The sequence below is a fragment of the Monodon monoceros genome, unplaced genomic scaffold, assembly GCF_005190385.1.
Source record: "Monodon monoceros isolate NGI ecotype Baffin Bay Population unplaced genomic scaffold, NGI_Narwhal_1 Super_Scaffold_10, whole genome shotgun sequence".
Classification (NCBI taxonomy): Eukaryota; Metazoa; Chordata; class Mammalia; order Artiodactyla; family Monodontidae; genus Monodon; species Monodon monoceros.
Window position 1 is genome coordinate 43,783,038 of NW_021703766.1, and position 268,414 is coordinate 44,051,451.

At 40.2% G+C, this 268,414-nt stretch overlaps 6 protein-coding genes and 2 pseudogenes across 21 annotated transcripts in view; 5 read left to right on the forward strand and 3 right to left on the reverse strand.

Annotated features, from left to right (window-relative positions):
* ZNF568 (zinc finger protein 568) overlaps nucleotides 1–21,997 on the reverse strand; it is a 167,151-nt gene extending 145,154 nt beyond the window's left edge. Inside the window, exons 1-5 of one of the 3 annotated variants that reach the window (XM_029212269.1) lie at nucleotides 21,926–21,997; nucleotides 20,450–20,591; nucleotides 11,430–11,551; nucleotides 6,718–6,763; nucleotides 1–59 (exon numbers count right to left, since the gene is read on the reverse strand). The exon at nucleotides 1–59 is cut by the window's left edge and continues 71 nt beyond it. In XM_029212269.1, coding sequence (XP_029068102.1) covers nucleotides 1–59; nucleotides 6,718–6,732 — 74 coding nt within the window. In that variant the 5' untranslated portion in view covers nucleotides 6,733–6,763; nucleotides 11,430–11,551; nucleotides 20,450–20,591; nucleotides 21,926–21,997. Of the gene's footprint in view, nucleotides 60–6,717; nucleotides 6,764–11,429; nucleotides 11,552–18,423; nucleotides 18,878–20,449; nucleotides 20,592–21,852 lie in introns of those variants that run through there. The other 2 variants (XM_029212260.1, XM_029212280.1) reach the window with 2 other exon arrangements.
* Nucleotides 21,998–46,402: 24,405 nt separating this feature from the next.
* Nucleotides 46,403–64,031, reverse strand: ZNF585A (zinc finger protein 585A). 7 transcript variants are annotated; one of them, XM_029211907.1, is made up of 5 exons: nucleotides 63,295–64,031; nucleotides 62,265–62,462; nucleotides 54,595–54,721; nucleotides 50,529–50,621; nucleotides 46,403–49,271 (listed from the first exon to the last, which is right to left on the reverse strand). In XM_029211907.1, exons 2-5 carry the CDS (start codon nucleotides 62,340–62,342, stop codon nucleotides 46,939–46,941), a joined length of 2,631 nt encoding a protein of 876 aa, XP_029067740.1. In that variant the 5' UTR covers nucleotides 62,343–62,462; nucleotides 63,295–64,031; the 3' UTR covers nucleotides 46,403–46,938. The 7 variants fall into 7 exon arrangements, with proteins under 7 accessions (XP_029067740.1, XP_029067728.1, XP_029067750.1 ...); XM_029211895.1 differs by having other exon boundaries at nucleotides 62,743–64,031; XM_029211917.1 differs by having other exon boundaries at nucleotides 54,595–54,737; nucleotides 62,743–64,031.
* A 23,833-nt stretch (nucleotides 64,032–87,864) lies between these two features.
* LOC114889413 (zinc finger protein 383) lies at nucleotides 87,865–136,989 on the forward strand. Of its 2 annotated transcripts, XM_029212692.1 has the most exons (6): nucleotides 87,865–87,897; nucleotides 89,093–89,181; nucleotides 91,368–91,494; nucleotides 91,803–91,898; nucleotides 96,717–97,901; nucleotides 135,712–136,989. In XM_029212692.1, exons 2-6 carry the CDS (start codon nucleotides 89,173–89,175, stop codon nucleotides 136,572–136,574), a joined length of 2,280 nt encoding a protein of 759 aa, XP_029068525.1. In that variant the 5' UTR covers nucleotides 87,865–87,897; nucleotides 89,093–89,172; the 3' UTR covers nucleotides 136,575–136,989. The 2 variants fall into 2 exon arrangements, with proteins under 2 accessions (XP_029068525.1, XP_029068518.1); XM_029212685.1 differs by lacking the exons at nucleotides 87,865–87,897; nucleotides 89,093–89,181; nucleotides 135,712–136,989 and having other exon boundaries at nucleotides 91,425–91,494; nucleotides 91,847–91,898; nucleotides 96,717–98,258.
* On the forward strand, nucleotides 99,925–100,479 carry LOC114889451 (annotated as a pseudogene).
* Nucleotides 113,074–127,325, forward strand: LOC114889465 (zinc finger protein 568-like). The gene is made up of 6 exons (XM_029212773.1): nucleotides 113,074–113,219; nucleotides 115,075–115,237; nucleotides 123,046–123,285; nucleotides 123,562–123,620; nucleotides 126,041–126,167; nucleotides 127,121–127,325. The coding sequence occupies exons 3-6, from the start codon at nucleotides 123,237–123,239 to the stop codon at nucleotides 127,261–127,263; spliced, it is 378 nt and encodes a 125-aa protein (XP_029068606.1). The 5' UTR covers nucleotides 113,074–113,219; nucleotides 115,075–115,237; nucleotides 123,046–123,236; the 3' UTR covers nucleotides 127,264–127,325.
* Nucleotides 136,990–147,168: 10,179 nt separating the features above from the next.
* LOC114889507 lies at nucleotides 147,169–147,424 on the reverse strand (annotated as a pseudogene).
* A 21,572-nt stretch (nucleotides 147,425–168,996) lies between these two features.
* ZNF875 (zinc finger protein 875) lies at nucleotides 168,997–191,387 on the forward strand. Of its 4 annotated transcripts, none has more exons than XM_029212129.1 (5): nucleotides 168,997–169,104; nucleotides 169,457–169,545; nucleotides 177,580–177,785; nucleotides 178,225–178,320; nucleotides 185,487–191,387. In XM_029212129.1, exons 3-5 carry the CDS (start codon nucleotides 177,665–177,667, stop codon nucleotides 187,169–187,171), a joined length of 1,902 nt encoding a protein of 633 aa, XP_029067962.1. In that variant the 5' UTR covers nucleotides 168,997–169,104; nucleotides 169,457–169,545; nucleotides 177,580–177,664; the 3' UTR covers nucleotides 187,172–191,387. The 4 variants fall into 4 exon arrangements, with proteins under 4 accessions (XP_029067962.1, XP_029067944.1, XP_029067953.1 ...); XM_029212111.1 differs by having other exon boundaries at nucleotides 177,659–177,785; XM_029212120.1 differs by having other exon boundaries at nucleotides 177,659–177,785; nucleotides 185,490–191,387.
* Nucleotides 191,388–220,288: 28,901 nt separating this feature from the next.
* Nucleotides 220,289–235,016, forward strand: ZNF527 (zinc finger protein 527). Of its 4 annotated transcripts, none has more exons than XM_029212327.1 (6): nucleotides 220,289–220,357; nucleotides 222,028–222,149; nucleotides 223,169–223,243; nucleotides 224,586–224,702; nucleotides 225,346–225,441; nucleotides 232,648–235,016. In XM_029212327.1, the coding sequence occupies exons 4-6, from the start codon at nucleotides 224,639–224,641 to the stop codon at nucleotides 234,219–234,221; spliced, it is 1,734 nt and encodes a 577-aa protein (XP_029068160.1). In that variant the 5' UTR covers nucleotides 220,289–220,357; nucleotides 222,028–222,149; nucleotides 223,169–223,243; nucleotides 224,586–224,638; the 3' UTR covers nucleotides 234,222–235,016. The 4 variants fall into 4 exon arrangements, with proteins under 4 accessions (XP_029068160.1, XP_029068145.1, XP_029068135.1 ...); XM_029212312.1 differs by having other exon boundaries at nucleotides 220,310–220,357; nucleotides 224,586–224,712; nucleotides 232,648–234,853; XM_029212302.1 differs by lacking the exon at nucleotides 220,289–220,357 and having other exon boundaries at nucleotides 221,958–222,149; nucleotides 224,586–224,712; nucleotides 232,648–234,853.
* The last annotated feature ends 33,398 nt before the right edge of the window (nucleotides 235,017–268,414 follow it).

Here is a 268,414-nt window from a genome sequence, read left to right on the forward strand (position 1 = left end):
CTATGCCACTCCTCTTGAGTGAAGCCCACGACCACATCCTTGAATGACACAGGTCTCTGCTGAAGATGAAATGACACTGAGTCATGTGGGGAAAGTGTAGGCAGAGGTGGATGGTTCTGACTTTTTATAATGTTCATAGGTCAGAGCTTATTATGATCATTTATCTAGGACACCTTTTATATTCCTGGCTTTGGACTATATATGATGGGATTGGAAGCCACTGTCATTTATATTTGGGTCAACACATATTGACTGAAGACTGTGCCTGACCCAGTCCTGGTTGCTGGGGACACAGTCATGGGTGGCACCTGACCTCAAGGAGCTCACAGCCTGGCAGGGAGAGCAATATGTAAGGCCCTCAGGGTGAAAGGGTAAGAGCTGTGACAGCAGGACATCTGGGCTATGGCATGCAGAGAAGTGAATGGTCCACTAAAATTATCAGGGTCTAGTTAGGCTTCAGAGCTAAGGGATATGTGCAGCTGAATCTTCTCTGCAGAGATGGAAAAACTGTCTTCCTTGCAGAGGGAGCAGCATGAACAAAGGCACGGGGGCCAAACAGTGACTTTAAGGATGGCAAGTCACTCAGTTTCAGGAGAGAGTACAGAGGCCTGTGAGTGATGAAATGATGGACTTTAAGACAATGAGAAATCTATCAAGGGAGTGGGGTGTGTAGAAAGCACACTCTAGAAGGCATGTGGTGAGCTTCTTACATTCCGTGTCAAGCTGTACAATGGTAACTCTAAGCAGACTGTGAAAAGTTAAGGAGGGACATTGTTCCCTAGAGTAATCACTAAACTCAGTGCAAAGAGGTGTATTGAAGTAAATAAAATTCTAAAAACTATTCAGTTAATCCGCACAAAAACACACACACAAGAGAAAAGAAACAAAGCAAAAGCAGATGGGACAAATAGAAAACTAAATGCTAAAAAGATATAGAGCCAATCCTACCAATAATTACATTAAACTATATTAAATTATAAGGTTATTTAAGACATGATTAAACACTCCAAAAAGGCAGAGATTGTTAGACTGGATAAAAAAGTAATACTGCCAGGCTTCCCTGGTGGCGCAGTGGTTGAGAGTCCGCCTGCCGGTGCAGGGGACACGGGTTCGTGCTCCGGTCCGGGAAGATCCCACATGCTGCGGAGCGGCTGGGCCCGTGAGCCGTGGCCGCTGAGCCTGCGCGTCCGGAGCCTGTGCTCCGCAACGGGAGAGGCTACGGCAGTGAGAGGCCCACGTACTGCAAAACAAAAAAAGTAATACTGCCTACAAGAGATACAGAACTCACAGATAGTTTGAAAGTGAATGGATGGAAAGAGAAATGTGGTGGGTGACCTGGAGCGAGAAGAAAGGAAAGACTCTGTACTAACCTAGGTGGAAGATGATGCTCACAAGTAAGACGGAAACAGTGAGATAGAGAAGGACCAATGTAAAGAAGAGCAGAACCTGTACCTTAACTGGTTGTGGGGTGTGAAGAAGGTGTAAGGGTAAAACCCTTACCTTTGTGGTATCTCAAAGGCAACTGGGTGACACTGGTCACCAATCTCAACTGCAGCTGAGAAAAACTGCAAAAGCAAAGAGGACGTGGTGTGTTGGGGACACAAAGGGGGAGACACTCGGCAGGCAGCAGGATGGACATGAGTCATGTCAGGAACAAGAACAGGAACGGAGCTAAAGCTGTGTGAGCCATCAGCACAGAAGTGGTAGCTAAAGTTGTCACACAGTGTGGTCTCTCTCAGCAAGGAGACAGGATGAGCAGATACCCAGGCCAGAGCCCCAAGGGACACTAAAACACAAGAGGCCAATGGCAGAAGAGTCCAGCTGGAGACCCAGAGGAGGAAGTTTGGAAAGGAGACTCCAAAGCCTGGCAAGCCTCAGATTACACTGTCCGGGCAGTCAGTCCTCTGGTTTAGGGCACAGAGAACAAATTCTCCAAAGAGCCCAGTGCCCCGGAACCAGATAGCTGCTGAAAGACCCACAGGTACTAACCTAAGAAGGCATCTGTGATATTGTGATATATTAAGAAATATAGGGCTTCCCTGGTGGCGCAGTAGTTAAGAATCCGCCTGCCAACAATGCAGGGGACACAGGTTTGAGCCCTGGTCCGGGAAGATCCCACATGTCGCGGAGCAGCTAAGCCTATGCACCACAACTACTGCGCCTGTGCTCTAGAGCCCATGAGCCACAACTACTGAGCCTACGTGGCGCAACTACTGAAGCCCCCGTGCTCTGCAAGAGAAGCCACCACAATGAGAAGCCTGTGCACCGCAACGAAGAGTAGCCCCCGCTGGCCGCAACTAGAGAAAAGCCCGTGCGCAGCAATGAAGACCCAACTCAGCCAAAAATAATAAATAAATAAATAAATAAAGATATATATATATATATATATATATATATATATATATTTGATCTTCTTGCCTGATTCCTGGTGCAGAGCTTCTTAAACCTTTGTAACTTCCAGAGCGACAGAAGTAATAACAGGAGTGTCTTTTATTAGTAGTAATAAGCCCGTGTCAATCATCTCAGGGTTTATACTAATGATATAACTCTTTGAGGATGGGGGCTGGTTGCCAGAGGAACCACCCTGGTATTAGATGGTTGGAACGTGTAGCCATACACTGCCCAATCTCTGGGGAGGGGAGAGGGATTTGAGATTGAGCTAATCACCAAAGGCCAATAATTTAATCAATTATGCCTAAATAATGGAATCTCCATTAAAAACCCTGGAGAGCTTCCAGGTTTGTGAACACAGCCAGGAGGGTGTGCACCCCAAACTCCATGGGGACAGAAGCTCCTGTGTTCAGGACCCTTCTGTACCTTACCCTACGTACCTCTTTATCTGGTTGTTCATTTGTATCCTCTATAATATCCTTTATAATAAACCTGTAATAGTAAGTAAAGTGTTTCCATGAGTTCTGTGAGTTATAGCAAATTATCAAAACTGAAGAGGGGGTCATGGGAACCCCCAATTTATAGCTGGCTACTCAGAAGTTCAGGTGACCACCTGGGATATCAAATAGGCATCTGAAGTGGGAGGCAGTCTTGTAAGACTGACCCCCTAACTTGTAGGGTCTGCATAGAATTGGAGAATTGTTTGGTGTGGGGAAAAAAACTTCTTCTACTCCTGTGAGTAAACAGTTTTTTCTTTAGTACCTAAGATATTATCTTCAAGTGACTGTATAGTAGAGAATTTAACCTTGCCCAAGGAGAGGTCTGACCTTTGCCCTCAGTTCCTAGAAGTTAATCTCTGAGCCCCTGTAACATCCTCCTAGGTAAGAGTGTCTCTGTTTACCTGGGGGCCTTGGGCCACGCCAGATAGTCTAACAACATGATTTTGAGGGGAAGCTTTGGCTCACAGACATCAATCAGCTCAACCTCCAGAGGGGCTGGAAACTGAAGTCAGCAGTCAGTCATGTCTAGTTTACCAACCCCCAAAGAAAACTCTGGACACCAAGGCTTAGGTGAGCTTCCCTGGTTGGCAATACTCTGTATTGTCACACATGGTTGCTGGAGAATTTTGCACTGTCCACACTCACTGGGAGAGGACACATGGAAGTCCTGTGTGTGGAATTCTCCTGGACTCTGCCCCAAGTGTCTCTTTTCTCGGCTGATTCTAATCCATATACGTCTGCTGTAATGAACCCTAACTGTGAATATAATATTCTGTGAGTCTTCCTAGCGAATTATCAAACCCGAGGGTCTTGGGAACCTCTAAACTCACAGTTGCTGTCAGAAGTGAGGGTGGTTTTGTGGACTGCTGTCCACTGCTTTACAGTCACTGACAGACGCAAGAGGCAATGGAGCAGATCAGTTAAAAGTATGAACTTTGGGGCAGGACTGCTTGAGTTCAAATACAGGCTCAGCCACTAAATGAGCGACCCTAGGAAAGCTCTTTAACCTCTCTGTGCCTCAGTTTTCTCATCTGTTAAATGGAGATAATAATAGTGTGTGTCTCTTAGTTATTATATTATGAGGTTTAAATGAGTTAACATGTGTAAAGCCTTTATAAACTGTGCCTGGCATATGACAGCACAATATAAAAGCACCTATTTTAAGTAGAAAAAGATTGTAAATCATTATTTAAAAATCTGTTAAGAATGGGAAAACAATTCTAAAGGACAGAGAAAAAGGTGGGGGGGGCACCCAGGACCTGTGCCTGGGTGTCAGTGGGGTGGAGAGCCCTAGTGCACCACACAGTGCCAGTGGCACTGGCCCACTATCTCTGGGAGTGGCCGGAGGGAAAAAGCACTGATAGGGCCCCACAGAGGTGAAAGGGCTGAGAGCAGCCACTCTCCACTCTCAGGAGGCTGTAGGTTTCCTTGAAGAATGCTGGGTCCTAAGGTGGTGAGACAGGAAGGGGGCAGGGCACAACCTTTAAAAGAATGACAGCCACTGGGGACACGACATAAACTGGTTAGAACCAACTAGGTCCAAGATGGTGGATGACTGACTTCTACTAGACCTTGAGCCTCAGTATACCTCAGTATATGCTTATTGTAATACAACAGCAAGCTAAATGACACACCCATAGGTGCCATTAACAGTTCCAAGGTGGACCATAAAAGGCCAAAAAGTGGGTGGTGGCCCAATTCCTGGTAATCTCTGCCCCTTCCCTAAAATAGTTGGAATAATCCTCCCACTTACTAGCCTATGAGATTACCCACCCCTATAAAAACTGACAGTCCCCGTACATACCCTGGTGCTTCTCGCCTCCTGAGATGGCCCACACTCTGTCTGTGGAGTGTGTATCTCCCTGAATAAACCTCCTTTCACTTTACTGTGGCTTGCTCTTGAATTCTTTCCTGCGCGAAGCCAAGAACCCACACTTGACAGCCGTCCCAGGGACTCACCTGAGACCTGGGATGTGACCACCCTCTCGTACCCCGCTCTTTTTTCCTGCAACAGTAGCACTTGAGTAGTGGCCCAGGCAGATGGATCTGAAGGCAGGGCCAAAACCAGGGTGGAGGCCATGGAAGCTGGCACGTGAGACCCTAAGACCCATGCAAAGGAGGTACCAACTAGACTCCCTCTCTGATGCCAGAACAACGTACTGTGGTAGTGCGTGAGCAGCAGTCAGCCTTCATCACAGAGCACAGGACCTGGCTCGGCGACAGGTTCTGGGCAATATTTCCCAAAAAGAGCTAACTGGAATGGGATGGGATGGGGTGGAGTGGGATAGGATAGGATGAAACAGAATGGGAGGGAATAGAACAGAGCAAAGCAGAAAAGACGTAATCCTGCACCTAAAAGGCCATGTCTTTTTCACCAAACACAGGGATGAAGAGGAGAGAGATGGAAGAAACACTGAGGCTGTAAAATCAGCAAGACTTGGTGACTGAGTGTGAGAGGTGGAAGGTGGGGAGAAGTCAAGGGAAAATCTCAGGGTCTTGGCTTGCCTGGTGGGATGGTATCATCTCCTGAGATGAGAAACAGGGAAGAGGAGACAGAAATCAAGAGTTCAACTTTGTACACATTAAATCTGAAGTGCTCTGGGGCAGCCAGGTGCAGATGTTGGGCAAAGGGGTCTGAAGCTCTCAGAGGAGGCCTCAGCTTAGGTATAGATGTGGGAGTCACTTGCAGACGCACCAGCATCAACCTAAGAGTGGACGAAACCACCCCCAGAGGCCCCAGAGAAGGTTCAAACCCACAGGAACATCAATGTCTAAGACACTTCTTAAAAAAGAAGTGCCCTGGAAAGCTAGTTTTCTCTTGGAAATAACAATACACTTCTTCCTTATAGCCAATGCAAGTCATGGGCTGTGTTTGCCTTTTTGCTGGGCTACCAGGAAGTCAACAGTTGACTCTCACTGGACTCTCCCCTTGTACATCTGTATTCCAACAAAGAACGTTCCTTGCATCATTGCTTAAAATATCAAATTTGGAAACTACCGAAATGTCCATAATATGGGGGATGGGTTAAGTATTCCATGCATATGATGGAGCATTATGTACATTATTTTTTAAAAAAAGGCATGGTTCTTAGTACTAACATGGTACAATCTCTAGGATATTTTAATTGGGAAAAAAGGGTAGAGTAGTATGTGTAATAAGTATCTGGCCATTGTGTCTATGTGTATAGAGAGGCTGTGGTATTCCACCCAAATCTCCCTGCAGTACCGAGGTTCTTCTCCCAGCTGCTAGGAGATGGCTGGCTGTTGCCGGCGTGAAACCTTTAGAGAATTTCCCTTGGCCAAAGGGAGCGACCCCACCCAAGTTTATGTCCCCTCCCTGGGGCAGCCTACAACCAATGACTACAACCAATGACTGGTTGATTTCAGAATACAAAGGCCTCCTTGCCTCCATTCAGGACAACACTGAGGACCATCCCAGCTCCAAAGCATCTTATAAGATCAGCTGATGTCTCTGTTCAACAACTCCCTCTGCCCACCTTGCTTCCTTCACTGACTTACAGGTGTTCCAAGAGCCTCCCTAGTAAACCTTCTGTGTGCAAATTTCCATCCCCAAGTTTGTTTTCCTGAGAATCCAGCCTATGACAAGGCATATGTGGTTGAAATGCATATATTTTTTTCTAGAACAGTTTCCCCAAGAAGGGAAAGTAGGCTCATTTTTTTGTTTTTTGGCCACACCGTGCGGCATGTGGGATCTTAGTTCCCCGACCAGGGATCGAACCCGCACCCCCTGCATTGGAAGCATGGAGTCTTAACCACTGGACCACCAAGGAAGTCCCGAAAGTTGGCTCGTTAATGTCACACTTACCTGGTACTCGATCATTTTCTGTTGTTCTTGGAAAAAGATCTGCGGCCTGTGAAGACAGAGATGGAGGGTTGGGGAGGAGGATGGAGAAAGAGAACAGAGCTGTGAGGGACCAAGCTTGTTTTAGAACTTGCAAATTCCCTGTAAATCTTGGACAAAAACCCATGCTTTAGATCACTGGGGTAGAAGAAAAAAATGTTGCCATTCAATTCAGAATGTGGATGCACAGAAGAGACTTACCAGGAAACGAAAGTTGCTACCAAGTAAGAACTGAAAGTTATTAAAAAACAAAATCCTTAAAACTTAAATAACTGGCCTCAAGTATATTCTGGAAAAGGGGCTTCTATATCTGTAATGAAAATATTACATAAAAAACTCAAAGCAAAGTAAAATAACTGTGTAACATTAATAAAACTAATAGTTACTTAAAGTATGGTACAAATAATTACTGAAAGGCTAAACCTTGTTATTCACCCAGCAGTTTATTAAGTATTGTCATTAAAAAATATTTTTTTTTTCGGCCGCATTGTGCAGCTTGCCAGACCTTAGTTCTCTGACCAGGGATTGAACCTGGGCCACTGCAGTGAAAGCGCTGAGTCCTAACCACTGGACCCCAGGGAATTCTCTAAAAAATAATTTTTAACAGATGAGAACAAACATCCACCGTATTAGGAAATATGGAACTAAATTTGTACCAAACATTGATTAAGAATGTTCTAAGTTTTTCACTCACAGTAGTGAGAAACCTTATAAATAGGCCTGAATATACTTTGCCAATAATCTACAGCCTGGAATTGAAAATCCACATCCAGAAGCAACAAGAGCTCTCACACATGACTGAGGGGACTGTAATTTGGTTCAACCATTTTGGAAAACCATTTGGCCATATCTACTGAAGCTGAACACAGTTCCATTCCTGGATATATACTAGAGAAATACTAGAGAAATACATGAATATTGTTCAACTAAGACTTGTATTAATGTAAGAATGTTCATAGCAGCTTTGATCATAGTGAGTCAAAACTAGAAACTGCCCAGGAGAATGAGATAAATTGTGATGCATCCATACAATGAAATACTATTCAATAATAAAAAGGAATGAACTGCTGACATCCATGCAACAACATGCATAAATCTCACAGGCATTATGCCAAATGAAAGATGTCAAACATAGGAGGGAATATACTGTATAATTCCATTTCTAGAAAGTTCCAGAATGGGTAAAACGAATAATATGGTGACAGAGTCAGAATGCGGGAAGGGAATGAGTCACTGAGATGGGGCAGAAAGCAGCCTTCTAAGGTAGGTCAGCAAACTTTTCATTTAAAGGACCAGACAGTAAATATTTTAGGCTTTGGGGGTCATATGGAGTTTTCCACAACTACTCAATTCTGCTGTTGTAGCACAAAAGCAGCCATAGACAATAATATGTAAATGAATGAGTGTGGCTGTATTCCAATAAAACTAATTACAAACACAGATGGCAGGCCATATTTGGCTAGTGGGCTAGAGTTTGCCAACCCCAGCTCTAAGGTGATGGAAATGTTGATCTAAGTGGTGGTTAAATGAGTGTGTATATGTATTTTAAAAATTCATCAAGTTGTATATTTATGATTTGTACATTTTGCTCTATGTATTTTATACCTCAGTAAAAGAGAAAAGGAAAAGAAAGGCAAAAAGCAAAAGGCAAGGCTCAGACGGAATAAGTCTTACATCCACCAGAACTGATTCACGCCTTTGAGGGCAGGAAAACCATCCCACCATTGTGGGGCTACAAGAGTTTGTCTCCTGATTGGCATTCTTGAGTTGTGGCCCTGATGGCTGACAACTCCAACTTTGTCAACCCCACAGCTGATTCCCCCCAGATCCAGGCTTTGCCCACTGAGAAACAGTCTAGGAGGACAACCTTTAAAACAGAGCAACTAGTATCTCTCCTTTGCAAAAAGAAGAGACTAATTTTTCTACAGGACAGAGAAGAGCTTTTCCTGAGTATAGTGACATTCACACCATTTGACTATCCTGATGTTCTCTCCTGTAAAAGCACGTCTAGCAAATTACCGTCCTGAGGTTTCTTTACATAATCATGAATAATCCCTCCGACACTAATCAGTGACTTCCCTATTCTTACAGTTGGTCAATTCTGAGATAAAGAAAATTAACCAGAGGAGACTGAGAAGAACTGGCCACGGCTGGAAGAACAGACTTTACTTAATTTTATACTTTTATGTGTCAAGTAAGCCTGAGAATTTAAAAATGATTTATTCCAAATGTCACATAAGTATAAAAGGACTTCAGTGTCCCTAAATATTAAGCTTGCCCACGTGGTGAGCTTAGCACTGAAGGTGAAATTCCTATAATATTATCATCCTCGAACTGAGATAATACTCGTCCTAATTGGACAAGTGGAGGTAAACTTTCTTGGTAAAATAGACTAGGCATGCCAAATGTTAATAATACAGAGGGTTCATTGGGTCAAACTACCTCAGGATGAAGACTGAGGCCTCAAGGTCACCTAAGGTCCAGACCTACTAAATTATTCAAAAGCTAGGAAGAATTTTATACAATATCTTAATAATGTTGGTAAAAATTGTTGTTTGCATTACTTATATATTCCAATAGTGTTGATGAGGAATTGTTCAAGTTGTTACTAAGAAAAAATAAAGATTCTCTGAGAGGAGGAAATTCTAGAAGCCCTTCTGAACCTCTGAAAGAATGTGAATAAAATTATGAGTTTCTCCTTTTAAGGAAAGTGAACAGCTTCCAATGAGTTTAGTGATTGGCAGAAGACACTAGTTTTAAGGGAAAAAATTGTTTCCAAATGAATACATTTTCCTTGCTTTGTTTTACAGAAGTTCTTTCTCATGAACTACTGACATATCATCTTTTGAAAAAGAGAATAATTCTAAAGTGCAGGAAATATTCTCTGTCATGATCTGGGTGGTGGGTACATGAGGGTACATATATGGAAAAATTCCTAACACTACAGTGCTAAGTGAGTTAATGTTTTACTTTTCTCTTAATGGACAATAAATATCCATTAAATGCACTGAAATACTGTACAGGTCATAAAGCATAAGTCATAAAGCATGGTTAGTGTGAAAGTGTCATTTAACTATCGTATCAGCAGTGGAAGAGACTGAGCAATGAGCTTACTGTGTCTTAAAAAATGTTTTTTCTTTACTGAGGTATAATTTACACATAATAAATGAACCCATTCTAACTGTACAGTTCGATAAGTTTTGACAAATTATTCACTCATGTAATCACCACACAATCAGGATATGGAACATTGCCATCACCCAGAAAGCTCCCTTATGTGTCTTTTGTTAAGGAACACCCTGTTCACAAGATATAACAAATTTGTCTCAATGGTATTAAGATGAACTATTTAGATTCCTGTCTCTCCTACAGAAGAAATAAAAAGTGATTTTCTTGAATGTTAAATACAGATACTTCTTTGCTTAAATAATATATTAATCAAGTTATACCTGTAAGTCAAAAAAGCAGTTAAAAAACAAGGTATGATCAACTTGTTTCAATTTCATTTATATGAAGTTCAGAAACAGGCAACCCTGACCTAAGTGATGGCTTTGGGCAGGTGCTGCTTGGGAGAAGTGGGGAAGCCTTTGAGGAGCTGGAAATATCCTCTATCATGATCTGGGCTGTGAGTACATGAGGGTGCATATATGGAAAAATTCATAAAGCTACACGTTATTCTCTATGTAAGTTACATCTCAAGTTTTAAAAAACAAAAAAACCCCACAATCCCGTTATTTAAGAAATATATATGTAGAAAAACTTTTGGTATGAAATACAATAAAATATTATTAGTGGCTCGATTTGGGTGGCAGATGTTTCTTACTCTAATCTGTAACTGTAACACATATGCATTTCATTGTTTACATATTTCATTCATTTTCCCACTGCCTTTTTTCATTATGAGGGAAGTCACAGGAGGGTTCGAAAAGGGGACGGGGTTCTCTGAGAGAACTGAACTCTCCATTAGGAATTGAGCTGTCAGGAAAGGCTTGGGGCAGTTAATCCAGCTTTGGGCCACTACACTCCCTCCCTCACCTGCCTGGACTTGGCTACTCAGCCTCAGCCTGGTCTCCATGGCTATGCAGCTAAGAGTCCAGACAGGGCCAGAAAAAAATAAGGGAGTGGGCTGGCCACATGCCACACTACAAGATGGCAGAATGCACTGGGCTGGACAAATGTCCCCTTCCCCTGAGAGAACATACCTATCACATGAGAGAACATGGCCTTCCCTGCCTCCCCTTTCACTTCTGCCTGTCTCTCTGAATCTTGGGGCCAACCCTTCTCCCACCATGTAGCCATGGAGGGTCCCTGGAAGGAGAGACAACAGTTTGAGTCTTGCTAAACTTCTGGCTCAGGGATGATGATATTTCCTGTTACGTAGGAATCTTTGCTCTGGCAAGAGGTCTGGATCCTAGGTGACTCCTTCAGAAGGGGATTTTTGTCCCAAATTCCCATCTCCTGGACCAGAGAGTCTTTTACCTGGTCTGCTAGGCTCTCACGGCTCTATTTCTCAACAGTAAACTCATCCTCTGGGACTTCCCTGGGGTTCCAGTGGTTAAGACTCCATACTTCCAATGCAGGGGGCGAGGGTTCAATCCCTGGCCAGGGAACTAAGATCCTGCATGTCTGTGGTGTGGCAAATAATAAATAAACATTTTTAAAACACAGGAACTCACCCTCAGCTGCAGCTGCTGACAGGGCTTCCTGTAGACGTGTCCAAGGTCCTGTGGGCCCCACGGAGAGCCCTGCTGTCCAGCGAGGTGGTGGGACCCAAAGGTGTACAGGGCACTCAGGAAGCCTGAAGATAAGCAGAGCCCATGGTGAGAGTCATCAAACAGACCCTCCCCAAATACTCTCTGAGGCCTAAGAGGAAGAAGCCTGCAGAAGACTGGGCAGTAGACATATCTGAATGATGGCTGTGCTCCGGGTTTGGGGCAGGGGAAACTTTTGGAAAGACCTTGAGCCTGACAGTTACTCAGACAGAAGTCTGAAGCCAGTGATTCCTTTAACTGACTGAAGGGATCTAGTCTAGACAATTCACTTCACTGGGCCTCATTTTCCTCATCTGTGAAAACAGGAATGATAAATGATAATTTTAAAAAGCCCATCCTTAGGGGCTTTCCAAAAGTTACCTCCTTTAACAAAACCCATGGGAGTTCCCTGGTGGCCTAGTGGTTAGGATTCCGGGCTTTCACAGCTGAGGGCCCGGATTCAATCCCCGGTCAGGGAACTGAGAAAAAAAACAAAACCAAACCCAGGAGTTTCTAGATTTTTTGATGATGGCCATTCTGATCAGTGTGAGATGATATCTCATTGTAATTTTGACTTGCATTTCTCTAATGATTAATGAAGTTGAGCATTCTTTCATGTGTTTGTTGGCAATCTGTATATCTTCTTTGGAGAAATGTCTATTTAGGTCTTCTGCCCATTTTTGGATTGGGTTGTTTGTTTTTTTGTTATTGAGCTGCATGAGCTGCTTGTAAATCTTGGAGATTAATCCTTTGTCAGTTGCTTCATTTGCAAATATTTTCTCCCATTCTGAGGGCTGTCTTTTGGTCTTGTTTATGGTTTCCTTTGCTGTGCAGAAGCTGTTACGTTTCATTAGGTCCCATTTGTTTATTTTTGTTTTAATTTCCATTTCTCTAGGAGGTGGGTCAAAAAGGACCTTGCTGGGCTTCCCTGGTGGTGCAGTGGTTGAGAGTCCGCCTGCCGATGCAGGGGACATGGGTTCGTGCCCCAGTCAGGGAGGATCCCCACATGCCGTGGAGCGGCTGGGCCCGTGAGCCATGGCCGCTGAGCCTGCGCGTCCGGAGCCTGTGTTCCGCAACGGGAGAGGCTGCAACAGTGAGAGGCCCGCGTACCGCAAAAAAAAAAAAAAAGGAACTTGCTGTGATTTATGTCATAGAGTGTTCTGCCTATGTTTTCCTCTAAGAGTTTGACAGTGTCTGGCTTAACATTTAGGTCTTCAATCCATTTTGAGTTTATTTTTGTGTATGGTGTTAGGGAATGTTCTAATTTCATACTTTTACATGTACCTGTCCAGTTTTCCCAGCACCACTTATTGAAGAGGCTGTCTTTTCTCCACTGTATATTCTTGCCTCCTTTATAAAAAAATCTAGAAACAATAAATGCTGGAGAGGGTGTGAAGAAAAGGGAACGCTCTTGCGCTGTTGGTGGGAATGTAAATTGATACAGCTACTATGGAGAACAGTATGGAGGTTCCTTAAAAAACTAAAAATAGAACTACCATACGACCCAGCAATCCCACTACTGGGCACATACCCTGAGAAAGCCATAATTCAAAAAGAGTCATGTACCATAATGTTCACTGCAGCTCTATTTACAATAGCCAGGACATGGAAGCAACCTAAGTGTCCATCATCAGATGAATGGATAAAGAAGATGTGGCATATATATACAATGGAATATTACTCAGCCATAAAAAGAAATGAAATTGAGTTATTTGTAGTGAGGTGGATGGACCCAGAGTCTGTCATACAGAGTGAAGTAAGTCAGAAACAGAAAGACAAATACCGTACGCTAACACATATATATGGAATCTAAGAAAAAAAAATGTCATGAAGAACCTGGGGGTAAGACGGGAATAAAGACACAGACCTACTAGAGAATGGACTAGAGGATATGGGGAGGGGGAGGGGCAAGCTGTGACAAAGTGAGAGAGTGGCACGGACATATATACACTACCAAAAGTAAAATAGATAGCTAGTGGGAAGCAGCCGCATAGCACAGGGAGATCAGCTTGGTGCTTTGTGACCACCTAGAGGGATGGGATAGGGAGGGTGGTAGGGAGGGAGATGCAAGAGGGAAGAGATATGGGAACATATGTATAACTGATTCACTTTGTTATAAAGCAGAAATTAACACACCATTGTAAAGCAATTACACTCCAATAAAGATGTTAAAAAAAAAAAAGATTTGGTACATGTATACAATGGAATATTACTCAGCCATAAAAAGGAATGAAATTGGGCCATTTGTGGTACATATGTACAGTGGAATATTAGTCAGCCATAAAAAGGAACGAAATTGGGTCATCTGTAGAGACGTGGATGGATCTAGAGACTGTTATACAGAGTGAAGTAAGTCAGAAAGAGAAAAACAAATATCGTATATTAACGCATATATGTGGAGCCTAGAAAAATGGTACAGATGAACTGGTTTTCAGGGCAGAAATAGAGACACAGATATAGAGAACAAATGTATGGACACCAAGGGGGGAAAGTGGCGGGGGTGGGGGCGTGGTGGTGGTGGGATGAATTGGCAGATTGGGATTGACATGTATACACTAATATGTATAAAATAGATAACTAATAAGAACCTGCTGTATAAAAAATAAAATAAAATTTTAAAAAAAACATTGAACTTTCCTTAAATCTTTAGAATGAATTTCCTCTCAGTCAGAATGCATTATCATTTGAATATACTGTTAATTTTTTTAAAAAGATTTTGCATATATATTCACAAAGTTGGTCTATAGTATTCTTATGCAATACCACCTCTTCTAGTCTTACAATCAGTGCAATAAAATCCATATTTTCTGTCAAGGAAAAATTCAAACATAAAAATTTTTCTCTGACCTTTGGCTTCATCTCTCTGCTGTTGTGCATTGTGTATCTGCGTTACGCATCAACCAAACCTCCGCCATGGGCAGAAACACCTGCTCAACCATAAAGAGCAACATTCTCCTAGCATCAACCAGACAACTCCTTAAAAGATAACATTCCTTCTTGATCTTGTAAGGGGCCACGATGATGCTTAGATCTAGATTGTGTAAACTGTCAATAATATATCATTTGCTGTACGCCCTCTGTCTCAAAACATTTATATAACTGTGCCTTGACTTCTAACAGGCAGAACAGTTCTCAGAGCTTTCTGAGATGCTCCTCCCAGGTTATAGTCCTCAAATTTGGCTTGAATAAATTTTTCCATTTCTTTCTTAGATCAACTGATTAATTTTTTGTTGACAGCAACAATGATGACTTTATAAAAACATGTGGTAGCATTCTCCTCCTTTATAAATTCCCTTGGAGAATTTAACTACTTGAAGAATTGTAAGTTACTTGGAAGCTACTTCAAATCTCAAACGCCAACTGAACTATCTAAGCCTTGTCTTTCTTTCTTGAGAAGAGAAATAGGGAATGGCAGGAGGTGGTGTACAGGTACCTTTCTGAGTATTTCAAATTTGCACAGCTTTTAGTTCTCCTTCTCTTTGTATGGAATTTTCGTATATCCATATATTCCTAGAAAATCATTCTTTGCATGCCAGCCTTGAAAATATATTAATGTAAAGTTTTACAAAAATATTTCTTAATGATATGGTTGTTCTCCTTTTTTGCACTATTTGTATATCTGTTAATTTCCTCTTGACTTGATAAGGTTTGCTAGTGGCTTAATCTATATTTTTGATTTCTAAAAAATCAGATTTATCAGTTTTCCCTTTCTTCTTTTCTAACTCATTAATTTCTCCATTTGTACCTATTGATTCCTTCCACTTTTCATATATATCTTCTCACTTCTTTGATTAAACATTTAATCAAGACAGAAAATAAAACCACAAAAAACTACCCACAGTTTGGTATAACTCAATTGAAGAAACTATCCCACATAATCTCATCTGACCTTTTCCACCATGAGTTTTTAAAAATACAATATGATATACTGTCACAGAATCAACAAAACCATGACTTGGGTTTTACAATATGTATGGATCATTTCATCAGGTTTCGACATTTCTGCTACATTTCTGACAGTCCGTTTCTTTTCCTTCTCTAGCTCCCAAATCCCTCATTGTGACAGCACTTTAGAAATCTATCTGGCCAGAGTGGAACCCTAAAGGTTTCCTGTCTATGTGGGTTATTTGTCACATGATCTGACAACTCTTTCTCTGTAAACTAGTCAATCTCCCAAGATGCTTTCTTTGAGATTTAGAAGGTTTGAGCTCTGGCTCATGATCTAACTCAACAGTGTAAACAGCTTGTAAGTTTCTAATGTGTAGCTCCTGTTTTATATGTAACTAGGATGCACTATTATATTTATACTGATAAATACATGGGGGATAAGGGAAAGCTCCAACTAATCAATATAAGGGAATGATACAATTAGAAAATCATCGTTTGGCAACCATAACAGTAGTGATTGACTCAGGCAACAATCATTAAAGGATAATATTAACGCTAGTGAATGAAAGTTTGAGGTTATTTACATGGTCTCAAAAAATGCCCCCATAAGATACTTATTAACATAATTTTATGGTAGACAACCCACTATTAAGGTTACAGTGGATAACCTTAACCAAATGATCAAAGTTAACATTACCAGCAATATGACAAACCAACATCATGCATCTCCTGATATGGGACATTGAGGACACACCATAACTCCAACTAGCAATCAGAAATGTACATATTTCATAAGGAAAATCAGAAAAACTCGATTGAAGGACATCCTATAAAAATAACTAGCTTGTACTCCTCAAAACATCAAGGTCAAAAGAGGCAAAAAGTGACTGAGAAAATATTCCCAATTAAAGGACTCTAAAGAGACATGACAACTAAATGCAACATGTAATCCTGGATTAGATTCCTGGACCAGAAAAACATAATTGTTATAAAGGACATTATTGGGACAGTTAAAGAAATCTAAATAAGGTCTGTGGATGAGACAGCTGTAAACAAAAAATGTTGCTCACCATTCCAGTTCTACAAGTATCAAGTCATCAGCCACTGTGGGTGCCTACTGACAGTGTGCCCTGAGGGAAATTGAGAATGGAAAAGACAGGAGGCACTCTGTGCTTTGGATAGAAGGGCACCTAGATAGTTAAGGTGCATATCTAAGGAAGAATTTCAATGACCCCAAATTCTTCCATACACAGAAAAGCACTAAAATCATTAACTTGAGATGTCTATTCTTTGTGACTAGCAATAATCTTTTTATGCTTGACTACATGTATTTCCCAGTCAAAAAAAATCATATACATACTGGCTTCTCCCCTGCCTCTTCGTAGCAATTCCTCAGAGCTGAGAGGTTGTCTCCTGGGCTATAGTTCTCAGTAAGACACTGAATAAAACTCAACTCACAGCTCTTATGTTGTGTGTTTTGTTTTTGATTTTTCTTCACTTGATGCTACTATGATAACAATAATAATACTGTTTCAAATGGGACCTAATGAAACTTAAAAGCTTTTGCACAGCAAGGGAAACCATAGACAAGAAGAAAAGACAGGGGGCTTCCCTGGTGGCACAGTGGTTGGGAGTCCGCCTGCTGATGCAGGGGACACGGGTTCATGTCCCAGTCCGGGAAGATCCCACATGCCACAGAGCAGCTAGGCCTGTGAGCCATGGCCGCTGAGCCTGCGCATCTGGCGCCTGTGCTCCGCAACGGGAGAGGCTACGGCAGTGAGAGGTCTGCGTACCGCAAAAAAATAAAAAAATTAAAAAAAAAGAAGAAAAGACAACCCTCAGAAAAGGAGAAAATATTTGCAAATGAAGGAGCTGACAAAGGATTAATCTCCAAAATGTACAAGCAGCTCATGCAGCTCAATATCACAAAAACAAACAACCCAATCCAAAAATGGGCAGAAGACCTAAATAGACATTTCTCCAAAGACGACATACAGATGGCCAACAAATGCATGAAAAGATGTTCAATATCACTAATCATTAGAGAAATGCAAATCAAAACCACAACAAGGTCTCAGAATGGCCATCAGCAAAAAATCTACAAACGATAAATGCTGGAGAGGGTGTGGAGAAAAGGGGATCCTCCTGTACTGTTGGTGGGAATGTAAACTGGTACAGTCACTATGGAGAACAGCATGGAGGTTCCTTAAAAAACTAAAAACAGAATGACCATATGACCCAGCAATCCCACTACTGGGCATATACCCTGAGAAAACCATAATTCAAAAAGAGACATGTACCACAATGTTCACTGCAGCACTATTTATAATAGCCAGGACATGGAAGCAACCTAAATGTCCGTCAACAGATGACTGGATAAAGACAATGTGGTACATATATACAATGGAATATTACTCAGCCATAAAAAGGAACGAAATCAAGTTATTTGGAGTGAGGTGGATGGACCTAGAATCTGTCCTACAGAGTGAAGTAAGTCAGAAACAAATACCGTATGCTAACGCACATATATGGAATTTAAAAAAGCAGGACTGATGAACCTAGTGGCAGAGCAGGAATAAAGACGCAGACGTAGAGAACAGACTTGAGGGCACAGAGGGGGAAGGGGAAGTTGGGATGAAGTAAGAGAGTAGCATTGATGTATATACACAATCAAATGTAAAATAGATAGCTAGTGGGAAGCTGCTGCATAGCACAGGGAGATCAGCTGGGTGCTTTGTGACCACCTAGAGGGGTGGGATAGGGAGGGTGGGAGGGAGGCTTGAGAGGGAGGGGATATGGGGATATTTGTATACATATACCTGGTTCACTTTGTTGTACAGCAGAAACTAACACAACATTGTAAAGCTCCAATACTCCAATAAAGATGTGAAAAAATTTTTTTAAATAATAATAGTGTTGCAATGTTAACGTCCCTGCTTTTGATAATTATATTGTGGTCACATAAGAAAATGTTCTTGTACTCAGGAAATTCACATTAGGGGTAAAAAGGGCTATCACGTCTACAACTTACTGTCAAATGGAGGCAGGCAACCACATGGAGGCTTTTTTTTTTTTTGGCCATGCCCCGCTGCTTGCAGTATCTTAGTTCCCTGACCAGGGATCAAACCCGGGCCACGGCAGTGAAAGTGCCGAGTCCTGTCCACTGAACCGCCAGGGATTCCCTGCAGGCTCTTTTTCAAGCTGCATTATTCAGTCTCTGCAGCCAACGGTCAGTCTCCAAAGGCTAAGAGATTTTGACCAGGGGGCTCTGAGGTCCCGTTCCAAATTACCTACAAAGAAGAATCAGCCTTAACTTGTTAACTTCATTAACAGGATCCTGACTCCAAATTCACCCCAAACTGCAGGGTTCACTTAAATGTTTATGTTTTTGGATTCCAGAGGGAATAACAGAAAACAGGCAATCTCAAATGGCCAAGCCAGGGCTATAGAACAGAATTTTGTCCTGGTGTGTGTCTGGTTTCAGAATTTCAGACAAAACTTCCACATTGTATGAATGTTTTGGCTTCAGATTATTTCTATGATTCCATTTAAGTCAAGTTCAAAAACAGGCAAAATTAATCCATTGAATTAGACACAGGGGCAGCAGTGGGTATTGACTGATAAGGAAGGCTTCGGCATGCCAGAAATGATGTATATCGTGATCTACGTTGTGTTTACACAGTTCTCTGCAATGTAAAAATTCACTGAGCTGTAGCCTTAACATAAGAACATTTGACTGTCTGTGTATCTGTGTCCAGATCTGGAAACGATCTGGAAAAATGTTTCTTGCATAAATAAAATGAAACAATCTGTATTCAAACTTAAAAAAATGTTTCACATAGAGTCACATACTGCCACCCCATCAGGTATAGATATTCCATTTAATTAGAGTTCAAGAACAGACAAAATTAATCTGTAATGTTAGAATTAGGAGAATGGTTCCCCGTGGCAGGGTAGTAACTGGGAGGGGGTATCATGAGAATTTCAGGGTGCTAGAACATTGTTTTGTGATCTGAACACCCAGGGGTGTTCTCTTTGTGACAATTCATTGAGCTGTATGTATATTTTTCTATGCATTTTATATCTCAATAAAAGATTTATGTTAAAAACTTAAAAAAGAAAAAGTATTTGCTCCCACACCTGGCATTGAGCACAGTGTAGGTGATGAAGGAAAAGAGCTACAAGAAAAAGAAAATGCCCTAACTCCTTACCCTTGCATATGTGGTCTGTATCTTTGATTCTGTGGAAGGAAAAATCAGAGACTGTCTGCTCTAAAAATGAAAGCTTGACATGTATGGCTTCTGAAAGATGTTACCTGCCTTACTCTCAAATTCCTTTGCTCCTTAAGGTGATATACTCATTGTGTTTTGTCTAAAGACTACATAAGGATTGAATGTAATATTTATAAAAACAATTAAAATACTGTTTAAGCATTTCACCCTTTTATTAAGCTAATGGTCAAAATCATATTTGCATTTCATTTGTAATTTTGTCTCAGTCCATCTTAATCACCATTAGTTTGACTTTAATTTCAGTGAAGAACAGTTTCTAAAAGTAGCTTTAACTTTTGTTTTTGCGCTTGTTATTGTGGTTTTACGGTTATTGAATTGTTCTACCAGGATTTTATATGGCACAGATTCACGGAGGTCAAACATACCATGCCTAAAAAACACAGAATGAAGCAAAAAAATTCTTAGAACACAGTAACTTCTAGATCCAGTTTCTTTTCCTTCCATAATTCATCTTTTTTTCCCCAGCCTTACAGAGATATAATTGACATATAACACTGTGTAAGTTTAAGGTGTACAATGCCCTGATATGATACATGTATACATTGCAAAATGATTACCACAACAGGGTTAGTTAACATCTCCATCATCTCACATAATAACTTTTTTTTTCTTTATTTGTGTGTGTGTGTGTCTGTGTGTGTGTATGTGTGTGTGTGTGTGTGGTAGGAACATTATTTTTAAGTTAAGCCTAGATAAAAGTATTTTCCGAATGCTCTCAAGGTTTGCTCCTTCACCAAAATCTTTTACATCAGTTTAGATACTTACTCAGTAAACTCTTTGTTTTCTAACCACAGGCAAAGTTACATCCATCCTAGCTGCCATGGAGTCAGAATAGATTTCCAGAAACCAGGCTGACTCTTGGGATGCTGTCACAGATGGACGTGTCATTACATTTTCCAGAAAGAACCTTAAAGGAAATATTAGGAGAAATATGCATTTTTAACAAGATGTTACTTTAGAGAATTCTAACACTTGATCCTTTCAAAGCACTTTCATTCATGTGGGGAACAGTAAAAAAGGGAGACGAAGTTTTTTTTTTTTTTTTGGTTGCTCCCCGTGGCTTGCAGGATCTTAGTTCTCCGACCAGGGATTGAACCTGGACCCTCAGTAGTGAAAGCACACAGTCCTAACCACTGGACCGCCAGGGAATTCCCAGAGAGGAAGGTTTCAAAAAGAGTTTTGAAGTGGGCTTTCACCCTAACGAACTGAATGGAACTGGTTGCTCATCAGCTGGGGCATGTCACATGGGTGAAGTGTGTTCCCACTGTGCAAGGTTGCAGCCTCAAATCCTTGACTCTCCCATCCCCAACGGCTGCATTTTGCAAGCCTCAACACCAACCCCCATTAAGCCACCTAATCACAGACACACGCGGTGTCTCCAATCTATTAACTCCCAGAGGTCCTTGTAGTCACAGATATCCCGGAATGCCAAACTTGACCATCAAAGGCCACTTAGTCAGTGACTACAAAACTCACTGATCCATTCTGATTGCCGAACAGTGAAACAATGAATTACACAGATCCGTGATGGCGAACCCACACTGATCTCCAATGCTATCCCAAAGACTGGGGATCAATCGCGGACTCCCACTGTCCTACCTCCCCCCACAATTACTAACAGTCCCAGTCACTGACACCTCCCCCCCATTGATCCCTCTATTCCCCATTCCCTGATATACAAAAGTCCAGTCACTGATGCCCTCAGACACCCCCATCGATGATCTAAAGGAAGTCTTCGTCACTGATGACCTAAAGATTTCTCCAAACCCTGATCCTCACTGACCACCCTCAGAACTGAACCTCGAAGTTTCCACAATCACCAGTTCCAGGTACCCAAACAGAACTTAAAACCTCCAATCACTGATTCCTCAGGCTTCTGATCACTGAGCCCTAACGCCGTTCAAATCAGTGTCTTCGAAGAAACCCACTTGGCCTCAGACCCTTGAAGACCACCATAAACTGACCCCCACGCACTCTCTCAATCAAGAACCCTCGTTTATTGACTCCCATATCTCCCATATACTCCCAATCCATCTTCTTCACAGACACTGACACTGACTCACACAAACCCGCCACCACAGACTCCCTCCCCCAAGAGGCTCGGACGCCCAATCACTTAACCCTTCAGTACCCTCAGTCTCTGAGCCTTACGGGTTCCCATGACTGACCCAGTTGGGCCACCGTAGCCGTCTGGTCGCTCTCCTACACAGGTCCTGAATTTGGACTGTTTCTCACACTGACCTTTCCCATTTTCCCCGCATCCGCGCCCATAACCTGAAACTGCCGCACCACGCCGCCTCTCCGCGGTATGAGCATTTCCCATCCGGAGTGGCCGTGCGCAGACTCAGTCGCAACTTTGAGGCTGTCGGCCGCCACCTGGCAATCTTCCAGAGAACAGGATTCTGGGTTTCTGAATTTTAACGGCAGGTATGATGGCCGCGCCTGCTTGACAACCTCTTTCTGGGGGCGGCCATGTTTGAATCTGTGCCGTACGGCGAATGACTAGGCCATTTGTTAGACGATTAGGCTATTTTAGGGCGGGGAGAAGCAAGTGTTCCGGGGTCCCTAAACATAGACGTCACTGCTGCTTTTAGCGTCTCAGAAGCCCAAACCTCCTGAGACCAATATAGAGGCTCTCTGACCTGGAAATTGAGTTTTCTTTGTCTCCAGCTGCGCAGGCAGTGAGGTAAGATGGCCGCGTCCTTTATACCGCTTTTACGTGCAATGGGCGCGGCCATCTCTCAGGAGGAACGTCTGTAAAGCAAGGTGACACTTTTTCTGGGCCAGCTCTAGGATTTGGAGAACAGCGAAGAAGAGAGGCTCTTCTGTTGGGGAGGCTGAGGCCCGCGCGATACTTTACGGAGGGGGCGGAGCTGCAAGAGAGGGCAAGTAGGAGGTTCTTAGCCGGCTATTGAAAGAATACGTTGAAAGCCGAGTCTTTATCTTAGGTGGCTTGACGCTTTTTGACATTAAAAATGAAATACCAGAAAATGGGTTTATCTCTGCTGGAATAGCAGAGAATTGCAATTCCGGACGAGCAAGCTACAGCAAAAATCATAGTTAAGTCCACCAAACAAAGGAGAGGAACAGTTATTTTATAGAGAAAAAGGAGGTAGTTGGGAGGGGTTGTTTTGAAGAAAAGTCCTTTGGAGAAAAGTGAAAGTTCAGAGTGATGAGAGTTTCTCATTGGCTGAGTTGCTGGGGTAGTAGATTTCTTGTAGGAGATGCAATGCACATCTCTTCTTGTTGAGGCCTGTGATTGATGATTCTTTCCTGTTGATTCTTCTGTTGGGGTCAGTTTTTCCTGTAATTGACATGGAGTGGTACTGCCTGAGAGCTCCCCTTTCAGGCCGCCCTACTCCATTTGAGTGAGGTTTTCCTTTATTTTCACGCTCCAGAAGACGACCTGAAATATTGGTGTGAGTGCCAGCAGTTTATTTGACAGGTAGAGGATGGGTAAGTGAGACAGGGGAGGGATGGAAACCAACACAGAGTGCATCCATGAGCCAGAGTACCCCTGTGAGCAATGGTGGCTCAGTCCTGTGGGGAACTCTGGGAGATTGTGTAGAAATCACCTCCAAACTGTCCCACTCAAGGGCTGATGAAGCTGAGATAGTTATATGTCATCTCTGTTTCCTCATTGTTGAGGGCTATTGTAAGGGCCTTAAAGCTGTAGCATTTTCAGCCTGCCTCATGGGCAGATCTGAGGCAGAGTCTGTAGTTGGGAAGAAGCCAGCCATCAGCATATGAGCATGGTGAGTGCCCAGGCAAAGTGGTGGGGTAGAGACAGCATTCACCAGAGTCCTGTTTTTAATGCATCCAAAGCAGTGCTCTGCACATCACAGGCATTGTTTTGGAACATCTCTGGAAATGATTGCCTTGTCCTATGAAAATAGCTTTAAAAAAAGAAATTCTATTTGGTGGTCTTACCAAGTGGTATAATAGCTGACCTGTAAAATAGCTCTCAACAATTCCTACCTCCTGGTAGTCACACCCTTGTGTAGTCCCCTTCCACGTTGTACCAAGGCAGATTTGTGAGACTAATAGTATACAGTAGAAGTGATGTAACTGCTGAGATTAAGTTGTAAATGACACCTCAGCTTCTGTCTTGGAGGTGCTCATGCTCTTTCTCTCAAATAACTTACTCTGGAGAAGTTAGTTGCCATGTCATTGAGGACACTGAGATAGCCTATGAAGAGGCCCATGTAGCAAGGAACTGAGATCTCCTGCCAACAGCCAGGGAGGAACTGATGCATTCTTGTATCAAGGGGTCATCTTGAAAGCAGATCCTGTACCCTAGTTAAACCTTGAGATGACTGCAACCACATGAGGGACTCAGAACCACCCAGCTAGCAGATCCTTGACCTTCATATAATGTGTAAGCTATTAAATATTTGTTTTTAGCTGCTGAGTTTGGGAGTAACTTGTTATGCAGCAATCGGTAACTTAGATGCTGTGGTAAAAATGCTATAATTGACATCTCTGGATTCCTTAAACAAGTTCCTAAACTTGTGAGATTGTTCTATCAAATCAGAGGGGATTATTAGCAATTTCCTCTTCTCCTGCATGATAGAGAAATTAAAGGCCTATGGCTCTGCTACATACTTAAAATTTAGCGAAGAGTTTAAGAGTCTTGCTTCACTTGAATTAATACAAGTGGTTTATGTGACAGTGCTTTGAAGTGATTATAGTAATTAACAAAAATGACCATTTAGAGAGTGCCCATTACATGCCTGGCCTGTTGCTGGCCTTCTCACTTCAAGGGCTACCCTCATTCTAGCACCAGTCATAAAGGCAGAAGGAAAGAGAGCCTTGGAATGTCTTATGCTGGGAATTAAATGCTCTGCTTCAGAAATGACACATATCATTTCCTCTCACTGCTCACTGAGTAGTCACCCAACCACATGATAGAAATACAATCTTACCATAAGCTTGGAATGGGGAGAGCTAGAAATATTTAAGGAACAACCTTAAACACGTCCACAAACACTATGAGAACAATGTTATCATCACCATCCTAAAGAAAATGCACTATAGAGGTGAGGTGACCAATCCATAATCACTCAGCTAGAAAGTAAAAAATAAGGACTCTGAGCCAGGTATGTCTATTTTATACGAAGGTAAAGGATCATTACCATTATTGTTAAATTTTTTACTTCAGTATATTTAAGGCACTGAATTAGGGAACAAAGAGAAGACTGAGGTCTCCAATAAAAATAAAGGATACTCAAGATGTTGAGGTCTGGTGGGGGGCGGAGTACACAAGGAAAGAGAAAATGGGTAAAAGGAGAGTGTTTACAAAAGAGTATACACTGTAGGATTCAATTTATGTGAAGCTCAAGAACAGGCAAAACAAATCTGTTGAGTTATAAATCAGAACGCAGTTGACTCTAGTGACTGTTGAATTCTCTGAAGAGAATTTCCTGGGGTGATGAAAATGTTCTATATATTGTTTTGGGTGGTGGTTTCAAGAGTTGTCAAGACTCATCAAAGTAAACACTTATGATTTGTGCATTTATCATATGTAAATTTTACCTTAAATTTTTGAAGAAAAAGAGTGTTCAGGGTATTGAGTGATCGAGTGGTCTAGGGAAAAGAGAGAGGCATGGAAGAAGAACTGACAGCACTTTACTGTAGTCTGTGGAAAGATGAGACCCTGGCAAGACCATCATGAACACTTATGGCTTATGGCAGTGCCCCCTCTAAACAGAGGAATTAGAGGAAGGAGCCTCCAAGGATTTGTGGTTTGGCAAATTAAAGGCTCTGGGCTAACCCAGCCTGCACTGACCATCAGCTCTTATTTATTCCCTCAGCTAATAGATCTCAGCCTGTTGAACCAGATGTGGTGGCCCTCTACACTGTCATCATTTAAAGGGATACCGGGCCCCAAATGTGGCCTAAAAGGAGGCATAGCTCTTCCCTGTTCTGTAGCAGAAAGGACTGTGCCCTGACCTGAGTAGAAATAGGGCTTTGCCCTTGCATGAGTGAAGACTGTTCCAGATCTAGATAGGATGTGATGGATGTGACTGTCCCCTGGATCAAGATAGATCTTGAGAGTAGCCTGGCGTGAGCTGAGGCTGCACCCCATCCTGTTCTGTCTGGAGCCAGGGGTGGTGGTGCTGGTGGTAACTGGCGATACAAGTCTCAAAGTATAATTTTCAAAAAGTTGAAAATTAGAGTTCTTACAGATATTCAGAGATATACTTAACTTACTAATGAGGGAACTAGCAGGACTGGAAATTTGGTTCAAAGTAAATAGGTATTTAGTCAGTGGAGTAAAGAATCTTGGAATAAGATTGCAATGTTAGATACAAAACTAATGTCCTACATGGCAGTAAAACCATAACCTTTAAGGTTATCTTCTCTTCACAGAATCAGTTTGCATCTATAACAGACAAATATATGAAATGTACCAGTTGTCTCCAAGTTAACATTTATCTATATAGTCTGCATCCTAATTAGTAGTAAAAAGCCCATCAAACTAAGTTACATTCTGCTAGAGCAGTGGGGTCTCAAACTGGTGCAGTTTTAATCCCCAGGGCACATTAGGCAATCTCTGGAGATGACTTAGGGGGAGGGGAAGTGCTACTGTCACGTGGTGGATAGAGGCCAGGGATGCTTTCCACCATACAGAGGACAACCTTGCACAACAAAGAGTTACCTGGCCCAAAATGTGAACAGTGCTGAGTTTAGGGAACTTTTCTCTAAAATGATTTGTTAGACTTTGGGTGGGTTTGTTAGACCATGCTCTAGCATGACTTTGAAAAGGCACACAGGAGAGTTTCCTTTGATAATTTTTAACACAAAATTGGGGAAATGCTGATAATTGTTGGATCTGGGTAATGAATACATGGTGATTAATCTTTTCTCTCTATTTTTGTGTATGTTTGCTTTTTTTTTTCTTTTCTATATTAAAAGGTAAAAAGAAAAAAACAGTAGATTCTGGTCTTTTGCTTATGGTCAGTGCCATGTACCAGTGGCCACAGCTAAAGCTCATGTTTAGACATAATATTTAAGTTTAAATATGTTTCTCTTTTATGACTTGGTTCCTTTACCCTGCGCATCTCCCAAGTCCAGGGGCTGTCAATTCTAGCTACATCTTAAATTCACCCAGATTTTAAAAATTCTAATGATTGGGATCCACTCCCAGCAATTCTGGCTTGCTTTTCCTGGGGTAAGTTTCTTTTTTTCTTTTTTTATCCTTTGTGAAGTTTATCAGATATGGGACATTATGGACTCACAACCTGAATCAGTCAATTCAGGAACTTCACACTATGAACTTGATTTGAGGTGGGCTTGTACCTTGATGGGTAGTATTTTGCAGGGCAAATGAGAATACACTCTGAAGGAGGGCATACCTATATTACGCCTATGCCTCCACACATAATGTTTTCAGGGACAGTGACCAGCAAGCTGTCACAGATAATCAGTCATGCAAGGGAACAGAACCACATGAGTGAGAGCCTGCAGAAACAATAGTCAGTATAAGCAGTTCCATCTACTCTAGGCTGTGTGCCCGGCCTGCCCCTATTACAATGCTAAATGAAGTAAGTCAGATAGAGAAAGACAAATATCATATGATATCACTTATATGTGAAATCTAAAAAAATGATACAAATAAACGTATTTATAAAACAGAAACAACTCACAGACATAGAAAACAATCTTATGGTTACCAAAGGGGAAGAGGGGGAGGGATAAATTAGAAGTTTGGGGTTAACAGATATACACTACTATATATAAAATAAACAAGGATCTACTGTATAGCACAGGGAAATATATTCAATATCTTGTAATAACCTATATGGGAAAGAAATCTGAAAAAGAACATCTATCTATCTATATGTATGAGTGTATATGTATGTATGTGTGTGTGTATACATATATATATATATATATATGAAAAACTGAATTACTGTGATGTACACCTGAAACGAATACATTGTAAATCAACTATACTTAAATAAAAAAATAAAAATTTTAAAAATGAAATTACATGATTCTGAAACAAAATTATCTTAGGGAACAATTAGATGATAACTGATTGGACCAAACCAATGAAAAATGGCATCTCTTTGATCAAATGGGAGCCAAGGCATAATTAATTAACTGGAAGGCAAGCCACCACCAAAAGCTGTATTTGTTTTTTATTGCTGCATAACCGACCACAAACTTAACAGCTCAAGAGCATATCCATATATTAGCTCGCAATTCTGTAGGTCAGAAGTCTGGCATGGCATGCTTGGTTCTCTGCTCTGGGTATCAAAAGGCTGAAATCAGGGGCTTCCCTGGTGGCACAGTGGTTGAGAGTCCGCCTGCCGATGCAGGGGACACGGGTTTGTGTCCCGGTCCGGGAAGATCCCACATGCCGCGGAGCGGCTGGGCCCGTGAGCCATGGCCGCTGAGCCTGCGCGTCCGGAGCCTGTGCTCCGCAACAGGAGAGACCGCAACAGTGAGAGGCCCGCGTACGGACTGCAAAAAAAAAAAAGGCTGAAATCAAGGTGGTGGCCAGGCTGAGTTCCCATTTTGAAGGGTCTGAGAGAAAACCCACTTCCAAACTCATTCTTGTTGTAGACAGAATTTAGTCCTTATGGTTGCAGGACAGAGATCTCTGTTTCCTTGCTGGCTGTCAGCCAGCAGCCACTCTCAGCAACTAGAGGCCACTCTCAGGTTCCATCCATATGGCCAAGGGCCCAGGAAACAGTAAATAAGAAACTATCTGAGGGACTTCCCTCGTGTTCCAGTGGGTAAGACTCCGCGCTCCCAATGCAGCGGGCGTGGGTTCGATCCCTGGTTAGGGAACTAGATCCCGTGTGCATGCCAAGAAGTCTGCGTGCTGCAAATAAAGATCCCACATGCCGCTTGAAGACCCCGTGTGCTGCAACTAAAATCCTGTGCAGCCAAAATAAATAAATAAATATTTTTTAAAAAACAAACTATTTGAGCACATGGGAATCATCTTAAATTTTCTGTGCCACAGTTTCTGCATCTTTAAAATGGTTATAATAATTAAATTGACATAGTTATTAAGTATGTTAAAAAAATGAAAAAGAAAGATCCTTAAAGGCTGCCCACTCCCACATTTTAAGTTTTTATTATGGCCATACCCCACTTCCAGTTATGTTTATCCCAAATCATCACACTTCATACGTAAAATGAGTGTATTAATTTTTTTTATTTTATGTAAGTCATACCACAATAAAGCTAATTTAAAGCATACAGCCTGGATACAAAAGTAACTACACCTAGTATATAAAAAGATATAAACGATTTGAGTTTTGGCAAAGGAATCTGTTATAGAAGAAAAATTATCCAAATGAGGATTTTCATGACATTCAAATAACTGAAAGAAAGGACTCAACAGATAGGTTGAACAGAGATTAGACATGGGGGAGGAAAATGTTAGCCAAGTGGAAGAGATGACATGAATTCCAGAATAGAGTATGAGGAGAAAATGATAGAGAATTAAGACCTAATACAAGCACAAGGTATACAGTACCTTGTAAAAGTCTCACATTTTTCAAATTGGGATACTAGAAGGTAACAAGACAGAGAAAGTTCAGACTTTTGGAGATTCCAAAATTGACAGATGACACCAAGGCACAATTTTAAGATGCACTTAGAACCCCAAGAGGACTAACAACAACAAAAATCCTAACTAGGATCGTAAAAAGGAAATTTGCTGAAGGCAAAAAACAAGATCTTAGAAGCTTCCAGAAAAATAAGAATGGCCTTCAAAGGAGCAAACATTGCACCAAATCCATTGCATTGGACTTTTTTTTTTTTTTTGCCTTGCCACGTCTTAGTTCCCCTACCAGGTATTGAACCTGTCAGTGAAAGCACCGAGTCTTAACCACTGGACTGCCAGGGAATTCCCCAAGATGGGCTTAATGAAAAATAGTAGGAGCCATGAGATAAAGTGCTAATAAGAAAAAGCAAAGAGTTAAACACAATTGGATATATCTAAGAATGAAAAATGGTCGTATTGAAAATGAAATCACTGGACAACAGGAATAAAAAGGCCAAGAAGAACCATGAATTCATGGCTTCATCCCATCGTATTGATATGTGAAGCAAGCTGAAATGGGATTTTGCATCGAAACAAAAATTAATTCTGTACAAAGACAGCATGTCAACAGAGACGTATATGACAATAGCATGTCCCAGAAGAAACAAATATATGTTGGTGAGAAAAAATGATTTAAATGACAATAAAGAATTCTATTATAATTTCATTTTATTTTTTCTACAACTTACACAAAATAAACATGCATAAAGGTCATGAAAGATAAGGAGAGACTGAGGAAATGTGGAAGATGGCAAAAGGCTAAGGAGAAATAACAGCTGAATGCAAAGTGGATCCTGGATCAGAAATTTAAAAAGACATTAGTGCAAAAGTGATGGTCTTGTAAGGCGAAAATCCATCGACCTCAAAGGCAGCACGTCCCCATGGGCAGAGGAAGCCCATGTCCTGCCTTTCGCAGTGCCTTCTAGGAATCTGTTAAAAGCCCCTTCTCCCCGCCATTCTTCCTCCCCAGCCCCTCCCCCAACCTCTCTCTCCCACCCCCTTTAATCCTGCTTGGTAAGCCTAGCCTGGCCAGGCTTTCCTCCGCTCTCCGGGGCCCCAACAATCCATAAAATCTATTCATCCATCCAACTATCCATTTATCCATCCATTTTTCTATCCATCCATATCCTTCCATCTATCCGCTGGACCACTAGAAGACACAGGCCACAGGCCCTTGAGAAAGCACAGGCCACAGCCTTCACCTGGCCCTGTCAACAGCCTAACGGCGCGCCGGCTTCCCGACAGCCTAGCTTACCCTTCCAATGACCACTGTGCCTGTCCTTCCGAAGCTAGCTGTCATCGTGTCCCGCGCATGCGCAGTGGGAGGGCGGGCTTCAACCCTGGCAAGCCGGGTTGTCAGAGAGTAAGAGGGAGAGGACATAAGGGAGATGATAGGAGGTAGGGAGGGTGTGCCAGCCTTTCTCTCCTTGGGTTACCAATATCCCGGATCTCTGAGTATGCGCTGCCATCTTTGACGCCGCCGCCACCGCGGTAGCTGCTGGACCTGGTGGCGAGACGCAAAGTCTACCTAATTCCGGATCTAGATGAATGATAATGGAGTCAATTGGGGTTGGGGAGAGGGAGGATGAAATCTGGTGTGGCGGGCGGCGATAAAGATCCCCAAGTCCCTGCTCAAAATTATGGTCGTGTAGCCTGAAAATCCGTTGACCTCGAGAGTGGTTCCCTCCACTAGACGTGGGCAGAGGATGCCCATGCCCTAGCACCAAATGGGGCGCGGGACTCTGCCTCTCCCAGTGCCTTCTAGGAATCTGTTGAAAGCCCCTTCTCCCCGCCATTCTTCCTCCCCAGCCCCCTAACTTCATTCCCCCACTCTTTTAATCCTGCTTGATAAGCCAGACCTGGCTTTCCTCCACTCTCAGGAGGTCCAACAATCCATCCATCTATTCATCCATCCGTCGATCCATCCACCTTTCCATTTATCCATCCATCCGTGCCCTGGACCACTGGAAGACATAGGCCACAGGCCCTTCATAGAGCACCAGACACAGCCTTCGCCTAAGCCTGCCAATTGCCGAGATCTCTGAGTCTGTTCCACGAAGCCACGGTGGCGCTCTCCCAGAGCCTAGCCAACCCGTCGCATAGCAACTGGCCTTGTTGTGTTTCTGTCCCCGGCACCAGCGGTTGGAAGGCGGTCTTCAACTCTAGCAATCTGGGTAGTCTGAGGCGAGAGGAGACAGGAGAAATGAGGGGAGTTAGTGGGAGGTAGGGAATGTATGCCAGCCTTCCTCTTCCCACGTTACCGACATCCCAGATCTCTGTATCTATGTCGCCTCTTTGACGCTGCTTGCGCTGGCACCGCCAACGCCACAATGGCAGCTGCACCTGGTGGCGAGATGCTGTGTAGACCCAAATCCAGATCCAGGTTGGTGGGAATGCTGTCAGATGAACGGAAGTGTGTGTGTGGGGAGTTGTCATGAAATCTAGTACTGAGCACGGCAAAAAAAGATCCCCATGTCCCCGCTCGAAGTGATGACCCCTGTCGCCCAAAAATCTATTGACCCTGAGAGCGGTACCTCCCCTAGACATACGCAGAGGAGGCCTATGCCCTTGTGCCACACGGGGCAGGAGTCCCTGCCTTTCCCAGTACCTTCCAGGAATCTGTTGAAAGCCCCTCCTCCCAGCCGTTCTTCCTCCCCCACCCCTCAACATCTCTCCCCCACCCCCTTTCACCCTGCTTGGTAAGCCTGGCCTGGCCGGGAGCCTCAACAATCCATCCATCTATTCATCCATCCATCTTTCCATTTATCCATCCATCCATTTATCCTTCCATCTATCTGCTGGACCACTAGAAGACATAGGCCACAGGCTCTTAACAGAGCACGGACACAACCTTCCCCTGCACCTGCCAACAGCCAAAAGGCGCTCACGCTCCCCCAGAGCCTAGCGGACCAGTTCAATAGCAACTGCTTGTCATTGTGAAGCCAGCCACGCTCATGTCCCGCGCATGCGCAGTGGGAGAACGGGCTTCACCACTTGCAAGCTGGTTTGTCAGAGGGTAAGGGTGAGGGGACAGAGGGGACGTGGTGGGAAGTAGGGAGGGTGTGCCAGTCTTCCTCTCCTTAGGTTACCGACATCTCAGATCTCTGAGTCTCTGCCGTCATCTTCCACGACGCCGATGCCACGGTGGCGGCTCGACCTTGTGATGAGAGGCTCTGTGGACCCAAATCTGAATCTAAGTGGGTGGTAATGGAGTCAAATGAAAAAAGAAGGGGAGATGCAATCTCATCGGCAGACAGAGATGAAGACCCTTGAGTTTCAACAACTCATTTGCAGAGGGTAGCAGGGAGAGGACAGAGGGGAGGTGGTGGGAGGTAGGGTGGTGGCTGGACTTGGTGGTGAGACGCTCTGTGGACCCAGATCCGGACTGGAGTGGGCGATTATGGTGTCAAACGGAAGGAACGGGGCGGGGGGTGGGGGGCATGAAATCTGTTGCGGCAGAAAGCGATGAGGATCCCTAGTCCCCGCTTGAAGTGTTGGTCCTTGTCACCCGAAAATTCATTGACCCTCAAGAGCTGCATCTCTCCTAGACATGGATAGAAAAGGCCCACGGCTTAGCGCCACACGGGACAAGGGTCCCTGCCTCTCGCAGTGCCTTCCAGGCATCTGTTGAAAGCCCCTCCTCCCTGCCATTCTTCCTCTCCAGCCCCAACCTCTTCCACCCCCTTTAATCCTACTTGGTAAGCCTGGAAAAACTTGGAAAGCAGGGCTTTCCTCCACTCTCGGGAGCCCAACGATCCATCTTTCTATTCATCGATCCATCCATTTATCCCTCCGTCTATGCACTGGACAACTGGCAGACGCAGGCCACGGGCCCTTTAAAAGAGCACGGGAAAAAAAAAAAAAAAAAAAGAGCACGGAACACTAACCCTGCCAGCCGTCAAACGGCGCTCTCGCTCCATCGGAGCTTATCGGAGCTTCGCATTGCAGTGGTGATTGTCATTGTGAAGCCAGCGGCGCTTGGTCCCTTTTGCGCAGTTGGAGGGCGGGTTCAACTGTGGCAAGGCGGGTTGTCAGTAGGGAGGAGAGAGAGGACAGAAGGAAGATATGGTGGGAAGTAGGGAAGGTGTGCTGGCCTTCTCCTCAGGTTACTGACATCCCAGGACATCCATCGATTCATCTATCTTTCCATTTATCCATCATTTATCCTTCCATCTATCCGCTGGACCATTGGAAGACACAGGTCATAGGCCCTTAATAGAGCACAGGACACAGCCTTTGTCTGGACCTAGCACACGCCCAGAGCATAGGGGACTGGGTGCATAGCAACAATAGTGCTTATCATTGTGAAGCCAGCTGCAATCTGGCTTACATCCCACATATGGGCTGTTGGAGGGTGAGCTTCAATTCTGACAAGCTGGGTTGTCAGAGGGGAGGAGAGAGAGGACGTAAGGGAGATGGTGGGAGGTAGGGAGGGTGTGCCAGTCTTCCTCTCCTCAGGTTACCCAGATGTCTACCGCAGCAGTGACTAGACATGGTGGCCAGACGCAGTCACACCAGGTACCTCTGTGGACCTAAATCTGGATCATGGTGAGTGGGAATAGTGTCAAGTGGGAGGAAAGGCAGGGATTATACAACATTTAAAAAGTCATTTTATTAGATGTATTAAGGTTTCTTAGTTAAGTATTTTTAAGTTTTTACATATTAGATAGATACATGGAAGAATTTATCTTAAAAATGTTATCTGGGATTTGCTTTAAACTATTCCAGGAAAAATGTTGGTGGGGGAATAGATGAAACAAGATTGATAATTGCTAAAGCTGAGGTACATGGGCAGGCTTATTATATACTATTCTCAATTTTTTTGTTTGTTTTTTGTCTGTGCCCTGCGGCATGCGAGATCTTAGTTCCCTGACTGGGGATTGAACCCGTGCCCCCTGAATTGGGAGCCCAGACTCTTAACCACTGGACCGCCAGAGAAGTCCCTGGGCAAGCCTTTCTTGGCCTTCTGTCCTGGCAAGGATATTCCTTCTCCTGGAGGGAAAACTCCAAGCTGTGATGTGAGGCTGTGTTTTGCCGAGGAAGAAGGGTGGCCTGGCTTGAACCAGCCAGCAGAGAGATACCCTTGGTCCTCCTCCCCAGAGCAGAGTTGGCAAACAGGGCCTTGTTGCAGCCACTTATTTCTGTCAGGAAGTGACCTGGGCATCATTTGGAGAGGTGGGCACACATGGTAACTGGCTGTGTCTGGGGGCCCAGTGTTAAGGGAGACAGGCAGGGGTATCTGGAGGGAAGATATGCGTCCAACACTGTAGTAAGAACTAAGTGTGTTTGGAGGTTGACCTGCTGTGTTTATTTCAGGGCAAGGCATCTTAGTCTTAGGTGTGCCTTAAGATGGACAGAAGAGCTTGGTGGTGATGTGCCAGGACTCCAGACTTTGAAGACAGCTGTTTCTGAATCCTGGCTCAGACATGTACACTGGTGGGTACTTGGGTCACTGACTGAAATTCTGTGTCAGGCCATCGTCACCTCCACAATGGTGATCATAAGAAAAGGTCGCTAACGGTTCCTGAAGGAACCACAGTGAGGAATAAGCAGTTTCTTCCAGGCCCCAGTGATTTTCACCATCAGCTCTTTCAAAGGCTTTCTGGGCTCTATCCCCTCCCATGTTCAAAGTTCTGGTGGTGGCAGCACACCACCCCCCGGTACATCTGCTAAAATTCATCACACACCAAAGGGAAAAGCAGTGCCTTTCATTTGATGTGGATCATGATGAAAGACAGTTCATTGATAGGAGCAGGGAGGTAAGAACATACATTCATCATAGGTAAGACACAGAAGGAAAATGCTCAGTCTGGACAGGGAATGGAGTCTCTTTGATGAGGTTAAAGACAAAATGGAACAAACCAAAGAAATGGAAATAGGGTATGGCCAAATCCAGATTGGGGTGGGTGGGAATGGAGTCTAATGGGGGAGGGGGTGATGAAATCTGGTGAGGTGGGGGAAACGAAGATCCCTGATTCCCCACTAATGTGATGGTAGTGTCAACCCCAAATCCATTGACTGTGAGAGCGGTACCTCTCTAAGACAGTCCCAGGTGCACCCTCAACACCATCATGAGGAAACGCTACCATTGCTAGGCCTCTGATCCCCTTGGTCAACCTGGCTTTGCCTTCTTCCACTCTCAAGAGTCCTAAATATCCATCCATCCTTCTATACCTCCATCCATATATCTGTCCTTCCCTCCATTCATTTACTGGACCCACAGGAGGACATAGGCCACTGGCACCCACTGGAGAAACTTTCACAGCCTGCACCCGCACCTGGCCTCTGCCAGAGGGCAATCCTGCTCCCACACAGCCTGGAGGACTCTAGCTTAGTAACCTTGGTGGTCATTGCGATGCTCACAGCACTCCCTGCTCGCACATGCGCAGTTCAAGGGTCAAGTGCAACTCTGGGAGGCTGGGTGGAGTGGTGCGGGGGAGGGGCGGCGGATGGCAGGTAGATAGGGAGGGTGTGCTCACCTTCCTCTACTCAGGTTACCGAGATCTCACATATCTGAATCGCTGCTGCCACCACCACCAGCACCACAGCCACCGTGGTGGCGGCTGGCCTCAGTGGCTAGACAAGGACACACCAGGCACCTCTGTGGATGCACTTTCGGGTCGGGGTGGGTGGGAATGCTGTCAGATAGTGGAATGGGGAGGGCTGGAATATGGTGAGATGGGGGCAATTAAGTTCCCTGAGTCCCCAACTGAAAGTGATGGTATCCACCGAAAATCCGTTTTCCCTGATACCAGTACCTCCCTTAGTTGTGGGCCGAGGAGGCCCCTGACTTGGCGCCATACCCCAGGGGACGGTTCCCTGCCTCTCTCAATGCCTTCCAAGAGAATGTTCAAAGTTCCCTCTCCTCGTCTGTCCCCAACCCACCCCACCCCCCACCACTACCACCACCTGGGCATGATTGTGGGGGATCTGGCCATGGAGGGCATTACTTCCTGCCGGTCAGGCACACCAGTTTTCTAGCACCTTCTTCCTTGGACCGGGGCAATGGGAACACAGTGAAGAGCAATACATGCAGGAGGTACAGAAATGTAAGTCTGACATGCCCAACTGGGATCCTAGAAGGAATGGACAATGGAGAGGAAAAAGTGTGCTTCAGACACAGCTTTGAGGATCCTTGGACCAACCATGACCCCAAGCCATGCTTTGAATCCCCCTAAGACCCCAACAATTGTCATGAATGAAAACCATAACCAGGACCACAGAGGAAATGCTCTGAAGGCCAACCCAAGATGTGAGAGGCTTGGGGAGGGGATTGTGTGAGGAGAAAAAGCAATAAAAGAGTGATTTCAAAGGAGCAAACCTCATCTCAAGGATCTCTGAAATTTTAACTTCTCAGTGAGATCAGCTGAAGCCAGAAGATTAAGTGTTCATGAACAAGAACACACAGGTAAAGTGGAATTGTAACTCTACCACTAAGGAATGGAAAGGAAATTGCAAATGAAATACTCAGGGGACTTCCCTGGTGGTCCAGTGGTAAAGAATCCACCTTACAATGCAGGGGACACGGGTTCGATCCCCGGTCAAGGAACTAAGATCCCACATGCTGCGGGGCAACTAAGCCCGCGCGCCACAACTACAGAGCCCATGCACCCTGGAGCCTGTGCGCCACAACTAGAGAGAGAAAACTCGCACGCCACAACTAGAGAGAAGCCTGTGCGCTTCAATGAAAGATCCCGCATGCCTCAATGAAGATCCCGTGTGCCGCAACTAAGACCTGATGCAGCCAAAAAAAAAAAAAGAAAGAATGATGAAGTAGAAGGTGAAGGACAGTCTAGTATATACATCTCATGATTTATATATAGACCTTTGATTTGGTATGGAAGCCGGGTTCCTTTATATGAGGTAAGAATATCAACCGAGACACCTGGCTAGTCATTCAGAAATATATGTTGATAAGGAAAACTGATGTAACTGATACCATAGAATTTTGGCATTCTTTCATTAGGAAGCCTTTCTTCTTAACACCAAATCAACACAATTTGAGGTCATGAAGGACAAGGAAATACTGAGGAAATTTTAGAGGCTGGAGGCAGTGAGGAGATATTACTTCCTACTTGTATCCAATCCAGGAGCAGAGAACAGGACATTAGTGAAAAATGGTGAATTTGCCATAAGGTCTATAGTTTAGTTAAGAAGGTTGTCTCAGTTACTTTCCTGTACATGATGTTTGCACTATGGTTTGGTAAGTTTTTTCTTTCTGACAATAGATTAAAAGAAATCAATAACAGAAGGAAAATGGAAAATTCACTATGTAGAAATTTTAAAACACACTTTTGAAAAGCCAGAGATTCAAAGAAGAAATCAAAATGGAAATTAGAAGCGATCTCAAGACAAACACAAAACAAAAATACCAAATACCGAAAGCAGTACTAAGAGGGAGGTTTATAGCAATAAATGCCTAAAAAAGAGGAAATATCTCAAAAAAAACCCCCCACAAAACCCAAACTAGATTTACACTTCAAGGAACTAGACAATGAAGAACAAAACCCAAAGCTAGAAGAAGGATGGATATAATAAAGATTAGAGCAGAGATATTTTTTTACTAGAAATAGAAATAGAAAAATCAAAGAAATTAAAAGTTGGCTTTTTCAAAAGATAAAGTTGACAAACCTTTTGGCAGACTAATAATGAAACTAAATAAAATTGGAAAGAGGAGACATAACTGATGCCATAGAAATAAAAGGGATCATAAGATATTACTATAAACAATTATATACCAACAAACTGGATAAACTACAAGAAATGAATTCCTAAAAATATACAACCTACCAAGACAGAATCAAGAAATAGAAAGTTTGAATGGAGTTATAAGTACTAAGGAGTTTGAATTAATAATCCGAATCCTCCCAAGAAGGAAAATCCCAAGTAACAGATGGCTCCACTGGTGAATTCTATCAAACATTTACAGAAGAATTAATGCCAATAATTCTCAAATTATTCCAAAATTTGAAGAGGAGGGTAAACTTCCAAACTCATTTTATGTGGCCAGCATTACCCTGATACCAAAGTCAGACAAAGACATCACAGGAAAAGATAACTAGAGTAGTAGGGTTCAAGATGGCCACTTAGGAGGATCATGAACCCACCTCCTCCCATGGACACATCAAACCTACAGCTACATACAGAACAATTTCCACTGAAAGAATCCCCATAACTAGCTGAGTGGCTCCTACACATTGGGTGAATGAGTAAAAACCCACGTTGAAACAGGTAGGAGAGGCTGAGACACAGTCTTGCCATAAAGACCACCTCTGCCACAGTGACCCACAATGAGGAGGGAACTCACAAAGCTGAGCTTCTCCCTGAGGTGCAAAGGGTTTGAATCCCACATCTAGCACCCCAACTTTTAAGACCTGTACATGAAAGATGAGGTCCCAAAACCTCTAGCTCTGAAAGCCAGTAGGGCTTGCACCCATGAGAACCATGGGGCTCTCTGAACCAAGGAAAACTCCAAACTCTCTGATGCTGAAGCTGTACAGTCAGAGACACTGCCCATCCCTTGATGACTGTAGTTAACACCACAGATTTCAAAGAACAATGTCCTTTGGAGGGTGCTATGGACTGAACTGTGTCATCCCAAAATTCACAAGTTGAAGCCCTGATGCTTCAATGTGACTATATTTAGACATAAGGATTTTTTAGGAGCTAATTATGGTTAAATGAGGTCATAAGGGTGGGGTCCTAATCCAATAGGATTAGTAGCCTTATAAGAAGAGGATAGAGGAAGATCGCGCTCTCTCCAGGCATGTACACCTAGGAAAGGCCATGTGAAAACACAGTAAGAAGTGGCCAGGTAGGAAGCAAGTCCTCGTCAGAACCCACCCAGGCTGGCACCTTGATCTTGAACTTGCCAGGCCCCAGACTGTAAGAAAATTAATTTCTGTTGTGTATGCCACCCAGTCTATGGTATTCATCTAGGCAGCCCAAGCTAAGACAGGGGGGACTTGGATTAGATAGGACTCCATGGAGCTACTCTTTATTGGCTTCATGCACCACTAAATGCTGATATAAAGCTCAGGTAGGAAAAGACTCCCAGGTAAAAATAAATTTTAAAATGAAGCCAAATCATACAAAGATTGAAATGTTAATCATTCTTATAATAGGCATAGTTATAATAATGATGTTAGTAATATACTGTTTCTGTAGGGCGAGTGAGGGACAGGGGTAGAGGAATAACCAGGCTTTTCAGATAGAAGTATTACAACCACACTATAACTACTCCATTATAACTAGAGTATAATTGTATACACCACTATGAGTGACCATACTAACAATGACCTTTCAGAGTCACATTGCATGGGGGTTAATACAATGGACCTTGTAGCCAGCTGGCCTGGGTTTGAATTCCCCCTGTGCTATTTACTAGCTTTGTGACCTTGAGCAAGCTCCTCAACTCTTAAGGACTCGGATACCTCATCTGTGAAATAGGAATAATAATTGAGCCTATCTTAAGCACTGTTGTGTGGACTGGATTGAGCTTATAGGTTTAAATTGCCTGGAACAGGGACAAGTGCACTCAAATAGTAAAACTTGCTGCCATCATCATCATCATTAGCACTGTGTACTGAGCTCCATGTCATTTAAACCTCACAGAGACCTTGTAGCGTGGACCATCTCCCTTGGGTTTACAAGATTGTCATCATTCTTAATAGTGGTATCAATTATTATGATAGTATTAACATAAATGCAAATAATCACACTGCCAGCATGGTAGCCAGCCTGCAAGATTTCCCTTAATGAATCTTGCCTCCTGGTATTCAAACTTCTGTGTAGTCCTCTTCTACAATGAATAAGGTTGACCAAGGTAACCAATCCAACCACCATATTGTGAATACATTCAAGAAGACTTGTGGGGTCCACGTGGTGAGGTATTAAAGCCTTCTGCCAATAGTCATGTAAGCTAGCTTGGAATCAGAGCCCACAAACCCCAGTAAGCCTTCAGATTACTGCAACATCTGGCCAACATCTTGACTACAACCTCAGGACAGTTCCTGAGCCAGAACCACCAAAAGCTAAGCTGTTCCCAGATTCCTGGCTCTCAGAAACTGTAAGAGAATAAATGTTTACTGTTGTTTTAAGCCATTAAGTTTTGGGTACTTTGTTACATAGCAATAAATAGTTAGCTAACCTACTCAGCAATGCATTATAAATGTGCCACTTTCCAGAGTGCAATGGAACCCACCATGGGTTCTCAGAATTGGCATTAATAATAATCATAACCTTAATATAATTCAAATGATTGTATTAATGTTGTGCTTACATTGTCCTGTTTCTTAGATGGGAACAGAGAACACCAGTTTTTGTTTTAGTAGCAGTGTCCAATATTATAATATTAAAATAGCACAATAATATCAATAAAGGAGTAAACTAATTGTGCCTATTTCACAAAGGAGAAAAAACATTGCCCCTAGGGGTGGGGCTATTGTTGTGTTAATATAATGCAGACAACAACCAGAAGGTAGCAGAAAGCAGAAGGGCCATGGGATTTCTTAGTATCAGAGTTGATGTTATTCATGGTATCTTAATAATTTGAGGCATACAATAAATAATGACAAGGATTCTGATATTAGTTATAAATTATAACTATTAATTATACTTCAATAAGAATATAATTGTAGAATTAAGTAAAATAGTTAATAAGTGGTATGGTATGGTGTATGGTATGGTACAGCATATGGCATGGAAAGTGGGGTGAGCTCAGGTGGGGTAGGATATAATATAGATAACAGTCACTCCAGCACAAGTAGCCCTATTGAATGCTGAGGATGCAGGTCTCAGCTTACCCTGACATTAGGGCAAGTGCCCATGACAACATTGGCTTTAACCAGACCTTAGCCACAGGGTCCACACCTGCCACACTAGGCCTGGAATCCTCCACCCTGCCACCTTCCCCTTGTCCCCTGGGTTTCATATCCACTGGTGGCTCCTCTGATAGAACAGGCAGGGCAGACTGGACTGAATGATGGGTTACGAGATTGAAAGTGCTGGGGTGGATGCTGCCAGGATGGCCCCCTGCCTGTGTGTCCCCCACTATTGTCCTCCCTGCTCTACATAGCCTACCCACCACAACCTGGAGGAGGCTTAGTAAGGAGACACAGTGCTAACTTGTGGATGCTGGGGGAGGATGCAGGTCAGATACGCTGGGGAGGGGAAGGATGGGATGGCCAGGGGAGAAAGGGCGTGGTTGTGCCGGGGCATGAGGAGGGGAATTAAATCTCAAATTAGAGGACCTATAACCAACCCACCCTCCTACCTCCTCCTTCCTCCCCACAAATTTAGCTCACCGTGTGGAGCACTTGGTCAACCTCACTGCTATTGCTATCATTCATTCATCCGTTTAACAAATTTGTACTGAGTTTCTACTTTGTGCTGGAACCATGCTGGCTGCCTTGGACACAGCAGGAGAAAGACAAAGTCCTGACATCATGAGGGTGATGGTCCAGTGGGGAGGAAGGAATGATAAATCAAAAAAAGAAACATTTAATATTAGGTCAGACGGTGGTACTTGCAGCACAAATATAGTACAAAATAGGAAGTGACTCCAAGAAGTGTGTTACTTCATATACAATGGTGTGTGTATGTGTGAACTCTCCAAACAGAAGAGGACAGCAAACTGCATGAACACTGGGAAAGCAGAGTACTCTCAGAGAACACAGCCAGGCAAAGGCCCAAAGAGAAACAAGCTTCAGCCATGTTAAGAACAGCCAGAATGGGCGTGTTGACAGATAGTAAAAACGTTGACCAGCTACAACTGCAGGTTCTTCAGACCCTATGGCCTCTTTTATTATAGCTTTAACTTTACACTATAAACATTAAATGTAAACATGTAAAAATACAAATAACTGAAACTTTATGTGAAAAATTGATATACAAAATAGAAAAAAATTACATACTCCAATATATAATCATACAGTACATATTACATTCATATAAAATAAACATTTTTATTGTAATAAGGAATATACAATAAATGGTATTACAGTGTACTATATTACAAATATACATTATTATAGTATATAATGATATGCAGTATAAAATTATAACTAATGTACAAATCTAATTATGTATAGATATTTATAATCTAATTTCTAATAAGAAGTCTTTTATCAAACATAATTTAAATTATCACACGGTAAAACATAATACTTTTGAGATTCATCCACGTTGTAACTTGTGTCAATGAATCATTCCTTTCTCTGGTGTCATAAATCAGCCTTTTTATGGCTGAGTAGTATTCCATTGTACAGATGTACTACATTGTGTTTATTCACCCACTGATGGACATTTGGGTTGTTTCTAATCTTTTGGTGATTATGAATGCGGTTTCTGTGAACATTCGAGTATATAATTTCTCATTTCTCTAGGATAAATACCTAGGAGTGGGATTGCTGGGTCATAGGATAAGTATATAGTTAACTTTATAAGAACTTGTGAAACTTTTGTCCAGAGTGGAGATACCATTGTATATCATTCCCATCAGCAATGCATGCAAGTGTCTATTGCTTTACATCCTTGCCAACTTTTGTACTGTTATTTATTGCCATTCTGATAAGTGTGTAGTGGTATGTCATTATGGTTTTAATTTGCATTTTCCTGATGACTAATGATGTTGAATGTCTTTTCATCAGCATATTTCCATTTGTATCTCATACAACCATATGGATGAATCTCAAATACACTAAATGAAAGAAGTCAGACTCCAAAGGAGACACATTTTTACATATATATGGATACACACACATTTATATGACATGTGAAAAAGAAAAAACTATAGAAACAGGAAACGGATCAATGATTTCGACGGGTTGGGAGTGGATAGAGAGATTGATTAAAAAGGGATAGGAGGGAATTTAGGGGAGTGAAGGAACTGTTCTCTTGGTTGTGATGTTGATCACATGATTGTACACATTTGTCAGAACTGTACACTTTTAAGGGTGACTATTACTGTGTGTAAATTATACCTCAATAAAGCTGACTTTAAAAATATCTCAGTACTATAATATTATGTTACAGTAAATATAAAGGAGAAATAATTGAAAGTAATTTACAATAAAATAACATACATTTCCCTCTGTGAGGTTTTGGTACAGCCATACAGAGGTTGATCTTGTGTCAACTTATAACTAGTAATATCATTAACAACAGGGACCCTCTCATTGGTCTCCACTAGCCCTACTCCCCTCAAGTGACCCATATTAAGTCACTTCATCCTCCATAACTCTATTTTACAGGTGAGGCAACTGAGGCTCGGGGGAGGTTACTGGGCATCAGGGTTGGCACCTGGATATTAATCCACGTTGACAGCTTTCACTATTCTGCTTGTTTCATTCCTCATGTAGTAAATGGGAAGCTGTTTGTGATCTCCTGGGTCTCCCAGATCCTCCCCAGCCTACTCCAGAACAACAATTCCCTGGAGGGTGTCTATGAGGCTAGGACCTGATCCTCATCCCTTCTCCATCCCCCAGGGTTCCTGTCCAGGCAAACAGTGGGGACTTGGAGAAGCAATACTGGGGGACTTGCAGTAGCCACACTAAGTGGCTTCATGAAGCAATGTGGGCAACGGGGAATCAGTAGACACTGTGTTACTGAGGGCCAATAGGGAAATAGCAGATATTACCAGGATTTAATGGAAGAGTCACAGATACTGTATTAGTGGGTAATGGGCACCAACAGACTTTGTGCCAGTTGTTAATGGGGGTCCTACAGAGATGGCTAATGTGACGTTTATGGTGCCTTATCAGTCATTGCCCTCATCTGGGGAGAGGGAAGCAGGTTAATGGCACACACCAGTGTTCAGAGAGTATAGGGGGCATCACCACATACTGTGTTGGGGATGGTTACAAACACTGTTAGGTGGAGTAATGGAAGATAACTGGTCACCATCATTGTGATGGACAACAAATGGAAGGAAACACAAGCCATCCTGATAGAGGTGTAATGAAAGAATCAGGAGATAATGTTAAAAGTTGGATTAGGTGGGGTATATCATGGTTTCCTACTCTGAGGATTGTAATAAGCGGTCATCAGTTACTTTTTGGTGAAAGTGGGAATAAATGGGGAGTATGGAGGTTACCAGACTGTTTCACAAATGTGGTGAAGTAATACACATTATGCTGGAGGTAACTGGAAGAAGTAATGAGAAGATCTCCAGACACTATTTCCTGTAATAAGAGGTGACAAACACAGTGATGGAGTAAAGTCAAAGGGGGATAATGGAGGGTGTCCAGACATTGTGCTGGGGTAGGTTAAGAAGGGGGTAATGGAGAGATCTCCAGACACTCTCCTGCGGGATCAGCAAACACTGTCCTAAGTTGGGGGAAAATGGTGGGTCGTAAAACATTGAGTGAAGCCCCAGAAATAGTGCTGAATGAGTTAAAAGGGAGTAGTGGGTCACCAGATACTGTTCTAACATAGAGAAGGATGTACAGTGGCTCATCAGATACTGTGAAGGGGTGAGATGAAGGGGAGCTAATGATGGATTAGACATGGATCTAACATGTGGTAATGGGGTATCTAATCACTGCCCAATTTGGGTGAGGGGATTACAGGAAAATCCTTAGACCTGTCCCCTTAACCAGGTTCTGTCCCCATTCTCAACCCTCATGCTGCTATTCACAAAGGTGAGAACATTTCTATACAACCCAACTGTTTCCCACTCTCAGCGTTGCCAATGGACTGACTTGAAGGAACCATTTTGCTGGTTCATTTGGCCACCCAGCAGCTGAGCTTTCAATCAGACCCTCTGCATGCATCTGTGAGACCACTGCTGCCCCAGTCTTAGGTTGCACACCTAACTTCTAAGGAAGGTCAACCCTTCTCTGCTCTTGGCCTCTCCATATTATTAGCTTTGGGCATACCTGTCAGGGCATGATAAGCAGGTCTGTAGGTCAGGTTATGGGGTAGACAAGGCCCCATCAAGGTGCAATTGGGGTAAGGCAGGACTGTGCATGCTCGGGCAGTGTGAGTGGGCTCTTTTGTGATCACTTTGGAGCTGACTGTGGTATTTCAGAATCATTGAAGGGAATCCTGAAACATCAAGCATCAAGTCCCATCTATGTGGGAGTGATTTCCTGTGCCTCAGTCCCTTCTTTAAATGGGCTGGCATCAGAGCAAAAGGTTTACAATGATGTTACAACTTTTAGAACAGGAAGGAGGCACAGCCCAGGTAAAGACTGGGGGTGAAAAAGCCTTGTGTGTTTTAGACAAGTTGGTTCTCCCCATCGGAGCATCTTATGCTGCAATACAGAAAGGATCAAAGGGAAGTCATGGGATGAGCATGGTCAACACTCCACAACGTGCACTCATAGAAGGACTGTTGTATGTCAGGCATGGGTCTAGGCTCACAACGGTGAACAAAATGGGGAAAAACATTCTAGAGTGGGAACCATAGACAAATAAGTGAAATATACAGGGTATCATGGTAATAAGTGCTATGGAGAGGATAAAGGAGGAAGGGGAGGATGATGGAATTTTAAGCCAGGCAGGCAGGGGAGGGCAGGGCAGGCCTCTGTGAAGATATGCCATTGGAAGAAAGACACAACGGAGTAAACCACACAGATATAATGAGGAACTGTGCTCTTTGAAGAGGGCACTGCAAATGCAAAGGCCCTGAGGCAGGACCTAACCTGATGTGTTTGAGGCACATGGGGGAGAAGGTCCTTGAAGAGTGCATGGAATGAAGATGGATAGAGAGAAGACAGTGAAGGTATGTTGGGGTTTGTTTTAATGAGTTATTGATTCATTATTGTCATTATAAAGGTCAAGTCATTAAGGAAGGCAAATGAGCTGGAAGCACTATAAAACTGTAACAGCAAAAGGGAGACCAAGGTGAAGAGTTGACTGAGGTGACCTGAACATTCTTACTTCAGAAGCTTTCCTGAAGGTAATGGGAGCTCACAGGACACTATACTGGGGGCTAATTAAGGGTCAGTAAGTCTGGGAGATAATGGTAGTCAACACGAATAGGCAGTCATAATGCAATTATAGGGGTCAGAAGACAATGTGCTGTATGAAAGATGAAAACACTCTACTGGTGGCTAATAAGGCGGGGGTACCATTCATGGTGCTAGAGGATAATGGGGGAGTCAACATACACTCTGAGGTTTATATCTGTATACATAATTTTTTTATTGTGGCATCCCTTTCTTGATAAAAATATGCAATGGGGGATTAGATACGCAGACCACGTTTGATTCAACAGAAGAATGACACACAAAATTCTGTTAGGCAATGTGTTCTGCAACAAACATCTCACAGAACTTAGGGTTTATCGTTATCGTATATATTATGCTGTTCTACCATTCAACTTGTTGGCATATTACCTATTCCACAGTAAACAGGATTATCATTAACATGACTTCACATAATGTTTCCAGTGCAGGATTTGCTAACAGTGTTCCATTACAGTTTTCATGAGAAGGCTTCTTCTAATGTACCAAACTGACAAAGTTCCTTCTCAGTATGAATGCCTCAAGGTTTACTGAGGCTGGTGACAATATGGGAAGGGGTCCTCCCATTCAGGGTCCTTTCAGAGGTCCTCTTCTGTAATGTATGACATTCTAATGGAGCATTTCTAGTTACGATAATATGCATATTTTTCTGTTGCATGAATTCCATAATGTAAAATAAAATCTGATCTCACTGAGGTTTTCTCAGAATGTTTCTCTCAAGTGTGAATACTCTGATGCACGCTGAGAACCGATTTCTGAACGAAGCCTTTCCCACAGACTACACACTTATAGGGTTTGTCTCCAGTGTGCGTTGTCTGGTGTTTGTTCAAATTTGATCTGTCAGTGAAGGCCTTCCCACACTCAGCACACACATAAGGCTTCTCTCCTGTGTGAATTCGTTGATGCACTTGGAGCTGTGATTTCTTAGTGAACGATTTACCACAGTCACTGCATTCATAAGGTTTCTCTCCAGTATGAATCCTATGATGTATAATCAGTTCTGACTTTTGTCTGAAGGTCTTCCCACATTCAGAACAGATGTAGGGCTTTTCTCCGGTATGAGTTTTCTGATGTTTACTGAGATTTGACCTGCCACTAAAGGCTTTCCCACATATAGCACACACATATGGTTTTTCTCCTGTGTGAATTGGTCGATGCACCAGGAGCTGAGACTTGGAGGTGAACGATTTCCCACAATCATTGCATTCATAAGGTTTCTCCCCAGTATGAATTCTCTGATGAGTAATAAAGTTTGACTTCCGGATGAAGGCTCTTCCACACTCAGTGCACACATAGGGTTTCTCTCCTGTATGAATTTTCTGATGCACAATGAGTATTGATTTCTGGTTGAAGGCTTTCCCACATTCATGGCATTCATATTGTCTCTCTCCAGTGTGAATTTTCTGGTGTATATTGAGGTGTGACTTCTGGGTGAAGGCTTTTCCGCAGGTATTGCATTCATAAGGTTTCTCCCCAGTATGAATTCTCTGATGTGTAATCAAGTCTGACCTTTGTGTGAAGGCCTTGCCACATTTAGGACATATATAGGATTTCTCTCCTGTATGAGTTTTCTGATGTGTAATGAGATTTGACCTGTTGGTAAATGCCTTCCCACATTTAGTGCACATATAAGGTTTCTCTCCTGTGTGAATTCGTTTATGCACGTGAAGTTGTGACTTGGAAGTAAAGGATTTCCCACAATTACCACATTTATAAGGTTTCTCTCCTGTATGAATTATTTGATGGGCAATCAAGTGTGCCTTCTGGATGAAGGCTAGCCCACATTTCATGCATATATATGATTTTTCTCCTGTATGAATTCTCTGATGCACTGTGAGTGCTGACTTCTGAGTGAAGGCTTTTCCACAATCACTGCATTCATAAGGTTTCTCTCCAGTGTGAATTCTCTGATGTATAATCAACTCTGACCTGTACGTAAAGGCCTTACCACATTCAGTACATATGGAAGATTTCTCTCTCATTTGTACTTTCTTATGTGTATTGAGGTTGGAACTATTGTTGAAAACCTTCCCATATTCGTTGCATATAGACGGTTTCATTCTTGTGTGAGTTCGTTGATGTACCTGCAGTTGTGACTTGGAAATGAAGGACTTCCCACAGTTACTGCATTCATATGGTTTTTCTCCAGTATGAATTCTTCGGTGCGCAATCAAGTGTGTCTTCTGGATGAAGGCCTGTCCACATTCAATACATATATAGGATCTCTCGCCTGTATGAATTTTCTGATGCATCTTGAGTGTGGACTTCTGCGTGAATGCTTTGCCACAATCACTGCACTCATGGTGTCTCTCTCCAGTATGAATTTTCTGATGTATACTAAGATCTGAGTTATAAGAGAAGCCTTTCCCACATTCACTGCATTCATAGAGTTTTTCTCCAGTATGAATTCTCTGATGCCTGAAAAGAGAAGATACTTGGAAAAAGGCTTTCCCACATTCACTGCACTTATAGGGCTTCTCTCTAGTATGAGTTCTCTGATGTGTAATGAATTCTGGCTTCTGTACAAAAGCCTTCCCACAGTCAATACATACATACAGTTTTTCTCCTGTATGCACTTTCAGATGTACCTTGAGTTGTGACTTCTGGGTGAAGATATTTCCAAATTCAGCACATTCATAAGATTTTGCCCCAGTATGACTTTTCTGATGTTGACAGGGTACTTGTTTATAGCTGAGGATTTTTCCACACTGATTATGGCCCCATAATTTCTCTCCTGTTGGAGTACACTCATGTTTAGTACAGGAAGAAATTTTACCATATTCAGTAATCTTATTAATGTTCTTTGATCCACTGTTTCTATTATGACCGTGTAAATCTAAATTATGGCTTAAAGCACTTCCATATAAGTCACACTGATGAGGTCTCTTTGGGGAAGGAATGTTTTGGCTCACATGAATTATTTTTCTGTCTTTATATTCATAATCCCTCTTTATAGTCAATATTTTCTTGATGAAAGCAACATCTCTTAAAGATTTGTTTTCTCTTTGTTGATAGCTCTCTATCTGGTCATCAATCTGCCACAATCCTTCTAGAATAAAATACAATAAAACGTCACTTGTAGCATCACCTTTCCTCTCAATGTAGAAAGAAGTTTTTCAGAAATTCTCTGTGAGGTTTGAAACCGAAACTCTCCTTCTCAAAGGAGAATAAGATGATTTTAACTCAAATAGCAGCTAGCAGAGGCAAGAGAAGAGGGTCATGTGGTTCATCCAGGTTGAACACAGTGAAAAGGGTGAGGGTGAATCATTGGCTGAGAAGACTTGGTGATAGTGGTGATAGGAAACATTCTGGGATACAATTCAGTTTATTTAGAATATGAACTCAATGCACTGTGCCAGGAAGTGAAAAAAGGCAAAGAACAAGATATATAGCACAATAATATTTATATAAACTAATAATACATACCCCAAGTCACTTTAAATATGAACTTAAAAATATGTTTCTATCATATAAAACAATTGCCTATGATGGGAAGTGAGATGAGTATGGGGAAAAGAAGGAATAATGAATAAATTGAAAAAATAAAATAATAGAGAATCCTTACCCATACTGATGATGATAGTGTGTCCTGAATGAAGACATGATTAAACTCAAACCTCACCATATGAAGTATAGAAATAAAGCAATTTCAAAAATCAGCCAACCAGGCAGACAGCCCCCAGTCAGTGTGAAGTCTCAAGCAACCTTGGAAGGAAGTCAGAAAGGTACTCCTAAAGGTTAAGCAACAGTGACCTCTAAGTCATCAGTTGGATGAAAGACATGGGGAATGGGAAAGTGAGAAATCTTAAGTCAGTGACTATGGAGAAAAAAGGAAGAGAGCATGATTGGAGATAAAGTTCCAAAGCATCTCACAATGAGAAAGAAAGAAATGAAAGAGGACTAGCAGGAGTGGGAGTGTGTGACATATAGTAACTTTTAAAGAAAGAAAATCCATGAATAGCTGAATACATAAAGAATGAATCTTGGACAATGCGAAAGGCAGAAAGAAAAAAAGAATGTTAGAGAAAAGGAGCATAACCAAGAAAAAAAGAAAATATTTATTGAGGCAGATTGGCATGTGATCCAGACGCCAAAAAGCCAAGGAAGAAGACAGAAATGACAAAGGCATTTTTATAGAAGGCATTTAGTTATTTGAGAGGCTGATATCAAGGGTCCTCAAATAATACAAAAAAATCAGAACCTTCCAGAAGAGTCAGCTTAATAGCATTTCAAAGATGCCAGTCTTTCTCAAGATGGCTGAGATTTACTTCCCTGTCTCCCATCAGTCTGGGTCACACTCACTCACCTGGACAGCTCTGATGTGGGCTCTCACCCTGCAGTGCCCATGGCTCCTTTCCTTGCTCCAACATGAAAACCTCTGTTTCAGGAACTTGATACCCTGTTCATGAGAAATGATAAAAGGTCTGGGTCCAGCTAATTGTGTTACAGAGCCCAACCAATAGTCTTGTTCCATGAGGCTTTGTTCTACAGGAAAGTAACAGTGTATCTCTGAGAACAGAGTACAGTTAACCCTTGAACAACAGGGCTTTGAACCACATGGGTCCAACTTATAAATGGATTTTACGGAAAATATTGGAAAATCTTTTGGAGATCTGTGACAATTTGAAAAAACTCAAACTTCATAGCCTAGAAATATCAAAAAATGTTTTTAAAAAGTTAGGTATGTCATGAATTTTGTAGCCACCTCCTATTGCTATTGCAGTGAGCTCAGTACTGTAAATATCCACTTAAAATGCCCTAATCATTGCCTCATGAGCAGTCCCTCTCTCCAGTAAATTGTGTATAGCAGTAAAAAGTAATCTCTCTGGGTTCTCACATATGTTTCATGTTTATTGCAATACCATAAACCTTGAATAATATCACAGGGCCCATACTACCATACTAAGTGCCACTAGTGATGCTGGAAATGCTCCCAAGAACAGAGAAAATTCATGACATTACAAGAAAAAGCTGAATTGCTTGATTGAGGTCTGCAGCTGTTGTTGCCAGCCATTTCAAGATAAATGAATTAAGTGTAAAAACCATTGTAAAAAAAAAAAAAAGAAAGAACTACATGAAGCATATACCAGCAGACAAAAAAAACCCTGCATCTTTTTTTTTTTTTTTTTGGCTGCACCTCATGGCTTGTGGGATCCTATTTCCCCAACTAGGGAGGACTGAATCCAGGCCCTGAGCAGTGAGAGAGTAGAGTCCTAACCATTGGACTGCCAGGGAATTCCCACCATGCACTTTTTGAGAAACACTTTTTTTTATCTTGTATTAAAAATGTAGTTTTTATGTGGGTACAGGATTGTTATAAGAAAAGCATTCCAGGACTTTGCTGGTGATCCAGTGGCTAAGACTCCATACTCCCAATGCAGGGGGCCTGGGTTCGATCCCTGGGCGGGGAACTAGATTCCACACGCCACAACTAAGAGTTCACATGTGCAACTAAAGACCCCGCATGCCACAATGAAGATCCTGCATGCTGCGACTAAGACCTGGCACAGCCAAATAAATAAATAAATATTTTTTTAAAAAGCATATCTATAGATTCTAATATGATTTGAGAAAAAGCAAAGTCCTTATATGGTAACTTAAAGCAAAAGGAAGGTGAAGGGCTTAAAGCTAGAGAATTTAATGCCAGTAAAGGATGGTTTGATAATTTTAGAAAGAGGTTTGACTTTAAAAAGAGATAAGAGAAGCAGCTTCTGATGACCAAAAGGCAGCAGATAAGTTCCTAGATGCCATAAAGAAAATCATTCAGGAGAAAAAAGATATCTGCCTGAACTGGTTTTTAATGCAGATGAAAGTGCCATATTCTGGAAAAAATGCCACAAAGGACTAAGGAAGAGAAGTGAGCACCAGGACAGGAACCTAAATCCTAACTAACTCCCCTGTTTCGTGCAAGTGCAGTCAAGTTTATGATTAGGACAACCCTTATCTATAAAGCTGCTAACCCCTAAGCCTTGAAAGGAAAAGATAAACACCAGCTGCCAGCCTTTTGGTTGTAAGACAAGAAGGCCTGAACAACAAGAACTTTCTTTCTGAATTGGTTCCATTGATGCTTTGTCCCTGGAGTCAGTAAGTACCCAGCCAGTAAGGGACTGCCTTTTGATATTGGACAATGTCGCTGGTCACCCAGAACCCCATGAGTTCAACACCAAAGGCAACGAAATGGTCTACCTGCCCCCAAGCACAACATCTCTAATTCAGCCCCTAGATCAGGGGGTCACAAGGACCATTAAGGCTTATTACACATGGTGGTCTATGGAAAGGACTGTCAACACTGTGAAAGAGAAACTTGATAGAGAGAACATCATAAAAGGCTGGAAGGATTACACCACTGACGATGCCATCGTTGTTATAGAAAAAGCCATGAAAGCCATCAAGCCTGAAACAATAAATTCCTGCCAGAAAAACTGTGTCCAGACGTTGTGTATGACTGCATAGGATTTACAACAGAGTAAATAAGGGAAATCAAGAAAGACATTGTGAATAAGGCAAAAAAGGTGGGGGTGAGGGTGTGGAGGATTATCTTGGAGAAATTTAAGAGCTAATAGACATCACAGCAGAGGCTTGATGAATCTGAGGGCTTTCGAACCAATGCCAGATGATTAGAAAGAAAACATGAAGAAGCAGTGCCAGAAAACAAGTTGACATTAGACAGTCTGGCAGAAGGGTTCAGATTTACTTAAGACTGCTTTTGACTTCTTTTACCACATGGACCTTTCTATGATATGGGCACTGAAACTAAAGCAAATGGTGGAAGAAGAGTTGGTATGGTATAGAAATATTTTTAGAGAAATGAAAAAGCAAAAATGTTAGAAATTATGATGTATTTCCATAATGTTACATCGAGTGTGCCTGTATCTCCTGCTTCCCCTCTTCCACCTCCCCCACTTCCTCCACCTCTGCCATCCCCGAGACAGCAAAACCAACTCCTCCTCTTCCTTCTCCTCCTCAGCCCATTCAATGTGAAGACAACGAGGATGAAGACCTTTATGATGATTCACTTCCACTTAAAAAGCAGTAAAGAATCATCATGCTGTACAGTTAATAAACTTATCTGTTGTGTATACATGTGTCTTCCTGTAAAAATCTAATAACTGTACGGCAAGAACTGTATGAAGAGTTTGTGTGTCATCATCATCATCATTGACTAAGTAGTCATCATGTACAAGACTTGTATTGAGGTGGACAGCCTATCCTTACATAGGCATAAGGTGAGTGTCATTTAATATAAAATTAATAATGTGTTAGTTTTCTTACTGTTTTATAACTCTGCTTTCCAAGAAGTGCATTATTGTACAGTATGCCTCTCTTGTAATTGGAGAAACTGGGTATCAGCCTATCATCACAAGTAAGTGGTTTTTTCTTAATGTAACAATGTTTCCAATACTGCATTATGAATATGACTATAATACTGTATGCCATAAAAATTTTATAACACTTTATTCATTACTGTATAGGCTAGGCTACCATGAAACCATCATATCAATTACACTAGGCTACCATAAAGCAATCATATTGCTACTTCTTCATTATCAATACATGAATCATTCATTACACCTATAAATAAATATGAATTTCATTTTCACATTACCTTTTCATTTTTGATGTCTAGTGTTGTAATACATATAACATCTATAGTGCTTTGTATCATTTAAGACAATATTGATGTAGGCATTGACAGCCGATTCACCTTATAAATAGATGACATAAACTTACGGTATTGATAAATACAGTACAGTAAATGTATTTTCTCTTCCTTATGATCTTCTTAATAACCTTTTCTCTAGCTTACTTTATTGTAAGAATACAGTATATAATACGTATAACACACAAAATATACGTTAATTGACTATTTATGTTATTGGTAAGCCTTTCAGTCAACAGTAGACTATTAGGAGTTAAGTGTTTGGCAAGTCAAAAGTTGTATGTGGGGCTTCCCTGGTGGCGCAGTGGTTGAGAGCCTGCCTGCCAATGCAGGGGACACGGGTTCATGCCCCGGTCCGGGAAGATCCCACATGCTGTGGAGCGGCTGGGCCCGTGAGCCATGGCCGCTGAGCCTGCGCGCCCGGAGCCTGTGCTCCGCAACGGGAGAGGCCACAACAGTGAGAGGCCCACGTACCTCAAAAAAAAAAAAAAGTTGTATGTGAATTTTCAACTGTGCCAGATCTGCACCACTAACCCTTGTGTTGTTCAAGGGTCAACTGTAAAATTCAGAGTGCCCAAAAGGGATAAAGAATCCTGGACAAATCAAGGACAAAACCATCATATAAGTCAGGTGTCTCACAGCATTCAGCAACTGAGAATAAAAACACTCTCAGTGGGGCCCTTCTTTCAGACACTCAGGTAACTGTGCTTACCTACTGAGAGCAGGTGGCTATAGGTCTCCAGCATCACATCCCGGTACAGGTTTTTCTGATCAAGGTCTAGCTGCTGCCACTCCTCTCTGCTGAAATCTACAGCCACATCCCTGAAGGACACTGATCCCTGTAAGGGCACATTCCTGTTCAGCATGAATAGTTTTGGGGGATGGAGAGACTATATTTAGGAATATGGAACTTAGGTTTTGTTGTTAATTTACCTCCTCTTTTTAAAAACTCACCCCCCATTTCCCTAACATTTTATTATGAAATTTTACAAACATACAGAAAATTTAAAATAATTGTGTAGTGAAAACCTATATAACCACCACTTAGAATCTATCCCCAACAATTTACTCTACTTGTCTTACCACATATTTACCCATCCTTTTACCCATCCATCAATCCATATTACTTTTTTGTTCATTTCAAAGTAAACTACAGATGCCAGTACACTTCCTCCTAAATACTTCAGAATGCAAATCATTAAGTGGAGTATAACATTTTTTAACCTTTTTTAGGTAAGCTTTACATACAATGAAATGCACAAGTCCTCAGAGTACCATTTGAAGTTTTGACAAGTGCATACACCTGTGTAATCCAGGAACTTTTTTAAAAAATGGTATTGCATATACGGTGTATATTAAATATCTAGTTTTACGTAATATTTTATGGAAGAAAGAAAGCCAGTAAAGAATTTCTGCTATTGTTCTATACTATGGTCAGTCAATTACTCGTTTTTCAAAACTAAAGATTGAAATAGGCTCTCTTGTAGTTTTCTAGCAACTGGATGAATGACCTGTGATACAATTTCTGAGCAATTTAGGACCAGCCATTATGCTAGCCCTGGGAACACAAATATGAATTATTTATGTTTCTAATCTTCTAGCAACTTAAAAGACTTGGAAAATAAACAAGACCTATGTTTTAAAAGTAAAGTAAAAGAAGACACAAGTTCACTAAAGTGTCAAAAAGTAAATCTCTATGTGGAACACACTGAGGTCCCCAAAAAGGAAAAATACATTCCACATGGGTGTGTAAGTTTATTATTAGTTGAGGAATTTAAGTTGGAAGATGAGAAGTATAACACAGAATGGGGAAGTGAGGAAGGTCATTTCCCAGAAAAGACAAGCAAAGGTGTGGATATAGGAAAATACATGATGAGTTTGGAGAATAGCAAATAGCTCTATGTAAATGAAGAGAAGTCTGCATGACAAGCCAGGAAGGTGGTTATGGGAAAAACAGTTTGCTCATAGAACAAGTATGAATTTTCCATTTTAAGTAAAGGTAATTAAGGTAGTCAGATTTATAGTAAACATTTTTTTTGTATAAGACCTGTATTGCAGAATAACCAAATAAATGATGAGGAACAGTTCCTTACAAAATGATTTCTGGCTAATAAATGAAGAAGTTAGGATAGAATTAGAATACCATCATCTCATAACTCCTAATGAAATAATGAGTTTAGACAATAATCATTAAGGGTTGCTCAACTGTTTCAGGTGAAAGGCTGAAGAGAAGTTTAAAATGCATGAGTCAGCTAGTAACAATGGCATCCACTCATCAATTTTAACATCACAAAAAGAGAGATAACCATGTATTATGTGCCTCCTGACATGATATAGTAATTAACTTCATACCACCCATTTTTAAGTACTTTTACAAAACATAAAGAAAAATACAACCTGAATCTCATTAAGCCTCCAGATCCAACAAATCATTCATAGGTAATATGAAGTATAGAGGAATATGTTGAACAATATCAAGACCAAAACATGAGCTAAATCCAGAAGGCAGAAAATGGCCTGTTTCTTCAAAAAATAAATTACACCAGAAAAAATATGAAGGAGAATCTTTTCTTTATTAAAAGAGACTTCAGAGTCATACTAACCAAATGCAACTTGTGGACCATGTCTGGCTCTTAATTAAAGCAAACCAACATTAAAAAGATATTTATGGCATGTTTCAAATTCAAATAATAACTGGGTATCAGATGATACCTACGAATTATTGATATTATGTTTTAGGTGTGATAATGGCTTAATGGTTATGTCAAACAAAAAGGAAGAAAAAAAGAATTCTCATCTTTTAGAGATATACATCAAAGTAGTCACAGATAAAATGGTTTTGGGGATTTACTTTAAAATAATCTAGCAGCTGGGAAGGAGGGTAGTTTTAGACAATATAAGAATGACAGAATGTTGATCACTAATAAAGCTGAGTGATAGGTACAATAGATACATGGGCTCCTTATACTATTCTCTTTACTCTTGAATACATTTACATTTTTTTCATAGCAAAATGTATTTTAAAAAACATGATCTTCCATATTAAAAAAATCTAATCTGGAAATGCATAATTGAAGGAATGGCTATTTCCACCTGGAGTCAAACACTTAAAAAAGGGATCTATAGGGACCTGAACAGCCCACACTCAGTAAATTATAGAAATAATAGACAGGGTATTATCAATGATATAGAAAAACAAACAACAGGATCTAATCAATATTTATAGAATACTCTAACCAACAACAGCAGAATACACATTCTTTTCAGGCATCCATAGAACAATGACCAAGACAGACCATATCCTAGGCTGTGAAATAAATCTCAACTGGAAAGAAATGAAATAATATGAAGTATATTCTCTGAAAATAATGGAATCAAACTAAAACTCAATAACAGAAAGACAACAGAAAAATCTCCAAAGGAATTATATTAGAAAACAGTAACAAAAGCTATCTGGAAAGTCTGGAAATATCTGGAAGTTAATCAACACACTTCTAAATAACCTATAAGTCAAAGAGGAATCCTCAAAAGAAATTTAGAAAATACATAGAACTGAAAAAAAGTGAAAATACAATGTATCAAAATCTGTGGGATGCTGAAAGGGAAATTTATAGAAAAGGGGAAACAAATGATCCAAGTAAAAAATGGGCAGAGAATCTGAATAAGACATTTTTCCAAAGAAAATATACAGATTGCCAACAGATAATGAAAACGTGCTCAACGTCACTAATGATCAGGGTAATACAAGTCAAATTCACAATGAGATATCACCTTACACCTGTCAGAATGTAACAACAACAAAAAAACCCCACAAACCCAAGAAATAATAAGTGCTGGCAAAGATGTAGAGAAAAGGGAATCCTTGTGCACTACTGGAAGAATGTCAATTGGTGCAACCACTATGGAAAATACTATGGAAGCTCTTCAAAAAATTAAAAATAGAACTGCCATATGATCCAGCAATTCCATATCTAAGTATTTATCCAAAAGAAATGAAAATGTTAACTTGAATAAATATACACACCCCCACGTTCACTGCAGCATTATCCACAATGGCCAAGACATGAAAGCAACCTAAGTGTCCAATGATGGGTGAATGGATAAAGAAAATGTGGTATTTATATATGCATTGGAACATTATTCAGCCATAAAAAAGAAGGAAATCTTGCCATTCTCAACAGCATGGATGGACCTCGAGGGCATTATGCTAAGTGAAATAAGTCAGACAAAGAAGGACAAATACCGCATGATCTCACTTTACGTGGAATGTAAAAAAACCAGCAACTGAAGTCATAGATACAGAGAATACACTGGTGGTTGCCAGAAGCAGGGGGTGGGTGATGGGTAAAATGGGTGAAGGTGGTCAAAAGTATAAACTTCCAGGTATAAAATAAGTCACAGGGACATAATGCACAGCATGGTAACTATAACTATAGTTAATACTGGATTGTATATTTGAAACTTGCTAAGAGAGATCTTGAAGGTTCTCAACACAAGAGAAAATATTTGTAACTATGTGTAGTGATGAATGAGAACTAGATTTATCGTGGTGATAATTTCACAATATATACAAATATTGAATAATGTTGTATACCTGAAAATAATGTTATACGTCAAGTACACATCAATTTTTTAAAAAAGGAAAGGGGAAAGGTCTCAAGTCAATAATCTAAATTCCTACCTCAAGAAACTAGAAAAAGAAAAGCAAAATAAACAAAGCAAGCAGAAAGAAGAAAATAATAGAAAACAGGTATCAAGGAAATTGAAAAAAAAACACAAAAAACTAGAGAAAAATCAATAAAACACAATGTAGTTATTTTGAAAAAAATCAATAAAATTGATAAATCTTGCTGACTGACCTAGTAGTCAACCAGACTGACAAAGATAAAAAGATACAAATTACCAATGTCAGGAATGAATATCGTTACAGATATGGCAGCCATTAAAAGAAAAATAAGGGAATACAAAAATTCTATGCTAATAGAGTCAGCAGCTTAGAAGAAATGGACTGATTCCTCAAAAACCACAACTACCAAAACTCAACAATATGAAATACATAAGTTGATAATCCCATAAACCATTAAATTAAAATAATAATTTAAAAGCTCCTGGAAAAAAAAGTCTCCAGGCCCAGATAGTTTGTTGTTTTTTTTTTTGCTGCGCCGTGTAGCATGCAGGATCTTAGCTCCCCAACTAGGGATCGAACCCGTGCCCCTTGCAGTGGAAGCAGAGTCTTAACCACTGGATCACCAGGGAAGCCCCGAGATAGTTTTACTAGAGAATTCTACTAAACTTCTAAAGAAGAGTTAGTCTCATTTTTACACAATCCCATCCAGAAATTAAAAGAAGAGGAAACACTTCCCAACTAATTTTTTGGGGCCAGTATTATTACCCTGATACCAAAGCACTACAAAGACAGTACCAAAAAGAAAACTACAGACCAATATCTCTTGAGAACTTAGATGCAAACATCCTAAATGAAATACTGCCAAATTGGATGCAGCAATGAATAAAAAGAATCATGCATCACAATAAATTGGAATTTATGGGAGAATTCTCTGTACTATATTCTGCATGCCCTTTGAATCTATAATTATTTCAAAATAAATAAAACATTGAAAAAATATATTGAAGAAAGTTTATTCTCATAACAGAGCATTTTGAAATGGGCAAGACCAGAAAATAAGTCACGAGAACCACTGCACAATTCAGGTGAGAGAATACAAATTTCTTACTTATCTAAAGTAAGGCTGCAGTAAGGCTATAGAAGAGACTGATACTAGTTATTAAGGAGGTAAAAGTGATACCGAGTGTGAAGGTGAGAAAAAATGACTCAGATAACTCTCAGTCATCAGTTTTGTGTTGCTGTAGATTCTGAGGTCACAGATGAATTTAAGGACTAGAGGAGGGGGCTGGGGGAAAAAGATAAATAATATATTTTGTACATACTAAGATTTAAGTGATAAGACATATACAAGGATGAACTCTAGGCAGGTGGATAGAGAGCTAGTAGGGAGATGATGATTCAGGAGTTAAATATACAGAGCAGGTCACTGAATTCAGGGTAGGGAATGAGCATGCAGGAAGGACAGGACAGAGAAAGTATTAAGGATAAGTATTAAAGATACTTGTGGTTTTTAATGTCTAAAATTATGATGCTTGAAAGCTATCTTTTTTTTTTTCTGCGGTAGGCGGGCCTCTCACTGTTGTGGCCTCTCCTGTTGCAGAGCACAGGCTCCGGACGCGTAGGCTCAGCGGCCGTGGCTCATGGGCCCAGCCGCTCTGTGGCATGTGGGATCTTCCCCGACCAGGACACGAACCCGTGTCCCCTGCATCAGCAGGCGGACTCTCAACCACTGCACCACCAGGGAAGCCCGAAAGCTATCTTTTTTATTTCTTCATTTAACTATGTTCAGAGATTACAGTTTGCTTCTTTGTGATGTGTTGATTCTGTTTATGGGGCTTAGAACATTGTCATTTCTTTGAAAATGTTCCTTATATACTTGAAAAGAATACATATACCCTGATTTTTCTCTTTCATACACTTGCATATTCACAACCTACTCACATCAAAACCCTGGCCCCTAAACCCTATGTCATCAAGAATTAAATGGGGAATCAAGAAGATGTCATATTCGTAGCTTTGACTCCGCACCAATTGAGGTTCTTATAAACAATCTGTCCAGGAAAAATCTCCTTACTCAAAGATAACAATAAAAATCTCCTAATGTACAAAGATACTATAAGCAAAAAGAATGAAAAGAGAGAGATTAAAAGGAACATGCTAGAAATAAATTGCCACACAATAAAACACATTCACCATGAATTCAAGGAATTCACTAAAACAATCAACTACTTAATGAAATAAATAGGGATATAAGAGTCCAAAGAAGAAATAATGAAAAAACAGGTTAAGAAAATGGTTATTTAAATTTTTGAAAAAAAAAAAAAGGCAGAACTCAGTAAAGAAGTAAAAAAGAAAGAAAAAGTAGCACAGAAATGAAGTTCTCTCTGAAAGCAATAAAAACATTCAATGAAAACACAAAAAGTGGCAAGAGCAGATTAAGACAAGTAAGCAACATGAAATGGAAATAAGGACGTTTAAAGTAAAATAGAAAAAAAAACAAAAATAGAGTTTAATAAAAATATCCAACAAACAAAAGGATCCTTGAAGTAGTAGTATAGAACTCTTATCATTATTCACAGTACAAATTTAATAGATATTGTCTAAAAGAGTAAAAGATTTAGTTCAAAAAGTTAATGCGATAAGGGTGACACTAAGAGAACTAACCAAACAAAAAAGAATCTAAACCCTTCTAATTACCAGAATGACAAAAACAAAAGCAAAAAATACAGAGTATACAGTGAAAGATACATAAAAGAAACAAAAGCAAAAAATACAGAGTATACAGTGAAAGATACATAAAAGAAACATCCACATCAGAAGTGTAACATAAAAAGCATCTTTCCACTGCTGTACAGAGAAATGCACAAGGACTCCAAAGGCTGACCGTAAAAGGATAAGCAAAAGGCATATTTGGATATGCCAACAGAAAGGAAATAACAGCCTCCATCTTAATATCAGACAGAGCTGAATTCTAAGAAAAGATATTAAACAGGACAAGGACACAATCCAAAATGAACTTGAGATGTCATTACTATCACTGCAACAAATTACATAGCATCAAAATTTATAAACAGAAACTATAGGCAATACAGATGGAAATATACTCATGGTGGGAAACTTTAAATAATATCTCTCAGCTCCAGGAGATAAAGAGGAAAAAACAAGCCACATTGTAAAAACCTCCTAACTACATATTTTATTGATAACAAAGTCTATATCTGGAAATATTCTTTTCAAGTGACTCTGTAACATTTAGAAATATTAAACATAAAATTTGCACACATACACAAAGTTAACATTCCAAAAGCAGAATAAAATCAATGCAAACAAATCTCTCCAAAGGTGCAATCCTAATTTTATTAAAAGGAGAATTTTTTAAGTAAAAGTCTTAACACCTACAAGTGAAAACGTGGTAAATGGTAATTAAAGATTTGATGGGAAATTTAGTACATTCCTAGAAATCCACCCTTTCATCTAGATTTTAAATTGAGATAAGTTATTTTTCTAGATTATTTTTGAACATTGTTTTGCTGTGAGTAGTTAATACATTTGATTTCTGAATCTATGCTCATAATTTTCAGTTCTTTTACTGTCATTGATGGGTTTAGACATCAAGGTTAATATGGTAAACAAAATAAAACAAACACCAAAAACAACGTTGGGAATAATTTTAGATATCTTTACATAAAACTTTGTTGTAAAGATCAAACTACTCCCAGAATGAATTTCCACCCCCTGGAATTCCTCCTCCTCACCTCACATGAGCTGCCATGTTCCTCTGGAGCCAGGCCCAGGGATTTCTGGTGAGAGGTCCAATTAGCTGGCATGGTCATGCTGGGTCTCAGCCTTTATTCTCTCAGGAGCCTAAAGTTTGGTGGACATCTGTAAACTCAAGCAGAGATGCTAAGAAGAGGTGAGGTGGAATCTGGAGGAAGATCTGACCCAGGGGCTCCCTGGAAAGATAATGTCCACATGGTCAGTCATCACATAAACATCTCCAGTGAACTCCAAGGTGTAGTTCCCTGAGCTAGACACCACAGGACCGTGGTTCTCAAGCTTGAGCGTGCATTCGAATCACCTGGAGGGTTTGTTTAAATACAGTTAAAAATCCCCACACTCCCACCGTTTCTGATTCAGTAGGTCTAGGGTAGGGCCTGTCTCAGACTATTCGGGTTGCTCTAACAAAATACCACAGACTGGGTAGCTTATAAACAACAGAAATTTATTGCTCACAGCTCTGGAAGCTAGGAAGTCCAAGATCAAGTCCATGATCACGTTTCGATGAAGGCTCTCTTCCTGGTTCATAGCCAGCACCTTCTAGCTGTGTCTTCACATGGTGGAAGGGGCTATGAAGCTTTGTGGGGTATCTTTTATAAGAGCGCTAATCCCATTCATCAGGGTTCTACTTTCATGACCTAATCATCCCCCAAAGGCCCCATCTTCTAATACCATACTTTTGGGTATTAGAATTTCAACATATGAATTTGGGGGGAACAAACATTAAGATCATAGCAGGGCCCAAGAATCTGCATTTCTAACTAGTACCCAGGTGATGCTAATGCTACTGTTCCAGGAACCATACTTTGAGAACCAGTGCTGTGGAGAACATGAAGTTTAACAAAACCTGTGATAGGTTATTAGTCATGGTAAACTATGGGAAAAAAACATGAGATATGGAGTGACATTACTGAAGATTTGAATTGCAGCTCTGCTACTTTTTGGCTATGAGAAAATGAATAAGTTATTTTTAGCTTTAGTTTCAAAAATGAGAATGAAAGTGCGTACCTCATAGAGTTACGAAAATGAAATGAGATGATGCTTACAAAATACTCAACACTTCCCTGGAATACAAAAAGCATCCAATAAATATCAGCAATTACTATGCACTATTAGATATTAAAAGTTAATATAAAAAACAATATAATCAAAGCAAGTAAAACAACAGACAATACTGATTTAGGTATGTGACAAAAGTGACATTCAGGGCTTCCCTGGTGGCGCAGTGGTTGACAGTCTGCCTGCCAATGCAGGGGACGCGGGATCGTGCCCCGGTCTGGGAGGATCCCACATGCCGCGGAGCGGCTGGGCCTGTGAGCCGTGGCCGCTGAGCCTGCGCGTCCGGAGCCTGTGCTCCGCAACGGGAGAGGCCACAGCAGTAAGAGGCCCGCGTACCGGAAAAAAAAAAAAAGAAAAAAATGACATTCAATTGAGTGTACACAAGACATTCATTGCATAAATGGTGCTGACATAACTGGCCTTCCACCTGGAACAAAACAAACTAGATCTCCATTGCACACTATACATTAGACTGAATTCCAACATGAGTAAATATTTTAAGTATATGTATTTTAAAAATCTCAAAGAATATTAAAATAAATTTTAGGAGTATACGATTGTATAACATTCTGGTGGAGTCAGAGGGATCTTATTGTACATGAGAGAAAACCCAGAAACTATAAAAGAAAAACCAAATATTTCTGATTCGATATTTCCTAATTATATGTTAAAATGCACCTTGAAAATAAAAATGAAGATATATATACATAAAAGTTTCAATATGTGATGACAGGTTATCCTTATTGTTAAAAAAAAAAAATCTAGCAATCAAGTGGAAAAATAATAAAAGCCCAGGGGAAAAAAAAGACAAAGGACATGAAAATTCACAGAAAAGTAAATTTAGATGGCAATTAACCCAAAAGGTGCCAACATTACTGAAGGGAAAGTGCATTAGACGAATCAGACATAATTTTCCCTCAGAACTGTAAAAACTTTCTTTTAAATGCTGGAAAGCATTTTGGAAAATGAGCTCTTTTATAAATTGCTGGTGGGTGCTTAAATTGCTATAATATCTTTTGAGTTATTTAGTTATATCTATTATTGAAAATACACATAACTGCTCCTAATAATATTTCCAAATATATAAAGCAGAAACTGGTTGAAGGAAGGGCAAGAGGATAAATAACTTTTCCAGTGTGAGTTTACCTTTCTCGGTAATTAATTAAGCAGACAAAATAATATATATAATGCAATCTATATGAAACAATACAATTAATAAAGAATACAATTGTTTTTATGTAATAGATGTGACATTTATGAAAACTGACCCTGAACTGGGCCATAAGCAATTTTTACACTCGAGCGTCACCCAGAGGCATTATTTGAAATAGAGAATGCCCTTCTAAATAATTCATGGATCAAAGAAAACATTAACTGAAATTCAAAAAACAAAAACCCAAACACTGAAATGGGAGCAATAAAGAAAATGCTTGTGAGTATTTAAAAAGCGAGCTCATCACAGACCCCATAGATTCCTCATGCTGACGCCCCAGGCCCTATCACTGACCACACACTCCCATCACTGGGCCCCCAAATCCCAATCACTCATCTCAAAGATATTCACCATTGCCCAGGACCCCATCACTGACCTCTCTCTGACACCCAATAACGGACGCCACAGACCCCACCCCCCACCACTGAATCCCCAAACCACCATCACTAACTCCACTTACAAGCCTTCCATCATTGACCCCACAGAATTCCTAATTAAAAGCAACCAAAATCACCTCAGAGACCTCTCGGCATTAACGTATGAAGATGCTCCTGACACAACCAGCAAATACGCCTCCGAGAGCCACTTCCGCTTCCAGTCGGGCCTCTAGCACCTGACGGACTGTTGGTATTGCGCATGCTCTGAATTACCCTGGAAGCCGCATTCCGCCAACAGTCAACACGGCGAAGAGACTTTGTTAGGGACCTTGCGCAGTTTCCCTGAGAGGCGCTGTTGGACAGAGAACATGGCTGCACCCAGTGTGCTTCTGCGCGCGGGCCGCCATCTTGGAAGCGTATCCGTTCCGTACAGCGAAGGAAGAGGCCTCCTGCGGGTTTTTAGAGCGAGGCAGGGGTTGCCACAGAGCATGTGGGAGTGTGGCCCTGGACTAGGTGGGCTTCCGGGAGGAGGAAGGTTGGAGATGGGGTCCCGAACTCCATGTTATGTTTAGAAAAACCTAAATTGCCCCTCAGGAATCAGCACCACGCAGAGAGCAATTACCTGCTTGGAGAAACCACCAGGAATGTGGAGGGCCAGAAAGAAAAATGTCACCAAGGGAGAAGGACAAACGTCTTATGTACCAAGGCTGGATCCTGGGAGAAACCACCAGGAGATGAGGGGGGGAAAGTCAGGGTGCTACAATCCACTTTTCGGAGAATGGAGAGGTCCGCCCCTGGACAAAAACACTTGGCAACAGAGAAATGTCACAACGGGCAATCCGCTGCAGGAAAGGTGGTACAGCCCTTAACGTGAGAAAGAACTGGGGGAAATAGGGTAGAACTCAGAGTAGTCCTATCCTTTCCAGAGAGATACAGCCCTTCTAAAGGGCTGGTGGGGCGAATGGAGACTTGATAAATCCCCATTAATCTTCGTTAGCCTTCACCTTAACTACTGCAAGTAAAACAATAGTAGGCAGCAATAATAAAAAATAATAACAGTTTTTAAGATGGTCAACATGTGACTAAAAGCACTTAAGGAAAACTGCTATTTTTATTTATTTGTAAATTAAAATCTAAGTAATAACAATGTCCTTACTATATAAATGAAGCGTTAAGTCCAGTCTGACTGCTCCCTTAGCTTCTCCTATATGGAAATTCTGGAGCAGCTAACACTCTCCCTGTTACCATAACACAAGTCCGTGTGCTGACGCACAGTGAGGCCACACAATACCAAAACGTCAGAGTTTGGAACAGAGAAAAGGTTACTGCAGGGCCGTGCAAGGAGATAGGTGGCTCATGCCTTTAAAAACACCCCAAACTCTCTAAAAGCTTTCAGCAAAGCCCTTTTATAGGATAGGTGAAGGAGGGGCATGCTTAGTTGTTGGAAGATTCTTGGTGTCAGATCCTCTGTTCTTGAGATGAGGTCAAAGTCAGGTAACGATGTTCCTGTAAATCTCCACCAAACAAATGTTACTCTCTGTTCTGACAAGAAAGGGAAAGGTCCCAAGGCACAACTTTCAGCCTTCGGGGTCCAGGCCTGGCTAAGAGAAGGGGGTCCCTGTGTGTGTGGTGGGGGGAAGTTACCCTGCCCTGGAGTGTTCGTCCAGCACCCAGTCTGAGTCCTCCCGCCAGTGCCCAGGCCTGGCTGAAGAGGCAGTTCTCAGTTGGTGGCTCCCTCAGGGCGAGCTCCTCAGACCCTGTCTAGCTGCTGTCATCGCTGAGGGAGCCAGGCCCCCAGGACCCAGCTGGCCCTCAGGCTCCTCAGGCCGCCCTAACAGTGGGGGCCAGGTCCCACAGACCGTCTCCCATGCAGACTGCCTGTGCCATTAGGTCGCAGAGGCAGGGACGCAGGAGAGGTTCGCCACCACCTCAGGGTCTGGGCCCGGCCAGTGGGTGGTCTTGGCAAGGGCTCTGGAGCCCTGTAGGACACAGCCCCGGCCTGTTCCCTGGGCCCCCCAACTCACCCGCCAGCTCGAGGCCAGATGAGCTGGAAGGCGCCCGGCAGAGGACCTGGATTTCCCTCTTACCTCACTCTCCACCTGACGACCCCGACTCCCCCAACGTTTGGCTCAGTGCCCCTCTAATGGTCACCTGTGGACAGTTCCTTGCTTGGGGGAGGGGCCCACTGCGGCGCCGACCAGTGGCTGAGCAGGACCTCTAATGCTGCTCTAACCTTCTGCATTATTGGCCTCGGGGTAACTGTTGCCTGGTAACGGGGTGCGGGGGGGGGGGTAACAGAGGGCTGCACACTTCAGCACTGTATTACATCCCCACCCCCATCCCCTGCTTTTGGGGGACTATGAGTGGGAGTTGTAAAGACAGTAGTTAACAATACTGTATCGTATACTTTTAATTTGCTAAGAGAGTAGATCTTAAATATTCTTACCACACACACATTTAAAAAAAGGTAATTATGTGAGGTGATGGATGTGTTAACTAACCTTATCATGGAAATCATTTCTCAATATATCCATGTATCAAATCATCACGTTGTACATCTTAAATTTGCACAATGTTATATGTCAATTATATCTCAATAAGGCTGGAAAAAATACATAAATTATCTCTTATCTGAATTATAATAACCCCTATATGGTTTACTTAATTTCAATCCCACCACCTGTGGCAGAGACAGCTACATGCTACCCAATATACTACCTTTTTTATCTTAAATAACAGAATTCAGATTTTAATTGAAGCAGCAATGTGCTCAGCTGAAGGATTATCCTGCCACTCTTGAAGCTGGGTGTGTCCGTGTGATTAAGTTTGGGTCCCTGAGATGGAAGCAAAAGTGTTGTGTACTACTTTCTGTGATATCTCCTGAGAGGGCTGCTTGAAGAGAGGGGACCCAAGTGAGAAGTCAACACTTTTTATCCTCTACAACCTTTTTCTTACTTCCTCCTTCCCAGAATGCGTATGTGTTTGCTGTAGTGGCAGTAGACATTTCAGATCATGAGGTGACCTTGAGGATGGAAGGGTCAAAGAAAAATTGCACTGAACAATTTAAACAGGCAAGGAAGACTTTACCCAGACTATTGCAATAGGGGTCGAGTCTATTCTAGTAGGAGAGAGAATGAACTCAACTCCAAATACAATAGGGACAGCTTGGGATTTATAGCTAATAGGCAGGTCGAGGGAGTCAGTGGATGGAAAATTACTAAGAGGAACTTGGTTAGGTATCAAGAGTTGGGGAGATTCTTGTTAAACTGGTTTGGCAGTCGGCCAAGGACAGAAGGCCAAGGATAAGGTCTATTCCAGAAAAGGGCTCAGGGTTTCCCTGGTGGCGCAGTTGTTGAGAGACCGCCTGCTGATGCAGGGGACACGGGTTCGTGCCTCGGTCCGCGAAGATCCCACATGCCGCGGAGCGGCTGGGCCGGTGAACCATGGCCGCTGAGCCTGCGCGTCCGGAGCCTGTGCTCCGCAACGGAAGAGGCCACAACAGTGAGAGGCCCGCGTACCGCAAAAAAAAAAAACAACAACGAAAAACAAAAACAGAAGAGGGCTCAGAGAAGCCTCGTTAAAGTGTGACAAGGAAGAGTTGGACTACACGTTGGTTCTGTTTCTTTTACTTTAATCTTTGCTTTCTGCTGCTTTTGTTCACTAAAAGGATACTGTCAGTGCATAATGGCCTGCCCTGGGGAACACTGCCTTTGTTCAGGGAAACATCTGGAACCTGTTCCACCTGTGGATGGCTACAAGAAAGAAGAAATTAACACATCCCCTCCCCGAGGCTGGCCATTCTGGATGATATTTGCAAAACGTATGGCCTTTTTACTTTACTTCCTCATCTCCCCCTCCTCTCTGTGCTATAAAAGAAACTGGCACCCAAACCCCAATAAGATGGTTATTTAGAGACTTTAGTCTGCCATCTTCTCAGTCTGCCGGCTTTCCGAATAAAGTCGTATTCCTTGCCTCAACACCTCATCTCCGATTTATTGGCCTGTCGTGCAGCGAGCAGAGCGACCTTGGACTCAGTAACAAAAGTTTTTGGTCAAGGAGGGAGTCCTTGTCAGAGCTACATGTTAAGATAATGGAGCAGTAAGAAAGGAGCCTGGGTACTTAAGACAAGAAAAGGAAATAAGACGTATCAAAAATTGCAAACCCCAGGAAAACAAATGACAAAGCAATATAACTAATAAACTGATTTGGCAAGAATGGAAGTATTAAAAAAAATCAACTGTAAAAAATTAATTGTATGTCAGCAATAATCAGAAAATATAACAAAAAAACATTTCATTTATAATAACTAAAAAAGTTCTAAGTTCTGAGAAATAACTCTTAAAGGAGATTTCAAATACTTTCATGTGTAAAACTGTTAAATCCTAATGAAGGACAAAACCAATCTCAATATAGGGATGGATATCCCACATTTATGGAAGGGAAGCATAATATAGGAAAAATGTCAACTCTTGCCAAATTAAATATAAATTCAAGGTAATTCCAATGAAAATCTCATAAGGAATTTTTATAATATTTGACAAGCTGATTAAAACTGGATGTATGAGGATATTTATGTAAGAAGCATAGCTAAGAATATTGTGATGAAAGGAAAAGAGGGGGACTTTATTAGATATTGAATTGTAAAACTAAACTTTAAAAACAGCGTATTTTATATAAAAATTCAAATAGAAACAGAATATAAAAACCTGAAACAGAATCATGTGTACCTGAGAATTCAGTAATGTTTATCCTCTTTTATAGTCAATTATTTTTTCATCTTAAGAAATCCCTTCCCACCTCAAGGTCTTTAAGATATTTACCTATATTTTCTACTAAAGGTAGAAAATGTGATGCAATATAAAATACCGAACATAACCTTTGAAGTATTCTTACCAAAAATATTTAACCTGAATCTAAACTAGGTACTAGATCTAACTTCCACGTAATATAGATCACAGAGGAACAAGTTAAATAATACTTTAAGTAAAGAATCAGAAAAATTCAGAATGTGGAATATTCTGTTAAAACTACTGGCACAGACTCTTAAAAATTAGTATCATGGAAAAAAAATGGTTTTAGATCAAGAGGGATAAAGTAAAAGAACAACTAAATGCAATGCATGCATCTTGACTGACTTCTGGTTCCCTACCCTGCCTTAAAAAAAAAAAGCTTTTTAAAGAAAAACTCTGAAAGTAATTTTGGGCACAAATGGAAAAATATTAGCATGGACTGAATACTAGATGATATTACAAAATTATTCTGATTTTTCTTAGATGTGATAATATTATTGTGGTTAGATAGGAGAATGTCCTTATTCTTAGCAAATACATGATGAAATATTTAAGGGTGAACAGTGATCATGTTTGCAACTATTCAAATCAGTCAGCACACCTTACAGAAAATCTGCCATTTAAAGTTTTCTAGGATTCTAATTCCTTTTGATTTTCATTTTTTAATACCTAAACTTCATAGAACATATTTATTTTCCAATACAACATTTTCCAGCCAATGATTAGGAAAGTAACAAAATGATGTATGGGGAAAGCCTTTATGTACACTGTAAATACAAATGGTACACTATCAATGATGTGTAGATGATATAAAATGTGTGCCAAGGGTCAACAAAGCAGACGCATAGCCATATCAATTGCTTGGTGATGAAGAAGTAAGGGGTTAAACACTTTAAATCCTAATGACAGCTTGTTACTTAAGGCATTGTATTCTGTTTCACTTGCATTTTAGGAAATTGCTTGGGGATTTGGAGCTATTGTTAATATTTAAATTTTATCCAGTTAAAAAAATGGGAGGACTTCCCTGGTGGTCCAGTGGTTAAGACTCCATGTTTCCACTGTGGAGGGAGGGCATGGGTTAGACCCCTAGCTGGGGAAGTTCTGCATGCCACGTCATGTCGTCAAAAAATAAAATAAAATAAAATAGTAAAATAAAATAATGGGAAATGACTTCTCGCTTGGTGTTTACACACACAAGCATAAACACACAGAGGAAATAATTATACCAAATGTTAATAATTGTTGCATATAGGTAGTGGATATATGTCAGAAGACTTTTCTTGCAAGTTTTCTATGTTTGAATTTTTTGAAAATAAATAGAACAAAGATTAAAAAGTACTGTAAAATTGTATGACTTTATGAAGAAGAAAAGGCCATTTTAAACAAGGTAAGTCAGAATACATCAAAATATTACATACAAGAGACATCTAAGCAGCTAAGCAATTAAGGTAGAAAAAATTATTTTCAACATATATAAGAAAAAACATATTTAGAACGTAAAAGAAATATAAATTCAATAAGAAAAAGCAAAAAGCCCAGCCCCCCAAATATATACATATATACACACGTATATATATATATATATATATATATATGTAAAGGCATGAACACAAAATGTTTAGAAAAAAGAAATAAAATAGCTGGTAAAGTTCAGCTCTAGCATTAAAAGAGCTTGGAAGTCAACACTCCCAACTTTACAAGATAAAGCTGAATAAATCAAAAATCAATAATTTTCCAGGACCCATGAGAGAACTGAGACTACAGGGCAAACCATCACCCTGAGATCTAGAGAGTTATACACAAATCCAGAGTGTTGTAGCCAGATCTGCTTACCTGGAGCAGAAGCCACTGGAGCCATAAACTGGTAGGAACACGTACATAGTAATTTTGACAAATTGTTGGATGCCGATGTAGACTAGTATGAGAGCAAGAAACTTCTGAGAACTACAGTCTTAGTGGTGTCCCACATTTTCTTTGGTCTTACCTCTGAAACCCCAATAGGTTCTCACTGTAAGGATCTGAGGAAGATCTTGTCATGACTCTAGGAGAGGGAATGCACACAGAGAGCTCTCCATAACAAATGATAACAAACATAAATTTATCAGAGCCTTATCCCAGCTGGAGTTCTTACTTTAGCCCCCTCTAACCTTCCTGTCTCCCCAAAGGGGAACGAAGGTTTAAACCATGAAGAAACACTTGTGAAGTCACAGGCTGGAGACCTAGGCCCACTAAAAAGATTGAGATTTAACTGGAAAATTATAGAACATTCCCCACCCCCCACCTTACCACCACACCAGTAGGGCTCTATATAATAATGGTAGATTATTGTGGTAGAGCCTCAAGATACACACTCTTTCTGAGGAGGAGTACAGATCTAGATATGACATAGATGTTGAGATCATCTGCTATTTTAATATAACTAATATGTTAAGATTCTAATGGAAAATGTAGACAATGTACAATAATGGGTGGGTGATGTAAGTAGAGAAATGGGCACTCTAGGAAAATAGTCAAAGGAAATGCTAGAAATAAAAAGCACTGTGACAGAAATGACTCTCCGTGCCTTTGATAGTCTTGTCTGTTGACTGCACACAGCCAAGGATAGAATCAGTGAGCTTGAAGATAGGTCAATAGAAACGTCCCAAAATAAATGCAAAGAGAAAAATGAATTTAAAAACAAAACAAGAGGACTTCCCTGGTGGCACAGTGGTTAAAAATCTGCCTGCCAATGCAGGGGACACGGGTTCGAGCCCTGGTCTGGGAAGATTCCACATGCCACGGAGCAACTAAGCCCGTGTGCCACAACTACTGAGCCTGCTCTCTAGAGCCCGCAAGCTACAGCTACTGAGCCCACGTGCCACAACTACTGAAGCCCACGCGCCTAGAGCCCATGCTCCGCAACAAGAGAAACTACAGCAATGAGAAGCCCATGCACTGCAACAAAGAGTAGCCCCCGCTTGATGCAACTAGAGAAAAGCCAGTGTGCAGCAATGAAGACCCAATATAGCCAAAAATAAAAAACAAACAAAAAACAGAACAGAACTTCCAAGAACTATGGGACAATTTCAAAGGTAGAACATGCATGTAAGTGGCATACCAGAAGGAGAAGAGAGAGCTGAGTAGAATTATTTGAAGTAATTATGGCCAAAACCTTTCCAAAATTAATGACATACACCAAACTACCACAGATCCAGGATGCTCAGAGAATACCAAGCAGAATAAATACAAAAAATTTAAAAACCCACAAAACCCACACACCAAAAAACTGAAGAGCTACACTTAGGCATATCAAATAGCTGGTAGACATATGAAAAGATGGCCAACTTCATGAAAAGATACAAAAGAAAATGAGATTGATTAGCCAAAATTAAGAAAAGTGTATATCATGTATCAGGGAGGCTGTGGATTAGAGGATACTTTTATATCCTGCTGACACAAATGAAAATTAGTTTGGCAACTCCATGGAAAATTTGGCAATCAGTTAAAACTTTAAAAATACGTAATCCAAAAAAAAACAAAAAACGTAATCCAACTACCCCACTAGCCAGCTTCTCCTTATCTACTGAGAGAAGCAGCCACAGAAGCACAAGTAGGCAAGCATTCAGAAACTGATGACAGCAAAACACTGAAACGATACTCATGTACATCAGAGAGATGAGGGCTAAATAAATCACAGTATTCTATGTAGAAGTTAAAAATAATGATGTATATATACTTGCACACATTTAAGAATGACATTTTCCAAGAAACTGTTGAAAGAAAAAGGCAAACCTCACAGACACACACAGAGAAATCACAAATCAAGGATTTTCCTTAGACATATGTCTATGTACCAAAGCATGTAGAAAAATGTTTGTGGAAGGATACATACCCAAACGTCAAGTGTGACGACTTTTTTTTAAAAAAATAAATTTATTTATTTATTTTTGGCTGCGTTGGGTCTTTGCTGCTGCTCACGGGCTTTCTCTAGTTGCCGCGAGCAGGGGCTACTTTTCGTTGCGGTGTGCGGGCTTCTCTTGTTGCGGAGCATGGACTCTAGGCACGCGGGCTTCAGTAGTTGTGGCATGTGGGCTCAGTAGATGTGGCTAGTGGGCTCTAGAGCACAGGCTCAGTAGTTGTGGCACACAGGCTTAGTTGCTCCACGGCATGTGGGATCTTCCCAGACCAGAGCTTGAACCCATGTCCCCTGCATTGGCAGGCAGATTTTCAACCACTGAGCCACCAGGTAAGTCCCAACAACTTCTAAAGAAGTGATTGGGATTGTTATGGTGAATCAAAGTACTTTTGTTTTAAATGTAATATCTCCGTTTTTACAAATAAGAATGTATGTATTCCTTTTGTAATTAAGAATAAATTTTTTTAATTTTAAAAAATCATAAAAGGATGCAAATATTTATCCAAGAGAGTAATGGAGATCATGTTTTGTTTTGTTTTGTTTTGTTTTTTGCGGTACGCGGGCCTCTCACTGTGTTGTGGCCTCTCCCGTTGCGGAGCACAGGCTCCGGACGCACAGGCTCAGCGGCCAAGGCTCACGGGCCCAGCCACTCCGCGGCATGTGGGATATTCCCAGACTGGGGCACAAACCCGTGTCGCCTACATCGGCAGGCGAACTCTCAACCACTGCGCCACCAGGGAAGCCCAGATCATGTGTTTTTTTTAAACAGCTTTACTGAGATATAATTCACATACCATATGAGTCACTCACTTAACATGAATAATTCAATAGTTTTTAGTATATTTACACAGTTATTTATTTATTTATTATTTATTTATTTTTTTGGCCACACTGCACAGCATGTAGAACTTCCCTGACCAGGGATCAAACCCACGGGCCCTGTAGTGGAAGGGCAGAATCTTAACCACTGGACCACCAAGGAAATCCTATTTACACAGTTATACAACCATCACCACAATCAATTTTAGAACATTTTCATCATCCCCAAAATAAACTTGTACCCTTCAGCAGTAACTTCCTGTTGTCCCCAAACCCACTAACCCTAGGCATCCACTAATCTACTTTGTGTCTCTGGACACAAAAATCTACTCTGTGTGCTTGCTCTGGACATTTTATATGAATGGAATTGTACAGTATGGTCTTCTCTAGCTAGCTTCTTTTAATTAACATGTTTTCAAGGGTCATCCACATTGTGGCATGTATCAGTACTTCATTTTAGTGACAAATAATATTACATTGTATGGTTACACCACATTTTATTTATCCACTCATTAGTTGATGGACATTTGGGTTGGTTCTACTTTTTGGCTATTGTGAATAATGCTGCAATGAACAGTTGTGTACAAGTTTTTCTGTGCACATTCAATTTTCTTGTGTAAATACCTAGGAGTATAATTGCTGGGTAAAATAGTAATTCTATGTTTAACATTTTGAGTTCTGTCAAACAGATTTCTAAAAAACTGCCCCACTTGACATACCCACCAGCAGTGTATAAGGTTTCCAACTTTTCCACGTCCTTGTCAACACTTGCTATTATCTTCTTTATTAGAGCCATCCTAGTGGGTGTGAAGTGGTGAGGTTTTATTCTTAATAGCAAAAATTTTTTGAGACAATCTTGATGTTTATCATTGGGATTTTGGTTAAATAAATGATAGCAAATCCATACAACAGAATACTATGAAACTAAAAATTTGTGATCCAGACTTATATTTACAAACAAGAAAAGTTGTCCATGATACAGTAAAGTATGCACATTGCAAACCTGCAATTTTCTCTAGTTGGTACAAGTTTTCATTTTCTTATATTTTACTAAGTATTTATTAATTTTAAAAGTAAAAAAGAATAATGCTATAGTATTTCCGTAAAGAACAGGGATTTACTTCTACCAAACTAACTGATGGTAAAAGAGAACAGAATGTTTTTTTGCAGGCAGAGAGGAAAGAGGTAAAAGCTAACAGACAGACCAGAAGAACAGGAAACTTGACTCTGAAAAGTTAATCTGTTTAAGAATAAATGCTTAATATGCTTAGTCCATAATAATGGTAAAGGAAGAATTAGTCTATAAATGTTGCTTGATAAGAAGGCAATTTGTTTTATTTTGCTTTTTTTTTTTTGGCTGCGCTGGGTCTTCGTTGCGGCACCCTGAGGCAGTGGGATCTTAGTTCCCCGACCAGGGATCGAACCCGTGTCCCCTGCATTGGAAGACGGATTCTTAACCACTGGACCACCAGGGAAGTCCCAAGAAGGCAATTTGGACTAGACTCATACCATATGCTATTTCAAGAAAATAATTTATTAAAATTTACTTTTAAAAAAATGTGACCATGTTCTAATAAAAATAGAGAATGGCTGGTGAGAGTATCTGAGCACATATGCTAAAAACTTCGTTTTTTTCCAACATATTTTTTCAAGTTGATAATAAAAGTAAATCCATGGATAAATGCTTAAAGATTATGAAAAACCCATGACCCTCCTCTGCTGCAGCTGTAGAGAACATCAATAGCCTTTTAAGCCATAAAACAGTCTTGGCCATTGTTAGTTTTCACAAGTGAGTCCTAAAGGACATTGGGTCTTACCTTCTGAGATCATTGCTATATCCTGTGGATGTTACCTATAACCGCTACACTGTTGCAAACAGAAAAGCCTAAATTAAATGGAACATGCTTACCACTCATTTGCCTTATCACCAGAAAAGTTATTACATGCACTAATATTGAGGATTACATAAGTATAGATATGCATAAGTGTGGGTATATAACTAGACTGAGTTGTAGTTGAAATAACTCATCTTTATAAATTGATTCTTGTAAACCTCAGACAATAGTGCAAATTATATGTATCTATAGAGTTATATTACACTCTCTATGTATCTAAGTTTTAAAGTGCTATTTTCTTTGATATATTCTTATATCAACAATGACTGTGTTCTTTACTATGATATCCTAAATATATTTTCAAAAATTCCTAATTATCTTTGGGATGTTAGACTAATACAATATTGAGTTCTAGAGAAATTAAAATTCAGAGAGAGGAGATAGTTACCACAAAAACCTCAGCTGCCAGGCTTCCCTGGTGGTGCAGTGGTTGAGAGTACACCTGCCGATGCAGGGGACATGGGTTCGTGCCCCGGTCCAGGAGGATCCCACATGCCGCAGAGTGGCTGGGTCCATGAGCCATGGCCGCAGAGCCTGCGTGCCTGGAGCCTGTGCTCCGCAACGGGAGAGGCCACAACAGTGAGAGGCCCGCGTACCGGAAAAAAAAAAAAACCTCAGCTGTGTCAGTACTTATTTATTTCTATCTATGTATAACTCTACAACCGTGATGATAAAATAAATATTTACAAATACAAAAATTCAATAACATTAATTTATTATTAAAAACTAGAGTTTTAAAGCTTTAATTACATTGTCATTGAAACATTGTTTGTACTTAAAAACTTATTTGTAGTGTCTGGAATATGCTTTAAAAATACTACAGAAAAAAAAATTCAGACAGGACTAGTTGAAACAAGGTGGGCAAAAGTTTGATAACTGTTAAAGCTGAATGGTACATGGGTTAGGTGGGTGAGGGGGGATGTTCATACTATTCAGTCTACTTTTGTGTATGTCTAAAAATGTGTAAGATAAAAAGTAAAATAATAAATGTTTTGTTTGGCTAGATTATATATGGACATGTGTGGAAGACATGGCTGTCTCACCAGAGTGTGAATTTCTATGTCTCAAAAGCCTGCTATTATTAACATGGTCTCTTTTTAGGTCTTGGGGCCCTTCATGTCTATAAGCAACTGAAAAACCAAGATTAGGCTCCAACAAGTACAGAAATTCTGTACTCTTGTCAGTTTCCTCACTTCTGTAGGAGCTAAAAAAATTGAATGGTCCCTGGGTTGCCTTCAACACAGCTAAGGCTGCAGCCATTTGTCATTCTCAGTTATTTTTCCTTGTATTCTTGTCAATTGATCAGTATTCTCTGGGATTTTATTTATTGACTTTTTAAAAAATGTTTCTTTTCTCCAAGGCTAGATTCCAAATCCATAAACTTTGGGGTCTGACAGGGCATCTTTCCACCAGACCATCTTTATTGCTTCCCAGGTGACTACTTGATAACCCCAAAGTCTTGCTCCCTCACCTTCTTGGTATAACTCAGGAGGTAAGAAAAAAAAGAAAGGAATGCTGAGAATTTATCAGGCATGATTGATGAGTTCCAAAAAGTTCAAGGTGGTTAAGGGCTGTCCTAATTGTCAGGTCGACAATGTGGGGAAAAGCTGTTGAAAATGAGAAAAGTTTATCCTTTCTATGTGGGAGCCCTTTTAAAAAATTACATTGTTAATTCATTTGACTCTTCAGATATTCTGTAAACCTTTTCAGGATGGTGGAGGGGTTAAAATGACGATTGGCAACAAAAGGGCTTCCAAATACTAGGTTTGATGCTGATGAATCTCTAGAGTTTTACAAACTTTTTATTTTTAGTCATCTGAGTGTGGGTGAGATACTGTCTCATTTTGGTTTTGATTTGCATTTTCCTAATACAAATAATACCTAACGGTGTTGAGCATCTTTTAATGTGGTGATTGGTCATTTGCATGTTTGACTATTCAAATACTTTGACCATTTAAAAATTGGGGTTATTTGTTTTTTTATTGAGTTGTAACTATTCTTCATATATCATGAATAAAAATTACTTATCAGATATATGATTTGAAAATATTTTCTGTGGGTTGTCTTTTCACTTTCTTACTGGTGTCCTTTGAAGTACAATATTGTTTGAGTTTGATGAAATCAATTTATCTGTTTTTGTTTGTCATGTGTGCTTTTGGTTGCATATAAAAGAAGCCATGTACAACCCAAAGGTTACAAAGATTTAGTCCTATGTTTTCTTCTGAGAGTTTTATAGATTTAGCTCTGACATTTCGATCTATGATCCATGATCCGTTTGAGTCCATTTTTATACATGGTGTGAGGTAAAAGTCTTCATTCTTTTGTGTGTGCTTATCCAGTTGTCCCAGCATCATTTGTTGAAAAGACTATTCTTTCCCCCATGAAATTGTTTTGGCACTCTTGTTGAAAAATCAGTTGACTGTAAATATAAGGGCTTGTTTCTGCATTCTCAATGCTAGATGTCTATATTTTGTGCCAAGAATATGCTGTCTTGATTACTGTAGCTTTGCAGTAAGTTTTGAAATCAGAAAATGTGAGTCCTTCAACTTTGTTTTGCTTTTCTGGGTCCCTTTCAATCCATATGAACGTTAGGGTCAGCTTATCAATTCTTACCAAAATCAGGCTGGGATTTTGATAATGTGCTGAATTTGTATGTCAGTTTGGGGAGTATTGCTTTCTTAACAATATTCAATCTTCCAATATATGAATATGGGAAAGCTTTCTCATTTTAAGGTCTTCTTTAATTTCCTTCAACTAAGTTTTACAGTTTCTAGTAAACACCATCTTGCACTTCTTCTACTAAGTTTATCCCTAACTAGTTTTTGAATAAAATGAAATTGTATTCTTAATTTCATTTTTGGATTGTTCATTGTTTGCATATAGAAACACAATTGATTTTTGAATATTGATCGTGTAACCTGAAACCTTGGTGCATTCACTTGTGTGGATCCCTTAAGATTCTCTATGAATAAGACCATGGCATCTGTGAACAGAGTTTTACTTCTTCCTTCCCAATCTGGATTCGTTTTATTTCTTTTTCTTGCCTAATTGCCCTGTCTAAAATCTCCAGTACAACGTTGAGTAGAAATGGGGAGAATGGGGGCTTCCCTGGTGGAGCAGTGGTTGAGAGTCCGCCTGCCGATGCAGGTGACACGGGTTCGTGCCCCTGTCCGGGAAGATCCCACATGCCGCAGAGTGGCTGGGCCTGTGAGCCATGGCCGCTGAACCTGCGCGTCCGGGGCCTGTGCTCTGCAACAGGAGAGGCCACATCAGTGAGAGGCTGCATACTGCAAAAAAAAAAAAAAGAAAGAAAGAAATGGGGAGAATGGACATTCTTGAACAGGCTTGTTCCTGATTGTCTTAGTCCTTTTGGACTGCTATAACAAAAATACCATAGGCTGGGTGACCCAAACAGCAAACATTTATTTCTCACAGTTCTGGAAGCTGGGAAGTCCAAGATTAAGGTGCTGTCAAATTCCACATCTGGTGAGAGCCCACTTCCTGGTTCACAGACAGCTATCTTCTTGCTGTGTCCTCACATGGTAGGGGGGCAAGGGAGATCCCTGAAGTCTCTTTCTTAAGGGCACCAATCCCATTCATGATGGTTCTATTCTCATAATCTAATTAACCCTAAAGGACCCACCTCCACATACCACCACATGAGGATTAGGTTTCAACATATGAATTCTGGGGGGACACATTCAATGTATCGCACTTAGCACAAGAGAAAAATTTCTGCCCTTTACCATCAACTATGATGTTAGCTCTGCATTTTTCACAGGTGTCATTATTAGTTTGAAGAAGTTCTCTTCTTTTCCCAGTTTGTTGAGTTGTTTTGTTTTTTATCATGAAATGTTATTGGGTTTATCAAATGCTTTTCTGGATCTACTGAGATGATCATATGACTTTTGTTTTTATTCTGTTAATATGATGTATTATTTTGATTGGCCTTCATATATTGGACCATCGTTGTATTCCTGGAACAAATCCTAGTTGGTTATTTATGGCATATAATCTTTTAAAAATTAATTTATTTTATTTTTAAAATTTTATTTTTGGCTGTGTTGGGTCTTTGTTGCTGCACGCAGGCTTTTCTCTAGTTGCAGCGAGTGGGGACTACTCTTCGTTGTGGTGCGCAGGCTTCTCATTGCGTTGGCTTCTCTTGTTGTAGAGCACAGGCTCTAGGTGAGTGGGCTTCAGTAGTTGTGGCATGAGGGCTCTAGAGCACAGGCTCTGTAGTTGTGGCACACGGGCTTAGTTGCTCCGTGGCATGTGGGATCTTCCCAGACCAGGGCTCGAACCTGTGTCCCCTGCATTGGCAGGCAGATTCTTAGCCACTGTGCAACTAGGGAAGCCCTATGGCATATAATCTTTCTTATATGTTGCTAGATTCCATTTACTAGTAATTTTAGAGAATTTTTGTGTCTGTCTTCATAAAGTATATTTGCCTCTAGTTTTCTTTTCTCCTAATTTCTTTGTCTGATTTTGGCATCAGGGTGATACTGGCTTCAAAGAATGAGTTGAGAAGTGTTCAATAGCTTTTGAGCATTTATTTTGTATAAACTAATCCACACGTTTTCCCTGATCCATATGGTGTTCATGAGAAAAAGATACTTTTATCAAGATTTTTGATGATGTTGTGCATAGAGCACAAGACATTTGCTCAAGGTCACAAATAGTTAATTTTCAGAAATCGGATTTGAATCTCAGGCCTGTCATAATCTGAAGCATACAATCTTCCTAACAAGCCATTTTATTTCACATTTTACTCTGTTCCCCACAGTTCTTTTCTTCCCTCACCTCTGTAATTGCTGCATCCATACTCTTCTTTCTTGTCTAAGAATTTCTCCTGCAAACTTCGCTCCATCAGGTCCTACTCATTCTATCTACTTCCTCCATCTTCTTCCACTCATAACATTTTAGTGCCTTTTTTATTCATTTGTTTTGTTTTTAGCTATTTTTACATGTTAATCATCATCCTGTTTATTCTACTAAAATAAACCACCCTATCCTTTATATTACTGTCCCTGGCTCTCAAGTCACCCTAATTCACATCCTCATTTTAGGGTGACCCTAAATAAATTATATCTATACCTGAATTGCAGCTTGATTGTGAACAAAAATAATTGACATTCACTCTCTTGATTATCCTTTTGGCTTTGTTCCACTGATTTCTGGTGCTAAATTTTATTGAGTAGAAACTTGACACTAATCTAAGTTTCTCTCCTTTAAGCAACTGTAGGTTTTCTCTGATACTGGAGTCTTCTTCTAGCTTACAGACCAATAACTTCAGTCAAAACTGAGACATATTTTAGTTTTCTGGATCAATTTCCCTTAAACTTGACTCCTGATCTTGGCACGTGGCTTCCATCTGTTACTCTGTTTGCCCTCTACTCTCTTCATGGCAGTTCCCTCTCCAAAGTTTATCTTTCAAGATAAGCACCTAGTATTCCTGAAATGATTTTCCCCCCTATGTCTGGAGTCTTCTCTAATAGGATTTACTAGCTCCTAAGCATCACTCTCACTTCTGTTCACCAGTCCTCATTCTATAGCGTGCTTTTACCTAATATCAACTGTATTGGGAAGTGCTCATGCGTATTTTGGAGTTCATGGGCTTTTCCTTTCTCCGAACTTCACAGAAACTGGGGTTTTCTGTTTTGGTCCCTTTTTGTGACTTTTAATTGTTTCCAAGAGGTGAAAGGGATAACATTCATATCTAAGGGTTTCCTTGGTGGCGCAGTGGTTGAGAGTCTGCCTGCCGATGCAGGGGACGCGGGTTCATGCCCCGGTCCGGGAAGATCCCACATGCCGCGGAGTGGCTGGGCCCGTGAGCCATGGCCACTGAGCCTGCGCGTCCGGAGCCTGTGCTCCGCAACGGAAGAGGCCACAACAGTGAGAGGCCCGCATACCGCAAAAAAAAAAAAAAAAAAAGATTCATATCTAAGCTGTTGTACTACTGTAGTGAACCTTTCCTCCTCCTCCCTCCCCGCCCCCCCGAGTTTGGGGGGTCAGGGATCAAACCATGGAAGACTGGAGAGGAATAAAATATAACTGTAAACTCTGCAAAGGGAGTAGAAATTTGTGAAAGGAAAATCAAAATGGAGTCGGTATTATGAAGAAAGCTCTCTAAAATGTAGCTGGGAGGCCATGGAGGAAGGATGACATGCATGCCTCAGCCTAGATGGAATCTCAACTTCCAGAAACTCAAGATGCTTGGAAGACACTTCCCCTAAAATAACTCAGTGACAGCCTATCCCTTAAGGACAAATATTTCCTTTCCTGCGGTTAGAGTTAATCATAATTCCTTCCAGAGAACTTTAATAACTTTGTAGGGTTTGCCTTCATAAGCCCCTGACTCTCTTCTGGAACACTCTTTCGGTTTTACCCAAATCTGTCTCCAGAAGTGCAATTCCTAACACCCCACCAAATAAACTTTTTTCTTATTTGCAGCCTTCTGCGTTTTCTTGGAAGACAAACTGTACCCATGAAAACAAGATCCCTAAGGCATGGAAGGGTGTGGGATCCACAGCCATACAAGGAACAGAGATATGATTTATAAAACACAAGTTTGAAACTGTGTCAGACGAATTGGTTTGCTTCTCCAAAAGGCAAATAAAACTTATGGTACCATAACATGCACCCTGAAGTACCACTGTTTTCCAGATGAAGAAAATGAGGTAACTCATCCAATTTCAGCTATGGACTTAACACAGTGGGGCCATCACCAGAGTCAAGACTACCATCCCCAGCAAACACACTGCTGGACGCTCCTGATAACCCGTCCCCATCAGCCCCATTCCAGGCTGTCTGATTACTCTCCTTCAGTTTCCCTGGTGCGGTTCGGGTCTGAGACCCCTAGGTTACCGCTGCCCGATCAGCATAGGTCCCACACCACGGTAATCCACGGAGGAAGGCAAAAATGACGCCTTCCTCAGTCCGGAATATTCTCAGAGTGAGCTACAACTCTTAGAATAGTCCTGGCCGCCACTCTGTCCTTCACTGCGGCAAGCTCTGTGCAAGCAGCCAACCAAGACAACCTTCTACGTGGGCGGGCGCCTCACCATTCCAGCTCTAGACTACATTTCCCAGAAGCTCTTGCGGCTCCAAATCAACTTCCGGCGCGAATCCAGCGACATTATTCTATTTCTCAGGGAATTTATGGCTCCCTGAGATTGGCCGGGCCCTAGGAGGAAGCTTGTCTCTGGGGTGTGGGGACTGTATCTGGATCTCCAGCCTCCTGGCAGCAATTCCGAGAGGCGAGAAGAAGTGTGGCTCGGCCCAGGCTGTGCAGAAAATCCGAGGGTCGACTGACATCTTGTTCGAGCGGATCTGGCTCCGGACTACATTTCCCAGACACCCTGGCGGGTATAGGGCTGACCCTTCACTCGCCTGCGGGACCCTAGGCCTCCGGGGAAGGGGAAGTGCAAGGTGAGCAGCCTAGGTCCCGGGGGCTCGTCTAGGTTCCGGAGGTGCACCCCTGGTAGTCTGAAGGGACGGTCCAGGCGGGTCCGGAGCCTCGGGCCTGTATGATTTGATAAGACTGGGGGAGGGTGAAGTGTGGGATTCCATGTGTGCGATTGTGACCTTATGTGACTGTGCGCGCTGTGTGCGCGTGTGATTGTATATCCCTGTGGTGGGTGTGTCACTGTGACTGACCATGCGCGCAGAGCTCTGTGTGCAGGTGTGACTGTGGATATCCTCGTTGTGGTGTGTGACTGTGAAAGTGTGCGGCTCTGTGTGTGTAGGTGTGACTGTGCCTCCGTAGTGGGACTGAGATTGTGTGTGTCCATACAACTTTGTATCATTGTGTGTGTTGGGGCGGTGGGGAGTGCTGAGAATCTGTGATTATGTTGCTATGGCGGTGTTATCAGAGGGCTGCGTGTGATTGTGGTTTTATGACTGTTAGCAGTACTGAGTGTTCTGATGTCTGACTGTGTGAGGATGTGTGAGTGTGATTATGTAACTTTTTGTGGCACTGAGTGTGCGGTTGGAGGGTGCCTGTAATTGTGCCAGGCTAACAGTGTGTATGTCCCAGTGGTTGATGTGTTAGGTCAGGACAGATTTTGGTCGTGGGCCGCAGACTTTTCCCCTTCTGAAACCAGGAATGCTCAGGACAGCCTAGACTCCTCTGACCTTTCTCCATCCTTCCTCTCCATGGGTGGCAGGTGTGGGTCCAGGGTAACCTCTGATCTGATCAGTCTGAGCCATGAGAAGGGCCTGGCATTTCATGATTCCTTTCTCCTTCCTCAGCTCTGCTTTTCTCAGAGAGGTCCCCAGAGGAGAAGGAGGAATGGCTGTTGACCAAGCCAAATACAAGGTGTGCTGGGGTTTCCTTGTTGCTTTATAAGTACCCTGGTGCACCTATGCATGCTTTCCTAGGGTATAAACATACCAATGGAATTGCTGGGCCATAAGATACGTGTGTATTTTCAAATTTCCTAGATAATGCCGGACTGATTTTCAATATGGTTGTACCAGTTAAATTCTTACCAGCAGATTATAAGCATAGTCATCCTGTATTCTAATACTTGGTCACTTGGTATTTTAATTTTTGATGACTCTTCTCATATATCACATGGTTTTAAAAGTATAACATACTTTCCAAAAAGTACAGAAATGAAAGTATGTGACTTGATGAATTTTAGAAAATGAGCATATTTGCTTAATCAGAGCTCAAATCAGATCAGGAAGTAGAACATTACCAGCATTCTAGAAGCCCTATTCTTGTTCCATCCACTCACTATCCACCTCTCCCGAAGATAACAATTATTCTGTTTTCTATAGCCATAGATTAATTTTACCTGTTCTTGAATGTTACATAAGTAGAATCACACAATATCCACTCTTCTGTGCTTGACTTCTTTTTATTCATCATTACATTTTACATGTAATATGAATGTACTACTTAATAATATTATGTAGTATGAATATGTGAGACTCATCCATGTTGCTTCATGTAGTATAGGTCAGTTATTATTGTTGTTGCTTAAAATTCCATTGTATGAACATACCACAATTTATTTATCCTTTCCATTATCTATTGGTATTTAAGCTGTTTTCAGATCGGACCTATTATGAGCAAGGCTGCTATGAACATTCTTGCACATGTCTTTTGGTGCACATATGAATGCATTTCTGTTGGGTATATCCCTAGGAGTGAAATTTCTGTGGCATAGGTTATGCAAATATTCAACTTTAATATATACTGACAGTTTTTCTAAATAGTATCAATTTACACTCCTGACTCACTCTCATTGTATGGGAATTAGACTGTGGGACAAGAAGCTTTACTAGAGATAAAGAACAATAGTTCATAATAAAAAGGTTAGACTACTAGTAAGATATTACAGTTCTAAATACATAGACCTTCATAAAATGACTTCAAGTATATTTGACGGAAGTAAAAGAAGTAGTAGACAAATCACAATCATAGTGGGGGATTTTTAGCACTTGTTTCAATAGCTGATAGAACAATCAATAGAAACTGAGTAAAGCTATATAATATTTGGGCAGTGTGATTGACAAACTTGACTGAAATGATATATGTAGAACAGTGTACCTTACAACTACAGTATATATCCTTTTCAGATGCATATGAGACATTTATCCAAATTGATCATGTGCTGGACCATAAAAGAAATCTCAGTAACTTTCAAAGGATTGAAATAATACTGTATGTTTTCTGTCCACAGTGGAATTCAGCAGAAGTCAATAACAGAATGATATTTAGAAATATCCCAATGTTTAGGATTTAAGCAATTGTATTTATAAATAACTGGTGAATCAAAGAAGAAATTGCAATGGAAATTAAAAATATTTTGAACTGAAAGATAATGAAAATATAACATCAAAATGTGGGGTGTTGCTAAAGCTAAACCTAAAGAAAATATATAGCTGTAAATGCATACTCTAGTAAAGAAGAATGTTGAAAAATTAATGATCTATGTTTTCATCTCAAGAAGTTAAGGAAATAAAACTGAATACTAAATTAAACCCAAAGAAAACAAAAAATAGGAAATAATAAGAATAAGAGCTCAATATAAATTTATGTATATTGAAATATAAAGTAAATATATAATTGAGAAAATTAATAACTCCAAAAGTTAATTTTGGGGAATAAATAAAAATTGATAAACCTCTATAAAAACTTAAAGAAAAAAGGGGAGATAAGACACAAATTACCAAATTAGATATGAGGAAAGAAAAAACACTACAGGATAGATTTAAAGCTGAGCTCCCAGTTTTTGGTCAGTACCTGGGACTAGGTTGTACAGTATAAGAGCATTAGAACCCGAGCTGGTGATCATTAAGCTGAGTACCTTTTCAACTTCATCAGACATGTTGATTTCTGTTTTTAGTATAGATTTTTAATTTTGTAACTCAGTTTCTTTTTTTAAAATTATTTATTTATTTATTTATTTTTGGCTGCATTGGCTCTTCATTGCTGCACACAGGCTTTTCTCTAGTTGTGGCAAGCGGGGCTACTCTGTTGTGGTGTGCGGGCTTCTCATTGCAGTGGCTTCTCTTGTTGTAGATCATGGGCTCTAGGTGCACGGGCTTCAGTAATTGTGACACGTGGGCTCAGTAGTTGTGGCTTGCGGGCTCAGTTGCTCCGTGGCATGTGGGATCTTCCTGGACCAGGGATCGAACCCATGTCCTCTGCATTGGCAGGTGAATGCTTAACTACTGTGCCACTAGGGAAGTCCTGGGATTGACTCTTAATGGGGTTTCCTTTAGGGGAGATGAAAATGTTCTAAAATTGGATTGTGATGATATACTAAAAAACATTGAATTATATACTTTAAGTGAGTAACTTACATGGTGTGCGAGGTATATCTCAATAAAAATTAGTGGATTAGAATCTAGATAAAACAATATTGTCTGTGACTTTATAATTGTTGAAGCCAGTTAGTGGGTACATGGAAGGTTTTTTATACTATTTAAATTCTACTTTTATGTATGTTTGGAAATTTCTGTATTAAAAAGTTAAAAAAAACTAACCTAATGCCTAATAGTGAAATACTAGAAGCCTTCATAGTAAAATCAGGGAGAAGGCACTATCAACAGTATTATTTAACATTTTTTTCCCCTAAATCTATTAGAAAAGCAGTACTCCATAGGAAACAACTAGAAAACAATTGCTTTGTTCTTTCCCATAACTTCTACTATCAAGCTTCTCTGTGGGCCATTTGATTTCTTGCCCATGGATAAGCTTTTCAGTCAGTGTTAGATAATAAACAGTGTCCATTTCACTGAACTAATCAATACCATAAACTTTAAAGAAAAAGTTTAACCTTCTGACTCCTTGAGCTAGGAGTTTGCAGTGAGATAGCTTTGATGATTGCTTCTCTTTCCTTTTCCTGAACTTTTTCTCCATCCCACTAGGTATTCTCAACTCCATATGGTAAGAGTATGTTTGATTTTGTACGAAGCTGCCAAGCTGTCTTCCAAAGTGGCTGTACCATTTTGCATTCTCACCAGCAATGAATGAGAGTTCCTGTTGCTCCACATCCTGGCCAGCATTTGGTGTTATCAGTGTTCTGGATTTTGGCCATTCTAATTGGTATGTAGTGGAGGGGGCTTTTATTAAGACATTAAAACATATTTTTAAATTATATAGAGAATGTGGTACTGGCAAAATAATAAAGAGATCACTGAATCAAAATAGAATCACAAATAAATCCAAACATGTATCATCTATGATAAGGGTAGCATTTAAATCAGTAGACAAAATACATTCCATAGTCATCTATTCTAAGGCTCACTTTTTTTCCTCATTTCAACATACCTGAAATCAGGTTATATCTTAAATAGTTTCTTTCTTTCTTAGTGGCATATAAAATAATGGTGCATTTTATGTCTTATGAAATATTATTCGCATGTGTTTTAAGTACACCAGGGTAGCCCTCTCTGGGGGGAAGTAAAGTAGGATTCTTAACTCATTTCTTATACTAAAATAAAATAATAATTGCTAATCTTATTCCATTGTCTTTTACCAAATAATTATACCAAAATAAAATAATAATTGATTAAAGATTTAAATGTAACAAATGAAAGCATTAAAATTAAAAAAGAGAAATTTATATAAATATGTATAGGTAAGAAAGATCTTACCCCAGAGCTAGAAAAGTTGACATTTTGACAGTTTTGTGTGGGTAAAACACATAAGCAGAGTTTTTTGTTTGTTTGTTTTGTTTTTTAACAAATGAGAGCTAGAACATAAGGATGAGGAGTGCCTCAGTGTGGGTATGGGTGCAGGGGTGTGGTAGGGGGAATTTGACTTTCTCAGGCTTGGGAAATGAGACTTGATTAGGGAAGTCTTTAGTCCTTCTAATTAGATTGAACTGTGTTCCTGGCCAAAAGCGCCATTTAGATGAGTCTGGCTTGGGGACCTGAGGGCTGCAGAGGAGGGATCTGCTCAGGGCAAGTCATAGCAGCGCTGTCTTGGGTTCAGAGCAACAACAGCACTGAGATGGGGCAAGGTCTTGCTTGAATCACTGGCTGAGACAGGAACCTGGGTTGTTTGGGTGAAGGAGAGGCAATAGGAGTCTGTGTTTCTTTGGATCGACTAGCCAGGATCCATCTTACTGCAGCTAAAGCCTGGGGTTTCTGGAGCTGAGATAGGAGGGGGATTTATTCCATATTCCCACTCACTAGAGTTATATCCTAAGACCAAGGGAAGTAGAGGTAGTTTTTCCTGGAGAGTCTGAAAGCTGTAAAGCCAGTGTTGTTTCTAGAGCATTTCTTTGCTTCCCCAGGCCTGCCTTCTCAGAACACTATCCTTTTCCAGGAGAACAGCCCCAAGGAGGAGTGATCATCTCCTGTAATACTGAAAGCCATGGCCCAGGTGAGTTTGTTGATGCTCTTTCTTACCTTCCTGACATTCAGTTCTTTCTAAGAAAAAAAAAAAATTTTTTTAAAGGGCATGTGAGCATTTGCTTTCTTTCTCCTGACATTTCTGGCTATGAGGGTTCCTTCAGGCCCTGGTCCCTATTTCCTCTCATTCTAGTCAGATAATCCTATTATCATTCCTAAGTGCTCCTCTTCTTTTGACTCAGTTTTAATATTTTCATTCAGTAAATAATTGAGCATCTCTTTTCTCAGCCCTTTCCCAGGGACTATGATGGAGAAGAAATGCATTTTCTTAAAGGAAACAAGAGTAGATTTGTAGAATAAACTTGTCCTGTCTGGGCAGTGATTTGACAAGGTGGAGGTATGAGTTGCTTAGCTGAGACAAACATGGAAAAGCCAAGATTATCTCTACAGATCAGTATTCTCCAGTAAAATAGGGCAGGAGGTGGTATTGGTAGCTCCAAATATTAGAGTGTTGCAAGGTCTCCTGGTTTATGGGGCTTGGAGGATTGTTGGGTTGGTAGCTGATACAGGCAGATCTCTATGACTCTTTTAGGGTATCCATGAAGAAGTCCAATTTAAGTTTGAACAGGAAGTGTGAGTCATGAGGAATTTCCAAATGAATCACCAATTTTCTTTATCTCAGAAATAAGGATAAGGATGATGGATGATTATAGTGAGTTCAGCCACTTCATAACTTGTTGAGATCAGAGGTCTCAGAAGAACCTTCTTTAGAAAGCTTTGTTATAATAAATTCCAGACACAGAAAAGTAGTCTTGTGAACTACCATAAGCTCACCATTAAGTTTCAATTATTATCAACTCACAGTCAATCTTGTTTCATCCATACCTCTACTTGTTTCTTCCATGCACACTCCCTTAACCTCACTCCCACACACAGGATTTTTTTGAAGCAAATTCAAATTGGTATGTATCTCTCAAGGATAAGGTTTATTTTTAAAAAAAAAACAATCATTATGCCATTATTGCATCTGAAAAAGTTAAAAATCATTTGTTAATATCAATATCCAGTCAGTGTTCAAATTTTCATAACTGTCTACTTTTTTAATCATTTATTTGAATTAGAATCCAGAGAAGGACTGTGCACTGCAATTGGTTAATATGTCTCTCCAGTCTCTTACTTTGTAGGTACCCCTTGCATCTCTTTTCTTTCTGTGCAGTTTTTGTTGGGAAAGAAAAACAGATTCATTTGTCCACTGTTTGGATTTTGCTGATTTCTTCTCTCTGGTATCATTTAAGTGTTTCCTGAGAGTCAGTAGTTAGGTCTAGAAACGTGGTCAGGTTCAGTTGGGATTTTTTTGTCAGGAATATTTCCTAGGTGGTGATGTGTGGTTCCATTAGGGGGCGTATTATTTCTGGTTCTCTTTCCTTTTGTAATGTTAGCCACCAGTGATTATTATCGTTTAGATTTATTAATTCATTAGAGGTTGCAAAATGATATCTAAATTCTGTCATTCCTTCTTCATAGATTAGGTAGAGTACTATCTGTAAAGTAAAATGTCTCATCAACTGTTTGGTTACCCTAAAGGACAGTTTGTATGGAAAAGAATGTTTGATTCTTACCCCTTATTTACCAGTTTTTAAAATAATGAGTTGGTTTCTTAGAATCCTACAAAGATGGCTAGTAATTTTTTGTTCAATATTGTTATGAGCTCATGGATTTAAACATTTTTGATCTCATCAGTCCATTACATTTGATCCTCAAATTATGCTGTCTTTGGCCAATGGGAGGCTTTTCAAGTAGGATCCTGCATCCTTTTAACATGATTCTAGTAGTTTTTGATAGCTCTCTTGTTTTCTGATACAACAGAATGTTCAGACTCATCCTGTGTATTTGACTCAATTCTGAAATTGTTTCCTTCCCAACTTTGGTTACTTTTATTTGAATACGATACTTAGAGACCACAGTCTAGACACTAGGGATGCTCATCACTACTGGGTTAATTATTGTTTCTAGGCCTTTTCTATGGACTGAGTGAGGAATTTTTTTTTTTAATACAAAATAAACTGACAACTCTTGCACCTGTTTCTAGGATCTAAAGATTCTGGTTCTTAGTGACACCAATATAATTGCTCTTTGCTTTACTCCCAAATATAAACACAGTAGTCTCTGAAATATTTCTTTTTGTTACACAAATAATACACATGTCTGTTGTTTCAGGGATCAGTGATGTTCAGTGATGTGTCTGTAGACTTCTCTCAAGAGGAGTGGGAATTCCTGGACCCTGCTCAGAGGGACTTGTACAGAGATGTGATGTTGGAGAACTATAGCAATCTGGTGTCAGTGGGTAAGGGCATCTATCCCAGTAATTTTGAGTTCTCTGGAATGTCTGTTTCTTCCACAGTGAATTTCTCAGCTGCTTTTCAAGCTACCAGCTGAATTTCTGCTCCCTGTTCCCAAGTAAATGGTTTGAACTGAAATGAAAAGGAAGAGTGGGAAATGGGCAGCTCCAATTGGCTGTGGCTGAGCTTCATCTTCTTTGTTTGACTGTTCCTGTAGTGGCATCTCTTCCTTGATCATCAAGGGACTGGATCTTACTTCTGGATCAGATTTACCCACAGCATAACCATGTTCCATATCTTTTCTTGTGAGCAGGACTTTACATTCCTAAGCCTCAAGTTATCTCCTTATTGGAACAGGGGAAAGAGCCCTGGATGATTGGCAGAGAGCTGACAAGAGGCCTATGTTCAGGTGAGTGAGAAATGATTGGACAGAAGCAGGGCACTACAGGCAATAACTCAGTTGATCAGTGAAGAAACAGCACCTTTGAGATGTTATCTTGGAAGCTCCCATCAAAACCATAGGCCTGTGGGAAAAACTAAGTCTTTTTAGCACGAGTTTACAAATGACCTGTTTCATTCCTTTCCTCACTTACTGCTTTCTACTACTCTTCTCCACTCCCCCTCTTAATTTCAAGTAGAAGGTGCCCTTCACATCCCCCACAAAGAAAACTCTTTTACCCATATTTTAGATTCAGTTCCTTGCTAGCTTTTCTTCCTCTTCGACTCATCTAAATGTTTTCTGTTACAACTCCCAAAATAGTATATGTGTGTGTGTGCATGTGGGCGCATGTCTGCATGTATCTGCACTGCCCCTCCCTTCCAAGTACTAGTCTTCCTTATAGCTGCTGACCAATGATTTGGGTTCCTTTGGATAGAATTGAGGGAGTTCATGAACTTGGTTGAAAAGAAAAAAATGCATCTTTATATTCAGTATCCTCTAATTGAAATTTAGCATTTCTTCCTGTTATGGTATATGCAACAAACCGTAGTAGTGTTAGTAGTTCCTGTGACTTTGACATGAATGGAAATCACAGATATTTTCATATCATTTTATTGTTGCTGTAGACATATTGAAATACCATTTATGCTCATCACTATTTCAGAATTACTATAGTATTAGGCTCACTGCTAGGTCTTACTCTTTAATGTGTTTATAAAGAAGAAAACTCCAGGGAGAGGGAAGAACCCCTGTGAAGGCCCTTCTAGGAGGGGAAAACTTGGTGTGTTTGAAGAACTGAAAGAAAGCTAGCGTTGTTGGGGCCCAAGAGCAAGCATGTGTGGAGTGTGAGTCGAGATTGGAGAGACAAGTAGGAACCACATTATTCAGCCTTTGCCAGTGGTTATGAGGAGTTTGGATTTTGAGCAGTGGAAGGCCAGGCCAAATGTCATTTTTGTGCCTGAAGAGATTAAAGACTGTGAAAACTTGGTGGGGATCTGGGTTAGGAGGCTACTTGAGTGGTCTGAGTAACAGCTGATTCTGGTTTGGAATAGGGTATAGTGGAGATAGAAAAGCTACTGAAGAGCTTAACTAGATGAAACTTGCTGAAAGATCCTATGGAGGTAGGAGGAAGAAGAATACGCTGAAATGAATTCCCCGTTTCTGGCTTGAGATGTTCTAATAGGCTCCATTTTGACATCTTCACACTGTTTAATTTGCCTAAAATCTCCATTTTGGGTAAGAAATTGCTTTATAATAATAGTTATCAAATACTGAACACTTTACTCAAAGACATTCACTTACACTTTTCCTCACACTCTTAGTAATCATGAATTAAGGATTATCTCCCTTTTACAGGTGAAATGGGGACTAGAAAGGTTCAATAATTGCCTAGGAACCTATAGTAAGTAACTCTCAGTGATGGGACTCAGCTTTCATCAATCTGCTTCTGACTCCTGTCATCTTTCCATGGTAGTATCTTGCACTGTGTCTTATTATTATTATTTTTTACAATCCTTGTATGAAACTCCTGAGAATTATTTTTCCCTTATATTGTTCTTTTTTTAAATTGAAGTATAGTTGATTTACAATATTGTGTTAGTTTCTGGTATACAGCAAAGTGATTCAGTTATACATATATATATATTTTTTCAGATTCTTTTTATTATAGTTTACTGTAAGATATTGAATATAGTTCCCTGTGCTATACAGTAGGACCTAGTTGTTTATTTTATGTATAGTAGTTTGTATCTGCTAATCCCAAACTTCTCATTTATTCCCTCCCCCCATATTTCCTCTTTGGTAACCATAAGTTTGTTTTCTAGGTCTGTGAGTCTGTTTCTGTTTTGTAAATAAGTTCATTTGTATCATTTTTTTAAATTCCACATATAAGTGATATCATACAGTATTTGTCTAACTTACTTCACTTAGTATGATCATCTCTAGGTCCATCCATGTTGCTGCAAATGGCATTGTTTCATTCTTTTTTGTGGCTGAGTAATATTCCATTGTGTGTATATATGTATGTATGTGTGTGTGTATATATATATACCACATCTTCTTTATCCATTCATCTGTCAGTGGACATTTAGCTTGCTTCTGTGTCTTGGCTATTATAAATAGTGCTGTTATGAACATTGGGGGGCACGTATCTTTTCAAATTATAGTTTTCATCTTTTCTGGATATATGCCTGGAGTGGGATTGCTGGATCATATGGTAACTCTATTTTTAGTTTTTTAAGGAACCACCATACTATTCTCCATAGTGGCTGCACCAATTTACATTTCCCACCAATAGTGTATAAGGGTTCCCTTTCTCCACACCCTCTCTAGTATTTATTATTTGTAGACTTTTGGATGATGGCCATTCTGACAGTTGTGAGGTAATATCTTATTGTGGTTTTGATTTGTATTTCCCTGATGATTAGCAATGTTGAGCATCTTTTCATGTGCCTGTTGGCCATCTGAATGTCTTCTTTGTTTTTTTTGGCTGTGTTGGGTCTTCATTGCTGTGTATGGGCTTTCTCTCTAGTTATGGCGAGTGGGGGCTACTCTTCATTGAGGTGCACAGGCTTCTCATTGCAGTGGCTTCTCTTGTTGCAGAGGAAGAGCTCTAGGTGCACGGCTTCAGTAGTTGTAGCATGCGGGCTCAGTTTGTTGCATCACATGGGCTCTGGGGCGTGTGGGCTTCAGTAGTCGCAGCTAATGGGCTCAGTAGTTGTGGCATGCGGACTCTAGGGTGTGCGGGCTTCAGTAGTTGTGGTGCACAGGCTTAGTAGTTGTGGCTTGCAAGCTCTAGAGCACAGGCTCAGTAGTTGTGGAGCACAGGCTTAGTTGCTCCACGGCATGTGGGATCTTCCTGGACCAGGAATCGAACCCGTGTCCCCTGCATTGGCAGGCGGATTCTTAACCACTGCGCCACCAGGGAAGTCCCCTGAATGTCTTCTTTGGAGAAATGTCTATTTAGATCTTCTGCCCATTTTTTGATTGGGTTGATTTTTTAAAACAATATTTATCTATTTATTTGGTTGCACAGGGTCTTAGTTGCAGCATGTGGGATCTTCATTGCTGCATGAGAACTCTTAGTTGCAGCATGTGGGATCTAGTTCCCTGACCAGGGATTGAACTCGGGCCCCCTGCATTGGGAGCACAGAGTCTTATCCACTGGACAACCAGGGAAGTCCCGATTGGGTTGATTTTTTGATATTGAGCTGTATGAGCTATTTGTATATTTTGGAAACTAAGCTCTTGTTGGTGGCATTGTTTGCAAATATTTTCACCCATTCCATAGGTTGTCTTTTCATTTTGTTTATTGTTTCCTTTGCTGTTGCACTGTGTCTTTTTTCTCTCTGTCTGCCTTAAACTTCAGGAGTCTCCCCTCTCAGTCACTGCAGTGGCACATGAGCAAGTCTCTCCCTTGTCCCAAGATCAGCATCACAGAATTCCAAGGCAAACAGTATTTTCACTGAATCCCCAGCACACAGCATGCTCTGAGTCTTCCCTATCTGCCACTCACATCAAAACAGTTCATTGACTTATCTTAGGCTGTTCCCCCATCTGGCTGACCCTCTGTAATCGCTTTTAAATTGCATCTAGTATGCCCTTTATTATGGACCCTATTCTGTTTTATCCCCAACTGGGTGTACTGCAGTTTAATTCTGACACTAACTACCCAGAGTTAGCTTAGACCCCACAGGTTAACAGCCAGTCTTACACAAGACTGCCCTCACTTCTGACACCAGCTGCAAGTCTCAGGGGTTCCTCAGACCACCCACACTTCTGACCAACTGGCTATAAATTTGGGATTTCCATGGCCCCTGCAGGCTTTGCTAGAATGACTCACAGAACTTAGGAAAGCTCTGTACTTACAATTGCAGTTTTACTGTAAAGGATACGTATCAGATGAGTTAGGGTAGGCTTCTGGAGGCAGAGGTTCCATAACCTCTCCCTGTGAAGTCAAAGTGTGTCACCCTCCTGGTGAAGCGCCTCAGTGTGTTCACCAACCAAAAATCTCCATTAAGCTTCGGTGTCCAGAGTTTTTATTAGGGCTTAATTACATTGGCATGATTGATTAAGGCATTGGCCACTCAATCTCTAGCCTCTCTCTCCACCCCAGAGGTCAAGCAGCTGAAAGTCCCAATCCTCTAATCATACGCTGGGTCTTTCTAGTGACCATTCCCCATCCTAAAACTATCTAGGGGTCCACCATGAGTCACCTCATTAGCATAATGAAAACACTGCTATCACTCAGGAAATTCAAAGGGTTTTTCAAGCTCTGTGTTAGGAACTGGGGACAAAGATCAAATTTATACTTTATTATACTACAGAGCCCAAGAATCTCCCCCTATATGCGTTTATTCCTCTCAGTAGACCTTTAATGGAGGTAACAAATTGTCCACTTTTTGTAATATACATAGTACGATGATGTACTCTGTTTCTTACATACACATACATACAAGCTTATAGAGATGTATATATAACTAGTCATCTTTTAATATGCCCAAGCATTGTATATTTATCAACTTTTCAGATGATTCTGATCCACATCAGTATTTGAGAATCATTGTGGTTTCCTATTTCCATAGTCTCCTCTTGCTGCTTCCTGCATTATATCTCCTTAATTTTGTGCATTTCTTGTCCATTTTTCAGATTAAACAGGTATACTTGAGAACTCTATGTCATTCACTACCAGATATTATTTTCACTTTAGTTTTTCCATTTCTATTATAAATGTTTAACTTTTCACAAATGAGGTGGGGGAAGAATATTTACCATTTTATTTTCTTTCAGATCTGGAATCAATGTGTGAAACCAAGTTGTTATCACTAAAGAAGGAAGTTTATGAAATAGAATCATGCCAGAGGGAGATGATGGGACTTACAAAGCATGGCCTTGAATACTCCAGTTTTAGAGATGTTTTGGAATATAGAAACCACTTTGAAAGACAAGTGGGATATCAAAATGGGCATTTCAGCCAAGAAATATTCACTCATGAATACATGCCCACATCTATTCAACAGACATTCTTTACTCTACATCAAATAATTAACAGTGAAGAGAAACCATATGAATGTAAGAAATGTGGAAAGATCTTTAGTCAGAATTCACAATTTCTTCAACATCAGAGAACTCATATTGGCGAAAAATCTTATGAATGTAAGGAGTGTGGGAAATTCTTTAGTTGTGGCTCACATGTTACTCGACATCTGAAAATTCATACCGGTGAAAAACCCTTTGAATGTAAAGAATGTGGAAAGGCCTTCAGCTGTAGCTCATACCTTTCTCAACATCAGAGAATTCATACCGGTAAGAAACCCTATGAATGTAAGGAATGTGGGAAGGCCTTTAGTTATTGCTCAAATCTTATCGACCATCAGAGAATTCACACTGGTGAAAAACCGTATGAATGTAAAGTATGTGGGAAAGCCTTTACTAAGAGCTCACAACTTTTTCAACATGTGAGAATTCATACAGGTGAGAAACCCTATGAATGTAAGGAATGTGGCAAAGCTTTTACTCAGAGCTCAAAGCTTGTACAGCATCAGAGAATTCATACAGGTGAGAAACCCTATGAGTGCAAAGAATGTGGCAAAGCCTTTAGTAGTGGCTCAGCACTTACTAATCATCAGAGAATTCACACTGGGGAGAAACCCTATGATTGTAAGGAATGTGGGAAGGCTTTTACTCAGAGCTCACAACTTCGTCAGCATCAGAGAATTCATGCTGGTGAGAAACCTTTTGAATGTCTTGAATGTGGGAAGGCCTTTACTCAGAACTCACAGCTTTTTCAACACCAGAGAATTCATACAGATGAAAAACCATATGAATGTAATGAATGTGGAAAGGCCTTTAATAAATGCTCAAACCTTACTCGACACCTCAGAATTCATACTGGTGAAAAGCCCTATAACTGTAAGGAATGTGGAAAGGCATTTAGTAGTGGCTCAGATCTCATACGTCATCAGGGAATTCATACTGATGAATAATAAAAACTAAAGCTCTTGTCACCTTCCTGATATTTTAAACAACAACAACAACAATTCATGTGTGATAGTTACCCTCTTTCACTATTTTTTGTTTTTTAATTTTATTTTATATTTCTTTTCAATCCAGATATATTTTACTCTAAGTTATGAATTTGGATTCTAAATTGACATTTGCCTGTCTCTCCCCCTTACTTCCCCAACCCCATCTTGTACTAATAGCAGTTCAACAATTTTTTCCTTTCCTATTATTTTGTTCTACCTTCTTGGAGATAGATTATATTCCTGTTTATATTTGCTTGAGTCTTAAGGCTATGCTTTCTTCTCTGATATATATATTTGTGCTTATACCAACATCACACTGTTTAAATTGTGTGACCTTGTATTTTGTAATTCCTTGTAGAATTAATTACAATATAACCTTTTTTTGAAGTCACTGTTAGTCTTTTTGTTTCATTTCACAAATTTATATTTTTTATTATAAAACAGAATATCAGAAAACTAGAAATTAAAAAAGCCAAGATTAATTGTAATTATATGAACTATAGATGATGACTCTCAAGTTGGTAGAGCAAATCCTACCAGACTTTGTTTTTAAAGAAAATGTAGTCATGGTACACATGTTGCATCTTCACCTGATACACATGTGTTGGCTTTTATAATGCTATAAAATATGATTGCCATTTCAGTAAATATAGATTTTTATCTTTATCGATGTACTTAATGACTTTTTTAAATGACCTTATTTATTATTCATATTATGGTTGCATCTAATTGTTTTCAGTTATAAAATCTTCCCTGACTAATATGACCCAAAATTTATCTTTGGATGCTTGTTTTTTTCCTTTTAAAACATCTATTTTAGTTGCTGAAATTATCCATATTTTCTCCTTTATAAACTGTTTTGTTCCTTTTCATCAACCCTAACCCTAAGCTCATACTAGAAAGCTAATTAACTACTGTTACCAGTATTATTTATGCTTCCAGGTTTTTAAAACTTTTTACTTATATATGTTAGTGACATTTTATTTTTTATGTATTAGTAAATATAATCACGTTCTATGTATTGGTTTGTTGTGAGGATTCAATGAGTTAATAAAGTGTTTAGAACTTTTCCTATCATGTAGTAAATGTTTAGTAAAAGTCCACTATTATCATTGATACACCCATTTTCATAATTATCGTCATTATTATTTGTGGAAAGGATTTTAACCATGTTGTTTACTTTTGTCTAAATCCAAGAATTAATAATGAAAAAAGAGAAATAAGTGTAATGAACATAGGAAAGCTTTCCCCATCACTTATTATTCTGCATGAAATTTCAAAAGGGGAAAAAAAAGTTTGCGTGGGTAATCTACATTCAGACTTTATTTTCTATGCTGCACAAAGACTAATACCCTGTGCATACAATCATGGGTAGTTGAAAGCACAGTCAAATAAGCAGGAAGAGATAAGAATATTTTTCCTAATAATTAGTTTCCAAAAAAGAAAATATACAGGGCACATTATTTGACCAGAATGGGGGAGACAGTAACAAAAGGATGGCCAGCAAATATCTGAATATTAATTTAGTGTCCCCTCTTGGTTAACATGGGTTAAGGAACTAAAACCTTAATATACACATTATTTAAACGTGAATGAATATGAGAACACAATTGAAAAACCTGTGGGACTTCCTTGGTGTCCAGTGGATAAGACTCCGTGCTCCCAACGCAGGGGCCCAGGGTTCAATTCCTGGTCAGGGAACTAGATCCCACATGCATGCTGCAACTAAGAGTCCACATGCCACAACTAAGAGTCTGTGTGCCGCAACTAAAGATCTCGCATGCCGCAATGAAGATCCTGTGTGCCACAGCTAAGACCTGGCCCAGCCAAAATAAATAAATATTAAAAAAAAAACAAACCTGTGAGTGGCAGCCAAAGTTGTATTGGAAGTTTTATAACCCAGTGTGCATGCATACATTAAAATACTAGACTTTTCCGGGAAGCGGCCTGAGATGACCTGACCTCTAAAAATGGTTCACTATTCACTTGGCCCAGAAAACGCCACAAAATCATGCAAGTCGAGAGGTTCAAATCTTGTGTTCACTTTAAGAACCCTCGTGAAACTGCCCAGGCCATTAAGGGTATGCATATCTGAAAAGCCACCAAGTATCTGAAGGATGTCACTTTAAAGAAGCAATGTGTGCTATTCCATCGTTACAAAGGTGGAGGTGGTAGGTGTGCCCAGGCCCAACACTGGGGCTGAATGCAGGGTCGGTGGCCCAAAAAGAGTGCTGAATTTTTACTGCACATGCTCAAAAATGCAGAGAGCAATGCTGAACTTAAGGGCTTAGATGTAGATTCCCTGGTCATTGAGCACATCCAGGTGAACAAAGCCCCCCAAGATGTGGTGCAGTACTTACAGAGCTCATGGTCAGATCAACCCATACATGAGCTCTCCCTGCCACATTGAGGTGATCCTTACTGAAAAAGAACAGATTGTTCCTAAACCAGAAGAGGAGGTTGCCCAGAAGAAAAAGATATGCCAGAAGAAACTGAAGAAACAAAAGCTTATGGCCTGAGAATAAATGCCGCAAAAAATAAATGCAAATAAAAGTTAAAAAGAATACTAGAAATCATTAATAAATAAAATCAATATAGAACCCAGGGAGATAAAACAAGCAAAAATATATCTAAATTGGATAGAGAAAGGCATTATTAATTATAAAATAAATGGCAGAAACAAGTAAACAATCTAAAACAGAAAAAAACAGAAAATTATTTGACAAAAAAAGTAGACAAACTAGTGATTCAGGTGGGGGAGTACAGATGACGAATGAACAGCACTGTGAATGAGACATTAAAATGACTACATATTTGAATTTAAAAGGACACTATCTTTCTGGGTGATTAAAATGTTCTGGGATTAGTGGTGTACAACTTTGTGAATATAATAAAAACCACTGAACAGTATACTTTAAAAGGGGGTGAATATTATGGTATATGAATTTTATCTCAAAAAACTTAAAAGTTAGTACTATAGACATTTTTATAATATATCTGAAAATCTGGACAAAGTGTCTGACTTTTATAAAGAAATTAGATTGACTTGATATCAGAATTGACTAGAGAAGAAGTGTAAAATCCTAATAGACTCCTTTCCAAAAGGAACATTTTAAAATTAAACCAAAAAAATAAATGTCATGGGAATTCCCTGGTGGTCCACTGGTTAGGACTCTGTGCTTCCACTGCTGGGGGCCAGGGTTCAATCCCTGGTTGGGGAACTAAGATCCCACAAGCCTCAAGGCGCAGCCAAAAATAAAAATAAAGTAAATTAAAAAAACAATGTCACACAGCTACACTAGAGACACCAAATTAGATATATTTATAGATGAAACTATGAAATGTTTTAGGAACTCTTCCAGGACATAGACTGAGGTAGCAAGTTACCTGTTTTTATGAATCTGTCGTAATCCTAAAGATAAAAGTTACTAGGAGAATACAAAAAGATAATATGCCCAAAATCAGTTATGAAAATATGCAATGTTAAAAATTAGCAAATCAAATCTAGTAATCTATTGAAAGGAGATAAATGTTTGTCACAATCTGAATTTTGGAAAAAACATTTCTAATAAATCCTTATTCAAACGTGCTACTCACTTTCTGAAACTTGGAAATCAAATTGATTTAGTTAGCATAGTATTCCTTAGTATTTTAACTCGGAAACCAAATAGATTTGGATTGCAAGGCATTCTTGAAATACAACACAAGATAATTCACATGGAATTTCTAGAGTTTAAATAACTAAAGCACTGTAAATGAAAATGTGTTATCAAGCCTCAATATATTCTAGCTGCACCCTTCTTTTCTTATCAGTATTTGACAGAACGGGATATATTTTACAAATAAACTTGAGTTATCCTACCTGCTGCAATATCATTCATTTATACCCTGCATTCATTCATTCATTTATTTATACCCTGTCTACTTGTCACTTGAAGAGTCTTTAAAACAGCTAATGAATCCAATCATTGCCATGCATTTAGTATGAGGATGTAGCGGGAGGTGGGAAGGAGGTTGTTAAAACAATCAAAGAATTTCAACTCTCATGGCAATTTGAATCTAGAATATGAAAGGTGTTAATTCCCATGATAACAAGAAAACCTGGACAAGGTAAAAATCATACTTTCCTATGGGACTATCTAGGAGTGGTAGTAGGGAGTTCCCTGGCAGTCCAGTGGTTAGTACTCCACGCTTCCACTGCAGGGGGCACAGGTCTGATCCCTGGTCAGGGAACTAAGATCCCACATGCCATGTGGCAAAAAAAAAAAAAAAAAGTGGTGGAAGCAGGGAACTGAATTCCTGATAAAAATAAGCCCTTGATAGGTAAACAGATTGCGGCATGACTTTGCATTCTTGGATGCGGTGCATGGTGTGGGTATGGATATGGATGGATGAAGGTGTACGCCTGACAGATGAAGAGACTTTGCAGAGATAAAAAGAAATTAGTAGAGCCTAAAGATACTTAGGACTTTTTGGTTGGATAAGAATCTGGAGAAAACCCAAATGCAAAAGATATAAAAAATACTATCAACCAACTTTACCTAACTGACATTATTTAATGGTACTCTCAATCAGCACAATACACTTGCTTTTCAACGACATAGAAAACACTAAGATAGACTACATGTTGGGCTATAAAATAAGATTCAGGTATTGTCAAAGGAATAACATACAGATTATATTCTTTAACACCGAGCTAAATAGAGTTCAATGGTTTTAACTTCAGGTGTATGATTCACCTAGAATTAATACTTGTGTATGATATGAAGCATAGATTAAGGTTCATTTTTTTCCTCACATAAATAGTCAGTTGTTCCACAACTTCTTGTTAAAAAAGACTTTCATCTCTTCCATTGAGTTGCTTTGGTATTTTTATCAAAAATCAGTTGACCATATATGTACACCTTTATATTAGCAATGTACAATTGTAAGATGAAACAAAAATCAGTTTATAATAGTATCAAAAAGTATAAAATACTTAGGAATAAATTTGATAAAAGATATGAAAGATCTTTCTATGGAAAACTACAAAACATTGCCAAGGAAAAAGACAAAATCTCTTTTTTTTTTTTTTTTTGTGGCCACACCTCGCAGCTTGTGGGATCTTAGTTCCTGGCCAGATATTGAACCCAGCCCTGGCAGTGAAAGTGCTGAGTCCTAGTCACTGGGCGGCCAGGGAATTCCCTCGATAAGATCTAAATAGATGGAGATATCATGGCTGTGGATTGGAAAACTCAATGTCTTTAATAAAATTTCCCCAAATTTATCTATAGATTCCAATGCCATTCTAGTCAAAATACCAGCTTGCTTTTTATTTTAAATTGATAGAAGTTTTCTAAAATTTGTATAGGAATCCAAAGACCTAGAACAGCCAACATCGGTATTGAAAAAGAACAAATTGGAGGACTTGTATCTGATTTCAAGACTTGCTATAGAGCTATGATAAACCAATAAAGACTGTGGTGTTTGCAAAGGATAGATAAATAAGTCAGTAGAGTAGAAGAAAAAGTTCAGAAATGGACCACAACAAACCCCAGAGTTCAACTTTTTCCTCCTAATTTTCATTAACGTTTGTGAGAAACACACTTGGGAAATGTTTACTTAACTAAAATACATGAGTAAAAAGTAGAGTTTAGGAGATTGTTGTAGGTATTATTTGGGGTTAGGAGATTTCCATGTCTGTAATATTAGATCCTATAGAAAGTCTCTAGTTAGTCCTGCTCTGCAGAAGGAAATGCCTCTCACCAAAGATGTCATAAATCTTTCCTTCCTCTGTAACTTCTCCTCCAGTCATATCTTATGAGAGACTGAATTATGGTAATGTTTACAAGAATAAGTGATATACATTAAATTGCATCATTAAAAACGTTTGAGAAAACCAGTTATTTTTAGTCTAAGGAAGAAAAATCTCCAAGAATTGAAGACTTTAAAAAGACAGAAAATGTATCTGGAATTTCAGTTCAGCACTGGCTTTGTTTCTAGTTCTGTTTTAATATTTGAATAGGTGCTGTCAGAAATAGAAATTTTCTTTTTTCTTACATGTATACACTTTTAATATATCTTTTATTATATTCCTCTACCAAAATTACAAGAATAATATATTTAGCCACAACTAGTAAAAAATGAAAAAACATATAAATAATATCTGCACCCACACCAATTCTTTCAGACCTATGTACAATTTCAACAAAGCTTATTTACCTTTTCACACCTTTCTCCTTGCTCCTACCAACATTACACACATATCTGATTTGTCTTTGTTCAAAATTTTTTTTAATTTTTTAAAAATTTATTTATTTTTGGCTGTGCTGGGTCTTCGTGGCTGCACGCAGCCTTCCTCTAGTTGTGGCGAGCAGGGGCTACTCTTCGCTGCGGTGCACGGGCTTCTCATTGCGGTGGCTTCTCTTGCTGCGGAGCACGGGCTCTAGAGCGCAGACTCAGTAGTTGTGGCGCACGGGCTTAGTTGCTCCGTGGCATGTGGGATCTTCCTGGACCAGGGATGGAACCTATGTCCCCTGCATTGGCAGGCAGGTTCTTATCCACTGCACCACCAGGGAAGCCCTCAAATTTTTTAATGGCATCAGGCTATGCACTATTTTCTCTAACTTGCTTTGCTCAAACAAGTCTAACTTGTACATTCCCCCAGATCAATAAGTATAATCTTACTCTTTCTAAGATTACGTTGCACATTGTATTCCTGATGTTGGTTATTTGTGCCTTTTCTTTTTCACTTGATTAGTCTTTGTGGTTTATTACTCTTTTGAAAGAACGACTTTGTGCTTTCTTGATACTCTCTATTGTGTGGACGTTTCCAATTTTATGTATTTTTCTATTTTTGGGTTTAATTTGCTGTAAAATTCTCATATCATTGATTTTCACCATTTCTTCTTTTCTAATATGTGTATTTACGACTACAAATTTCCCTATAAACTTTACCTCATCCCATTAAGTTTTTTACATTTTACTTTTATTATAATTTAAATAATTTTATAAATTCAACCATAAAATTTTCTTTGATCTGTGTTTTTAAAAAACTCTTTATTTTGAAATACTTTTAGATTCACATTACGTTACAAATACACATATAGGGAGATACCATGTACTCTTCACTCATTTTCCCTCAAAGGTTATATTTTGCATAACTATAGTACAATATCAAAACCATGAAATTGACATGGGTACAATCCACGAAATTTAACCAGTTTTCACCAGTTTTATATGCACTCATTTCTATTTGTGTGGTAATAGTTCTATATAATTTTATCAAGGGTATAAGTTTCATGTAGCCACAATATACAAAACTGTTTAATCCCCACAAGGCTACCTTATGCTACCACTTCATAGCCACATCCACCCCTTCCCACATCCTTAAGCCCTGGTAACCATTAATCTGTTTGCCATTTCAATAATTTTCTAAATTTCAATAATGTTATATAAATGGAATCATATAGCATGTAATCTTTTTGTGATTGGCTTTTTTTCCCTCAGCATAATTGCCTTGAGAGCCATCCAAGTTGTTGCATGTACCAGTTTGTTCCTTTTTATTGCTGAGTATTTTTCCATGGTATGAATGTACCGCAATTTTTAAACTATTCTTCCATTTGAGGACATTTGGATTATACCATGTGTTTGTCATTACTATTTTCCTCTTTCTTGAATTATCCTAGATAAAGAACTTTTTTTTTCTACTTCCTGTCTCTTTTAGCTTGTTAGTTATGAAATTTTGATTCTTTTTCAATGGTTACCATAGAAAACACAGCATGCATCCTTAGCTTAATGAAATCTATTATACATTAGTGCTTTTATGTCTCCTCACAGCATAGAACATTTCTTTTTATTTACTCACACATGCTTTTTTGTGATATTGGTATTCTTTAATTTTCTACAAATTAAAAACCCTATGAGATACTATTATTATTTTATACATTTCAATGTTCAATTAGATTTACTGATGTATTTGCCATTTTCATTGCTCATTTATTCCTGCATCTCTGTGCTTCTCTCTGGTCTCTCTCTCTTTTTTTTTTTTCACCTTTTGGCCATGCCACGCAGCACGTGGGTTCTTAGTTCCCTGACCAGGGATCAAACTGGTGTCCCCTGTCATGGAAGCGCGAGTCTTAACCACTGGACTGCCAGGGAAGTCCTCTCTCTCTGGTTTCATGTTCCTTCTGCTGAAGAACTCGTTTAGTATATTGTTTTATTGTATTTCTGCTAATGATGAATTCTTTGGAGGGGTTTTGGGGGGTTGGGGGAGTCTTTTTATTTTGCCTCCATTTAACATACTTTTTTGTCATGCAAAACTTTAAAAACACATATAAGTAGAGAGACTAATATATTTGTTGTGTAGCCATCACCCAGATTCAACCATTATCAACTCATTGCCAATCTTGTTTTATCTATTCCTCTACCCATTCAACCCCTTCCCCAATTATTTGAAGCAAATTTCAGACAGATTTAATTTTTCTTATAAATATTTTTAAACATAAGAACTATTTTTTGAATGACATATTCATAATATCATTATCATACCTAAATATTAACAGTAATTCCTTTATATAATCACGTGTCCAGTGAGGGTCCAAATTTTCCTGATTGGTTCTTATTTTTTTTTTTTTAGCAGTATGTTCAAATCAGGAAATCAGGATCCAGAGAAATTCCATACATTGCCACTGGTTGGTTTGTTTTCTAATCTTTTAAAAAAGGTTTCCCCCTCCCTTTCTTTCTTCTTGCAACTCTTTATTCATGAAAACCAGGTAATTTGTTCAGGAGTTTCCCAAAGTATGAAATTTGCTGACTCTATTCCCTTGGTTTCCTCTGTCCCTGGTATTTCTTAAAAACTGATAGAGCTAAAGCCTTAATCAGATTTTGGTTTAATGTGTTGTTGTTGTTGTTGTTTTGTTTTGGCTGTGCTGCGTGGCTTGTGGGATCTTAGTTCCCCAACCAGGAATTGAACCCAGGCCCTCGGCAGTGAAAGCGTGGAGTCCTAACCACTGGACCACTGGGAAATTCCCTAGAATGCATTATTGACTCCCAAATTCTTCACACTTCCCTGAATCCACCCGTGTTTCCATTATCTCTTACTGCATAATGAATCACCCCCAAATTTGGTGGTTTAAAACAATCATCAGTTATTCTCTCATGGTTTTGCGGTTGACTAGAGCTTAGCTAGGCAGTCCGCTCTCAGGTCTTTTCATACATTTGCAGTCAGATAGTGGCTCATATTTGCTTTCACTTTAAAGTATTTTATTTATTTATTTGGTTGCGTTGGGTCTTCGTTGCTGCGAGGGCTTTCTCTAGTTGCAGTGAGTGGGGGCTCTTCTTCTTTGCAGTGTATGTGCTTCTCAGTGCAGTGGCTTCTCTTGTTGTGGAGCACGGGCTCTAGGCGCGCTCGGGCTTCAGTAGTTGTGGCACGCGGGCTCAGTATCTGTGGCTCGCGGGCTCTAGAGCGCAGGCTCAGTAGCTGTGGTGCACGGGCTTAGTTGTTCCGCGGCATGTGGGATCTTCCTGGACCGTACTTCGGCAGGCGGATTCTTAACTACTGCGCCACCAGGGAAGCCCTTGCTTTCACTTTAGATATTTCTTGTTTTTGTTTTTTGTTTTTTTTTCTTGTGGTACGCGGGCCTCTCACTGCTGTGGCCTCTCCCGTTGCGGAGCACAGGCTCCGGACGCGCAGGCTCAGCGGCCATGGCTCATGGGCCCAGCCGCTCCGCGGCATGTGGGATCTTCCCGGACTGGGGCATGAACCCGTGTCCCCTGCATCGGCAGGCGGACTCTCAACCACTGCGCCACCAGGGAAGCCCTAGATATTTCTTGTTTTAATGCAACATGAAGTGGTCATCTGTAGAGTCAGTTCATTCTTGGTACTTTGTGATTCTCAATTTGTAGAACTATTTCTACTCTATCCTTCATTTTACCTTCCCAAGCATTTTCAATAACTGTTCACTTCTTGCCTTTACTTCTTTATACTTTGCTTCCCATTGGGTGATCATATTTTTCATCACCTAGATTTCAACACCTTTCTTTTCAAGTTTCAACTTTAGTCTTTTAATTCTTCCATGTTTCAGAACCACTTATTGATTGTGTTCATGAGCTGTAACAATAATCTGTTTCATTATAACCTACAAATTGTTCTCTTTCATCCTCTGTTAACCAAATTTTCAGAAAAGGAGATCTGATTAAAATGAAGAGGTGTTTATTTGGGGTTTGTTAGGACTGCAGCCAAGGAGATACAGATTTAAGAAGCACCTAAACTGTGTTCTGCTGGACTACAGAATGGAGGAAGCTTATAAAGGCAAAAAACCACAAGTTTACATAAATTGCTTTTCAAGAGTTAGGATTGGAGCTGGCACGAAAAGAGTGCTTGTTAAGCAAGGCTTGGTTGGGGCTCGAAATGATTACACAGTTTCAAAGTTACATAGCCACACAAATATAAGGTTATAGCTAGCAGCTGCTAGCAGATATTGTTTTGAAAACTTGGCTGGTGGTGTCCTTGAGTTTGATATAGTTCAAAAAATTCAAGCTCTCAGTGATGCAGGAATATGTCTGAAACCACGTCCACAATGGCCACATAGCTCCATTTTTTCCCCCACTTTATTTATTTTTTATTTTTATACAATTTTTAAAGGTTACTTTCCATTTACACTTATTACAAAACATTGGCTATATTCCCCATGTTGTACAATACATCCTTGAGCCTATCTTATACCCAATAGCTTATGCCTCCCACTCCCCCACTCCTGTATTTGCCCCTCCCCTCCACTGCTAACCACTAGTTTGTTCTCTATATCTGTGAGTCTGCTTCTTTTCTGTTATATTCACTAGTTTGTTGTATTTTTTAGATTCCACATGTAAATGACATCATGCCGTATTTATCTTTCTTTGTCTGACTTATTTTACTTAGCATAATTCCCTCCAAGTCCACCCATGTTGCTACAAATGGCAAAATTTTGCTCCTTTTTATGGCTGAGTGATATTCCATTGTACATATATACCACATCTTCTTTATCCATTCATCTGTTAATGGACACTTAGGTTGCTTCCATGTCTTGACTATTGTACATAGTGCTGCTGCTACTGACCAGGGTTCCTGGACTCTTTAATCAATAGAAATTGATAAGAGGCCAGATGAGAAATTCAGGCAAGGCTTTATTGGGACTCATGCTGCAGCACAAGGGAGCAAGAACAAGTAGCAGACATCCTTGCCCGATCCTCAAGGAGGGGCAGCTGGTCCCTTAAATGCGTGAGAGTAGGAGCCGATCAGTGGGTTGGGCCATGTTCAGGGATCATTTGCTCCCAGCACCTCAGGGTTTTGGCCTTTTTGTATCTTATTGTTCATAATCGCCCTGACTCTGCATGTGTGCAGTTATTTTTAGTCTCTTATGGTTTCCTTTGTATTTTGTTGCTGGAGGAGACATTTGTCCAAGCGCAAGCACTCCAGTATAGAGTCCCAAGTCCCAGGTGCCAGCCTCTCTCACTGCTATGAACATTGGGGTGCATGTATCTTTTCAAATTAGAGGGTTTTTTTTTTTCAGATATATACCCAGGAGTGGGATCACATGGTAACTCTATTTTTAGTTTTTTAAGGAACCTCTGTACTGTTCTCCATAGCGGCTGCACCAATTTACATTCCCACAGACAGTGTAGGAGGATTTCCTTTTCTCTGCACTCTCTCCAGCATTTATTACTTGTAGACTTTTTGGGGATGGCCATTCTGATCGGTGTGAGGTGATACCTCATTGTAGTTTTGATTTGCATTTCTCTAATAATTAGCAATGTTGAGTACCTTTTCATATGCCTGTTGGGCATCTGTATGTTCTCCTGAATTCTGTGCTGGGTTTAACAATAAAAGCTCATGTTGAGTGCTACACATGGTATGGGAGGATTTCTGGGTAATTTTCTTAAAAGCAAGATTCCTGAGTTCGTTTACTTCACTCTATTGCTATTCCTTCATTTTTCTTCTTTTCTCTCCTCTTCTCATTTGTAGTTGACTTTTTTCCCAAAGTTTGAGACTTTCTAGTATTCCAATCTTTACCTTTTCGAGGCTCAGAATTTGAACCACTGTCACTCTCTACTTGTAACAGGGCAAAACAAGAAGCAGTGGTGGAGGGGCTTCCCTGGTGGCACAGTGGTTGAGAGTCCGCCTGCCGATGCAGGGGACATGGGTTCGTGCCCCGGTCCGGGAGGATCCCACACGCCGCGGAGTGGCTGGGCCCGTGAGCCTATGGCCGCTGAGCCTGCGCGTCCGGAGCCTGTTCTCCGCAACGGGAGAGGCCACAGCAGTGAGAGGCCTGCGTACCGCAAAAAACAAAACAAACAAAAAAAAGAAGCAGTAGTGGGAACAGAACTAAGTACCACTGAGGCTATTGTAAAGATTTTTCTTTTAAAATACTTGTGTCAAGAATAAGTCCTCACTCATGAATGAAAGCTAGATTTCACCCATAGACTCCTAACTGATGTTCCAAAACACATTCGCACAAAGTACATAGAGAAAGATAGAGTGCTGGGTGAGATCTAACTCAAGCAGAGTAGCGGCTTCAAAAACTGGAGGGTCCCATGAACTGGCAGTGTCTCTAGGTCACAGCCACAGCCCAGGCACATGGGCCTGGGGTCAGGCACTGGTCTCTCATGTTGAATCCCCATCCACCTGCCCTGGGCACAGCAGAGTGGCCACATCACTTCAGGGGCTCCAGAGTGGGTGCCTACCTATATTGCCTTTTGTGACCTATCCTTGGATGTCATATACTATCATTTCCAACCACAGGCTCAACTAGTTCAAGGAGAGGGACCACTGAATTTCTCTTCTTCTCAAAGTCATATTGAAAGAATACGTGAGAAAGGGAGATCTTATTGCGACTATTTGGGAAAAAAACCAATGAGTCACAACACTCTTGCCTTGAGTGCACTATGTGCGAGATATAGTTTCCCTGCCCTTTATTTTGGATTTGGCCATGTGAGTTGCTTTGGACAATGTGCACATTCTGAGCCTAGGCCTTAAGAGGTTTTGTATATTTCCACTTTCCCTCTTCACTTTTAGCCACTGCCATGAGAAATATGTGCCCTGGCTACCTTACTGTCCAGAGACAATGAGAGCTGCCCCAGTCAAATCACCTCAGCTTAACCCAGCAAGGAAAAGCTAACCCCCAGCCAACCTGCAGATGTGTGAATGACTATAAATGCTTGTTGTTTTAAACCAACTTTCTCACATTTCTTTTTTTTTAATTAATTAATTTATTGTTTGGCTGTGCTCGGTCTTATTTGCGGTACGTGGGATCTTCATTGCCACATGCGGGATCTTTAGTTGTAGCATGTGGTATCTTTAGTTGCGGCATGAGGGATCTAGTTCCCTGACCAGGGATGGAATCCAGGCCCCCTGCATTGGGAGTGCAGAGTCTTAACCACTGGACCACCAGGGAAGTCCCAGATCTCTTTTTCATGGAGAACTTAAGGAAGTTCTTTGTGGCTTTTTTGATTGACCCCAGTTAGCCATAATACCCTAATTGTGCAGAATAATCTTTATCAATTATTATCACTTTGGACCCAATACTCAAGAGGCTAAAAAGAAAACAGCTTCATTTTTGTCTCTCATTGTCTCTTTAAACATGCTCAGTGGAGCTAGATCTTCTTTGATCCACTTAAAATTTAATTAGAGATCATGATTTTTCTGATCACTCCTACTTACTACAAATGGCTTCAGCTCAGTAATATAAATATGTAGTCTTCATGGCAGATTGAAAATTAAAACTTCTGCTTTGATCTGCTTGCAGTTTATGGCAAATCGTGTTTTCCAAAAATGGCTATGACTATATTTTTGTTTCCACATGGTCTTCCAGAACCTTGCCACTTTCCCATCAGGAAGTGGAGTCCATGTCCCCTCCTTTTGAATCTGGATGGGCTTTTAAAACTGTGAGTAAAAAAAAAAAAAAAAAAAAAACTGTGAGTAAGTGGAAATGATGTTATGTGATTCTGAGGCTAGACATAAAAGGTGTTACAACTTCCATCTGGATCTTTCTTGGGACTCTTGCCTTGAGAACCTTGAGATGCAATGTAAGATGTCTGAGGCTACCATGCTATTAAGAAGTTTAAACTAGCCTACACAGAAATACCACCTGGAGAAACCCTGAGATTACATGAAACAAGAGATGTCCAGCCAGCTCCCAGTTGCTCCTGGAACTTCACACTGTTCCACGTTCAGCTATCATGAAAAATCTGAGCCAGAGCTGTCCAGATAGGCTGTTTCTGAATTCCTGACCCAGAGAAACCATGAAAGATAATAAATGGTTGCTGTTGTTTGAAACCACTAAACTTGAGAGACTGAATATACAAACACAATACCAGATCGTATACGACAACAGAACTCTGACCCACAAACTCTGCAGTAAACAGCTGGTTTCCAACCAGAAAACCAAACTACAACTTTGGCAGAACAGTCAGAACTTGGTCAATACCAGCTTCCCTATTTTTTGCCTCTGCTTCCAACTCAGAACCAACCAGAGAAAGCCAAACCATCACCCCCAAACCAATCACATAAGTTGCACTGCTTGTAGTTGGCCCACCTCCAGCTTCTCTATGCCAATAACCTCCATTCAGAATATACCTGAAGCCTTCCCTTTTTTCACTATAAAGTTTTGCCACTCCTCTGCCTGCCTTTGAGTCTCTGCCAAACACAAGTGACCGTGGCCTGTAATACCAGTCATTTGAAACAACCTAAAGATAAAGAGAAACATTAATTACATAAGTGGCATGTAGAATTTACAGAATATTGTGGAAAGCCCCTTAATGTTCAATATACATCTGATTTAAAAAGTAGGTTAAGAAAATACAAATATTTATGTGAAAGGATATTAGTTTAAATATAACTATGTCTAAATACAGAAATTACTGTTTGTCTATTTATTTATTTATTTATTCATTCATTCATTCATTCATTCATTCCTGGTTATAGACGGTGGATGGAGGCACCCGTGTGGTTTTGCATGTCCAGTCCTAGCAAGGTGGATGATCCCACGTGAGACTTCGAGTTCACCTGTGACGGCCTCGCCACGCCCCCATCGCACCTTGGGGCGGGCCTTGGAGAGCGCCCCAACCTGCGCAAGGTCTTCTGGGAGATGTAGTCCCGCCGCCTGGCCGCGTCTTCTGCCTGCGCACGGGCACCACCGGCTGGGCCTTCTGGGTACCCGGCGCGGTTAGGTCGCGCTGGTTCCGTGGAACAGCGGCTGGTGAAGGACCCGTGGCGACCTCCATGCCCAATACCTCCAGGCCTAGAGAGGTGAGTCCCCTCGCTGGCTGAGGACAGCAGGAATAGCCAGGGGTCCCCGGGCCCTGCGAAGGGGGAACGTGAAAACCGAAGGTCCGGGAGTCGCGGGGTCCGAGGGGCGACACAGGGGCTTCTTGGTTTTATTGACGTGGGGGTAGATGGCTGCGACTACCATTTACCCCCATCTACTACCAACAAGGGGATGGCGTGTCCCCTTGTTGGTGGGCCTCCCGGCATCCTTGGGTGGGGGGTTGGAGGCAGGGGTCCTTGGATTTAGGGGAGAGCCCATGACGGGCATTTTGGTTTGGAAGGCTCCGCTGGTGCATTGCAACCCCAGGTTGGTGGGGACAGGACAGTGAGGCAGGGTCCAGGGATTTGGGGGTGTCGACTGAAAAAAAAAAGCACAGCCTAAAAGTTGAGAATTATGTTTTATTTGGTGAGCTTTCTGAGGACTTAAGCCCAGGACCCAGTCTCTTATCTCTAAGGCAGGGGTCCCCAACATCCCGGCCACCACCGGGTACAGGTCCGCAGCCTGTTAGGAACCAGGCCGCACAGCAGAAGGTGAACAGCCGGCGAGGAAGAGAAGCTTTGTATGCCGCTCCCCATCGCTCCCCATCACTCGCATTACCGCCCGAACCATGTCCGTACCCCCCCACCACCCCGTGGAAAAATTGTCTTCCACGGAAGTGGTCCCTGGTGCCTAAAAGGTTGGGGACCGCTGCTCTGAGGGACTGCTCTGAAGAGGTAAGGGGGGGAGGTTTGCAACAAAAACCAGGCAGTTGGAACATCAAAAGATTACTGTTAATTAGGAAAAAACCAGACATCTCAAGTTAATGAATTTAGCGCTTTTCTATGTATGGGAAGATGCGAGAGTCTGGGCTCATTGAAATCGTTCCTTTGATATGCACCTTAGCTATCTAGGGCCAGTATCCTGCTTTTCTCCATCGTGAATCCCTTCAGGGTTCACAGTTGTGGGTGGCTGCAGTGGATACTGGCTTGCTGGCCACAACATCCTTTGTTTACTGATATGGCAGGCGGCATTCTTAGTCCACTGGGGGAGCGTATTGGGGCTGTATGTTCTGAGGTGTTTGAGCAGTTAGATCTGTGCATGCCTGGGTTTGGGAGATGTGGGGAGGAATTAGGAAGTGGGTGCCCCTGGGTTTGGGATATAGTGAGGGTCATGAGTCTTGGTCTTTATGGTGACAATATGTTCTGACATCCCTTAGTTTGGAGGTGACTTGGACTTTGAGGAGGAGGGCCAGAGTCTTGGATCCCCCCTTTTGTTGTAGATGCTCCTGTGAGGCCACCTTCACCTCTGACTCAGAGGGCTTTTTCTATAAGTGAGCCAAGGGGTGTGTTATCAGAGGGATGGACAGATTGTGCTAGCCACCAGGGTGGGCTCTTCCCCCAGCCAGGCCCTCTATGAATTGCCAAAGGCCTGCTGCCACTTTGCATCTGAGAAACCCCAGAGCTTAAAGTGGTCAGCAGCTTCTCTAAGCTTCCCAGGTGCTGTGGAGTTAAATGACCTTCCCCTGGGTACTTGCCTCTGGGGTAGCAAAGCCAGGAATATCACACCTATAATCACCTCCACAGTTATCTGCAAAAGAGAATTCTCCACACTGTTGGCCAGTGAGGGCTGTAGGGGAGTTGTATTTCCTTTGTTGTCTCTTTGGAAGTTATAGTTCCAGGTTTTAAAGGTGGAGGTGTCCCAGTTGTGAATTTGGTATCACAGGTGATTGTAAGTCACAGGCCTGGCTGTAACTCTGCAAAGCCTCTCTGAGTGCAGAGGTTGCGGGATGAATATGCTCTACGTTTTCCTTGGTCTTTCAGGTCAAGGTTGGCTCATGGCTCTTTTATTTTCCTTTAGGTAAGGGTGGATCTGCAGAGACTGAGTATGAAGATTTCTGGCATGTGACTCAGTCCTCATTGCTCCTGGCTCCCCATTCTGCCCTCTTTGGAATCTGCTGGCCCTGAGAGTTCTGTGAAAAGAGGAGAAAATGGCCCCAGGATTCCTGGCAGCAAGGCCCTCAGTGAGTGATTTTTAACCTCTTTCATGCAGTAATCCCTGTCCGCAGTTAGATGACATGTTTGTTCAGTGCCTCGAAGTGCCCACCAAGGCTCTGAGACAAACATGAAACGTGGCACAGCTTTGGGAAACTCCAGAGGAAAGCCCACTCTCTCTCCTCAATTTACCTCCCCCTTTGACCCCATCAGTATCAGAGCTCTTGGCACACCTTAACCTTTGCCCCTACTTTCCATTAATTTAGTCCACAAATGGTTCACCCTCTCTTCCACATGCCCTGGTGTGCACTGTGTACATTGGGAAGTATTGTCTTTTCTTGAGGGCTTGTAGGCCTTGTTGAGGTGGTTTGTTTGTTTGTTTTCCTTACTGCAATGGATTTTAAAATTTAAGTGGTATTAAATTAACAAGAATTGCAAGAATAGTACAAATTACACCTGTATACCCCTCATTCACATTCATCAATTGTCAACTTTTGGCCAGTTACTTTATCATTCCATCTCCATATGTGTATTTGTCATTTTCTGAATCATTTGAGAGTAAGTTGCAGACATCGTCTTTTACCCCTAATTATTTCAGCATGCATCTCCTAAAAACAAAGACAGTCCCTTAAATAGCCATAGTATAATTCAGGGAATTTAACATTGATACAGTACTATTGTCTAATCTCCAATTTATAATAATAAACATTTGCCAGTTGTCCTAATAAGTTTCTTTATGCCCCACATCCCCTGCCCTTACATGTCTTTGGTCTTCTTTAATCTGGAATACTTTCTTAACATTTCTGTCTTTATTGATCTTGACATTTTTGAAAAGTACAGGCTTGTTATTTTAAATGTTCCTCAAATTGGATTTGTCTTTTGGTTCTTCATGATTAGATTAAGATTACACACTTCTGGCAGGAGTAACACAGAATTGATGTGTCCTCAATTTGTCATATCAGTTGGCACAGAATATTGATTTGTTTCATTATGTTACAAACTTTGATCACTTAATTAATGTTGAGTCTGCCAGGTTTCTCCACTGTAACTTTTCTATTTGAGGATTGGAGAGGAAGGGAACAGATCTCTTAAGCTGGATGTCACTATCATGTGGAAGGCATATCAAAATGGGACAGGGAGGGAATAGAATCTTATATAGAAGATGGCCACAGTGGTCCAGATAAGAGCTGATTGTGTCCTGGATCAGGGTGATCACAGTGAAGGTGGAATGAAACAAAAATATTCAAGGGCTTCCCTGGTAGCGCAGTGGTTGAGAGTCTGCCTGCCGATGCAGGGGACACGGGTTCGTGCCCCGGTCCGGGAAGATCCCACATGCCGCGGAGCGGCTGGGCCCGTGAGCCATGGCCGCTGAGCTTGCGCGTCCGGAGCCTGTGCTCCACAACAGGAGAGGCCACAACAGTGAGAGGCCCGCGTACCGCAAAAAAAAAAAAAAAAAAAAAAAAAATCAAGAGTTAATGGTGGGATGGCAGTGGGGGAGAACTTCCCTGGTGGTTCAGTGGTTAAGACTCCATGCTTCCAATTCAGGGGGCCCGGGTTCGATCCTTGCTCAGGGAACTGGATCTCGCATGCCACAACTAAGAGTCCGCATGCCACAACAAGGAGTTCACATGCCACAGCTAAAGATCCCCCATGCTGCAACTAAGACCCTGTGCAGCCTAAATAAATAAATATTTAAAAAAAAAAAGAGTATGGGGGGAATCAAATCAATGAGATTAGGTATTTAATTGAGGGAGGTGTCAACTATAGATTTCTGAGTTTTGCAACTACATGCATGGTGGTATGATTTTCTGAGATAGGAAATAGCAGGGTTACCAGATACTGGGGGTTATGTGTGGAAATGGGGGATCAGGAAGTGTGCCAGAATCCCAGAAAGAAACAGATAACACACTCATAAGGAATGATCAAAGAAACTTTCATGAAGGGACTATTTATAAGTTTTTCAGAGACCATTGTGGGATGGTTTCAGCATCCCTGGATTAGCAACGTAATGGAGCCCTTACCACTACAGGCTGAAATGGTTAGGAAAGAGAGCAGTTCCTGGAACCTGGTTTCTTCTATGACCCTTTGGTTATTTGGGAGTATGTTGTTTAATTTACACATATTTGTGATTTTCCTAAATTTTTTCCTGTTATTGACTTCTAATTTCATTCAGTTGTATTCAGAGAACATAAACTTTGTATTATTTCTGTAATTTTAAATTTGTTAAGATTTGTTTTATGACCTAGCATACGTTCTATCCTGGAGAATGTTCCATGTGCTTGAAAGTTCCATTATTATTGAAAAATATATATATTCTGTTGTTGTTAGCTGGAATGTTCTATACATGTCTGTTAGGTCTAGTTGGTTTATAGTTTTTTCAAGTCTTCTGTGTCCTTGTTGATCTTCTATTTAGTCATTCTATTTATTATTGAAGTTGGAATATCAAAGTCTCCGACTGTTACTGTTGAATTATCTGTTTCTCTCTTCATTCTGTCAGCTTTTGTTTCATGTATTGTAGTGCTCTGTTACTAGATGCACTACATGTTTATAAACATTATATCTTCCTGATGGATTGACCCTTTTATCATTATAAAATGTTCCTCTTTATCTCTAGTAACATTTTTTGTTTAAAGTGTGTTTTGTCAGATATTAGTATAGCCACTCTAGCTTGCTGTGATTGCTGTTTGCATGCTATGTATATCTTTTTTCACCTTTTAACTTACAATCAGTTTGTATCTTTGAATCTAAAGGGTGTCTTCTGTAGACAGCAACTAGTTGAATCATGTTTGTTTTTTTTAATCTAGTCTGACAATCTCTACCTTTAGGTTGGATTTATAGGAAGCCATTGATGTATCCTTTTGTTTCTAAACGAAGAAGTACTTTCTAACAACTTGCAGAAAGTATATAGTAATAAGTAATTGTTTTCCTTTAAAAATTACCCATTGAAAAACTCTTTGCACATTCTATAAAACTGGCCTGTATTCTTCTAAATTTTAGTGTTATAAAAGACAAAGAAAAGCAGAGGAACTGTCTAGATTAAAGCACACTAAAGATACATGACAGTAAATTGCAGAACTTGATCCTGAACTGAGTCTTCTATCAGGTTAGAATATTTTATAAAGGACATCATTAGGATAACTAGAAATGGAATATTTTTGATTGATGCAATGCTTTTTTATGTAATCTGTGACATTTCCTGAATTTGGTATTTGCACTGTGGTTATGTAAGAGAATAGCCTTATTCTTAGGAAATATACACTGAAAGATTATGGGGCAAAGGGGCATGATGTACATCTACTCTTAAATGGTTCAGAAAAAAATTATGTGTGTGTATTTGTACAGAGAGAGAGTGAGAATGGTAAAGCAAATGTGGCAAAATGTTTTAACAAAAAGGTGAATCTGGGTGTAGGGTATATGGGAGTTCTTTATATTATTCTTGTGACTTTTCTATAAGCTGAAATTACTTTCAAATGAGGTTTTTAAAAAGCTGTTTGAAAATGATGGTGCATTTTGTTGATAGAATACTATGCAACCATAATGAAGGAGGAAGAAGCCTTTTAAGTACTAATATGGAATGTCCTTCTGAATATATTTAGGAAATCGTGATTGTGGTGGTAGTTACACAATATAGATGTTTGTCAAAACTCATCAAACTGTACCCTGAAAATGGGAGCATTTTACTGTGTATAAAGTATACCTCAAAGTTAATTTTAAAATACAACTCTATAGTTAGGGGAAAAAATTGCAAACCAATGTGCATAGTATGCTATTGTTTGTATGAAGAAGAGAAAAAAAGGATATGTGACTTTTTCTTGAACGTATGCATATTTAAGGACGGATGCATAAAAAGTGTTTAACTTTTAACAGAAATGCTTATTGTTTAAACTTAAATGCACATTACTAAGCTGAAAGAAGCCAGTTTGAAAAGGTTACATGTTGTATGATTCCAACCATATAACATTCCGGAAATGGCAAAACTATGGAGACAGTAAAAAGATCAGTGGCTGCTAGGGGTGGCTGGGAGAGGGAGAGATGAATAGGCAGAGGATTTTTAGAGCAGGGAAAATACTCTGTATAAAAGTATAATAGGACTTCCCTGGTGGTGCAGGGGTTGAGAATTTGCCTGCTAATGCAGGGGACACGGGTTCGAGCCCTGGTCTGGGAAGATCCCACATGCCGCGGAGCAACTAGGCCCGTAAGCCACAACTACTCCGCCTGCGCGTCTGGAGCCTGTGCTCCACAACAAGAGAGGCCGCGATAGTGAGAGGCCCGCTCACTGCAATGAAGAGTGGCCCCTGCTTGCCACAACTAGAGAAAGCCCTCGCACAGAAATGAAGACCCAACACAACAAAATAAATAAATAAAATAAAAAATAAATAAGTTTTAAAAAGCCCAGCATTAAAAAAAAAAAAAGTATAATAGTGAATACCTGTCAATATAAATGTGTCCAGATCCATCGACTGAACAAGAGTGAACCCTAATTTAAACTAAGGACTTTGGGTGATTATAATGTGTCAGTGTAGGTTCATCAGTTGTACCAAATGTACCATTCTGGTGGGGGGGGTGTTGATAATGTGAGAGGCTGTGCAATCTGGGGAAGGTTGTGGGGCAGGGGTTTTATGGGAAATCTCTGTACCTTCCCCTCAATTTTGTTGTGAACCTAAAACTGCTCCAGAAAATAGTCTTTTTTTTTTAATTTTTTTTTTAAGTTTAACAGAGGTTGTCTCCAGGGAGGAGAGATGGGAAGAGGGAGACTTTTGTCACTATATGTATTTTTACACATATAAACATATGCACATTGTAATACTTCTTCAAAAATAAAAATAGGGCTTCCCTGGTGGCGCAGTGGTTGAGAGTCCGCCTGCCGATGCAGGGGACACGGGTTCGTGTCCCGGTTTGGGAAGATCCCACATGCTGCGGAGCGGCTGGACCCGTGAGCCATGGCCGCTGAGCCTGCGCGTCCGGAGCCTGTGCTCCGCAACGGGAGAGGCCACAGCAGTGAGAGGCCCGTGTACCACAATAAATAAAAAAATAAACAAACAAATAAATAAATAAATAAAAAATAAAAATTCTTGGAAAAGAAAAGCTATTTGAACAGAAAGGAGTTTAGGAAAGTGATAGTTTTAGATCACAAATTTACAAAAACGAAGAGTGTTTTTTATAATAACCGTAACTGGTTAGGAAATTAAATGAAGGGGGACAGATTCACAAAAGCAGCAAGAATATCAAACACATTACTTTGAACCTAAGAAAGAGCATGCAGGATCTTTAAGAAGAATCTAACAAACTCTCTAAGGGACAAGAACGTTACCCATTGTTCTTAGATTTTAATAAGTGATTTAAAGTTCCACATGTATTTGGAGCAACATGAAATGGTTTTAAATTAAGAATCTTATAGAAAAATAGATGTTTCAGAACTTGCGGGAAAATACATGTATATAACACATGCACGAACTTTTATCTGTGTCAAGAATATGCTGTTTGTAAAATACATGAACATTTAGTAAGCTCTTAATTTACCACTCTCTCTGTGTTGTAGATTTTAGATCTAGATTTTTTTTTACTGAGTTAAAAGTGCAAAGGAAATGTGCAAAAATTATGACACCCTTTAAGGTAGCAGTAGAAATACAGTCTAGCGTATAAATCAAGAAGTGGACTGTTCAGGGACCTTTGGCATTTTTCAGAGTATTTAATTTTTAAAGGCTTTTATTGTAAATGTTAACGAACACAAGGTAATTGGAGAATTTTTGGAAAGTCTAGAAAAGACAGAAAAAGAAACTCATAATTCCACCAGTTTTCAATAAAAAAGTAGAAAGTGGAACGTGAAAGGTCCCCCATTTATCCAAAGGTAACCATTGTAAACAACTTGTTCTCTCTTTCCAGAAATGTTTTTTGCATCTGCTCCTAAACCCACATGGTACTGTGCATATAGTTTCTAAGATGGAAATATTAATAATCTGCAGCTTGCATTTTTTTTCTCCACACATTGTAACATGGACCTCTTTCTAAGGTAATCTATAATGTTATCTTCTCTTTAAAGAAGTTTTAAAAACTGGGTGTTGGGCTTCCCTGGTGGCGCAGTGGTTGAGAGTCCGCCTGCCAATGCAGGGGACACGGGTTCGTGCCCCGGTCCTGGAAGATCCCACGTGCCGCGGAGTGGCTGGGCCCGTGAGCCATGGCCGCTGAGCCTGCGCGTCCGGAGCCTGTGCTCCGCAACGGGAGAGGCCACAACAGTGAGAGGCCCGTGTACCACAAAAAACAAAAAAAAAACCCAAAAAACTGGGTGTTATTGCATGACTTTGCTAATTAGAGTTTTTTAGAATCACCATAACTTATTAAATTTTTGCAAAAACTTTAAAAAGTGAGATGTAAATTACATGCAATACATTGCACAAATCTTAAGTACATCTTGGTGAATTTTTACATATATATACACAGCAATGAAATCACCACCCAAGTAAATATACAGAATATGTATGTCACCTTATAAAGTTCCCTTTGTGCTCCCTCCCAGTTTCCCCCATAGGCAACCACTATTTCTGATTAGTTTTGCCTGTTCTATAACTGCATAAATACAGTTTGTACTCCCTTCCCCCAGCGTAATATCTCTGAAATTCATCCAGCTGTCACCTTAACATTTTGTTATGTCACTTCTTATTCCGTAGTTTATATTTGTTTAAAAAGAAAATAGCTTAATATTTTGCTTGTTAAACATATTGCTTGTTGTAAATAGAAGAGTACAATTGGATATAGAGTTGAACCTGGAATTATCCTGTGTCCAATTTCCCATCCAATGCATTGAGAATCATTTACATCTATGTAAAATACTCATACTTAAAAAAAAATTTACAAAAGTAAATCTTAACACAGTTTGGCTGCTTTCTCTGTAAAGTTACACTAAAGTTGCCTTTCTTTGTCAGTATATACAGAGCTGCCTCATTCTTTAGCAGACATTCAGTATTGTGTGGTCCAGTGTGGGTGTACTTTCAGATAACAAAGTTCTTCAGTATTACAAATGTAACTACAATAAATATCTCTGCACTCATATCTTCATGCTCTTGTGCAAGTCTGACATTTAGAATTGGAAGTGTGGGACCAAAGGTGTTCTGTACATTAAAAAACTTTTTTTTAGTGAACTGAATTTTTTGTATTGAGGATTAATTGACACATGATAAACCGCACATAAATTGTTCAATTTTATATTCATATATATATTCATGAATATATATGAATATATTCAATTTTGACATTTTTATACACTCATGAAACCATCATCTCAATCAAGATAATCAATGTATCTTATCACCCCCCAAAGTTTCCTGGTTCACTTTTGTAACCCCTGCTTCCTGACCCTCCCTGCCCCCTCAATTTGAAGGATACAATCAAATTGCTCCCCCCCAGAAGACTGTACCTATTTATGTTCTAACAGCATATGAGACTGATCATTTTCCTACAGCCTCACTAGTGATAAGGTTTTCAGATTTTAAAACATATACTGATCTGATAGCTAAAAAGAGAAATTCAAGTATTTCACCAGTTCACCTTTTGAGAATTGTGGGTTTGTATCCCCAAAGTGGGAGGTTTCCAGGAAATCTTCACAGAGGAGGCAGAATTTGCTGCCCTGTGACTTGATCAACCTGTGAAGCTACAGTCCTGAGAAAGTCAGAGCTGGGTACCCCTAGGAAGTAGGGTTATGCCTTGTACACAGTGGATGCTTAGTAAACGCTTATCACCTTAACTGTGCTTTAGTTTATTAACTGTGCTCTCACTTAAATAGAGAAGTCCAGGACCCAGCCTGAAGTCCGGGCTGCTGGGACATCTCCTCTCCTGCCTACAGGAACAAAACAGCTACCTGAGCATGAAGGCTGCAGGAGGTCCCCCACATGCAGGAGTTCCATCTTTCGTGGAGACCACATCTCCTGAAACTCCCTCTGGATGTTCCAGGTGGAGTTTGGAGAGGCTGAAGAGAGATTCCCTCAGCAGAGCTGCTGGGACTGAGGGGATTCCCCTCCTAACAGGGAGGGCAAGATGTGGGACCATGTAGAAGCTGGAGTGACCTCAAAGAGTAAGGAGAAAGGTGAGAGTTAAATCATTACCAGGGCACACAGCAGGTATTCAGTAGGTTTTTGCAAGGAGGGAGGGAGAAAGTGTCTGGGTCGAAGGGCCATCTGTAAAAGTAGAAAGAGAGGAAAAGGCTTTCTAGGGGAGGGCCTAGAAAAGTCAGGTAATGGTAAACAAGGACCATTGTTACCAGCTGAATACAATGTGCCCCTTCTCCCTTCTTGGTAACTAAGATACTGGTCTGCTTCAGTGAGCCAAGTTCATTTTTCACTGCTTCTTTCTTCTTACCCAGCACTGCCTTCTGAGGTTTCTGCCCTTCTTCAGGAAGAGGAGGAAATGCCCAAATTACAGGTAAATTAGAGTCCACCTTCTCTCCCTCAAAATATCACCCACATACCTCATTTTGGGGATTGGGGAAGGAGAGCAATATAACATGTATATTGTGCTGGCCCTGGGCTAGACATATGTTACTCCAGTTTCTCAACAAAGTCTGAGCATTGCTGGTAGGAGTGACAAAATGGTGCAATATACTTTGGAAAACAGTTTTAGAGTTTCTTATATAATTAAGCACACACTTACCATTGACCCAGAAATCCCACTGTATTTACCCAGAAGAAATGAAAATAGATGTCCACACAAAAATCTGTATGTGACTATTAGCAGCTTTGTTTATAATAGCCCTGAACTAAAAACAACCCAAATGTCCATCAACTGATAAATGGATAAAATGTGTTAATCCATATAATTAAGAACTACTCATTAAAAAAAAAAAAAAGGAAACAACTGCTGATACATATAAAAACATGAATGAATCTCAAAAGCATTATGCTGAGAAAAAGTAAGCCAGACACAAGAGTACATACTATGTGACTGAGACAGGCTGGGCCCTCGACCTTTTGCTGCAGTGCTTGCACCTGGGCAAACGTCTCCTTGAGCAACAAAATACAAAGAACTATAAGGGACTAAAAATAACTGCATGCATGTGCAGTTGGGGCAAATTCTGGACAAAAGATACAAAAAGACCAAAAAAACTCAGCTGCCACTTCTGAAGAGCTGGGAGCAAAAGCTGGGTACTGCACATGCGCCCTGCACTCAGCACCACCAAAGGGTTGGGCAAAACACCTAAGCCACCCCTCTGGCCCAACCCCTGGACACACCCTTACCCTCACCCCATATAAGGAAGCAGCTCGCTTTCCCCGCCTCTGGGAGCAAGGGAAACTTGTTTGTTTTTGCTCCCCCTTGCTGCATCAGGGACCCCAATAAAGCCTAGCCTGAATTTCTTATCTGGCCTCTAGTCAATTTCTATTGATTGGGGAAGAACCCCAGTTGGTATCAATTCCATTTATATGAAGTTCTAGAACAGGCTAAATCTATAGCTGTTCTGTGCCTTCTCCTATCTCTTCAGCTCTGAACAAACCCCTCCTAGTAGAGAACCCCATCTTCCCCACAGTGGTAGCCACTATTCTGACTTCTAGTACTGTAGATTAGTTTAGTCTGATTTTGAACTTTTTAAATAGAATCAAGAGTACATACAGTACTCTTTTGTGCTGGTTTTTTTTCAATATTATGTTGTGAGATTGATGTATATTGTTTCATGTATATGTAGTTTGTTCACTTTCATTTCAGTATAGCAGTAGTTTCTAAAACTTTTTGTTTCAGGACCCCTTTACACTTTAAAAAATGGCTTTTATTATGTGTGTTATCAATATTACCAGATTGGTGGTTCAAGCTAACAAAAATTTAAAATATTTATTAATCCATTCAAAAATTAATCCATTACAGTTAATGTCACATTTTATGAAAAATACTTAATTTTCCAAAACAAAAAAAACATAAAAAAGAAGAATGGAAATGTTTTATATTTTTGCTGATCTCTTTAATGTCTGGCCTAATAGAAAACAGCTGGAATCTCACATCTGCTTCAACATTTTCTCAGTTGCAAGATCACACGACATGTAGCCTCTATATTGTTGTAAGAGAATGAGAGTGTATAAGCCTTGAGAATTATTATGAAAATAATATTGACTTTACAGACCCCCCTGACAGGGTCTTGGGGAACCTCATGAGTCCCTGAACCGCAGTTTGGGAATTGGTACTGAATATTAGTCCTTCATGTGACTCTGCCAGAGTTCATATATCCTTTCTATTGTGAATGTGTGAGTGGGGATTTGGGGCCCATAATAAACATTGTTAATATATAATTATCAGAGGGATGTTTCCTATATAGCATTTCTTATTAACCAAAGAGTCCTTATTGTTGATCTATGTCTTGTTCCTTCCCACACATCTATCCACTCACTTTTCTTGCCAACTGGAATTCCCCACCTCCCTTCCCTCTATTCACATTTTAACCATCCCACAAGGCTGGTACCTGGCTTTCTCCATGGTACCTGCCCTCCTGGCCCCAACCCACCTTGGACTCCTTCTCTGGACCCTTCCTCAAGTAAATCTCAAGCTGATTCTGATTCATAGAATGTTGTGTGGATGATACCTCTGAAATTGTGTAGCTTTTGGTGTACTGTGGTTGAAGTTTGAGTCTTCTCACCCGAAGAGACTTTAAGGGCTGAAGCGTTAAAAAAAAATGTACCTCATGCATCTTTTCAATCTTCTACATGATATAACACAATCAAGTGCATGGATGTGTGCCTAAGTTAGTCTAACTCAGGACCCTGGAAACTCTCAGGACCACTTATGGATGTCACTGGTGCTTGTCAGTTGCATTCCTCTGTGGGAATGGGTATGTGTGAGGGTGACTTTGTTTGTTGTTTTAGGAGCTGGTGACGTTCCAGGATGTGGCTGTGGACTTTACCCAGGAGGAGTGGGAGCATCTGGATCCCTCTCAGAGGCACCTGTACAGAGAAGTGATGTTGGAGAACTATGGGAATCTCATCTCCTTGGGTGAGAACAGCATCTTCCTGAACCCATCTGCTTTCTCTCGGGTTCAGTTGTATAGAGTAAATCCTGAGGGGATTTGCATTTGGGGGTCCACATATTCCAGATCCCTTAATGGTAGTGGGTATCAGATTTGAGAGTGCATAGAAATACCTGAGGTGAAGGCAAGAAATGCCAGTTCCTGTCCAAATTAAAGGAGACTAAAGAGATAAGACAACTAAATGCAGTGTCTTATTCTAGATAGAAAATATCTAGGAAAATAGTGCTAAACGGAACATATTTGAGACAATTGGCATCATTTACAAATTAACTGTGAACTAGATACTAATACTGCATCAATGTTAAGTTTCCTGATTTTGATGGCTGTACTGTGGTTATGGAAAAAAATGTCCCTGTTCTTAGGAAATGTGTACTGAAAGAATTTAGTCATAGAGAGCCATGGGGCCTGTAACTTTCTCTTAAGTGGTTTAAAAAAGAATTGTGTGAGAGAGAATAATAAAGTGAATGGGCCAAATATTAACAATTGGTGACTATGGGTTAGGGTTCTACAGGCATTCTGTTCTGTGTATCACTCTTGCTATCTTTCTCTAAAATAAAATGTTATCTGAAAAACCTATGTCCCTAGGTTCTATCACCAGGGCTACTGATTCAGTGGATTTGGGATGGAGTCTGCATTTTTGATAAGTCTCTTCAAACCACACTTTGGGCAGTGCTTCTCTGGTGGACACACAATCATTACTGCCTGTTCACCCCACTGAGAATTATTACTGTTGTATATTGCAAATAGGCCTCTTCACTGAAGTTCCTGGAACTCCTGGAACCATTGTTTTTCTCTGGGGAAGAAAATATTTGTTTGTTTTTTTCTTTATGTGTGTGTGTGTGTGTGTGTGTGTGTGTCTACATATATATAAATATAAAATGTGATTTTGATGCGCAGTGGTTTTATTCACCTTTCCCAGTCTTCATAGGACCTTCACGAATACCAAGTGATAAGATTGACTTATGGCACGGTCCTTGTCCACATCATATTGCCCTAATCCACCAGTCTTTCCCCTCAAGCAGGACGTCTGCTGTCCAAACCAGAAATGATTTCCCATTTTGAACAAGAAGATGACGTGTGGATGGAGAAAAAAATACCAAGAAGCTCCTATTCAGGTGAGAACCAGTCAGCCAGGAGAAAATGCCATTAATAATCCTATGAATCCATGAAGGGATGGGTAGCAACTTCAAATATATATATTATTTGACTTTTCATGCTGATAATTTAATTAAAAATATTTAAATATTTATTTGATTGGAGGCAAATATCTTTTTTTTCTTTTTTTAACATCTTTATTGGAGTGTAATTGCATTACAATGTTGTGTTAGTTTCTGCCATATAATAAAGTGAATCAGCTGTATGTATACATATATCCCCATATTTCCTCCCTGTTGTGTCTCCCTCCCACCCTCCCTATCCCACCCCTCTAGGTGGTCACAAAGCACTGAGCTGATTTCCCTGTGTGATGCAGCTGCTTCCCACTAGCTATCTGTTTTACATTTGGTAGTGTATATATGTCAATGCTGCTCTCTCACTTTGTCCCAGCTTACCCTTCCCTCTCCCTGTGTCCTCAGGTCCATTCTCTATGTCTGTGTCTTTATTCCTGTCCTGCCCCTAGGTTAATGAGAACCTTTTTTTTTTTTTAGATTCCATATATATGTGTTAGCATACAGTATTTGTTTTTCTCTTTCTGACTTACTTCCCTCTGTATGACAGACTCTAGGTCCATCCACCTAACTACAAATAACTCAGTTTTGTTTCTTTTTATGGCTGAGTAGTATTCCATTGTATACATGTGCCACATCTTCTTTATCCATTCATCTGTCAGTGGACACTTAGGTTGCTTCCATGTTATGGCTGTTGTAAACAGTGCTGCAATGAACATTGTGGTACATGATTCTTTTTTTTTAAATTTATTTTATTTCTTTACTTTTGGCTGTGTTGGGTCTTTGTTGCTGCGTGTGGGCTTTCTCTAGTTGCAGTGAGTGGGGGCTACTCTTCGTTGACGTGCACAGGCTTCTCATTGTGGTGGCTTCTCTTGTTGCGGAGCACGGGCTCTAGGTGCGCAGGCTTCAGTAGTTGTGGTACGTGGGTTCAGTAGTTGTGGCTTGCGGGCTCTAGAAGGCAGGCTTTGTAGTTGTGGTGCATGGGCTTAGTTGCTCTGTGGCACGTGGGATCTTCCTGGACCTGTGTCCCCTGCATTAGCAGGCAGATTCTTAACCACTGCACCACCAGGGAAGCCCCATGACTCTTTTTGAATTACGGTTTTCTCAGGGTATATGCCAGTAATGGGATTGCTGGGTCATATGGTAGTTCTATTTTTAGTTTTTTAAGGAACATCCATACTGTTCTCCATAGTGGCTGTATCAATTTACATTCCCACCAACAGTGCAAAAGGGTTCCCTTTTCTCCACACCCTCTCCAGCAGTTATTGTTTGTAGATTTTTTGATGATAGCCATTCTGACCGGTATGAGGTGGTACCTCATTGTAGTTTTGATTTGCATTTCTCTAATGGTTAGTGATATTGAGCATCCTTTCATGTGTTTGTTGGCAATCTGTATATCTTCTTTGGAGAAATGTCTATTTAGATCTTCTACCCATTTTTGGATTGAGTTGTTTGTTTTTTTGATATTGAGCTGCATGAGCTGCTTGTATATTTTGGAGATTAATCTTTGTCAGTTTCTTTGTTTGCAAATATTTTCTCCCATTCTGGGGGTTCTCTTTTCATCTTGTTTATGGTTTCCTTTCCTGTGCAAAAGCTTTGAAGTTTCATTAGGTCCCATTTGTTTATTTTTATTTCCATTTCTCTAGGTGGTGGGTCAAAAAGGATCTTGCTGTGATTTATGTCAAAGAGTGTTCTTCCTATGTTTTCCTCTAAGAGTTTTATAGTGTCTGGCCTTACATTTAGGTCTTTAATCCATTTTGAGTTTATTTTTGTGTATGGTGTTAGGGAGTGTCCTAATTTCATTCCTTTACATGTAGCTGTCCAGTTTTCCCGGAACCACTTATTGAAGAGGCTGTCTTTTCTCCATTGTATATTCTTGCATCCTTTATCAAAGATAAGGTGGCCATATATGTGTGGGTTTATCCCTGGGCTTTCTTTCCTGTTGCATTGATCTATATTTCTGTTTTTGTGCCAGTACCATGCTGTCTTGATTACTGTAGCTTTGTAGTATAGTTTGAAGTCAGGGAGTCTGATTCCTCCAGCTCCATTTTTCTTTCTCAAGATTGCTTTGGCTATTCAGGGTCTTTTGTGTTTCCATACAAATTGTGAAATTTTTTGTTCTAGTTCTGTGAAAAGTGCCATTGGTAGTTTGATAGGGATTGCATTGAATCTGTAGATTGCTTTGGGTAGTACAGTCATTTTCACAATGTTGATTCTTCCAATCCAAGAACATAGTATGTCTCTCCATCTCTTTGCATCATCTTTAATTTCTTTCATCAGTGTCTTATAGTTTTCTGCATAAAGTTCTTTTGTCTCCTTAGGTAGGTTTATTCCTATGTATTTTATTCTTTTTGTTGCAGTGGTAAATGGGAGTGTTTCCTTAATTTCTCTTTCAGATTTTTCATCATTAGTGTATAGGAATGCAAAAGATTTCTGTGCATTAATTTTGTATCCTGCTACTTTACCAAATTCATTGATTAGCTCTAGTTTTCTGGTGGCATCTTTAGGATTCTCTATATATAGTGTCATGTCATCTGCAAACAGTGACAGTTGTACTTCTTTTCCAATTTAGATTCCTTTTATTTTTTTTTCTTCTCTGATGCTGTGGCTAAAACTTCCAAAACTATGTTGAATAATAGTAGTGAGAGTGGGGATCCTTGTCTTCTTCCTGATGTTAGAAGAAATGGTTTCAGTTTTTCACCATTGAGAACGATGTTGGCTGTGGGTTTGTCATATATGGCCTTTGTTATGCTGAGGTAGATTCCCTCTATGCCCACTTTCTGGAGAGTTTTTATCATAAATGGTTGTTGAATTTTGTTGAAAGCTTTTTCTGCATCTATTGAGATTATCATATGTTTTTTATCCTTCCGTTTGTTAATATGGTGTATTAACAAACTGATTGACTGACTTGTGTATATTGAAGAATCCTTGTATTCCTGTGATAAACCCCACTTGATCATGGTGTATGATCCTTTTAATGTGCTCTTGGATTCTGTTTGCTAGTATTTTGTTGAGGATTTTTGCATCTGTGTTCATCAGTGATAATGGTCTGTAATTTTCTTTTTTTGTGACATCTTTGTCTGGTTTTGGTATCAGGGTGATGGTGGCCTCGCAGAATGAGTTTGGGAGTGTTCCTCCCTCTGCTATGCTTTAGAAGAATTTGAGAAGGATAGGTGTTAGATCTTCTCTAAATGTTTGATAGAATTCGCCTGTGCAGCCATCTGGTCCTGGGCTTTTGTTTTTTGGAAGATTTTTAATCACAGTTTCATTTTCAGTGCTTGTGATTGGTCTGTTTATATTTTCCATTTCTTCCTGGTTCAGTCTTGGAGGTTGTGCTTTTCTAAGAATTTGTCCATTTCTTCCAGGTTGTCCATTTTTTTGGCATAGAGTTGCTTGTAGTAATCTCTCACGATCCTTTGTATTTCTGCGGTGTCAGTTGTTACTTCTTTTTCATTTCTAATTCTGTTGATTTGAGTCTTCTCCCTTTTTTTCTTGGTGAGTCTGGCTAGTGGTTTATCAATTTTGTTTATCTTCTCAAACAACCAGCTTTTAGGTTTATTGATCTTTGCCCTTGTTTCCTTCATTTCTTTTTCATTTATTTCTGATCTGATCTTTATGATTTCTTTCCTTCTGCTCACTTTGGGGTTTTTTTGTTCATCTTTCTCTAATTGCTTTAGGTGTAAGGTTAGGTTGTTTATTTGAGATTTTTCTTGTTTCTTTAGGTAGGATTGTATTGCTATAAACTTCCCTCTTAGAACTGCTTTTGCTGCATCCCATAGGTTTTGGGTCATCGTGTTTTCATTGTCATTTGTTTCTAGGTATTTTTTGATTTCCTCTTTGATTTCTTCAGTGATATCTTGGTTATTTAACAGCATATTGTTTAGCCTCCACATGTTTGTATTTTTTACAGTTTTTTTCCTGGAATTGATATCTAGTCTCATAGCGTTGTGGTCAGAAAAGATACTTGATATGATTTCAGTTTTCTTAAATTTACCAAGGCTTGATTTGTGACCCAAGATATGATCTATCCTGGAGAGTGTTCCATCAGCACTTGAGAAGAAAGTGTATTCTGTTGTTTTTGGATGGAATGTCCTATAAATATCAGTTAACTCCATCTTGTTTAATGTGTCATTTAAAGCTTGTGTTTCCTTATTTATGTTCATTTTGGCTGATGTGTCCATTGGTGAAAGCGGAGTGTTAAAGTCCACTACTGTTATTTACTGTCGATTTCCCCTTTTATGGCTGTCAGCATTTGCCTTTTGTATTGAAGTGCTCCTATGTTGGGTGCATAAATATTTACAATTGTTATATCTTCTTCTTGGATTGATCCTTTGATATTATGTAGTGTCCTTCTTTGTCTCTTATAATAGTCTTTATTTTAAAGTCTATTTTGTCTGATATGAGAATTGCTACTCCAGCTTTCTTTTGATTTCCATTTGCATGGAATATCTTCTTCCATCCCCTCACTGTCAGTCTGTATGTGTCCCTAGATCTGAAGTGGGGTTCTTGTAGATGGCATATGTACGGGTCTTGTTTTTGTATGCATTCAGCCAGTCTTTCAGCTGGAGCATTTAACCCATTCACATTTAAGGCAATTTTTTTTTTTTTTTTGTGGTACGCAGGCCTCTCACTGTTGTGGCCTCTCCCGCTGCGGAGCACAGGCCCCGGACGCGCAGGCCCAGCGGCCATGGCTCATGGGCCCAGCTGCTCCGCGGCATGCGGGATCCTCCCGGACCGGGGCATGAACCCGTGTCCCCTGCATCGGCAGGTGGACTCTTAACCACTGTGCCACCAGGGAAGCCCCTAAGGCAATTATTGATATGTATGTTCCTATTACCATTTTCTTAGTTGTTTTGGGTTTGCTTTTGTAGGTCTTTTCCTTCTCTTGTGTTTCCTGCCTAGAGAAATTCCTTTAGCATTTGTTGTAAAGCTGGTTTGGTAGTGTTGAATTCTCTTAATTTTTGCTTGTCTGTAAAGGTTTTAATTTCTCCTTCGAATTTGAATGAGATCCGTGCTGGGTAGAGTAATCTTGGTTGTAGGTTTTTCCCTTTCATCACTTTAAATATGTCCTGCCACTCCCTTCTGGCTTGCAGAGTTTCTGCTGATAGATCAGCTGTTAACCTTATGGGGATTCCCTTGTATGTTATTTGTTGCTTTTCCCTTGCTACTTTTAATATTATTTCTTTGTATTTAATTTTTGGCAGTTGGATTAATATGTGTCTTGGCATGTTTCTCCTTGGATTTATCCTGTTTGGGAGTCTCTGCGCTTCCTGGACTTGATTGACTATTTCCTTTCCCATGTTAGGGAAGTTTTCAATTATAATCTCTTCAAATATTTTCTCAGACCCTTTCTTTTTCTCTTCTTCTTCTGGGACCCCTATAATTTGAATATTGGTGCATTTAATGTTGTCTCAGACTTCTCTGAGACTATCCTCAATTCTTTTCATTCTTTTTTCTTTATTCTGCTGTGCGGTAGTTATTTCCACTATTTTATCTTCCAGGTCACTTATCCGTTCTTCTGCCTCAGTTATTTTGCTATTGATTCCTTCTAGAGAATTTTAAATTTCATTTACTGTGTTGTTCATCATTGTTTGTTTGCTCTTTAGTTCTTCTAGGTCCTTGTTAAACGTTTCTTATATTTTCTCCATTCTATTTCCAAGATTTTGGATCATCTTTACTATCATTATGCTGAATTCGTTTTCAGGTAGACTGCCTATTTCCTCTTCATTTGTTCAGTCTGGTGAGTTTTTACCTTGCTTCTTCATCTGCTGCATATTTCTCTGTCTTCTCATTTTGCTTAACTTTCTGTGTTTGGGGTCTCCTTTTCATAGGCTGCATGTTCGTAGTTCCTGTTGTTTTTGCTGTCTGCCCCCTGTGGGTAAGGTTGGTTCAGTGGCTTGTGTAGGCTTCCTGGTGGAGGGGACTGGTGCCTGTGTTCTGGTGGGTGGGGCTGTATCTTGTCTTTCTGGTGGGCAGGGCCGTGTCCGCTGGTGTGTTTTGGGGTGTCTGTGAACTTAGTATGAGTTTAGGCAGCCTCTCTGCTAATGGGTGGGGTTGTGTTCCTGTCTTGATAGTTGTTTGGTATGAGGCGTCCAGCACTGGAGCTTGCTGGCCGTTGGGTGGAGCTGGGTCTTAGCATTGAGACGGAAATCTCTAGGAGAGCTCTCACTGATTGATATTATGTGGGGCCAGGAGGTCTCTGGTGGTCCAGTGTTCTGAACTCGGGTCTCCCACCTCAGAGGCTCAGGCCTGACACCCGGCCGGGACATCAAGACCCTCTCAGCCACATGGCTCAGAAGAAAAGGGAGAAAAAAAGAAAGAAAATTAAATAAAATATTTAATTTTTTAAAAATTATTAAAATTAAAAAATAAAAAGAGTAAAGAAGAGAGAGCAGCCAAACCGGTAAACAAATCCACCAATTATAACAAGTGCTAAAAACTATACTAAGATAAACGTAAAAATCAGAAACAAGTCAGTCGCAGACCGCAAACCCCAAGTCTACAGTTGCTCCCAAAGTCTGCCGCCTCAAGTTAGGGTTGATTTGCTGTCTATTCAGGTATTCCACAGATGCAGGGTACCTCAAGTTGACTGTGGGGATTTAATCCACTGCTCCTGAGGCTGCACAGAGAAATTTCCCTTTCTCTTCTTTGTTCGCACAGCTCCTGGGGTTCAGCTTTGGTTTTGGCCTCACCTCTGTGTGTAGGTTGCCCTCAGGCATCTGTTCCCGCCCAGACAGGGTGCGTGCGGTTAAAGCAACAGCTGATTCGGGGGCTCTGGCTCACTCATGCTGGGGAGGGGGAGGGCGGGGGCAAGGGGTGGGGAGGGAGGGGTACGGTAGTTATAATTGCAATTGACAGTGCAGCAGCCTGGCAGTGGCGGGCTGCACAGGCTCCCAGGGGGTTGTGGATAGTGACCTGTGCTTGCACACAGGATTCTTGGTGGCTACAGTAGCAGCGTTAGCATTTCATGCCCGTCTTTGGTGTCCGAGCTGTTAGCCGCGGCTCGCACCCGTCCCTGGAGCTTGTTTAGGCAGTTTTCTGCCTTCTGTGGGCAGACAGGGAAGGAATCTCCTCTCCTTGCACACCCTGAAACAATGGTTTCTTTCCTCTTAGCCAGGTCCAGAGTTTTTCCCGGACCCCCTCCCGGCTAGCTGTGGCGCACTAGCCCCCTTCAGGCTGTGTTCACGCAGCCAACCCCAGTCCTCTCCCTGGGGTCTGACCTCTGAAGCCTGAGCCTCAGTTCCCAGCCCCAACCTGCCCCGGTGGGTGAGCAGACAAGCCTCTCGGGCTGGTGAGTGCTTTTCGGAACCAATCCTCTGTGTGGGAATCTCTCTGCTTTGCCCTCTACACCCCTGTTGGTGCGCTCTCCTCTGTGGCTCCGAAGGTTCCCCCCCTGCCCACCCCCCATCTCCACCAGTGAAGGGGCTTCCTAGTGTGTGGAAACTTTTCCTCCTTCACAGCTCCCTTCCAGAGGTGCAGGTCCCATCCCTATTCTTTTGTCTCTGGTTTTGCTTTTTTTCTTTTGGCCTGCCCGGGTACATGAGGATTTTCTTGCCTTTTGGGAAGCCTGAGGTTTTCTGCCAGTGTTCAGTAGGTGTTTTGTAGGAGTTGTTCCACATGTAGATGTATTTTTGATGTATTTGTGGGGAGGAAGGTGATCTCCACGTCTTACTCCTCCGCCATCTTGAAGGTCCCCCCACATACCTTTTTTTATGAAAGCATTAAATGCCCAAGCTCCTCAAATTCACTTGGAACCAGCATTACCATTTTCTTAGTTCCTCATTAAAATTTTGACAGTTGTTCACTCCATAATTGTATGAAAGTTATATTTTTAACTTTTTGATAATCATACTTTGACAACATTAACCCATTTATAGCTCATAGAATTTGACTTGGTGTTTCTAGTAACATTTAGTTTCCTTGACTAAGGAAAAGGTCCCCAATATCTTCCCATTCCCCTTGAAGCAAAAATGAAAAACCTAATGTCAGGAGGATAGAGACCAGCAGCAACACTTCTTCACTCAGTGAAGCTTCTTTGCTTTACCAGTACTGCCTAAGTATGTCCAGGAGTACCGTGCAGCCTCAGACAAAACCTCTGCTCACTTTCGTCATCTAATTTTCTTTGTCCCAGGAGTCAGGGATGAGAATGATGGGATTCTCTCTTGGCCAGTATCTCCAGGAGAAAAACCTTATAGCTATCCCCAGTGTGGCCAAGACTTCAGCCAGCTCAGAAACCTTCTAATTCACCCGTGAACCCGTAAGGGAGAGAAGCCCTCTCCATATGACGGGGGTGGAAGAGCCTTCAGTGAAAGGACAACAGACCTTAACCTTCCTGTGCTCCTTCCAGGAGACAAGCCCTGCCGAAGCATGGAGTGTTCCGGAGTCTTCAACTCAGAATTTTCTCTGAGAAGGCACAGGAAGGACCACATGGGAAAGAAACCTCACAAATGTGAGGAATGTGGGAAGGACTTCAGCCGTAACTCCAACCTGTCCATACATCGGCGAATACACACAGGCGAGAAGCCCTACAGATGTGGTGTGTGCGGGAAGGACTTCAGCCGCAGCTCCAACCTCTCTATCCACCAGCGCATCCACACAGGTGAGAAACCCTTCAGGTGCTCTGACTGTGGCAAGGACTTCAGCCGCAGGGCAGCCCTGCAGATCCACCAGAGTGTCCACACAGGAAGGAAGCCCCATGCCTGTAAGGTATGTGACCGGGGCTTCACCTCACGCTCTACGCTGGCACGACACCAGCAGGACCACGCAGGAGACAAGGCCTATGTGTGTGACACATGTGGCCGGGGCTTCAGCCAGAGAGCCAGCCTCTACCTGCACCAGCGTGTTCACACTGGGGAGAGGCCATTCCGATGCGAGGCCTGTGGGAAGTGCTTCAGCTGGAGCAAGGACCTGGGTATCCACCAGAGGGTCCACACGGGAGAGCGGCCCTACAGGTGTGAGGCTTGTGGGAGGGACTTCAGGCATCGCTCGGCCCTCAAGAGGCACCAGAGGGTGCACACAGGGGAGAAGCCCTACCCCTGTGCTGTGTGTGGGAAGGGCTTCAGTCAGAGAGTCCACCTGCAGACGCACCAGAAAGTGCACTGCAGGGAGAGGCTTCCAGGATTGGGCTCTGCACGTGCAGGTGCCTTCCACAGCCAGGGAGAGTGCCAGGGCATGGGTGCTGAGGTGCACAACATGGATCAGGCTTAATGATGTATGGCATTTATTAGTATTTATACAGAAAAGAGGACAGATCAACAGCACTTAGATGGAGAAATAGAACATTTTCAGCCCTCCCAAAAGACCTCTGCATGCTTCTTTCCACTCACTACCCCACAAAGGGAGTCGCTATCCTGACTTCTAAAACCATAGATTGATTTTGCAAGTTATAGAATATCATATAAGTGGAATTACACAATATGTAATCTTTCATATAGAACTTTATTCACTCAATGTCTGCATCCATGTTTTTGCATGTATTCAGAGGTTCATTCATTGTAATACTGAGTAGTATTCCATTATTTGAATGAACCACAGTTTGTCCATTCACCTGTTGATGGACATTTACATTTGGGTTATTTCCAGGATTTCCAGGTTTTGTTCGTTATGAATAAAGCTGCTGTGAGCATTTGGGTACACATATCTTTGTGTGGACATATACTTTAATTTCTCTTGGGTATATACTTTGGAGTAGAATTGATGGGTATTTTTTTTAATTATTTTTTTTTAAGATTTTTTCGATGACCATTTTGTTAAAAGTCTTTATTGAAGTTATTACAATATTGCTTCTGTTTTATGTTTTGGTTTTTTGGCCGCGAGGCATGTGGGATCTTAGTTCCCCAACCAGGGATTGAACCTGCACCCCCTGCATTGGAAGGCAAAGTTTTAACCACTGGCCCACCAGTAAAGTCCCTTGGGTATTTTAAAACTTGTAAAAAACTGGGCTTAATTGTCTTGTACATTGGATTGTTACATGTACTTGGAAAATTTCAAACAAATACAGAAATGGAAGAGTGTAACAAACACTCATGTCCCCATCATCTAGCTTCAGTAATCAATTCATGATGAATTTTGTTTCTTCTATTCCACCCTGCTCCCTCACACACAGTCCTGAAGTATTTTAAAGCAAATCCAAGACTAGGATATTGTGTCATCTTTATACCTTCAAAAAATAAAGATTTGTTTAAAATGTTTTTCCAAAGAATCACTCTGTTTAAACATTTTTTTTATTAAGGTAAAATTCAGAAAACATAAAATTCACCATTTTAACCATTTCAGAGTATAGTATTCAATGGTTTTTAATATATTCACAATGTTGTACAATCATCACCACTGTCTGATTCCAGAATATTTTCATCAGGCCAGAAAGAAACCCCATTACTATTAAGCAGTCACTTTTCATTCTCCCCCTCCCCCAGCCTCCGGCAACCACTAATGTACTTTCTGTTTCTATAGATTTGCCTATTCTGGACACTTCATATAAAAGGAGTCAGACAATATGTGCCCTTTTATGTCTGGCTTCTTTCACTTAGCATAATGTTTTCAAGGTTCATTTATGTTGTAGCATATATTAGTACTTCATTCTTTTTATGGCCAAACAATATTTCATTGTATGGATATACAACATTTTTAAATCCATTTTTAAGTTGATGGACATTCGGATTTTTTCCAGTTTTGGGGTTTTATGAATAATGCTACCATAAACATTCATATACGAGTTTTTCATTGAGCATATGCTTTTAATTCTTTTGGGTATATATGGAGGAGTGGAATTGGTGGGTCATATGATCATTCTGTTTTACTGTTTGAGGAACTGCTGAATTGTTTTCCACAGATCCATTTAATCTTGACATCAGCAATGTATTTGGGTCCCACTTGCTCCACATCCTCAGCAACACTTGTCATTTCCCATATTTTGTTTGTTTGTTTATTTTGTTTTTAATCATAGCCATGCTAGTGGCTGTGAAGTGGTATCTTACTGTGATTTTGATTTACGTTTCCCTAATTACTAATGATGTTGAACTTCTCTTTATGTGTTTACTGGCCATTTGTATATCTTCTTTAGAGAAATGTCTATTCAAGTGCTTTGCCCATTTTTAAATTGTTTATCTTCTTGTGTTTGAGTTGTAATAGTTATTTATATAATCCCAGGCCCTTATGAATATATTATTTGCAAAGATTTTCTCCCATTCTTTGGATTGTGTTTTCGTTTTCTTGTTGGTGTCCTTTGATGTGTAAAAGTTTTTAATTTTGATGAAGTCCAATTTATTCTTTTCTCTTGATGCTTGTGCTTTTGCTGTCATATTTAAGAAATAGTTACATAATGCAAAGTCACAAAAAGTTATACCTATTTTTCCTTTTAAGAGTTTTATAGTTTTAGCTCCTACATTTAAGTTTGATCCATTTTGAATCAATTTTTGTATATAGTATGAGGTAGAAGTCCATATTAGTTCTTTTGCATGTTGATACCCAATTGTCCCAGCACCATTTGTTGAAAAGACTATTCTTTCCCCATTGACTAGTCTTGAACCCTTCCTGAAAATCAGTTGACCATATGTATGGGTTTATTTCTGGACTCTAAAGTCAATTCCACTAAGCTGGGACTTCCCTGGCAGTCCAGTGGTTGGGACTCTGCACTTCCACAGCAGGGGCCGGGTTCAGTCCCTGGTCAGGGAACTAGGATCCTGCCTGCCATACACCATGGCCAAAAAAAAAAAAAAATCAACATCAATTCCATTGATCTATATGTCTGTCTTTGTGCCAGTACCATACTGGTTTGATTACTATAGCATTGTAGTAAGTTTTGAAAACAAGAAATGTGAGTCCTCCAATTTTGTTCTTCAAGAAAAAAGATATTTTTGGCCATTCCTTTGCAATAACAATATGACTTTTAGAGTCAGCTTGTCCATCTCTGCAAAAAAAGCTATTGGGATTATGATATGGATTGCACTGACTCTGCAGTAACTTTGGGGAGTATTGCCATCTTACCAACATTAAGTCTTCCAGTCCATGAACACAGGATGCTTTTCTGTTTATTTGGTTTTCTTTAATTTCTTTCAACAATATGTTTTGTAGTTTTCAGTGTACAAGTCTTATACCTCATTAGTTCAACTTATTCTTAAGCACCTTATTAATGTTATTGTAAATGGAATTGTTTTCTTAATTTCATTTTTGGGTTCATTGCTGGTGTATGGAAATACAACTGAGTTTTGTATATCAATTTTGTATCCTGCAATTTTGCTGAACTCGTTTATTAGCTCTAATGGTTTTTTAGTGGATTCTTTAGAGTTTTCTATAAGATCATATTATCTGTGAATAGATAGTTTTATTTTTTCCTTTTCAATTTGGATACCATTTATTTCTTTTTCTTGCCCAGTTGCCCTGGCTAGAACTTCCAGGACAATGTTTAAGAGACCTTTTGAGAGCAGATATTCTTGTATTGTTTCTTGTCTTAGAAGGGAAAGCTTTCACCATTAAGTGTGATATTAGTTATAGGTATTTCCATACATGCCCTTTTTCCTTCATTCTGTTAATATAATGTATTCCATTAACGGATTTTCCAGTATTGAACCAGCCTTGCATTTCTGGGATACATTCCATTTAGTCATGGTGCATACAGTAATTCTTTTAATAAGCTGCTTGATTCAATTTGCTAGTATTTTGTTGAGGATTTTTGCATCTATATTCATAAACAGTATTGGTCTGTAGTTTTTCTCTTCTGTGATGTATATAAGTGGCTTTGATATGAGGGTAATATTGGCCTCATAGAATGAGTTAGGAAGTGTTCCCTCCTTTTCTTTTTGAGGGGAAAATTTGAGAAGTATTGTTAATTTTTCTTTAAATGTTTGGTAGAATTCACTGGCGAAGCCATCTTATTCTTAACTTTTCTTTGTTAGAAGTTGTCTCAGTCAATTCAAGGTGCTATAACAAAGTACCATAAACTGGGTGGCTTAAACAAAAAACATTTACTTCTCACAGTTCTGGAAGCTGGGGAGTCCAAGATCAAGGGGCCAGCAGATATGGTGTCTGTTCTTGCTGTATCCTCACATGGCAGAGAAGAGAGACAGAGAGGGAGAGACAGGGTGCACTCTCTGGTTTCTTCTTCTAACTAGTCCAATCATGGGCACCCTGCCATCATGACTTCATCTAAACCTAATTATCTCCCAAAGACTCCACATCCAAATATCATCATGTTGGAGGTTAGGGCTTCAATATTAATTTTGTGGGAGACACAAACGTTTAGTCCATAACAGAAGTTATTTGTTTACTGATTCAATCTCTTGTCATAGAAAGGCATACTTCTCTTGAATAGGTTTTGATAGTTTGTGTGTTTCTAGGAATTTTCCCATTTCATCTAGGTCATCTAATTTGTTACCATAAAATTGTTCATAATATTATTTTATAATCCTTTTTATTTCTGTAAGGTCAGTAGTAATGTCTCCTCTTTCATTCATGATATTAGTAACTTGAATCTTCTCCCTTTTTTCTTAGTCTATTATTACCAATTTTGTTGATATTTTCAAGGAACTAACTTTTGATTTTGTTGATTCTCTACTGTTTTTCTATTTTTTGTTTATATCCTTTCTAATATTTATCATTGCCTTCCTTCTGCTTACTTTACATTTCTTTGCTCTTCTTTTTCTAGTTCCTTAAGGTGGAAGGTTAGGTTATTGATTCGAAATTTTTCTTCCTTTTAATGTAGCAGTTTATAGGTATGAATTTCCCTCTGAGTACTGCATTAGCTGTAGCCCATAAATTTTAGTGTGTTGTGTTTTTGTCTTCATTTATCTCAAAGTATTTTCTAAATTTGGTGTGATTTTTTTCTTTGATTAAGAATGTGAATTAATTTCCATGTATTGTGAATATTCATATTTCCTTCTGCTGTTGATTTCTAATTTCATTCCATTTTGGTCAGAGAAGATACTATGTATGGTTTCAGAGTTTATACATTTATTGAAGCTTGTTTTGTGATATAATGTATTGTCTGTCCTGAAGAATATTTCATGTACACTTGAGAAAACTGTTTATTCTGATGTTGGATGGTGTGTTTTATATATGTCTGTTCAGTCTAGTTGGTTTATAGTGTTATTCAATTCTTCTATTTCCTTGTTGATCTTCTATCTCGTGTGTCCATTAAAGGATGTGGGGTATTGAAGTCTTCAGCCATTATTGAACTATTTCTCCTTTCAATCTTGTCAGTTTTACATCATATATTTTGGGGCTCTGTTGTTAGTTGTATGTATGTTTGCAATTGTTATATCTTTTGATAGGTTGACACGTTAATTAATATATAATGTCCTTGTCTTTTGTAATGTTTTCTGGTTTAAAGTCTATTTTGTCTAATATTATAACAATTCCAAGTCTCTTTGAATTATTAATTGCATAAAATGTCTTTTTCCATCTTTTCACTTTGAAACTGTGTCTTTGCATCTAAAGTGAGTCTTTTGTAGACAGCATACAATTAGATCTTTTAAAAAATCGTGTCTGCCAATCTCTGCCTTTTAATTGGAGAGTTTAATCTGTTTTCATTTAAATAATTACTGATAAGACAGGACTTCTGCCAGTTTGCTATTTGTTTCATATGTTATACATGTTTTGTTCCTCAAATTATTGCCATTTTTTATTTTTAATCGAGTTTTTTTGTAGTGTACCATTTTGATTCCCTCTTCATTTCTCTTTCTGTATATATATATATATTTTTTTCTTAGTGATTTCTTGGGATTACAATTGACATTTTATTTTATTTATTATTATTATTTTTTGGCCGTGCAGTGTGGCTTGCAGGCTCTTAGTTCCCCAACTATGGTTGAACCTGGGCCCCAGCACTGAAAGTGCTGAGTCCTAACCACTGGACCACCAGGGAATTCCCTACAATTGACATTTTAAACTTATAACAATCTAGTTTGAATTAATACCAACTTTGCCTCGGTAGTATACAAAAACTCTACTTCTTTACAGCTCTATGCCCTCTTTTTATTATTGTCACAAATTACATCTTTTTACAGGTGTGGCCATCAATACAGATTTATAATTACTTTTTTATGCCATTGGCTTTTTAAAAAACTATTTATTTATTTATTTGGCTGTGCCAGGTCTTAGTTGTGGCACACGGGATCCTTGTTGCTGCGTGTGGGACCTTTGTTGCAGCATGTGGGATCTTTAGTTGCAGCATGTGAGCCCTTAGTTACAGCATGCAGGATCTAGTTCCCTGACCAGGGATTGAACCCAGGCCCCCTGTGTTGGGAGGATGGAGTCTTAACCACTGAACCACCAGGGAAGTCCCCATGCAGTTGTCTTTTAATTCATATAGGGGTCAAAATGAGTTATAGACCAAATATACACTAATACTGACTTCTGTATTTACCTATGTAGTTATTTTACTGGCATTCTTTATTTCTTCATGTGGATTTGGGTTAGTGTCTAGTGTCATTTTGTTTCAGCCTGAGGGGCTCTCTTTAGCATTCCCTGAAGGGCAGGTCAATACTGATGAAGTTTCATCTGGGACCGTCTTAATTTCTTCTTTATTTCTGATGGATAGTTTAACTGGTTATAGAAATCTTGACTGACAATTTTGGTTTTTCTTTTTCAGCAGTTTGAATATGTCATCTTATTGCCTCTGGCCTTCATGGTTTCTAATGAGAAATCAGCTGTTAATTTTGTTAATGATTCCGTATACATGATGAATGGCTTCTCTCTTACTGCTTTAAATATTCTCTATCTTTGGCTTTCAACAATTTGATTATAATGTGTCTGCCTGTGAATCTTTTTCAATTTGTCCTATTTCGAGTTTCTTGAGCTTCTTAGATGTGTAGATCCATGTTTTTCATCAAATTTGGAAAGTTTTTGGCCATTACTTTCAAATATTCTTTCTTCCTCTCCCCTACCCAGTTTGAGACTACCATTTTATGTATGTTTGTATGCTTGAAAACGTCCCACAGGTCTCTTATTCATTTTTCTTTTTCTTTTTGCTCCTCAGACTGGATAATTTCATTTGATTTATCTTCAAGTTTGCCAATTGTTTCTTCTGCCTGTTCAAATCTGCTATTGAATCTTCTAGTGAATTTTTCATACCAATTATTGTACTTTTCTGCTCCAGAATTTCTATGTAGTTCATTTTTGTAAATTCTTTTTCTTTATTGATATTTTCTATTTGGTGAAACATTGTTCTTGTGGTTTCCTTTCACTCTTTGAACATATATAAAATAATTGATTTAAAGTCTTTGCCTATTAGGTCTTTGTCTAGAAAGTCTTTGTCTGTCTGAGCTTTTCCAGGGACAGTTTCTATTAATTTCCTTCCCACCTTCCCCGGTGGATGAACTGTACTTTCTTTTTATTTATTTGTTTATTTATTTATTTATTTATTTATGGCTGTGTTGGGTCTTTGTTGCTGCACATGGGTTTTTCTCTAGTTGTGGTGAGTGGGGACTACTCTTTATTGTGCATGGGCTTCTCATTGTGGTGGCTTCTCTTGTTGCGGAGCACGGGCTTCAGGCACGCGAGCTTCGGTAGTTGTGGCACTCGGGCTCAGTAGTTGTGGCTCATGGGCTCTAGAGCGCAGGCTCAGTAGTTGTGGCACATGCATGGGCTTAGTTGCTCCTTGGCATGTGGGATCTTCCCGGACCAAGGCTCAAACCCATGTCCCCTGCATTGGCAGGCACATTCTTAACCACTGCGCCACCAGGGAAGCCCAATATTCAATATTTGAACTGGGTCGGAGGATGTAGCTTGAGGGGGAATAGTGACTTTTCCATATAGAATTAAATAAATGGAGGAAGAAAACTGATCAAAAATGCCTGAAGGCATAGGGAAAAAGAAAAGCAGAATTTTAAAAAAATGAGTCCAAAAGTAGCAATATATCATAGTGACTAAGCTTGTGGACTTGGAAGCCAGTCTTTGTGGGTACAAATTCTTGCTTTCCACTTTCTGTGTAACATTGGGCAAAGCTTTCTAGTACCTTTTCTGGTCTTACTTTTCACATCTAAAAAATATGAATAATTGTACATTTCTTAGGATGAAATGGTATAATCCATTGTTATAATCAATGTAAAATACTACACATAGGCCTGGCACATCATAATTGTTCAAATTAATGTTACTATTATTACTAATTCAATAAAATAACGTGTTGAGTTATTGGATGGAAAGAAAGATTCTAAGATTGGAAAAGAAATTTTGAGCTACATGCTGTTTTTAAGGAACAACTAAAACAGACTTGTACAGGTTGCAAATACAGGGATTTTTAAAAAAGATATCACAGGAAAATGTTAAAAGATTCAGGTATAGCAATATTAAAATATCAAACAAATAGAAAGCAAGGAATAATATTAAATGTGGCATAGCTGATTCACTTTGTTATAAAGCAGAAACTAACAGACCACTGTAATGCAATTATCCTCCAAGAAAGATGTTAATAAATAAATAAATAGGGCAAAAGGAGATTAAAATTCTATACCACTAGAGGAGAAGAAAACTAAACAAATGAGTAGAACCAAAGGCAGGAAAGAAAAGAAGAGGAAAACAAAATAGATAGGATCCTTTAAAATGAAGGGAGTAGTGAGTTTAAATCATAAGCACAAAGATATGTTAAGTATAAATATCCTATTAGAAGAAAACCACTTCGTATTGTATAATGTTAATTTTTTGGTTTTGATAATTGTGCTATAATTATTTCCGATGTTAACATTTGGGGGAAGATGTTAACACACAGAAACTCTCTACTATTTTTGCAACATCCAGGGTAGCTTGTAGTTAAAAAGTTAAACAATTATAGAACCAGGGGATAGGGCTAATAAAGCAAATAGGGCAGAATGTTAGAATGAGTCTAATTACTCAGAGAGATGTGAGAGGTTATTACTTCTTTAAAACTGATCAGCAAAATAACTTGGAAATAAAAAGTGAAATCACTGAAATAAAAACAGTATAGTAAGTGGGCTGGATGGAAGAATAAATACAGTTTAAGTTGGACATGTTAAACAGGAAGATAGATCTGAGGAATTTGCCAGGATGCAGTGCAAATGGCAAGTATGAAGCAACAGCTGAAGATCATGGAGAAATCTGAAGGTCTATTGTATTCTCATCTCATAGAAATTCTAAAAGGAAAGAGCAGCCAAGAAGAAGGGGAGGAAAACATAGTCTATTCCCTGAAGCTGCAGACTAATGGTCCAACGGGCGACAGATGGTTCTGAGTGGTCATGTGTTGGCAGCTGTGGTAGAAAAAGGCACCCTCATGGGTGGCTTCTGGGAAAGAACATTTATCCAGACAGTCTCAGTGCCCATTAAAAGCTGAAATTCACAGACTCTTCAGTGAGCAATTCCACCTAGAACAAATGCTCAGTACAGTGTTTCAGTGAAAACAAAGCATTGAAAATAATTTAAATATCCACCAGTACAGGAATGGGTAAATAACCATGGCTCATTTTTTTTTTCCTAACAAAAAATATTTTAATGTAGGAATCAACATGTGAACATTATATTTAGGTGATAAAATTCAGGTTACAAATATAAGATAAATATCAAATAATATCATACTTCTGGTTTAATGGAGAACAGTTGTGACAGTCATGCTTAACACCTTGGTTAAGTAATGAGAGAAATGGGTTGGGGTGTCAGAGGTATGCAAAAATTTAACAGTTCACATGATCCTTAGCCCTTCTGAGAAAGTATAGGTGGCAGATATTTCTGTAATATGGTGGTTTCAGTCCATTAGTGAGTGTTCTGTTCATGCATTTAAAGTAATGGCAGATGTTTCTGAGCACTGAAAATTAGATTCAAAGTTAAATCTTTGCTCAACAAGTTAATGATACTATGAATCCCTTGTATTTAAATATATAGTTTATGGAATCTTAAAAAAAAAAAAAAAAAAAAGGTTCTGAAGAACCCAGGGGCAGGACAGGAACAAAGACGCAGACATAGAGAATGGACCTGAGGACACGGGGAGGGGGAAGGGCAAGCCGGGACAAAGTGAGAGAGTGGCATGGACACACATACACTACCAAACGTAAAATAGATAGTTAGTGGGAAGCAGCCGCATAGCACAGGGAGATCAGCTTGGTGCTCTGTGTCCACCCAGAGGGGTGGGATAGGGAGGGTGGGAGGGAGATGCAAGAGGGAGGAGATACGGGGCCACCTGTTTATGTATAGACGATTCACCTTGCCATACAGCAGAAACCAACACACCATTGCAAAGCAACTACACTCCAATAAAGATGTTAAAAAACAACAACAAAATATATAGTTTAAATTTGTAAAGTTTAAGGTAAAGCATACTTGTTTTCATAGTTACTTTTAGATATAATTGAGACTACACTACCATATATAATCAGCTATACTGCTGTGCACAGTTAATTCCAGTTACCGTATTTTATATTTGCTGATCATCAACAGCACACAATTCATGCTCCAAAAGAAATATATCAATCCAGCAAAATGGTTACATTTAATTTTATTTTAAAGACAGATTAATTAAATTTAAGGAAGAATTGGCTTTTCTTGATAGCTCATTTTCAAATTACTGATACAAACTTACCAGAGAGTAATTATTTATTTTGCCTAACATCAAACAATCTGCAAAAAGTTTCCAAGATAGAGGCATTCCTTGTTCCATTTCCAAAAATAAAGGTTTTCTAACTGAAAGCATTTACATTCCTAGCTCTCTAAAGTAAACATTAAAAACAAAGTACAAAAAATGATCTCTTGGCTTCTGAATAGCCCACTTAGTTACATAAAGTATTTTCTGTCCCAACACTTTCTCAAATTCAAAAGATATCTACTTCCTAAGAACATGACAGTCTTCATTTCAAACCATTCAGTCTGTTTCCATGGCAACACTGTGGATTCCTTGGCCACCATAAGTTGCATTAGTTGACTGTGGAATTTCTCAATCTTCTTTACATCTTGAGCTTGGCCTGTTCTATACACCAAACTAAATCATCTGTTACTTTAATATACAAACTCCCATCAGAATGCCTATATTTGAGAACCACACGTGCCTTCATAGGGTCTGTGAGGTAGAGTTTCTCCGCTGCGCGACTGAACTCCTCCCAGGTCTGGTACTGCGGCATCGTGGACCCGCGGCAGAACAGGAGAGGGAGGCAAAGCTACCGACTGGAGGTGGAGGCGGCACGATGCGGCCCACCTACCTCTCTACCTCTCGCAGCCACCTACCGCGGCAGAGGCCCAGCCAATCCCATGGCTCATTTTTACTATGAAACAATATGCAGCTTAAAAGAAACCAGAAATATAATATCTATATGTACCAAGATGGAAAAATTCCCAAGAGATAATGTTAACTAATCAAACCAGATATAAAACAATATGTATAATTTATATACACAAAACAAAACTATTTCTATATATGTTTTATATTCTTAAAACAAATAAGATCAACACTAGGGACTTCTCTGGTGGTCCAGCAGCTAAGACTATGAGCTCCCAAAGCAGGGGGTCCAGTTCAATCCCTGGTCAGGGAACTAGACCCCACATGCCACAACTAAGAGTTAGCATGCCACAACTGAGAGTCCACATGCATGCCGCAACTAAAGATCCTGCATGCGCAACTAAGGATCCTGCATGCCACAACGAAGATCCCGCATGCTGCAGCCGAGACCCGGCACAGCCAAATAAATAAATAAAAATTAATTAATTTTAAAAAAGATCAACACTAAAAAATACACACAGGTAACAATTACTTAGAAAATGTAATAATCACAATATATATTATTATAAAACTAAATAAAAACTTAGGATAGGTCTAAGAATAGGTCTTAGAATAAAGCCTCAGAATAGGTCTAAAAAGAATTATGGAAGATCTACTTGAATAAAAGTATAAGATTTTACTGAAAGACGTAGAAGACCTGAATAAAAGGAAACAGATACCATAATTCCCAATAGGTAGATTTAATGTTAAAATGTCAGTTCTTTCTAAAATATTCTATAAATTCTAGGCCATTTCAATCAGAATCCCAGCATCGTTTCTTTAGTAGAATTTGAGTAGCCCATCCTGATACTCATTTGCAAGACAAAATGGGCCAGAAGAGCCAGAAAAGTTTTGGAAGATAATTACATAATGGAAGGACTTGCCCTATCAGAAGTCAGATAGTCTGCAGAACTTCATTGTGTTATTGGGACAGTAACAAACATGGAAGAGAGGGGGAAAAGATGACTCTTCAGTAAATGGTGTTTGAACAATTGTTTATCCATCTGGGAAAAAAAATAGTTACATCTCTACCTTACACCGTACCCCAAAATAAATTCCAAGGGAAATTAAAAAATCAAAACTATAACAGAATTAGGTGAACATAAAGTTTTTTTTAAAACTCTAAGCACGAGGATATCTTTGCATATAAGAAACAGAACCCAGAATCCATAAAGGAAGAGACTGATAAATGTAATTATGCAAAAACTGAATATTTAAAAATCGAAAGACGCTATCCCCTCCACCCAGGATGTGTACGTTGAGATTGAAGCCTCTGGGACCAAATTCCAATCCAGCCCAGGGGAGCAGAGACTTGGGACTGACTTCCCCTCAGACCCCTGCGGGTCAGCGGTGCACCTGGTACAGACTGGGAAACCTGAGCAGGCAAATATAGGGTGCCAGGAATAATGATACCGACTCACATTGACACATCTCCCACCGTTCCAATCCCCAACTTTGCCATGCTGCAACTCTGCCCTCTCCCCAAGTGCCTCAGATTTAAAACCCTGCGAAAAGATGATTCTCCTGTCACAGACAGGGGAATCTAAGTGGGCTACGGTGTGGTAAAGGACTCTGTTCTCTTCCCCTCCCCCAACCCCACCCCGCCATAGCTACCCCGCACCTGCCCCCTTCCCCCAAATCCCAACTGCTCTCTTGGGTAGAGCGAGAGAGGGCATGTCTAGCAACACGCGGCAAATGCCTGGGGTAAGAGACGAGCGAGACTCGCGCAGTTACGTAGGAAAACACATAGCCCCCAGATTAGAGAAAACGGCGGGAGACGGCACACTGGACCCTCATGGGGACGCGCTGGACGAAAGCTCGCCGGTTAGACAAAGAGAAATCGTCAGAGAGAGGATCTGATCCTGGACCTGAAAGGCCCTTTGTTCCCATAGCAATGTCTCAGTATCCGCTGGTTCACAGATTTCTTTCCCAGGGGCCCTTTGTTTTTGGGAGGGCTTGTCCCTGCCGGTCACTCACAGCAATGGCCTAGCATCCCAGGCCTCCAACTGGCTCCTTTGTTGTTGAGAGGCCCCGCCTTCACCAGTTATTTACAGCCCGGCGGTACCTCCCACCAGGTCTCCCATTGGACCCTGATGCGACCCAGACAAAAACTGCTTCCTAAAAGCCTCCGGTGTTCGGATGTCTGCCGTCTCTAAAAAACCACCACCAACCCCGCCCTTCACTCCGAGGTGTCACTGTCCCTCCAGACCGCACCCAGTGGTGGGTGGAATCGGTGTACTTGGCCGGACCCCGAATACATACTGACTCACTGACCTTACACAATCCCCACCACTGACACACAGATCCTGATCAATAACCCCACAGGTCTGGCCTTCACGTAGCCCCTTCACTGATTTCACAGACACCCCATCACTGATAATGCATATTCTCCCATCCCTGACTCCGTAGAACACCATCTCTTACTCCACAGACCTATTAATAAGGGGTTATATTCAAGGAGACTGTGTTGACCATTTTACACATCCATTTAGTGTGTGTGTGCTGAATAACTGACTTAGGTAGATTTTAGCATCTTGTTGGCCAATGCAGTTTCTCTGCCTTTTCTTTTTCTTTTTTCTTACTGTAGTAGCATCTTTAAAGACCTTACCCCAGTAAGTATGGAGTACAGTTTATTAGTGTCTATCCTTTATTGAATCCTTGTCATACGCATTTATTTTTAATCATAGAAGTCACAATTCTTGTATATAATTCAAGGACACTAAAGATGCAGATATAAGAATGAGGGTTTTTAAAATATCTGTTTTTGGCTTCTGCAGATCATAAGTTCATTCACTTGTCTCAGATCACTAAATATATACTTTGTTTCCTTAAAAAAATTCTGATGAAACCTTAAAAAGAGTAAAATTCTTTAGGAAATAGTGGGAAAACTCCACGAAGATGTTTTAGAAATAATGGTAGAATAAAATGGTCCTAGGGCATCTGAAATGACATGAACTAAATCTTGATTTCTTTGTCAATTACAAAAATGTGGACTTTGGAGGAAATACTATATAAAAAGATACACAGACACTGTTTTATTGAGATATAATTCACATACCGTACATATCAGCCACTGAAAGTGTAAAATTAAATGGCTTTTAGGGCGCTCTCGCTTGGTTGCGGTGCTCCGTGGGGCGGCCTCTGGGGCTCCCAGCCCTTCCCCGGACTCGGCTTTGGGCTGACAATGCCCTGCGGCCAAGTTAGGGCTTCCCTCTGCCATTTAGGGAGGGGCGCCAGTACCCTCAGCTGCCTCTCGTGAACACGAAGGCTGACCTTCTTGTCTTGACCCCGAAACCAAGAATAACCATGTGACATGAGTTAGTCCCTCCTTTCAGAGGAGTGACCTGCCATCGCTAGAAACCACAGGACGGTTCCTACAGTAATGTGGACCCAGCCCCAGGAGACACTGAGTGAAAGAAAGCAAAGTGAGGAAAAACACACTGACAAGCTGATCCTAATATTCACTAGGAAATGCAAGGGACCCAGAATAATCAAAACAACCTTGGAATAAGGACAAAGTCGGAGGACCTCACACTCCCCAATTTCAGAACTTACTGCAAAGTAACAGTAATCCAGGCAATGTGGTACTGGCATCAGGATAGACATGTGGATTAATGGAACAGATTAGAGAGTCCAGAAATAAACCCATACACCTATAGGCAATTGATTTCAATTAGGGTGACAAGCTCATTTAATGGGATCAGAATATTCTTTTCAACAAATGGTACTGAGACCACTGCAAAAGAATGAAGTTGGATCCCTAACAATACCATATATAAAAGTTAATTCAAATTGATCAAAGACCCAAACGTAACCTCTAAAACTGTAAAACTTTTAGAATAAAATGTGAGAATTCCCTGGCAGTCCAGTGGTTGGAACTCCACGCTTTCACTGCTGAGGGCCCAGGGTTCAGTCCCTGGTCGGGGAGCTGGGATCCTGCAAGCTGCACAGCCAACAAAACAAAACAAAGAAGAAAACATAGATGTAAATATTTATGACCTTAGAGTACACAATGATTTCTTAGCTATGACATCTAAAGCACAAGCAACCAAGGAAAAAAATTAATGGGACTTCATCAAATTTTAAAACTTTCATGTGTCAAAGAACACTGTCAAGAAAGTGAAAAAATCCACAGAATGGAAGGAAATATTTGCAAGTCATATATCTGCTAAGTATGTATTACCCAGACTATATAAAAAAACACTTACAACTCAATAATAAGAAGACAACCCAACTGAAAAATGGACAAAGGATTTGAACGGACGTTTCTCCAGAGAGGGTATACAAAAGTTCAGTAAGCACATGAAAATATACACAATTTCATTAGTCACTAGGAAAATGCAAATCAAACCCACAATGAGAAACCACTTCACACCCACTAGGATGAGTACAGGAAAAGAAAAATGGGCAATAACAAGCATTGTCCAGGATATCAAGAAATCAGAACTCTCATACACTGCCGGTGGGAATGTAAAATGATGCAGCAGCTTTGGAAAATAGTTTGGCAGTTCCTCAAAAAAGTAAACGTAGGGCTTCCCTGGTGGTGCAGTGGTTGAGAGTCCGCCTGCCGATGCAGGGGACATGGGTTCGTGCCCTGGTCCGGGAAGATCCCACATGCCGCAGAGCGGCTGGGCCCGTGAGCCATGGCCGCTGAGCCTGCGCGTCCGGAGCCTGTTCTCCTCAACGGGAGAGGCCACAGCAGTGAGAGGCCCACGTACCGCAAAAAAAAAACAAACAGAAAAACCCCAAAAACAACAACAAAAAAAGTAAACGTAGAGTTACCGTGTGACCATTCAGGTTTATACCCAAGAGAGTTGAAAACATATGTTTACAAAAATGTGTACCTGAATATTAAGAGCAGCATGATTCCTAACATACAAAAAAGAGAACAAATATCCATCAGCTGATGAATGGATAAACAGTATGTGTCTCTCCATACAGTGGAATCTTTCTTGGCCATAGAGAGGAATGAGCACTGACGACACACTACAACATGGATGAACCTTGAAAACATTATTTCTCAGAAGCCAAAACACAAGGCCGCATATGTATACAAATCATATGCATCCATATATGTAATATCCAGATACTGCATATATGCATTTATATGCAGTGTTCAGAATAGGCAAATCCATAGAGACAGAAGGTAGATCACTGGTCTCCAGGGCTAGGAAGAAGGGAATGGGGAGTGGCTACTAATGGCATGGAGTTTCTTTATGGGGTCATGAAAATGCCCAGGAGTAAGTGATGGTATTTCCAAAACCCTGTGAATATATTAAAAACCACTGAGTTGTACACTTTAAAATTGGTGAATGGTAAGTTTTGTGGAATATGAACTATATCTCAAATAAAAAACAAGTAGGTTACAAAAAAAATTAAACGGCTTTTAGTATATTCACAAAGTCATGCAAACATCACCACAATTTTAGAACATTTTCATTACCCCCAAAGAAATCCCAAATCCACTCTTCTATTTCCTCCCAACTCCCCTACTCCTGGACAACCACTAATCTACTTTCTGTCTCTATATATTGGTCTAGTCTGGACATTTCATGTAAGTGGAATCACGTAATATGTGGTCTTTGTGACTGGCTTCTTTTACTTAGCACAGTGTTTTCTGAGTTCATCCATGGTGTAGTGTCGAACTTAAAAATAAAATGGCCAGTTATTTTATGAGCAAAATGGGCTTATTCAGGAGAAGCAAAGAACTGCATTTCAGGACAAGCATGTTATAGGAAAAACTATAGGCAAGTACAACTGGCAAATGAGAGGAACAGAAAAAGGGGGAGGCTGGGAGGGGCTGTTTTGAACTAAACCATTGGATGAAAGAGTTCATGGTGCAGCGTTTCTCATTGGCTGGGCTTGTTGCTGGGCAAGGAGAATTCTTCCCCTTCGGGTCTGTACCACTTCCTCTTGGGGTGTGTAATTGAAATCAAGTGGTAGTGTGTGAGGTCTCCCCCTTCTGCCTCCATTTTAAATGAGATTTCCTTTATTCTGTTTCACAGTAGCATGTATCAGTACTTCATTCCTTTTTATTGCTGAGTATTATTCATTTGTCTGGACATACCACACTTTACTTATATATTCATCGGTTGATGGATATTGGGTTGTTTCCACTTTGGGGCTATTATGAATGCTAAGAACATTCAGGTACAAGATTTTGTGTGGACGTATGTTTTCATTTCTCTTGAGTATATACCTAAAAGTGGAATTGCTGGGTCACTGTCACTTCTTGAGGCATCCATTTTCTGTCGTGAGCAGTTTGATTTTAACACCTTGGAAGGCACTGAGGTGGATAATCTGGGATGTGAGTCTCCCAATCCTCGGTGCTACGAAGGATGTGGCCTGCATTTGATCCTACATTATGTGGAGGGGGCACTGTACATAAGGATAAACTTAAGGGAGTTTATTGCTTGATTTTGAAACTCTACCCAACAATTGTAAAGGAGACAGAAATGTTTGGATTCAAGTAGAAGAAAAACATATTCTGGTTAAAATTCTCAGTTTTCACCAGCTTGTCATGTAGGGTTCTATATCGAAGAATGGCAAGGTTTTTATGCATATTTTCTGCATAATACTAAACTATATATACTATAATAATACTATTTTGGGAACAGTCTCCAAGTGGAAGAATGGGGCTCTGGACCCCGTGGGTGGAGATTAAAGTCGAGGAGCACCGTGGGTCTCTGAGGCGACCAAGAAAAAAAAATGCAGCAAGGCCAACGACCCCTTTGAAATGGAAAAATTTTAAATACGCATACGAAAAGGAATTTGCTGAAATTAAACCAGTCGGTTGTTGCTTATAAGCGCAGCGTTGCGCTCAGAACCTGAGGTAAGCTGTAGAACATTGAAATGGCTGTAATTTGAATTAAATGCAATGTCTGCTGCCTGCCCACTCTGTATTGATTGCTGGTTAGAAACGTGCAACCTGCCCCTGGGCTCGATTTTGCATAGGGCAGCTTCACAGAAAGCGTCTGTTTGATTTCTTGCATTAATGTCTCCCCTTGTCCGTTTCCTTAATTTTATTACTTATGATTTATTAGCCCAGTGATGAGACCGGCTGTGTGCAAAGTCAGGTCTCGGAGTTAACGGGGTCGTAGCACCTGGACAAGGCCGGAGGGTCTCCAGCGCCGGGTGTAAATCTCAGAGAAGGAGCAAACAGCGCGAAGGGTTGATTGTAAAGTCCGGGTGGGGTGCCCAGCGCAGGAATTCTGAAGCTGAGACTCCCAGGACAGCTTTTGTTAATGTTTGTAGGCGGGTCGGCCGCAAACACTTCTTTTTTACGCGCAGGCCCAGCGGCCATGGCCCACGGGCCCAGCCGCTCCGCGGCATTCGGGACCCTCCCGGACCGGGGCACGAACCCGGTTCCCCTGCATTGGCAGGCGGACCCCCAGCCACTGCGCCACCAGGGAAGCCCGCAAACGCTTCTTATTGGCCAACGTGAGCGAAACCTCCCCTCCTTTGCACATCCATTACTAAGAGCTCTGTTTATACATATTTGAGGATACCTGCATTCTTGCCTGCCTCCTTTCACAAGAAACCCCAACGAGCGCCGGGCCAATAAAAGCAGTCCTGGAGGACTGTACTAAACGTGGTAGCGAAGCTGTGGTTGTCCTGGCAGGGGACGGCTGGACAAGGGGCCCGGCTGGGCGGGAGGTGCCGCGCAGCGGGAAGTCTTCCGGGTCCATGCAGCGCGCCTGGGAAGTCGGCTCTCAAGGGGAGAACCGGGACTCCGGCTCGGAATCTGAGTGGTAAACTCCGAGCTGCGGCCGGGCCCTTCCGCTTTCCGACAGAACTTGGTGGGCGGCCTAGCCGCTTGGGCTAATCTACTTGGTTTCCCAACCTCCGACTCTCAGGGTCTCGGGATTAAAAGTAAACACGGGGATTTTTTTTAAAGCCCACCCGGGTAAAACGCCCTTTTATTTTTTCGCAGGGTTGGTTGGTTTGTTAAAGGTTGTTTCAGAACGCCCTGCGGGGGCGGGGGGGCGGTGGTTGGCCGACGGGTTCAGGTTTATTAAATAAAATTAATTCCTGGTTTAGAGTGTGTTAATACTGTAGCGCCCCAACCTTTAAAAAATCCCATTCTTGCTAGCTGTATTATTTAGTGGGATGTCTTGTGATAAGGACAGGGGATTACAGTGGCTTTGGGATTTTGTTGCTGTTGTTGTCGTCACTGAAACAAAATTTTAGTTTTGGCTGTCCTAACGGCAACTTCTCGGGGTTCATAAAATCTTAATTTGAGAAATGGCTGTGAAAATCACAGCAAGTTACTTTGGAATTTTTTTCTTTTAAAGGAAAATAAATTTCCGATTTGGGTATTTTATTGTTAGTAATGATTCCCAGTTTCTTTAAAATCTTATTTTTTGGCAGATATATAGAGAATGGCTTTTGTGAAAGGTACAGCCAGCTAAGGAGGTTTGGGGATTTTGTTTTGTTTAAAGAATGTAACCCTGTAAACAACAAGGTCCTACTGTATAGCATAGGGGACTATATTCAATATCCTGAGATAAACCATAATGGAAAAGAATATATATGTATGTATATATATGACTTAACCACTTTGCTGTACAGCAGAAAGCAACACAACATTGTAAATCAACTATATTTCAATAAAAAAAATGTAATCCTGGTTTTGACTCTTTTAATAATGGTAATAACACCACCTTCCCAGCTCTTTTAAAACATTACTTGGTAGATCCCTTATTTTCATAGGACTTATTTCATATGTTTGGATGAGAGACCTAATGTGGGCTTTTTATAAAGCAACACTTACACTCTTTATAGGCCTTGTCCTTAATCCTCAGCATCCCTCTGCTCCTGACATTGTACCTAAAACTAAATTGAGTTTTTGTTGTTATGTGAGAGTTGCAGAAATATCCAGCACTAACCACTGTCTCCCCCTGATATTTCTCCACATCTTTGTACTGAATCCATTACTCAAATGGGTGTCCCTTTTCTTGGATGCCTGGAAACTATGATTGTATAGCCTCTGACCTCCCTGCTGAGTTATCATTCTTTTCTCTCCTCTCTCTTTTCTTGTCCAAACTTGAGTTTGTGACTCTCAGCTCCTTTATGACTAGCCTTTTGATGCCTTTAGCTCCCTCTGACTCAGGAGTCCTTACTCCCAGTTCCATGAGCCAAATTTTAGAGGACCATGAGAAAGTCCCATCTAAATTTTGGTAGTCCCATCTAACTGAAATGGAGTGTTTCCTTCTGTCCTAAATGTAGGCTCCCTGGGTATGGAGCTTTGTTAGCAGTAGAGTCCATAGCAGTTTTTATGTCATAATACAGCATCTCCAAGTAGCCTTTATGGTTATCACTGCTTCCCAATGATGGTTCCTAATGACAACCTGCTACTCACTGTTGTTACTCCTGTGTTAAAATGGTTGGTCCAGGGACTATGTTACATAAGAAGTTACACCCAAATTTAGTGGCTCAAATAAAATATTATGCTCATGGGTTCTGTAGGGATCAAGAATTAAGACAGGACACAAGCATGGCCAGCTTTTCTCTATTCTACAATGTCTGTGGCCTCAGCAGGGAAGACACAACAACTAGGGGCTGGAACCATCTGAAGGCTCATTCCCTTGTGTCTGGTGCCTGGGCTGGGATGTTGGGAAGCCAGGGCTCAGCTGTGACTATCCAGTGGAGTGCCTGCACATGACTTCTCCATATGGCCTTGGCTTCCTCAGAGCCTGGCAGTCTCATGGTAGTCAGACTTACTACAAGGCACAGGGCTCCAAAGGCGGGTGTTGCAGTGATCAAGGTGGAAGCTGCATGGTCTTTTATGACAGCTTTGTAAGTTACAGAGAATTACTTCTGTGCTCTGTTAGTTTCAAACAAGTCCACTCAGAATCAAGGAGACAGATGGTGGACCCCACCTCTCAATGGAAGGAGTGTCAAGCAATGTGCAGCCATTTAAAGAAAAACTTTTATACTGACACGCCTATTAATATATCAGAAAAATTAAATATTGTGATAGCTGCAGTTCTATGTAGTTGTTTGAAATCCTATGAATTTTATGGCATGCATTTTACAACATTATTCTGAGAAGGATTCAAGGACTTTCTCAGATGTAAGAAGGGTCTAGGACATAGAACGGCTCAGGCTCCTTCCCAAGATTTGAAGTGCACAGTGTCAGCCCTGGTTTATTGATCAGGGCAGGACTTTCTCATTTGTCTTGGACTCAGCGGTGATTTAGAAATCAGTCTGTGACCTTTCTTTTTTTCTGGTTTAATTTTTTTCTGTTTTTCTCACCTCAATAGAGATTAGGAGATTCTTTTGCAGCCCTGTTCTTCTGTCTCAGATGCATTTGAAGCCAGTCTTTAGACTCATCTTACTGGTTTTGCCAAATGGCATTTTTATCCTCGTGTATATTGCATTTTCTTTTATGACCATTCATCAGTTTAGAAGTGTGTTTGCTTTCCTGAGTTTTCATTTTCTTATTTTTCTTCTGTCATGTCTGGCTCCCAGAGCAAATACCAACCAAAAAGAATAACTTGAGAGATGTGGAGAGATAACTTTCATTTCACTTATCACCAAATAGGTTGATTTTTAGTAATTGAGCATTAAGCACAGGCCTGGGAGGCCAAAGGCCTCATTTAAATCCCAGATCCAGTCTTTGTTAGCTATCTGACCTTGAACCCAGCAATGAACCTCTCTGTGCCTTTGATTCATCACGAGAAAAATGGTGGTATCCAGAGTTGCCAGGTTCACATTAATGACCCAGAAGAAGTGCCTGGTCTTCATCTGGTCCTTGCTCCTCGAACCTTTGCCCGTTAATTGAAGAAATGCTGCTATGAACACTTCCTGGAGGTGTGGCTGGCATTTATTCTTGAAACAGTTTACGGAAAAGCTCCTTCACATTTTCAGCCTCTTCCTCTGCTTTCTGTCATTCCTAAACCACCTCACTCAACCTGGTGTGATCTTAATTGTGTGTGTTTGCACAGATGTAATTTTTGGCTTATATGTCTCTTCAAAGCCTGATTGCCCACTCCTGACCTCTACCAGTATACGGAGTTTCTCAGGACCTACTCCCCAGCCCATCCTTAGAGCCTCCTACCCACCTGCCACCTGCCAACTGCAACTTTATTGCTTAAACATTTCATGGTGGGCATTTCTTCCTGACATTGTATTATATTAAATTATATTGGGTTATTGTTCTCTGTGTATCTGTGCTGTGCTACACTTCATGGAAGCAGGTGGGCCTGGGTAAGAATTTGCCTTCTGCTCCTGAAGAAGGCTCATGAGTTGTTGTTGAACAGGGGAGAGACGGGGCTGATATTACTTAAGGGCTTCCCCTCAGAAGGGAAAGGCTGAACCTTCTCAGGCAAATCTTGTTTTTTATTCTTTTAGGTCTGAATTTTGAACATATCTTGCTAGAGGTTGAAGAGGTAAGGCTAAGCTTTCAACATTCACACTGAGAAAGGCCCAGAAGGTGACTTGGGCCACAGTTTGGGGTGGCAAAACTGTGGATAGTAGGAAAGTCTAAACATAACCCAGAGGGAAACGAGAAAAGGCCCTCAGAAATCAGGGAAAAAAATCCCAAAGTGTCTCCCTCTTTCCCCATGGTATAGCTGGAATGTGTATTCCCTTCCCTGTTCCACCCCCAAAAAGACATGAGGCCACACACTGCAGTGCTAGTGAGGGACAGAGGAGCTGTGGGCGTGAGAATTTGATCACTTATTCAAACTCACACCCAGATACATGTGTGTCACCTCCTGGTGTCGCCCCACTGGATAAGTGCTTCTCCAGGCCCAGCATATTTCAGCTGAGACATGCAGTCTGTGTAGTACCTGATGGTTTGGTTGTGACCTGGTATCATAGTGATAATAGAGACAGTGACCCTAAGAGTTTAATGACCCTTTAGCCTGTGGGTAGGTAACTGGGAGATAGATAGTGTATGTATTGTAGTCTCTGTCTTAGTCACCTGTGATGGTTTTTTAATTTTTCACATACACTGTTGAGAATGGTTTAATAATTATAGATAATAGAGAAACTACTAATCACTCTAAAATCCTCCTGTTTCTTGGTCTAGAGCTAGGACTGGACATCCCAGCAGCAAGGAGCCCTGAAGGCCAGAGTAAAAAGGCAAGTACATCCCTTTAAATCTCTCATCTGTTTTTTTTTCTCCCCATTTCTTCTCTTTCTTCTTCTTGTTTATTTATTTATTTTTTAATGCACATATTCTTAAGTACTTGGGGACTTTTAGCATGGTGGTAATTAAACTGGATTTGTACTGTTTTCATTGGTGAATTTAGCACATTTAAAATATATATATATATATATATGTATATTTATTTATTTATTATTTTTGCTGTGCCAGGTCTTAGTTGCAGCACACGGGATCTTTGCTGCGGCATGCAGACCTCTTAATTGTGACATGCAGACTTCCTAGTTGCAGCATGCGGACTTCTTAGTTGCGGCATGCAAACTCTTAGTTGCGGTATGCATGTGGGATCTAGTTCTCCAACCAGGGATTGAACCCCGGCCCCCTGCATTGGGAGCAAGGAGTCTTACCCACTGGATCACCAGGGAAGTCCCTTAGGCCATTTTTGCTTATTACTGTAACTAATATGTTCAGTTTTATTTTTATCATACTATTTCATACATTCACTCATTCACATTACATTATTTTGTCTTATGGACCATTTAAAAATATATTTATTTATTTATTTGGCTGTGTTGGGTCTCCGTTGCAGCACATGGGATCTTTCTTTGCTGCGCTCTTTGTGTGGCACGGGGCTTCTCTAGTTGTGGCCTGAGGGTTTTCTCTTCTCTAGTTGTGGTGCAGGCTCCAGAGTGCATGGACTCTATAGTCTGTGGCATGCAGGCTCTCTAGTTGAGGCGCCCATGCTCAGTAGTTGTGCCGCAGCATGTGGGGTCTTAGTTCCCTGAACAGGGATCAAACCCGTGCCCCCTGCACTGGAAGGCAGATTCTTTACCATGGGACCACCAGGGAAGTCCCCTGGACCATGTTTTCTTTGCTTTTATTTTCTCTTGTGATAGTTGATAGCATACAGCCAATATTTAGTTTTAATAACTGGTTAATTTTATACTTTTCAAAAACATCTTTCCTGGCACATTTTCTATGATTATTCAATTCAAAAATAATACAATAACTTTGGACTCTTCATTTTAAAATGAGGAATTCACGATGTATTTTAACTTTCCCTGCTCAACTTTCTAGGCCATGCCAGTATCATCTGGGGTACATTGTGGGACACATGTTTATTAATGTTGACATTGTTTACAATATATAACCTGTTTTCCAGGACTCCCTTTAGACTTGGACATTCATTTACTTATATTTATGTCAATTATTTAGACAATCTCTGGTTAATGGTGGCAGTGCTTCATTTTATAACTTTTCAAACCTTGAGACCTTAATTTTGTTTCGTCTGCTAGGTTTAGGTATTGTAGCTTTGGTTAAGGTTTTCAGGAGAGGTGCATCAGTAACAGATAGGTGGCATTACATATCTCATACTATCTTTCCTTTCCTTGGCACATGAACAGCATCTGGGCTAGGCAAAAAATTCTTGGGTCACAGAACTCCCCCTTCACATTGTACTAATATTCCTTCATTTTTCCCTGTGTTTGCTGTGGTAAAATCTGGGATCAGCTGAATTTTTTTGTAAGTGACTTACAAAAGAACCAAAATCCTTCTCTTTCATTATGTTCACATCGTTTTACGGGGTTGTAATTGGCTTATTCAGACCCCAGGATAGAAAATGACCCATCTGAAGACCTCAGGCTCCAACCATATCACAAGAGTTGTCTGGTTTTGTTTGTGTAATTGTTTTATTATTACTGCCAGGTTTCGAAGGTAGATATCCCCTCAGAGAATATTCCAGACTCCCTGAGTAGTTTCCAGGTCCAGGTCCTGTATCCCTCTTCTGTTCTCAGAAATAGTTCCTGTCAGAGTGGGAAGACATGATCTTGGATATTTAGTTTCAATCCTTTATGAAAAGCTGTAAAGATAATTTTCTACCCTTAGCTGTAAAGCACTTTTGGTGGGAAATTAAAATTCCTCTAAGAGGATTCAACTCTCATTTGGGTTACCCTAATTTCAAAAATTTTGGCTGTTAGAATTTTCTTTAATGTTCATGAAGAGGTATTTTTTATTTCCCATGAAGATTCATTGTCCTTAGCAGTGAATTTTGAACTTTGTTTTCTTAAACATCCAAATTAGGTTTTCCTTTAGTTTTCTCTGTTATTGATGTCTAACTTAACCTTAGAGGTGGGCTTCCCTGGTGGCGCAGTGGTTAAGAATCCGCCTGCCATTGCAGGGGACATGGGTTCAATCCCTGGTCTGGGAAGATCCCACATGCCGTGGAGCAACTAAGCCCCTGCGCCACAACTACTGAGCCTGTGCTCTAGAGCCCGTGCTCGGCAACAAGAAAAGCCACTGCAATGAGAAGCCCGCACACCACGATGAAGGGTAGCCCCCCGCTCTCTGCAACTAGAGAGCCCACGCACAGCAACAAAGACCCAACACAGCCAAAAATAAAATAAATTTATTTAAAAAAACAAAAGAAATTAGAGGTAACTTTTAATCAAAAAGGGCATAGCATAGAGACGACAAGAGGGCACCTTCAACCCCAACATGGAAATGAAGTTCCTATTCCAAAAAGAAACATCCTCACAATCTCAGCTTACTGATTTGGAGCTTCAGTTCTCTTACAGTTTGTACTTGGATGGGAGTCAGGGGGAAGGAGACACTCTTCAGCCAGCCATTTTGATATTGGGTATTTATGTATCATTTCTTCCTAAGTCTCTTCTCATTTCTATTACAATTTGTTTTGGGAGCTGTCAGTAATTTAACAGTATCTTTTAAAACTTTTTATAAAACTAAGTAGTTTTGTGTGTCAGCCCAGTATCCACTAGTGTCACCCATGCTACCCTTCTGCTATGTGCAGATGGCGTCATGTCCGCACCTGAATCTCTCCTGTGTCCCCCACTGTCAACAGCCAAATGTACTCACCAGGGGAGTCTGCCATCCCCTTCTGTTCACCCCTACTGTGGTCCCCATGTTCCTGCCTCCCTAGAGACCATTTCTTTCCAGAGCAGCGGTTTTCAAGAGAAATATAATGCAAGCCACATACGTAATTTTAATTTTTTTTTTTTGCGGTACGTGGGCTTCTCACCGCTGTGGCCTCTCCTGTTGCGGACCACAGGCTCCGGATGCACAGGCTCAGCGGCCATGGGTCACGGGCCCAGCTGCTCCGCAGCATGTGAGATCTTCCCGGACTGGGGCACGAACCCGTGTCCCTTGCATCGGCAGGCGGACTCTCAACCACTGCGCCACCAGGGAAACCCTGTAATTTAAAATTTTCTAGCACCTGCTTTAGAGAAATTAAAAAGAAACAAGTGAAATTAATTTAATAATATACTTAGTTAACCCAGTATATCCAAAATAATCATGATTTCAACCTTCAATCAGTCTAAAACTTATTAATGAGTTAATTTGCTTTTTTTTTTTCACACTGTGTCTTCAAAATCTGGAGTGTATTTCACACGTAGGTGTTCTCAGTTTGGACTAGATGTATTTCAAGTGCTCCATGGCCACATGAGATGGCTACCTTATTGGACAGTACAGCTCTAGAGAATGATTTTATGTACACTCTCCATCTCTCTTCCTGCCTCCTTTATTCTCATTTGCCCCAACACCCCCCAGAGTCTGTGACTATTGCCTCCCTCTCTCCTTTCTTTCCATTTGTCATGATCTTTTTTTAACATGGAAAATCATTTCCTTTCTTAAAATTCTGGCCTGATTTCTTCTGTCTTACATTCCTCTAACCCCCATTTCAGGGGGTGACACACCCTTTTGTCTTGGTTGGGCATTTGCTTGCAGTTACCTCCTAATGATTATTTTCGTTGACCCATTAGTTGACTTAGATATTTTTCTCATTTTAAAAAAATGTATCTTTCTTGAAAGATCTCTAAATTAATTTTAGAGTTAAACTAGAAATCATAAATTTAGAGGTTTGTATAGAGTCCCTTATGTTTCTGCCTTGATTTTAAAAATAGCACATATAGGTATATGTATTTTAGGATTATAATATCTCACTCTAAGTATTGCTTTACCTCACTGAATATTTTTGATAATTATTTTTATATATTTTCTATATATTTTAGGGTTTCCATTAAACTGATGTAGAATTAAACTGATATAGAATTATATCAGAATAATTTATTTTAAAAAATTCCTACTTGAATGGGAGTGACTTTTACCTAGGAAAGTACATAAAAATGGGTGTCTTGAAGAAGTTCTTTCCTGTGCTATAATGGAGTGTTTTCAGGAAACAAGGTGTCAGACACCCCCACCCCACCACTCCCCCAGGAGGGAAGGTGGAAATTAGGGGTTCTCAGAGTGCCAGGGTCACAGATTTTTCTGAAAGGTTTACATGGGGACCCTGGTTAGGCCCATCACTACCTGACGGAACACTCCCTGACTGGTACATTGTATTTGTAGACATGATGCTGAAAATGCTCTTTCAGCGTCTTGAAGGTTTTTATATTTGAGAAGTTTACAGAGAAACCCCTAGCAAAGGCTTCAGGTTCCTTCTGCTTCTTTGCTCTTCAGTACCTCCCCTAGACCTAGTGTTAGATTAGTTAATAGTGTGATCCTTGGACCAGTAGCATCAGTGTCTCCTGGAAACGTGTTAGAAAAGCAGATTCTCAGGCCCTGCTGAATCAGAAACTCTGGAGGTGGGGCCCAGCAATCTGTCTTTAAGAAGCCCTTTGGGTGGGTCTGCTGTACCAAATTTGAGTTACTGACACACGTCTGCTCTCTACCTGGCCCTTGCACAGGCATCTGGATCCTCTTGGAATCTCTACTCCCCAGTGCCCCATCCTGGAATTTTCTAGTCCCTGCTACTTGAAGGCTGTCTTCCACAGCCCCTACGCTTCCTGGCTTTGGTTTCTAGTGAGTTCTGTGGTATGTATGTCCATGTTTGTGACATTCTGGGAGGGGTGGCCCAGGCTGTGATTTGCCACCTACTGCTGCAGACATTAGTGGTGTTCAGAAGGGAAGGGAGAAGCTGTGCTCATGTGTTTCCCACTAAACAGAGAGACTGACACTCTCTATAGCTGTTTTATTTTTACTTTATCTCCTTGTCAACTTCACAGTGTAATAAATGCAGTTTATGTAAACATCTCTACTGGGAGATGCATAAATATAAGTATTTATGTGAACACATAAAGTCTGCATATGTGGGTAATCTCCCCATACATATCATTTATTTATCCATTATTACATACCTGTGGTGTCTAGCTGATTCCTCTACGTTACTTCTGTCTCTGTACCCATCTCTACCTGAACATGTAGTAAATATTTTATTTTGAAAATAGACAAATATTATGTTTCCTTTGTGTTTTCTCTTTCACGGTGGAGCCTTCCCTCTGCTGGGGCTTCACTGTGAGACCTGCAGGACTCAAGGTCCTTTGGGAGGTCCTGGCTTCTCCTGAATCCTCTCTCACCTCTCCTGTTCTAACTGCTCTCTCTGGCCAGCTCTGCTGGAACAGAAGGTATTGCCTGCCACCCTATGGCCGCAGGTGACACAGCAGAGGTGTGGGCAGCTGTCTCTTGATTGATTCCTAGTCTCGCCTCTGAACCTGAGTTCCCACATGCATGGATTTAAGCACTGTCTTTCTGAGGAAGGGATTGTGCTCATTTTCCTCATCTCCTCTTGAGGGGCTGTTTCCCGTGTTTATTGACTCCTCGTTTGTGCCCATCACTTGCTAATGTTATCCATGCTGCCCTCTATCTCTGTGTAAGATGGAAAAGCCTTCACACTTGACTGTCTCTTGTTTTTCATCCAATGTTACTCCCTGAATATACCCTCCAGGGGTATCTGTCTTCTTCGTTCCACATCTAGCACAATCCTTGTGTATCCACCTCCCTAAGGACTGTTTCTTTTTTTTAATATATATTTTAAAAAATGTATTTATTTATGGCTGCGTGTGTCTTCATTTCTGCGCACAGGCTTTCTGTAGTTGCAGCGAGAGGGGGCTACTCTTCCTTGTGGTGCGCGGGCTTCTCATTGTGGTGGCTTCTCTTGTTGTGGAGCACGGGCTCTCGGCACGCGGGCTTCAGTAGCTGTGGCACGCGGGCTTAGTAGTTGTGGCTCGCAGGCTCTAGAGCACAGGCTCAGTAGTTGTGGTGCATGGGCTTAGTTGCTCTGTGGCATGTGGGATCTTCCCAGACCAGAGCTCGAACCTGTGCTCCCTGCACTGGCAGGCAGATTCTTAACCACTGCGCCACCAGGGAAGTCCCAAGGACTGTTTCTTTATAGTGATTTTATGCACAAACTCCATATGTTCTTCCTGCCTCCTGTATCCCCATGAGCACCTCTCTCTGCCCCCATCTAATTATTTCTTCCCTCTCTCATATCCTATTGTTCTGTTAGTTTCCTGCCCTGAAAGTTGACTGCTAGCTTCTTAGTTTTCTGCCTTAATTTCTAAGTCATAGATTACTTTCAGGCTAAAAGTTTCCTTCTAACCACTGTTTTATTCCTCATCATTCATTGGAAATTAAATCAATTTTTAATAATTTGACTCATCAGTGATTTAGACTAGCCCATCTTCCCCAGTTCTGTAGTTTTGTTTTTCCCTTTTGTGGTCATTTTTATTTAAACTTTTGACCTTACTGAAACTAGAACTTCCGTCCAAAAATGTATATAGAGCTGAAGTTTTTGCCCTGATTTTTTTGGCACTGTGTTTAAGGTGGTATCTCTGGGTACTCAGGTAACCTCATTCCACAGATTTCGATCTGAAGTATTTTCACTATTGCTTCTTCTAATGATTTTGTAGATTGCAGGTCAATTTCTTATTCAACTTACCAGTGACACAGTAGTTTGTATGGCTTTTAATTTCAAAGAATATTTTTTCACTTTTTTTCTTTTTAACTGATTTTTATCTGATGTTAATTGTAACCAGATATGTTCCCTAGATAGGCATGACTAGATTTTTTTCCATTGTGTTTATAATTTAAATGGATTTTCACATCTTTGAGCCTCAGAGCCCAGATAGGAGTGTGGGAAATAGGACTCCTCAAAGGACAGAGATTAAATCTCAAAGCTCTTAGATTTATTAAGCAAACTCAGGTCCAGGGTAAAAGGGTTCTGTACCCCCAATTCCAATGTGTGGAGTTTTTTTCCTCCACACATCCAAGCAATTCTGGGACACCAAATGAGTGTCCTACAATTCAACTCAATTCTGACACTGTTTACCCAGAGATAGCATCAGATTCCACAGGTGAGGGGCTCAGTCCTGCAAGACTGTTCCCCACTCCACCTACCCAAGGTACCAGTCATAAGTCCAGGTTGTCACCTGGGCTTCTGACCAACTGGCTATAGATTGGAGGTTCCAACAACGCCTTCCTCATTTAATTTGCTGGAGTGGCTCACAGAATCCAGAGAATCATTTTACTTACTAGATTACCAGTTTATCATAAAAGATTATAACTCAGGAACAGCCAGATGGAAGAGACGCATAGGCCAAGGTATCGTGGAGGGGTGCAGAGCTCTCATGCTCTCTGAACATGCTACTCTCCCTGAATCTCTACCAACCTGGAAGCTCTCCAAACCCCATCCTTTTGGGGTTTTATGGAGGCTTCATTACATAGGTGTGATCGATTAAATCATTGGTCTTTGGTGACTGATTCAATCTCCAGTCCCTTTCCCCTCCCTGGAAGGGAGAAAGGGGAGAAAGTTCTCAGAGCCCCATTATCACCCAATCTGCTGTGATGTTTGATTTATTATAGATAACCTGTCAGCCTGGATCTCTCTTCACAGACTGTGTACACATGTCTACACATAAGGATCTGGATTATCTCAGGATCCCACCTCCTCGGCTCCCCCACCCCCCACCCTCCATCCCTTCTCTGACACTTTTCAGTCCCTCCATTTCATTTGTGCTCCTCTCAGCCCCATGCCTGACTTTGGTGCCCACTGAGTTCTTTTAGAAACATTCCACATTCAGGGATATGAAATCCTTGGTGAGGTCTGTCAAGGATTGGAATAGGGTGCTGGGCTGATCCTCCTTCCTGAACCCCTGTGCAGTCGGGGAGGCTGATGCTAACATGCAAACCTTTTTCTTTTTTACTTCTCCAGGCAAAGGGATATTGGGAAAGACTCTGGAGTAGAGTGTTAAGATTTAAGAGTATTCTTTGAATATTTGCACCATGATGGGCCTTGGAGGTGCCTTGAGGGTGGTGCTTTGAGTGGAGTAGTTATCAGGAAATTGTGGATTTTAAGGAAGTCCCGAAAGAAGAGATCACTGACAATTCAGCAATTCAGGGTGAGCTCCTAAAGGACTCTTTCTGGCTACTTAATGCCCAGAAGCCAACCCCTCACCTCTTATCAAAGCTATAGGCCACTAGGTGCCAATGAGGTTCATGTAGCATCAGATCTATCTATGCTTTTCCTTAATGTGGGGATTTGGGGTACAGAATTTAAGGAAGCACCAAAAACACTCAGTAATCAAGATAAATATTTTAATGTATTATTTTAAAAATAAAAATGATGAACAAAATCTCCCCCTCCCCCCAATCCATGATGAACAAAACTGTCAAATTATGCCTCCTCTTCACCCCTGTCTCCCTCACCATCACCACCACCACCACCACCACAAGCTCAGAAAGTTTCCTCCAAGCGATACCTGTGCCAGGGTTTGCTGGCTCGAGCCGTGGGGCTTCATTATACTACTACCACCAGGGAACCTTTTGCTCTTTACCGAAGTCCAGCCTCTCCACTCCTCAAAATCCCGGGCACACAAGACGAAAGCCACTCCCACCGCCATTCCAAGTTGGCCCAAGCCAATCCCGCTCTCTCCGAAAACAGCCTTGGTGTTCCCTGTCTATAGTGGCGCCCCCTCCCAACCTCGGGGACGTAAAGCCGGTGTCGCTCCTATCTGGGCGTCCCAACAGAGCATCACTCCGCTTCCCCACCCTCCAAGTGCTTTACTCTGAGCCGCGCCCACATCGGCCCGCCTCTGGTCCAGCCCGTGCCGACCCTGGTTTCAGCTCCGGGAAGGGGACACCAGTGGAGACTTGGGTGGGGAAGCTTAGCTCCTCCGCGCCGCTGACGGTCAGTGAGCACAGTCTGGTCACCCGCCGCCGCAACACCGGGCTCCAGGACCACATTTCCTAGGCTTCTCGGCGGTGTCCGCGACGCTCTCGTGGCCTGCAGATCTCATTGGCCCTCGGCGGAGAAACTGGTGAACCTCGCGGTCTGGGCACCTTAACAACGGGCTCCTAAATTTGGCTGTAAAAGAGGTGCAGATGTGAGAGTCACCCTGCCACAGAGAAGCCCACGCCCTCCTCCCTTCCACCCCAAGACTACACTCTCCAGAGGCCTCTGCGGCCACTTCCGCCCTCTCTTCCGCTCTCCCCTTAGCGTGAGGAGTTGGCGTAACAGGAACACTTCCGGCCGGTGGAGTCCGCCCGTCAGGCTGGTTGGCAACGGCGTTGGCAACGGCGTAGATAACTATTCGGGTCCTTGTCACACCTCTGCTCTTGGTTCCCGAGCTTCAGCCTCAGAATCGGTAACGTGCACCCGGCGTTCCGTGAGTGCCCAATAGTCACTGCCTCGTCCACTCAGCACGTCCTCATGCTTGTCCCGGTTTTACTCACGAGGACACAGTCTGCCTTAGGGACAAACCCTTACTCCACTGCTGGAGGATATGGGCTTCACTCTCTGGCCAGAGCTTGGGGCTGAGCTTGAGGGTGCTCCGTCACCCTGGGCCCTTTCTCCAGGAGGCTAGATGGGAATTGGCTTGTGGTGGTGAATTCTGTGACACTCCCAATCCCCAGTAGTGGAGCTCTGGAGCACACCCCGCCTGCACATGGGAGGGGTTTTCTAACTAGGCATGCTCTTTTTTCTCTTCACATCCTCAGATCTGCCTTCTGAGACTTTGCCCTTCTTCAGGGAGAGCACTCAGGAGATCAGGAAAATGGCCACGGGGCTCCTGAAAGCCAAAAAAGAGGTGAGAATTCCCGTAAAATTCCATCTTGGCTGTCAAGAGGATGAATCCATTCCCCTTTCTTGCTCTGGAGGCTGCCTTATTGGTATTGGGCAAAGCACTTTCCTGGTCCTGGAGGAGTGGCTTACATGGAGTTTCCCTCAACATTTCTTTCTGCTCCATCCATACTTCAGTCATCCTCGAAGTAGTTAATTGTGAACAACACACATGGAGCAATTTAAATAAAAATACAGGGACATCCAGGCTTAATTGTCCAGTGATAAGGATGAAAGGCAGGGACAGCAGAGTAGACTGTGGCCTGAAGTGGCTAGGGAGGACTTCCAGGAGAAGTAGGGCTGTTTGAACTACCCCTGCGAGTCTGGTACATTGGAGAATTGGTGAAGACATACCAGTGGGAGGGCAGGAAGAATGGTTAGTCTGAGGCTGGGCCACTGGGCACACTGCCCTTAACACAGTGTGGGAAGGTCATATTTTAGGTTGATTTTTAAATAATGTACTGGTGAAGATACAGACTATCTTCACCAGTACATGATATAGTCTAACCTGAATTTTACATTTGAGAGCATTTTCAGCATCTGGCAATGGGGAGATTTCACCAAAAATTCTGGATTGCTTGCCTCTCAGAAAATAAACTGCACTCTACTTTGGTGTCAGGGAATTTGAGCTGAACAGTGTCTGCATCATTTGGACAGGTCCTGCAGAGTCTATTTGCTATAGTTTCCATAGTATCCTCCATACTGAGGTTGAAACCATTGAAATCTAACGTTTTGCCTGTCTCTGTAATTTTTATTACCTGCCTGGCCCCAGAAGGACTTTTATTTTCCACCTCTCTGAGTCTGGGTGGCCAGGTCAAGTGCCAGGCTGAGGAGTGTAGACTTTGAGTAAGATGGAATTTTTTTTTTTTTTTTTTTTTTTTTGCGGTACGCGGGCCTCTCACTGTTGTGGCCTCTCCCGTTACGGAGCACAGGCTCCGGACGCGCAGGCTCAGCGGCCATGGCTCACGGGCCCAACCGCTCCGCGGCGTGTGGGATCTTCCTGGACCGGGGCACGAACCCGTGTCCCCTGCATCGGCAGGCGGACTCTCAACCACTGCGCCACCAGGGAAGCCAAGTAAGATGGATTTTGAAGGATGTTGAGAAGGGATTTGACATAGGAAATCAGAGCTATAGGCACATAGGAACTTAAGGGGAAACTTTCTAACCCCTGAGAATGGTGACTATGATGAGTTTGACTTAATTGAATGTGACTGATATTTATTGAGCACCAACACAGTTGCCAGGCTTGTTTACTATCATTTTTGATATGCACTAACTTTGTTATTTCAGATCTGCCTTCGTTGTCTTGATTTCTTGTTTTTTTAAAATAAATTTATTTATTTTAATTATTTATTTTTGGCTGAGTTGGGTCCTCATTGCTGTGCATGGGCCCTCTCTAGTTGCAGTGAGCGGGGGCTGCTCCTCCCCATGGTGCACGGGCCCCTCATTGTGGTGGCTTCTCTTGTTGCGGAGCATGGGCTCTAGAGTGCAGGCTCAGTAGTTGTGGTGCACGGGCTTATTTGCTCGGCGGCACGTGGGATCCTCCCGGACCAGGGATCGAACCCGTGTCCCCTTCATTGGCAGGCGGATTCTTAACCACTGCACCACCAGGGAAGCCTTCTTGGTTTATTCTTAATCCTGGTCTCCATGTTAGATATTTACAATTTCCTAGGCATTATCAGAACAACTTTGAGAGTTCTGCATTTCTCATTTGTAAAATATTATATTCATCTGAAAAGTGTTAGTACCAGGAATGCATGGGAAATCTGGGGCATTTCCTAAGGTAACATTGAATCTTTGTGTGTACTTTCTTCCCCACTTATAATGTTACTAGGGAAGCATTCTGATTTTCTGGGAAAAGCCAGAAATTTGTGTGAGCTGACTTTTCCTGCTCTTAATACTTTAAAAAAGAAAAAAGAAGAAAAAGCATTATGAAAACTTGACAAAAGTGCACAAGCATGTGAATTGGTAAGTTGTTTAAGATGAAACCTGTGTGCCTAGAGGAGTACCTGGCACACATGATATGTTTGGTGCATGGAGGAACCACACCTTAAAGAAATTAATTTGAAGGAACTAATAAGTAACAAGGGAGTTTCTGTTTGTTTTGATATGTTATTTGGGGCATGTAATTAACCACATATTTCAGGGGGTTTGACAAGGATTTCCAGGTACTCTAATATGCATGACATCTGAATTACACAAAACAATTTAAGCAAATATACAGTAGGATATTAGCTATCACTGCCTGAGAGGGTAAAGTAGAATTTGTAACAAATGAGTTGGGCTGGCAGGCACATCATGTTACTAATTCTTAGTATTTTCTCCTTGATTCCATTGAACAAATTTGCTGAATGTTTACTGTTTGCAGAACTCTTGATAGACTACATTCAGTGATGTGTAAAGCACAGCCTGCACACTTATGAGTCTTGCATTTTATTTTTAGATTTCTTTATCATTGGGATTTGGTCAATTTTATATACATACACACACACACCCCTACATACATACATTTTGATAGACCTTAATGATAAGTTAGTATTGTATTAAAGCTAGTGACATTATATCTACTCAGACCCATTTTTTAATAGATGAAGGAACAACCAACATTTATCCAACTGAAAGCGATTTCTATAATAGTGCTTTGAGTGAATGATCCAATCCACTAGTTCTCAATTTGGGGGAACATTTAACTTGTTCCCAATATTTAACTGTTGCAAATAATGCTTCTGTGGTCAACTTTGTGCATGAAATTCTTTTATAGATTTGTATTTATTCTCAAAACTAAAATATGACAAGGTGAGTAGAAATAAATATTTTGAAGCAATGAGCACTCACACCAGTTGGAGCTTCGGAACCCTGCTTGTTCTAAAACATGTGATCCTATCAATTATTTCTTCCTTTTTTGAGATTCCTTTCTTCCATCACCATGTTTCACTTTACACTATGCAGTTTTTTTGTTTTTGTTACACTGTGCAGTGTTACATTCCCAGGGTAGACCTACCAGTGCAGATCTTCTTCTCTCATGTGAATGTTCACAATAATGTCCTGATTTGTTTCCCCATGCTGATATGTTCCTTTGCTACCCATTGCATCTGTAATCCTCACATCCCCCAAACATTACAGTAACATCACTTTTCTGTTCAGAAGTCTTCCTTCAGTGTCTCAACAACAGTGTCTTAGATATTCAGGGCAGTCTTCACTTCAAATGTGTTCTGTTTATGGCATCATGTTCTGACTATTCATTCTGAAAATGTGTTTATTGCCAGCACAGTGAAGTAATCTCATATACACCTTTAATTTAGATTAAATTCACTTTTTAGGCACTTGGCTGGAAAAAGAGAGAAAAATAACTATTCAAGTCATGCAAATAAATCTATCCTCTATCACCTAATGACTTCATGCCTGGGAGGCAGTGAGAAATGGGAGGACTGAATCTGTTGCTGTGTGAATCTCTCTTAGGCGTTTGTGACAGCATGAGCATCTTGGCAATCAATTAACCTTGATCTCAAGGTTAATATTACTTGCAAAGTATTTTTCATATAACATGACTCCTTTATCAATGTATAGGTTAGCCTTTGCTTCATAACAAACTACCCAAAACTTACTGACTTAAAACAAAATAATTTAGGGACTTACCTGGTGGTCCAGTGGTTAAGACTCCGTGCTCCCAATGCAGGGGGCCTGGGTTGCATTCCTGGTCAGGGAACTAGATCCCGCATGCTGTAATAAAAGTTCCCGCATATCGCAACTAAAAGATCCCACATGCCGCAATGAAGATCTCACATGCGGCAACGAAGATCCCGAGTGCTGCGACTAAGACCCGGTATAGCCAAATAACTAAATAAATATTTAAAAAGAAAAACAAAATAATTTATTAGCACACAATTTGATAGGTCAGCATTTTGAGCTGGGCACAGATGGATGTTTTGCAGGTTTCACTTGTGCTCTTGTTGCTGCAGTCAGCTGGTGGTTTGACTGGGGCTGGGTGACTATCCATGCATGACAGTTACCAAGCTGGTTGTCTCAGGTGTGTTGGTTTTTCTTGGTTCTTCTCCATGTAGGCTTGGGTTTGTTCTAGAGACTCTGCTTAGGCTTGATCAAACGATGGTCTTGGGTTTCCCTGCACAGCAAGAGAGAGGACAACCCCAATGGACAAGCACGTTTTAAGCCTCAGCTCGTGTTATGTTTGCTAATGTCCCTTTGATCAAAGCAAGGCACATAGCCAAGTGCAGAGTTGTGGAAGGGACTAACACAAGGGTGTAGATATAGGGAGATGTTATACAGTGGGGTTCATTACTGTAACTACCCTCTGGTCCCAGTGATCCATGTCCTTCCCTTGTGCAAGATAAACTCACCCCCTCCCAGGATCCCCAGAAGTTTCACCCTCAAAGTCCAGTATCATATGCATATCAGTCTGGATGTGGCTAAGGCTTCTTCAGTGAAACTCTTTTTGAGTCAGAGATGTATACTAAAAAGACAATTTATTTGTTTCCCTCTACCCCCAACTACCCACCTAGCACACAGTGGTGAGATATGGACAGGAAAACTGCAATATACACTCCCATTCAAAAAGGGAAGGAGTTGGAGGCACATAGGAGGCCTCTTCATTTTGAACTGTCTACATCCCTTTTAGTAAAGCTGATATGACTTCTTTAGAGTATATATATATATTTTTTAATTTATTTTTTTTATTTATATATTTTTGGCTGCGTTGGGTCTTTGTTGCTGTGCGTGGACTTTCCCTAGTTGCGGCGAGCAGAGGCTGTCTTTGTTGCAGTGCGCGGGCTTCTCATTGCAGTGTCTTCTCTTGTTGCAGAGCATGGGCTCTAGGCACGTGGTCTTCAGTAGTTGTGGGGCACAGGCTCAGTAGTTGTGGCTCATGGGCTCTAGAGCGCACCCTCAGTGGCTTTCGGGCTTAGTTGCTCCGTGGCATGTGGGACCTTCCCGGACCAGGGCTCGAACCCATGTCTCCTGCATTGGCAGGCAGAGTCTTAACCACTGTGCCACCAGGAAAGCCCTGATATAACTTCTTTAAAAACTCTTTGGGTTTCCCATGTATCAGATTATATTACTCTATTAAACAAAAAGCTACAATCACATTTCCTTTCCAGATAGGCCTCTAATCTTTGGGCAGGGTGTCAGTGCTATGGGACAATACCTGCAAGAATCTCAGAAGCCCTTTTGTCTACTAGGTATCACCTTAACAATTTCAGAGGTCATAACATTTGGGTCTTTTAGCCAAACTCTTGATCTTTACCCTGAGGCCATTTCTTATTTTGAGACTCTTATTGGCTGGAGAGACTGGAGATGTAAAACAGTTTTATTTTCCAACCCAGCAAGTCCTGGCTTGTCTATATTTCCTCTAACTTACGCTTGCGAACTGCTTAGTTGTTTCTTTAACTCTTCTCTTTCTATACATTATCATGTATAGAAGCTAGGTAGAAGCATCCAACTGAAGCTTTTAACAGGCTTTCAGGAGATCTGTTTAGTCAGATGTGAAAATTCATTAGGTATTTTTTCTTTATTCTAAATTAGTCCCCCAGACTGCTAGCTATGTTGCTACTCAGTGGGAGAGCTTTGAAATGGATCATCCAGTTAGTGTTTACCATACCCTCCCTACATGCATGGGTCTCAGACAAAGAAACCATGACTCTTTCTAGAGCTGCAGGAATACCAGTTGTATTAAACTTGTTGAAATGATGTAGGTTGGTCTGTAACGTAGCTCCTTTGTCAGAGATTTTCAAGGTATGTGTGTGTGTGTTTATTCTGAGGAGGATCTATAAGATCAGATCACTACAGGGACTGGGCAGGAACTTGAATGAGTGAATAGTCTTTTTCTCTCTAACATTTAATTATGAACAGCTTCAAACATAAAGAAAAAAATACAAAGACTTGTACATTGACATTCACATACCCACCACCTAGATTCAGTAATGAGTATTTTGCAACATGTGCTTTACCACCTGTCTATTCACATGTGTAGTCCTCTACCATCAGTTCAAGGGTAGTATTCAAATATTGCCTTAAATGCACAATAGAGGACAGAGTTTCATATTCCTTTGACCTTTCAGACTTTCTGTAGGCTGCTACAACCTGCCTGCTCTCTTCCCAGCTAGCCACTTTTCACTCTTTATTCCCTCCCATCTCACATGCTTTGTCTGGAGTACCTAGCCTTCCTTGCTCCTTCATCCTTTGAATCCTGCCTAGCCTTTAAGACCAAGATCATACTGCCCTCTCATGAAACCATTTCTGATCTCTGTATCCTACAGTGACCTCTCCCTCTCCAGATTCCTCTGACCCAGTGATTTGCAACCACGACTATACACAGGAGCCCTTAAAAGTATAAAAGCCTTATCCCTGAAGAGTCTGATTTTATTGATTTGTGGTGGGACCCAAGAATCCGTAATTTAAAACACCACACAGAGGGCTTCCCTGGTGGTGGTTGAGAGTCCGCCTGCCGATGCGGGGGACGCGGGTTCGTGCCCCGGTCCGGGAAGATCCCACATGCCGCGAATCGGCTGTGCCTGTGAGCCATGGCCACTGAGCTTGCGCGTCCGGAGCCTGTGTTCCGCGACGGGAGAGGCCACAACAGTGAGAGGCCCGCGTACCGCAAAAAAAAAAAAAAAAAAAAAACACCACACACAGAATTCCCTGGCAGTCCAGTGGTTAGGACTTGGCATTTTCACTGCCGAGGGCGTGGGTTCAGCCCCTGGTTGGAGAACTAAGATCCTGCAAGCTGCGCAGCATGGACAAAAACAAAACAAAAACCCAAAAAACAAACAAAAAAAAAACCCCTCACCACACACTTACTGTGTGGAGCAGTCAGTTGTCTGAGTCCTTACATTTATCAACTCATGTGATCCTCAGCACAACCTGGGAGATAAACACTGTTATTCTTAGTTCAGAGAAGAAGAAACTGAGGTGCTGAGAGGTTAACTAATTTGCCTAAGGGTACACTAGTTGGGGACAGATAGGTTCCAAATCCAGGCAGAGTGTTTTGAATCCAGGCTCTTCACCACCATCCACTTCCATTCCTCAGGCCTGAGCAGTGCAAGTGGCAGTGTGAGGGAGGGGAAGGAGTGAGCCCTGCCTGAAGTATACATAGTGATGGGTTATTCATCCCCTGCCCCAGAGGCTGAGCTGCTTCATGTAGAACATAAATGCTTAGACCAAGTAGTCTCTGAGATTCTTCAAACTCAGCAAGAGAATTATTCTTTTAATGTAGTGTGTATGATGTCTTCCTCCTCTTCCTGCTTAGATTTAAAGCTCCCAATGTGAAAGAACTTTTGTTTTTATCCCCCATAGCAGTGAGCCTAGCATGTTGACAGTGATAGGTGCACAATGATGCTGGCTGGAGAGAGATGGGAGAGTAATGGTCTTTGAACTATTGGCACGAAGGTCATGTATGGGAGGAGAAAAATTCTTTTTTTCATTGGCTGTAAATTAGACACAAGACATATTCACAAGAGAAAAACAATCGGAAATTTATTAACATGTGCATCATGCATACACATGGGAGTACTCAGTGATGGGTAACTCAAAAGGGGTGGTTAGAACTTGAGCTTATATAGCATCTTAACAAAATAGCAATAACTTTAGAGAAGTGACAAGACAAAGGAAAAGGACTTTGAGTTTCTAGGCAGCAAACTGTGGGAAGGTTAATAATATATGGGGGAACTAATGGAAGATAAGGGCTAGTTAGTAAAGGTTTGCTATGTAGATTTCTCTGGTGCCTATCCCTGGGCTGATAAGGGTCTAGAGTTGTATCTGGTGATTAATTTCTGTCCTCCTGGTAGAGAGGGGAAGGGGGACACCTTTGCAAATTTATGTTCTGCTTTTAGGCAAATGGGAGAGGGCAGAGAGCTTTTCTTGTGTCTGCTTATTAATTGCCTTCAGCTCAAAATAATCCTTATGCCAAAGTGGCATATTTTAGAGTGGTATATTCTGTTACCCTTTATTCATCATCCATAGTAAGGTCTAGAAATCTTCTCTACCTCCTCAGGGATGCCTTTTGATCTCTCATCCTGAGGTGTGGACAAGGCAGACTCCTGGATGAGCAGAGGTGTGTTTTGTGTTAAAAGGCATTCATGGCGTTCGGGGATGTGGCTGTGGACTTCACCCAGGAGGAATGGAGGTTGTTGAGCCCTGCTCAGAGGACCTTGCACAGGGAGGTGATGCTGGAGACTTATAACCACTTGGTCTCACTAGGTAAGAATGGCTTCCCATAGCACTTAAAGTCTGGCTCACAGTATTTTCTATATGTCACAAAGAAAGGCTACTCACAAAGCAGCTTTGTCTTAGGGTTGGGCTTCAAAACAAAAATTTACCTTTTTCCTCAGGTGGATCTGGATTCAGTAGAGTTGAAAGCAGGTAGATTTATTCATATTGTGTATGCCACTCTGCATTTTTTTTCCTTACTTTTCTTACTTTATGCCCCAAACCCAGGAGATTTTCATTCACCGTGTTAATATGCTGTTTTTCTGATTGGAGTCACCTTTTCTTACTCAACCCTTCTACTGCAGGGAGTTCACTATTCATAGGTCCTCTGTATCACCCTCTGGGTTTCCCTCCATTTTGTCTCTGAGTTCTGGAATGGCCCCTTGAGGTCATAACCAAGAGTCTCCTTTTTTTCTTTCCTTATGAGCAGAAATTCCATTTTGCAAACCAAAACTCATTTCTCAGCTGGAGCAAGGGGAAGAGCCCTGGATAGAGGAGAGGCAACGTCCGCCGAGTCTCTGTCCAGGTGAGTGTGACACAGGGTATTTGGAACCGTCTGCAGCATGGCAGGTAGGGAAGGATGAGGCATCTCTCAGGTACTGGGAGGAAGCTCTTTTCCAGGCCCCTAGGTCCCTGGTAAGGCTGCCTGGCATGACCTCTTTTCCAGAATATCATCTTCAGTTAAGGGAGGGACTTTCCTGGTTTCTTTGTCGCTTCCCTCCACTAGGAAGCCTCCCTTCCTCGCACTTCGCATTGTTTTCTGCGGAGGATACTTGTGACCAGTTCAGTCTGCTGCCATTTTCAGAAGTGGGCTTCATCCTATTTATTTTTGACTTGATATTTGGAAATTACTTCAAAATTACAGAAAATTTGCAAAAATAAAAATAGTACAAAGAACATTCTTATGTCCTCTACACATACACATATATGTATAAACAGATATGGCATATATATTCTTATAAAATGGCATCATAAAATCACCTACTAATATTTCACCCAGTTTGCTTTATCATTGGCTTGCGTGTCTCTTGTGTGCCTGCTCTCCCTTCTCCCTCCACCATACGTATGTGTATGTATTTATGTATATGTATATATATTTGTGTGTACGTATATATGTAGGTTCATATGTGGATGTAGGTTAAAAGATTTTCTAAGAATGGTGATATTCTCATATAACCACAGTACAGTTATCAACTTCAGTAAACTTAACTTCAACACAATAATTTTATCTAATACCTGCCATCTACCTCTCATAATCATCAGTAGACACAGTAGTATTTTTTCCTCCCCAGAACATGACCCAGTAGTGCATTTACGTGGCATATCTATTTAGTCTGTCTTAATATAGACCATTTCAATAACCTCTCTTTAGAAGTATACAGTTCCACAGCTCCTTTTTTAATAGCTTCATTGAGTTATAACTTAAATACCATAATCTACTTATTGTAAGTGTACAGTTCAGTTATTTTGAGTAAACATTCCATCACTCTAAAAAGTTACCTTGTGCCCATTTGCATTTATTTCTCCTCCCATGTGCGCTCCAGGAAACCAATGATATGCTGTCTCTATAGATTTGTGTTTCTGGACATTTTATATAAATGGTATCATAAAATATATATTTGTCTTTGTATCTGGCTTCAATACATAATGTTTGAGGTTCAGCATAATGTTTTTGAGGTTCATCCATGTTGCAGCATGTACTGGTAATTCATTCCTTTTTATTGCCATATAATATTCCACTGTATTGATATACCACATTTTGTCTAGCTATTCACAGGTTGATGTGAATTGGATTGTCCACTTTTTGGTTATTGTGAATAGTGCTGCTAGGAATAGTCATGTACCAGTCTTGATGTGGACATATGTTTTCATTTCTCTTGGGTAGATAACTAAGACTAGAATTTCTGGATTGTATGGTATGTTTATGTTTAACCTTTTAAGAAACTGCATAATTATTTTCCCAAGTGGCTGTACATTTCTATTAGCATTTATGTTTTACATTTCTATTATGTTTATATTTTCTATTTTTGCATTTTCTAGTAGCAGTGTTTTAGAGTGTCAGTTTCTCTACATCCTTGCTAGCACTTGGAATTGTCTCTAATTTTGATTACAGACATTCTAGTGGGTGTGTAGTGGTATTGCATTGTGGTTTAATTTGCATTTCCCTAATGACTGATAATGTTAATCTTTTCATGTGCTTATTAACCATTTGCATATCTTCTTTGGTGAAATAGCTACTCAGTTCTTTTGCCCATTTTTAAGTTGGATTGTTTGTCTTCTTTTTGAGTTGTAAGAATTTTTCATATATTCAAGACACAAGTCCTATATCACATACAGGATTTTCAATTATTTTCAACTATGGAATGAAGTTTCAGAAAAAAGACAAGTCTGTGGATTGTCTTTTCATTCTCTTAATGGTGTCTTTTCAAGCATAAATGTTTTAAATTTTGATGATGTTCAATTTAACAATTTTCTAATGGATTGTGCTTTTTGTGGTGTAACTATGAAGTTTGCTTAACTCGAGGCCACATAGATTTTCTTCTTTGGTTTCTTCTAGATGTTTTATATTTTTAGCTTTTACACTTAAGCCTGTGATCCATTTTTAGTTAATTTTTATGTGTCATGTGTGGTGAAAGTCTAAATTCATTTTCTTGCATATGAATATTCAATTGTCCTGGCAGTATTTGTTAAAAATAGTATGCTTGACATAGAGAATGGACTTGAGGACACGGGGAGGGGGAAGGGTAAGCTGGGATGAAGTGAGAGAGTAGCATGGACATATATACACTACCAAATGTAAAATAGATAGCTAGTGGGAAGCGGCCACATAGCACAGGGAATCACCTCAGTGCTTTGTGACCACCTGGAGGGGTGGGATAGGGAGGGAAGGAGGGAGACGCAAGAGGGAGGAGATGTGGGGATGTGTGTATATGTGTGGCTGATTCACTTTGTTATAGAGCAGAAACTAACACACCATTGTGGGACAATTGTGCTCCAATGAGGGTGTTAAGAAAAAAAAAAAATAGTATGCTTTCCCTCATTCAGTTGCCATGGCTCCTTTGTTGAAAATCAGTTGACTGTAAACGATTCATTTCTGGACTCCTAATTTTGTTCCATCGATCTCTGTGTTTCTTCATATGACAGTAGCACACTATCTTCATTACTGGGGTCTTATATTAAGTTTTGAGGTTGAGGAGTGTAAATACTCTAACTTTTTCAAAATTATTTTGGCTATTCTATGTTTTTTGAATTAGCACATAAATTTGGGGGTCAGATTGTCAATTTCTACAAAACAAAACAAGACTTACTCTTGTTTTGATAGGGTTTGCATTGAATTTATCAATCAATTTAGGGAGAATCACTGTTTTAATAATATTGAGTCTTCTAATTTATGGTTGTCTATTTAGGACTTTAATTTTTCTCAGCAATGTTTTAAAATGTTCACCTTACATGTCTTGTAATACTTGTGTCAAATTTATTTCTCGATATTTTATTATTATCTATGTTATTGTGAATGGTATTGTTTTCTTAATTTCATTTGTGGAATGTTCATTGCTAGTATGTAGAAATACAATTGATTTTTGTATTTTGAGCTTTTATCGTATTACCTTATTAAATACAATGATTACTTATTGTCTCTTTATTGAGGATTCCTTGGAATTTTGTACATCCTGGCTCCTATAATCTGTGAACAAAAAAAGAGAGGTTTACTTCTTCCTTTCCAATTTAGATGTCTTTAACTTCTCCTCTTCCTTGTTCTGCTACTCCCCTCCTTTAGCCTTTTGGCTAGAACTTCCAGTGCAGTGTAGAATGGAGTTGTTGATAACAGACATTCTTGTCTGGTTTCTGAACTTAGAGGAAAATATTCAGTCTTTTATCATTAAATATGATGTTAGCTGTAAGTTTTATATAGATGCCCTTTATCAGGTTGAGGAAGTTCCATTCAATTCCTAGTTTGTGGAGTATTTTTTAAGAATGGGTATTGGATTTTGTTAGATGTTTCTGCATCTGTTGAGATGTTCATGTAGTTTTTGTCTTTATTTTGTTAGTGTGGTGTATTTCATTAATTGATTTGCAGATGTTAAATGAGCTTTGCATTCCTGGAATAAATCCTACTTTATTATAATGTATAATTCTTTTTGACTTGCTGCTGGATTTAGTTTGCTAATATTTTGTTAAGGATTTTTTCACCTCTGTTCATGAAGGGTATTTATCTGTATTTTACTTTCTTTTTGATATCTTTGTCTGCTCTGGTATCAGGATAATGACTACATATAATGAGTGGTGAAATTTTCTCTCCTCTATTTTCTGTAAGAACTTGTGAAGAATTTGTATCATTTCTTCTTTAAGTATTGGTTAGAATCCCCCAGTGAAGACACTTGAACAAGGGCTTGTCTTTGTGTGAAGACTTTTAATTACTAATTCAATCTTGTTACTTATTACAGGTCTATTCAGATACTCTAGTTTTTATTGAGTTAGTTTTGGTAGTTTGTGTTTTTCTAGAATTTTTCTGTTTTGCCTTTGTTGTCCAGTTGTTGGCATAAAGTTGTTTATACTACTTTTAATCCTTCTAATTTCTGTGAGGTCAGTAATGATGTTCCCTCTTTCTTTCTTGATTTGGTAATTTCTGTCTTCTCTATTTTTTCTTGTTCATTCTAGCTAAAGATTGTTCAATTTTGTTGATCTCTTCAAAAATCAACTTTTAATTTCATTGATTTTCTCTACTCATTCTGGTTTTCTATTTGATTAATTTTTTATAAATGTATTATTTCTTTCCTTCTGCTTATTAATTTGCTCTTTTTGTAATTTCTTAAGATAGAAGCTTAGACAGTTGATTTGAAACCATTCTTCTTCCTTAATGCAGGCACTTAAACCTATAAATCTCTCTCTAATCACTTCTTTAGCTACATTCCATAAATTTTTTTTCATCCCATAAATTTTATTATGCTGGGTTTTGTTTTCATTCTGTTCAAAATATGTTTCAATTTCTCTTCTGATTTCTTCTCTGTCCCTGAGTTACTTAGAGGTATCTTGTTTAATTTCTACATATTTGTGGATTTTCCATCTTTCTTTCATTTGTTGATTTCTAATTTCACTCCTTTGTGGTAGAAAAACATGCTTTATATAGCTTTAACGGTTATTTGTTTTTTGGCCTAGCATATGATCTGTTCTGAAGAATGGTCTATGTGCACTTAAAAAGAATATGCATTCTGCAGTCATTGGATAGAATGTTCCATACATATCAGTTTGGTCAAGTTGGTTTATTAAGTTTTCTGTATCCCTGGAGATTTTCTGTCTAGTTGTTTCTATTATTGAGAATAGGATAGTGAAATTTCCAATTATTGTTGAATTATCTAATTCTTCTTTTAGTTCTGTAAGTTTTTGTCTCATGTATTTTGGGGCTTTGTTTTTAGTTGTGGATACCTTTATAATTGTTTTACTTTTTTGATTTATTGCCCTTTTGTCTTTATGAAATACCTCTCTTTTTGTCTAGCAATAATCCTTGTCTTCAAATCTATTTTGTGTACTATTAATATAGTAGCCATTCCAATTCCCTTGTGATTATGTGATTACTGTTTGCATGGTATATCTTTTTTCATCCTTTTAACTTTTAACCTACTTGTGTTTTTGGATCCAGAATGTGTCCCTTGTAAATAGCACATTGTTTGATATTGCTTTTTTAATCTAGTGGGATAATCTCTGCCTTTTGTTTGGAGTGTTCAGTTTGTTCATATTTAATATAATTATTGATACGGTTTAAATCTGCCATTTTGCTATTTATTTTTAATATGTCTCATGTCTTTATTTCTCTAGCCTCTTTTATGGCATATTGTTGGTTTTTTTTATTTAAGTGTACTATTTTCATATCACTCTTGATTTTAAATTTGTTTTGGAGTTATTTCTTAATGCTGCTCTAGGAAATAAAATATGCACCTTAATTTATCACAGTCTACCTCTAATTAATACTAACTTAGTTCCGGTAAAATATTTATACATATATTATAAAGCCAACAATATTGTGTTATATTTATTGCCTTTTAAATAGTTTTTTGTATTTTAGAGAAATTTAGAGGAAAATATACATATGTTATCTTTTATATTTACCCACATATTTGCCAGTTTCAGTGGCCTTCATTTCTTTCTTTTCTTTTCTTTTCTTTTGATCCTGCTGCGTGGCATGCGCAATCTTAGTTCCCTGACCAGGGATCAATCCTGCGCCCCCCCGACAGTGGAAGCACGGAGTCTTAACCACTGCACTGCCAGGGACGTCCCTCAGTGGCCCTCATTTCTTCTTGTGGATTTGAGTTAGTGTCTCGTGTCATTTCTTTTCAACCTGAAGGACTTACTGAGTATTTCTTATAAGGCATGTTTGCTATCAACAGATTCTCTGAGTACTTGTTAATCTGAGAATATCTTTATATCGATTTCTCTTTTTTTTGGCTGCATCATGTGGCTTGTGGGATTGTGAGATTTTAGTTCCCTGACCAGGGATTGAACCTGGGCCCTCAGCAGTGAGAGCTTGGAGTCCTAATCACTGGACCTCCAGGGAATTCCCTCAATTTCACTTTTGAAGCATAGTTTTGTGAGAATAGAATTCTTCATAGATAGAAGTCTTTTCTCTTTTATTCCAGCACCTTAAATACATTATTCCACTGCCTTCTGGTCTCCATTGTCTCTGATGAGAAGTTAGCACTAGTCATATGGTTTTTCCCCTTGTACATGTTGAGTCATTTTTCCTTTGCTGTTTTCAAGATTTCCTTTTTGTCTTTTTTTTTCTGATAGTCAACATTTTGGCTATGATGTGTCTAGCTAGGATCTCTTTGTGTTTATTTTGGGGTTTGTTGAGCTTCTTGGATCTGTAGATTGTTGTTCATCTAATTTGGAAGATTTTGTTTTTTTTTTTAATTTGGAACTTTTTAAGCCATAATTTCTTCAGATTTTTTTTCTGCTCTTTTCTCTCTGTCTTCTCCTTCCTGAGTTACCATTACACATAGGTTTGGTTTACCTGATGGTGTCTTACAGGTTTCTGGGCTCTTTGTTTTTCTTCAGTCTTTCTTTAACTCTGTTCTTCTGTTTTAGGTAATTTCTATTGATTTATCTTCAGGTTCACTGGTTCTGTTACAAAGTCAAATATGTTGTGGTATCTCTCTAGTAACTTTGTAATTTTAGTTATTTTACTTTTTAATTTCACAATTTCCTTTTGTTTCTTATTAATAGTTTTTATTCTTTGTTGAGATTCTCCATTTTAAGTTGTTATCATACTTACCTTTAATTTTTCACACATTGTTTTCTTTAGTTCTTTGACTATATTCATAGTATCTGCTTTGAAGTCTTTTTTTTTTTCCCTGTATCAGCATCTGGGCCCACTCATCAACAGTTTCTATTGGCTGCATTTTTTTCCCTAGGTGTGTGTCAGTCTTTCCTGTTTCTTTGAAAACTGGATATTTTAGATATTATATTGTAGCCATACAATAAACAGGTTGCAGGCTGGATTTGGCCCACTGAGCAGGTTTACTGTTTCCTACAATAAAAATTTAAAGCATAAAATGTGAAATAAAAAATAGATTTTGGGCAGTATGGCTGAATGGGAGACAGCTTGTGATGTGAACGTATGAATGACCAGTAGGCAAAGCAAAATGGCCTAGGCAGCCCTACCTATGACTGCTTTGACTAAAAACATTCTTTATTCAGCAGGATCAAAGCTAGAAATTCAACCTTGTCCCTCCTGTCCTCTGGCATTCTCTAGTCAGCAAGCCCTCAGCCAACATGTGTGGCTCAGTCATCTCCCTCAGTTTTTCTCAAGTTTATGTGCAGGAAATCATCTCCATTCAGGGAAACAATATTCAGAAGATCAGAAACAGCAGCAGGAGCAAGTCTTTGATCAAACCTGCTCAAGCAACAAAGCAGAAATTCAAGAGAGAGAAGAAGATTCCAAGCTTTTGTTTGGGAGAGTAAGTAAAAGCAGCACTTCAAAGGCATTCTCCAGAACCCTGGAAGAACAGCCAGTAAGGTCCAAGGAAGACAACACAGTGGTGGACATAGTGCCCAGCCCTGCCCAGAGGACAAACCTTGAGGAAACAGACAAAATATTACATGGTTTAGAAGTCTCAGGATTTGGAGCAATCAAATATGGAGAGTTTGGGCTAGGCTTTATCAAGGAGTCAAACCAGCTCAGCCTCCAGAAGACACACACAGGGGAGACCCCTTACATGTACACTGAGTGGGGAGAAAGCTTTAGCAGTATGTCAGTCCTCATCAAAAACCAGAGGACACACTCTGGGGAAAAGCCTTTTGTGTGCAGGGAATGTGGACGAGGCTTTACTTGGAAGTCAAACCTCATCACACACCAGAGGACACACTCAGGGGAGAAACCGTATGTGTGCAAGGAGTGTGGACGAGGCTTTACTTGGAAATCAAACCTCTTCACACATCAGAGGACACACTCAGGGGTCAAGCCTTATGTGTGCAAGGAATGTGGGCAGAGCTTTAGGCTGAAGTCAAACCTCATCACACACCAGAGGGCACACTCTGGGGAGAAGCCTTACATTTGCAAGGAATGTGGACATGGCTTTCGCCAGCATTCACACCTCATCAGACATAAGAGGACACATTCAGGAGAGAAGCCTTATGTTTGCAGGGAGTGTGAGCAAGGCTTTAGCCAGAAGTCACACCTCATTAGACACTTAAGGACACACACAGGAGAGAAACCTTATGTGTGCACAGAATGTGGGCGTCACTTTAGCTGGAAATCAAACCTCAAGACACACCAGAGGACACACTCAGGGGTTAAACCTTATGTGTGCCTGGAATGTGGGCAGTGCTTTAGCCTGAAGTCAAACCTCAACAAACACCAGAGGTCACACACAGGGGAGAAGCCATTTGTATGCAGGGAGTGTGGGAGAGCCTTTACCCGGAAATCAACCCTCATCACACACCAGAGGACACACTCAGGAGAGAAGCCATTTGTATGCACAGAGTGTGGGCGAGGCTTTAATGATAAGTCAACCCTCATCTCACACCAGAGGACACATTCAGGGGAAAAGCCTTTCATATGCAGGGAGTGTGGTAGAAAGTTTAGCCAGAAGCCAAACCTGTTTAGGCACAAGAGGGCACATTCAGGGAGTATATCCTTTGTGTGCAGGGAGTGTGGACAAGGCTTTTGTGATAAGTTAACTCTCATTACACACCAGAGGGCACACTCGGGGGGGAAGCCTCATGTATGCAGGGAGTGTGGGCAAGGCTTTAGCCGGCAGTCGCACCTTATTAGACATCAGAGGATCCATTCAGGAGAGAAGCCTTATATTTGTAGGAAGTGTGGGCGAGGCTTTAGTCGGAAATCAAACCTCATCAGACATCAGAGGACACACTCAGGATAGAAACCTTGTGTGGACAAGTAGTGAAACCTTTAGCCAATAGTCACACTGCATGAGACACCAGAAGTCCCACCCAGGGCTGTAGCTTTAGTAATAAGTCAGCCATTGCCAGAAACTAAAGTAGAAACATCTTATGTGTGATGGGAGTGTTCACGAGACTAATGGTAAGGGTCAACGCCTCCAATCCACCTGAAGGAGAATTGCTGGCCCATTTTCAGGGGCTCTGGCTTTCCCTAGTGGGGATGGTAGGTTGTGGAAGGTCTCTCAGGTAACTTGATGGAGAGAGTACTTATTAAGTAGGTTGAAATTAGAGAATTGATACTATTCCAATATCATTTCCCAAGTATACTTGAACACTCCTTCCACAGTAACCTGGATGTTACAAAAACAGCAATTCTAGAGTCCATCTCTTGATGTCTGTCTTACCTTCTAAGAACAAGAGACAGAAACCATGGCTGATTTAATCTTGGTTCCACAGAGCATGACCCAGCAGAGTCAGCTTCAGGGAGAGTTTGGAAAATGGTCAACTCATGGGGACAGAGATAGTGCTTGGGTAGAAGGTTTTATTATACAAAAGGCTGACAGGTAAGAAAGATTGTAGGTATCCTAGCTCTGAGTTTGGGAAGAGGTGTCCATTTTTGGAAATATCATATCTTTGCTTGCTTCCTGGGGCTGTCTCTGGTTTTCAGGTTGAATCCATATTGAAAATGTTTTTATTGACTAGTGTTTTTAGACTAGAAATGTACTATGTAGTGTTATAAAGAAAATATATACACATATACACACATATACAGAAATACAAAATGAAATTACTTTCTACTTTGAGTTACCATACAGCATCCCATTAGTAATTATTTGGTTTAAATTTTCCCAACCATTGTAAAATATACTACTTTTTTGGTTGAGAATACTCTTTGAAAATGGCAGTATCCCACAAATTCATTTAGAGTCGTGTCCCAAGGCCCAGTTTTTTTTTCATGAAACTTGACTAAATGACTGTGAATTTTCTTTGGAAAATAAGTTTTCTAACAACAGGCAGGAAAACGTAGAAATTGTATAATAACTTATCTTTTTATCTCTGTACAGGTATTTAGAATAAATTTGAAAACATAAGAGAAAGTGTATGAGTATTTAGAAAGTGGTGATGTAGGATTTAAAGTACAATACTCAGTGGTTGGGTCATTGGCTTTCAGTTAGGGAAAAAATAAACATAGGTCCCAAAGTTTCGATATCCAAAGGAGTTAGAGTTAGGGAATCACTATCTCAAATAATATGAGGTGTAAGAGTCATAATTTTTGTTCAAAATCTAAGTTTGAGTGGAGTGAGCAGAACCTGGTGAAAAATTATGAAATACTATCTTAAATGGAGCAGCTGGCATGGCCTGCCCTTCTTAGCCCTCCCCATGGTAAATCCTGGCCTCATGCTCTTACATTTTCTCAACAGAAAAATACCTTTTGAGTTTTAATCTCTTTAAGTCTTAGAACTTAATTACTCTTTTCCATAAAATCATGTCACAAAAATAAAGATTCCAAAATTAAACATGTACCTTTCACCAGTTTTTTAGCTTTCGGAAGGAATATTTCAGTTTTCAGTGTAATTGCCTCATAAAAATAAAAGATTTTGCCTTAAATTAGTTAAAACTCTCAACAGGAAAAAATAGAGCACTGCTGGTATATGAAGATTTAAATAGATTCAAAGAGATTTAAACTCTGGGAAACATTTCTATGGAGCAGCAACCAAACAGAAAGATCTGGAAATGTTCTGAGAAATAGGTAGAAAGAAGTCCCATCCTTTGACCCTGCCCAAGCCCACCTCTACTGATTCTTAAACCCACATCAGGCCTTCTGCTTAGAACCTCTCAGAAGAGACAGAATTAGGACAGGTAACCTGAGTTGTCTGCCTGGGCCTAGCATTAAAATCTGTGTGCAAATTTGGAAACTGATTAGGAGGCAAACACCACGTGGTATTCAGATATGTGAATCCTCTCAGTCTTGGAGGGGTTTTTTGGTTTTGTCTTTCAATCTGTGTCTGGACTATCCATCCACTATTGCCCTATATTTCATAACCTGAGGTGACAGCTCTAGATGTTTAAAACAGACAGAAAATGTGCCCCAGAGCAACCACTGCCCATCCTACCAATCCTATGGTAAGTAGTAGACTATACTGCAGAAAATTTTGAAGAAAAGATGATGAACAGTATGAAACAATGAATATTGCTTCAAATCCGTTAAGCCTGTTATGGTCACCATTGAGATGTTCCATTTTAAAAGGAGTAGCAGTAAATTTTAATGTAATTGTTTCATTTAATTCTAATTTATTATTATGGATCAGTGGTTCCCTAAGTATGGTCAGAGGATGTTTGGGGGCCCTTTCAAGTGATCTGCATGGTCAAAACAAATTTCATTATAACACTAAGACATTACTTGCTTTTTTCTCTTGTGCTGAAATTTGCATTGATGGTGCAGAAACAATCATGGATAAAACTGCTGGGCTTCTAGCATGAATCAAGGCAGTGTCACCAAACTGTACTACTAGTATTATTGTATTTTTTACCACCCCCTACTGTGTTAAAAAAATGCAAGTTCCACTTAAGAATGTTCTTCATAAAAAAGGAAAAATTAATTTTGTTAAATCTTGACCTTTGGGTACAACATTTTAAAATTATACTGTTAGGGATTCCCTGGTGGTGCAGTGGTTGAGAGTCCGCCTGCCGATGCAGGGGACACGGGTTCGTGCCCCGGTCCGGGAAGATCCCACATGCCGCAGAGCGGCTGGGCCCGTGAGCCATGGCCAATGAGCCTGCGCGTCTGGAGCCTGTGCTCCGCAACGGGAGAGGCCACAACTGTGAGAGGCCTGCGTACCGCAAAAAAATAAAATAAAATAATAAAATTATACTGTTAATTTTGAGATAACTGTAGATTCACACACGGTTGCAGGAAATTATATAGGGAGATCCCATGTACCCTTTACTCACTTTACTTCAATGGTAATGTCTTACAAAATGATACTATAATATCACAACCACGATACTAAAATTGATATGTACACATCTTTTAAAAACTATACGTGATGAAAAGAGAAATACACATAAAGTCCTTCATGTATGAAGTTGTTTCAAGGAAGTGCACTTCAATGATTGATTTGCAAGCTGAACCAGCTACCTTTTTATGGACACCAATTTTATTTGCAAGATTAGCTGACGAATTTTGAATAAGGTGACTCAGACTTGGATATTTGGTAGACATTTGTAAAAAAAATGAAGTGATTTTTTAAAACAGTAAAGAAAACTGACAGTAATTTTGTTAATTTGACTTTCAAGCAAAAAAATTAGAATATTGAAAAACAAGTTATCTGCCACCAAGAACTTGACAGTTTCCCAATACTTACTCCTTTATGATGAGATTGGTGATGATTTTAATGAATGTGATTTTATAATACCATATAATGAAATATGTTGATGGAAGATCTGCCTAATTCACTGAACCAATATTTTCCAATTAGTACATAATGCTGCAAAATCATCTGTGGGTATATTAAAGTATAAGACAGACAAATGGATTTCAAGAGATAAAAGCCAGATTCCACATTATAAGTAACCTTTAAGAAATTACTACTTGTTGATTTTTGGTGTATTATCAAAGGATAATGTTGACAATTACCTGAAAAGGTCTATTAAAACACTCCTCCATTTTCTAACTCTATATCTGTGTCAGGCCAGATTTTATTTATGTCAACAGGTTAAGTGCAGGAGCACATATAAAATACCAGCTATATTCTATTAAACTGGACATTAAGGAGATTTGCAAAAATATAAAACAATGCCACTCTTCTCACTTTTTTTTTTATGGTGGAAAATGTTCACACCCAAGTGAAAGTGAAACACTTTACTTTTCCCCTTTATGTGTGTTGTTTCTAGATGTTTATGGTCCGTAACCCACACTGAAAATACTACACACACACACACGCACACATCAGAAAAAAAGTTACATGTTATAATACCTAACATACTATTAACATCTATGCTTCATATAATTTAAACTAGGCATAGAAGAAACAAATGCAAAGAAAATACTTAACACCTACTGACAAATATAAACCTACAATCTGATGTATGCTGATCTATCTAGACAGAACACAAACTTGGGGCATATTCACTTCTAGAACTAAATGATATAATTAATCTCCTTCATGCTTTTGGCTATGTCTCTTTCTGATTATACTTGGCAATTATTTTTTTCTATTTTTTAAATCAAAGAAGCAGCTTTATGCTTTTAATCATTTCTTCAGTGTGTCTTTTATATTTTGTTAATTTCTGTTACTGTTTACTAATCTCAAGCTAATTTCTTTTTATTGTATTGATTTTTCAAGCTTATTTAATCATAATTTGGTTTATCTTTTTACTGTTCTGAAATTCATTTCATTTCTAAGTGGCATATAATTTTCATTTTTATTTTCTCTTTTAGACAAGAATTACTGTTTCAAAGAGTGCTTACAAATGGCTAGATGGACATATTCAATTTTACAATATCCTAGTATTTAGCTTTTTATTTTGTAGCATTGTAATCAGTGTATTTTGTGATTTCTTCCATTTTAATTCATAAAGTTCAGTTTTGAATGTGATCAAGCTCTGTATCGTAAAGCAAGTATTTAATGTGTGAGTGTGTGTATATCTATTTTAGTAATATGCCAAAATTAATACAAATGGTTATAAAATTTGATATTTTTCTAGATAGTTATTTTATTCTCCTGTTGTTTTATATTAATGATCTGTATTTTTATTTATTAATTTATATTATATGTTTAACACATGTAAAATTAAATCTGTGATATAAATGTAGGTATAAATATTATTAATAGAACAAATGCCATTGTGTTCACCCCAGCAGAAGAAATAAGCCTTAATTATTTTTAAAAACTTAGTACTTCCATTTCTGTAAGTGATATAATAAATTTATGATCATGTTAGGAAGCATTTCTTCATGTATTTCAATCAAATTTTGCTTAACATATTTCAAAGCTGCTTTATTTAGACCTGTAGAAATTAATAACATTTCTTCCTGATGAATTTTTCCCTTTAAAAACCCATTCAGTTCTTCTAATTAGTCTGCTCTCAATATTGTTGCACTTGCCTTTTTTGGTAGTATTTACTTTTCTCAATTCTTTGTTTTCATCTTGATACTCTTATTTTGTGAATAGAGTGTCCTATTCAACATAGTGCTGGAAGCCATAGTCAGAAACAATTAGGTACAAAAGAGAAATAAAAGGCATCTATTGGAAAGGAAGAAGTAAAACTATCTCTGTTTGCAAACATCATTCTATACACAGAAAATCCAGGTGAATCCACAAAGAAACTACTAAGCCTAATAAGTTCAGCAAAGCTACAGGATACAAGATGAACACACAAAAATCAGTTGTATTTTACATATATATATAAATGAACAACTTTGCTGTATACGAGAAACTAACACAACATTGTAAACCAACTATACTTAAAAAAGTATTTTCATACACCACCAATGAACCATCAGAAAGGGAAATTGAGAAAAACATCCCATTTACAACAGAATCAAAAAGAATAAAATACCTAAGAATAAATTTAATGAAAGATGTGAAAAGACTTGTACACTGAAAACTATAAAACATAAAAGAAAAAAACCTATAAAACTATATAATTTGAGAAGACCTCAATAAATGTAAACATATGCCATGTCCATGGATTGGAAGACTTAAAACTGGTAAGATGTCAGTACTACCCAAAGAGATCTACATATTCACTTCAATTCCTGTCAAAATTCTGATGGCCTTTTTGACTAAAATAGAAAAGCTAGTCCCCATATTTATGGAATTGAAAGGGGACTGAAGTAGCCAAAACAATACTGGAAAAGAAAAGCAAAGTTGTAGGACTCCTGCTTCCTGATATCAAAACTAATTACAAAGGTACAATAATCAAGAGTGCGGTACTGGCATAAACATAAACATATAGACAAACAGAATAGGATTGAGAGCCCCATTAATAAACCTAAACTGCCATGGCCAATAGAATTTTGATAAATGTGCCAAGACCATTTAATGGGGAAAGAACAGTCTGTTACACACATGATGGGACAAATGGATAACCTAATGCAGAAAAATGAAGTTGAACCCCTACCTTAGTCTACATACAAAAATTAATTCAAAATAGATCAACAACTTAAATATAAGAGCTAAGTTGTAAAATTATTAGAAGAAAACAGGAATAAATCTTTATGACCTTCTATTTGGCAGTAGATTCTTGGATTTGACACCAAACATATGAGAAAAAAAAAAAAAGATAAATTGGACTTCATAAAAATTAAAACCTTTTTGCATCAGAGGATATTAAGAAAGTGAAAGGACAACCTACAGAATGGTAGAAAATATCTGCAAATCACATATCTGATAAGGATTTAGTATCCAGAGTATACAAAGAATTCTTACAGCTCAGAACAACAACAACAACAACAACAAAACCCCACAATTTTAAAATGGGCAAAGGTCTTGGGAAGACACTTCTCCAAAGAGTATATACCAATGGCCAAAAAGCATTTAAAGACATTCAGCAGCATTGGTCATTAAGGAAAGGCAAATCAAAACCACAGTAAGATACCGCTTCACACTTATTAGGAGAGCTGTAATAAACAAAAGATGTTGGCAAGGATGTGGAAAATTGGGAACCTTCATACATTGTTGGTGGCACAATGTAAAATCGTGTGGCTACTATGGGAAACAGTTCGGCAATTCCTCAAAAATGAAACATATAACTATATTACCCAGCAAATCCATTCCTAGGTACACACGCAAAAGAAAGGAAACAAGTACTCAAAAAATACTTGTTTATGAATATTCATAGGAGCACTATACACAGTAGCCAAAAGGTGGAGAGAGCCCAAATGTCCATCAACAGATGAATGGATAAACAAGTTATAGTAGATACATACAATGGAATATTATTCAGCCACAAAGTGGAGTGAAGTACTGTACTGATACGTGCTACAACTTAAATGAATTTCAGAAACATTTTGCTAAGTGAAAGAAGCCAAAAGAAAAGGTTACATATTGTATGATTCCTTTTATATGAAATATCCAAAATAAGCAAATCCATAGACAGAAAGCAGATTAAAGTCTACCTGGGAATGGGAGAGGGGGAATGGATAGTGATTACTTAGTGGGTATGGGGTATTCTGAGGTGATGAAAAATTTGAAACTAAGATCGTTTCATAACGTGAATTCATTAAATGCCACCAAATTGTACTTTTTAAAATGGCTAATTTTATGTTAATTTTTTTTTTTCTTTTTTTTCGGTACGCGGGCCTCTCACTGTTGTGGCCTCTCCCGCTGCGGAGCACAGGCTCCGGACGCGCAGGCTCAACAGCCATGGCTCACGGGCCCAGCTGCTCCGCAGCATGTGGGATCTTCCCGGACTGGGGCACGAACCCGCGTCCCCTGCATCGGCAGGCGGACTCTCAACCACTGCGCCACCAGGGAAGCCCTAATTTTATGTTAATTTTGAATTTCACCTGAAAACAAAAAGTAAATGGATGGAAAAAGATATACCAGAATAAAGTAGACTTCAGAGCAAAGAGATTTTCCAGAGACAGATACACTACACACTGATAAAAGAAAAACCAGAAAGACGATACCAAACCTAAATATGTATGCACCAAATAATAGAGCTTCAAAATACATGAAGTAAAACCTAACAACTGAAATGAGAAATAGACAAATCCAAAATTATACTTGGGGGCTTTAATCCCCCTCTTTGAGTACTTGAAATAATGACTATACAGAAAATTATCAAAGATTTAGAATAAATAGCAGTCAACAGGATCCAATTGACATAGAACACTCCACTCAACCACAGCAGAATACATGTACTTTTCAAGTACCAACAGAATCTATAACAAAATCAACCATATCCTCGGCTATATGATAAACCTCAAAATTGTTTAAATACTTGAAATCATACAGTTTCCTCTCCAACCACAGTGGAATCAAACTAAAAATTAGTAACAAATATAGAAAACTCTCAAACCACTTGGAAATGAGAAAGGGGACCTTGCAAACATTAACAGGATACATAAATACTATGAACCACTCTCCACCCATAAATTCAATAACTTACATAAAATGGACAAATTCTTTAAAAAAAAAGCAACAAAACAAAAACTCTCTTACCAAAACTCATGAGATGAACATAATATGAATATTCCTATAAGTATTAAAGAAATTGAATCTACGAAGTGACCAACAAGGGCCAAATAAGATGTCCCTCACTTATATGCCCCCTTCAGCAATAATTTGGCATCCACCCATGAACAAAAGTGACTTTGTGGGGTCTTTGTGATCCAGTGAAACCCCAGTGGAGTCCAAGGCTGAGGAGCCATTTTGATAAGGTTTGTTCATACACAGGCAACTGACCCACCAACCATGGTCCTGGCTACAGACCAAGAAACGGCTCTGTACCCCCAAGAATTCAGCTACAGTCCCATTTGACTTTGGTTCTGTCACCAGTACCATACACTAAGGAACCTGGAAGGATGAACGTGCACCTATGCATTGGGTAATAGACCTCAGTCCCAGCTATAGACCCTGAATTGGTGTGTGAACAAGTTCTATTCCTTTTCAGCCAGGGTTCAGGAGTCCCTGGAGGTAAGCCCACCAAAGCAATCTGAGCTCAGTCAGATTGTAGATTCTGAAAGACTTATAACTGGGCTCCAGGCCATCACAGCCACAGTCCATGAAGTCTTGTTGGCACAGGGACTTTGCAGGAGACATTCCCATCTCTGACCCTGTAGATCCTGAAAGGGCCCTCAGCAGCTACAGTCTGCCAACAGTCCTGAGGGTCCAGGTTCCCAGTAGGAAACACTTCATTTCCATCCCCAGAGATCCTGAAAAGGCCCTATACTTGGCTCCAGCTCCTTCCAGCCACAGTCCATGAGCAGCCCTGCTGGCACAGGGACCCTATGGGAGACACATCTGCATCTCAGGAGATCCTGAAATGGCCCTATACTTGGCTCCAGCCTCTCTAGCCACAGTCAGGGAGCAGTCCAGCTAATCCAGGGACCTGGCAGGAGAAACACCCATCTGTACCTCCACAGCCGGGTTTGTAGACCTCAATTTTAGCTGTGGAAACTGAAACAGCCCTGGGGCTTGGTTGTAGCCCCTCTCAGTCACAGTCCAGAGCCCGTCCTTACCACCCAGGAGCCCATCCAGTGACTAAGTAGCAGCCCTTCCAGGGACCTGATGGGAGCCACACCCATCCAAATGGTATAGCTACTTTGAAAGACAGTTTGGCAGTTTCTTATAAAACTAATACTCTTACCATATGATCTAGCAATCATGCTTCTTCATATTTACCCAAAGGAGTTGAAAACTTAGGTCCACACAAAAACCTGCATAGGTATGTTTATAGCAACTTTATTCAAAATTGCCAAAATTTGGAAGCAACCAAGATGTCCTTCAGTAGATGAATGGATAGATAAACTCTAGTACATCCAGACAGTGGAGTATTTTTCAGCATTAAAAAGAAATGAGTTACCAAGTCACAAAAAGGCATGGAGAAATTTAAATGTATATTACTAAATGAAAATCTGAAAAGGCCATGTACTTCCAACCACATGACATTTCAGAAGAGGCAAAACTATGGAGACAGCAAAAAGATGAGTGGTTGCTAGGGGTTAGGGAGGAGGGCTGAATAGACAGGACGCAGAGGATTTTTAGGGTAGTCAAACCATTCTGCATGATACTACAATGGTGGATACATGTCATTATATATTTGTCAAAACCCATAGACTGTACAACACTAAAAGTGAATTGTAATGTAAATTACGGACTTTGGGTGATAATGACGTGTCAATGTAGGTTCACCAGTTGTAACAAAGGTACCACTGAGATTTGGAATGTGGTAGTGGGGGAGGTTGTACACGTTTTGGAACAGGGAGTATATGGGAACTCTCTTGTACTTGGCGCTCAGTTTTGCTGTGAACCTAAAACTGTTCCAAAAATTAGTCCGTTTTTTTAAATCATGAAAATTTCTGTCTTTAAAGCATTAGAAATTTAAAATTATACTGGTAATTTTTTTCCTTGAAAATTTGAAACGAGTTCACCAGTGAACTCTCCGAACCTGGTAGCTTCTGGGAGTTAAGCATTTTGATACTTCTTTGATTTCTTCCATAGTTATTAGCCTTTTAGTTTGTTCATACATTTAGAGTCAACTTTTATAATACAAGCATAACATCTATTTCTAGCAGATATTCATATTTATTTTTATACACTTACACAGATTTATATATGAGTAATAACTCTTGTAACACCTTTTGTATTTCTGGTTATTCCCCCCCCCTTTTTTTATTTTTGTGTTTGTGCTTCTTCTATTCTTTTTGATAATATTAGTAGGTGGTTTATCTATTTTATTTTATTTTCTAACGCCAGATTTTGGATTGATATATTTATGCTACAGTTTTAAATTTCATTTATTTCTGTTCTTTTATATATTACTTTTTCATTAGTTTCATTATGTTGTTCTCCTACTTATATGATCTGAACACAAATCAAAACAGTAGTGTAACGTTTTTCCCTTCAGATTTTTACAAATGTAAAATATTGAGTATCAGTAAGATGTCAGGAAAAAGAAGCGTTGCCAGATTTAGCAAATAAAAATGCAGGATGCTCAGTTTAATTTGAATTTGTGATAAACAGTGACTAATTTGTCAGTATATCCCAAGTATTGAAACTTGGAGTATATGGCAATCCTGAGCAAGAGGCATTGTCAAGCTTTGTTGGTGCAAGTAAGTTAGTATAGTCTTTCTGAAGGGCAATTTGGCAAGATCTAAAGTATTTAAAATGTATTCAGAGAATCTTTTTCCTTATCTCTTATAAGGAAACTCTTGCTCATATGTACAAGTATAATACGTGTGACTGCTGATTGGAGCATTGTCTATAATAGAGAATTCCTGGAAATATCCTCATACTCAAGTATCAGGGAATTGTTTTAAAAGATATGATACTCCCAAATAAAGTATACCCACACTTATAGTTCAGCTCTGGGTGTGGAATATTACCAAGAGAGTAGATTAAGAAAGTGAACCTTAGAGCATTGCTCATGTTTCCCACTTATGGAAATAAACTATCTATGCAAATGTATATGTGTGTGTGTGTGTGTGTGTGTGTGTGTGTGTACAAATGCACAGAACTGAAGATGCTCACTAAATAGTTAACAGAGATTACCCTTGGGGAAGAGATTGACTTGGTAAGGAGTACTGAGTGAAATCTGACTTTTGACTTTATACTCTTGCATCCTCTGGATTCTGCCCAGCCATAAAATATTAATTAATTATAGTAACTAAAATTAGACAGCCTGCCCATACCAAGGGTTAGCAAGGATCTGGAGGATTTGGAACTCTCACACACTGCTGGTGAGAATGTAAAATGGTATAACTACTTTGGGGAATAGTTTGGCAGTTTCTTTAAAAATTAAACATACAGGGCTTCCCTGGTGGCGCAGTGGTTGAGAGTCCGCCTGCCGATGCAGGGGACACGGGTTCGTGCCCCGGTCCGGGAAGATCCCACATGCCGCGGAGCGGCTGGGCCCGTGAGCCATGGCCGCTGAGCCTGCGCGTCCGGAGCCTGTGCTCCACAACGGGAGAGGCCACCACAGTGAGAGGCCCGCGTACCTCAAAAAATAAAAAAAATTAAACATACACTAACCAAATGATCCAGCCTTTCTACTCATAGATATTCACCTGAGAGTAATTAAAACATACATCTAGAAAAAGAGTTTTACAGGTATGCTCCTAGGAGCTTTATTTGTAATACCCCCAAAGTGGAAACAACCCAAATATCCACCAACAGATGCATCTCAAAATAATTATGCTGAGTGTAAGACGACAGACAAAAAAGGAGTATACACTATATGATTCCATTTATAGAAAGCTCTAGAAAATGAAAACTAATCTACAGTGACAGAATATATATTCACTACCTTGCTACTAGTGATTATATATACTATATAATATATATTTCTAATTATATTGAATATATTTTTCTATTATTCTATATTTACACAAGCCAGGTAATATCAAAATTATGTACTTTAAATATGTGCAGGTAATTGTATGTCAAATATGTTGGGGAAAAACCCATTAAAAACAAAAATGCCTTTTGCTGTCCTTATGGAAGATGTTTGTGGTAAATTGCAAATGGGCACACATTCTTTGGATATGAAGTAGAGATGAGCCTTCCCAACTGAGGCTCCCTTCACCAACCAGCTTGCCAGGTGTCATGTAAGTAATGCATTCCTAGGCCATCCCAAACCACCTGGCCCTAACTGAATTTCAAGGTTGAGTCCAGGTGAGACCAGCAGGAAAACCATTCAGGTGATAGCTAATCAATCACTGTTGTTTCAAGCCTCTAAGTTTTGGACAGGTTTGTTACACAGCAAAGGATAATTGATACAGTTTTCAATTTCATTCTTTTTCCTCTGTAATCACTTCCCATACCAACTATATTCTTTCATTTAACCCTGGTGTTGGAATTTTTTTTCTATAAAGGGCCTTTTAATAAAATTTTAGGCTCTGTTGGCTATACAATTTCTACCATACAACTCTGTTCTTGCAGGAAAGCAACCACAGAAAATACATAAACAAATGTGCACAGCTTTGTTCCAGTAACACTTTATTTACAAAATCAAGCAGTGGACTGAATTTGGCTCAGAGGCTGTCGTTTGCTGAACCCTGGTTAACTTAAAAAGGTGGACTTCAATATTTCAAAATTAATAATTTGTATCCTGGGCTAACTTTTGTCCTCCAATTTCCACATGATAGCCACAGTAATAATTTTCACAGTTATTGCTTTGATGGAAGAAATTTTTACATGTTAAGGTATGGGGAAGTCATTCTGGCTTATACATGATATGGCTTGAACTTTATGCTAACGAGAACAGCCTGTCTCATGGCCTGTCAAACATGCATTTTGTACATCTCCTTTAACCGTTAAAGAAAAGAATGCATTTACCAGATTGCTTAGAAGGTCCACTTTGAAGATAGGGATAAATGCCCACCCCCCTCCATGATGTCAATGCTAGTACTCCTTTGAAGATAAGGCTCCCTTCCCAGACACCAAGGTCATGCTGAGTCACTATGTATGTGCTAATCTGTCTCTTTGGAAAACTTGAAGGAGTGTAACCCTGTCATTTTGATATTTGTTCTGACAAGATATGAAGCTGTGCTGAAAACCATGCTTCTCTGGAGAAATTTCTTCCTTGGTGGAGGGAGCATTCCTGGGCTACAGTCCTCAGTTTGGTGCAATCAAAACTCTCTTCTATTCTTATTATAGATTATGTATTGATTATTTGCATGAACAGCTTCAGGTACTAAAACAGTGTGCTCTCTACAGTGTTTGTTTTTTATCTAAACTACACTATTGAAAATTGTACACTTCAAACATTCATTATGAAAATTTCAAACATATGAAAATATTTGAGAATACTATAATAAGCCTGTCCATGTACCTATTTCTCAGTTTTAGCAATTATAAATACTTCCAATCTTGTTTTATCTATTTCCCCACCAACATTTTTCCTGGAAGAGTTTAAAGCAAATCCCAGATAACATTTTTAATGATAAATTCTCCCATGTATCTATCTAATATGTAAAAACTTAAAAATACCTAGCTAAGCAGCCTAATACACCTAATAATAAGATTGTTTTTAATGTTGTATAATAAAAAGTCAATGTTAAAATTTCCCTGATTGTGATAACTGCTTTCTCACAGAGAAAAATACTGTTCCAAGCAAGGTCCATCTATTGCATTCAGTTCACATGGTCCTAAGTATTTTGGGTTTGTTTCTTCCATAACAGTTTCTCTCCTTCCATTTTACTCCATATCCTTGATTTAGCAAAAGTTTAAATATTCTGAAACAAATTCCAAACATCATTAGACAGTTAATACTTCAGCATGTGTCTCTGAAAATTAGAATTATTTTTCCTCCTTGGCCGCTTCCCTGGTTACCTAACAAAACTAACAATAATGCCCCAACAAAATCTAACTTTCAGTTTAGGTTAAAATATACATAATGTTTCTCAAAATGTCTTTTGCAGTTGATTTGTGCAAACCAGAACCCAGTTAAAGTCCACACATGGTACTTCACGTATGAAATGTCTCTTAAGTCTTTTTGATTTAGCACTGTTCTGACCTCACCATTTAACAAATTTCTTCGTGAAATGGACTTGCTGCAAACTAAGACAGTTTCTGTGTAACCTAATCCTGCATTCTAAGTGAGCCCCAGATATCGGGGCCCTAATCTGAGGCATACGAAAGAAAAACATATTCATACCTCTCTGCCTCAAAGGCCTACCTCCTGTCAAGGTCCTAGCTCCCCACATTCGCTTCCGGAGAGCCTGCAGTCCACCCGCCCTCCATCAACCCACCAACCAGCCTGAAGCACAGAAGCCCACGTGATGCGCTTGCGCATGCGCCTCGCCTACTTGGAGCAGTGGCTGGAAAGGGATTTCGAAACCGGCCTTTCCTGCAGCTGGGGCGCTCAGAGGCAGTTTATTCTTTATTTTATTTTAATTAATTAATTAATTAATTTTTATTTCTGGCTGCATTGGGTCTTCTTTGCTGTGTGTGGGCTTTCTCTAGTTGTGGCGAGCAGGGGCTACTCTTCGTTGCGGTGCACGGATCTCTCATTGCGGTGGCTTCACTTGTTGTGGAGCACAGGCTCTAGGCACGCGGGCTTCAGTAGTTGTGGCACGTGGGCTCAGTAGTTGTGGCTTGCGGGCTCTAGAGCGCAGGCTCAGCAGTTGTGGGGCATGGGCTTAGTTGCTCTGCGGCATGTGGGATCTTCCCCGACCAGGGCTCAAACCCATGTCCCCTGCATTGGCAGGTGGATTCTTAACCACTGCGCCACCAGGGAAGCCCTCAGAGGCATTTTAAACTCATGTAGGTGCTGGAGGCTCTTTTCCTCTGACTGGAGTACTGGAAGTTAGTGCCACTGGCCTTGTGGCCCCTCTCGACTCTCGTTTTTCCATCAGCTGAGATCTGGGAAGTGCCAGCGTCTTCTGCAATCCTCGCCTTCATTCTGCGGCCTCGGACAGGCCCCTCTTCAGCTGGTGCAGAGAGCCTTTCTCCCAGCGCCTCTCATTTCTTTTCAGTTCCTCAGATCTGCGTTTTGGAGGCTATGCTCATCTCTGGGAAAGCTCTCAGGGAAACGTAAAAATGGCTGATAGGCCCAGGAGAATTAGAAGAAAGGTGGGTATTTACTGAAATTTCACCCTCACTGTCCTTTGGTACATCCATTTCCTTCTCTTGCCCTGGACACTGCCTTGTGGTCAGTCTGAACTGCAGTGATCTTGGAGCCTGCTGGGGCAGCTCTCTGCTCCATCCGTGTGGCATTTCACAAAGTGGTTTCCTTTGAACAGCACAGATGGAGCATTTAAAGAAAAAACAGGTAGGTAACTAATAAGGACCTACTACATAGCACAGGGAACTCTACTCAGTACTCTATAATGGCTTATATGGGAAAATAATCTAAAAGAGGAGTGGATATACGTATATGTATAACTGATTCACTTTACTGTATGCCTGAAACTAACACAACATTGTAAATCAACTATACTCCAATAAAATTTCTTTTAAAGTATAATAAATCTAAGTTAAATGATAAACAAACACACAAACAAAAAATAGGGATGTCAGTGCTTAAATGCCAGTGGTGGTTGATGTAGGAGGAGGGCAGAGGTATCAGAGGCTCCCGTGGGCTGGAGAAGTGTGGGAGGACTTCCAGGGGGAACGGGCAGACTGCCTTCCAGGATTTGGTAGGCTAGAGAAGACAGGCCAGGGGGAAAGAGGAGGGCAGGAAATACACTGCCCTTGCCACAGTTTTGGAGAGTGTTATGGCCTATGGGCCTATTTAAGGTTGATTTTTTTTTTTTTAACAGACCAGCTGAAGATACAATAGCTGTACACGTCCACCAGGGAGGGACTTGGTTTGATGAAAACAGTTATTAAGTTAGAATGACTTTTCAACGTTAATAATAGGAAATTTTCACCTAAAAATCTGGATAATCTGCATCTCTGTCAACAGGTCATTCTTACTGTGCTTGGTCCACATTCTGGGTTGGCGAAATTTCCAATTAGACGTGGCCTGCCAAGTCCACATGTTCCACTTCCTACCTTTCCCTTTGCTCCGCCGGACATTGAGGTGGAAACCACTGACCAAATCACTCCTTCCTTGCCTCACTCCTTGACTTTCCCCTGCCTGGCCTGGGAAGTTCTTTTTGGATTCACCACCTCTTAGCTTAGGTGGGCACAGGTCAGCCAGAGTCTGAATGCCAGGCTGGAGTGGGAACTGTACTTTGGAGTAAGCTGTATTTTGAAGGTTTGTGATAAAGGCTTTGATATGCTTAAATCCGTGATTTGGGTAAAGATAATAAAGGGGCCAAAGGACAAACTGTCTCACCCTTGGAATTGGTTTGATGAAATTAACTTACCTGAATGCATTTAACATTTACTGAACAAGTACATAGATAGCATGCTAAGCACTTTTGTACTGATTATCTCCAGAAAAGATGCACTGTGGTTTTGATGTGGAGTGGTTTACTACTCATATCTCCCTTGATTATACTATGTTCAGATATTTTGCAGAGAAAGCGCTCTTCACTTGATCCTAATTTGCTTTCTGTGGTGGAGATTTACATGTTTTTAGATAGGTTAAAAGGAATCAGTTTAGATGTCAGGCCAACACTTATAGCTCAGAGTTCCTCATTTGTATATATCATTCTTCTTTTTTAATTGAAGTATAGTTGATGTACAATATTGTATTAGTTTCAGGTGTACAGCAAAGTGATTCAGTTTTTTATATATCTGTATATCTCTCTATATACACTTTTAGTATTATTTTTATTATAGGTTATTATAAGACATTGAATATAAGTCCCTGTGATTGTTTCTTATCTATTTTATGTATAGTAGTTTGTATCTGTTAATCCCATGCTCCTAATTTATGCCTCCCCCCTCCCTCTCCCCTTTGGTAACCACACATTTGTTTTCTTTTTTTTTAACATCTTTATTGGAGTATAATTGCTTTACAATGTTGTGTTAGTTCCTGCTGTATAACAAAGTGAATCAGCTATATGTATACATATATCCCCATATCCCCTCCCTTTTGTGCCTCCCTCCCTCCCCCCTATCCCACCCCTCTAGGTGGTCACAAAACACCAAGCTGACCTCCCTGTGCTATGCAGCTGCTTCCCGCTAGCTATCTATTTTACATTTGGTAGTGTATATATGTCCATGCCACTCTCTCACTTCGTCCAGCTTATCCTTCCCCCTCCCCGGGTCCTCAAGTCCATTCTCCACGTCTACGTCTGCGTCTTTATTCCTGTCCTGCCCCTAGCTTCTTCAGAAGCTTTTTTTTTTTTTTTTAGATTCCATATATATAAGTTAGCATACAGTATTTGTTTTTCTCTTTTTGACTTACTTCACTCTGCATGACAGACTCTAGGTCCATCCACCTCACTACAAATAACTCAGTTTCTTTTTTTATGGCTGAGTAATATTCCATTGTATATATGTGCCACATCTCCTTTATCCATTCATCCAATGATGGACACTTAGGTTGCTTCCGTGTCCTGTCTATTGTAAATAGCGCTTCAATGAACATTGTGGCACATGACTCTGTTTGAACTATGGTTTTCTCAGGGTATATGCCCAGTAGTGGGATTGCTGAGTCATATGGTAGGTCTATTTTTAGTTTTTTAAGAAACCTCCATACTGTTCTCCATAGTGGCTGTATCAATTTACATTCCCACCAACAGTGCAAGAGGGTTCCCTTTTCTCCACACTCTCTCCAGCATTTATTTTTTGTAGATTTTCTGATGATGGCCATTCTGACTGGTGTGAGATGATACCTCACTGTAGTTTTGATTTGCATTTCTCTAATGATTGGTGATGCTGAGCATCCTTTCATGTGTTTGTTGTCAATCTGTATATCTTCTTTGGAGAAATGTCTATTTAGATATTCTGCCCAGTTTTGGATTGGGTTGTTTGTTTTTTTTGGTATTGAGCTGCAAAAGCTGCTTGTATATTTTGGAGATTAATCCTTTTAGCCATGGCAATCAGAGAAAAAAAGAAATAAAAGGAATCCAAATCGGAAAAGAAGAAGTAAAACTGTCACTGTTTGCAGATGACATGATACTATACATAGATAATCCTAAAGATGCTACCAGAAAACTACTAGAGCTAATCAATGAGTTTGGTAAAGTAGCAGGATACAAAATTAATGCACAGAAATCTCTTGCATTCCTATACACTAATGACGAAAAATCTGAAAGAGTTATTAAGGAAACACTCCCTTTTTTTTGAATTTTATTTTATTTATTTTTTTATACAGCAGGTTCTTATTAGTCATCCATTTTATACACATCATTGTATACATGTCAATCCCAATCTCCCAATTCATCACACCACCACCACCACCACCACCACCCCACCACTTTCCCCCCTTCGTGTCCATACATTTGTTCTCTACATCTGTGTCTCAATTTCTGCCCTGCAAACCGGTTCATCTGTACCATTTTTCTAGGTTCCACATATATGTGTTAATATGCGATATTTGTTTTTCTCTTTCTGACTTACTTCACTCTGTATGAGAGTCTGTAGATTCATCCACATCTCTACAAATGACCCAATTTTGTTCCTTTTTATGGCTGAGTAATATTCCATTGTATGTATGTACCACATCTTCTTCATGCATTCGTCTGTTGATGGGCATTTGGGTTGTTTCCATGACCTGGCTATTGTAAATAGTGCTACAATGAACACTGGGGTGCATGTATGTTTTCAAGTTAGAGTTTTCATCTTTTCCAGATATTTACCCAGGAGTGGGACTGCTAGATCATATGATAGCTCCACTTCTAGTTTTTAAAGGAACCTCCAAACTGTTTTCCATAGTGGCTGCACCAATTTACATTCCCACCAACAGTGTAGGAGGGTTCCCTTTTCTCCACACCCTCTGCAGCATTTATTATTTGTAGACTTTTGAATGATGGCCATTCTGACCCATATGAGGTGATACCTCATTGTAATTTTGATTTACATTTCTCTAATGATTAACGATGTTGAAAATCTTTTCATGTGCCTGTTGCCATCTGTATGTCTTCTTTGGAGAAATGTCTGTTTATGTCTTTTGCCCATTTTTTTATTCAGTTGTTTGTTTTTTGATAATGAGTTGTGTGAGCTGTTTGTATATTTTGGATATTAAGCCCTTGTCTGTCACATCATTTGCAGATATTTTTTCCCATTTTGTAGGCTGTCTTTTCATTTTGTTGATGGTTTTCTTTGCTGTGCAAAAGGTTTTAAGTTTGATGAGGTTCCATTTGTGTATTTTTTTTAAACATCTTTATTGGAGTATAATTGCTTTACAATGGTGTGTTAGTTTCTGCTTTATAACAAAGTGAATCAGTTATACATATGTCCCCATATTTCTTCCCTCCTGTGTCTCCCTCCCTCCCACTCTCCCTCTCCCACCCCTCTAGGTGGTCACAAAGCACCAAGCTGATCTCCCTGTGCTATGTGGCTGCTTCCCACTAGCTATCTATTTTAAGTTTGGCAGTGTATATACATCCATGACACTCTCTCACTTTGTCCCAGCTTACCCCTCCCCCTCCCCGTATCCTCAAGTCCATTCTCTAGTAGGTCTATATCTTTATTCCCGTCTACAGCCGTACCACCCTGAATGCGCTGGATCTCGTCTGTATTTTTGCTTTTATTTCTTTTGCCTTGGAAGACTGATCTAAGAAAATATTGCTATGATTTATGATATCACAGAATGTTTTGTCTGTGTTCTCTTCTAGGGGTTTTATGGTATCATGTCTTATATTTAGGTCTTTAAACGATTTTGAGTTTATTTTTGCATATGGTGTGAGAGTGTTTTAATTTCATTGATTTAGATGTAGCCCTCCATCTTTCCCAACACCACTTGTTGAAGAGACTGTCTTTTCTCCATTGTATATTCTTGCCTCCTTTGTCACAGATTAACTGACAAGGTGTGTGGGTTTATTTCTGGACTCTCTATTCTTTTCCATTGATCTACATATCTGGTTTTGTGCCAGTACTACAGTTTTGATTACTGTAGCTTAGTAATATAGTCTGAAGTATGGAAGGGTTATGCCTCCAGCTTTGTTCTTTTTCCTCAGGATTACTTTGGGAATTCTGGGTCTTTTGTGATTCCATATAAATTTTAGGAGCATTTGTTCTAGTTCTGTGAAAAATGTCATGGGTATTTTGATAAGGATCACATAAAATCTGTAGATTGCTTTGGGTAGTATGGTCATTTTAAAAATATTAATTCTTCCAATCCAAGAGCATGGGATATCATTCTTTGAATCATATTCCGTTTTCCTTATTAGTGTTTTATAGTTTTCAGCATATAGTCTCTAACCTATATGAAATCCCCATGAATTGAGACAAGAGTTGAGTTGGAGTAAATGACAGTGAGCCAGGAACTATTTTCTTTGAGGAATGATGGGATTTGACCCTGCAATTTATAGAAGGCTGCATGCAGGTCTGTACTATAGCCCACCCTCATCTCTCATCTTTAAGGATTTTAAAGCATTCAGTGTGTATCATATACACTTTTATTTTTGATTGAATCTTCAGTTTTGTTTGTTGTTTGCTATTTTTTCTTATGTGTAAAAACTCTTTGTTCTTTAAAATATAGTAAAATCTGAAGTAGCTAAGGTAGAGTTTAAAAAACTAGGATTATTGCAGACACTCAAAATTACCTTTTTTGGAGCTACACCAGAAACACTACCATAGACAATCCTTAAATTAAGACTTTTTATTAATGCCCTTAATAAAAAGTTTTCTCTGTGATAAAAGTGGCATGCACAATCATACTCATAAAGGGTTTCTCATTTTAGAGGTTGGTGAATTTCAGGGATGTTTCCATTGACTTCTCTCAGGAGGAGTGGGAATTCCTGGACCCTGCTCAGAGGGACTTGTACAAAAGTGTAATGTTGGAGAACTAAAGCAACCTGGTTTCACTGGGTAAGGATATCATTCTTTCTAAACTCAAAATAAGAGTTCCATATTCCTTTGTTTGCTACGTTATGACTCTGGGGGAAATTATCATTGGTATGCCAGTATGTTTCCTATACTCTGAAGCTTTAGGTGCTTTGTGGAATTAGAAATGAGCAGGTTCATGTTGCCTGTTTCATAATGTTCAGAATGCTGGGACGTTGATCTTACCTATTCTTCAGATGATTTTCTTATCCTTATTTGGTCATTAGTTTTAAAATTTCTATTTATATTAAGTCTCCTTAAGCATGGTAAAAATTCTGATTTTGAACATCCATCCCATGGTGATTCATTCTGAGAATGTTGGACATGGGTCCCTGGAATCTGCATTCTGATAGAGTTGGCTGGGGATAGTATTGTGTGAAAAAGAATTCTAGGGTAGCTGTAATTCTCCTTATTCTGGGTTATCAAAGCATTGCTTCACAATTCTGGGAAGTTCATAGCATTGATAGGTTCTTTTTCTTCTGTCAAGCAGGAACCAGAAGGCCTAAACCATCTGTAATCTCCTTACTTGAGAATGGGAAGGAGCCATGGCTGGAAGAGAGAATGGTGACAGGAGCCACAAGCTTAGGTAAGTGAAAAGGAGTGAGGCAGGAGTAACACATCAGCTGGTCAGAGAGGAGACCTGAGGTGAAATGTCAGCTTATATTTTTTGACCATCTAAAGGAATCTTACTGTTAAGATCTTTGGAGAAATTCTTCTCTTAGGTGGTTCTTATCTCCAAATTACAGTCTTCATATTCCTTTTCTGGTAATCTCTTTGCTATGTAAAGCAATATTCTTTATTTTTGGTGTCTCACAAAGGCATTACTGTGTACTATTCCAGTAGCTAAATTTAAAAAGTTAAAAGAAAAATGCTCCACAGAAAACTATGTAGTAGAAGAGGTGAATTTTTTTAATTAATTAATTTATTTTTGGCTGCGTTGGGTCTTTGTTGCTGCACGTGGGCTTTCTCTAGTTGCAGTGAGTGGGGGCTACTCTTCGTTGCAGTACGTGGGCTTCGCATTGTGGTGGCTTCTCTTGTTGCAGAGCACGGGCTCTAGGTGCGGGCTTCAGTAGCTGTGGCACTCGGGCTTAGTTGCTCCGCAGCATGTGGGATCCTCCCGGACCAGGTCCCAAACCCGTGTCCCCTGCATTGGCAGGCAGATTCCTAACCACTGTGCCACCAGGGAAGTCCCAAAGAGGTGGATCTTTATACTTCAGCATTATTTACTTTATCTATTTCACCCATATGTTTCAATTAGGAATTTCAGTGTCAAAATTTCAGCAAACAAAAATTAGTTTAGGGCTTCCCTGGTGGCGCAGTGGTTGAGAGTCCGCCTGCCGATGCAGGGGACACGGGTTCGTGTCCCGGTCCGGGAAGATCCCACATGCCGTGGAGCGGCTGGGTCCGTGAGCCATGGCCGCTGAGCCTGCGCGTCCGGAGCCTGTTAGTCCGCAACGGGAGAGGCCACAACAGTGAAAGGCCCGCGTACCGCAAAAAAAAAACAACAAAACAAATTAGTTTAAATAATGCATTAATTTTTTGGCTCCTCAACCTGTTGGATGAGAGAAACTGAATTTCTGTCACATCTGGAAAAACCTAAGAAATTCAGTATTTCTTTAGCCAATTCAGGGTCTCTTCACCACTCCCTTCCCCACACAGTTAGGCTCTGAATTTACCTAGATTGAGCTCATAAAATGTAATAAAATGCGTTTAATTTATTGGGCTATTATTTTAATGTAATCCATTCACATTGCTCTCTGATGACTTATGTAGGAGCCGTCTGATCCTTATTTATCAGTCTTCAATCATCACAGCTATATCCCTTGTTCCTAAATCTAGGACTTCTATCAGTTCTGTTTCTACTGTACTTCTCAAACATTATCAGGAGCATGAGAAAAACTGGCTTTTGGCCTAATGCATGTAGGATCTCTGCAGACCTATAATGTCAGACGTGCCCTGCCTAGACATGCCCACAGCTATGTCTTCTCTACTGAATTGTTCACTTTATGAGTTGGGGAGATTCTAGGCACGTCATTATCCATTCCTGGGGAAGAAAACATCTCCTATTTAAACCCCAAACACTATGTTGCTGTTTTATTATTGACTTAAAGTACTTACCTTGATGGCTATAGTTGTGTAGGTTTAACCCCCATGCTTCACTCAGATTTCTGTTCACTCATCAAGTGCGTAGCTTCATTCAGACAAGGGTGAGCAGGAAAGACTGACTCTGCCAGATAACTATTCTCTTAATGCCTTGGGATGCAGCAGGGAGAAATTGCATTTGTAAATCTAATGTTGAGCCTTTTGGATTGTGTTCCCCTGGTTCTCTTATAAGAATACGCTCTTGATGTGCTCTAAGACTCCTGGCATTTTGTCCAAGAGGCAAAGGCTCATTAAGTCTGAGAAAATGGTAGTGATAAAATCACACTGCTTAATATATTGTGGTATTACCCTGGCACACATAGATGGGATCCTTAGAGTTGATGTAGCATAGGATCACAAAAGAAAAATGGTGAAGATGATATGACTGTCTCAGTTTAGGAGATGGAGCAAACAAAAAAAAAAAAATAGGAGAAAGAGCATGATAGGTTCCTGAAATCACATTTCTGCTCTCTGGAATAAGGAAGTGATCAGCAATGTCACAGTTTGCTGACTTAAGGAATGGGATGAAAACAGGTTTATGTGACTGTGATGCAAACTTGTGGCTGTTGGTGAGTTTAAATTTTTCATTGTTTTGGGAACAATGCATATATGTGTGACTTTTATATACGCATGCACATTTTTTTTTTTTTTTTTTTTTTTTTGGTACGCAGGCCTCTCACTGTTGTGGCCTCTCCCGTTGCGGAGCACAGGCTCCGGACGCGCAGGCTCAGCGGCCATGGCTCACGGACCTAGCCGCTCCGCGGCATGAGGGATCTTCCCGGACCGGGGCATGAACCCGCGTCCCCTGCATCGGCAGGCAGACTCTCAAACACGGCACCATCAGGGAAGCCCCACATGCACACTTTTAATAGGCATTCCCTTTAAGCTGGCAACCTCATGTCTAAAAAGTTCTCTTAGACAAATCATAATCATGCATAAACATATGACACAGTGTTTTTGTCCAAAATGTTTTTATAGAATTAGTCAAAGTAAATTCCAATAATGCAATGCTATATCCTTTAAATACAGTGATGCTGATCTATAATCAATTTCCATTGGAATGTGTCCATAATGTATTGTTGAGTATATGACCAGTTATAGACTGTCCATATCTGTCCATTCTGTCCACACACGATATAAGTCTGCCTGTGCACATATACATACCCATATTACTTAAATTCATTTCACTTTTAGTCAACATCACTTGTTCCTTTGTTGGGGTTTTATGTGGGTTTATTTTTTAACATCTTTATTGGGGTATAATTGCTTTACAATGGTGTGTTAGTTTCTGCTTTATAACAAAGTGAATCAGTTATACATATACATACGTTCCCATATGTCTTCCCTCTTGCGTATCCTTCCCTCCCACCCTCCCTATCCCACCCCTCCAGGCGGTCACAAAGTACCGAGCTGATCTCCCTGTGCTATGCGGCTGCTTCCCACTAGCTATCTACCTTACATTTGGTAGTGTATATATGTCCATGCCTCTCTCTCGCTTTGTCACAGCTCACCCTTCCCCCTCCCCATATCCTCAAGTCCGTTCTCTAGTAGGTCTGTGTCTTTATTCCTGTCTTACCCCTTGGTTCTTCATGAAATTTTTTTCCCTTAAATTCCATATATATGTGTTAGCATACGGTATTTGGCTTTCTCTTTCTGACTTACTTCACTCTGTATGACAGACTCTAGGTCTATCCACCTCATTACAAATAGATCAATTTCATTTCTTTTTATGGTTGAGTAATATTCCATTGTATATATGTGTCACATCTTCTTTATCCATTCATCCAATGATGGACACTTAGGTTGTTTCCATCTCTGGGCTATTGTAAATAGAGCTGCAATGAATATTTTGGTACATGACTCTTTTTGAATTATGGTTTTCTCAGGGTATATGCCCAGTAGTGGGATTGCTGGGTCATATGGTAGTTCTATTTGTAGTTTTTAAGGAAACTCCATACTGTTCTCCATAGTGGTTGCACCAATTCACATTCCCACCAACAGTGCAAGAGTGTTCCCTTTTCTCCACACCCTCTCCAACATTTATTATTTCTAGATTTTTTGATGATGGCCATTCTGACTGATGTGAGATGATATCTCATTGTAGTTTTGATTTGCATTTCTCTAATGATTAATGATGTTGAGCATTCTTTCATGTGTTTGTTGGCAGTCTATATATCTTCTTTGGAGAAATGTCTACTTAGGTCTTCTGCACATTTTTGGATTGGGTTGTTTGTTTTTTTGTTATTGAGCTGCATGAGCTGCTTGTAAATTTTGGAAATTAATCTTTTGTCAGTTGCTTCATTTGCAAATATTTTCTCCCATTCTGAGGGTTGTCTTTTGGTCCTGTTTGTGGTTTCCTTTGCTGTGCAAAAGCTTTGAAGTTTCATTAGGTCCCATTTGTTTATTTTTGTTTTTATTTCCATTTCTCTAGGAGGTGGGTCAAAAAGGATCTTGCTGTGATTTATGTCATAGAGTGTTCTGCCTATGTTTTCCTCTAAGAGTTTGATAGTTTCTGGCCTTACATTTAGGTCTTTAATCCATTTTGAGCTTATTTTTGTGTATGGTGTTAGGGAGTGATCTAATCTCATACTTTTACATGTACCTGTCCAGTTTTCCCAGCACCACTTATTGAAGAGGCTGTCCTTTCTCCACTGTACATTCCTGCCTCCTTTATCAAAGATAATGTGACCTTATGTGCATGGGTTTATCTCTGGGCTTTCTATCCTGTTCCATTGATCTATCTTTCTGTTTCTGTGCCAGTACCATACTGTCTTGATTGCTGTAGCTTTGTAGTATAGTCTGAAGTCAGGGAGCCTGATTCCTCCAGTTCCGTTTTTGTTCTCAAGATTGCTTTGGCTATTCGGGGTCTTTTGTGTTTCCATACAAATTGTGAAATTTTTTGTTCTAGTTCTGTGAAAAATGCCAGTGGTAGTTTGATAGGGATTGCATTGAATCTGTAGATTGCTTTGGGTAGTAGAGTCATTTTCACAATGTTGATTCTTCCAATCCAAGAATATGGTATATCTCTCCATCTATTTGTATCGTCTTTAATTTCTTTCATCAGTGTCTTATAATTTTCTGCATACAGGTCTTTTGTGTCCTTAGGTAGGTTTAGTCCTAGATATTTTATTCTTTTTGTTGCAAAGGTAAATGTAGGATAAAATTTAAATGTGTTAGTGGTATCGTTTTACATGATTTCCCACTAAAACCAAGCTTCTGTAATTAATCAACTGATTGCACTTGATAAAAGGTATCCACTATGAAAATAAATGATATAAAATGCATTTGATATAACTGTTCAGCTGATAAGCCAGATGAACTTCTTGCTAAGTGAAGAAACAAATACCTTCATTGTAAAAGCCAGTTCCTGTTGGTCATTATATAACTTCCATCTTAATTGAAATTCCTAAATTATTATTCTTGTACCAACCTTTCCACTGAGCTATACACACATATATCTAAATGCCTACTTGATATCACCTCTTTGATACCCAACAAGCACCTCAAAGTTAACATGACCCCCACCCCCATCCTAGACACCTGCTACATACTTGTTTTCTGTCTTGGCAAATGACACTACCATTCATCCAGATGTTCAGGACAAAAATTTAGCCATTATATCTAACTTATTCTTTCCTTCATAAGCACATCCAAGCATCAGCCATTCCTGTTAGTTCTACACTTAAATTGCATCCCAATTTGACCATTTTTCATTGACTTTACCATTTACTACCCTAATTCAAACCACATTCATATCTTAAGACCAGTGGTCTCCAAAATAAATCATATAGAAGCAAAACTGCCCACTGATAATTAGAGACCTGAGTCAACAGGACAAGTGGAAGTCCCCAGCCAGGCCCTTCTCTTCCCACCCCCATCCCTGTCCCATGCCATAAGGAGCCTTAGGTTTGGACACTCCAGCTTGCATGTCTAAGCTCTGTCTAATCTTACCAAATAGCTTCCACTTGGCCACCATGTACACATAGGCAACACTTTCACCTTTCATAGGAGAGATCAAGGGATGGAGCTTTGGACACAGAAGAGGTGTACAGGCTCTGGAAGCAAGCTTGATGCTACTTGAGTGAGGAATTCTCAGATACCCAAAGCATGGTCTGAAGGGGTTTGTGAGCTCTGGACATGCATGTCTCTTTGCATATGGACTTCTCATCAGGAAGGAAAGTTCTTGGCCAAAGGAGGGCCAAATTGTGGCTCTTTGTTTTTTTGAAAGATATTTATTTATTTGGCTGTGCCGGGTCTTAGTTGCAGCATGCAGGATTTTCGTTGCTGAGTGCGAGATTTTTGTTGCCATGTGGGATCTTTTTTTTTTTTTAATTAATTAATTTATTTATTTTTGGCTGCATTGGGTCTCCGTTGCTGCGTGTGGGCTTTCTCTAGTTGCGACGAGTGGGGGCTACTCTCCATTGCGGTGCGCGGGCCTCTCATTGCAGTGGCTTCTCTTGTTGTGGAGCAAGGGCTCTAGGCGCACGGACTTAAGTAGTTATGGCATGCAGGCTCAGTAGTTGTGGCGCACGTGCTTAGCTGCTCCACGGCATGTGGGATCTTCCCAGACCAGGGATCAAACCCATGTCCCCTGCATTGGCAGGCGGATTCTGAACCACTGCACCACCAGGGAAGTCCCATGTGGGATCTTTTTAGTTGTGACACGCAGGATTTTTTTTTTTTTTTTAGTTGTGGCATGTGGACTCTTAGCTGCGTGTGGGATCTAGTTCCCTGATCGAACCTGGGCTCCCTGCTTTGGGAGCGTGGGGTCTTAACCACTGGACCACTACGGAAGTCCCAGTGTGACTCTCTGTATGTTAATAATTATTAAAATGTTAGAGGTATTTGTTATTTTAATCAACTGGGTACTAATAATTATAATAACTAAATCTTTAAGAAAACTTTGACACAGAGCATTTTGGTCACAGGATAAGAATTAAAATTTCATTTTTGTTGCAGAGAAGTAAAACAAGACTTAATAAAAGATTTTTGAGGATAAGCAGTTGTTACATTAAGATAAAATTGAGTGATGAAAGTGGAGTGGAAATGATTTCAAGTAAAAGGTACCATGCAAAATTTCTAAATGTTAAAAAAGAGGGCTTCCCTGGTGGCACAGTGGTTGAGAGTCCGCCTGCTGATGCAGGGGGCGCGGGTTTGTGCCCTGGTCTGGGAGGATCCCACGTGCCGCAGAGCGGCTGGGCCCGTGAGCCGTGGCCGCTGAGCCTGTGCATCCGGAGCCTGTGCTCCGCAGCGAGAGGCCACAGCAGTGAGAGGCCCGCGTACCGCAAAAAAAAAAAAAAAAAAAAAAAAAGAGCTTGCTCGTGTGTGTTTAATGAATGATGAAGATATCTAGCCTATTGAAAACATGCTAGAAATTATATCTTTGCATTATTTAAACTTATGAAAACATTGTAGGTGTCAACTTAAAAATGTAAAAGGGAGTGCATTATTTTTAAAAATTGTTTCAAGGGGAATGTAGCAAAGCATATGAAAGACCACTGCTCTAATAAAGGAAGATCAAGCTTAGTAAATGATGTGTCAAGGTATACCATCACAGACATGTATGCTATTGAGAAGTAAATAAGGTTGACCCCTGTACCACACCAGCTATCTGAACTTTCATAAGTTGTCACACTTCTGATACAAAGGAAATTACACAGTTCTTGGCTCTTAAAAGTTACCCATTAAATTTAAATTCTCTTCCCTAGAAATTAGTAGTGGGTTTTATATGTATCTGGATTTGACAATCACAAATTTTGGTGTGGGAGGTTCTTCACTAGCATTAATGTTAGGGTATGAATGCTTTCCAAACATCTCAATAAGCCGTGTCTAGTAAGCCCTGGTAAAATCGTGCTTTATTCTTCACTCCACAGGGTTATATAAAAACATTCTAGGGCAAAGAATACGGATGGTCAATTAAAATAACTAAGACAAGAAGTTGTTCTTGGTTTCTTCATTCTCAATTTTACTTCATTCTCAATTCAAAGAAGAACTACTGCCTTCAAATAAGAAACAAGTGAAAAAAGAGAGCTTATAAATACAGAGTACAGTTTGGTGGTTGCCAGGGGCAGGGTGTGGGGGTTGGGCAAAATGGGTGAAGGGGATCCATTATAAAATAAATCATGGGGATGTAATGTACAGCATGGTAACTATAGTTAATAATACCGTATTGCATATTTGAAAATTGCTAAGAGAGTAGATCTTAAAAGTTCTTACCATAAGAAAAAAAATTTTTTTGTAACTATGTATGGTGATGGATGTTAACTAGACTTACTGAAGTGATCACTTTGCAATACTTACAAATATCAAATCTTTCCATTGTGTACCTGAAACAAATGTAAAAGTCAATTATACATCAATAACTAATATACATAATAGTCTACAAAACAAATCACATACCATGATTCTCACACTTGTTAGGATATTGAGGACTGTGACATCATGAGGGCAATTAGTGGTTCACCATGAAATATTTATATTTGATAATAAGTAAAGTTGGGGAAATATATATTCATTATAAAAATTACAACAAAATAGGTAAAAACATCAGTGCATCGAAATAACTACATATTAAACTAGATGTAAACTATTTCAGAATTTGTATTGCTTTGTTATTAAGACACCATTACTAAATATGAGCCAGTTTTTGTTACCTACTAGGATTCCTTTATAAGGAAGTAGAAACATTGTTAAGAAAAGTTCCTGGGAAGAAAAATAACTTGGAAAGTTATATTAATTTATTTTCCAGCAAATTTTAAAACGCTCATGTGCTGATTACTTCTCTGTTGTTGTTTCAGCTCCAAGCATGTCTTTCTCTTATTCTGTGATGCGAGGGCTGGAACTCTGACAAAGACATTTCCTATTCTCCCTTGCTAGTTAGCTTCCTGTTATAGTTTGCCAATGGAGGCATTAAAGGGATTTTGGGAGACAGAAAGGGAGAAGGAACCCGTTTCCTATTTTCCAGTTTTTTTAGTATCTCTCTAGCAGCATCTAGATATATCTAGTATATCTCTAGCAGAATCTCTCTAGCTTGCCTGTAGAATCTTTCTGCTTTCCCAGCACCAGTACCAAACCTAGTTAACAGCCAGCCTGACACCCCTCTTCAGAGCTTTTAGGTTCTAGTAAATCCATCTCTTCCCCTTTGTTCCCCAAGCTCTAGGGTTTAGCTGCTTCCTGAAGTTACAAATCTCTCCCCTTTTTGCTCTTTGAGGCCTTCCTTCAAAATTGTGTAATCAATTTCCTGTAATTAAATCTTCTGTTTGAAATTCCCAGCATAGTTCTGCTTTCTTGATTAGACCCTGATAAACAGAGTCCTACGACAATTTCTTTGAGCAGTACAAACAGTTGACATACTTTGAGGACCACTGCCGTACTCTACTGGAGATGACTGGGCTCAAACCAGTGTTGGACTTGGTGGTATGAGACAAGAAAAATAAAGTACAAAAAGTCTTCTTATGATCAATTACTGACATATGAAGAGATAGTCATACATACAGTTTCTCTAAAGGTACACCTTACCAGTCAGGAAGTATCTTAAATTTCTAGCACTTTAGAATGAAACATCCAAGAAGATCTCTAACCTGCGTGATAGTTAAGTCCAGGGAAGAGCTGTGTGATGTATTTGTCAAGCACCAAACCACAATTATTATCCAAAGAATTCTTTTTTTTTTTTTTTTTTTTGGTTGTGTTGGGTTTTAGTTTTGGCATGTAGGATCTTCGTTGAGGCATGTGCGATTTTTCATTGCAGCGTGGGCTCTTGTGACGTGAGGGCTTCTCTCTAGTTGTGGCATGCAGACTTTCTCTCTCTAGTTGTGGCACATGGATTCCAGGGCACGTGGGCTCTGTAGTTGTGGCGCTCGGGCTCCAGAGCATGTGGACTCTGTAGTTTGAGGCACGTGGGCTCTCTCGTTGAGGCACCCCAGCTCAGCAGTTGTGGCGGGCAGGCTTAGTTGCCCCACAGCATGTGGGGTCTTAGTTCCCTGACCAGGGATCAAACCTGCATGCCCTGAATTGGAAGGCGGATTCTTTACCACTGGACCACCAGGGAAGTCCCATCATCCAAAGAATTCCTAACTTGTAAATTTCCCATTAAAGCAACCCAACTATTAAATGTTTGTGGAGCCTTAAAAAATAATTGCTTGCTTTCTTCTGAATGTAACAATGCAATGTAACAACAGTTTCACAGAGTAAAGTGCAAATCACTTTAGTCCTAGTAGCCAGACTCCCCTTGTCCAAGACTCTGGGGCTTTAGCTATTTGAGGGCTCTTTCTCGGGAGGGGATTGGAGGGAATCTCCAAGGATGTGTTCTTATTTCAAGAACTTCCCTTTGCTTCCACACACCCCCACTTACCGAGATCTTGACTTGGGTGCACCTTCCAGATCTTCCAAGGTCTGGGGAAGAATGTTGGTTTGTTTGGAACCTTCACTGACAAAGACTCTCTCCTTGACCAAACTTTTAGTCAGACTCCTCTGAACCCTCTTCTTAACTAGGCTTCAACCTTTGGGCTTCAATGTTTGTCTTTGCAACACCCACTTTTAGCAAGAATTCTGTCATGTCAGTTTAGCTTGAGTTCTTGATATCTGATCAGTCTCAATATCTAATTAAATTCCTCATCCACCCAGGTGGTATCTGATCACTCTGGCCAGCCCTCAGCAAGAATCCTGTTGGTCAGTATAGTGAGAATTCCTCCCTACCCTTTATGTCTCCTCTTTGTAATTTTCCATGAACTGACCACCCCCCAACCCCAACTTGCTCCTTGCCTATAAATCCCCACTTGTTCTTGCTATATTTGGAATTGAGCCCAGTTCTATACTGAAGTCTCTTTCCCCCTATTGCAATATTTCCTGGATTAAAAAAAACAAAACCCCTCAACTACTGTTCAGCTCTGGTTTTCTTTAACATCACTCAGGGGTTCACATTCTTGTCCTCCTGACTGTGGACAGTTTTTCTTAAAGCTGGGCCCTAATTAAAGTTTTAAAGTGAAAAGGAGAAACAGCAATAAACCCCAGAGCTGTTGGCTACAACATTATAAATGGCTTTGGTGCAAATGAGCATCTTCCTACAACTGGAATATAATTACCCTCTGTGCCTGGCATCACATATGGGGCAATCAGAGAAGGGATAGTAAAAATAAGGATAACACTGACCCCACCCATGGCCGGAGGTGAGGGGTTGGGTGGGGGTGGGAGAACAGTTAGACCTGGAGACAGGCACACACACAGACACACAAACACTCTTCTCCCACGTACTCAACCCCAAAGACAAGCCCAGAAACACCGTCCATTATGGGTAAACTCCTGCGATCTCTGGGATAAGAACACAGTTACAGAAACGTCATGCCCAAAGTCAGCCACAGTTCTTCACACACCCACAATCACTCTCCCATTCTTGGCGGGACAGACCCACAATCTGTCACACAACGACCCACACTCACGGGCGTGACTGAAAATACAGAAGCTCACTACACCGACAGAACCCGTCGCCCCGTAGTGAGCAAGCACAAAAGTGTGCAGCGACAGTCACACACACAAACCGCCCCACCTGAGCATTCAATAACAGTCACGGACGTGCACAGCTTCACCACTCCCTCACACACAGTAGCCCAGAGTCATCTGAGTGCCCAAGATCGCCCAGGGTCGCACACAGCGTTCCGGGTACCCGCACCTGCGGCCTCGGTCACCTGTAGCGCAGGCGCGATGTCGAGGCGTGTCTCGGGGCCCTCTGGGAAATGTTGTTCTTTCCGCAAAGAGGCCGAGGCGCAAAGCGTTCTGGGGCTCGTGGTCCGCGTGGTCGGAAGGAGAAGCTGAGTCGTTAGTGCAGGTTCCTGCAGCTGGAGTTTACCCAGCGGAGCTCGGTGTCCCGCGCGCCTCAGTCCCCGCCCCGCTCCGCCCCGCAGGGGATTCTGGGAGGCGACGTCGCCGGTCTCGGGTCGTTGGGCGTGTTTCCAGAGCCAGCGGCGCTGGGAGGTGAGTAGGGCCTGGCTAAGCGCGAGAGCTAGAGGGCAGGGCCGGGCTTGGGGTGGACCGGCAGGGTACGGGGTGGGAACCAGGAGGGCGCCGCCGAGGAGACTGTGTGACAGGCTGCGGGTGTGACAGGGTGTGATCTTCTGTGTCACCGTGTATGTAATTGTGCGCGACTGTGACTGTCTGTCTCCGGTATAAAACTCCGAGTCTATGTGTGTTTGTGCGTGACTGTCTCCGCAGGTGTAACTGTGTTATTGTGTATGGGTTTGTGAGAGATTGCGGGTGTGACTTTGTGTGTGTGTGTGTCGCTGTGTGGGTGTGTGTGTGACTGTGTTTGACCCCTTGTCCCTGTGGATATAACTGCGTTTGAATGTGTGTGACAGAAGGTGTCATTACGTGCCCATGACCATCTATATCTGCACGTATAATTTTGTGTGAGTAATTGTGGCAGGATGTGTGACTTTGTGTGGTATGTCACTATGCATGAGATTGTGTGTGACTGTCTCTCTGTTGGAGTAACTGTGTATCGTCATCTCTATCTTTGTGTTAATACCACTGTGTATGTATGTGACATTACAGTCGCAATTATGTGACCATATATATGTGTGTGATTGGGTGAGAATTTGTATGTGTATGTCAGACCTAGTGTGTGATTGTGAGACACAGAAAGATTAAAATTACTCACCCACATTCACACAGTTACTAAATGACAGAATCAGGACTTAAGCCCAGGCAATTTGGCTCCAGAGGCCTTGCTTTTAATTGCTAAACTCTCTTGATCTTTCCCACGCTGTGAGGGTGAAAAATGGGGGCCCTGAGTTCTGAGGGTGTTGAAGAGTATTGTCTGTGGTCTTGGACTAGGACCCTTCTGGACATAGAACTTAACCTGGGTATCTTTGTTTGGTCCCCTTGTGAGTAACAGAACCCAATCTAAAGACACTGTGGTGAAACCATCCTCATATTGGCTGCATTTGGGGGAGGAAAGCCCAACCTGAAAGACCAGTCTTCCTCTCCTTAGGCCATGGAGTTTGAGATTTTAGGTTTGTCCTTGTCAAAACTCTTCCATGTCTGGTGCTGAGAGAGGCTGATCCCTGGCTCTTTTTCTCACATACCAAGTGAACTAAGTGTCTGGTTCTGACTTCACGTAATAAAGAAAAATGCTCTCATTTCCTTTTCAACTGTGTGTGTAAAATCTAAGTGGCAATAAGGGTGGCACTTCTCTATGCCAGGAGTTGGCTCAAGCAATCTTGACAGTGAGGAAAGGTTCTGACAGTTGGGTTGATTTGCCCAAGGTCACATAGCCAATGAGGAAAGGAATGGAGAGTCAGTGTGTGTCTGGGGGTCTATATAAAGCACAAGTCTTTCACAGCACCTTTCAGTGACTGATGGTTCATCTCAAACTTGAAAAGTATTATTCAAATGATACACAGCGATTTGAAACAGCAATTTAAAAGCTATTTTTTTTTTATGCAGGTGCTACTTAGAGCTCCCAGGTGATGAGAAGACTTCACTGATTCTCCTCTTGGGTTGCAAAGGCTTTTATAAACAAATTCAAGCTGCATTACACTAAGGAAATAATTTTCTTACAGATTGAGTTGGTTAGTGCAGAGTAGCAGAATTAGGGGGTTGTATTTCTTAAATTCTAAGTCAACCACAACTATCTTTGTTTTCAGAGTGAAGAAATGTTGGCTCTGAGAAGACAAGGAACTTGTTTCAGGCTGTGCAGTTTCTTATTGGTTTGGTATTGAAATTTGTCAATGTTTGCCTCAGGCTGAATTTCTGTGGAGTAATAGAGGTAACACCTGCCACCTCCGAATATGCTTCTCTGAAAAACATATAGCATTGATTTCTCAGGTTATGCTGAATATTTCCCATACAAACATTGTGGTCTCTTGAAAGAGGACCAGTTTTTGAGCCACACTGCAGTTTGACTCTTATGACTTTGAGTTAGCTGTTTAAGCTTTTTGAACCTCAATTTCACTTGGTGGTAAAATGGGGATAATAATACCTACCTTTGCAGTTTTGTGAAGATTAAATAAGATAATGACATACACAACATGTGTAACATTGCTATTTATATTACAGGAGCCACAGTAAGATTTATTTATTTGTTTATCAAATATGTTTTTAGCACTTACAGTGGTTCTGGCATTATTCTAGCACTAGAGATATACCAGTGAACCCAACAAATCCTGGCTGTCTTAAATCTTATACTGTTGTTTGGGAAGACAACAGTTAACAGAAAAAAAAAAAGTAACATGTCCAATGATGTTAAATGCTAAGAAGAAAAATAAATCAAGATAAGGAAAAATAATAACTGGGAGGGAGATTCCCTTTAGGTAGAATAGGGAGGTCCCTCCAATGTTGTTAACAATTGAGCACAGATAAGAATGAAGAGAGGGAATGTGCTGTGTCCAGGCAGAAGGAAAAGCCAAGGCCACAGCCTTGAAAAAGGAGTGTGGACAATGTTTGAGGAACTATAAGGAAATCTGTATGCCTGGAGTAGGGTGAATAAGGGGGAGAAGAGTGGGAAATGAGGTCTAAGGGGCAGCCAGGGCTAGATCATAAATTGTCTTATTGGTGATAGGATGGACTTTAGATTTTGTTGAGTTCAGGCTGTGTGTCCTTAATATCAGTCAGGAGTTCAGGGGTTAAGTTCAGCTTTGGCCTTTTTTCTCAGATCTTGGAACAGGGTAGGGCTGGTCCATGTAAAGAAACTAGAGACCATAAAGGGGCAAAAAACTCTGTGAGTCTCAGATCAGCAACATAGGGCTGCTCTGCCATTTTTTTTCTTGTTTAACTCTCCCTTCTCAGGACTTTGTTCTCCAAAAGAGAAAATTGAAGAAGGAAGGAAGAATGGCTGTTGGACTATGTAAATCCATGTCCCAGGTAAGTTGATGTTTTCACTTTGTTTCCAGAAATTCCACATCATTTTTCAGGACTTTGGGACCTCAGAGAGAGTCACAAGTAGCCCAGTGAGTGCACTCTTCACTTCTCTCTCTCCACTATTTGTTCATATAATCCTTCTACAAAACATTTAGTTGCTATTTTTACTCAGTGTTGTGCTTAAATGTATGGTGGAACAGAACTTTTCCTCTTTAGATGAATCACGATTTGTTGTGTTGGAGATGAATGCAAGTGAAATAAAGGATGGAGTGTGATTATCAAATAGGGAGATCAAGGATGGCTTTTCTGAGAAAGTGACAGTTGAGCAAAGAAAAACCTGAGTGAAAGTAGGGAGTAAGTTTTGTGGAGATCTGGGAAGAGCTTTAAAAAAGTAGAAGGAATAGCAAGTACAAAGTTACTGTGTTGGGAGCATGTTTGATGTGTTCCAGGGATAGCAATAAGCCAGTATCCTCAGACAGAAATGTGCACTGTGAGATTAGAGCAGTAGCTGGGGACCAAATTATGCAGGCCCTTAAAAGTCATGACCAGAACTTTGATTTTTGTTCTAAAGGTGAAGGAGAACCATTGGGGTATTTGTGATGTGATTTGATTTATGTTTTAAAAGGAAAATAAATAGCAGAGAAGTAACAGTGGAAGGAGGGAGGCCAGTCAGGAGACTGCTGCAATAATCCAGGTGGGAGGTGATAGCTGCCTGGACCATGGTGGTGGCATTGGAGCTGGTGAGATTCTGGGTGTATATTGGAGATATAAAATATGGGATTTGATCAGGGATTGGTTGTGGAGTATGAGAGGAAGAAAGAAATCATGAATGACTACAAAGATTTTTGACCTGGGCAATTGTGTAAATGGTCATGCCATTTACTGAGATGGGAAGACAGGGTGGGATGAGATAAGAATCAAGAATTGAGTTCTAGATATATTAAATTCGAGAGACGTTTTAGATATCCAAGTAAAGTATTGATTATATATCTAGAGTTCAGGACTGGAGATGTGAATTTGAGAGTCATTAGTGTATTTAAAGCCATGGGACAGGATGAGATTATCTTGAGGGTAGGGTTGTGGCGAATGTAGATAGGAAAGAGGTCCAAGGACTGAGCTTAAGGCATTCAATATAAGAGGCTGACAAGAAGAGGAGGAATCAGCAAAAGAGACTAAGAAGGACTGATGTAGAAGGAAAACCAGGAGAGTGTGGGTCCCGTGAGTCAATAGTAGAAAGCATTTCAAGGAGATGATCAACTGAGTTAAATTCTTCTGAGAGAGACTGAGGAAGATGCTAGGACCATATGGGAGTACTTGGCAAACAGCATTTTTTAAAAAATTTCAGGGTTTGGTGACCTTCAGGGATGTGGCTCTAAATTTTTCCCAAGAGGAGTGGGAATGGCTGGACTCATCTCAGAAGGATTTGTACAGAGATGTCATGTTGGAGAACTACAGGAACTTGGTATGGCTTGGTAAGGATATGTATCCCCCATAATTCAAATCTTCCCTATGAGATGTTTATGCTTCCTCCATTGGGAATATCTAGGGCATCTTAAATGCTTAGCTGGATTTCTACTTCGTGTTCCCAGGAAATTATTCAAAGTAGTTTCATAGAGTTATAAATGAGTATAGTTCCCTTTGCTCTAGAAAGATGGTTTGGGATAGCAGCATTAGTATGGCGTGGAAATTTTTTTAATTGCAAATTATGGGGTCCCACTATAGACCTACAGATTCTGGGAATAGAACCCTAATAGTCTGGGTTTTAATGAGCTCTGCAAGTGGTTCTGATACCCATTAAAATTTGAGAACCACTGTGGCTTCTGATTCAGTAGGTCTGGTTGGGGCAGCCTGAGAATTTGCATTTCTAATAAGTTCCTAGGTGATGGTTCTTCTGCTCTAGTACTTTGAGAACTGCTGCTATGAAAGAAGCTTTGTCTGCCTCATTCTCCATTCAAACATCTTTCCATTCTCTGGCCCTTCCTCTAATGTCCTTTCTTGCCTAATGACCAAGAGATTGAGTCTGAGTCTGGAACAGCAATAGCAAGTTGATTTGTTTATCTATCTGTCTGTCTTGCTGGCTCTCATTTTTCTTCTCCTGTAAACAGGACTTTCCATTTCTAAGCCCAACATGATCTCCTTATTGGAGCAAGGGAAGGATCCTTGCATGGTGGAGAGAGAGATGTCAGATGGTCAATATGCAGGTGAGTGACGGGGAACAGAGAGGGCTGTTGTAAGGTGACAGCACAAGTGGTCATAAGAAGACTGCCCTGCATTTGACGAGGCTGTCCTGGGCTTCAGGGGGTCATTTCCTCTCTATTTATATCAAGTTATATTCTCAATAATATTTCTACCTCTACCCTGAATCTTGTTCCTTTTAAGTTCTTCTTTCCCCTTTATGGATAGAGTTATATACATTTCTAGATTTCTTTTTAGAGTTTTTATTTTTATCAAAGTTATGCATGCACATTGGTTGAAGAGACAAGTTGTTTTATAAGGCTTATTCCTTTAAAAAAGGAGGTCTCTTGCCCGCTTCCCAGTTTCCCTCTCCCTAGAGGGATCCACTTTCTTTACTTTTGCAGCTTCTTTTGGTGTCTCCTTCACGTCTCTAATAAATATGTTTATGTTGCTATTTCTTGATTGTTTTTTTCAGGTTTAGTCCTCATCCAATATCTTCACTAAGAAAATAAGAATTTAGTACTTTCTTATCCTGAATCCAACATGTGTGTGAGCATGCACGCGCACACACACAATTTCTGTCTTCCTATCTCACTGATATCATAACTTTTAAAGTTTTATTTATTTTTTTAATTGAAGTGTAGTTGATTTACCACGTTGTGCCAATCTCTGCTGTACAGTAAAGTGACTCAGTTATACACATATGGACATTCTTTTTTTTAATATTCTTTTCCATTATGGTTTATCACAGGATATTGAATATAGTTCCCTGTGCTATAAGTAGGACCTTGTTGTTTATCCATCCTATATGTAATAGTTTACATCTGCTAATCCCACACTCCCAGTTCTTCCCTCCCCCACCCCCTCCCTCTTGGCAACCACAAGTCTGTTCTCTATGTCTATGAGTCTGTTTCTGTTTTGTAGATAGGTTCATTTGTGTCACATTTTTAGATTCCATATATAAGTGATATAATATGGTATTTGTCTTTCTCTTTATGACTTATTATGGTAATCTCTTAGTTGCATCCATGTTGCTGCAAATAGCATTATTTCATTCTTTTTATGGCTGCATAGTATTCCATTGTGTGTGTGTGTGCGTGTGTGTGTGTGTGTGTGTGTGTGTCTGTGTGTGTACCACATCTTCTTTATCCTTTCATCTGTAGATGGACATTTAGGTCGTTTCCATGTCTTGGCTATTGTGAATAGTGCTTCTATGAATATAAGGGTGCATTTATCTTTTTGAATTATAGTTTTGTCCAGGTATATGCCCAGGAATGGGATTGCTGGATCATATGGTAATTCTATTTTTAGTTTTCTGAGGAACCTCCATACTGTCTTCCATAGTGGCTGCACCAACTTACATTCCCACCAGCAGTGTAGGAAGGTTCCCTTTTCTCCACACCTTCTCCAGCATTTGTTATTTGTAGACTTTTTAATCATGGCCATTCTGACTGTTGTGAGGTGGTACCTCATTGTAGTTTTGATTTGCATTTCTCTAATAATTAGTGATGTTGAGCATCTCTTCATGGGCCTGCTTGCCATCTGTATGTCTTCTTTGGAGAAATGTCTATTAAGGTCTTCTGCCCATTTTTCGATTGAGTTGTTTGTTTTTCTGTTGTTGAATTGCATGAGCTGTTTGTATATTTTGGAGATTAAGCCCTTGTCGCATCATTTGCAAACATTTTCTCCCATTCCATAGGTTGTCTTTTGGGTTTTTTTTAATGGTTTCCTTTGCTGTGCAAAAGCTTGTAAGTTTGATTAGGTCCCATACAAATATCTTAATTTTTATTGAACCACTGTTCAGTGTTTACATTATTATGGCTATTAAGTGCTAGTCGTAGCTGTGCTGTGCATATACCAAGGTTACTTTTTCTGTACTTTTTCTTTTTCTTAGCATTAATAATTATCTGGGGTTTTGTCTATTTTTTTCCCTTAGTTTTCTATATACATATTCCTAACTCAATTCTTAACTCCTGATCAATTGTTTAAATCTCTTAAGACACTCAGACACATTAGGTTATCTATTGATTTTACCTTCTTGGAGAAATCTCTCCAGAGTCTTCAGATATGCTTCACTCTAGACAAATGGCTCATTACATTTGCTTGCATTCTATTTGGGTTTATCTAACGTTTTCTCATGATTAGATTGAGGTGGTGCATTTTTGAAAAGAGTGCCACAGAAATAATGTTGTATCCTTCTCAGTGAGTGCATCATACCAAAGGATTGATAATATTGATATATCTTATTATCAGTGATGTCAATTTCCATCACTTGGTGAAGGTGGTATCTGCCTGGTTTCTCCATTGTAAAGTTACTATTTTTCTATTTATAATTAATAAATATTTGGGGAAGATACTTGATACTATTCAGTTTCTTCTGAAACTTTTGCCCACTAATTTTAGCATCCACGGCCCTGTTGGATCTTGTCTGCAACAGTTACCACTGTTGTGGTATTGACCTAATGTTGACATTTTTATTTCCTTCTTTTATTTACACATATTAACTAGGATTGTTCTGTCTGGAAGAGCTGTTTCACCTCTCCCATTTGTTTATATATTAAAATATTTCTTCATATTTATGGAATGATGGGTTTTTTTCCCTATGAGTTAAAACTACTGTATCATTATTTTGTTGCTCAAAGTGTTCCAGCTTTGACCATTTAGATCTTCTTCAAGTTGGTTCCTATGACCTTTTAATATGCCCCACTTCGTGGTTCCAGGTGTTCCAGGTTCATCTTGTTTTCCTTTCCCCAGCCTTGAATCAACCACTTCTCCAAGGAGCCCTGGTTCCTTTTATTGGGAAATGATGTTTAAAACCAAGGTCTGGGTACTAGGTGTACTTATTGCTACTGGAAGTGATTTCTTCTAGGCCCTCACAGCAGACTGAGCTGGAAAATATATGTATGTATAACAACACACACTTTTAGACAGACACACTTTTATATTTATTTCTGTCTTTATTTTTTTTAATACATTAAATTATTCGTTTATATTGATACCTTGATTTTAGTGCTACCCTCCACAGGGTTTATCATAGCCTTTCTCCTTTCCTTATTTGTAATTTCTTCTTCTGACAGTGAGAAGCAATGTATTTAATTATTTCCTCCATTTAGGTGTACACACAAAGTAGTTTCAGAATTTCTAACCTATTCCTCTGTGAGAAATAAATTTACTAAGTAGATTACATTATTTGTGTTTAGGTACAAATGTACTTTTTTAGTCTTAAGTATTCAGTCAAAAACTATTTTCCAGAGTTACTTAGGTTAGTTCTTCTAGGTTCATTTGTTTCTGTTGATTCCTACTACATCCTGGTTGATTTTACTTTTTTTTTTTGTATCTTAAACATTACTATGCTCCTAAGAATCAGACCTTTGCAAGAATGTATCCTCAGAAAAGTGTCGCTCCCTCCTCATCCTTACTGTATTGTTTCTGTTCCCTACTTCTTCCTGCCCCTTTCTTACCCACCCCTTGTAGATCACCAGTCTTTATTTTCAGGTTGGTCCTTTTTATGTTTCTTTTACACAAATGAGCAGATATACCTGTAGTTACATTTGCCCTTTTCACTTAGCTATAACGACATGATTTGAACTGCGAGGGTCCACTTATATGTGAATTTTTTCAATAAATACTTACTACACGATCCGAGGTAGGTTGAATCCATTGATGCTGAACTGCAGATTCGGAGGGCTGACTGTAAAGTTATACCCATAGCCCCTGTATTGTTCGGGGGTCAGCTGTACAGGAAATGACTCCATATGAATTCATGGAGAGCTTCCTCATTTTTCTGACAGCTGCAGAATACTCCATTCTGTGGATGTTATGGTAATTTATTGAATACTCTATAATGTGTGAACATTTAGGATGTTTGCAGTAGTTTACAATTACAGACAATGCTGCTATAAATAACCTTGTAAATATGTATGTTCCTGTTGTTGAGGCTTTATTTTCAGGGTTGTTTTGTAGATGTAGGATTGCTAAGTAAGTGCATATGTAGTTTAGGAATTGACAAATTCCTCCCCAAAATGTTGTACCTGTCTGCTTTTTATATTAGTTTCTTATGGCTGCTGTAACAAATTACCACAAATGTAGTGGCTGAAAACAACACAAGAATATTATCATACAGCTCTGGATCCAGGTCAGAAGTTCAAAATGGGTCTCACAGGGCTAAAATCAAGATGTTGGCAGCCTGCCTTCCTTCTGAAGGCCCTCGGGGAGAATCTGTTTCTTGCCTTTTTATGCTTTCTTTAGGGCCTTTATCATCTGTTTATTTTCAACTTTGTAAAATCACCTTGTTTTAAACGTGAGCTTTATATGCAGTATAGAATTGAGTTTTGCTTTGTGAACCAGTCTGGATATCATTTCAATTTAATAGGTGAAAGTCCAACCATGTTTTTAATATGTTTGGGCTTAATTCTGTACATTGTTTTGTGTTATATTTTCTGATTTTTACAGTTTTTAAAAAAGACTTTAGCTTGTCTGTTTTCCTAGGCTTTTTTTGGTCGTGTAATACTATAGTTTTTATAATAATTAGAAAGATTCTTCTTTTGTTCTAGTGCCTTCATGGTTATAGGGCTCTGTTTCTTTAGACAGTATTTATTCCTTCTATTACTTGATTGGTCAGCTTTAAAAACTAGCCTTTGATTTTTTCACCTGTTACAGATGTGTCAATAAGTAACCTTATTATACTCCCCACCTTGTTTTCCCAAATTTTGTTACTTGTATGCTTTTTACATTGTCCAGGCATATTATATTTACATGCTCTTGTGTCACATTTATCCCAACCTTTCCTTTTGTCTTAATTCTGTAGTTATATATATTTAGTGTTTTCCACTAGGTCATTTTGCTGAAATTTCTCTGGATTGGCTGAAATCTGTTCTCTAGCAGTTTCCTCAAAAAGAGTTCATGCAAACAATGTCCCCCTAAGCTCTACCTTGTTCATAATTGGCCATTCCTTCCTTAAGTTGTTTATAGCATAGTATTGGTGTTGAATGTTGTTACAAAGAAGTCTGATGCCAGCTTGATATTTTCCCTTTATGTATAAGTGTCTTTATATTTTGTTCTGATCTCCTAGATGGGTACAGGCTAGGGTACGGCTACGGGTTAGGGTTAGGGTACGGGTTAGTGTATGGTTTATGGTTAGGGTACGGGTTACGGTTAGGGTACCGGTTAGGGTCAGCGTATGGGTTAGGGCTAGGGTACGCTTTAGGGAGAGGGTATTTATTAAACCTCTCCCACTCTCCAGATATCACTTAGCACGTAAAAGTATATTATTCGGGGTCCAGCCATGGAGAAGACTTTAGACACTAGGATAAGAGAAAGAACACACACATTATAAATAAATCACATTAGGATTTTGTTTCAAACTTGTACATTAAAACACTAGTGCTTAGGAAATCTAATGGAGGCAGAAGCAGTAAAGGGTAGTTTTATGGGAATAACATCACAGATTTTCTGTAGAATACACAGCTTTTGACTGGTTAGAAAGTTAAGGAGGAATGCTTTTGTTCTGAAGACATAAACCCTCTTCTAAATTGAGCTGTTATTGGAAGTTAGAAATTTTTTGTTGCTGTTGTATTGCTTTGTGTTTTCATGATTATTCTGCTTGCATCTCCCTTGTTAAACCTTTGATTTGGGGAAGAGTGCCATTACTGGAAATGATTTTACAGAATTCTCAAAAACAAAAGGAAATGGTTCTCACCTAAATATTAAGCAATAATCTCTATACTGGTGTACTAATAGAATTATGATTCAGGGATAATAATTCTATGAAATGTAATTAAACACACAATATATTTTTTTCTTTTAAATTTCCATTGTTACTTTTTTAAAGTACAATTGTAATTCAAATTCTTTGTAACAAGTGGAATTTAAAAAGATTAAAGGAAAAGATAATATTTTACCACTTGCCATTCTTTCCCACTCCCTGAAACGACCAGCATAAATGTGTAGCTTTCTTATTTTATCCAGGTGTTCTATACATCTGGAACATCATGTTTCTCACTGTATAAAAACAGATTTAGCTCTCACAATTTTTTTTTTTTTTTTTTTGGCGGTACGCAGGCCTCTCACTGTTGTGGCCTCTCCCGTTGCAGAGCACAGGCTCCGGATGCACAGGCTCAGCAGCCATGGCTCACAGGCCTAACCTTTCATTTTAAAGTCATTTTATCAGGACATGTTTTAGTCTTGACCATTTTGGGTCACTTTTTCCTGGTAGATATGTTCTCTCTCAGGTTGGAGAGTCAAGTTTTTATTTCTGGAAATATCTTTTTCTTTTTTTACTGATGAAGTTAAAAATATAGGAAAGTATAGAGAATAATATAATAATATAGTAAAGGATTTCCTATTGATAAACAATTTTTGTGTTTCTGAATTGCATACTTCATCATGTGTATTATTTATTTAATATACTGCTTGATTCAATTTTTAATATTTAAGAATTTTGCCTGTTATCCATGAGATTGGTCTGATATAAGAACAGTGAAATAGATCAGTGGAACAGTGAAGAATGTACAAAAATACACCCATGTATATATGAGAATTTAGTATTAGATAAAAGTAGTTTTTCAAATTAGTGGTGTAAAAAGATTTTCTTAAAAGTTATAGATAATATTTGTATAATATTGGGTTTTGGAAAGTCTTTCTTAAAATGACATAAAGGCCAGGCTCTATAATGAAAAAATTGGAAGATTTGAGTTCATACAAATTTTTTTAAAATTTTATCAGAAGCATTATAAATCAAAATGACATGTGACAATAAAATTATAAATGAAGATGACATGTGATTTGAGGGAGAAAAATGCTCAAAAGCCTTAATGTCTTAAATTTATAATGACTTCTATAAATCACTTAAAAGAAATGCCAGTGTAATTAAAATATATGCAAAGTACCTGAATAAGGAATTCACCAAAGAAGAAACCATAAAATATATAAAAGGTACATAAATATATATGAAAATGCTCAATTTTATAATCATAGAATTGCAAATTAAAACAATAATGAGGTACTCTTTACTTGTAAGGGCAAATATTTTTAGAATGATGTTAGCCAGTGTGAATGGGTTCGAAGACATATTTCATGTTGCTGACAGGAATGTAAACTGATAAAAAAAAAAAGTCATAACCATGACTTTCTCCCCTCTTTCCTCCAAGTAAATTCTTTAATTTCTTCTATAACAGTTTTCTTTCTCTTTGGAAGGGTAAAAAGGAGACATTTGCTTTCTTGATATTTTTCAGAATGGGACTCTTTGTATGAAATCAAGGCATTATCTCCAAAATGGTACATTGATGAAGAGGAAATATCCCAGGGGATGATAATGGAAAGACTTACAAGTTATGGCCTTGAATCCTCCAGTTTCAGAGAAGCCTGGAAATATGAGGGTGAATTTGAGCAGCATCAGGGAAATCAGGAGAGTCATTTCAGGCAAGTGACAACTCTTAAGGAAATCTCTGCCATGAAAAGAGACAATGAATATAATAATTCTGAGATAAATGTTCTCTTGAACTCAGTACTTTTAACACAACAGAGAGTTCCCACAGTAGAACAAGTACATAAATTTGATATTTATGATAAAATGTTCCCCCCAAATTCAGTTCTAACTGAACATAAAAGACTACATGCTGAGAAGGAATCTTTGATAGGTAATGAATGTGAAGAATTCAACCAGAATACATACCTTAGTAAAGATGCAGAAATTCCTCCTGGGGAGAAACATTACGAAAGTAATGATTTTTCAGATCTCTTAAGTTTCCACTCATTACTTACTCAACATCACACAACTCATCTTGGAAAATTATCCCATGGATACGTTGAATGTGGTGCTGCTTTTAGCTGTTATTCGTTCTTTACTCAACCTCAGAGAATTCACAGTAGAGAGAAACCATATGCATGCAATGACTGTGGAAAAGCCTTTAGCCATGACTTCTTTCTCAGTGAGCATCAGAGAGCTCATACTGGGGAGAAACCATATGAATGTAAGGAATGTAACAAAGCTTTCAGACAGAGTGCACACCTTGCTCAACATCAGAGAATCCACACTGGAGAGAAACCCTTTGCATGCAATGAATGTGGGAAGGCCTTTAGCCGTTATGCCTTCCTTGTGGAACATCAGAGAATTCACACAGGAGAGAAACCATATGAATGTAAGGAATGTAACAAAGCCTTCAGACAGAGTGCACACCTTAATCAACATCAGAGAATTCACACTGGAGAGAAACCCTATGAATGTAATCAATGTGGAAAAGCCTTCAGCAGACGCATAGCCCTTACTCTGCATCAAAGAATTCACACAGGAGAGAAACCCTTTAAATGTAATGAATGTGGAAAGACCTTTGGCTATCGCTCACACCTTAATCAACATCAGAGAATTCACACTGGTGAAAAGCCGTATGAGTGCATCAAATGTGGGAAGTTTTTTAGGACTGACTCACAACTTAATCGACATCATAGAATTCATACTGGAGAGAGACCTTTTGAATGCAGTAAATGTGGGAAAGCCTTCAGTGATGCTTTAGTTCTAATTCATCATAAGAGAAGTCATGCAGGAGAGAAACCCTATGAATGTAACAAATGTGGGAAGGCCTTCAGTTGTGGCTCATACCTTAATCAACATCAGAGAATTCATACTGGAGAGAAACCTTATGAATGTAATGAATGTGGGAAGGCTTTCCATCAGATCTTGTCCCTTAGGCTACACCAGAGAATTCATGCTGGAGAAAAACCCTATAACTGTAATGAATGTGGGAACAATTTTAGCTGTGCTTCAGCTCTTCGACGACATCAGAAAATTCATAATAGAGAAGCTCTCTGATTATGTATAACAAGTATAAGAAAGAAAACATTTAGTCACCATTCAGTCCTTATTAAATAAATATCAGTGAGTTCTTCAGTTAGTAATTCTATGAATGTAGTACCTATGGAGAAGCCTTCAGTTCATGAGCATCCCTTATTTGAAATAGCCTGAGTAGTAGACATCTGTTACTTTTGAATCTGTTCTGTACCCTATTTGAGACTTATCTCACCCTTAATGCATATCATTCTGATGAAATTGTTTAATCAGAAAGAGCAGTAGATTGGTCATAGGCAGGCCAATTATTTTCTTCAACCTTATGATGGATAAGGGATTTACAAATGGCCCTGTCTAGACCAGTAGAGTCCTAGGGGGTCATTGTTATGGGTAGTAAGAAAAGATTTTTTTTTCCTCACCCCAGAATTGCAAGTTTCAAGGATTTAGTAAGGTTAAAAACTCACCAGTAGCCTTTTTGCCACCACATGAAGAAAGCCTTCCCAGGATAAATCTAACACAAAGGAAAACTGAGGTCAGAGACAGAAATCTGAGGATGCTGTTTGATCTTCTGTATCCAATCATGTCTGAAGTCTACACCATCTTTTACTTTTTCATTTTTGTGATCCAATAAATTTTCTTTTTTCTGCTTATGTTAATTTGACTTGGGTTTTTGCCTCTTGGAATCAGAGTCCTGACTCATACACCCCATGTTTGCTACACATGTGAGAAAGCCTTAATCTTTTATATGGCATAATTGTTTATCCTGAGGATAAGCCTCATAACAAGTATATGAAAGTTAAATACACAGCCTTCATAAAGCTGAGAGAATTGTTACATTTTATTTGTTGATAAAAACTAATTTAGTATTCATTAGTCTGTTTCACAATAAGGAAGAATTTTTAAAAATTCACTTAGTGAAACTTATTACCAGGCTTTCTCATAGGGAATTAAAATCATTTGTGGCAGTGACTCACTATAGACCTTTAAAGTAAGATTGGCCAGCTAAGAGAATAATGGATCCATCAGTTTAATGAATGGCTCTTCATCTTAAAGGAATTATTTGATTTTCTACTTTCAGCATGGGTTTAAACATATCATGTGATAGAATAAGATGGAATTGTAAGTGAGGTCTTTTGTGGGTGGGTTGTAAACTTGGTTTAAGAAGTTTATAGATAACTTCTTTGGAACGAGACATATTAGACAAGACATTGCTGGCAGACAAAAAGAATGAGCCATTTTCAACTAATGGTTAAAGTAAAGCAGTTGGAGTCTAAAATTTTTAGAGTATAAATCATTACTATTCAGAGTAATGAGAAACAGGAGGGTGTGGGGCAGTATATTCCTGTTTTATCTGAGTGTATATACGAAGGTAAACTTTAATATGGAGACGTTGCCACTTTGAAGAGTTAGAACCAGTTATAATCTTGGGCATTGTCTGGAGAGCATCTATAGAAACAGATCAGGACAAATGAATTATGAAAAAGTGAAGGATTTACATGTGTATATATGTGCGTGGAGCAAAACAATGACTACTAATATAATTTCTTTAATAGTCAATTTATACTTTAATAAAAATCTGAAAATTATTTTTCTTAAATATTAAGACAAATTCCCTTTGAACAACTTAAATTACAGACCTAGTATAATTGAATACTTCAAACCTTGAGCAGAAACAAATATAATGGTTTTAAAACACTGCCAAACTTGCATTATATCTAATCTAAAATATATTAATAATCGTAAGCTAAATTCATGTAATCATTCCTTTATTCTCATATTTTCTGGAGGTATAGGAACACTTATTTGAATATGTTCTAAGGGTTTAGTTATAACTTACATCAGAAAGCTCCTCAGGGTTACTCTAAACTTACTAAGCTTAAAGGAAAAAAAATAATGACTCAGACCAGTGATGAGTCTGAGTTGTTCACTAATTGATTCTTGATCTAAGTATGGCACCTGATTTCTTCCTCCAAGGTGATATAAACCCAAGCCACTGATTCTGTTTTTACAGTTAAACTTCACTTGTAATGTTGATAAAATCTGTTACAACCATGCCTTTAGCACAGGTGTTTGTACTTTACAATCTGATGTTTCTCCTCACAATGAGGTACCTAAATTTTGTTTATCTGCAACTATACAATCCATTGTCTTATTGTGATATACTGACTTGATCTTTTAGCATTATAACTCATGCTTTATTAGTATGTTATAGATATTAGGACTAGCTAGAGATTTCCTATCCTAAGAGATAAGAGTTTGAGTCTGTTTAGTTAATTATCTTTAGGACATGAAATAATCCATTTAGGACTCACTGGTTAAACCTTTTCCACTTGGTTGAGTGTGATCAATGGCAATGAATTTTTGGATTTCTTTTTTAATCTGGTTATTGTGCTGAACGTATCTTTCTGCCTTGTTACAGTTTATGCAGTTTTTGCTTGTCATATAGAAGAGTTTTCTTTATTTACTCTTGCTTAAGTAGAAGGTTTGTATTTGTGTGTTTATGTGTATGTGTTTTATTTAAAATTTTTGTATTGAGCACCTATTCTGTTGCAGGCTTTGTTCTAATCCAGGCTTTGGAGGTAACAGTTGTGAGTTAAACAGACAAAAATCCTTGCCTTCATAGAGCTAATTTCTAGAGAAGAAGATAGACAATAAAAATATATATATAAGTAAAACTTATACTATGTAAGAGTAACTTCTAAGGAGAAAAAGATGAAGGAAGAGCTGGGTGACCAGGTTGATATTTTAGATTGTGTGGCCAGGGAAGGCCTTTTTTGAAGTTAACTTTTGATTAAAGACCTGGGAGAGATGAGAGATCTGTCTGTTCATGCTACATATATACACACATACACGTACACACATATACATGTGTATAGCCCTTATCTACCTAACGGAAAGGAAATGCATATATGTATATGTATGTGAGTGTATATATATGTTTTATACTTTGTTCTTACTAAATTCTTTCTCATTTTATTATGACTCTGTATTTATGTATTGCATTTTAACATTTTTCCTTTTAGTCTCATGAACTCATGGCCTTCTACAGTCTTAACACAGTTTAATTATAATGTATATATATTTTTTGATGCTCAAATTATCAGAATTTAGCCATTGGGGCCACTTTAAGCTAACTCCTTGCTCCCTTCAGCACTGCTGCCCTGACATCTCTGCAAGCAACTTTACTTTGTGGCAATAAAAGGATATTCCAGACCCACCCTAAATGTTTTCTGTCCAAAGTCATGAAGTTAGCTACCTTCCAAGGAATTTAGGGAGGGAGAAAACAGGCATATACTTTTGAAATGAGACAGGCTGGGACCTGGAACCTGGCACACTTTGCTACAGTGCGTGCACCTGGACAAATGTCTCTTGGAGAAACAGAATACAAAAAAACTATATAGGACTAAAAATAACTGCATGCATGCGTAGTTGGGGCAAATTATGAACAAGATACAAAAAGACCAAAAACCCAACTGCCACTTCTGAGGTGTCGAGGGCAAAATCAGGGTACTGCATATAATCCCTGCACACAGCACCACCAAGGAGGTGAGCCGACCACCTAAGCCACCCTTCCAGCCTGACCCTCACCCTATTTAGGGATCAGCTCACACCCCCACGCACACACCAAGAGCGAGCAAGGGCATCTGTTACTTGTTTTCTCTCCCTTGTGCTGCAGCATGAGTCCCAATAAAGACTTGCCTGAATTTCTCATCTGGCCTCATAGCAATTTCTATTGATTAAGGAGTCCAAGAACCTTGGTCAGGAACAGAAAGAGGTTATGAAATCAGAAATAGAAGTTTTCAAATAATTTTCCTCAGCAAAAAGTCTTGCTAGATGGATTTGGGGGCCTGAGAAAGAGTCTAAAGTAAGACTGCATTTTCCTTATATACTATATTTTCTATTGTTCCTCTTGCCCAAGAAGAAAACGATGGCCCACAGTAGAGCTCATTTTAATAAGAAATATATATTAATTACTCTATAAAACTTGAAGTTGTTTTAGGATTTGTGAATATTGTTTCAATAACATTGTTAAAAAAAACAACCATTTGAAAATTGATAATTTAAAATTGCCTCGATTGATGTAAATGAGTCAAAATGGCTAAGCTTCTTCAGGTGTGTTAAAATTCCACTTGCTCTCTTCCTCCTAATAGAAGGTTTTCTTTCCTTTTAAAAGTATTTCAGACATCTCTTCCTGAGCAAATGCAAAGGTTTTTGTGATGTATTGATAGAAGTAAATTTTCCATGGAGTCCTGTACCCTTTTAGCAGTTACTGTATTTGGATGCTAGGACTGCACATGAATTGGGGGCAAATTTGCTGCTATTATGATTGGGTCCCTTTTAGAGACAGCTGGAAAAAATGTTTCCTTTTTAGAGCATCATTTCACATTGATTCTAGTTCTTAGAATATTTGCCGTACCCTACTTTATTCACAGAGCTCAGGACAGGGAGACAATAAATTGTATGATAGAGAAAAGCAGATTGCTTGAAGCCATGAGTTGAGGCTACTTTAGTGACAGAAGAATGAGTCACTTTCCTGGTCAGCTTTCTTAAGGCATTTGTGTGGGGGAATTTCTCACATGTTCTTCCAGAAAGAGTAGTGGAAGTATCCACTCTTGATTATTGGCACATGTATAGTTGTTGGCATTAGACCTTCACATGGATGTCAGGTCTTTTAGTTGGGAGAACCTGAAAAGGTGATTATACTTCTTTCAGACTCAGTTTGGTTATCTGTAAAACTAAAATAATTACAGCTTTCCATGTTTTTGTGAGGATTACTTGACTGTAATATATGTAAACAGTTAACATGGCAATTATTAATGATGAAATTAAGTAGGAAGTTGAATTGCATGCCTGAGAGCCAGCTGCTTATATGAGACAGAATTGCAAATTCTGCCCCTGTGTCCTGTTTCCCAGTGTATGGAGTCTCAAACAGCCGTGCTCCTAGCCCTTCTTTCTGATCCCGGAGAGGGAACTGCAGTTCCAGAGTCTCTTCGGAGCTCCCTGTTGGGATATATGGGGCTGTTAGGACTCTGCCTTCTATTAAAATAGAGGCCAGGAAGTGTATGGCTCTTGGTTTTTAAATTTTGCATTTATATTTTTGGACCTCAATTCCTAGTATATTACCAAAATTGTTTAGTCTAACACTCAGTTCTTGGTTCTTCCCCCCGTCGTTCCCAATTCCTAATCTCCCCCATGGGCACATACACATCTGTGTTTGGTATGCATCCTTAAATGTGTATATATCCCCTATCAAATAAGTCATGTTGTGTGTTTGAAATTTATATTATTGGTGTTATGCTATAAAAGTGTCACTTTTTTCTACTCAGTACTATATTTTGGATTGATCATGTTCTTCTGTGCACAGTGCTGTTATGCTATTCAGTGCTTCTAACATTTGCATAGTAATTCATAGTAAATGTTTACTACTTTTAATTTATTCATTTCTGCATACAACTCCTGGCTGGCACAAAGAACATCCTGGTATGTGTCCCCTTGTGGACCTGAGCTAGGTTAGACTACTTGCTGTAGAATATTGTGCAAAGGATTTTTTTGCACAATGTTATAAGGTACAACCAGATTACTTTCTAAAATGGCTGCAACTATTTACATTCTCCCCAAGAGCACCTCTGTGTCCTTGTAAACACTTGATAAGTTTTATCTTCCTTGAATGTTTTAGTTTGCATTATTGTTATTGACTACTGGTGAGTTGAAGCTTGTATCTCTATACTTCCTCATCATTTGGACCTTCTATCAAGTGGGTCTTTATTGTTTTAGCCATGTTTATCTCTTATCAAATAGGTCATCAAATCTATTTACAAAAGTTTAGTTAAAATGTACTTGTAAGTCCGTCTGGGCTTTAGGGTTTTTCTTCTTTTGAGGGGATGTTTCTATATTATTTCAGTGTACCAGGTTTATTCAAATTTTGTTTCTTGTGCCAACTTTGGTATTTTATATTTTCTAGAAATGTATTAATTTTGTTTAGGTTGTCAAATTTGTTTGCAAGTAGTCATTCATAAGATTCTTTTGTAATTATTCTAACTTCATTTGGATTCTTACTCATTTTCTCATTTACATCTTTGCTCTTTTATTTTTATCAGCTTTGACAGAGGTTTAGCTAACTTATTGATCATTGATCTTCAAAAAAACCTATCTCTTGGTTTTGTTATCCTTTTCTCTTATTTTTCCTAATTCTTTGATTTCTTCTGCCCTTTATGTTTGTCATTTAATTCTTTTTTGAGTGTGCTCTGTCCTCTTAATCTACATTTTTGTGTTTTTTTTAACATCTTTATTGGAGTATAATTGCTTTACAATGGTGTGTTAGTTTCTGCTTTATAACAGTGAATCAGCTATACATATATCCCCATATCTCCTCCCTCTTGTGTCTCCCTCCCACCCTCCCTATCCCACCCCTCTAGGTGGTCACAAAGCACCAAGCTGATCTCCCTGTGCTATACGGCTGCTTCCCACTAGCTATCTATTTTACATTTGGTAGTGTATATATGTCCATGCCACTTTCTCACTTCGTCCCAGCTTACCCTTCCCACTCCCCATGTCCTCAAGTCCATTCTCTACGTCTGCATCTTTATTCCTGTCCTGCCCCTAGCTTCTTCAGAAGCATTTTTTTTTTTTAGATTCCATATATATGTGTTAGCATACGATATTTGTTTTCCTCTTTCTGACTTGCTTCACTCTATATGACAGACTCTAGGTCCACCCACCTCACTACAAATAACTTAATTTCGTTTCTTTTTATGGCTGAGTAATATTCCATTGTATATTCCAAATCTACATTTTTGAATTGAGAATTTAGTTTTTTGTTTTCCCTGCAAATGTACTTAAGTTGTATGTTTCCCTCTACTACATAGGTTGTGTCCTACAGTTTTGGCATTTAGCGTTTTCATTGTTGTATTCTGTCCTATGCTGTTGCATTGTACATTTCCACGTTTTGTAGTTTATTTTAGGGGTTCCTCTTTAACTCTCAATTTTTGGCTATCTTTTTGTTATTTGTGTCTAATGCTATTACATTAGAGGTTTATATTAATTCTTTGGAATTGAATGAGCCTTCCTTTATAGCCTCATATGTAATCAATTTTTATAACTGTTACATGTATATTCAGAAAGTATATGTATTTTGAGCTTTTGAGTATAAATTTCTCATCTGTTAGGGCAAACCATTAAACTACTGGATCTTTATCAATCTGATAAGTGGGAAATCATATCCCAGTGTAGTTTTTATTTGCTTTTTTCTTATTATGAATGGGTTTGAGCTTCTTTTCTGTGAATTGTCTATATTTCTTGCCCAATATTCAGTTGGAAAGTGACCTTTTACTTATATAGTATTGAAGTTAGCTCCTTATTAAGTGATTTGCAATTTTTTTTCCAGTGTATTATTTGTTTTTTGAATTTGCTTACAGTCCTCTTTTGCCATGCAAAATTGATTTTTATGTTGTCTAATTTACCAATATTTTCTTTTAAGGCTCTTAAGTTTTGATTCATATTTAAAAGGCCTACACCTTGAGACAATTTAAAATGTTTCACATGATTTCTCCTTTACTTCTGTGCTTTCATTTTTTTTACATTTTAAGTTTTTTGGTAAGGATCTCATTTTACCCCCATATGGCTATCCCATTTCTCAGCGTCATTTACAAATAATCCACCTTTCCCACTTATTGTAAATGTCAACTCAAGCATATACTAAATAAACAGATGTAGTTTGGTACATTTATGTATTTCCTATTCTTTTAATACCTGTTATATTAAGTCTACTATCTCTTGTCAGTTGTTTTCAGAGAGGGGTTTTTGCCATCTCTGGCTATAATTGTGAATTTGTCTGTTTTTCTTTTTTAGTCCTATAAGCTTTTGCTTTATGTGTTTTGAAGTTCTTGTATTAAATGCCTAAACCTCTGGGATTATTATGTACTCTTAACTAATATATCCCCGTATCATTACAAAATGAACTTCTTAGTCCCTGGCAATATTCTTTGCTCCCAAACCTACTTTATCTGGTATTAATATGCCCACTCTAGCTTTCTTTTAATTAATCTTATCATAGCATATCTTTTCCCATCCTTTAACTTTTAACCTATTTGTGTCTTTCTATTTAAAATGCGTTTCTCATGAAGAGCATACAATTGGTTATTGTTTTTAAAATGCAGTCTGCAAATCTCTGCTGTTTAATTGCAGTGTTTATACCATTCATATTTAAAAAATTGTTGAAGTGAAATTTACATAATATGGAAATAGCCATTTTTAAGTGAACAATTTAGTAGTAGTTAGTACATTCACAATGCTGTTCATCCACCACCTGTCTAGTTCCAAAACATTTTCATCATTCCAAAGTAAACCCCTTACCCATTAAGCAGTTTCTCCTCATTCTCCCCTCAGCCCCACTAAGGAAGGCAACCACTAATCTGCATTCTATCTCTATGGATTTATTTGTTTTGGATATTTCATATAAATGGAATCATACAATATGTGACGTTTTGTATATGGCTTCCTTAGCATAATGTTTTGCAGGTTCATCCATGTAAGCATTATTTGTACTTCAGTTTTTTTATGGTTGACTAATATTCCACTGTATGTATGTACCATATTTTGTTTATCTGTTCATTGTTGGATGTTTGGTATATTTACACCTTTTGGCTATTATGAATAGTGCTGCTGTGAACATGTGTGTACTTGTACTTCTTTTCAGTTCTTTGGGTATATACCTAGAAGTGGAATTGTTGAATCATATGGTAATTCTGTGCTTAACTTTTTGAGGAACTGCCAAATTGCTGTCTACAGTAGCTGAAGCATTTTACATTCCCACCAGCAGTATACAAGGTTTCCAGTTTTTACACATCCTCACTAACACTTATTTTCCTTTTTAAAGAATTATAGCCATCGTAGTGGATGTGAAGTGGCACTTCGTGTGGTTTTGATTTGCATTTCCCTAATGACTAATGATGTTAAGCATCGTTTTGTGTGCTTGTTGGCCATTTGTATATCTTCTTTGGAGAAATGTCTATTCAAGTCCTTTGCCCAAATTTTAATTGGGTTGTTTGTCTTTTTGTTGTTGAGTCATAAAAAGTTATTTATATATATTGGATACTAGACCCTTATCCTATACATAATTTGCAAATATTCTCCCTTTCTGTCGGTTATCTTTTCACTTTCTTGATAATGTCTTTTGATGCACAAAAGTTAATTTTTATTTTTAAGAAGTCCATCTTGCCCAACCAATGAGATGTGAGCAAAAGGGATGATTATCATTTCTGTGCCTGCTTTATCTGCCCTTCCTCTACCCTATTTGCTGGAAGATACTGAGAATTTTAATATTTACCTTTGCCCCAAAGATGGAAACTACTTGTTCAGGAAGGCAGAGCTATCCCACCAGTCCTGGACTGCTCACCCTTAGACTCTTACATGAGGGAGAAATGTATGATATTTAGGTCACAGTATTTTGGGGTCTTTATTATATCACCATAATCTACACCCTAACTTATACAACTCCAGTGTGCCATACAAATATTACCATTTTCTGTTTGTGCCATGATAAAGGTTGGGAAGCACCATGATCTGCACCATTTCTTCTTGGTCCCTTTTGCTAGCCCCTCCTCCTCAGTGTCATAAAGGGGAAAATCCTTTCTCTCCTATCCATCCAGGTATTTAGCTTATTCTGGCCCCAAGATAAACACTGAATACCTTTAATTCTTGTAGAAAAGTTGAGCATATAATGGGTGTTGGCCAAAGGAAGATATTGCCTTGCCTTGGGAGGCACCTGGGGTAAATAAAGGTTGGTGGGCCCTGGTGCTGGAAGCCCCCAGGCCCTGGTGCTGGAAGCCCCCCTCCACCAACCCCCCAGGAGTCCAGCACCCATGAAAGACTGTACCTGCATTATGGGTTGCCCTGGCATAGTGTTTCCTCAAGGGTTTCCTTCCTATTTGGGAGGCAAGAGCCGCCTCACCCAAGAAGACATTCTCATTGTTTCCGCAGCCCTCACAAGTCTTTTTCTCCTGCTCTGCTTGGCCTGAGACAAACAGCGATACCAGGAAAAACGAGCCTCTCAAAGTATATCTTTCAACTCTGAGCCCGGTTATAATGCAGTGAGCTACCAAAATTAACGTGAGCTGCTAGCTCCTCGACTTGTTAGTCCCCCTGGACAAGCATCACCTGAGCGCTCCTCCCCTAGGAAGATCCTCCCACCTCTGGGGCTTGACCCCTTCCTTCCGGTCTCACCCCTACTCACCCTCCCCTCACCTCCTCCACTCCCCCGAACGGAGCTTATTCTTTTCCACTTCGGATTTCGGTCCCTTCCGTCCCACCCCTCCCTGCAATGCCCCTTGTCTGTGCAAGGGCACCACTTCGGACCCCAGCCCTAGTTCTTCCAGCGGATCAGAGGACGGGTCGGGGCTTTCTTTGGCTCTGGGGCGTATCCGGGGCCGCCCCTCGCGCGCGTTACAGCTCTCCGAGCACCGGCGTCTCCCTCCTAAACTACAAGCCCCAGAGCCCTTCGCACCTGAGCGTTTCCAGCCTTCTTCCGCGCCCCCCACCCGCTCCAACTACATTTCCCAGGGGCCACTGCGGCCCGATTCAGTCTGGTGACGTAGCGGTGACGGTGGCTAGCGTTTCTCAGCGTGAGGCAGGTAAGTGTGTTTCCGTCCGGCTCTGGGGCGCTAAGCGGTGCGACCTGAAGCTCCAGAGGGGCCAGCCTGTGCGGGCCGAGGAGGTGCTGTCTCTCGGTCTTTGTCCGGGCGAGACGTGTACGTCCGGTTTGTTGGCGTGCGTTCGTCGGTGTGTCTACCAGGCTGCTCCTTCGAGTGTGTGTGTCAGTGTGTGTCTTTTTGTCTTGTGTTGCTACTAGGGTTGCGTGTGTGATGCCATAATAGCGTGTTTGTGGGGCCTACGCATGATCTGGTGTAGGGCGTTACCATGGGTCTGTGATTAAGGGGAGATTGTTGCAGCCTGTGTGACTCTGACGCTGTGTCACCACGTTGGTGAGACTGTGACCCTGTGTGGCAGTGGCAGTGCCAGTGTGAGCGTGCGACAGCTTTTGTGTGGCTGCCGCCGAGGGTAACCCTTAGTAACCCAGTGATTCCTTGGTGTTCGTGAAGTTCGTGAAGAGTTTCCTTTCTCTCTGCCTCAGATATGGCTGCCTCTACCAAAACAGATAGGGTGAGTGACTGAGAATCTGGCTTCCTTGGAGGAAAGGCCTGAGCCTTGCCTTTCTGCATTCCTCTTCCCTGTAGTGCCTCGCCTAAAAGTGGGCTCAAGCGGAGATATGAGTACCAATTTATGAAGCACGATCATGGCTCTCCCGGGCCATGGGTCTTTTCTAGGGTCTCTGATGCCTGCAGCTGTGAATCCCTCCTGCTTCTTCCTCCTTTTCCTCAATAGCCTTAGAGAATCCCTGGGAAAATGACCTCTAGGAGAGAAGGCAGGAATTTGAGTTTCAGTTTGAAGCTTCCAAGCACAGAGATTCTCCTGAGTTGCAGACTCGGTCTTGTAATGTGAATTCACAGATGTGGCCCCATATAGCCAAGAGAAGACAGCTGGAGTTTATGCTCCTCAAGGCCGCACTGTCTCTTACCTAAAGAGGGCTAGTTTGGGAGTCAGAGAAACCTATATTCTACTCTGGGCTCCATCACCTCCAAACCATGTCATTTTGGATGAGTTATGTTAACCTGGTTTCCATCATCTGTAAAACGGGGAGAAATACTTAACATTGCACTTTTGTTTTGTTTTTTATTTTTTCCTTTTTTGAGAATCAAATGAGATAATATATACAAGTTCTTACCTAGTTGCTAGTATTATTGATTTTATTATTGCTATTAGAATTATTAAGGTGATTTAAACACATCGTTTGAACATCTCTGGTGTGTACTTGCCCTGTTCAGGAGAGAAAGTTGTGAACTCCGTCCCATTGAACCTAAGGCAAGTTCTGTGGCAAAATGCAGCCATTTTGTCAAGGATGCAGGCTGCACCTTGGTGTCTAAGGGACTCAACTCCAGCTTTTGAGGGTTTTTTGGGGTTGAAGAATCTTCATGTGTTATCAGGGGCCAGAGAAGGAAGTGGGGTGAGTTTCAAATTGTATGTTTGGAAGCTGCAAGACAGGCCTGCAGCCTTCTATCTCCTTTTTCCTCCTCCAGACCTACAGGACTCTGTACTCCCCACCAGAAGAGCCTGAACGGAGAAGTTTGTACCATTTAAGCCTTAAAGCCATGGCCTAGATGAGTTGGTATCTTCCCTCTTTCTTCTAACACCATCTTGTTTATCATGACTTATGCACGACATTTTGTCTAAAGTTTGCTATCCTAACAGGTTTCTATGAGCAATTGGTCCTCAGTTCCTTGCATCCCTAGGGATGAGAGGGCTGAAGATATGTTCTCAATTTACCCAATTCTTACTCTTATCATCCCTGCTCCCCCCACCCTCTCTTCATGTATTTATTCAGGAAACTAATTCCACCCATCCAGGGAACTTTGTGCTCCCCACAACCCTGATGATGCAGAAATACACATCTTGGAGAGAACTGAAAACCTTTGTAACTTACGTTGTCATGCGGAATATTTACCAGCACATGAGGCACAGGCACTGCCAGAAAGACATAGGCCAGGGATGGAGCAAGGCATTAGAAGGACCCTTTTAAATCTGAAATGAACCCTTTCATTTCAAGACTGGGGGAAACTGGGGAAGGGCGGGTGTCCCAGGTTTTGAGTAGGTCATTTTGGAAGGTAGTTGGTGCAGCAGCTGTTTACCAACAGATGAATCTGTAAAACTCTAAGACTGATCCATTCTCTTTGCATTTTAACATTTCTGAATTGGGGATGCCTTTTTTTCAACCAATGGCGTCTTCAGTTTGGTGAAATACAGTAACATTACCTACCTCATAAATAGTAGTTTTTAAGGCCAAAGAGGAGATAGTCCTGAGAGACCTGACGGGGACCACCTTCTTTAGGAGGACTTTAAAAGAAGGTTTGTGATTGATGACTTTAACACAGAGATGTGGGTCAACGGGGTAGGGGTTTGGGCAGGGAAATGATAAGAGATGAAGCACAGGGTTCATTGTTATTCCTGAAGGGTCCAGTTTAAAGTTGATGCAGTTTGAGTAATGACCGTGTATGTGGAACTCTGAGTCAGCTTTACCAGCTCTCTGTCATCAGGGTGTAGTGTGGCCCAATGGACTGTTACAAGTAAGGAGCTGATCTCCTTACCTGAAATTTGGGGATTCCTTGGACAGGTTCCCAGAGGTCCTTGAACTCTCAGAAGTTGTCTGTATGGAGTTGCATATTGGGGCCTAGGTGTATTTTTCTAGGGATCAGATTTTAAAAATTTGACTTAATTCCCAGAGAAATAACCCGTGTCCTAGCTCAGGCTGATATAATAAAATACCATAAACTAGGTGGCTTACAAAAACATTTCTTAGTTCTGGACGTTGGAAGCCACATCAGGGTGCTAGCTAGCATGGTTGAGTTCTGGTGAGGACCATCTTCCAGGTTACAGACTGTTAGCTTCTCCTTGTATTCCCATGTGGCCCAAAGAGGGAACTCTGGTCCCTTCATCGCCTTCATCCCATTTATGAGGTCTCTATCCTGATGACCTAATTATCTCCCAAAGGTCCCACCTCCAAATACCATCATATTGAGGGTTAGATTTCAACATAAGAATTTTGGGAAGACACAAACATTCAGTCCATAACAACTCCCAAAGTCTCAAGAACCCCTGGACTAGAATCCCAAGACTATAAGAACTGGCAAAGGTGTTTCCAATAATCTTGCCCTAAATCAGTGCCCTACAGTGAATGCATTGCTGAGTAATTTATGGTTTCTCTTTCACAGAAAGACTGGGCTTTTTCAGTCAGCTACCTCTCCATTGTTGGGAGGAGCAGGGTGTAGCTTGTTATGAACATTTTCTTCTTTTGCTACAATCCTATACAACCTGTGAATATAAGCCCTGCTGGCCACCAGAGCCAGGTAATCAAGCGGCATCCCCTGGGCAGCAGCCACAAAATCTGGGACTCCAGATGTGTGCACAGGCTCCCTTCTGGGAGATACCAGCAACATGGAGTGAAGCAGAGGGATAGTGCAAAGTTGGTACCTGCCAGCCTTTCTGATCTTTGGAGAGTATTTCAGTAGACCTCTAGATATGTGTTAAGTTAGAAGCCTGCCCCTCAGGCTGAAGCTTTAAGATAAGCAAATAGGCCTCTTTCACAGAAAGCCGGGGGGTGTGTTTCATGCTGCTACGTCTGTGCTGTTTCTTTTAAGAGCAGCCAGGTAAGAACTGTTTCTGTTACCGAACCAAACTTGGGTCTGCTTGCTTGTGTGCGGTGAAGCCAATCTGCTGACACTGGGTTGTGCTGAAGGAAAGTGCAGCATTTATTGCAGGGCGCCAAGCAAGGAGTCCAGGGCAGCTAGTACTTAAAAGACCTGAACTCCCTGAGGGCTTTCAGGGAAAGGTTTATAAAGACAGGGTGAGGGAGGGGGTTTGTGGTGTGTGTCATCAACTCATGGACATTCTTCTGATTGGTTGGTGGTGAGGTAATCGGGAGTCAGCAGCATCAACCTTCTGGTTCCAACCAGTCTGGGGTCTACATGCTTGTGGGCAGCAGAGAGTTAACTTCTTCCATGTGATGGGGGTTTCAGTATCGCAAAACAGCTCAAAGGACATGGCTCAGAATATCATTTATAGCCCTTGAGGAAGAACTAAAGGTCCTTGACTTTGTTTAATGGCTAAAGTATTATTTTTGTCTTGCTTGACTGTTTTCCTTTCTGCATTTTCTCACTTCTTTGATTAAATTTATTCTTTGAGTGAAGTTTTTCTGTAGACAAAAGGCAGGAGGATGACATGGGCAGGGGTCTATTCTGGGAAGGCCTCACAGGGTCCTGCCCAGTTACATTTCTCTGTTTGTTACAGTCCAGTCCGATTGGCAAACTTAAGCCGTGCTGGCCATGAGAGCCAGGCAATCGAGGGGTGTACCCTGTGCTGCAGCCATCAAAAATCAGAGCACAGATGTGTGCACAAGCTCCATTCTGGGAGATATAGGCAACCTGGAGGGAGACTGAGGGAGAGCATGAAGATCGTGCCTGCCTTCCCAGATCTCTGGAGAGGATTACACTCAGCCCTTAGATATGTGTTTAATTAGAAGCTGGGCCCTCAGCCCACAGCTGTGAAGATAAGCTAATAGGCCTCTTTCACAGGAAGACTGGGCATTTCAGTCTGCTACCTCTCTGCTGAGCCCTGGGATGGGTAGCTAGTAAAAAAAAAAAAAAACAAACAAAACCCCTCTTTCTCCATTTATTACAGTCCTGTGGGACCTGGGAACATAAGCCCTGCTGGTCACCAGAGCCAGGCAACCAAGGGATGTGCCCTGGGTGGTACCCACAAAAACTGGGGTCCCAGGCATGTGCATAAACTCCTTTCCAGGAGATACTGGTGACCTGCAGCAAGATGGAGGGAGAATGCAAAGATGGCACCTGCTGGCCTCTGTGGTTTTTGGAGAGTATTTCAATAGGCACCTAGATGTGTGTTAAATTAGGTATCTGATCCTCAGGCTAAAACTTTGCAAATTCACTTCTTTCATAGATAGTTGGGTGCTCATTATGTTGCAGGAGAGGGAAATGTCATGACCTGGGACCTGCAGGAGTCCTTAGGACAGACCACAAAGTGAGAGTCCTTGGCTTCACACAGGAAAGAATTCAAGAGCAAGTCAGAGTAAAGGGAAAGCAGGTTTATTTAGAGAGATACACATTCCATAGGCAGAATGTAGACTGTCTCAGAAAGTAAGAGTGGCCCTTGGGCATGGGGTCATAGGTTTTTATGGGTTAAGTAATTTTGTAGGCTAATGAGTGGGAGGAATATTTTTGCTATTTTGGTGTAGGGTGGGGATATCCCAGGAATTGGGCCACTGTTCACGTTTTGGTCTTTTATGGTCCTCCTCGGAGCTGGCGTAAGAGGGAGTGATTTTTTGTTTTACAATGAAGGTATAATGAGCTAAAGGTCAATGACCGGACTATTCTCAAAGTCATCTTGGTTTCAGCTGGTTCCAGATAGTCTTTATCGCATCCCAACAGCCGTGCCCCGTCTTCATTATCTAGCATTTGTGTCCTACCCCTTTCCCTCCTGTCTCAATTAGGCTGCCTCTGTGCTGGGCCCTGGGAGGATAGCCAGGTGAGTCTGCTGGAGCCCTTTAAGAACTGTTTCTCAGTTTATCCTATCCTGTGGGTCTTGTGGATGCAAATACTATTGGCTTTCAAAGCCAGGGGTTTTGGTGGCTCATCTCAGGTACAGGTCTTAAAAGTTGCGGTTCCAGATGTGGGGTTCAAATCCTTTGCTCCTCAGGGAGAAGCTCAGAGTTGTGAGTTTCCTCCCAATTGTAGGTTGCCATGCCAAGGGTGGGGTTTATGGTGAGATTGCCTCTCAGCCTCTCCCTACCGGTTTGGTTTTTTAAATTTTATTTATTTATTTAACATCTTTATTGGAGTATAATTGCTTTACAATGGTGTGTTAGTTTCTGCTTTATAACGAAGTGAATCAGCTATACATATACATATATCCCCATATCTCTTCCCTCTTGTGTCTCCCTCCCACCCACCCTCCCTATCCCACCCCTCTATCTCCTACCTGTTTTGATGGGGACTTTTTCCTTGTTTACCCAATACATGGGAGTTCCTCAACTAAGTTTTGGATTTCTTTCAGAGGGAATTATTCTGTATGTAGCTGTAGATTCATTGTGTCTGCGGGAGAAGGTGATGAGTTCAGGATTCTTCTATGTTGCCATCTCAGACTAGATCCTCACTCCGCCCTTTTCTTGAGGGATAATGCATGTCCAAATTCAGATAGCTCTGTTGACCCGTCTGTCCTGTGAAATCTTAGAAGTAAAACAGACTTCACTCTATCCTATTTTCTGTCCCCCTTTAGTCCCAGCTGGCACTTTTTCTGCTGCTATAATCTCATCTCTCTTCCTGGCTCCAGCTGAGATGGCTGATTAAACTCATTGGTAATCTCTTTATGGAATGACTGTCCAGCCACTCTTGGTGTTCTCTCCACAGCACATTTTCTCATTTTTTGCAACGTGAATAGGCTGAGAATTTTCCAAATCTTCAAGATCTGGTTCGTTTTTGCTTAAAAGTTCCTTCAAGGGGCTTCCCTGGTGGCGCAGTGGTTGAGAGTCCGCCTGCCGATGCAGGGGACGCGGGTTCGTTCCCTGGTCCGGGAAGATCCCACATGCTGCGGAGCTGCTGGGCCCGTGAGCCATGGCCGCTGAGCCTGCGCGTCCTGAGCCTGTGCTCCGCAAAGGGAGCGGCCACAGCTGTGAGAGGCCCGCGTACCGCAAAAAAAAAAAAAGTTCCTTCAATTTATCTTCCTCTTCTCCCTCATTTTATAATAAACATTAAGAAGCCAGGCTACACCTTCAACACTGCTTAGAAATCTCCCTAGCTTAATCCAAAGTTGTCACTAATTTCCACAAAACACTAGAACACAGTTCTGCCAAGTTCTTTGTCACTTTCTAACAAGGATCACTTTTCTTCCAGTTTCCAAGAGCATGTTCATAATTTCCATCTGTGAGCTCACCAGAATCACCTTTAATATCTGTATTTCTACGAACAGTCCCATTAATGCAATCTAGGCTTTTTTCTCTTCTAAATTTATTTATTTCTTTTTGGCTGCGTTGGGTCTTCATTGCTGCGCATGGGCTTTCTCTAGTTGTTCTCTAGGCGAGCAGGAGCTACTCTTCGTTGCCGTGCGCGGGCTTCTCATTGCCGTGGCTTCTCTTTGTTGCGGAGCATGGGCCCTAGGCCCGCGGGCTTCAGTGACTGTGGCACACGGGCTCAGTTGTGGCTTGTGGGCTTTATGGCGCAGGCTCAGTAGTTGTGGTGCACGGGCTTAGTTGCTCCTCAGCATGTGGGATTTTCAGAGACCAGGGCTCAAACCCATGTCCCCTGCATTGGCAGGCGGATTCTTAACCTCTGCGCCATCAGGGAAGTCCGTAGGCTTTTTCATACATACACCTCAAAACTCCTCCAGCCTCTACCCATCACCCAGTTCCAAAGCCATAACCACTTTTTTTTTTTTTTTTTTTTGGCATTTGTTACAGCAGCATTCCTACCTCATGGTGCCAAAATCTATCCACAACAGTCACTTCCCAGCTTAAACCTATTATTGTTTCCCTTTATCCAGTGGAAAATGCCTGATCTTTTCTGCATGAAATGCTTCATCATCTGGCCTCTGATTACCTAAGCTAATCTCTCTGGACTCCATATGATTTTCTTGCAGTCTGCATAATCCCCACTCATTCTGCCACTTCTATGATACTACACATGAGGTTCCCTTAACCTAAAATCAAAATATCTGTTACTGTATTCCCAGTTTTTATGGGGTTTATTTAATTTGTCCATATTTATTCAGGGAAGGCTCCATGCCCGCCCCAGGGCTATGTCCCGTACTTTCTTCTGCTCTCCCAAAGCCTTCTGTTGTCTTTAAAACATTTATCAGAGTGACTTTTTCCATTTAAAATAACTTCTTTGAAATTATACATGCTGTTTGTAACATATTAAAAAAAATACACAGGTGTAACTTTTACTACAATTATTTTAATGTAATTTTTACATAACTCCCTTTTATCCCTATCTCTAATCCATTCAAACTCACCACGTCCTTAAGTTTTTCTCCTTGTGAAAAAATAAAAGACAAATGTTATTGGTTTTTGTTGCTTTTTAATTTTTTAAATTTTATTTATTTTTGGCTGTGTTGGGTCTAATTGCAGCGAACGGGGGCTACTCTTCGTTGTGGTGCACGGGCCTCTCATTGCGGTGACTTCTCTTGTTGCACAGCATGGGCTGTAGGGTGCATGGGCTTCAGTAGTTGTGGCTCGCGGGCTGTAGAGCGCAGGCTCAGTAGTTGTGCAGGGGCTTAGTTGCTCTGCGGCATGTGGGATCTTCCCAGACCAGGGATCAAGCATGTGTCCCCTGCATTGGCAGGCGGATTCTTAACTACTGTGCCACCAGGGAAGCCCCATTTTTTGTTGCTTTTATTTTTAATTTACATAAGCAATGTGGCACAATAGACTTTTTAAAACTTTTTTCATTCAGCAAAACCATGGCTAGTTCTTTGTTTGTACTGCTCCATAATATTCCACCTGACTTTATTTGGCCATTCCCTGAGCGAGCGATACTAGATTGCCTCTAATTCCTCCAACAAACTCCACCCCTCCAACAGCATAACAAAAAAGACTATGATTAAAATTCTTATACATATCTTACAGAAATGTGAAATTTTCTCTGGGATATATACCCCAGAGAATGAGACTCGTGTATCATAGGGTTCACTTATACTTAATTTGACTAAGAACTGCCAGGTCACTCTCCACTACAACTGTATATTCCTGCTAGTAGTGTATAAGAGTTCCTCTTTCACCACACCACTACCAACACTTGGCATTATCCAGCTTTCTCATTTTCACAGTCAGCTATGTATAAATTGGTATCTTGTCTAAATTTTGTTTATCTGACTATTGAAAAGTTTGAACATTGTTTCTTTGACTTGTTAAATATTTGGTTTTCCCAGTCGGTAAAATGACTTCATATCTTTTTCTTGGAGGTATCTACATTTTTCTTTTTGATTTGTATAGTTTAGTAGCATATTCTAGTTGATAGTCTAGATGATAGTTACATGTTAGTGCTAGATGTTGCAAATATCTTCTTTCAGCCTATCAGTTTTTTCTGGTAACTTTGGGGTCCTTTGCTTAATAAACATTAATTTTGGTATAGTGTAAGCCATCTTTGAAATTCTTTTTTACCTATAATTTGTGCTTCCTTGGATTTTGTTTTAAGGTCTCCCCAACTGAAGTCACAAATATATTCTACAGGATTTTTCTCCCATTTATCTTTCACAATTAGGTTTTTATTCCACCTAGAATCCTTATTTGTATAGGACTTATGGTCAGAACCCACTTATATTTTTCTCATGTAATGAGCTACTTTCCTAATATAATTTTCTAATAGTTTATCATTTTCTCAGTACTAAAGAGTATATATATATATATGTGTGTGTGTGTGTGTGTGTGTGTGTGTGTGTGTGTATTTCTCTACTTACTTCCATTGGTCTATGGGAAAGTTAACAACTAGAGGGAAGAGTCCACACAAAATTGCTCTCACTTCTGACACCAATTCCAAGTCTGAGGGGTTCCCAAAACTACCTTAAGTTGTTGGGTTTTTTTTAAATTCATTTTATTTTTTATTTCTTTATTTTTGGCTGCATTGGGTCTTTGTTGCTGCATACAGGCTTTCTCTAGTTGCAGCGAGTGGGGGCTACTCTTCGTTGCGGTGCACATGCTTCTCATTGTGGTGGCTTCTCTTGTTGCGGAGCATGGGCTCTAGGTGCATGGACTCAGTAGTTGTGACTCACGGGCTCTAGAGTGCAGGCTCAGTAGTTGTGGCACACGGGCTTAGTTGCTCTGTAGCATGTGTGATCTTCCCACACCAGGGATCAAAAACCTGTCCCCTGTATTGGCAGGCAGATTCTTAACCACTGCGCCACCAGGGAAGTCCTTAAGTAGATTTTAGAATAAGATTATGAGGTAGCTCAAAAAATCCCACTGGGATTTTATTTGGAATCTCATTGAATTTATATATAAATTTGGAGAAATTTGATACTTTTATTTTGCTAAGTCATCTGATCCAAGAACGTGGAATATCTACATTTATTCAAAACTTCCCCTTTAAGAGTTTAAAGGTTTTTCCATAGTGGTCTTGTGTGTTCTGTGTTAATTCTTAAATATTCATTGCTAGTGTGGAGAAATTTTATTGTTTCTAATAAAATGATCTTGAATCTAGCAGACTAGCCAAACTCTCATAGCTGTCCAATAGTTTACATGTTCACTTGGGTGGATTTTCTAAGTAAATGAATCTTAATGTCCTCAAATATTGAGTTTTATTCCTTCCTTTTCAGTCCTCACACATCTTATTTTTGTCATCTTAGATCATTGTTTAGGAATTCCAGTAATATGTTAAACAATGGAAGTGGTACCAGTCATTCTTTTCCTGTAACCTATGTTTAAAAGGATTGACTAGTTTCTTCATTATGAACTACATTTTGCCATGGGGTTTTGCTGTGTATGTTACATATAATTAAGAAAGGTCCCATTTAGTCCTACTTTATTGGAGGTTTCTTTCGCCCCAATGACTAGTCCTTGAATTCAATCAAATTACATTTCTGTACCATTCGCATTCCAAGGAACATCACTGAGGGAGCACCTTTTTCTCTTATCCTGAGGAGGCAGGGTCTTTATTCCTTTTCACTTCTGAGTTCCTTGTATCTCTGTCTTTAATGTAGGGCTTTTCCTTATACTGATACAAGTGGGACACTCCCAAATCCCTGCCCTTCCCATTCAGGAAATGGGAGACCTATCCTTGACAGCTCTTCTCTGTCATTTGCTTGCTCTGGAAACTTGACTCTTTCTTTTGTAATCAACAGGATATTTATGGTGGATTAAAAATGGGCCATAAATCGTTCAATGTTTTCCCATTGTGGGGAGATATCTGATTCCTCACTTCTTGAATCTAGGATGATCTTAGTGGTTAGCTTGACCAATTGAATATGGCAGAAGTAATGTTCTGTGGCTTCTAAGGCTAGGTCATAAGAAGCCGGTGCTTCTGCCTAGTTATCTTGGAATACTCACTCTTGGGATGCTTCATATTGGAACCCAGCCACCACACTGTGAGAAATTGAAGCCACACAGAGGCTGTATATAGATGTTCCTGGCAACTGCCTCAGGTGAGCTCCTAGTCAACAACCAGTGAGCCGAAGTGGATGTCCCAAATTAGATGAAAGACATGAAACTACACCTCCAAGAAGCTTAATGAACTCCAAGCAAGGTAAACTCAGATCCCCGCTGAGATGCAGTGTACTAAAATTCTCGAAAAACAAAGAGAAAAGTCTTGAAAGCAGTCAAGATAGAGACTTGTCACAAACAAGGGATCCTTAGTAAGATTAACAGCTGATTTCTCATCAGAAACCATGGGGGTCAGAAGGCAGTGGGAGGAAATATTTAAAATGCTGGGGGGGGGGGGGGGGGAACAAAAAACAACAACCAAAACTGTCAACCAGGAATTCTATATTGGCAAACCACTCCTTCAAAAATGAAGGAAAGGGCTTCCCTGGTGGTGCAGTGGTTGAGAGTTCGCCTGCTGATGCAGGGGACATGGGTTCGTGCCCCAGTCCTGGAAGATCCCACATGCCGCGGGGCGACTAGGCCCGTGAGCCGTGGCTGCTGACCGTGCACGTCCGGAGCCTGTGCTCCGCAACAGGAGAGGCCACAACAGTGAGAGGCCCGCATACCGCATAGCAGATAAACAAATGCTAAGAGAGCTCATGTCTACTACACCTGCACTGCAAGAAATGCTAAAGGGAGTTCTTAAGGCTGAAACAAAAGGACATGAGACAGTAACTCAAAGCAATACAAAAAAATAATGATCATTGACAAAGGTAATACATAGATGTACACATTAAAGCTATCACCATTGTTTTTCAGGTTTGTAACTCTCTTTTTGTTTTCTATATGACTAAAAAGACAAATGCATACAACAATAATTATAAATCTATGTCAGTGGGCACATGATGTATAAAGATGTAATTCGTGAAATTACCACATAAAAGTTTGGGATGGAGCTGGATAACAGCAGAGTTAACGTGCCGTTAAACTAAGTTGGTATCAATTCACACTTGGTATCAATTCACAGATTGGTATAAATTTAGGGCATTAACTATTAATTCCCAAATTGCAACCAATAAATTACCTTACAAACATACTGAAAAAGAAAGAGGGAATAAGAATTACATTGGAAAAGGCATTATTAGAAGAACTGAATAAAAGTCATATAAGACATATGGAAAATACAGCAAAACAGAAGAACTATGTTATCAGTAATCACTTTAAATATAGATAACTTACAAATTAAAAAACAAAGGAAGCAGTATGGATTTTTTGATAACTTGATGCAACTGTATGCTGCTCACAAGTGATTCATTTTATACCCAAGTCACAAACAGGCTCAAAGATAAATGATGGGAAAAGATATTCTACGCAAATGAAGAGCAACCAAAAGAGATCTGGAAGGAGGGTCAAGATGGCAGAGTAGTAGGACATGGAGCTCACCTCCTCCCACAAACACATCAAGAATACATCTACATGTGGAACAGTTGTCACAGAAAACTAACTGGAAACAGGCAAAAGATCTCCTACACAACCAAAGCAGCAAGAAAGATCAACATGTAACTGGGTAGGATGGGGGAAAAAAGACATCAGGTCAGGACTGGCACCCTGGGAGGGATTTGTAAGGAAGAGAAGGTCCACACGGGTAGACACTTGCCCTGGAAAGGGAGCATATTATATTGACTCACAATCTGGGCATCCCAGTCCTAGGGTCCTGAACAGAGGAGACAAGTCACCTTGCCTACTGGGAAATCCACTGAGACAGACAAAAGGATTGAAGAAGCCTAGACTCTACTCTCAAGGAGTGTGTGTGTGTTCTGGCTCACTAACAATCCATGCAGAGAGGGACTTGCAGTAGTGTGTGCTGCCTTGCCACACTTCCCAATCTGAAGGGGCGAATACCTTGGACCTGCTCACTCCTTACTACAGCCTGGCATGAGGTCAGGGCAAAGATTCAGTCTAACTATGCAGAGATAGACCAGGGTGCCTAGGACATGATCCAGGCAGAACCATGGAGACCATTGTTACTGCATGCACAGGGGAGCAGCAGGGCTAGCTGGGCAGACATTGCAATGTGCAGACCAGGTGGCCACAGGAGTGGCTAAGCATTGAATCCCGGGAAGAGAGGCCCTGGGTGAGGACTCAATCTAGCTATAATGAAGCAGCCAGAAGGGCCTGGGGTGTGATCCAGGGGGAGCTACGGAACCCATTATCGGTGTGTAGAAGGAAGTGGCAGCTCTAGTGGCAGAGCCTATTGTAAGCATGCAAATGGCGGCAGCAGGTCCAACTGCATCAGACACTGTCAGCACACTCACTGGGCATTGCCACAAGAACGCACAGCAGCTAAGTGCTGAAACTGAGGCAAACTGGCCCTGGGCAAGAGTACCCAGCAATTCATTTCCCAGTGAGGGTGCCCCGGCTCCGCCGACTGCACACTGCACCTAGTGCCAGATCTGGGGCAGACAGATCCTGGGAGAAGTCTGCCACAGAGTCAGACCAGATGCCAGGTAGCAACACAGCCACCTCAATTCCTGCAGCCACAACACCCTGACACCCAGCCCCAGTCTACTGCACACCACAGCCTTGCACTACATCTGGGATGAACAAAACAGAAAGACACGACCATGGGCTGCTTGTGAGCAGATGCCTACTCAGGCAGTGCATGCATAGGTTCTCTGTGACCACACAGGCCTCACCTGATTTAGCAATCACTTCCTTTGGGGCAGGACATGAACTCAAGGGCAATGGAACCTGATTGAACTTGACCTCAGGGCTTCTACCCTAACAACTGGAGAGCAGACCCAGCCCTGGAGAGGGTGATGACAGCCACAGGGTAAAGAGGAAGCCCCACCTCACATCCAGAACAGGCTCAAGGCACCACAATGCAAATCACACCCCCTATCAAGGGGATAATGGCCACCACACTCTGAGGAAACACATGGCTGGCATCCATGCCAAAAACAGCCCTCACACCAAAAATATTGGACACACAGCCTACACAGGGATGCTCCCACATAAAAACAGCCCTTCAAGAGCGCAGGGGCTAACTGTTTCTTCTAAATTCATAGAACAGAGAAAGTTAAGTAAAGAGCATAGGGATTAATCTTAGTTAAAAGAATAAGAGAAATCCCCTGAATAAACAAATAATGAAACAGACCTCACCAGTCTACTAGACCCTGAGTTCAAAATGGAGGTAATAAAAATGCTGAAGGAATTAAGAAAGATTACCAATATAAAGTCAAATCACTGTAATGAGGAACTAAAAACTATAAAGATGAATCAATCAAAAATAGACAATTTAATTGCTGAGATAAAAAACAGTCTAGAAGCAATGAATAGCAGACTAAATGACACAGAAGAATGAATAAGTGATCTGGAAGATAGAATAATGGAAGTCACCCAATCCAGAACAGCAGACAGAAAGATACATTTAAAAAAATTAAAGTAACATACAGGATTTATGGGATAATATAAAACCTGCCAACCTATGCATAATAGGGTTTCCAGAAAGAGAAGGGAGAGAAAAGGGAATTGAAAATGTATTTGAAGAAATTATGGCTGAAAACTTCCCAAACCTAAAGAAGGAAACAGATATCCAGGTACAGGAAGCACAGAGGGCCCCAAACAAGATAACCCAAACAGACCAATACCAAGACATATCATAATTAAAATTCCAAAAGTTAAAGAGAGGATTCTAAAGGCAGCAAGAGAAAAACAGTTACAAGGGAACCCCCATAGGCAATTAGCTGATTTCTCTGTAGAAATTTTGCAGGTCAGAAAGGAAGGGCATGATATATTCAAAGTTCTGAGAGAAAAAACCCTGCAATCTAGGATACTCTACCCAGCAAGATTATCATTTAGAATAGAAGGAGAGAGAAAGAATTTCTTAGACAAGCAAAAACTAAAAGAATTCAACAATACTAAATCTACCCTGTAAGACATACTGAAGGGTCTTCTCTAAATAGACAAGAAGCAAGAATATATAGGAAAGGGAAAACCACAATAAGAAAGGCAAATACATACAAGGATTGAAGATCACTTAAATGAGCCAGTAGATAGATTTTAAAAGTCAGAAAAATTTGTAAAAGCGATAACTACAAGTAACAGCAAAAGGATAAACATAAATATGTAAAATAGGACATTAATATCACAAAACGTGGGGGAGGGGAGTTTAAAATGTAGATATTTTAGAACATGAACTTGTATGACTATCAATTTAACACAAGTAGATATAGTTATGGGCCAACATACTTGAGCTCCACAGTTACCACAAATCAAAAACATATAGTAGGAACTTCCTTGGCAGCGCAGTGGTTAAGAATCTGCCTGCCAATGAAGGGGACACAGGTCAATCCCTGATCCAGGAGTATCCCACATGCCGTGGAGCAACTAAGCCCATGCGCCACAACTACTGAGCCTGCGCTCTAGAGCCCACGAACCACAACTACTGAGCCCATGTGCCTAGAGCCTGTGCTCCACAACAAGAGAATCCACTGCAATGAGAAGCCTGTGCACCACAATGAAGAGTAGCCCCTGCTCGCCACAACTAGAGAAAGCCGTGTGCAGCAATGAAGACCCAATGCAGCCATATATTAATTTTAAAAGTTCACTATTATTATCTGTCATCCATCCATCCATCCCTCTATTCACTCACTCACCATCCCTCTATCCATCCATGTATCCATCCATCCTCCCTCTCTCCCTCCCTCCCTTAAAAAAAAATCAGAGGCAACAGAGGTCCTAAATGACATAATAGACCAGTTGGACTTAACAGATATCTGTAGGACATTACATCCAAAAACAGCAGAATACATGTTCTTTTCAAGTGCACTTGGAACATTCTCTAGGATAGACCACATACTAGGTCACAAAATAAGCCTCAACAAATTTAAAGAGGATAGAAATTATTTCAAGCACCTTTTCTGACCACAACAGTATGAAACTAGAAATCAGCCACAGAAAGAAAAACAGGAAAATAATGAACTGATAGAGACTAAACAACATGCTACTAAAAAAACTAATGGGTCAACAATGAAATCAAAATACCTTCAGAGAAATGAAAATGAAAACACAACTTTACAAAATTTATGGGATATAGCAAAAGTAGTTATAAGAAGGAAGTTCAAAGAGATACAGGCCTTCCTCAAGAAACAAAAAAGTCTCAAACAACCTCCCTACCATGAAAAGAATTAGAAAAGTCAACAAAACCCAAAGTCAGTAGAAGGAAGGAAATAATAAAAATTAGGAAATAAATAAAATGGAGATCAGCAAAAATAGAAAAGATCAATAAAACCGGGAGCTGTTTTTTTTTAAAGATAAAATGAACAAACCTCTAGGCAGGCTCACCAAAAACAAAATAGAGAGGACATCAATAAACAAAATAGGAAATGAAAGAGGAGAAATAAATGATGTCATAGGAATACAAAAAAATCATAAGAGAATACTATGAACAGTCATATGCCAACAAATTGGGCACGATAGAAGAAATGGACAAGTTTCTAGAAACACAGAGCCTGCCAAAACCGAGTCAAGAAGAAACAGATAATTTGAACAAGACTGATGACTAGAAGTGAAATCATATCTAGAATAAAAAAAAAAAAAAAAAAAGAACCAACCTCCCTCTAAACAAAGGTCCAGGGCCAGATGGCTTCACTGAGGAATTCTACCAAACATACAAAGAAGAACTTATACCTATCCTTCTCAAACTCGTCCAAAAGACTGAAGAGGAGGGAACACTCCCAAATTCATTTTATGAAGCCACCATCACCCTGATACTAAAACCAAAGACACTACAAAAACGAAAATTTCAGGCCAATATCTTTGATATAGATGCAGAAATACTCAACAAAACATTAGCAAACCAAATCTAACAATACATAAGAAGGATCAGACACCATGATCAAGTTGGATCATTCTAGGATGGTTCAACATAATGCAAATCAATCAGTGTTATACACCACATTAACAAAAGGAAAGACATAAACCACATGATCATCTTAATAGATGCAGAAAATGCATTTGACAAAATTCAACATCCATTCATGATAAAAAAAATATCTCTCATCAACGTGGGTATAGAGTGAAAATACTTCAACATGATGAAAATCATTTATGACAAACCCACAAGCAACAAAATAACAGTAAAAAATGAAAGCCTTCCTGCTAAATTCAGGAACAAGACAAAGATGCCCACTGTCCCCACTTCTATTCAACATAGTATTCGAACTCATAGCCACAGCAATCAGACAAGAAAAAGAAGTAAAAGATACCCAAATTGGAAGAGAAGAGGTAAAATTGTCACTAGTTGCAGATGACATGATACTCTGTATACAGAACCCTAAAGACTCCACACCAAAACTATTATAACTAATAAATCAATTTAGCAAGGTAGCAGGATACAAGATTAATATACAGAAATTTGTTGCATTTCTTTACACTAACAGTGAAATATCAGAGTATGTAAAAAAAAAATCCCTTTTAAAATTGCATCAAAAAGAAATACCTAGGAATAAACAACCAAGGAGGTTAGAGACCTATATGCTGAAAACTATAAAACTGAAGGAAAACTGAAAATGATTCAAAGAAATGGGAAGATACCCCATGCTCTTGAATTGGAAGAATTAATATTGTTAAAATGGTCACACTGGGGCTTCCCTGGTGGCACAGTCGTTAAGAATCCACCTGCCAATGCAGGGGACATGGGTTCGAGCCCTGGTTCAGGAAGATCCCACATGCCACGGAGCATCTAAGCCTGCGCTCTAGAGCCCATGAGCCACAACTACTGAAGCCTGCACACCTAGAGCCTGTGCTCTGCAACAAGAGAAGCCACCACGTTGAGAAACCTGTGCACCACAACGAAGAGTAGCCCTCACTCACCACAACTAGAGAAAGCCCGTGTCCAGAAACAAAGACCCAACTCAGCCAAAAATTGTCGGGAACCAGCTGCAAGCTGACACAGTTCTTGCAGCTTAAAGCATGGCAAAGTCCTGCTTAATCATTGACAGGACCCAAAAGAGTTATTAGAGAAGATGTGAGTCTTGGCCCATGAGGTTGCTTGCAGTTTCTCTAACTATAGTTTTTCCTTGGCATGCTTTGGTAGTCACAGTCTGTTCTCATGCATGTTTATATCCTGGTTTGCAGAATGTTTTGTACTATAACTTCAACACTAAGGAAATACTGTCTGATGATTCAGTTTGGTGATTTTAACAAAAAACATGTATTGTCTACTGCAATATATAAAGAGGTTTGATGAGAAATAAAGTGTGTGTGTTTATACACCACCCTCCTGACCCTATCTCTTCTTAATCCCCTCACCTGCTCTCAGGACTTGTTCCTCAGTCTTACAGTGACTGACAAGTGGCACCCGAACAGTGACCTGAGTACAAGGGCTGTTGAGAGGGACCCCGGAAGTATTTCACACGCAGACATATACAGGGTAAGTTGGATTGTACCGGGGGATATTTTAGATGTAGCCTTTCTTTCTGTTTTGTTCTCATCAGGAGTAAAAATGGGGCAAACTGGATTTAAGGAACGACAACTTTTCGTTCAGCTACTGTACTCTATGTTATCTGCTCAGGGTGTTAAGGTTACGCATAAACAGCTTGATCATTTTCTTCATTTTGTGCAGGAAATTTGTCCATGGTTCCCAGAGGGAGGAACTGTTAATATTCAAACATGGGAAAAAATAGGTCAACAATTGAAAACTTTCTATTCCCTTCATGGACCTTCTAAGGTTCCTGTAGATACTTTTTCACTTTGGAATTTGATAAGAGATTGTCTTGACCCAACTCATGAGCTTCAGAAATTATTCAAAGCAGCGTCTTTACGCTGCTTCCCTTCTGCTCCTCAGTTACAAAATTCGCCTGAGGAACCTGTTTCTCCTACTGCACCTCCCTTGTTGGTGACCATGCCATCTTCAGAGTCCCTGGAGGAGGTTGATGAACTATCCCCAGAGGATGAGACTGAATTGGAGGAAGAGGCTGCACGATCCTGATTTTGATGATGGCATTTTTGCAGCTCTTAAGAATGTGCCTGCAGAATCTGAAAACTTTCCTATATTAGATAAAACTTCATTTACTGCTTTAGCCCAAGCTTTAACTTGGGTAAAACATTTACATGATGTTACTCAAGATGCTTCCCTAGCCCCTATTGCACATTCTTCTGGCTCTTCCTTGCCAGCAAAATCTCCTGATGAGTCCCTTTCAGTAAATCAGGGGTCTATTTCTGTTTCTTCTACTTCCTCTCTGCCTGTGAGTCTTCCTTCTCCACTCCAAACTGCTTTATTTCAAGCTTCTAAGCAGGGGGAAGATATATCTTCTTTGGGGTTTAAAATAAAGAAGGGGGAATATACCACAACCCCGCACAATTTATTGCGACATTCTTTATATACTTTAAATTTTTTGAACGTAGATAAGCAAGGACAGACAGCTGCCGAAGGATTTTGGCATCCCCGTGCCTTGCCTTTTGCTGAAGTCCGTTGGCAGGATCCTCTTACTAATCAATGGAATGGTCCAGGATCCTATACTAATATGGGGATGAGGGCATGTTTGTATGTTTCCTAGGGACACTAAGGATCCTCGCTGGATACCTGAGCGCCTCATGAGATTCTGTGGATCCAGACCAGATGGATGGTGAATTCCCTCCCCTGCAATATGGATCCAGACCGGATGGTGAACTCTCTCCCCCACCATATGAAGAGAATGCGGCTCGACGACACTTCCAATCCTCCTGAGAAACCAGCTCTCCAAGCTCATCAGTGTTGTCTCTCCTGCACCACGTGGATGGCCAACCCTCCAACATGGGGCCAATTGAAACGACTGACCCAGAAGGCAGAGGAGATGTTGATGCAGCAGCAAGTGACTAAGTCCCCACAAACGTTGTTTGTGGCTATGTTGGCTATTATCTCTTGTCAGGTAGTTTTGGGTAATACTGATAATTATTGGGCATATGTCCCTGATCCTCCATTACTTCGCCCCGTAGAATGAAATGATCCCTCAATTCCTGTTTATGTTAACAATACTTCCCTTCTTGGCTATCCAAGCAGTGATTTTATTACCCCTCTCACTGTAACTTGTTTTTCATTTACTGCCTTTTCTTTGCGTGCCCCTGTTTTTCCATTCCTGCATTTTGGTATAACCAACACGAACAATACTGGCATGGATGTCTTTCGGTAGGACCCAGGACTTCTTATACATATCAGTTCCAGTATTGGAATGAAACATGATCTCACAGGGAGTGGATTTTGAATATTATGAGGCTCTCCACTTCTTATTTTAAGGCTACAGAGGATCCTCCTAAGGACTTGCCTCCCTGCATTCAACAAATATTGTCCCCCTTTTCTAACCCCTCAGAACGTTTATGGTCATATCCTCCGTGGCATTGATGCCAATATTCTACACCAGTGTGGCATCGAATTCCTCATACTACTGCAGCTGTTTTGGACTGGTGTTTTCCTCAACCTTTTGCTGAACTTCTTATTAATAAGATTGAATCTCCAGGGGGATAGGTGGAGGGTGTCCTCTCCACCAATTTAGGAAATGTACAAAATAATATCTGGAAGTTGATGGCTGCTGTGGGGCCTGTTGTCCTTTCACATCAACAACATCCTGTTAGGAACTTAACCGCTTTTGTTATGGCTTGTGTTCCATCACCCTATGCTATTCTTACTGGTTCTCTCTACGTTTTTCAAAAAGAAGGGTTTTATGACATACGTTGTGATAATTGTAATTTGACAAATTGTATAAGCATGGGGGAACCAAACCTGGGATTTCTTCTTGTTCATCAGCCTCCCTTTGTTATGCTCCCTGTAAATGTTACAGGTCCTTGGTATTCTAATTCAGGTTTGCAGGTCATGCATGAACTTTCCCTTCTTTTACAACGGCCCAAGCGATTTTGGGGGTTACTTATAGCAGGAATTACAGTGCTCATTGCAGTCATTGCTTCTGTAGCTGCTTCTGATACTGCGCTGACTCAAAGTATTCATACTGCCACATTTGTGAATAATTTAGCTGCTAATGTCTCTAATGCTTTGGGAACTCAAGAAACTATTGATAGAAAATTAGAAAGTCATGTTAATGCATTGGAAGAAGTTGTTCTTATTCTTGGAGACCAATTAGCTGCTTTAAAAACTGCCTGTTCTATGCGTTGTCATGCAGAATTTTCTGCAATCTGTTAAGCCATATAACAGTGGCCTTGGCCTCAGATTAAGAATCATTTATTGGGAATTTGGTCTCATTCCAATCTATCCCTTGATATTGCTCCCTTACATGGGGATATCACAAATATCCAGCATGCAGCTCCCCTAGATGTAAATCCAGTGGAAACTGCTTGAGACATATTTACCCAGATTACACGTACTTTTGCCCCAAGTTCTCTTATTAACCTCCTTTATTCTATAATTGTTATTGGTATTTTAATATTATTGTGTATTTGTTGTTTTCCAGTCCTCCTGTGAATTGGCTTATGAGCAATTGCAGAACTCCAAGTTGGACTCTACTACCTCACATTAAAAAATAAGGAAGGGGGACATGTCGGGAACCAGCTGCAAGCTGACACAGTTCTTGCAGCTTAAAGCATGGCAAAGTCCTGCTTAGTCATTGACAGGACACGAAAGAGTTATTAGAGAAGATATGAGTCTTGGCCCGTGAAGTTGCTTGCAGTTTTTCTAACTATAGTTTGTCCTTGGCATGCTTTGGTAGTCACAGTCTGTTCTCATGCATGTTTATATCCTGGTTTGCAGAATGTTTTGTACTATAACTTCAACACTAAGGAAATGCTGTCTGATGATTCAGTTTGGTGATTTTAACAAAAACATGTTTTGTCTACTGCAATATATAAAGAGGTTTGATGAGAAATAAAGTGTGTGTTTATACACCACCCTCCTGACCCTGTCTCTTCTTAATCCCCTCACCTGCTCTCAGGACTTGTTCCTCAGTCTTACAGCGACTGACAAAAAATAAAGAAATGAAGGGAGGGAGGGAGGGAGGAAGGAATTTATATATATATAAAAAGAAATAGCCATACTACCCAAAGCAATCTACAGATTTAGTGTGATTCCTATCAAAACACCCATGATGTTTTTCACAGACTAGAAAACATAATCCTAAAATTTATATGGAGTCACAGAAGACCCAGAATTGCCAAAGCCATCCTGAGGAAAAAAGATCAAAGGTGGTGGCATAACCCGTCCAGACCTCAGAACTACAAAGCTACAGTAATCATAACAACATGTTATTGACATAAAAACAGACATATAGATCAATGTAAAAGAATAGAGAACCCGGAGTAAACCCAGACACCTACAGTCAATGAATCTACAAGAAAGGAGGCAAGAATACACAATGAAAAGACAATCTCTTCAATAAGTGGTGTTGGGATAGTTGGACAGCTACATGCAAATCAATGAAATTAAAACATACCATATACAAAAGTTAACTAAAAATTGTTTAAAGACCTAAATTTAAGACATGACACCATAAAACTCCCAGAAGAGAACACAGTCAAAGAACATTCTTGGGCATAAATCACAGCAATATTTTCTTAGATCAGTTTCCCAAGGCAAAACAAATAAAAACAAAAATAAACGGACCTAATCAAACTTTAAAACTCTTGCACAGCAGAGGAAACTATCAACAAAACATAAAGACAACCTACTGAATGGGAGAAAGTATTTGCAAACAATGCAAACCAACAAGGGGTTAATATTCAAAATATACAAACAGCTGATACAACTCAATATTAAAAAACAACATAATTTAAAAATGAGCAGAAGACCTAAATAGACATTACTCTAAAGAAGACATACAGATGGTCAACAGGCACATGAAAACATGCTTAACATTGCTAATTATTAGAGAAATGCAAATCAAAACCACAATGAGGTATCACCTCACATTATTCAGAATGGCCATCACCAAAACTATAAATAATAAATGCCAGAGAGTGTGTGGAGAAAAGGTAATCCTCCTACACTGTTGGTGGGAATGTAAATTGGTGCAGCCACTATGCAAAACAGTATGGAGTTTCCTTAAAAAACAAAAAATAGAGCTACCATGTAATCTGGCAACCCCACTTCTTGGTAAATATTTGGAAAAAATGAAAACTCTAATTCCAAAAGATACATGTGCCTCAGTGTTCATGTAGCAGCACTATTTACAATAGCCAAGACATGGAAACAACCCAAATGCCCGACTGGCTTAAGAAGACATGATATGTGTGTGTGTGTGTGTGTAATGGAATATTAGTCATAAAAAAGAATGAAATATTGCCATTTGCAGCAACATGGATGGACCTAAGGAATATTATACTTAGTGAAGCAAGTCAGACAGACAAATATATATCACTTATATGTGAAATCTAAAAAACAATACAAATGAATATACAAAAGAGAAATGGATTCACAGGTACAGAAAACAAACTTATGGTTACCAAATGAAAAGGGGAGGGGGGAAGGATAAATTAGGCCTATGGGAGTAACAAACTACTATACATAAAATAGATAAGCAATAGGGATTTACTGTATAGCACA

Excerpts from the sequence above, each read along its gene's own strand:
- ZNF527 (XM_029212312.1), top strand. The coding sequence starts at position 223,211 with ATGGCTGTTGGACTATGTAAATCCATGTCCCAG. Across the intron at positions 223,244-224,585 it reads TATGTAAATCCATGTCCCAG|GGTTTGGTGACCTTCAGGGA; the intron begins GTAAGTTGATGT and ends AAAAAATTTCAG. Across the intron at positions 224,713-225,345 it reads CAGGAACTTGGTATGGCTTG|GACTTTCCATTTCTAAGCCC; the intron begins GTAAGGATATGT and ends TCCTGTAAACAG.
- LOC114889465 (XM_029212773.1), top strand. The coding sequence starts at position 123,237 with ATGTGGGACCATGTAGAAGCTGGAGTGACCTCAAAGAGTAAGGAGAAA. Across the intron at positions 123,621-126,040 it reads AGGAAATGCCCAAATTACAG|GAGCTGGTGACGTTCCAGGA; the intron begins GTAAATTAGAGT and ends TTGTTGTTTTAG. Across the intron at positions 126,168-127,120 it reads TGGGAATCTCATCTCCTTGG|TCTTCATAGGACCTTCACGA; the intron begins GTGAGAACAGCA and ends CACCTTTCCCAG.
- LOC114889413 (XM_029212692.1), top strand. Across the intron at positions 91,495-91,802 it reads TAGCAATCTGGTGTCAGTGG|GACTTTACATTCCTAAGCCT; the intron begins GTAAGGGCATCT and ends TCTTGTGAGCAG. Across the intron at positions 97,902-135,711 it reads ACGTCATCAGGGAATTCATA|CAGGAGACAAGCCCTGCCGA; the intron begins CTGATGAATAAT and ends CTGTGCTCCTTC.
- ZNF875 (XM_029212111.1), top strand. The coding sequence starts at position 169,513 with ATGGCCACGGGGCTCCTGAAAGCCAAAAAAGAG. Across the intron at positions 169,546-177,658 it reads TCCTGAAAGCCAAAAAAGAG|GCATTCATGGCGTTCGGGGA; the intron begins GTGAGAATTCCC and ends TTGTGTTAAAAG. Across the intron at positions 177,786-178,224 it reads TAACCACTTGGTCTCACTAG|AAATTCCATTTTGCAAACCA; the intron begins GTAAGAATGGCT and ends CCTTATGAGCAG.
- ZNF585A (XM_029211907.1), bottom strand. The coding sequence starts at position 62,342 with ATGACCATGCCAGCTAATTGGACCTCTCACCAGAAATCCCTGGGCCTG. Across the intron at positions 54,722-62,264 it reads AACATGGCAGCTCATGTGAG|GGATCAGTGTCCTTCAGGGA; the intron begins GTGAGGAGGAGG and ends GTGCCCTTACAG. Across the intron at positions 49,272-50,528 it reads CCCACATCAGAGCTGTCCAG|AAGGATTGTGGCAGATTGAT; the intron begins GTGAGTGAGTGT and ends ATTTTATTCTAG.